General features: G+C 44.4%; 3 protein-coding genes and 1 non-coding gene across 6 annotated transcripts; 1 reads left to right on the forward strand and 3 right to left on the reverse strand.

Moving 5' to 3' along the window:
* Positions 1-12,700: 12,700 nt before the first annotated feature.
* Tlr5 (toll like receptor 5) lies at positions 12,701-16,143 on the forward strand. Its single transcript, XM_051148060.1, has 2 exons — positions 12,701-12,818; positions 13,542-16,143. Exons 1-2 carry the CDS (start codon positions 12,784-12,786, stop codon positions 16,120-16,122), a joined length of 2,616 nt encoding a protein of 871 aa, XP_051004017.1. The 5' UTR covers positions 12,701-12,783; the 3' UTR covers positions 16,123-16,143.
* A 53,060-nt stretch (positions 16,144-69,203) lies between these two features.
* On the reverse strand, positions 69,204-215,008 carry Disp1 (dispatched RND transporter family member 1). 3 transcript variants are annotated; one of them, XM_051148062.1, is made up of 10 exons: positions 214,926-215,008; positions 191,839-191,926; positions 142,061-142,244; positions 118,143-118,665; positions 88,785-88,814; positions 83,397-83,520; positions 82,376-82,503; positions 81,944-82,041; positions 79,737-79,834; positions 69,204-72,818 (listed from the first exon to the last, which is right to left on the reverse strand). In XM_051148062.1, the coding sequence occupies exons 4-10, from the start codon at positions 118,646-118,648 to the stop codon at positions 69,243-69,245; spliced, it is 4,560 nt and encodes a 1,519-aa protein (XP_051004019.1). In that variant the 5' UTR covers positions 118,649-118,665; positions 142,061-142,244; positions 191,839-191,926; positions 214,926-215,008; the 3' UTR covers positions 69,204-69,242. The 3 variants fall into 3 exon arrangements, with proteins under 3 accessions (XP_051004019.1, XP_051004018.1, XP_051004020.1); XM_051148061.1 differs by lacking the exon at positions 214,926-215,008 and adding an exon at positions 207,360-207,531; XM_051148063.1 differs by lacking the exons at positions 142,061-142,244; positions 214,926-215,008 and adding an exon at positions 207,360-207,532.
* On the reverse strand, positions 100,483-100,629 carry LOC127191213 (small nucleolar RNA SNORA48). The gene has a single exon (XR_007830837.1). It is a non-coding gene; the product is annotated as a small nucleolar RNA SNORA48 (small nucleolar RNA).
* Positions 215,009-250,198: 35,190 nt separating the features above from the next.
* Fam177b (family with sequence similarity 177 member B) lies at positions 250,199-255,795 on the reverse strand. The gene is made up of 4 exons (XM_051148374.1): positions 255,634-255,795; positions 254,927-254,993; positions 251,129-251,226; positions 250,199-250,369 (listed from the first exon to the last, which is right to left on the reverse strand). The coding sequence occupies exons 1-4, from the start codon at positions 255,793-255,795 to the stop codon at positions 250,226-250,228; spliced, it is 471 nt and encodes a 156-aa protein (XP_051004331.1). The 3' UTR covers positions 250,199-250,225.
* Positions 255,796-270,350: the final 14,555 nt, after the last annotated feature.

Consider the following 270,350-nt stretch of genomic DNA (forward strand, 5'->3'; position numbering starts at 1 on the left):
CCTGGCAACAAACAGGTCAGAGTGTTCAGCTGCTAGGTCAGCTCACTCCCCCAAGGGTCATAAGTGTGTCCTACCAGGCGCTAGTTTTGCATAGTCACTCAGTTGAAATTATTTTATTTTGACCAGCTGCTGTAAATGTGTGTTAATGAGTCTATAACAAGTAGGCAGAAGGAGACCATTCTGAGCCTAAACCATCGGGACACTAACACTAGTTTTACAGAGAGTATCAATGTGTTTGTTTGTTTGTTTGTTTGTTGTTCCTTGGGAATGCTAGGGACCATTACCTAGGGATATTAAAGCAAACAGGGGTCACTGTTATGTATTCTCCCCTAATGGTAAAAGAAAGACCAAGCCACTCCACCCCTGTTCTTTCTCTCCGCCTTCCCTCTCAGTGGTTTCTAAGCATGTGCTTTTCTAGTGAGGTGCGCACACATGAATGATGGCTGTCTACTCAAGCAAAGCAAGAACTGTTGGAGGCTTATACACAGGCAGCTGCCTCTCTGGTATGGGCCCCAGTGTTGCCGGAGGAAGTGGAAACGATTATCCTGGCTATTTTATAGATGATTAAACTGATACTTAAAGAGCTTCAGCGCTTACCCAAGCTCACATACCTGCTAAATTGTGGAGCTAGGATCGAATTTAGCCACTAGTTTGGTTGTCATCTGAATTTAGAAATGCACCCATCAGGCAGGCAGTTGTTGGCGCTTCTCGCCTGAGCCCAGAGGCCAGGTCTAGTTTTCCCAGGGCCCAGGGCTCCTCCCCTGGTCTCTGCCCAGGGTGCTCCCCCTGCTGGTGACCAGGAGGAGTGCCTCTTACGGACCTGAGAAACTGATCTCTAGCGCTCTTGCTTTGTGAGCTTGGATTAAACCCTGGGGCTCTTTCAGCTCTCCTTCATGAGAAATCTCAAGCGAGAGTGAGCGATTTAGGGGTGAATGCATTAATATAGCTCAAAATCAGTAATGTAGCGTCTTGGTCATAAGGCATTCACAGTGAAAGGAGTTCGTGCCAGACAACCGTGATGCTAAAAGCAGGTCTCCTGAGTCCTGCCCATTAGAATGTGGGCAGTGGGCCAGTCCCATGGAGAATCACCAGGGAGTATGTTAGAAACGCAGGCTCTTTAGCTGTAAGACAGCTCAGTGGGGAAAGCACTTCCTGGCCTAGTGCAAGGACCTGAGCTCAAGTTCCACACAAAACCTGTAACGCACAGTCAGCAATCTCATTGCCTCCAACGGGAGAATCTCCCAAAGCTTGGGGGCCAACTATCCTGAGGTACAGAGTGGGAAAGACACTCTGCCTCAAATAAAGTAGTAAAAGAATAACACCTGAAGCCTCCACATGAGCACTGTGTGACATGCCCATCTCTCTCTCTCTCTCTCTCTCTCTCTCTCTCTCTCTCTCTCACACTCACACACACACACACACACACACACACACACACATGTTTCTCTTAAATTAAATAAAGTGTATTCTCTCAGGTTTCCCAGATCAGATGGAGCAGCACTCCCACTTCCAGAGGACCCCTGAGCGGAGCATCCTTTGAGGCTACATGTATGTCCACTAGAATCATAAGATCTGATTTTGTTTAAAGATCACAATGACAACCTGGCAACTGTGCTTTCAACTAGATTCAGGTCCCAGCTCCACAATTTGCTAAGTGTAAGAACTTAGCCAAGGGCCCAACCTCACAGAGAAAGCATTTGACCTGATGCTAAGCAAAGCACTTCTTCAACTTGTAGGGAACACCCATCCTTATCCAAGACCCAGTACTTACAGTGTCTCCTAACCCTGCCATCATCACTCACCTGGCCCTCTTGCTTAGGAATGTCAAACTCTGATGATGGCCTTGCCACAACTCCTCCTGACCGACCACCCCCCTTCTCACTCTCAGCCCAGAAACCCACAAGATCCCTGAGTCAGCAAATTCTTATTTCCTTGGGGTGCAGAGTCAGGACAATTGTCTTGGCATACTCCTGGAATCTCAGAAAGCAAATGATCACAGATCCCAGAGGGAAATGTCCCCACCAGGGTAGAGACTTTATTTTCCCTCCTGGTGTTGCCCATCTGACTGAATGGCCTTCTATACCAGACACTGGACCAGACATTTTTCAGTCTCTTCAGCCCTCATGTCTTACAGGTCTCTATTTAGAAAACCATTTCAAACTTTTCTCTTCCGGGAAACATTACATTTAAGGGAGATGGATGGGGCTCACGCCTCTAATCCCAGCACCTGAAAGACAGAAAGACTTTGAGTTCAAGGCCAGCCACAGTGAGACCATGTTCTAGAAAACCAAATATCAACATGAAGAAGAACAAAGTATAAAGACAGTTATATGGATGGAATGACATAATGAAACTTGTTGCTTTTGAATGCAACTTACATTTTTAATTTTTTAAAAAACCCAACAAGGAAGTGAAATCACACGTAGTATATACCAGCTAAAGGAAAATGATATACAGCACGCACACACACAAAAGTGTGTAATGTTTTCTATTTACTCTCTTAGGAAAGCAAGCGCCGTGCCTCCTGAATCATTAAAAACAATGCTACCACGGCTGAGATGAGATTCCTATGGTCTCGGGAGTGTTTGAACAATGGGTGATCCGTTGCCCCTAGAATGAGAACTTATTACATGCCCCTGGCATTAGGATGGGAAGGTGGGGGCTCATACTGAGACTGTGGCTTCAAAACACTAATAGGAAGAACACTGCTAGCATGCCAGAGCTGTGCTAGGGACAGTGGGGCATCGAGTATGAGTAAAACCCAGTCTTTGCCTCATGACTTACAATCCAGCAAGGAAGGCAATTGTGTAATAAAATGCTGCTGTGGAGATGTGGAGAGAGAGCCAGAATGCCAAGGGAGGGAGGTGAATGTGCCTAAAAGATGTGAGGACTGTTTTGAGATGGCCTTTGGAGGGAAGATGGGATGGGACGAGCCAATGAGACATATATATATGCGCACACACACATATATAGACATATATATATATATATATACAGACATGTATATAGACAGATATATATATATATATATATACAGACATGTATATAGACAGATATATATATATATATATATATATATACAGACATGTATATAGACAGATAGATATATATATCTCAGAGCTTGGGGACCAGGCTAGGCAAAGAAACAAAGAATGAGAGAAGGCCAAATTCTAAAAATGGTAGTAAAGTCAGGAAGCAGGGCAGTGACAGCAAATGTATGGAGATTATAAATTGGGATGGTTGCCTGAGTTAGTTACTCCTCTGTGAAATGGGAGGTCAAGCCTGAAAGGTCCCCTCTAGGTAGCCTTGCTAGCATGGGTTGCATTCTGAGGTGGGGACCCTGGAGCCACCCTGAAGAGTTCTGGTTTGTGGGTCAAAGGACTCATTGATGACTTTTCTAGTCAACTCTACCTTCTGGGAAACTATCTCCAGTAGCCCAGTGAAAGATGCATGTGTCAGGGTCACACACTGTCATGGTGACAAAATACCTGAGCGAATCCATAAGGTAGGAGGTTTGGAAGCTTTAATCCATAGCCACTTGGCCTGTTGGTTTAGGGCCTGTGACAGGAAAGTAGGCCATGGCAGGAGCACATGGCAGAGGAGAATGCCCATCTCCTCACGTCAAGAAGCAGAAAGAGAGACAGAAGGAGCCAATCTTGAGATGCACCTCAGGGGCACAACTGCAGTTACCTACCTTCACCCACTGCACTCCTCTTAGAGGTTCTACGTCCCCCAGAGGCACCAGAAGCTGGAGACTAAGACTTAACACATGGGCCTTTAGGGATATTTAAGATCCAAACCATAACTCAGTGGGAGATGAGCTGAGTGGTCATGTCAGGCATCGCAGTTAGGGGCAGTGGGCCTGAACTGAGCAAAGGGGCACAGCACCTCAGTGAAAGCGCTGAGGTGCCGTTCCCAGCTGCATTGCTGCTGGCTTCTTAGGGAATCCATGATGACCTCACCCACTTTGTAAGGTTTTAAGGAGAGACCAAGGGAAAATAAGGCTGCACTAAACAAGCTGATGCCAGTCCATCCAAGGGACCTAGAGAGGCACACAAATCTCTCACCCGCTGGGCAGCCATCCCTGCAGGGCCAGGAAGATGGAGACAGGCCTGAGAGCAGGATGCCAATGGATTCATCCATCCGGCAGATATTTACCGTGAGCCAGAGACAACAAAGCACTGGTTGGCATGCAGAATGAAATCCTAATTGACAAAAAGGGTTGCAGGTAGGTTTTTAAATACAAACCGATGGCGGTCTGTGACTCTGAAGAAAGGGAGGCAATCTCCAGCCTGCCGGGAGTCCCAGTGCCCCAGCATCACCCAGACTGGGAATTCAGGGAAAGTTCTTGCTGGGCTGGGCGTAACAGACATGCTTTGTGTTGAGGAATCACAAACATTTAGAGAGGCAAGCAGATCCTAATGAGAACGGCAAGCACCAGTAAATAAACCAGCCATTCTCCCAAGCCATCCCCAGAAACCTAATGTGTGGATCTCAGAATCCTGTTTGCGGAGCAGTTGTCAAGGGTTGGGCATTCACCTGCTGTGCCCATCCCAAAGGCTCTGGAGTGGAGGGGGCTGGGGAGTATGGGAGCAGTACCCTTCCCAGCTCTCGGGAACAGGCAGTCTGCCCCCAGCTGTGGAGTCATATCTGCGCAAGTTGAGCCATCCTGAAGCATTGGGTTCCCACAAGTTCAGCTGCACAGTGGCCGGAAGAGGGCAGCAGCAGACCTGGGGCTGGAGCCTGGCCTTTCCATTTCTTTTAGGAATGGGAACAGGAAAAGCAGGCTGCTGTCCGGAACTGTGAGAGAAAGAGGGATGCGGAGACAGTGTGCTGAAGGCACACTGAAGTGGCACACCTGTGTAGATGCCAGTACACACATGTGTGGACATACAGAAGACAGGCAGCTGGGGTAGGTAGCTGGGGTAGGCAGCTGGGGTAGGCAGCTGGGGTAGACAGCTTGGGGTAGGCAGCTGGGGCAGGCAGCTAGGGTAGGCAGCTGGGGTAGGTAGCTTGGGGTAGGCAGCTGGGGCAGGCAGCTGGGGTAGGCAGCTGGGGTAGACAGCTGGGGCAGGCAGCTGGGGTAGGCAGCTGGGGTAGACAGCTTGGGGTAGGCAGCTGGGGCAGGCAGCTAGGGTAGGCAGCTGGGGTAGGTAGCTTGGGGTAGGCAGCTGGGACAGGCAGCTGGGGTAGGCAGCTGGGGTAGTCAACTGGGGTAGGCAGCTGGCCTGGAATAGCTGGGAAGCCTGAGGGCTGAGGGTGCTGAGGGAAGAGACAGCTCACGGGGACAGAAGAAGTGACAGCAGAGAATGAACAGAAGGAGCTAGGGACAATAAGCCTCCAAGGACTCACCTCCAGTGACTCACTTCCTCTGACTAGGGCTCACCTCCCAATGCTTCCACAAATCCCAGAACAGCACTACCAGCTGGAGGGCCAAGGAGAACACTTCAGATTCAAATTATGACACCAACAAATGGCCACCCCCTGGGATAGTCCAGAGCATTCCTGGGTCCACCCTTCCTCCATCCAGCATTCCATTTGAATCTGCATCTCAGTACTCACACTAGATTCAGTCCACAGGTCATTACCAGGTGAACTTTCTTTGGAGAAACTCTCCGAGGCGTTGCAAACAAATGTTGGTTTTCTTGCACTGTATGGGAGTCTCCCATGCTTGGTGCTCCAATGGTGCCCCAGCTTTGGACCCATTACTTGTCAGAAGAAACATTCTTTCCACAATTTGTCTCATGGACGCAGCTAACCGAGGACTCGGGTCAGAGCCTGGGGCCTTGCTGGCGATCCATTACTGGTGTGATTTTCTAATGACCCAGAATTAAATTAACACAAGGGCTTCCCTGGCTCAGCCTGAGGCATTCACCGACCAGCTGCGGTGTCAGGGGAGGAGCGGCACCTCCAAAATTCAACCTTAGGGATTTGCTGCGGATACTGCAGCCCATAGCTCAGACATCTTCAGCAGGCAGCTCTTCTACTCAGGCAATTAAGAACGCGACCTGCTCTCTTAATGGCTGGAATTAACTCAAACTGAAGGCAACTGAAACAAAAGCGATGCTGACCTTCTCTCTCCGGTCTGATTATCTTAATTAACACTACGTGGCAGGAGTGTGAAGGCCAACATTGATTGTTCCACTCTTGTTTGTCCCCCTCAGAGCCCTAGACACAAGTTAACCAGGCCATAATAATCAAATCTATACTCAGCAGCCTTCCAGCCTTCTCACCAGAGCCTCTTCCCTGAAGAGAAGCGAGGATTGTCTGACTTGGAGGGCGTCCTTTAGAACCGCACTTCTCAAAGCCTGAGAACGGCTTGCATCAAAGGAGCCTGGGATACAGTTTTAAATGCTACTTTCAACAGCCTCTAGGCCTATGGGATCTTCTGGAGTGACAGTAGTGAGTTTTAGCTTGTTAAATTGATTTTTTTTTTTTTAAGGTAGAGTCTTATATTGCTCAAGTTGGCCTTGAACTTGCTATGTAGCCAAGGACTTGAGTGTATATTCTCTCCTCTTCCCTCCCAAATACTGGAATTACAGGTGTGTACCACCACATCTGGCTTAGTTCTTTTTTTAAGTTGTAATAAAATATTCATTCATGGCATAAACTCTGTCATTTAAATTGTTTTAAGGCTGCATGTAGTTCAGTGGCATTAAGCACATTCACCCATGTCTATCCACAGAGCTTTCTTGTGGTCCTGAATATTGGAAATTCTGGGTCCATTGCACAATCATGCCCCATCCCCTCCTCTCAGCCCCTAGTAACCTCACTGTACCTTCTGTCTTTGTAAATTCGTCTATTCTAGAAACCTTAGGATTGGGTGCAGCTCGGTGGGAGAGTGTTTGCTTAGCCTGTGCCAGAGTTTGGAATCGCACAATATTTGTTCTTCTGTGTCTCATTGCTTATACTTAATATAATGCAGAATCCATCCATGTTAGAGCACATGTTCTAGTCTTACTCCTCTGCGGCTGGAGAGGTGACTCAGCAGGTACCGGAGTTTGGTCCCTGGAACCCATGTAAATGTAAAAGGAAAGAAGTGACTTCACAGAGGTGTTCTGTGATCTCCACACATATAATAATAATAATAATAATAATAATAATAATAATAATAATAATAATAATAATTATAATTATTATTAATTATTATTATTAATTATTAATATAATAATAATAATAATAATAATAATAATAATAATAATAATAATAATAATTTTAAAAGACTTCTATTCCATTCTAAGCCTGAGTTGTACTCCGTTATACCCACCCCTGTGTGTTCACCCTTGCTGTGGATCTTGGCTTACTCTTGCCTTGGCTGTTTTGAGTCTGTTATTATGAACATGGCATACACAGTCTTTTAGAGGTTCTGCTTTCAGTTCGTCTGTGTGATCACCCAGAGGGAGAGTGGCTGGGTCATCATAAATCCTGTTGCATGGTGATTCTATGCCCCTGATGGTTGGGGTGCAGTCAGGGCTGCAGCCAGCAGGTGATCAAACTGCCTGTGGCCAGAGTCACCTATAGAGAACTAACAACACTAGATGCCCTTGCCTGGACATACCAGGGATGTCCAACCTTTTGACATTGCAGCATAGTGTCAATATCCTTGCAATCAAGTTGCAAAAATAACTTGAACAACAACAAAAATCTCATAGTGTTTCTGAAGTGTGAGCTTATACTTTTGGGTGGGTACCATTCCTGGCTATCTGTAGCAGCATGGAACCTGTGGGCTGCATATTGGACATGCCTGCCAGATCAACTAAAACGAGCCTTTCTCTGATAGGACCTGGGCTCAGACCTCAGGTGACTTCAAGATGTTGGCAAATTCAACAACTATTGATTTATGCCGGGGACTTTCAGGCTTGAGTGTCTATACAACTTTCGCACCTGTTAAGCATACAGATTTCTGAGAATGCTCCCACCTGGTTGCAGACTGCTCATCTTGGTCAGTCTCTACGCAAAACAAGAATGCTGAGGCTGAGGAGAGGACCCTACTCCTCCACCCCACCTTCCCCTATCCCTGAAGGTGAGTCTTTGTGGCTGATCCCCAAGCCACACTGTTCAGCACATAGGGTGAAACTGTTTACAAAACCGGAATCCCCCACCCTCAACTGCACTGACACTGTCTTTTCAGCTGTAATGCTTATCTCAAAATGTGAACTTGTTCCTAAGAAAATTGACAACGGACAATGATACTTATCTATTAGGGAAGATGGAGATTATTGATGTATTGGAGAACTTGGCTGGATTCAGTGAAAAAGCTCTTGCCTAACATGCCCAAGGCCATGGGTTCAATCAGTAGCAACAAAACAAAAAACCCTAGTATCAGAAGTGTGTTTCATATTTTCTTAAGTGCATTTTTATATATAAAGACAGAAAACCGCACCAAGCCAAACTAAGCCACCCAAGAGTACATGAAATACACCCTGGTGTCTGTCTGCTACCTCCATTCTCAGTGTATTTTGAGCCTTCAGGCATCTATAGTTGGTGCTAAATTTTCCCCCTGATATCAAGACAGCTCCCTCTTTTCCTACCAGTTCATAATAATTCATTGACTAAAACCCTCCTGGCACCCACTTCCACCAGCAAACCTCAGGTCTTTTCCAAAGTCAAGTCCGTGCCTATTGAAGCACTCATGGGTCTCTCGTTTATTTAACTAGCCTTACCACATACCATTTTTATTTAATTCCTGTCCCTTTTTTGTGCTAATCATGAATCCTTTGAGTCTTATACTCTAACCCTATTTTTGCTATAAATCCTGGGAGAGGACTGTATTGGCACAGTGGTTTTGGTTTTTGTTTGAAATGAGGTGTGACTACGGAACCTAGCTAACTCTTGATTCTTTGTCTCTAGGCTCTAGGATTACAGGCATTCACCACCACACGTAGCCAAAGCACAATGACTTAGGTTGCCAGCAGTTTTGAGTGGGTGTTTTTCGTGGTGGTGGGAGGATTACCTCATGCGTGTTAGTACAAAACTCTACCACTATGAACAAGGAATGCATATGTTACTCGTAACTATGGAAGTAACTTTATGTGTTTTCTTTCTATCATGTAGATGATGACTTATGGTTGGCCCTGGAGTTTTGGTCTGCCTCTCTTCCCTTCTTCCTCTACTCTTGGCAACCACAAGATGGCAGATTGCTCTGATAGGATCTGAAAGGATTTCCTGAAGGGTCGGGCCCTGGAGAGAAGACGGTGGTCACAGCTCGCATGCTCCCTCAGGCTCTCCACCCAAGTGTACAGGACTTTGCCCCTCTCTGTGCTCAAATGCTTAGAGGGTGTGGCTTCGGGTCACTCGGGTCTTCCATGGTTGGTTTCCCTCACACTCACACAAGGAAGGCCTCACTGCTCACTTCTTCTTTTTTAAATTTGTTTATTAATTTATTCATATTATATCTCAATGGTTATCCCATCCCTTGTATCCTCCCATTCCTCCCTCCCTCCCATTTTCCCCTTACTCCTCTCCCCTATGACTGTGACTGAGGGAGACTTCCTCCCCCTTTATATGCTCATAGGGTATCAAGTCTCTTTCTTGGTAGCCTGCTATCCTTCCTCTGAGTGCTACCAGGCTTCCCCATCCAGGGGTCGTGGTCAAATATGAGGCACCAGAATACGTGTGAAAGTCAACTGTGGAGAATGTCCTGTCCATTGGCTAGATCTGGGTAGGGGTTTAAAGTTTACTGCCTGTATTGTCCTTGGCTGGTGCCATAGTTTGAGCGGGACCCCTGGGCCCAAATCTGCCTATCATAATGTTCTTCTTGTAGGTTTCTAGAACCCTCTGGATCCTTCTACTTTGCCATTCTCCCGTGCTTCTCTCATCTAGAGTCCCAATAGGATGTCCTCCCCTCTGTCCCAGTTTCCTGGTTAGTGAAGACTTTCACTTCTTGTTCTCCCAGGACACTAATCTTCCTGAAGCTGGAGCCTGGGAGACCTCAGCTGCCTGGTGCTCATCTTTAGTTAGATTTGCCTTGCTGGTGTTGGGTGTGTTTACTTCCACACAGTTGAGCTTCTGGCTCTTGTTTCAGAACAAATCTGCTGTGCCGGATCCCCTCCCAGGCTCTCAGCATTAGCCTCTCCAGGCACCTCATCTCATTGCTTACCTGGCTCCCTCATCACCTGTCCTGCCAGCCACTTCAGCCAGGGATCTGCTTCAGATGGAAGAATGGAATCGATTCCATTCTTCTCTACATTCTGAAAGACACAGGTCTACATGATATCTTTATGATAGAACTTGGGCCCAAAGAGTTTTTAATTTTTAGTTTAAATCTACTTGTTTAGCTGGTTTCATCTTCCTTGCTTTAGTCTTTAGCTTCTCTTGTGGATCTGGAGGTGGAAATCTCTTGAGATATAAGTTATTTAGGCCCATCACTCATCACTAGAAATTCAAGGTCTTCTAGTTCAGTGGCCGCACCTGGGGATCAACAGTGATCCCAGCAAAAGTCAGAATCGGAATGAAGAAATTCAGTTGAGATTATTCCAAGCTGGCACCCTCATGCTTGTGTCCCTGGAGGGAATTTCTCCACCCGGCTACATAAGATGTAGCCTGATGCAGCAAAACCATCACTAGCTCTTTCCTGCACCCCCCCTTTTTTTAAAGATTTATTTATTTATTATTATTATGTATACAGTGCTCTGCCTGCATGTACATCTGCAGGCAGAGGAGGACATCAGATCACATTATAGATGGTTGTGAGCTACCATGTGGTTACTGGGAATTGAACTCATGACCTCTGGAAGAGCAGACAGTGTTCTTACCCGCTGAGCCATCTCTCCAGCCTCTCCTGCAACCTTCTTGTAGCTCAACACCGTAATTATCTCAGAGTCACTTAAAAACCCTTATTCATGCAGTTGGAGTGTCTATTCTCTTTTCTTCTAGAACAGAAGCCAGCAAACTGTGGTCTGTGCTTGGACTGCATAGCCTAACACATTAACCATCTGACCCTTTGCAAATAATGTTTTCACCCCCATCTTAGAACTTGAACCATGGTGGTTGTTTCCGTGTGAACTGAGGGTCCTCCATATCCCATTGAAATAGGTGGGCTCTGAGAGGCAGGTGAACTCTGAGTCTGGGCACAACATTAGGTTTGTGATGCTGGTGTAGGAAAAGGTCACAAAACTGTCAACAGATTTTCAAAGTACTGCAGACCTCAGCCTATGACAAAGCTGTGCATACTGTGGGATGTGCCAGTCGCCCAAGCTCTACAGGGGATGGGTCAGGAAGATCCTGAGAGCTTACTGGCTGGCTGGGCAATTTAGAACAGTGAGTTCTGTGAAGAACCCTGTCTCAAGGCAGTAAGGCAGAGGGCAATAGAGGAAGATGCTTGACATCCTTCCCTGGCTTCTGCAAGCATGCACACAGGTCTGCACACCCTTACACTCATTTGCATGTACTATACAGACAACACACACACACATACACACACACACACACACACACCAGTATGAGGAGCACTACAGTAGGTTGCCCACTCCCAGGTGGTGTGACTGTGTGCAGCTGAACACAGTGGCGCCCTCTGGCATGATGTTCTTCCATGATTTGTAGGCCACAGTAGACCTCACTTCCCACTGTAAGATGTGAAAAAAAGGGTACATAAAATTTGATGTGAGTATGAGCTTTCTAACACTGTTTATTTTTCTTCCTGGGTCCCAAGCCTAGTTTGCCCATTCTTGTGTCCACTGAAGCGTGTCTTCAAATTCTTCACTCTGGGTACCACTCAAAAAGACTTATGCTCCACACTGGATTCCTTCATCAGCCTTTCAGGCTTCTACCAGCTTTTAGAATCATAGTCCTGGGGTTGCATGCCAAGTGTGATGGAGCTTCACTTAGGGTCCATTTCAGTAACTGCCTCTTGTACCATCTCTCAAGCTGACCTTCTCTTTCCTTATAGATTCTAGCCTGCCCTCTCTAGACTTGCTTTTTTAGCCAGGATTTATATTCAGTGATTACCAGAGCTGTGGGGGACTATTTGGGATAGAAATGATGAGGGCACACTTGAAGTTGGCAGATGCAGGAGCAAGATGGCAGCTCTAGGCACGGCAGGCAGGAATCTACAAGGAGAGAGATGGATGGCTCAAGGGATGACCAAAGAGGCAAGCATCCTTTTAAGGCACAATGCCAGTGACCTAACTTCCTCCCACTAAGCCCCACCCCTTAAAGGTTCTATTACATCCCAGTGGTGTCATAGGGTGGCAATGAAGCCTTTAACACCTGGGCCCATGGGGAACATTTTCTGGAACACAGAACCTATCAACAGATGTTGATAAGACCCATTGACAGTAAGTGAGGAGATTGAGGAGCCATACACATTGAAGATGTCTTAGTTACTGTTCTATTGCTGTGAAGAGACACCATGACCACAGCAACTCTTAGAAAGAATTTAACCGGAGCTTGCTTACAGGTCCAGAGGCCTGGTGGGGAACATGGTGGCAGGCATGGCAGGCATGGATGGAGAAGTAGTTGAAAGCTACATTCTAAACCAGAGGCCAAAAGAAAGAGACTAACTGGGCCTGGTGTGAAAGTTTGAAACCTCAAGGCCCGCCCCCAGTGATCCACTTCCTTCAACGTATTCCTCCTAGTCCTTCTAATCCTTCCAGAGAGTTCCATTCCCTGGTGACTAAGCATTCAACTATGTAAGTCTGTGGGGCCATTCTTACTCAAACCACCACAGAAGACATTAAGTTCGCTAAGGTCCTTGTTGCTTTTTTCCTGTTCTTACACAGCATCTATGCTTGGAACATATGGCAGACACATCTGTGAGACGCCCTTTGCTGCTGCAGTGCATGGATGGATGGTGAGCTCCCCACACTGTGCCTCAGCAGGTGGGTGTATTTCTGCTTACTGTCATACTCTCATATGGTCATGTGTGTCAGGCATGCAGCAGGTGCATAGTCCATGTCGTTAAGGCGAGCAAATCTGATTCTTTATGAAATACGTAAAATGCCTCGTGCCCGTACGATGATGCGCACAGTGCGTAGGGTCAGCTCAGGTCTTTGGGGATGAGCTAGAGTCTGGGACAGAATACAGTAGAGAGACAGATGGGTTTATTGTCTGTTCAGCTAAGCTTTTGGAAGTTAGTAATGGGGCTCTTTTGGATGAACAGAAGTAAAAAAAAAAAAAAAAATACCTCTTCCTTATGATTTTCTACTTCCCTCAGCAAGTCTGGAACGAAAGCACAACTGAATGGGCAACAGTTTTGCTGTTGCTTCTTTGCTGTTTTTTTGGTGCTGAGGGGGAAACCTACAACCTAGCACATGCTAGCAAATGCTGTACCACTGAGCTCCCTCCCCAGCTTGGATGGAATATCTGTGAAGTACTGGTTCCCCGTGTGTAAAGTATGCACTATTAAGTGTTTGAGAAGAAAAGAGTGAGTTTTTCTGCTCCACCAAGCAGAATCTGCCAGCACAATGTTTGAGGGGTCAGTTGAGCAAAGGGCTCCAAGGGACTAGCCCCCCAACACATAGGCCACCCTCAAGTGCTGAGGACCCATGTGCAGAGAGCCTCAGGCTGCAATGTTGTGGTTTTATTCTTCTCTTTTCCCACAGGATCATGGGAGGTCAACTTGACCTTCTCATAGGTGTGGTCTTCATAGTCAGCCCCATGCTGGGAATGCCTCCCTGTTCTTCTGATGGACGGAGAGCCTTATTTCACTTCTGTAACCTTACCGAGATCCCCTGGGTCCTCAAAACCACTGAAAGTCTCCTGCTCAGCTTCAACTCTATCAGAACGGTCAATGCCACATCATTCCCATTCCTGGAGCAGCTCCAGCTGCTGGAGCTGGGGGCCCAGGATACACCTTTGACCATTGGCCAGGAGGCCTTCAAAAACCTGCCCAATCTTAGGATCTTGGACCTGGGCAAAAGCCAGATTGAAGTCCTGGCTCTCGATGCTTTTCAGGGATTGTCTCATCTCTTGGAACTGCGGCTGTTTTCCTGTGGGCTTTCCAATGCTATCTTAAGAGATGGTTACTTCAGAAATCTAACGTCGTTAGCTCGCTTAGACCTATCTGGCAATCAGATTGACAGCCTTCATCTCCATCCTTCGTTTCGGGAGTTGGACTCCTTAAAAGCCATAGATTTCTCTTTCAATCAGATCTTCACTCTCTGTCAGGATGAGCTCAAGCCCCTGCATGGCAAATCTCTCTCTTTCTTTGGCTTCAAATCAACTAGCCTGTTCAGCAGAGTCTCTGTGGCTTGGGAGACGTGCCAGAGTCCATTCAGAGGCATGTGGCTAGAAACTCTAGATCTTTCTGAAAATGGCTGGACAGTGGCCACCACAGGGAACTTCAGCAACGCCATCCAGGGAAGCCGTGTTTCCTCTTTGATTCTCACGTACCATATAATGGGGTCTGGCTTTGGCTTCCAGAACATCAAAGACCCTGACCAGAGCACATTTGCCGGTCTGGCCGGGAGTTCGGTGTTACACCTGGACCTTTCACACGGCTACATCTTCTCCTTGAATCCCCAAGTGTTTGAGACACTGAAGGATTTGAAGTTTCTGAACCTTGCCTTCAACAAGATAAACAAGATCGCAGATAACGCGTTTTATGGACTTGGCAGCCTTCAGATTCTCAATATATCATATAATATTTTGGGAGAACTCTATAATTCCAACTTCTATGGGCTTCCTAGAGTAGCCTACATTGACCTCCAAAGGAACCACATCGGGATCATTCAATACCAAACATTCAGATTCCTGAAAAACTTACAAACCTTGGATCTCCGTGACAATGCTCTTAAAACTATTCATAGTATTCCAAGCATAGAGACTGTCCTCCTGGGCGGCAATAAACTGGTCACTTTGCCACAAACCCGCTTTACAGCCAACTTCGTCGAGTTGTCTGAAAACAGGCTAGAAAGCCTGTCTGACCTGTACTTCCTCCTGCGAGTCCCCCAGCTCCAGTTTCTCATCCTGAATAAGAATCGCCTTTCCTCCTGCAGGGCAGTTGACACCCCTTCAGAGAACCTGAGCTTGGAGCAACTTTTCCTCTCCGAAAACATGCTGCAGCTTGCCTGGGAGAACGGCCTCTGTTGGGATGTTTTTAAAGGCCTTTTCCACCTCCAAATCCTTTATCTGAATAACAACTACCTTAACTTCCTCCCACCCAGCATATTCAGCGACTTGGTTGCATTAAGGCTGCTCAGTCTTAGTGCTAACAGGCTGACCACTCTCTCTCCTGGCAGTTTACCTGCTAATTTAGAGATTCTTGAGATATCTAGAAATCAGCTTTTCTCTCCGGATCCTGGTTTGTTTTCTTCACTTCATGCCTTGGACATAACTCATAATGAGTTTGTCTGTGAATGTAAACTTAGCACTTTTATCATCTGGCTCAACCAAACCAACGTGACCCTGCTCGGGTCTCCTGCAGACATGTACTGCATGTACCCTGACTCGCTGCTATGGGCCCCCCTCTACAGCATTTCCACCAAGGACTGTGATGAAGAGGAAGCCTTGCTGTCCCTAAAGTTTTCCCTGTTCATCATGTGCACCGTCACTTTGACTCTGTTCCTCGTCATCACCTTCATAGTCATAAAGTTCCGGGGGATTTGTTTCCTGGGTTATAAGGCCATCCAGGAGCTGGTGTTCAAGGACAAGGTCAGGAGTTCGGAACCTGGTGAGTACAGATATGATGCCTACTTTTGCTTCAGTAGCAAAGACTTTGAGTGGGCCCAGGATGCTTTGCTCAAATACCTGGATGTTCAGTACAGTTCCCAAAACAGGCTCAGGCTGTGCTTTGAAGAAAGAGACTTCATCCCGGGGGAAAACCACATCTCCAACATCCAGGCAGCCGTCTGGGGCAGCAGAAAGACAGTGTGTCTAGTGAGCAGACACTTCCTTAAGGATGGCTGGTGCCTGGAAGCCTTCCGGTACGCCCAGAGCCGGTGTCTGTCTGACCTCAAGAGTGTCCTCATTGTGGTGGTGGTGGGGTCCCTATCCCAGTATCAGCTGATGAGACATGAGGCTATTAGAGGGTTTCTACAAAAGCAGCAGTACTTGAGGTGGCCTGAGGACCTCCAGGATGTCAGCTGGTTTCTCAATAAACTCTCTGGATGCATTCTAAAGGAAGAAAAAGTCAAGAAGGGAAACAGCCCCATTCAGTTACGAACCATAACAACAATTTTCTAGCTGGAGGAGCACCTTGCAAGCGCCACAAATAACTCTCTACATTGTATGTGGACACCGTTTGGGGGTCCTTCCCAGGGGTTGTTATCTGACCATGAAAACATCATCAACTTCTTGATTTTCATATCAACGGGATGGGGGGGGGGGCGGGGGAGGGGTTTTGTGTCTCACTGACCTCCAGACGGAAAATAATAGGTCCAGAAAACTGCAGCCGCCTCTAATGGTTCTCACTCGCCATTGATTTCTTTTCAGGCCCAATAACACTGTGTCCCCACCCCCACCCCGTCCTGTTGTGCGCTGCCAGCCTCTTAGACAGTGAGGGCACCTTGCGAGAAGGTACAGGTGGCTTCTTGCTCTCTGTGCTGCTCAGTTCAAGAATAGGCTACTTGAGGATCCTGAGTTCTTAATGCTCTGTAGGACAAGGGCAGATGCGGTGGGTCCTTCTCTGGCCATAGGAATGAAGCCAGTGCCGAGGACAGCTCTCACTCTACCTTAGTGACAGGAAGTTGGAAGGCAGCAGCCCCATCGCTGTGGCCACAGTGCACTCACTCCCTGTTGTGACCCTGCTGACCCAGCTTTTGTGGACCACGACCATCTTCTACATGAGACTTCTCACCTGGTGCTCGTGTCCTTTCGCAACGTAGCACCAGCCTGCCCTTTCCACTTTCTTCCCTCCAACTGCACAACTGTATAAGTTATACAGATGTTACGGGGCAAAGCATCCTGTGCCCAATCAATGTATCACTGTAAAAAGGATGTGGCCTCCACATGCTGATTTCTTATTGAATTCTGATTCTCTGGTTTCTTAGCTGTGTGACTCTGGTATGCTAGACCACGGATGGGCCTCAGTGCTCTCTCCTGTAGGCTTACTAATCAATATCTACCTCATAAATATGTTGTGAATGGCCATTGGCAGGGAGTATCATGGCTTTTCTGACCTTTTCCTTAATTGCCCTAGTGAGCATAGGAGAAGAAACATTGAAAAGTCTCTGGAGTCTGTAGCGATTTCTTTGAATGTGTAGTTTTTCGATCATAAAAGAAGATTTGTGTATATTTTGCTTTGTAATCCTCTTTATGTGCTTATTAATATAGTGATGTTTCTCTCCAAAAGCATCAAGAAACTTTAAACCAAAGAGCATGTGTCATAGTACCCTTGCCTCTTGCTTAGATTCCCCCACCTCCAGGGTAGGGCTGGGCCAGCTGTTGAACCATGAATACAAAGATGGGGACTCAGAAACTAAAGTGCCACTTCCGTGCCCTCACTGTGACAGAGACACACACATACCGGGTTCTTTGACCATTTCTTACCCATGTGTCTGAGCTTACCCTGCAGTCGGCAGAACATCTGTCCTTATGCAAACAATACATATCTCCCTCTACTTCTTTTTTCTAGAACATTCTCCCATATCTTCCCAACCATTCTACATGTTCTTTGAACTCCAGTCCATCAAGACCCCATGAATCTTTGGAACTCAAAGTCCTCTACTCTTTCTTTTTTGAAAACTCTTGGTATGATATCAAGTATTCGTAATGTAGGACTTACGCCTTGCTGTCCTGTTGGACTGTAAACTCCACAAGGAAAGGCCCTGTGCTCTATGCCCCACCCTCACTAATGATACCATCACGTATGGCTGGAGGCCATGCGGGAATCTTCCACCTGAACATCCTGACCAAGTTTCTTTCTCCACTAACTCCCACCAGGTCATTTCCCTATGGTAGCATGACTGCTTCTTTCTGGTGGCCTCAGATTTCTATCACTGAAAAATATGCCAAAGATGTGTTTGAAATACGTGACAACCCAACTGTGAACCCTGTTGGCCGAGACTTTTTTGTTTGTTGTTTGTTTGTTTACCTGTGTATCCTGGGCCCAGGCTGGGTCCTGGTCCATAGTAAGTTCTTAATAAATACCTGAGGTGCCTGGTGACACCTACTTTTTTATGTGTCAGTGTCGCTGTCTTCTGCTCTTAGATCTCAGGGAGGGGTAGGGCAGGCCTAGGCTGTGAGAGTGACAGCCAGAGAGAAAACTGTAGGCAGGTAAAGGCGGAAGATCCTACAGGCACAGGGAAGCCTTGGCCTTCAATCTACTGGAGGGGACAGTCTCATCTGGAGCAGCCAAGAGTGCTGGACTTGAGGAATAGGTGTGGGAAGGCAGGAAAGGAGCCCCGGGTTATCCATGGAGAACACGGTCTTTTGATCCTTGTTCTTAGGGGGCACAACAAAACTGGACCCCAGGCCTCCTGCCAGTGGCAGTTGCAGCCCCAGCTCCTGAAGACAAATGGAGAAAATACTGGGCTGGTTTGGTCTCACCACCCTGCTGCTCACCAGCCTTGGCTCTGCGTGTGCCTGGGGCTGGCTATGATGCTCAGGGTGTCCTGGCTGAGCCTCTCCCTGCAATGATGTAGCGCTGCACCCGCTGAAGAGGGCGAGAGCAGGGATCGTGTAGGTGTGCAGCTCCGTAAGTCTTCCTCCTGCTCCTGCTCCTCCTCTTCCTCCTCCTCTTCCTCTTCTTCCTGGTCCTCTTCCTCTTGCTCCTCCTCCTCTTGCTCCTCCTCCTGCTCCTCCACCTCCTCCTCCTCCTTCTTATTTTTTTTTTTTCTTTCTAGCTCTGTTTCTAAGCACACTTTCCCTGACACCCTGGACTTCCATTTCTCTTTAAAGCTCCCCTCTGTGCCATGTGGATACCTGTCTGTCACCTGGCTGACCTCCATGCTGACCTAACTCAAATGGCATGGCTTTCTCTTTTCTTCTCCAGTCTACTCCTCCTGACATCTGCTGAGATTGACACCCTGTCCGCCCTGGGGTTTTTGTTTGTTTTGGTTTTAAAGTTAAATGCTTAACAAAATTATCCACAAGCTTTAAAAAAAGGACCCACTGCTCATCAAGAAAATTGAAGGATATTTGTTTTCTTTAGCCACTAGGGAAATATAAATGTGCCACAACCACATTGGTTTGGCACTGCCTACCCTCAAGAATGGCCAAAATCAAGATGGCAAATCAAAGTGGCCAAGGCACAGAAAAATGGAAATTCCTTTTTTGGTGGTGAATATGTAAATTGGCATCATTTCAGGAAGCCAATTATCATTCCCTGCATCCATACATGTCTTACACATACCAGAAACGTGTGCCTATCACACCAGGTGATTTATTGGCATGATTTACAGTAGCCAACTTTCTTGTTCATTAGCCATAAATGAACAGACTGTGGTCATTGAGAACTCCACAGAAACTTCAATAATTGAAATTATCTACAACCACAGGCACCAATCTCACAGAAATGCTGCAATGGAGAATAATGATTATGTGTGAAGTCTTTAAAAAGACAGCATCAACTTATGGTGATAGTGTTGACAACAGTCACCTTTGAGGCTTTTGGAGGGGACTCTGAGGTCCTGTGTAGGCTCCCTGTGTGTTGATGCACTAGGTGAGAAGCAGGGACATTTTTGTCAGGTCTGTAGAACAGATGGGGCAAGTGCCTCATCCCACAATCTCTTAGCTTTGGGGGGAGGCCCTTGCATGTCAATGTCTTTCCCAGGGCTCAATCCACCAAGACAGTGATTTCTCTGGGGACTCTGAGAGATCACTAGGGCTCAAGAGGACACAGCTTTCATTGTGCATCTTTGGCATTAATTTAAATTATTTCTTCTACATTTCTTTTAGTGTGTTTCTGTGTCTGTCTGTCTGTCTGTCTGTCTGTCTCTCTCTCTCTCTCTGTGTGTGTGTGTGTGTGTGTGTGTGTCTGTCTGTCTATCTGTCTGTCTGTCTGTGTGTGTGTCATGTGTACACCGTGGCATATGTGTGGAGATTGGAAGACGGCTTGTGGGAATTAGTTCTCTTCTTCCACCATGTAAACTACAGGGTTTGAACTCAGGTCGTCAAGTGTAGGGGCAAATCTCTTTACCTACTGAGCTATCATTGAGCCATGTCATTGGCACCTTTGATAATATTTGATGTTTAACCCTGTATGTGTATTTTGTTAATAAGTCTTTAAATAGGCAAAATAAAATAAAATCACATGAAATCAAGATGGTAACTTTTGCCTGTGAAGAAGACAGAGAATATAACAATTATCACCCTGAATTTATTTTTTTTTTTTCTTGCAAGACTGAGCCTTCTTTTGTAGCCCAGGATGGGATTACACACATATGCCAGCACACTGGCTCATAATTTTTAAGTTAAACAAGCAGAGTAGAACAATTATTTCAATATGCGAACAGATCATGCAGGGCTGGCAAGGTGGCTCACCAGATAAAAGAGTCTGCTGTGCAAGCATGGTGACGAAATTTGACTCCTGGATACCTACATAGAGGTGGAAGGGGATGACTGACTCCAAAAAGTTGTCCTCTGACCTCTACACAAACCTGGCACAAGTGCAAACCTATGCACACACATCAAGTGAGTTCACACGTACACAACAATAATAATTTTTAAGATTATATATATATATATATGTATTTTATGTGTGTATATATATTGCTTTGTTTTCCTTGAGATTGAAGGAATGCTTTAATGTTTTACTTAGCAATGAAGTATTTTATTTCTCACCAGCCACAATAGCTCTCATTTACACAGAGCCTTAAAGAAATACAGCATTTTTATTTTACAGAAAATTCCATGGAAAGAACTCGCTAAGCCTGTTGCAGTCCTGTCAGGCAGCATGGCCTGTGCAAGTGAGACAAGGTGGCTTTATCCCTGAAACAAGGGGCCCTGGCTCAAATGGCTAGAAAGCTTGCTTCTTTTCCTAGCTCAGGCCACAGGGCTCTATTTTCCCATCTCCTCCCCAGGAAGGCCACCTCACTGAGATGTGATAAAAACCAATGACATCATGTCTCTCTGGGGCTCAGCCTCACTTCAGGAAGCAGGTGCTTTGGCAGAAAGGAGCCTGGGCCCTTTTTTTCCACTGTGATGATCTGAGTTTGCTGCTCAAAGAGTCCTCAGGGCCTAACACTCAAGGCTGCCTGCGTGGTTTTTCCAGTGACCTGTTAGTGCTCCGACTCTTGGCCTTTTCCTCAGCTGCAGCTGTGTTATAAGGCCAGCATCTTCTAAGCCAGCAAGCCACGTCAACCTGGAGGGATTGGCACAAGTAAGTTACCACTGGTGTGGCCCCTGAGAAGATGAGAGAAGCTTTTGGGAGAGCAAACTAGAAATCTCCACTTGTACTTGGAAGTAAGGCATCCAACCGAGAGGCCATGATGAGGCTCAGGAGCAGGTATGGGGTCTTGACTGGCAAAAGCATCCCTCTGGCCTCGCCCAAGGTGCAGTTTATGAAGCTAGCCTTGAGGCCCTCACAGCCATTCCCTAGAGACCTTCACAGAAAGTGCAAGGGATTTGGAATTAGAGGAGCCCAGTTTTCCGAGATTGCTGCAACAGTTTGCACTCGTGCCACTTGCGTGTGTGTTCAGAGTGCTCTGCACCCTGGCCAACATTTGCTCTTAGCCTCAGCATACATGGTCTTTGTGTGTATTCCCCCAGTGTCGAACCCCTCCAGTGCTTAGTAATCATGTCTGTATCATTTTAATGAAGAGTTGCTCAAGTCTTATTCCCATTTGAATTGGTGCTGGGTGACTTTTCCTAGGGAGACATAAAGAAATGTCTGGTCACATGAAATACGCAGAGTGATGGTTTATGAGCCCACGCCCTGAAGATGCTGGGCACTCTAAGCTGGCCAGATCCTGCCTGCTCTAGACACTCTGGCAACGGACCAACTTGCTGAGTTGGTTATAACCTCAGCAGGTTTAAGCAAGACTTCCACCTTCTGTCAACCCTCATGTAACTCTGAGAGGACAGGGCCTCGGAAGCCTCCCTCCTCTCTCCAGGAACAGATATTTTTGAGCACCGTATCTTGTGAGGTCTCTTGCTAGTGGTCACAGTTGCTCTAATTCAAGACAACAGTGGCCATATCCAGCCAAGGAGAAATAACAAGACAAGAGTTGGCTTGCCTTTATACTATTTGTAGGCAAGGCATGCTTTATCTATCTGGATACAATTCTTAGCCAGATATATGGAGTACTATTATTTTCTCATGAGATATAACTTGTCTTTTCATCTATCTTACGAACAATGTCTTTAATGCGCAAGAATCCTTTTTTGTTGTTGTTTTGTTTTGAGACAGGGTTTCTCTGTGTAGCCCTGGCTGCACTGGACTCACTTTGTAGACCAGGCTGGCCTGGAACTCACAGAGATCCACCTGCCTCTGCCTCTCAAGTGCTGGGATTACAGGTGTGCACCATGGTGCTAGGCAAGAGTCCATGTTTTTGAGGGAGTCCAATGGATGCATGTGTGATTAGTATTGTGGCCTGCTTAGAAATGTTTGCCTGCCCAAAGATCATGAGAGCATCCCTCTACTGCCTTCTGGTCCCTTTCTTGTGCTTATATTCTGGTGTTTGTATTCTAAATCCATGATCTCAAGGCTACCTGGGCAGTGAGGCTCACAGTGGGGAGGAGCTGCCACAAGCTGAGACCACATCTGCAGAAGGAAAGCCTCCAGGCTAAGTGTCCTTCACCCTCTTGTTATTCTCTCTCTGAACAGGAGGGAACACTCGGAAACTTGTCTGGGGCTGACAGTGATGGAGGGCTAGAGCCCTCCACCTTAGCCCATGACAGCTAAGGGGGGAAGAAACCAGTCTTTATTGGCCTCTGTCTCTTTGCCAGGCTCTATGCTGGGAAATTCACATACGTAACCTCATTTAAGTCACATGACTAGATCAGGCAGAGTGGACAGGACCCCATCCCATAGAGAAGGAGACAGAGACTCCTTGAACAACCCTCCTATGGATGATGCAAACCTGGATCTCTCTGGTACTTTGCCTACTATTCCTCAGCCCCTTACCAGCCCCTTTGCCTTTTCTTTCCCAGTGTGCTTTCTGTCTCTTTGCTGGGATGCGGGTCCTTCCTCAGTGTTGGCATGCTATGTCCATCCTAGAAAAGTCCCCAGGCCACCCCAGATCTCAGAGGTCTGAAGACACTCCCTGCCATGCTTGACTTTCTCTCTTTCTAATTACCCAATCAGGATCCTATTGAGAAGAGCCAAGCCGTGACCTTCAGGTAGTCAACATCTTAATTAAGAGAATGGGGAATCTTACAACTGGCCTGTTTAAGACATGGGGAACAGGGCCAGGGAAGCCACACCCACTGGAGGTCTTGACCCAAGATTCACATGAAGCTTGCCAAAATGTCAAGAGCCCCGGGGTCTTACGTGGACACATATATTCTAACTACTGTTCCAAACAGAAGCCAAAAGCATACTTCCAACAACAAACCCTTGGCCCCTAGCTTAAAAACAGATAGTCTCATCCTCCAGCCTTCACCTCCCAAATGCTGGGGTTGCAAGCACGTGCCACCATGTCTGCTCCCTGTGCAGGGCCGAGGCTTAAGCAGCTGAGCCATTGTCCCAATCTTGGACCTCACCGATTTTTCTAGGATTAAAAAGCCCAATGCAGCCCTTGTTTTCCAAGGCCATTCCTGAGTGTGAAGCATCCAGCAGGGGGCACTGTGGAGACACCCTGGAGAGTGAGCCATCCACCTCAGTGTTTTCTCCTGGACTCTGCACTGCCCTCACCGCCACCCTTGCTATGAAGGTTGTGTGAGTCCTTAGCGCCAGGCAGTCACGTGTCTGATGGAAGGTTGCCTGGCTGGAGCGTCAGCAAAGAGCCTGCTCTTTGTCTGTTTTTCTCTATTTCATCTCTGCCTGCAGTGGTCAGCACGGCGCTGTCTGGCACCTGTGAGCAATGTCTGTTAAGGGAGGAGAGAGGGAAGGAGGGAGAGCTGGGCTGCCAGGAGGCCTGGAGCTGCAGTGGGAAGGAAGGCGGAGGTCAGAGCAATCATCAAAATCAGTTCTGAGCTAATCCTTTAGACTCTGTCCTAAGAACAAGGAGATGTCATTGAAGGGTGCTAAGCTGAGGGGACACTACCTGATTAGTATTTGAAGACATAATCCTCTGCAGTTTAAGGCTTCGAAGATACTACACAGAACAGAGGGTTTATTTAATAGACTGTCGTTGCTCCTTAGAAATCCAGGCAGCTAGAGATGAGGACAAAGAAAACAATGGCCCAGCAAGTGAGGGTCCAGTACTCTAACCTGCCCTGGGGATGAGGAGCCATGGCTGAACACAGGAATGGGATGACAGGTGCTCTGGGTTTGCAAAGTCAAGCCAGAAGTTACAAAGGGGCCATAGCGCAGGACTCCGTCCACAGGAAGGACATAAAGTGTGCACCTTGGTTCTCTTTCCTGCCTGTGACATTGGCATTGTGTGAGACCTTAGCTTATGGAGTTCACCAGGGTCAGTGGAAGAGCTCACAGGGTCATCTCTGTAGCACCCACGCCCAGGAGACAGATGTGCCGCTAACTGTGGCTACTACGGCCAAATCAAGGGGCTACTGCACAGCAGCAAAAGCAGGCAGGTGGGGGTAGGAGTGGGAGGCGGAGCTGGAAGAGCCTGAGGAGCACTGGGCCCCTTACCTGGAGGTGTGGTGGAGCCATTGAGGAATTAAGCCATGTTGACCAACGTGGGGAGATTTTAAGCTAAGCAAAAGGAGTGGTCCAGGATGGACCCCAGGAGGCTAGAGCAGTGAGCGAGCACAGAGTGGGCTGCGGATAAAGTGACAACCAGAAATCAGACAATCCAAGAGCAGCTATGGGCTAGGCTCCTGCCAGAGAGGGCTGGCAGAGTCCTCAGGATCCAGGGAGAGACAGGAGCTGAGGAGCCCAAGGGTGAAGGGGAGTCCTGGGAAGCACAGTTGGTTACGGAGAGCAGAAGAAATGCTGATGGATTGATATGACTGGAGAGATGAGTGGACCAGGACAGAACAGTCACCCAGAAGCCAAGAGAGCCATTCTAAAACTAAGACACTGAAAACAACGGATGGATGGGGGTGGGTGGATGGGTGGATGGATGGATGGATGGACAAGGATAGAGGGTGGATGGATGCATGGATGGACGGATGGATGGATGGATGGATGGATGGATGGATGGATGGACGGACAAGGGTAGAAAGTGGATGGATGGATGACAGGTGGATGCATAAGGGTGGTGGGTAGATGAATGGGTGGTTGGGTTGAATGGATGGATTATGGGTAGATGGATGATCCTTGCCAAGTACAGCATGAAAATCCCATAAGGGAAGGCCTGGGAAATGACCTATTGGCCTTGACTATGGGGAGGTCACTGGTGAACTGAGAACAATGGGAGGAAGCTCTGTGCGATGCGAGAAATGAGAAGTGGGTGAGAGATGTAGCCCGAAGGACAGACTGTCTCCCCGAAAGCTTTGACTGCAGGGCAAATGGTGTAGGGGCTTAGGGGGGAGGTATGGGTGAAGATCCATCCATCCACCCATCCTCTACCCTTGTATGGGATTTTTGTTCTGAGATAAAAGGATCTTAAGATGTTGAAGTAGGGTGGAGAGGGCTGAGAGGAGGGACGCAGGAGACAGGAGGTGCTTGGCTGGGGTAGATAAGAAAATGGATATAGGTGGGAGGAGCCCCACCCTAACCCAGGAGGGAGCTGATGGGAGAAATGAATGTGGGAGAAAGGCGAGGACACACAAGGCGAGCCTCACACAAATGCTCGGGCCTATGTTCACAGACAAAGTCCTATGGATTTTTTTTTGTTTTGTTTTGTTTTTTTTAATTTGGAGGAAATAAAAGCAAAGAGAAACAGTATAATGCTCCTATTCTAGCCTTCACAGAGCTGGCTACTGCCTTGTTGCAGTGAAACACATCTGTGTTGTTTGCTCTGGAGTTCTGTCTCATTCTGCACACAGCCTGTGTCGGAGCCTGCGCTAACTCACTATTTTATCTATCTATTATGGTTGATGATATTGAATGTAGGGTCTCTTTTATGCCAGGCAAGAACTCTACCATTGAGCTACATTCCAAGCTTCTCTTAAAAACAAAAAACAAAAAACAAAAAAACAAAAACAAAAACAAAAACAAAAAAGGAAAAGAAAAAAAAAAACAAAAACAAAACTCTTTTGAGCTATTGTCTCACTAAGCTGCCCAGGCAGGCCTGGCATTCACAATCCTCCTGCCTCAGAGTCCCAGTTAGCTGAGATCACAGACCTGCAACACCAGGCCTGACTTTCATTTATTAGAAAGAAAGAAAGAGAGAGAGAAAAACAAAAACCTTTCTCCATCAGATACCAGTGTGTCACATATAAAAGTCCATCTTGTTTATAGTTTTGGTTGAGAAAATTAAATCCTCCAGGTCTGTAATGGAAAGAAAGGGTCATTTCTGGTAAGAGCCCTGCGTTGAGAACACCAGTGGACTGCTCATTTATGTGTTTATCAGGCAGCGACGTAATTGACATTACAGCGAACACTCTGGAATTCGTGCTCCCTCAGCTCCCTCCTCATTAATTGCACTTGACTTCTTTGGAAAGAAATTTTTCCTTGAAGTGTTCCATCGTCTGAGTCAGGCTTGGAGCAAATCTTTTCAGGGGGGAAAAAACTGAGCTAAAATTGCTTCAACAATTTCTTACTGATGGGATGTTGGAAAACATACAAGCGCTCCCCCCTCCCCTTTTAAAGAGAAGGAAGAAAAAACACTGATCTATTTTTACACCCACGTTAAGTCACCAGCCGTGGAGCTATAAACCCCAAACTTGGCAAGGCTGGGGCTGACATCTTTGAAGAGGTAAACCAAGATGGATGAAAATAAAAAGGCCACAGCCATTACAAAAGTTGAACTCCACCCCCCCCCCCGCCCCACTGCACTCCTCTCACCCACGGCCCCCCTCGACCCCCCCACCCCTCCCCCCCACCCACCCATCCCCCATCCCCGACCCTTCTGAACCTATAGAGAGAAAGCTCCTTGTTAGAGGAGCCAGGTTCTGAAGCTTGCGGGGTGTTGCCAGGTGCTGGTTCCCTTCTTTAAAAACAACCCAGAAGAAAAAGAAGCTGGAAGCCTGCAACACTTTAACCAGGGTAGCCTGATGGGAAAGCACACACTTTCACGCCTGCGCATTAAAGACCCAGGATCCTTCCCAGGGCGGGCTCTGAAGACAAGTGCCGGTGATGTTTCTGGACTGACTGACATTTTACATCTGCATTTGAAGGCACACACAGCCAGTGCAGGTTATGGGAGATGTGGGTGGCAAATCCGAGGGAGGGAGCAGGAGGAGGCCAGAGGATCTAATTTCCCCCAAATGCATCCACAAGTTCTAACAGCACAGCTCTCCGTTTTAAAACACCTCAGATACTCGCAAGGGCAGACTCTGGTGCCAATCTCCTGACAAGAAGGAGATGGATTTGACCTGGCTAATCCTTAATGTGTCTGTTCTACTTCTTACACGAGACAAGAGATCCCTCGGGTGAGGTATTCCTCCCGAGGAAAGAAAGGACCAGGAAGGAAGTCGGTAGAACATGGGGGCTGGGATGAGTGGGCCCAAATAATCACTATTGGAGCTCCTCACCTCGCCACAGCTCAGTTTCTTCTTGCAGGCCTGTAGTGATGCCTGTTATAAAAGATGTGCTCCATCTATGCGAGCTGCATGTAGTCAGATGGCAGAGACAGCCAGCACACTCAGCCGCTGGCACTTTTTATACCTGGGCCAGCTCCACTTCTTCAGGTCTCAGTTACCTCGCCTGTAAAATGGGGACGAGAGCTGGGAGTGGTGCTCAGTTGGTGGAATGCTTGCCTAGCATGCAGGAAACCCCAGGTTTGATCTCCCAGCACCACATAAACCATGCATGATGGTCCATACCTGTAACTCCAGCCCACAGGTAATGGAGGCAGAAATATCAGGAGTTCAAGGTCATTCTTGAACTACGTAAGTTCAAGGCCAGCCTGGGCAAAGTCCTGGTGCATCAGCTTGGAGTTCTCCCTGAGCCTCTACTTGAGAGTCTTCATCTTCAAGCTTGTCTTCAGCAAGACTCCTACCCAGTCATTCTGACAAAATCTCCTTGGGCTGGTGTGCCCTGATAGTAACGGACTCACAGACACCAACACCCATTCTGTTTCTTGACTCTAAATCCCACTTGTCCTAGTTGGAGTCACGGAAACGCAGCCCCTTTCCCCTCCCCCTGCAGCAGTCCTTTTTCCTGTCACTGTCCCGGAGGAGTACAGACTGTCTAATCCTAAACAAGGATCACACATCACTCTTTTCTCTAACTGAACACCAAGAGTCACAGAGCCCTCTCCGGCCACCATTGCTACCAGCAGCAACAAATCTGTGACAAGGGACAGCAGTTATCATTACTGGCTTTTGAGCCCATGGCTGACACCTCTTTCTTGGATTCCAGGAACTCACACAGCTTGGTTCTTGGAACAGGTTCACACAGGGTCCCTCTCCATCTCTCCCAAGTGCTCTTCCCTGCCTGGGAAGCTTCTCTGGCCCCAGCTCTCTCCCACATGCCTCCACGCCCCACGTGGCCCCTCTCCAGCCCCTGACTTCCATCCTCCCAAAGTTCCCCTTCTCTGGAGGGGATCATTTGTCTCCCAGCATGGTGCTGGCTCCAAGGCTGTGTCACAGGATCTGGATTAGGGGCTCACGGCTGTCTAAATGTCACAATCCATCTCAGGCACCGTGTAGGCAGGCACCGTTATCATCTGCTTTGAGCGGGATTTATTAAGTGGGAAGGGATTCTCCAACAAAGTCCATCTTTGGTGTCTAAACAGCCCCTCTGAGCAGCCTGGCTGAGATCAGACCATGGGGCCCAGTGTGTCAGTCCTTCCCAAAGGCCTGGACCAAAAGGACCTTTTGAACCTTCTAGCAACTTCCAGATCCTCAGGGGTGTGGACGATGTTTGGGGGAAGGAGGAGAATATGAAGGAGCTTAGAAAGGAACCTCTCCAAAGCTGGGGGGAATGCCTATCAGCTCCAGCCTCTCAGCTTTTGGGGGGCAGGGAGTGAGGGGTTACAGTTTGGAAAGCTACAAATTGTTTCCGAAGTGTCCCCTCAAAGTCCATGTATGGCTGGACATAATGGTACACATTTTTAATCACAACACCTGGGAGGCAGACACAGGTAGATTCTTAAGAGTTCAAGGCCAGCCTGGTCTACATAGCAGGTTGTAGCCTAGCCAGAGCTACAGAATGAGACCCTGTCCCAAAGCAAAAAGCTTATGTGTTGAAGGCTTGGTTGGCAGCCCGTGGTGATACTTAAGAGTGGATGGACCCTCTAGGAGGTGGGGCGAACAAGAAGTTAGGCCATTGGGGAACACCCTTGGGGGGTTGGGCACCTTGGTTCTTTACCCCTTCTCTTTGTTTTTGCTCTTTTTGGGGGTGGGTCACATGCTTCCACCACATAATACTTTGTAGCCAGAGGCCTAAAGCAATAGGCAAAGGGCAAAGGTGATCTTAGGCTGAGACCTCAGAAACCTTTCCTCTCTATAACTCGGTACTCAGGTATTTTGTTACAGTGACAGGAATCTGACTATTACAGTGCCCAACACTGTGCTAATGCTGTTATAAAGGAAAAAAGACAGACACTACCTTCCAGTTGTCTTAGCTTACGGGTGTACAATGTGTACGCTAAGCACTGTGGGGTGGGGGTGGGGAGAAACAAACGAAGACGCAAGTTTGCCGGTCGTTTTGTGCAGCACTAGCTAGAGGGGCAAGCTGGACACGCAGCAGTTAAGAAGCCTTATAAACGGTGGTAGAAATGGTTTACTTCCTGTTTGCCAGAATCGTGCAGGGAAGAGCAACATGGGTTAGCCCTTGAGGGGTGAGTAGAAGTGAGGCCCCCCAGCAGTACCCACTTGTGAGCCTGAAGCACTCTGAGTGTCTTCACATGGTTTCTATAACACACACATGCTTATAGTCGGGGATAAACAAGGGAAGGCTGACTGACGCCCTCCCGAGGAGACAAAGGATCTTTCATTGTACCCCAAACCCCAAGGACCCCAGGCTTCACCTGTGCAGAAGCAGGAGTATCTGCAGGCCACTCTCTGGGGCACACTGCAAGGAGAGGACAAGGCAGGGTCAAATGGTGAGAGGGCACTTGAGGGGCCCTGGTAGCAGGGATCTGGCCATTGTTAGTCCAAGCCCACCATCACCTGTCCCCATCCCCATAAGGGTCTATGGCCTCTCTGAGCGCTACACTCAGGGCTCTTCGTGACTTTGTTGTGAGTTAGTTACCCTGTCCTTCTGCTTAGAAGTCCCTCTACTGCCTAACGTCCTGACAAAATGCCCGATCAGGTACCTGCCCCAGGTAAGCTTAGGTGGCCTGGAACAGCAGTGGTAAGAGCATTTGGCTTGGAGTCAGGAGCTGGACCCCCACCTTTTCACCTACAAAAAAAAACAGGTCAAGTGAACTCCATCCCTCCCCCAACCCCCGCTGACAATTTTAAGGATCTTTTGATGACATTGCCTATTAATAAGGTAGGCATTCTGACGATGAGGCAGGGACGTCAGAAACGAGACTGCGGGTCCCTCGACAGATAGATGCTTGGAGTCCCCAGCCTCTCTCAATACTGGAGAGGAGACCACTGAGCCCATCTCAGGGCAAACATGGTTAAACGGGCTCATCGTCTGGGGGCCTCTGTGGCCATTCTTCTTGTCGCCCCCAGGTGGCGCTGCAGGACCACAGCCCTGAGCCAGATCGGCAGCCCCCAAGCTCAGGTGTCCTTCCCCAAGCCTGCCTTGGTCTCTAAGGGAGGAGAAACCAAGAAACCAGCACTTAAATCCTCGACTTGGCTGTCTTCCAGCACTCCAAAAACCATTTGGAGGGCTTCCAAATCCATTCGACCCAAAGGCATCTAGCGTGTTTCTGCCATCTGCCATCAGAACGCCACAGGGCTTCAAGCCTGGCTGTTAGAATTCACACTCAGCCAACACCCAGTAGGTCCAAGCCCAGGGGCCTGCTTCACTCCAGACACAGCCACCTGGGCCTCAAGGAAAATAATCCCTATGTGCTCAAGTCACTCAAACAAACAACAAACTAAAACAAACAAAAACACAGACACTGGCTTTTCACAGACAGAACCATCTGGCTGGAATCACAGCTCACAACCTCCACCAACGTTCCTTCGGTTAGTCCTCTAGATGACTGCAGGAGAATGCCACACAACACACACACACACACACACACACACACACACACACACACACACAGATGCACACATACACACACACCTCCACAAAACCACGCACTCACTCACTCACTCACACATGCACATATACATGTACATACAGAGACACACATTGACACATACAAATACACAGAACAGACACACAGACACACAGACACAGACATGGATGCATGCCATAACCACACATATACAATAATGCACGCCTCTTCATACACCACACATGGCACATTTGTCCCACAAATACACCATTAACCACATACTTCTGTATATACACACACATACATATCACATATACAACATATCACATAGGCAACACACAACACACACTTCTGCGTACACACAACACATATGCCCACATATCCATCATATACCACACACACACACACATTATCCCACTCATATATAACACGCTATATGCCACGTATTACCGCTCATGCAGCATATGCACACATCTATGCAGCCACCACACATCCCACATACAAAGACATACACAACCATATGTGCCACATATGCAGTACACGTACCATACCCAGCACACAGCACATACCACATATGAACCACACACAACACACCCGGTAGCTCATCTAAAAGGAAAATCTCCCCCTGCCTTGAATCTTCACTGATATGTACAACCAAGTGCCCATCCTCCCTGTGAAACAGGGCACGGGAACGGTTACGGCCCATGTCCCAGCTGACTCACAGGCATCTGTAGACTTTGGTGGACAATACAGCTAGAGGCAGAGAACTTAGAATGTGCTAGAAAGTCTGATAAGTCCTTTGCTATTTTTGTAAAGAGTCCTGTGGTAACTGAAAGCAAAGACAGCTGTTATAGGGTGATGGAAAAGGGAAAGAGCAGCCCACTCGGCCTTGAACTACAATACTCACAAGCTAAATGCCCTTGTTTGACCTTGATCCTGGTTGATACTGAGAGTGACTTTTCGTTCCCTATTCTTGAGGGGCCCACACAAGCAGGAGCAGCTCTTGCCTGAACTCCTGTTCCATCCATCCTGGCTGTAAAGACAAGATTGATAACCTTGGCAGCAAGCCAGACGCAGAAGCCAGGAAGGCTCGGGAACCCAGGAGGCCAGAAATAACCAAGATTTGACTAAACCACCAAGTGGAAGATCACCAGAGTCCTCTAGCCTTTAGGTCCAGATCCCCAGCTGCTTCTGCACAGTAGGACAGGGTGGTGTGAATGGAGGCCACGAGCCCCGAGGCCAGGAAGAAGAGGATCCTTCATGAGCAGGGAACCGGGGAGGCCTGCGCCCAGCTTGTGGCTAGGGTCGGTGATAAACGCCAGCGCGAAAGACAGCAGATGCCAGGCCCCCTCATGGGAAGCTCTGACCCGTGTCCTTCCCACGGCCATCCCCACGGCAGGTGAACACCGAGAGCTCAGTGGCTCTGCACAGTGCCACAGCACACACACGTGGACTCAGATGACAGCTGATAGGAGTCAGTTCTCTCCTACCATGCCCACCCTAGGACCTGAACTCGGGTTATCTGGCTTAGCAATCAGCGCCTTCACCTGCTGAGCCATCGCGCTGAGCCCATTCGTCATTGTTGATGGGGAGATAAGGTCAGCTCTCTGGAATGGCACTAGGTTGGTTTGAGTTCTACCTCTGAAGGCACACAGCAAGGCCTTCTTCTTCTCAACAGCAGCATGGCCTGAGTCTTCATCACTGGCCAATGTCTGCGAGGTGCTATCTGAGGGAGTGAGTAGGCCAGCCAATGCTGGGGCTCAGGCAACCTCCTCCACTCTTGACCATAGCCTTTTTGTTTGTTTGTTTGTTTGTTTGTTTGTTTTTGTTTTTCGAGACAGGGTTTCTCTGTGTAGCCTTGTCTGTTCTGGACTCTCTTTGTAGACCAGGCTGGCCTCAAACTCACAGAGATCTGTCTGCCTCTGCCTCCGGAGTGCTGGGATTACAGGCATGTGCCACCACGCCCGGCTCATGATTTACATCTTGAATGGACCCTATCCCCACAGCCCACCAGATAAAAGTTTGGCGTCCAGTCCATGCTGTGGGGGGTTGGAGCCTGGAGGAAGGAGGTTAGATCTCTGTGAGAGGGGGGGAGACTGGTCTGAGGGGATTATTGGGACACTATAGTCTCTCCACTATGTGCCTTGCCATGGTGTCCTACGCCACCACAAGCCTAAAGCTACAGAGCCAAATGACTACAGACACAGCAGGAACCGAAATACATGCATCCTCCCTCCAAGTCAGTTGTCACTACTAATACTATTCTGGGATGGCAACAGACAGCTTAGCAAACTGTGATGTCATCCAGGGCTCACCACCGAGGCAGGAAGTCAGCGTGTTTTCAGTTTCTCGGTCATGCCCCTGGCTCTCCAGGTGAAGATTTCAACAAAGGGTGGACACAGATAGTCTCAAAGCCATTTTATGCTGTGCAGGTGGCATCAGTTGACCCTGTCTCCTGGTCACACATGCCCCGTTCTCGTGCCCCCCTCCTCCCTCTCCTGCCTGTGGGATGAAGAATTCACCTCTGGACAGGTATGGGCGTCCACCTCAACCAACCAAAGAAACATAACTTCTAGACCCCGATGGTTTTCTCTGTCTCATCTGAAGAAGGGGGGCAATTGGGGCAGAAGCTCCCCTTCTGCACCCCTGGCCACGGGCAGCCATTGTCCATGTTCTTCTAGGCCACACCCACAATCCGTCCTCATTTCTCTTCTGACTGCACTGCCTGGACCCAGGAGCCATCCCCTTCCCTCTGGCCTCTCCTCCTCGGTTCCACTCAGTCCAGGCCCAGATGGAAACACATGCCACTGCCAGAGCTGAGGTGCATGGGGGTGAGGTCATGGATGGATTTTTCAGAGGTGGAGCTCAGGGTTCCCCTAAGAACTCAGAAATGTTGAGATGCAGGATCCCTCCCAGGACTGGGAAAAGGAATCTGCTAACCTCCAGCTCTTGCCTGTGTCTGTCATATCAGCTCCCACGAGCAGTTACAGACATGACCTCATCTGTGCAAGAGGAGCCTCTGTGACAGGAGGGAAAAGCAATTTCCTTCCCTCCCTCCCTCCTTCCCTCCCTCTCTCCCTCCCCCTCCCTCCCCCCTCTCCTTCTCCAGCAACTGCTATCTATCCCACTCCAATTTGGAGCTGGGAGAACAGGGGTCCCCTGGAAGGGTATGGCATATGGCCTGAGGGTTGCAGGCCAGAGCCGGATCCTGCCTGCTTCCCAGGGATGCAGGTACCTCACAGCTGCATACTGCCCTGGCCCCCTGCACACCAAGGGTACTGGTCCGTCCAAGAGGCAGAAATGTGTCAGCCCTCACCTTTATTCTTCCCATAACCTGGCTTTTTTAACCATGTGTCCATCCACATGCAGCTGGTCCACTGATGTTCATAGTCTTCTGAGAAGGAGGACTGAGCTTGCATAAGTAGCTTGTTGTATCACAGGCACTCAGCAAGTGAGAAGTTAAAACTCAGATGAACTAGAACTATGTGGTATGGTGTTCACAGGGACAGATCTGAACCTATCCTAGAACCCAGAGGTGGACTCCGGCCAGGGGCCCTGCCCAGCTCTGCTGACCGTCACCTCGACCCAGAGACACAGCTGTGTGAGTGAGGTGTCAGCATTTACACACAGGCAAACCAGGGCATGTCTCTGTCATCCAGGTCCACCCCAGTGCTCCACCCTAGTGCTCCACCCTAGTGCTCCAGGTCAGGGCCAGCTGTGTGCTCCTGGGGATGCAGGACAGCATGCAGCAGGAAGCCAGCTAGGCTCTGTGGAGCAAAGCCTATTTCTTGGCAGTAGTACATCCACGTACCAAGTCACTGCAGTCCCCCTTCCTTCCATGGGGCTATTAGTGGTATTGCCCAGTCAGAGTTAAGACCAAAAGGGAATCTTTAGAAACCACAAGAAAAGGAGGGGGTCTAGGAGGAGTCCCATATGCTAAAACTTGCAAGCACTCGAGTGCAAACAGGAAAGCTGACTTTCCTGTTTAGACATCATGTCTGGCAAGAGGAAATCAAGATTGAAGTAACAATAATAATTATATTAGCCCATGATCCATTAACACTGCCAGCATCAAAAATGACTGCTTGTGCAGACCCTGCCAAGCTCACCAAGGCCGGGCCGGGCTGCCTGCGGTGAGACAGTGAGTGCTGGCTTTTTATTTGGAAGGCTTCTCAAGGTAAGCAGCTGCTTTACTCCCCCTGGTGTCCAGGGTATGCTCCAGGGTTGGGAGGAAAGGGCCTTAGGAGTGACAGGGACATGCTATGGAGCTGTGAGAAGTATGTGGGCCCATTTCCTGCCAGCTGCTCCACTTGGACCAGCTACTCTATATCTCTCAGGCTCAGAATCCTGGACACTGAGATAGTGATAAGATTTGCGTTGTTTCCATGGGGATAAGAAATGGTGCAGTGCCTGACACATGCTCGCCAACCTGTGCTGAGCCAACCAGAAGAGACGTATAGGCCTGAGGCATCAGTTTTTCTCAACAAAACAAAACAACAACATAAAGATGAGGATGTGACTCTATGCAGGTCATCATAGAAGAAGGGAACTTTGAAAAAAGATTATATGCTAGTTTTAATTATGTGTGCCCGCACATATATGCAAGAGTAGTGCACATTAGTGTAGGTACCTGTAGAGTCCAGAAGATGGCACCAGATCCCAGGGAACTGGAGCTACAGATAGGTATATGCTGCCCAGTGTAGGTGCTAGGAACCGAACTCTAATCCTTAACCTCTAAGCCACCTCTCCACCCCAGAAAAAGAGATTTTCAATGAGAACCCAATTCAGTCTTTGACCTGATTTGCGATCCCTTATAAACTAATGGATCCACCCAAAGACACCCTCAGTTCCTTGTCCACATTAGAAGGGTGTCATCCTTGGTGGCATCTGCAGACTACCCTCATGCAGGCCACATCTGTGTGATCACTACCAATTAATGTCAGACATGTCAGCTGAGAGCCACCACCATGCAAGGCAGAGTGCAGGCAAAGATCTTTGTGTGCAAAGGGAGATGGGAAAAGATGTGGTGGCCCCGTGGTCTCCAACCCCCACAGGAGAAAAGCATACCTCAGTGTGCCTTGGCACAAGTTTGGCAGCACTATGACCAAGCACCTCCAAAGCGTGAGGGTGGTGCACAGATTTTATCTGTTTGGTTGGTGCCCCCACCTACCCACCCCCAGGTTTTGAAACAGTCTTCCGTAGCCCCAACTGGCCTTGGAGTCTGCTTTGAGATGAGCTAACCTTGAATGGCTGGTTTCCTGCCTCCACCTCCTGGGTGCTGGGATGACACCACTTCATCCAATTTATGCAGAGCCGGGGACCGAACCCAGAACCTCATGCATGCTAGAGAAGTGCTCTGCCAGATACCCTAGCACTGCTTGCTACTCTTCCAGTGTTCCTAGAGTATCTTAACTGGAAACATGTTTGGGGAATGAACTGACAAAGGAGGAAAACTGAGGCCCTGCAAGGGGAAGGCTGCCTCTAGTTCACACCGCAAGTCATTTTCAACCTTTGAGCATGGCAGGTAGCAGGAGAAAGTGCTTATTAATATGATTCTACAGTGGTTAGCTTTGCCTGCCTACTCCCAGTAAGCTAATTCACTCCTTGAAGCCAATTTTTACTTAGATGCTTGCTTGCTTGCTTGCTTGCTTCAGTATCTCCGGCATCTTCTTAAGAGATCAAGAGAAAAAAAACCCATGTTTACAGAACCTAAGAAATTATGAAAACTACCTCCCATCTATAGAATGGGCTGGCTGTTGAGCTCTGCATTTTAACACACTGCCGATGAACTGAGGGCCCTTCTGTGGAGAGCAGTTGAATAAATGCACCATTGTGCTTGGAACAGAGTCGCTCACTCAGGCGCCTGCTTCCCATCTGCCAGCTGCCAGCAGACACCATGCACCCACACCCTTGTCCGCAAATACTCACTGCCCACGTCACACAAGCCCTGCACAGGCCATGACTGACTTGTCACTTGCTGTCTTCTCAATCCCACAAAAAGCTAAGTATCTCTTTCTAAAGAAAGAATTGGCCACAGAGGACAGGGTGTAGGCTGCTTGCAATGCATGTGGCTGTGGTCACCACCCTGGGGACATCCTTCTCCAGGGTCCTAGTCATCTCTGGTCATCTCTGCCACGCCCCCCCGACACACACACCCTCTAGACCCGCCAAACCAACAGTTTCATTCAACACATTGGGGGCCGCCCTGAAGCCAGGAAGTTTGCTTTCTGTCCGCCGCTATTCTGGGAACCTGGACTCTGCCCTGGAATTTCACTGGCCAGGCCTCTGAACTTCTCTTTTATCCTTGCCTCCCCTCTTCAGAGCCCCCCACCCCTAGACAGAATTCCACACCCACGGAAAGCAAGAACCCTAAACAAGCAGTGGGAAGGGCAGGAGGGTGGGAAGCTGAAGGCGAGGGTGAGAGGCAGCCCTTGGCTGCCTGAGGTGGCCCTGAGCCTCTAGAGAGAGAAGAGGGCTCCTAATGGTAGAGAAAGGCTGTCTCATGATTGCTCATCATCCGGGTTCTCTGGCTAGTGTGCAACATCAGATGGCATCAGCCTTTTTGTCTTAGGTACTGTTTTTGGAACAGAACACCTGGCCTGAAGGAGGTATTCAATACATGCTGGATGGATGGATGGCTGATGGCTGAGTGACATGCTCCCTTGACTCCATCTCATACCTATAAGCCCTTAGTCCCTGCAGAATGAGGAAAACAGTGAGTAGGGGTCTAGACAAGCCACTCCCTACCAGGATTTACAAGGTCAAGGCCCGGGCTCCTACTCACCAATTTTCCACTCGCCTTTCACTTCCAGGAATCCCGTGAAAACGCCAGACTGCATCAGGAGGGAATTAAGCTGGACAATAAGGACCCCGTGTGCCAGCTTCACGAGTGACCCATGTATCTCTGGTAAGGCCCTGGGGATCAGGGTGTGCTTGTTATGCCAGCTCACAACCCCTGTACAGATGAAGAGGAAAACAATGCTAAAAGGGACTTCAGGCCTCTCAAGTGGTTTCCAGACGAGGGAGGGTGACTATGCATCTGATGCTGCCCTTCAGGGAAGCTTGTTAGGAAGTAAACAAGTCAGAAATCTCAGGAAGTCCCTGAAACAGACCAGATTCAAAAGGTGCCTCTGTCTCAAGGTTATAGAAACCTGAAGGACAATGGGATGTGTGGTGTGGTGACCAGCTATGCAGAGCTCCAGGGTTCTAGCCTTTGTGACTCGCCACTCATAGAGTCGGGCTTTTCAGCAATGCTGTTGCTCCTACCCTGAATACCCCAAATAATGTCAGTTTACCAAGGTGGACTTTGGTGCTATAGTTACTTTGGTCTGTCATTATTTCCCTCTCTGGGGTGAGCAGACATTTGTTCATGGCTCCTCGGGAATAAACTCAGGAGTTTATAACACCCAGAAAGAAGTTGCCTGAGCCGTGTGGTAACATGTCCTTGACCTTGGAAAATGAAGTTCATCCCTGGCTTGGAGTCCCTTTTGCAATTTTCCCTCTTCTAAACCAGAGGTCCTCAGAAGCCAATTTGTTTTGGTCCCTTTATTGTAAAAAATCAAAACGCCATCCAGTTTTTTACACTACTAAGTAGACACCAGCAGTTATGCGGTCCTTGGCTTGATTTTACCAGTGTTTCTCACTTGAAAAAATGAACAGGTGCCAGATGTACCTGATGAGTGTCACCTCTCCAGAAAGGCATGCTTGGCTGCAGAGGTATCATCTGCTTCTTGTGTTAGGGAAGGTAAAATGGGGCCATGTGCCACAGGGCATATTTGGAGATCAGAGTATAATTGGCGGGAGTTGGGTCTCTCCTTCTACTGTGTAGGTCCCAGGAATCAAACCCAGGTCACTAAGCTGGGCAGGAAGTACCTTTACTGCTGAACAACCTCTCTGACCATTGGGTGACTTTGAGAATTTTTCTCTCTTTTCTTCAAAGGCCCAGAGATATTGGGTCTGTCAGTATGTCCAGTTACTCGATATATGTTCTATGGATCAGCAAAGACATATGGAGCTTTGGGGACAGAATATGAAAGCTGGCTGGGGCTGAAGAGATGGCTCAGTGGTTAAGAGCACTGCCTGCTCTTCCAAAGGACCTGGGTTCAATTCCCAGCACCCACATGGCAGCTCACAACTGTCTGTAACTCCAAGATCTGACACCCCTACACCAATGCACATAAATTAAAATTAAATAAAATATTAAAAAAAAGAAAGCTGGACTTCTGGTGTGTGGGGCTGGGTCTCCTGGGGCCAGCAACCCTCGTCTCTGATCTGTGGTAATCCACGCAGCCCAACTGAACGTTTTGATAATTCCCCCCTGTAGAGACAGGCCAGTAGCTTCCGAGGTTATGAGGACACAGGGCAAGGACTAGGCCCTGAACTTGCATGCTTCCTTGCCCTCCATGTTTGTCTCCTTGTTCAGAATTTGTCACTTGCGACTGAGATGATGCCCTCATCCCTCACCCATAACTGCGCTTCAAACCAGCGACCATCAGCGTCGTACCCAGCCATCCCCGTACACACCAGGATTTGCATCATCCTGGGAGGGATCTACTCATAGACCCAACAGTTTTTATTGACCACCTACTATGTGCTAAGCAGACCAGGTGGGCCTGCCTTTTGAGGACCTGCCAAGAATGATTGATGAGTAATGAGCGCTTTCCCAGAGGTCTAATTCTGCTTTGATTCATTCAGGTTTGAACTTTCACATGCAATCTTCTTGACTCTGCTTCCAAGCTTAAAGGCTGCCTTCTGTTGGCCACTCAGATTCACAAGAAGTCTAGCTATGGGGACAGGGCTCTATGGACTCCGAGGGCTACTGGCTCCATCCGGTCTGTACTTGAGTCTCTGTGAGCCTCATTAATGTGACTCAGCTAAAGAGAATATGTCTCTGAGAACTAAAACATGGGGTTGCCAGTATTGTTTATTTGTTTGTTTTGAGATGGTTTTTCTTTGTAGTTCTGGATGTCCTGGAACTTACTCTTGTAGACCAGGCTGGTCTCAAACTCAGAGATCCACCTGCCTCTCTCTGCCTTCCAAGTGCTGAGAATAAAGCATGTGCCACCAAGCCTGGCATAGGACTGTCACATCTTAAAGAAAAGACCTGATGAGCCTTCTCGGTTTTTCCCTGTTTGGTTCTTTGAACTGCCTCAAACTGACCTCGATAGTTTCATGACTGTGAAAGAAGGTCTCACACAGACCACTGTCGGGTAAACTCATTTAGCAGTTGAAGGAAGACCACAAAGCCTTTAAGCTCGGATGGATCAGACCTTCATGGGTGTTGTCTGGCCTCAGCCTTGCAGGGACTCAATATGTGTTTGCCATAAGTGAAGTGCTGATAAATGGCTGATTTAAAGCCTTTTACTACAACAAACCCAGAAGGTTGATTAAAGGAGAGAGCCTGCTTTTATTGACTTAAAAACACTGGATGAAGACGATTTTGTTAATCAGTCTCACTGTTTTCGAACTCAATAAAAGTGGTTTTAATCCAATTACTTGTAATTCGATGTCTATTAACACAGCAGAGAGTTTTACATAATTAACTTTTCCTAAAAAGTGAAGCTCCAGACAGAGTCTAAGCCACACAGAAAACAGGTGACTCTGAGGATGAAGTGTGGTTTCCATGGTGAGAACCTGGAGTGGCCGGTCTGCCCTCTGATTGGGCAGAAACGCAAGGATGCTGCCTCGGTCAGAGCCACAGCACCCTTTCTGGCTTGTCCATGCCTGCTCATCACTTGGCTAAAGTTTCTTTTAGCCAGTGCTTGCCCCTTAGCCAGACTTCAAGCTTAAACTGCTTTTAAGAGTCATCCCTTCTTAGAAATCCCATCCCTTGTGCCAAATCTTCAGGGACTTTCCCAATGCTTTCTCCTTCCTGCTTCCTTTGGAGCTTGGCCTGGAGTACCCACTGTCCTCCAGGCTTGCATCTCAACCCTCTTCCATTCCTGGGCTCATGATGCCCAAGAGGAGGCAGGGCTACATCCAGCACCACTTGGCTTCTTGAGGGCACAGTGTATTCTCATGTAAATCCTTGTAGCTGGCAGTCCTTCCTCTTTTTCATCTCACAGAGTCCCAGGTGCTTTCAGGAAGCGGCACGGCATCACAGAAGACAGATTCTGTCCCACGACAGTGCCCAGTATCCAGAAGTTCCTTTTGGAGAACTCCCTTCTCAGTCGGTAAGAATTCTGCTCCCGTGTGAGCCAGGCCTCAGGTGGGGCAGGGTGAACCTTATGTGATGACATCTTCAGCTGGGGATCAGAGGATGGGGCATTGTTGACCTGTACTATCAACCCTAGTCCATCTTGAGGGGCCTAGCTGGGGGCAAGGACCACATCCTACAGGCCAGCTCTGGAGAACTATTGAGAGGTGACCTCAGGTAAGAGTGTGTGAGACTGGGGCATCTCCAGGCTTGGAAGATAAGTGGGCTGGGAGCTGCCTTGGTCTGGTCTAGAGCCACAGCTGCCAGATGAGGCTTCCCCCAGCTGCCCACTGCCCCCCACTCTACATCTTCTTTATCCTCAGGGCCTTTGTCATTGCCTCCCGCACCCTCAAACAGACTAAACCTCTCAGCAGCAGGGGCGGTGTTTTAATCATCTCCACATCAGCCATTCAATAAACAGTTGTTGTGCAATAATAATTACATTAATCATAAGAAAAAGACAACTCCCCAAGTGCCGGGCACTTTGCTAGTGTTTATGTTAATGATTGTGTGTTTATGTTAGCAATTGCTTTGACTTTTCAGACACTGGGCGGTAAGAACTGGCAGCTCCATTTCAAAGAAGAAAACCAGAAGGGTCAAAAGAGGCTCGGCATCTTGCCCAGTCTTCAAGCTGGTGACTGGCAGACTTGGCTTCTTAAACCATATGCATTTGGTTATTAAAGTCAGAGCCTTTCTGATACAGGGGCACTCTATCTGACTCTGATAAGGAAAAGCAGCCTTTTGGGGGGGGAGGAAAGATGTGAATCAGGGAGGGAAAATCACAGAATTTTTCTGCTCTGAAAAATACCCAGCTATGGTCTGGAGACCATGGTGTGGCCTGTAGACCTCTCTGGACCAGAACTGCCCAGTGTGGCTCATTCTCAGTCTTCTGGAAGCCACAAGAGTGCCATCTGCTCTCATAAAGGAAACCTTTGTACTTGGGACAGGCAGAAAACCTGGGGAAACCCGTGTCACACACTGCAGTCAGCCCCACCTATGTAAAAGGCTTCCCCATCACTGGGCAGCAGCTTAGGACACCCCTCCAAAACCAGAAAAAAGGGTACTTTAGTTCCTCTTAGGCTTGCCTCAGACATTCACCAAAACAGTGTCCACTTAAGGATGGCACTGGTCCAATGACAATCACAGGGGCAATGGGACAGGGTCACAGAAGAGCTGAGGCCTGACTACAGATCTCCAGGAGAGCAGGAAGATGAGATATTCAGGACCCTTTTCTGAAAAGGCCACATTGACTACCAGGGAAGACAGGGGAATGCCTGGGGGTCGGGAGGCTTGCTAGGTTGTCTGCAGGTCAACACTGCCTTGCATGATGTCAGGTCATGGGTCCCTACTGCTGGGGCGGGAGATAGCTCTGTTCGTGGCAGCAAGATCACAACATCAAAAGACATAGTTCTTGGTAGTCAGGAAGAGCTCACTAGGCCCTATGAATGCAAAGAAGAGGATAGGAAGAATGAAGTCACAGGAGAGGAAGATAGAGACAGCTAATAAATAAATACATGTTCAACTTTACCAGTATACACAAGTGTAACAGGTTAATTAAGTACTAGTACGTAGGTATCCACTTTGGTGAGGGCATGGCGAAGCGGGGACTCTCTGAGAGTGCATTTTCAGATAGACCAATTGCTGCTCATCTTAGCTGTGTGTGTTCACATGTAAAATACTTGGTAGTGGGCCTGGGCCACTAGCTGCTCACCACGTGTGACTAGAAATAAAACAAACTTAAAATTGCATCTCAGGTGTTTCCTTTTAAATGATCACAAGTTCTACATGGCTTGTGGCTGTCACATGGAACCATTCTGGGTGGAACAGCACATCACTGTAGAGCGTTTGTGAACAGTTTCGCCTTGTATGCAGAAGCGTTGCTCGAAGGGGCTAAGTCTAAAAAAAATGAATGACAGCACGCTTCTCCAAAGTGGCATGGGTGAAAATATGAGAAGCATAGTGTGTGTGTGTGTGTGTGTGTGTGTGTGTGTGTGTGTGTGTGTGTGTGTGTGTCAGAGTACAACACATGAGTATTGGTTCTCTCCTTCCACCATCTGGATTCCACAGATTGATCTGAGGTACTCTGTCTTGGAGGCAGAAACACTTTTTCCACTGAGCCATCTCTCTAGCCCCAGGACTTTTAATTTATGTCATGTGTGGATTTATTCAAACAAGATGATAAAAAATACAGTTACGTAGGAATATCAGTTCTCAAGTTTAATAGAGTTAGGTTCTGTCATCAGAACAGTGTGTGACACTCTGTGTTCTCTGTCCCAGTCCTACTGACCTGTATTCACCAAGTGCCCCAAATATTGGACAAAAAGGGGCATTTGTTTACTATGCTGACTGCCAGCCCCAGTGATCACCAGCAGCAGACCCACAGCCACCAGCAGGTGCAGGTGGGGATGGTGGCACCAGCCAGCATTTCTAGATGGACCTCAAGGACCCTGTGCCCCAAGCTGGACACTATCAGCCCAGAGCCATGCCCGAGAGGACGGTAAAGATGACCACACCCTCCCAAGTAGCACTCAACTCCCCTAGTCATCACCATTACTTTAGGAGTGGCTTCATAGAAGATGTCACCATCGCCTGCTGAGCAGGAGAGATAGGAGGTGGCATTAGCACCTGGGCATCCATGGGAAAAGGTCTCAGGAGATCCTGGGAAAGTGGAGAACAGGTGAGGTGGATGGAGTTGGAGAAAATGTGGCTTTATGATCAGTGTCAGACGGGCATTTAGGTTTGATTGGAGGCTATTACAAAGCACAGCGGTCAGGGGGTTTCACAGACATGTACTTTCTCACAGTGCAGGAAGCTGGACACTCAAGATCAAGGTGTCAGCTGGGCATGGGGGCACACCTTTAATCCCAGCACTCAGGCAGGCAGAGGCAGGTGGATGTCTGTGAGTTCAAGGCCAGCCTGGTCTACAGAGCAGGTTAAAGATAGCCAGGGCTGTTACACAGAAAAACTCTGTCTTGAAAAACAAAAGCAAACAAAACAAAACACCAACCAACCAAACAAAAAGATTAAGGTACCCTTGGGGTTGGCTTTTTCTGAGGCTCTGCCCTTGGCTGTAGATGCCTGTTCTGTCTTTTCTCTGGATTGTCACAGGGTCATTCCTCTATAGAGACAGCCCTTATTTTAAAAGATTTATTTGTAAAATGTAAAATGTATACATGTATATGTATACATGTGTGTCTTTGTGTGCATGTGTGCACATAGGGGCAGGTACCTAACAAGTCCAGGAGAGGATGTGGGAATCCCCAGAAGCTGGAATTACAGGTTTTTGGAAGCTAGAAACTGAATTTGGGTCCTCTGCAAGAGCAACATGTTCTTTTTACCACTGAGCCATCTCTCCACTCCTAGGCATCTCATTCTAATTAAAGGGTTGAAAATCCACAGATTCAACCAATTGTAGACTAAAATATTTGCCAAAAACCCAACCTTATCACGCAATAAACATATGCCAATAAGTTCACAGACTTCTTTTCCTGTCATTATTCACTAAGGAGATAAAACAAATATCTGCATGACATTTCATTGAGCTGGGTGTTGTAAATAATCTAGGAACCACAAAAGGATAAGAATAGGATGTGTGATAGCTATCTTCAAAGCCTGCATCCTTTCTATTCCCATGAGAATACACCATGACCAAGGCAACTTATAAAAGAATGCCTTTGATTCAGAGTTCATGGTTCCAGAGGGTTAGAGTTCATGACCATTACGGTGAGAGCATGGCAGCATGGTACTGGAGCACTAGCTGGGAGTTCCCATCTTGATCCACAGGCACTAGGCGGAGCGAGCTAATTGGGCCTTGTGTGAGCTTTGGAAACCTCCAAGCCCACCCCTAGTGACACATCTCCTCCAACCAGGTCACATCTCCTAATCCTTCCCAACCGGTTCTACCACCTGAGGACCAAGTATTGAAATGTATGATAAGCCTATGGGACCATTCTCACTCAAACCACTGTGGGCACCATCAGATTTCATCTCTACAGAGGATCCTACAGCCAGCATCCCTTGGATGTTATATCCAGCTCTTTTCTCATCACAGTGACAAATGTCTGACAGAAGCAAATTGGGGGATGAAGGACTTGATTTGGCTCAGTCCACCTTGTCAGGAAGAGGTCGTTTTGGAGGTCATGGTGGCAGGAGCATGCTTCAGAGGCTGCTCAAATCTTAGTGGATCAGGAAGCAAAGAATGGGGAGAGAAATGTCGCGGCCATCTTTCTTGGACACCAAAGAGAGTGGAGGAGAGGAGATGTTACTGGTGAGCTGAAGCCAGGAGAGCACCTGAAAGGCTTGGATCCCAGGTCCTCTTTGTGTCTTGGTCTATACCCTAAACCAAAAGGTGAGGCTGGCTGGCAAGCAAGCAAGATGTTAACAGAAGCCAAAGTGGCAGCCAGCAGGTTGTTAAGGACAACAACCCATTGTTTTAGCTATTTCTCCAGGTCGGTCTGTTCCAGGTAGCTAGTGAAGTCATGCCTGGCAAATGGACAGTACAAGCAGTGCTATAAGGAAATCACTAAGTAAGCCAACAAATCATTACCTAATCAGTTAAATCATTATCAGTCTTTTCTATCTAATTCTACAGGTATAACCCTCACACCCTTGTCAACATCCTCCCAGTGGCCAACTTTGGCCAGATCAACTCTACTTCCTAAAGGTTCAAAACCCTCTTCAAACAATGCAATAAGCAGAACACTAAGTTTTCAAACATGTGAGAATGGGAGGAAATTTACATCCAAACCATAAGAAGCAAAGAGGATCCACTGTGAGCCTATGCTGCCTCCTTGTAAGGTCACAGATCATATTGAATTTAAGCCCAATCTACTGACCTAGCTTTCAGGTCCTATCCCTAAATGCAGTCCCGTTCTGAGGTGGTGGTAGTTAGGATTTCAGACTACAAGTTCAGGGGAAACACAATTTCGACCCATAAAACTGAGCCAGCCTGGGATGCACCCACTATTGACTCAGGTCATCATTCACTTCAGAAATATTTGTGAAGATGGTCTGTAGTCAGTGTTCGGGACACAGAGATGACCAGCACATGGGTAAGTACCTCAAGAGACCCCCAGTAAAGAGAGAAGCACACAAATACGACAGCCTCCAGAGTGCACTGATTAGCCGCCTAGTCAATGCTTGCTCTGGTTCAGAGTCAGCCTCCACCTTGGATTCTCTCAGCCTTGGCTCCCATCCCAGCTGAGCCAGCATCTCTGCCCACTCTCTCCTATACCTGGCCCCTCCCTCTGGAGACCACCACTATTTCTAGGTATCACTTGTGATTCATCGTCTCTTCACCCAACACGCACTAAATAAACAAGCTCCAATCGCCCTGCCCTAGATAACTCACGGCAACAAGCCAAAAGGAGTTCCCAGTACTTGTGACTAGGGAGTCGCGCCAGAAACAACAAAACAAGTCAATATAATTCCTGTGATGAACTTAAAGTCAGGCAACGAATAGAGAGGAGAGAAGCCCAGTGGGGGGACTTCTAAGCAAAGAGCTGAGGAAGTGGAGAACGGGTTGTGCTAGTGTCTAGGGGTCCTGAGTCAGGCAGAGAACTTAGCAAGTGCTCTCAAGTGCAGTAAGATGGAAGATCGCAAGGGAACTCCTAGTGTAGCAGTTTGAATTTGAGGCTCCCTCTATAGTCTCTGGCATTTAAACAACTTGGTTCCCAGTTGGTGCTGCTCTTTGGGGAGTTTTAGGTGTGCACTAGAGGTGGGCTTTGAGATTAACAGCCTCACACTGCTTGCAGTAAAGGAGGTGAGCTCTCAGCCTTCTGTGTGAGCTTCTCTGCCTGCTGCGCGCTGCCCTGATGTCGCTCATGCTGGACTCCTAGCCCCCTGGAACTGGGAGCCCAAATAAACCCTTTCTTCTACGAGTTGCCTTGGCATGCATTCAGGACAACAGAAAAGCAACCAATACACTGAGTGAGGTCACTCATTTTGGCTGTGAGGGGAAGAAATTCGTGGACTAGTGGTAGGAATCCACGACGGAGAGGAAGGGGCCAACAGCAGGGGCAGTGAGAAGTGATTCAGTTAGAGATGGTGGGCATCATGCCAGAAGATGACAAGATGAAGAACAGTTGGACTGGCTCACGTTTAGACCAAGAAGGGACAGCTGACATCAAACCCGTCTTCTGACAAGTCTCTCTGTCTCAGTTCAGTTTGCTAGCAGAAAGCCCACTCCTCACCGCCGCGCCTGGGGCTGATGGAGATTGCACCGAGAAGCAAAGAAAGATGATGTGGCTGATTTTTTTTTTATTAAATTTCATAAGTGAGTTATTAAATCACCACAGAAACAAAAGTAGAGGTATCATTATGTTATAAAATAATTCATCCATGGAGGTCAGCCAAGGAGCAGCTATATCCACCCACTCCGTGGATCTGATAGCTACCAAGGACTCAGGGCAAAGATTGATGGTCCCATCCCACAAGTGGGTCAGAGAGGCCCCATGGAATGCATGTTCCTCCTGGTGTTGGGAAGAGAAGGGCCTGTGAATAGTGCCACAGAGATGACCACTGGGACAGAAAACCAGATGGTGTTCAACACTGGAGTTCCATTTCCAGAAGAAACCAAACCAAATCCGAGTAGTCCCATTTGCATATGCTCCCGGGAGAGCTGCACGCAGAAAAATGGCCAAAGTTGTCACCAGACAGGACACTTGGACTAAGTTTTAAATTGATGCTGTGGCCAGGTTTCCCCATCTATAACAGTAGTGCCACTAAATACCTTTCCTTCTCCCCTTGCTGGAAAACAGAGGTCCTAATGCTGTCCAAGATGTTCATGTAATGCTTGGCAGAGACCCAGCAATGCTAATTCAATTGTTGCCTCCATACTGGGTTGGTGCTGAGTTGTATGGGGTCAAATGCAATTGCTCTGTGCTGCGTGAGAGACACGATCTCACTGTCAAAGCACTTTCTAGCCATTCTAACAGGGATACCCACCAGCACCATTTCCAGTTAACACTGCAGTATACAGCGAGGGAAAGAGCCAGGGCAAAGCTAGCTCTATTAGCAAATGGTGCAGTTACATATTCAGGAAGTCAGCTATATCCACCAAGTATTAGATTTAGCCATTTAATTTAACAGTGCATTTGGGGGAAAGATCAACATAAAATACATGATATATTTCTTATTAATTGCATTTGTTCTTTGACAATTTCAAGCATGTATATAATATACTCCAATACTTTCACCTCCCACCTCTCTGATCTCCCTCCCACCCCTGTGAGCCCCCTTTCTTCCCTACAAGTCTCTTTCCTGCATTTTTGTCTGCTTGTTTTGTTTTGTGACCCACTTGAGTTTAACCAGGGCTGTCCCCTGTGACTACAGGTTTGGAGATGTCCAGTGTAGCTTGACTGGCTCACCTCTAGGTAGCAGCTGAGGATGGTAATTTGGTTCTGAAAAACTCCCCTTCTTCCAAAATCTGTCAGCAGACAATAGTTCAGCAGCAAAGGGCAGGAGCCCTGAGCTCCTCCCACATCTGTGACTGACTGCTGACCGTCCCAGTGTCAGTAACTGCTGTGAGTTCATGCATACAATGGCCGCACAGTGTGCAGAGGACAGCGTTTCACAGCCTTTCTCCCTGTCTTCAACCTCTTGCAGACTTTCCGCCCCTCTGCTATGATGGTTCCTGAGCCTTAGGGAGAATAGTATAAAGGTCTTACTTAGGGCTCAGCTCTCAACTGTCACTTACCGCCTGGCATCTTGGACAGCATGAGCCCCTGCATTCACCACCATCCTCCAGCTGAGGTCCAGCCACATGGAGCCGAACACAGGGAGCAGAACTGTATTCTTATATATTAGCAACAATGGTTGGATAAGGAAAATATTTTCAAAGACATTCATAATAACATCAAAGAACATCTATAAGTAAGTCTACCACAAGATGTGCAAGGCTGTGTAGTAAGATCTTCAAAACATTGCTAAAAGAAAAAAAAAATATATATATATATATTATAACTTAATGTACTTGGATTGTTGGTGCCCCTAAATCTGCAGTTGGGGTAACCAATATCAAAATCATAGCACTTTTTTAAACTTTGAGAAGATGACTTTAAATTTTATATGGAAGCAAAAAAGAATGAACCAAGAACATTTGAAGAAGACCAAACTTGGAATGGCTGTCTTGTCAGTTTTCAAAATGCCACAACCAATTTCAAAGCAACAGGAATCTGCAGAACGAAGCATCAGAGCAAAATAAGACACATAGACTCCAGAAAAGAGGCAGGCCTCAGATACTGTCTCATGTGGCTTATGACCACTCAGTGGGGAGTAAGGGGGACCCTGCAACCAACAATGGCAGACACTGGCTATCTGGTGAGGTGTGTGCCTCCAATCCCAGAACTCCCAAGTCAGAAGAGTTTCAAGGCCATGCTCGGTTACACAGAAAGTTCCGGGACAGCCTAAGATACAGAAGGGAAAAGAATATGAAATACTAAAGCTAGAAGATTGTAAGTCCCAGGTCAGCTTGAGTAGGGACAGAAATCCTGCCTAAAACCAAACCAAAACAAAACAAAAAGAAAATCATGCTGAAATACATGAACAATGAACAAGACACAAGACACTTACAATAGTAACTCAATATGCCAAATATAATTACTTAACTCCACAACTAAGGGTGTGAAATATTTAATTTATTGTGCTAGATGTAGAATAATGGTCATAAATAAAAAAAAAAGATGACTTTCAAATTTCAATACATCCCCAAACAATACTATATGCTTATTAGATTTCAAGGATTAAAGCAAGGTAGACATCCGAATCATTGGAAAAATGAATTATAATAAATAAAAACAGCACAATAAATTCCAAATGAGTCTTTGAGAACATGGGCAATAGGAAAACCTGTCCCTGCCCAAAAGGTACAGAGCTGACACCATTGACTGACACCCTCCCATCCCCAAACCCTTACCCCACCCCCACTTCCACCCCCCATTCCACCCCACATCCTCACTGCCTTTAAAATGTTCACTGGGCCCTTTGCCTTTCTGGAGTTGGAGGGCCAGGTGGGTGCTGCCTTGGGAGCTAACCTGGCTGGATGTCCTGAGGTGGGTGGCGACTGCAAAGGAGTGTGATCTCATTGTTCCCCTCCTATGTAGGATAACCAAAAAAACAAACAAACAAAACAAAAAAACAAAAAACCTAAAAGAAAAGGAAAGGAGGATTCAGGAAGACACATATGGGGCAAGCATGTAAAAGCTTTAAGAGTGTAGCTAGGGCTTAACGTGCCAGGGTGGGTTGGTACCTATGTAGGTCTGCCCTCTTCACTGAGGAGAAGGAGAGGGGAGAATGGAGGGAGGAGGGTGTGAGGGTGAGACTGTGAGGAGGGTGGGGCTGCAGTCAGGATGCAAAGTGAATAAATACGTTAATTAATGGAGAAAAGAAAGAATGTAGCTGGGTGCAACTTGACGTGCCAGGGTGGGTTGGTACCCATGGGAGGGGGGAATGGAGAGAGGGGTTGTGAGGGTGGGACTGAGAGAAAAGGAGGGAGGGGGCTTCCATCAGGATGTAAAGTGATTAAATAAACGAATGAAAAGGGGGGACCCAGGTTTGTCTCCCAGCATCCACACAGAGGCTCGCAATGCCTCCCCCTATGGGGGTTGCAACACACAGCAATGCTGCTCAGGGCACACCACGGCCTCCAAGTCAAGGCCACTCTCACCAAGTAGAGCGATTGTCTAAGTCACTAGCAGGGCACAGAGGTGTTATGAAGAAGACAGGGCTTAGAGCTGAGCACATGGCTGTGAGGGCTGTGAGTGCTCATCGAGGGCCTCGGAGGTAGACAGAGACAGCAGCTCCGGGTAGTGGAGACCCCGAGAGCGGCAGGCCTTCACGGGGATGGTAAACACACCAGGAGCCAGAAGACCTTGACCTGCCAGGTGGGGAGGAAACGTGAGCAAAAACTAAATGGAGACTTTATTGGGTGTTGGGCCTTACAAACTGTTTTGGTTTGAGATTTAGTCATAAATTAATCCTACACATAAGTGCTCCCAAGGAGGGAACCCAGGAAAAATATTTCAATTTTAAGGCTTGAAATAAATCTCACAGTTTCCATGGCTTAATGGAGGCCTCCCTCAGACTGGCACTCTCTCCCTCTCTTCTTTCCACTTCCCCCCAGTCTTCTCTCCCCCCCCCCCAACCCCTCTCCCTCCGCCTCTCCTCTCCACCTCTCTTTTCCCATCTCTGTTCCTTTTCCTTTTCTGTCTCTTCTCTTCCTTCACCTTCTGTGTCCTCTCCACCTCGCTAACACCTTCCGCCCTTTCTTCTCTCCTCTCTCCATCTCTCTCTCATCCCCTCAGCCTGAGGACAGGACCCTTCCAGGGGTCACCACCAAGGGGGAGGATAAGCTCTGCCTGACTTGTTGTCTTTGCTGAGCACTGGTCCCCACCCAGATCTCCAAGGACAGAGCTGCCAGGACAGACACAGGCCGTATGTACATTTTAAAGGTAACATGAAGGAGAAGTTAGGACTATCCAAAGACTGTGTGGGGACACCCTCCCCATCGAGAGCACCAGGCACAGCAGCCATGTGGCTTCTTAGCCCTGACAGAACAGAGAAGTGGGGTTGAGCTCAGAGACCTGACACAGTTGAAGCAGGAGAATCTAATGAGTGGCGCGGGCCTTGGCTAGGGTGGGGCTGGGGAAGGTGGCACTCTATTTTGACCCACAATGGAGAAACTGTAGTGACTGGAAGTCATATCCCATGGGCACCACAGTCATGTTATGCTAAGAGGCCTAGAAAGCTTTCCCCCTCACAAAACAGGGGCTGCTAGATTCCAGGCTTTATCCTTCCTCTGGCCGTTGTCTTTCCCAGGGAGCAAGGCATCCACAGGATCAAGGGAATGCCCCTAAGTGAGTCCTGGCCTGGTCTCCTGGAGTTCGGACTACATCTTGTAAAACCAGACAGCCCAGATTCCATGTAAAAAGTCTGCCTGTTTGATAACCACGAGGAACTCCCAGGTCTCTCTCTTCCAAGGGAAGGCCGGAACACAGGATCTGTGGAAGATGAGACCAGCTAGGGCATAAAGACATAAGGTCCCATGTGTGTATTTAAGTCTATGAGGTGGAATCCAGCTGGAGGAATGCAGGGGGCTGTGGCAGCTCTCCCAGAGCTTCTCTGCCTGTGACTGAGGAACACCACCTGCCCCTAGTGATCATTCTAGAGTGTAGTTGTCAAGGATAGAGAACAGGGCACTTTGACTTCATGATTTGTTGGCTTCTCAGGGCATTTTTTCCCCCCAGAGACAGGGTTTCTCTGTGTAGCCTTGACTGTCCTGGACTCACTTTGTAGACCAGGCTGGCCTCGAACTCACAGCGATCCACCTGCCTCTGCCTCCCGAGTGCTGGGATTAAAGGCATGTGCCACCACCGCCCAACCTCCGAGCTTTTTAAATACTTAGACATGAGGCAAGCCAGCCTCTCTGTGCTCTGTGTTGTGACCAAGGTTGGGGCAGGTCCACCTCAAACTGAGTACCACCTTTGTGTAGACCTTGATCCTTGCTCAGGGTGACAGACGGAAAGAAAGCAGATTATTCAAGGTAAGTCTGTGGGTGGCCAGAGTAGATATAAATCTGCAGGTGTCATTGTGTGCCCTTGATTGGTGTCCAGGACTCTTGTGTCCCTCTCCACTCCTCAAGGTCCCTCCTCTTCCTCCTGCTTTCCTTCCTCCCTGTCCTCTTTCTCCTCCTCCCTTTTCTCCTTTCTCTTCATCTTTCATCTTCATACCCCTTCTCTTATCCCTCTTTCCTTCCTCACCTACACTTTGACTGTCCACCCCTACCTCTTCATAAGCCATGCTCTCTCCATCTTCCCTGCCATGGTTGCCTTCCTTCAGAGTTCCTTTCCAGAACTCAGCTCCTCTCTGCAAACACGCAGTTTCTTAGATGTCCTATCTCATGCTGCCTCTGCCCTACTGGGTTGAGCCTGCTTGATAAATGAGCAAACAGAGGAATAAGTGGTAGCCGGACACACACACACACACACACACACACACACTCACACACACATACACACACACACACATACACACTCACACACACACACACACTCTCGCACACACTTAAACACATACACACACGCACACACACTCTAACATACATACACACTCACACACACATACACACACTTTCACACACACACACACACACACACACACACACACACACACACACACGGACTGGAAATGGGAGATGGGAGACTCATGTTGAAGATTCAATTTGGCTTTAGTTTTTTCCCGTCTCAACTCTTATCTTTAAAAGGGCCAAAACGTTTGAGTGTGCTTCCGAGACAGTGGGTGAGATTGTGGGGGTAATTTTGGCCCTCTTCCGCACCACCCTCAAGTGAAGCAGTTGAAACAAGGGGTTTAAAAAAGTGGCAAATACTAGAATGTAAACCAACCTCCTACAGTCTAAGAATGGTGCCAAACGATGTGTATGTGTTATAAAGTCCAGCCAGCCACACCGGTACCTCAGAGCATGGGATCCGGTTCCAAATGCACAAGAAGTGGAGATCCATGCAAGGAGACTCAGATACCAAGGGGATCTCTATTGGTTGCTGGAAGCTGACTATGCCTGAAATCCATCAATTACCCTCCAAACTTACAGACACAGCAAGAGCCCAGGTTCTTTCACAGGCATAAGCTGGTTCTTGTTGACATCTCCCAACCCATCTACACCAGACATCAATCGCTCTGTGAAAACGGACAGTACCTGTTAGGCTAATTTGTGGCCATGTCATATTATAGCCAGACAGTGTATCTTAATTACTCTGTCACCATTCCCAGAATCCTCTCCTCCATAGGGTAGAAACCATTTACATCCAGTTGTAGAAATGTATGAAACAGGCAAAAGGAGAGAGACAGCAATGCAAAGGACCTAAGAAGACATAGGAGACAGGTCCCCTCTGTGGTGACTAGCATGACAATTAGCTGTGGGCAGTTTGCTGGCCTGAGCCTACACCAAAGTCTAGAAAATTCCTCCCAACCTTCCTCCTCACGGCCCTTCATTTGAAGGCCAGATTTGCCTGTTGGATGGTGTCTTTTCTTCTCATTTCTCATACTCCCCTACACTTACTTTTTATTTATTTATTTTTAATTTAGGGATTTTTTTTTTTTTTTAGAAAAGGCCTCCTGTAGCCCAGGCTGGCCTCAGAGTTTCTATGTAGTCCAGGATGACCCTGAACTATTGATCTTTCTTCCTTTATCTCCCAAGCGATGGAGGATGGCAGGCCTGTGCCAATACGCTGGCATCTCCATTTGCTCTCTCACAAGTGCTTTCCCTATTAGTTTCATCTTGGCCTCTGTCTCTCAGAGGACTTGGGACAACAATGACTGTTCAGTCACTGCCTTTTCCTCCTGACCCCACTTCACTCATGAGTCAAGATGCATGTTTTCATGACAACACAAAAATGAATGAAATGAACATATGTTAAACACATTTGTTTACTGCGACACTGACCGTTCTTTATTGACACGCTCCAGCCACAAGAGTGTTCCTCAGAGACAAAAGGAAAGAGAGAACGTCCTGTGAGAATAACTCATGGGCTGGAGACATACAGCTCAGTAATGGAGCACTTGCCTTGCATACCCAGGCCCTTGGGGCCATCCCATTGGCTGAGTTCTCACCCAAGCTAAGGAGGATGCCCACAGGCCTGGTGTCTCTTCACCCCAAGGAGGACAGCCTCCAGCCTAAGCCAAAAGTGCTTCTAGTTCACGTGACTGAAAGAAAGCTCTGATGTCCTCGACTGTGCATCATGGGGCCCTCCCACATCATGAAGGTAACATCTCAACCCGGATTTAATATCCCAAAAGCTCAGCTGTGTCCAAGTTAGAGCTTGCTTCCAAACAATTCTTCTCAGGTCCCAGTTAGGAGAATGCATATTTGCCTTTTAGCTGGTGCCAAGCAAATTGGCCCTGGACCAGCCCCTTTAACCTTTGACACGCATTTCCTCATCTGTCAGTGTCTTTATAGACCATATCTAGAAGGACTTTGAAGACACAAATTGTTTACTGAAAATAAAGTGGCCTATTGTTGTTGCTGTTGCCACATACAATACAAGAATAAAATAGGACAGAGTGACGCTGAGGGATCCTTGGCTAGATTCTGGCAGATCTCCAGTTTCCTCTCAGTATGTCTGAATGCAAAGTATTTATTTATAGTGACTTCAGATGTATTACTTCCTGACTCTCGAATTTGTGAGAGATTCTCAGAAAGAAAAAAAAACTCTTTGCAAATACGGTGTCCAGGTGACTTTTCTGTTGCTGTGGCGGAGTCCTGGCCAAAGCCAACTTTAGGAGGAAAGGGTTTACCTCAGTTTACCACTTAGAGATCATCACAAAGGGAACCCAGGGCAGGAACACCCAGCAGAAACCTGGAGGAACTGAGACAGAGATCATGGAGGAATGATGACTGATGGCTTGCTCCTTATGGATTGCTCACCTACCATTTTTATACAACCCAGGACCTCCTGTCCTTTGCATCTTTCTTCAGGACCTCAGCCACTCTTCTGTGTCCTACTCAGCAGCCTTGCTACTGACTTTAGCTCCTGCTCAGAACGCTCACACCCCCATCCCAGCGCTAGAAGTTTATGAAGGACCACTAAGCTGCACAGAGCCCTTCTGTGAATTTTGCCTTGGGGGTGGGGGTGGGAGTGGCTCATGCTAAGTAGGGCCTGGGACCCTCTGCGAGCCTTTGCCAATTCAGTGCCAGCCCCTGGCATGAAGGGATGGCTCTTACTCAGGCTAGCTGCCACCTTTCTTAGAATCTGAGAATCAGGCTAAATGGCTGCAGAAATCTTACAAACATAGTGACATGCAGCCCAGAAGACTGGGAATTCCCACTGTCTTCTGGGAAACTGAGTACCCCAAACCATAGAGCAAAGAAACCACAGACCCTCTTAACTACATGCGCAAGGAGGAGGAGGAGGTGCACCGGAACGTTGTAGGGAATCTGGGAGGAGGAGACAGGGTTGGGGAGGGATTCTGCAGCATTTCCATGGGGGTCCAGGGTTGCTCTGCCCCAGGCCTAAGGTTCCCCCTTACTAGGGACAGAAAACACCATTGGCCAGTGTGTGCCCTAAGCAGGACAAGGCATGGATGGCCCCAGTCTCAGGCCTCCTGCTCCAGGGCACATTGCTATGCCCAGAACAGATTCTCTGGGGGAGGAGGGAGAAGGTCAACAGAACGCCTGGCCTCTTCTCTAGATGGACACATTTCCTGAGACTGTCATGGAGGCCTCATGAGAGGACAGCACAGGGGTGCCCTTCCCTGGCTTCTCTGCTAGGGGAGCAGCTGCTTTGGGGGTGGAATGTGGCAGCCCTCAATTGTCCCTGCCTGTGATGGGCCCAGGGTGAAGATTCAGAAGGGTCCTTTAGGCAAGGCCAGGCTGTGTGCAGATGGCTGTCCATCTTACTTTAGTTGCCCCTGCCCTCGTGCCCTCTTAATCCTCAGCCTTGCCAACCTTGCGTTCTTCTCTGCCCACCTATAGCTCAGTTCTCACCGCAGCAGGGGCCAGTGCAGGCGCCGAGGTAAGATTCAGAGCAACAGGTTGTTTTCTGAATGCCATAGAGACGTCACGCAATTTGCTGGTTCATGTGGGTCCCCTATTGTAACCATAGGAACTAAGAATAACTTGGGAACAGGATACCTGGGGGACAGCAAGAGGAGTAACATAGTGGCTTTTATAAGGCATGAGTGCAAAGCACATGGGTTGTAGAGATAAATAAATCCAGTTTCAAAACCAGCACACAGGGTCTGGCTTTAGTAGAGTCATTTAATCTCTCAGTCTCAACTTCCTCATCTGAAAAATGGGAACCCTACTGTAAGTTTAAAGGACCAGAAGTGGGTCTATAAAGAGGGTGTTGGACAAACACTAGCCATTACCTTTTTTTTGGAGGGGGGAGGTTACATTGGTTCACCGTCTCAGGAAGATACATGTCTGTCATGGTGGGGCAGCACGGTGGCTGGAATAGCTCCATCTGTGCTAGTCATGAACTGTGTTGAGGCTTCCTCACACCTTGACAGACCAAGAAGCAAGAAGTTTGGACTAGAAGCAGGAACTGATTATCACCTACGAGGCCCAGAGACCTCACGAATAGGCTGGTGATGTGGGCCAGACAGTGAGAGCAGACCATGGAGTAGTGACCATATTGTTGAGAACCTGACTTTCAGTGTTTCTGAGGAGAAGAGACAATGGAGAAAATGTCACCTCTCATTCTCAAACAGACCCTTGAAGGGAAGTTAGGCAGGAGCAGCCTAGGGAGTTTGCTGAACAAACCATGTGTGATGTCTGAGGTTGGCGCACATCCTATCACCCAGCTGGGGAGGTGAGCAGTGTGACTCCATCCAGTACAGATGCAGACAGGAGACGGGACAGGCCGCTGCCCACACAGCTGCTGCCTGAGTCTAGATCTGCTTCTTCCCCAGTCAATGTCCCAAGATCAATTTCCCTTCGCTTTGTCCCTCAAAGCCAAGCCCAGCTGTTTCTGGTCTTCACTCCAGCTGGTCCAGTCCAGTTAACAGGACAACTCACACCCTGCCCCTTCCTCTTGTGCGTCTGGAAAGATTCCCAGCAGGGACCATGTCACTGGTCAATGTCAGGATATCCCTTCCTTCCAGTTAAAAAGGAACACGCTGTCTGGGAATTCCCACGGTGCGTAGCCTCCTGTTTATCTGGGTGCAGCCTTGTCCCAGCAGATGGAAAAGAGCCACCACCCAGTCCCTCTTGCATGGCAGTGTGCTTCCTGCCAGCCTCAAGCCTTGCTGCAGAGTGGACTTTCCTCTAAGGGTGAAGGTTGGCACACAAGCCTTAGGCTTCTGAGAAAAGGCAGTCCTAGGGAAGTGCAGCAGGGAAGTGGGAGCAGGGACAGACCCGCTGGAAGGGCCTTGCTAGAACTCACAGCAGACTGTCCAGAGGAAACTGGCCCACTCTCCCTGGCTCTGTGGAGGGCAGAACCCTGAGCAGCTGACATTGAGCAGATCTGGCTGAGGCAAGGATGTGTAGGCCTGGGGTCTCCTGTGTGCATGTGTCTGGGTACCGTCCTGGGGAAGCGCCATGTCACCAGACAGGCTCTCAGCGTTTAAAGACACACCATTTCCAGGTTGCTCTCTCCGCTTCTTGCTTGTGGTTCAGTTTCCTGGTCCTGCTCTAGCATGCCTGCCGCTCACTGCCTCTGCTCCAGCACCATGGGTTCTTATCCCTTGGGAAGCAGAATCCAAAATAAAGTCTCACTTCCTTTGGTCTCGGTGTGTTAGCCCATCAACAGAAAGGTAACTAATACAGCCGGGGCAGTTGGAGCCGCTAGAAGGGAACGGACTACTGGTGTTTGCTAAATGCACACAGAGCCAAATTGCCTTCTAAATATTTATCCTCATAGTCATATATATAATTTCCTGTCAGCCTGGGCCAGCGAAGCTTCTGTTCGCAGTGGGGCCGTTAATGCAGAGTCCTTAGTGCTTAGCCCTAGAGAAGCCGGCTAGCTCACTCCCTCCAAGCTCTGGGGGAGGGGGGGGGTCGGTCATGGAAAAGTGGGGAGAAAGACTGTGAAAGCTGGAGTATGGAGAGGAGTGCTGCCAAGTGTTGGCTTCTGGGAATGACCCACTCGGCTGTCACAGGCACGAATACACAGCACAAGTGCAAAGCCTGTCAAACAGCAACCAACTAAAACGATGACGACGATGATGGCCAACAACAACAGCAACAACAACAGCAACGGCAACTACAACAGCAACTACAAGGCTTGGGAGCAGGAAGGAGACTGGCTGGAAGGAAGGAGGCCATGGAGAGCAGAAGGGGGGAAGGGAGGGAAGGTAGTGGGAGGCGTGAATACGTTGTGAGCAGAAGTTCCCGGAACGAAATCTTGCCTTCTCTGGAACCTTCTGTGAGGCTGACTTAACAGTGCCTCAGCTGAGAGGCTGGGCTGTTGCAGCAGAGTCTATTTACAGTATTTCTTGTGCTGTCTTTAGCCTCAGAAATCATCGTTCCTCAGCCACGTCTGTATCAGATCTAAAATCCTGTGGCTGACAGGATTTATTAACTCAACAGGACTCTAGTTTAGCCAAGCAAAAAGCCAGGAGTCGTTAGGCAGCACCTGAGGCCTGCGGGACAGGCTTCAACTCACCTACTTAATGTCTCCACCAACATATTTGAAAAACGCTTTGATTTGTGACTGACTGTCCGTGCTCTCTTTCTCTCAGAAACTCAACCTATTTACCATGTTGGAATTTGGGGTAACCTGTGTTTAGGCATGCTCGCATTTGGTTCCAGAATGAACTCTTGTCCCCTTTGAAGTGAGGTGTATGTATGTGAATAACGTGTACATAATCACTAAAAACAAACAAAGCTAATTACAAATATATATGCATATGTATGTGCATTGTATATAATTGTCCTATTTTATAACTTCTTTTTTTCACTCAACAATGTTATAAATGTCTTTAAAGGCTATTTGTAGATATTTACATCACTCTTGTTACTGTGTATAGGATATTCCATAGTTTTACTTGACTAAGGCTTTATTAATAAACATGAATTGTTTCAGAGGTTACGACTGAACATTCCCACATTTAGCTCATTTGTGTCACCAATTATAGAGAAAAATTTTCTAGGAATGAGTCTTTTCTAGCACAGAATGAATATTCATAATGTCCCCAAAAACTGCCCTTTGAAAATGTTATTTTTATTTTATTTTTAGAACGGGTCTCATTATGCAGTTCTGGCTGGCCTGGGACTCACCATGTAGACTAGGCAGGCTAGCCTCGGACTCACGGAGATCCACCTGCCTCTGCCTCCCCAGTGCTGGGGTTAAAGGCGTGCGCAGTGTGCCTGGCTCTGTTATCATTCATCTTTACGCATCCCAACAGAGCCTCTGTCACCCTTCCAACATTGGTTGATATATGGGCTCAGACGACTTCAGCAATCTATTCTCTCATGCTTTGGTCCATTTACTTATTCATCCACTGTCACTTAGTGCACAGCTTATGGGGAGGACTGCTTCAATGTAAAGGAACATGCTTTTATAGAACCTAGAAATGTCACATCGAATACTCTACAGTCATAGTTTGGAGACTGTCTGTCAATGCAGCTTATTTGCTGTCAAATTCTTGGCGGTCTGATAGGTTAAAATTGGAAGCTCACGACTGGGGAGATGGCTCAGTGGGTAAAGTGTTTGCTGGGCAAGAGTAAGGACCTGGGTTTGAATCCCCGGAGCTCACATAAAAGCTGGATATGTGGCTTGAATGTCTAAAACCCAATGCAGGGAGATGGGATTGGATGCAGGAGACTTCCACACGTTTGCTGGCCAGCTAGCCTGCCATTCTCACTGGAAGAACAAGAGACCCTGCCTCAAACAAGGAAGAAAGCAAGGACTGATGCAGAAGATTGTCCTCTAACCTCTGTATGCTACCATGACACATGAACATCACCCCCGACACACACACACACACACACACACACACACACACACACACACACACACACACACACCATTAAAACAAATAAATAAAGAGCAGGTTCAGTGAGTAGATTATCTTTTTGCCCCCTCCTCCAGGTGAGTGTCTGTTTATACCACCTGCCTGATTTTTGGTTTCCCCACTTGGAACTGTGCAGTGGAGACACTGCCCTTTGTGATAGCTACTGTCTAGTTGTTTTCCTCCCAGATGCTCATTTGTACCTGATGCAGGTCTGTGTATTACTCCAGGCTCTTGGAAGAAAGGGGCCTTGTCTTGTTCTGGGCCCAGCATCCTGCCCTGCACAGGTCCTCAGCAATACCTGTAATAGAAACAAGGCAATTTACACATAGATGACAGACAAAGCAAGGGAAAGTCGGACTGCGTCAGCAAGAACGCAGAGGCAGGGGATTCTAGAATAAGTCAAATATTCTGAAAAACATCAGCTGTGCCTCTTCTCTCTCTCTCTCTCTCTCTCTCTCTCTCTCTCTCTCTCTCTCTCTCTCTCTCTCCCCAGAAACTCCTGTGGATCTCATCTTTTGCTTTTCAATTACCAAGTAGTAGGACTCTCCAAATGAACATGAAACAAACACTAGCTCTCAAAGAGTAGGAAATGAACGCTATGCCTAAGTACCCTCACATGTGGGATATAAGTAGAACAATACATAGATGGCTACTTTGAACATGAACCAGGTATGGACAAACAGGCTAGTGGAAAATGAATCAGAGGAGTGCTCACATGGAAAAAGACAGGGTATCAGGTCTGGAGAAAGAGTTCAGCTGTTGAGTGCACTTGCTGTTCTTGCTGAGGACTCAGGTTTAGCTGCCAGCACCCATAACCACCTGTAAACTCTCATTCTTACCTCTGAGGACACATTTGGTGCCCATACAGACATGCATATAAATGCTCAGACACATAAGTAAATCTTTTTTTTTTAAAAAAACCTGAGATATCAATGAATCCTACCATTTTAAAACATGATCCATTCCTGTTAGTTTCAAAATATGGGGAAAACTTTGTTGCTTTTAGTTTATGTGCATTAAGCTCTATTTCATAATTTACCATGAAAACAAATCTGCTCAGAATATTTCAACAACCCATCCGTTTATACCTTCATCCACTCACTCACTCATTCATGTAAAACTTGTCAGCCCACAGCTTACAATGAAGATTGCCTCAGCTCAACAGACTTTGCTCAAAAGAGAAGGCATATATAGATGACTTAAAAGGTAGACACAAAATGCAGTCATATTTTGTTTATAAAGCTGGGGTTTAGAATGTTTCTGTGGGTTCCTAGTGACTGACCACATTGATAGAACCTTTGCAGCAAAAGAAAACACATTTCATTTAAACACAGTTCTAGGCTAGGGGTGTGACTCAATGGTAGAAAGCTTGCATGGCAAGCACAGGACCCTGGGATTGATCTCAAGCACCACAGAGTAAAACACAAACCCTGTAGCATCAGTCACAGTGAGACATACTGGGCTAGAAAAACTTTCATTATCCAGTGAGTACATACACCAAAATATGCATGCATGCGTGTGTGCGTGTGTGCATACACATACACACTGCATAAAATGTTTGCAATGTGGATGCATACACAGGGGCTGACAGTGGATGGTCTGATCAGCTGGTTGCAGGTTATACTTTGGTAAATAAAACCCAATGATATGATAGGCATACCAACCAACAGGTGGGACAGTTAAGATTTACACAGTAGAATCTTACTTTCTGCACCGTGTTCAGTCCTTATGACCCGTGAAATGGGTGGTGTCTTGGTTTGCTTTCTGTTGCTGCTACAAACATTATGACCAAAAACAGGTAGAAAAGGTTTTATTTGGCTTATAAGTTATAATCCTCCATCAAAGAAAGCTGTCTCAGTCAGGGATTCTATTACTGTGCTAAAGCACCATGCTCAACAGAAACTTGGAGCAGAAAGGGGTTATTTGGTTTACATTTCCACATCATAGCCCATAACTGAAGGAAGTCAGGACAGGAACTCAAGCAGGGCAGGAACTTGGAGGCAGAAGTTGATGCAGAGGCCATGGAGGGGTGCTGCTCACTGGCTTGTTCCCCATGGCTTGCTCAGCCTGCTTTCTTACAGAACTGGGGACCTCCAGCCCAAGGGAGGCACTGTCCACAAGTGGCTGGGCCCTTTCCATCAATCATTAATTAAGAAAATGCCCTACAGATGGATCTCCTTTCCCCCCTTTCAAAACAGGGTTTCTATATGTGGCCTTAGCTGTCCTGGACTTGCTTTGTATTCCAGGTGGTCCTCGAACTCAAGAGATATCTGCCTGCCTCTGCCTTCCCAAGTGCTGGGATTACAGGTGTACACCACTGCACCCATCTTACAGTTGGATCTTATGGAGGCATTTTCTCAACTGAGGCTCTCTCCTTTCAGATAACTCTAGCTTGTGTCAAGTTGACAAATTTAGCCATCACAGAAGCTAAGGTAGGAACTCAAAGCAGGAATCTGGAAGCAGCGGCTGTAGGGGGTGCTGCTTACTGGCTTGCTCTCCATAGTTAGCTCAGCTTGCTTTCTTATAGAACCAGGACCATCTGGCCAGGAACGGAACAGCAATCAATCAGCAATCAAGGACCCCCTATGCCCAATGCTGTCAGGCCAATATTTGGGAGGTGATTCCTCAACTGATGTCTCTCAACCCAGGTTTGTCCTTGTTTGTATCAAGTTGGCAAACACTACGATGACATGTGTCCTTAGCTTACAGATGTGTCGTCCTTACATATGGGGAAGCTGAGGCAGGGGAAAATGGCTGGCCTTGTGCAATATAGGTCATTAATCTTCAAAGTTCCAGATCCATAGGTTATGGTTCTGTGGCTGCACACAGGAGCAAAATTCTTAAGATGATTTGAAGTTTGAAATGGAACATTTTTCAAGTTTCTCATTTCAGCTTATCGATTGATTCCTTGAAACGGGACTCACTACCTATGTTGCACAAGGTTGGCCTTCAATTCCTGAGCTCAAGGGCTCCTCCCCATCACCAGCCTTCTGAGAAGGGGGAAGTGCAGGTGGACACCATCACGCCTCACGTCCACCCCACCTTCAGGCACAGTTTCTTGTCCCCCAAACCTTTCTTCTTGGAAGGAAGGCATCTGAAGGCAGCAGTTCTTTGTCACGGGTAGCCCTGCCTTCAGGCCCCAATGAGGTAGACTTTCTGTCAAGTTCTGTCACTAGCATAGCAGTAAGTAAAGCCCATGCCTGCTGTCTAGGAGGCAGTCAAGTGATGGAGAAACACATCTGGCCAGACAATGGAGAACTCCAGTGTCCTGGGAAGGAATGGGTAGGTCACATCCTCCCACTTTGAATCAAGAGGAGATGGAGTGGCCTCCTATCTGCCTCCAGGATGGATAAACCCCAATAGCCTGATTTTCCCAAGCCTCCGACAGGGTATGAAACCAATGTACAAAGAACACAGCCTTCTCTCCACCTTGAAGCAGAATTCCCTTTGTTGCTCATTAGTGCCCAGGCTCCTTTGGAGGAAAGAAGTCCAAGTTGGAATTTGGGAAGGGATTATGTAACATCTCAGAATTATTCAGTATGCTTCCATCCCCTGCTGGCATAAATGATTAACAACTACATATTCCATAGCAATGATGGCTCTCAGCCTTCCTAATGTTGCAACCCTTTTAATACAGTTCCTCGTGTTGTAGTGACCCCCAACCATAAAATTATTTTCATTGTTACTCTACAACTGTAATTTTGCTACTGCTATGAATAATAATATAAATATCTGCTATACAATCCCAAAGGGATCACGACTCACAGGTTGAGAACCTCTGCTCTAAAGGCGAGACCTGTCTAAGGTCTAGAAAACACCAAACATTGCAAACTAGTTGACAGCATATCACCTGGTCACCAGGGACTAGCTTAGTCCACAAAGCCTTACCTCAGACCTCTTCGCAAAAATAAACTCAGCTGGAGAAAGAAAAGGAAGAAGGGAGGGAGGGAGGGAGGGAGGGAAAGACAGACAGAGAGACAGAGAGACAGAGAGAGACAGAGACAGAGAGAGAAGCTTGTCTATATTCCAAGAATTCAGTAAAGTAAGCTGGTTGGTGCCAGCACAGAGAACAGAAACCACCCTGCAGATCTGGGTGCTTCCCAGGTGGGTGATGGTGCCACAAGGAACAGAGTGGCCATGTCTAAGGCTATTTGAACACCCATGCACAGTCATTTTTCTCAGCCTGCATTGAAGCCATTACTGAGAGAAAACCCTAGCAGACCAGTTTTTAATGAGATTTTTAACAACCATGTCACACTGCAAAAGCAGGATTACAGGTTTTTCGGTTTTGTTCTTAATTCTATCCATTTTCCCTCTGTAATCTTGTTTAGATTATTGACTTATTTAGTAAATACTTTCTCCTTTAACTATGTAATTAGCCCCAGGTCCTAGGTTGAATTCTAAGCATGGCAAAACGAAACAACAAAACAAAGCAAAGCAAAACACAGCACACAAAAATGGCTAATTGACACATAAAACGTGAGCAAATTTTACTTTGCGACTTTGCCTCAAATTACAAGTTTATGAGAATCTTATTTGGCTCCAAAGACAAATATTTCTTGTGGGAAAACCTGCCTTCTGCTTTTTAGGAAGGCAGGGATTCCGTCACAGGTGCATACAAACCTTGAGGCTATTGAGCCAATATCTAAATTTAGCTTCTAGTTGCTTCTAGAACTCAGAGTCTAAGTCTTATTTCAGTACAAGGTGGAATGAGTGAAGAGATGCGCATCATCTGAGGGGTCTGAGGGAAGGGTGGAGGCCCCGACTGCTTGTCATGAGTTCCCACAGTATTACCAGGGCACACTGCAGGTAAAGCTGTTTGGACCACTGACTTAGTGCACATCTGATCTGGGAAGAACCCTTTCTGGGACAACGGCTTCTGGAATGTCACTGTCTTATCCCGTGCACCGGTCTATGAGCTACAACACCACCTCTACTTCTCAATGCTAGCTGGCAGCTGCACTGTCCACTTTATGTCCAACAGACAGCTTAGGCTGGCAAGAGGACCTGTTGGCCCTGGTTACTCTGCACTGGTCCAGGCCATGTACCCTTTTCTTTAGGAAGCTAACACAAAGAAAAACATCTTCTTTTTCTTTCCTTACAAAATAAACAATAATGGCAGTTAAAATATTATTTTAACAACAGGCAGAAGACTCTACTGGTCCACCAAACTACTTTCCCAGGATATGCAGTGCAAAAGTAGCAATATAAAGCCAAACATCAATAAAGATGGCTTACAGAAAATGCCTTTTAAAACCAACTGGAGATATATTAAATACCAGCAAACATCTGGAAAGATAATGCATATGAGCATTTAGACACAATAGCATCTTTTGCATTTTAAAATAAAAATCTCTTGGTTTCAGCAAATTCTTACTTCTTGCTATACTTCAATTTTATGAAAAATAAAATGAGTTCTTTCCTTTGAAAAAATATACAGACCTGATTTCCCCCTAAAATGACTCTCCTTGTTAATATATGAAGAGATACAGCTGTTTTGGAGTCATCAGTCTTTTTTTTTTTTTTTTTTTTTTTCCATTCAGAAACTATCCTAATTGCTGGTGGTGAGATGGTTTCCAGGTGAGGCAAAGAGAACCAGGCACATTTCCTAAACTGCTGTAGATCACATCTGTAAAAGTGCTCTACATACGGAGCCTGCAAATGCTTTTAAATTTAGAACAACTGAGGCTGGAGTATAGATTACTGAAATTAAATTTTCATAACAGTTTAGCATTATCTCTGAAGAATATTGTTCTAGAAAGAAGCACGTCTATAGCAATTACAGACCAGAAATGAACACACGCAGATGAAGCTGTGAGATTATTTCAAACAATAACCTCTTCCTTGTGAAAACTGTCTTCTCCTTGGCCAAGTCTACTTCTCAGTCAAACAGGGATTTAAAAAACTGTCTTGCAAGGGAGGTGAGCAGGACCCAACTTGGCAACAGGGACTGGCTATCAAAGACAAGTTCTGTGGGAGTAAGAGACATACACAAAGCCACATTACCAAGCCCCTCCATGTTGAAAGCATTTCACGGGGCACTGGGCTCTGCTCCGTCTGTAAGGTCTTCGCTGCTTTAGGTGTCACCTTTAGGAGGACAATGTGGGAAATGTCCCTCGAAATAGGACCAGAAGTCGTGATGCTTTTCTGCATCGTAGTGAAGAATTAAAACTAAATATTTTTTAAAGCTTTGGATTTCCAGTGGCAAAATTATTATAAACTAATAAAATAAAAGGCTAACATCCAATCCAACCCGACTAACCAGCCAACCAGTCAACTCTCCTATGAAGCTCAGGGAGTTCAAAGCTCAAGTCTGCCCTTAAGTAATTGTGAAAGGGCTCACAGCCAGCAAGGTCTGGGGCAATTAAGCAGACGTGGGGAGGGACAAAGGCCACTGGAGGCTCCTTACCAGGAGAGCTGGCAGAATACAACATGGGGGCCTGGTGGAACACACACACGTGCTTTGAGACCCTGCATTTTCATTAGCCAAACAGGTAGTTACACATTTCAGAGGAAAACCAAAGACTCGCCACAACATTGAGTCCTGCCTTTTGAGGGCTCCCATCTCCCCCAGGTCACCTTACCTAAGGACTAACTGCAGTGGGGGTTGGGCAGATTCCATTTGAAACTGCAGCTCAGCAGCAGACCTGTGCCAGAGGCTGCTTTCCCTAGGGTTGGCTTTAATGCTGAGCCCAACAGTGTTTCTATCTGTAAGCCAGGCAGCTGGAGCACCACCCAGTCTCCCGGGGCCCAGGCTTCCTCAAGGTGGTGTCAGCAGTCTATTCTGGGTCTTACACTTGGAGCTTACCCAAGGAAGATCGTAACTGCCCCATGTGATAAACAGAACAACTGAGCGAGCAGAGCCGGCTCTTGGGAGGATATAGGGACTATTGGAGCATCTGGAGATGCTAGAAGTGTTTGCAATGTTTCAGAGACTTGGAAGAAGCCCAGCTGAGTAACAGACTGGCTCAAGAGAGGAGGACATGTTTGGTCGCTTGTCAAGGAAAAGTTGAGAAGATGTGCTTTGATGGAGAAGAGTGAGATTTGATGACTCATAAGACCCCCTTCATCTCTTGATGTCCGTCCCCCCACCCCCCGGCAGATCCTAGGATTATAGAAATCTATTTTGGAAAACTATTCTTAGAAAATAACCACTAAGACTTTTCAAAGGAAACTTTTCTATTTAGGACTATTCCTACTAGATTCTTCAGAGGGACAAATTAGCAGGGTAGCTCCAGAAGGCGGGCTTTCTATTAGTGAGCTGGAATGTCAGATGTCATGGTGTGCTGGAGCTGTCATCTCAAGTACGACCCAGAACACACGTACTCACAGCTTCCACCAGACTGATCTGACCCATGGCATGGTGTCATCAAAGATGCTTCCCAAAGGCTTAGCATTCCCACCTGCTAACTGCATGGTGACGCTCTCCTAACATGGAACATGGGTGACAGAAACCTTAGGAACATGGCCTCTCAGGCTCAGAAATGGAGGCAACACTCCATAAACAAGATCCTTTACTCTGAAGGCTTCAGAAGGTCAGGACACGACCTGGGTCCATCTTTGTCACCATGTAGTGCTACATGGATGATCACAGCTCTTCACACTTCTCTTTCTGTGGTACTAACACACCAATCACCTGGCACAAGGCGATGCCCATGACTTCTAGCCTAGGAGGTGTAATACCAACTGCACATCTGGCTGATGTGGAAAGATACCTATTTGGATATAAATGTGCCATAGGCTTCATGTGGGGAACTCAGAAAGACAAGTGGAATGCACTATCAAGGTGCTTGGCATTAATTTCTCATTAACAGACATCTTAATGATGCCTAGTTCCTGGTTTCTGACTGAAAGTCTCTCTCTCTCTCTCTCAGATTTATTTATTTATTTACTATGTATACAGTGTTTCCCCTACATGTCAGAAGAGGGCACTAGACCTCAGGATAAATGGTTATGGGCCACCATGTGGTTGCTGGGAATTGAACTCAGGACCTTTGGAAGAACGGCCAGTGCTCTTAACCTCTGAGCCATCTCTCCAGCCCCTGAAAGTGTCTCTCTTAATGTGAGTCCTAGTGTCTATGCTGAGCAATGAGAAGATTTGATTACCATCAGCCAATGCACCAAAATGAAGATGCCAGGCAACTGTCTAAGAGAACAAAGCCTTCTGGGTAACTTGTACTGTTCATGTGACAGAGGTTAAGGCAGAGCTGGATAGGATGGTACAAGAACTACTTTTTGAAATTAACAAAAAATCTAGTAACCTGAAAATCCGATAACCTTAACACACTAGATCTGTGAGCTTGTTCACCATTCAGAGAGAATATGAAAATGTTTTGGACTGCAAACGCGGTGACACATGAGGCATGCCTGATGCTAGCCTCCCTGTGTAGGCTCCCAGATCTCACTCCTAACTCAGAAGAATGACAGAGGCAGAGTCTCTGAATGCAATGCTGGATTTATTATAGTGTTTTTATTAACAGACTTTTGCCAGACAGTTCTGAGTGTGTTGGTACAGCAGGCACATTGGCTTCAAGGGTTGGCATCTGGCAGTCTGCAGACCCGCACTTCAGTCTCACGATGCTTCTACAACTCTGTGGACTGTTTGGGCAGGACCTGCAGCCAGCCTCCCCTATTAAATGGCTGAGTATAAGTTTTGGTTCATTAGGATTTAAATGTTCTGAATTCACAATTTCGTCAGTCCGCAGAAGGCTTGGCTCCGCCTTCTCTGCCCTGTCAGTCTGGTTTGGTAAACTAGAGGCCTTGGTTTCAGTCCCTTCACTGGCCTCTGTGTCCCCTGCGTCTCTACTTTTGCAGAGTCCCCTTTGGTTATTCTCAGGATTGCAACAAGCTCTTTGGAAACACTCAGTGCTCCTGCCGGCAGACGGTGATGGCCCTGCTGTCCTGGGAAGATGCTCATCCACTTTCTGCAGACTGTGCATGCTGCTGTGGCTGAGGTTTTCTTGGGCCTGAATGTGCTGCACTGGGTGGAGAAAACAATTCCTAGGCAGAGAGTTCTGCATCCCTGGTGGCAACATGTGCTGAATGGGATGCAGAAGGCGCTCAGCAGCCTGGTGTGTGGCCATCAGGGGCCCCACTACATTCTGAATCTGGACAAAGCTGCCAGCAGTGGGAGCACACTTGTGACATAGGGAGTCACCCATCTGCTGACAAGAGTGCGGGCCATATTTTAAATGTGTGTAGGCATTTGGGCAGCTACATCTCGGACTGAGAGAGAAGTGGCACATGGTGTCCTGCTCCAGACAGGGCTGTAACAAGGCTGAGCCTGGCTCACTTCTGGGGCTTTGGGTGAGTTCACTGCTGTAGGCTGCAGGCACAGGCATTCTTAAGTTCTTTGCTTGTCCATTGAAAAACTCAGAGCAGATGTGTGGCTCTTCGTAAGTGTTCTTCACTGAGGCAGTACAGCCATGAGATGCCAGGGGCTGTAACTCGTAAAACTCATGTTCCAGTTCCGATTTTTGGTTCCTAGCATCTACACGGTAAGCACTTGCATTGTGTGTTTTGCTTGGTCCCCTGTCACTAGGACTTGCGGACAAGGTGTGGGAAAAGGCACGACACTGGAGCTTTTTAGGTAAAGGAATCTGGCCGCAGGTGCCTTGTGGCCCAAGGCATCGACACATGCACTGGAAAAAGAAGGTGGCGAAGGCCCAGCTGATGCACATGACGAGCATCATGAAGGTGCCCAGCTGGGTGTAGGCCAGCACCGTGGAGGGCATCATCATGGCACCGGCTACAAAGGTGGTTAGTGCAGCCATGGCGATGGCAGAGCCCATACGGCTCAGAGAGAAGATGACCTTGCCTTCTCGGTCGGGATCTGGAGCCAAGCGATACGCCACCCCATAGTGCACAGCAAAGTCTACAGACAAGCCAACTGCAACCGAGATGGTGACAGACTCCAACACGTTCAGCTCCCAGCCCAACAGCACAAGGGACCCAACTGTGACAAATATGGTCCCAGCTATGGAAATGATGGCATAAAGGCTTATGATGACATTCCATGTGGTCAGCAGCATCACACTAAAGGCAACAGCCACCGAGAGCCCCATGGCAATGAGGGTGCCGTCGGAAAGGCTGTCCTGCAGGTCATAGAACTCTAGGTTGCTGACAAACCAGCCGTGGCTGAGGCCCTCGGGCGCTGAACTCAGCTCACTGGAAATCCAGGAGTCCACCTCCTTATAGAACTGCTGCATCTTCTCGTAAGCCAGTGTGAAGAGGAAGGTACTCTGGAACTCCAGCACCACGGCCCTGATGGTGTCGTTGATGTCAAACCTTGGCCCGGGGGTCTTGTTGTTCAGATGGTACCCGGTACTCCTGTCCAGCTCCATGATGGCCTTCTTGATGCACAGCTCAAAAACCTCTTGCTTATAGGGGAAGCTGCAGTGGCTGCAGCACGGGTACAGGGCAGGCTCGTCGCAGTCCTGGTTTTCCATCCACTGTTTGAAGGTCTCAATGAAACAGCTGGTGAAGTCCTGCTGGTCGGTCTGGTAGAAGAAGGTTTGGTTCCTCAGTTTTTGACAGAAGTGCAAAATCCAGGCCTGGGAGGCTGGACTAGCGATGTTAAACGTGCTATCCAGTGTCAGCTTCCCTTTGCTCTTGGGGTTCAGAGGGTCACCGCTGTCTTCTGGGGACACGCCCCAGATCACTGTGATGGGCATATGGAGCTCCTCTCCATGGTGAACCCGCTCAAACATGAACAGCTTCTTGAACTCGGCATCGTAGCGCTCAAAAGGATGAGAGGACCGGAACACCTGGAACTCGGACAACTCCAACGACGGCAGCTTCATCTTTGGGTTTACGCACACGATGTAGGCCCCACCCACAGTCAGGGCAAGGAACCAGATGAGCCAAAGGTAGCGAAACTTGATGACGATGCATGGCAACACCTTTTCAAAAAAGATCCGCGATGCCTCGGATACAGTGAAGAGCGCCTTGCGGCACTTCTGACAGACCACTGCCCAGCAGCTCTTGTCATAGGCTTGGGGCTGGGGCTTTCTGAAGCAGGTGAACAGATTGAGCAGGTACCGCTCGTGCAGAACAATGACAGCCGGAAGCCAGGTGACCATCAAGACATAATTCACCAGGATAGCAGTCCCTGCATACACCCCAAAGCATCTGATTGCCGTAATGTTGCTGACGTAGTTGGCGTAAAAGGCAGCGGCAGTGGTGAAGCTGGTGACAAACATGGAGAGGGCAGCATGCTGCAAGGTGATGCTCACCGCTTCTGACGTCTCTGCACGGGGCGTGTCGAATTTGGTGTAGTTCCAGACATCACACAGGACAAAGGCATCGTCTGCACCGATGCCAACCAGGATGATGAGTGCGGTGAGGTTCATAAAAGGAAAGAATTCAAAGTTAAACACAACTCGGTAGAGGAAGTAGGAGACAATCAAGGAGCTGATGATGGCGAACATGGTCATCAGGGTGATGAACATGGACTTGGTGTAGAGGCACATGATGAGAAGGACGATGACAATGGCTATGGCGGGATACACAGTATCCATGAGGAGGTAGTCCTGAAACAAGCTGTGCTTGATGCCAAACTCGATCCCAGTGACAGTGGTGATGCCATCCGAAGAGTTCCAGTTTTCAAAGTTGTCCAGGTAGATGTTCATCATACTTTCCCCTTTCTCGGTTGGGGAGAAGAGCATGCTGTACTTTAAAGCGGGCACAGCGTAGTCAGCTGTCTTTGGGGCCATGAAGTCCTTGTCTACCAAGTAGTGGAGAATCTGGTACACGGCGTTGTACTTGGTACACTTGCGTGGCACATTGGTGCACTTGAGCTGGTCCTTCCTTCTGGCCGCCTTGTCCCAGCAGTCTGGCCCCAGGGTGCCGTTTTGGTAGTGCTTGGCACAGGTCCGAAGCAGCTTCAGCGTGTGGGAGACATCTCGCTCGACAATTTTCTGGCAGGATGACCTGTTATTCAGAATGGCGATGTAATTCCCCAGGGTCCAGCTGGGGCAGCAGGAGACGGCAGTGGTCCTCTGGCAGAGGTCGCTGAACTGGGGATGGGATCTGATCTGCAGAGACAGACACGCAGAAGGACTGGAGTTTAAACAGGCTCTCCTCAGGGCAGGTCACTTCTGCCTCTAGGGACACGGAAGGCACAGAAGCTAAGCAATCCCCTTTCACAGTATGCGCTGGTGTGTATACAGGTAAGCACTCTATCCAAGATACTACACATTTCAGCTATTGTACAGGTTGCTAGATTCTGAGCAGCAAACTCCTGTTTGGGAATGGATAGAGGTGTAATGCCATGCCAACCAGTATGAGTCTGGTTTAAGAAGGGGGATAAAATCAACACCTACTTAGTAAACAGGTCTTTCCATAGTCCCTGCATAAGTAACGAAGTGGCCAAGCTGTAGAGTCTATGCACTCACAGGAGCACAGAAACGACTGTCCAATTGCTGTTTTTCTTAAAATTCTGGCTCTTGGCCCAAAAGTTTTGGTGACGAAACCCCCAATAAACACAATTAAAAGCAAAGATGCTGGTCCTAAAAGTATTCCTATGGCTGGAATATGTTCCCCAAAGTCACACCTTGCAATCTGATTCTCAGTGTGATAGCGCCGGCAGGCAGGGCCTTCTGGGAGGTATCAGGATCAGTGCCTTTATAATTGTGGCTGAAGGGAGCTGGCTGGCACTGTTTGATGCCACATCATGGTGCAGAGACGGCACCACCTTAGAAGACACCCTGAATCTACAGACCTCTTGAATTTAAAACTTACCAGTTTCTAGAACTGTAAGAAATAAATCAGTTGTTTATAAATTATCTAGACTAAAGGACTTTGTTACTGCAGTCTGAACAGACCAGGACAGAACACTATTTGACAAATCAAAAAGTGTCTGGATTCATGAAAAATTTACACTAAAACTGTTTTCTGAAATAAGGTGAGAAGGGTCAATACTTTAAGATTAATACATTTTATAACTGATTTTAAATGAGCATAAGTTAATGAAGAAATGAGTAAAAAAGTAGAATTTTAGTTCTTCTACATCCTTGGGCTTATCAGGTTGGCTAAAACCTTTTTTGGGAAACTTCTGTCCATTGATAAATGGGAGCTGGTGCACTTAGGAACTGTGGCAACTCTGGGCCTCTGGGTTGGTATGGCAGTGTTTCATTTAGCATGCTGCCCCTGGGAAAGGCTTCTCTTCCTAGAGCTGGCCTTGTCACAGTGAACTACAAGCATGGCTAGATTATGAAGCTGGCTCCACTCTTAGGTTAGATGGTGTACCTCTCTTCCCTGAGGGTCAGACTTGGAATCAGCCCCTTTCCTGGGCCTGCCCAGAGATTTCTGTTGAGAGTAACAGAGCTAAGGAGGCCCAGTCTGACCACTTTCCCTCATCTGTATTTACCAAAGGTTGTTCTAGAGAACCACTCCAAAGTTCAGAAAGGGTGTGAAAAGCTTTTCTAACGCAATTTACAACAGTCTGTGCCATGATTAAACTAGGTTATGTCAACTGTTCATTAGCAAATCTTTCCAAGGCAGAAAAGCTGGCTGGCACACACAGTCACTTTAGAAGCCAGACTTACCTAAGAGCCATGCTACACATAACTACCTAAGGCCAGGCAAAGTGGAACTAATGTGTGTGGAGAGCTGTGGCCAGTACAAGGAGGCTGCGGGCTAGAATTGCGCGTGGAGATTCGTTATAATGTTTGAAGTTTTCCTAGGTCTCTGTGAGTCCCAGGTTAGCCTGATCTACATAGGAGCTGCAGGCCAGCAAGGACTACACAGTGAGACCCTGTCTTTAAAAACCAAACCAAGACAGGAAAACAATCTCCAAACAACAAAACCAAATTTACTTGTTTTGAATAAAAATTTTATGGGAGTTTAAAAGAGCCAGAGTTATTATCTAAATGCAATAGAGTAGGTTTTACTTCCCCCCCCCAAAAAAACCCCTTAATTTGATAGCTTGTTTCTGAAAACACACATGTATTTTCGAAGACAGGATAATTCATATTTGTTTCTAAAAATTCATATATGTTAACTTGTGAAAAATGAGTCATGGAACCCTAAAACAGCATCTCTAGTATTTATGACAGGTAATAGCTCTCCCCAACAGGGAGCCCAGCTAGAAGGGGCATATGTGCAGCCGATGAAATGCCCAAGCAAAGCTAAAGGAAATAATATAGTCACCGGCTACCACTGGGATAGGGGGCCTGGCACTGTATCTGTGCCCTTTTTTTCTAGTGAAAGTCTAAGTTTTATATGTATATTTGATCAAAGATTAAAAAGTTTGGCATTGTAACTACCAACTACTACTTTACTGGCTACTATAAAAAACAAAATACTCATTTGCCCCCAGTGGACAATGGTGTTGGCTGATTACAACATTTGGGAAAACTGCTTTCAAGGCTTCAAACAGGGTAATAAATAGGGTCACCAAGAAAGGTATCACGATGGGCACACTCTAACTACCCCTTCAGGGCACCAGCCTCCTGAGGAGGGGACTGCAGCACTGGGGAGTGGCTGTGCTGCCAGTGAGTGAGGCCCTACCTCTCCCTCTCCCATGAGCCCCTGCATGAGAGAAGGCACTGTGGCCCGAGCTCTCAGTTTACCCTCAGAGTGGCAGAGAAATCAGACAGAGACAAGCAGTATACTGTGTGGACACATGGGGACCTACAGAGGAAATGCCCACGTCTGAAAAGGTCGCAGCACAGTGGCAATAACTAGTCAGTTGTGACGGAGAAAAATACAGAATCCCTATTATAGTCTGATGCCAAAAGAGACTGGCGGGCAGGTATCTCTCTTTATGTAGGAGGCAGACATATTCTTGTCATACTTTTGGAAAAGGACCCTTTGGAGTAATTCCAAAAATGAAGACTTTTGTAAAAAACAAAAAAGAGTTTATAAAAGTGAACCCCTCATGGGGAACCCAGCCCTCTAATTCCAGCAATTCACCAAGGGGAGCTGGGGATCATTCCGCTTATGTGGTTGTGATGTGTCTCTGCACAGTTCCCTAGTTAGATAGCAGCAGGGGTGGAGCCGACTTAAAATAGGGGTAAAAAGAGAGGAGAGAGGGAGAAAAGAGAGACCAGCAGTATTTAAATGATACCTTAACTTTAAAAACTACAGGGTACACTGGAGTTATTTTAGGAAGCCGAGAAAAGAAAACAGAGGACGATTAAGCCCTCAATAGCAGGCTCAGCTGACTCCTGGACTCTCTTCCTGGTAACCAAACCCACAGATAAAGCTGAAGGGAGCTTTTGGGGAGTGAAGGCAAAGGCCCCTTGAAAGAAGTATCGGAAAATATATTCTGGGGCCTCTAAATCCTGAGGGGAGGGTTCCAACAATCCATGATGGTTGATCTAGTAAGCCTGAGTCTCAGACAAAAATTTCAAATCCCCCTTATGAGCTGAGCCCTCAAAGCTCTAATGTCTCAAATGTGCAGGGACAAATACAGGTTAACAGGTTTCCAGCTGAGAGACCCTTCTGGTTATGAATGTCTGTCAGCCAGTGAGGCCAGTACAAGGACAGAAGCAAGGACTACAGAGGGTCAGAAAGCATAGAGGCTGAGCAGAGACACCTCTGGGGAGGTGGACAGGCAGCAGAAACAGAACAGAGCCACTCTTTCTGGAAGCCCATGTCTCTTCAGGAGCACAGGTGGCAGCTAACTCCAGTGGAGTCTGGAGAGCACACACACGGCAGAAGACAAGGGACGCCTGGCCTCACTGAGGTGCTGCACTCATCCCAGGCTCAACCCACTGACAGTTAAGCCCTCTGCTCTGGATCAAGGCTGGTCCCGTTAACAGCCAAGCAATAGCAAGGACTGAGGGATGGAAGGAAAGGCCTCCAAGCAGGCAGAACACCGTAACAAACACAGATTCCCAAAGCAACTCCAACTGAGGACTGGAAAAAACTCCAGCAGTAATATCAAGGCTAAGCAGTTGACCCAAGTTATTACCTAACATGTGGAATGAACATTTTATCATCTTTTTCCAGAGCAGAATCTAAGATCAGAATGCAGTCACATTTGCAACTGGTTTAAAAAGGGTATTACTTTAACAAGTTAAAATTATAACCATGTTTTTGAAGTAGCTCTTTAGGTTCCCAGCTGCCTGTTTATTCACTCAATGTGCTTTTGTAACTGGCCATACTAAATACTCCTTTGGATGTAGGTTTTGGGTCTGTCCCCCGTGTTGTCACTTTGTAAGCATGATGTTAAGAGCTGGGCTGCTGAGATGGCTCGGTGGGTAAAGGTGCTTGAGGACCTGAGTTTAATTCCCCAGGACCCACCTGGTAGAAGGAAAGAACTGACTCCTGCAAGCTGTTCTCTAATCTCCACATGTGTGCTGTGATATGTGTACCCAAGATACATGCATGCATGCGTGCACACATACACGCTTAAAACAGGAGCTATGTACACAGCTTCATACTTCTTTTATCAAGAGTATGAGAGAGGGGCTGCGGAGATGGCTCAGTTCATAGAGTACTTGCTACAGAGGCATGAAGACCTGAGTTCAATTCCCAGAACCTACATTTTAATAATACAATAAAAACAAGCCAGGCATGGTGGCATGTGCTTATAATTTCGGTGCGGGGGAAGTGGTGACAGGCAGATTCCTACTAGACAATCTAGTCTACGTGGCAAGTTCCAGGCCAGTGAGAAACCCTGTTGGTGTCTGAGGAAGGGCTCCTGAGGTGGTCCTCTGGTTCCTCTCGCACCATACATGTGAATTCACATCCTTGCTTTACCTAACCCCCAATCTCTCTCTCTCTCTCTCTCTCTCTCTCTCTCTCTCTCTCTCTCATACACACACACACATACACACATAAGTGAGGGAAAATGTTTTCTTCCTCAGCATTAGGAAACACTGGGTTTCTAAAATACATTTTTGTTCCTCTCCTGACTTACTGCCCATTGCTGACTTTGGGGTAACGATCCACTGAAAGGCAATTCTGCCCTCATTGGCTTCTGGGAGGCTCCTTGCACTCCTGATGCTGTCTCGCCCTTACTTTCATCTTCCCTCCTTTACTTACTTTGCGGTTTAGGCATGCCTCCTTTGTCTGCTACCTCACAAGGACCATTTGGTACAGATAAAGCGCTGTACTGATCTCACTGCTGAAAGCTACCAAGACAGTGCTACTTCCTGGCTTTTTAAGTCTTGGAGTCTAACACACACTAAAAGGATAAACTTCTATAAATGGATACTTAATCCAGGCCACGTGGACTCTTTAAAGGTTGGCCATTTGAGTAGAAGATGGCATATACAGCAAATCAACTGAACAGAAACAGGGTGGAGTATAATCTTCATTATGGAAGCACAAGCACTGAGGGCAGGAAGACTCTGGCAGCAAACCTGCTGGGGTCAGACCTGCTTCTTGCTATTCGTGTCAAAGTTTCTCCTCCTATAAAGGGGACTAAGAAGGTTCTTAGCTCATATACTGTTATGGGGAGTATATGACTCATCAAGATGTTTAGAATGCACACAGTGAGCAGGAAGGCAGGTCTGAAGACAGAGGGCAGGCAGGACACTGAGAAAGAGGTGTTCAAATTCAGAGTTCTGTCTCATCCAAGCTATGAAGACAAGGAAGCAGATGAGCTTCGCTTCCCCAAGCCTCACGGTGAGCAGTGCTGAGATCCCAGCCATGTGGGGCCCACAGAGACCCATCACAAGCACTGAGCATAAACTGCTGCCTGCACAAAGTGCCACTATGTGCTTACTACTTTGAAATTCACTGTCTACATAAGAGGTGCCACATGTTATGAGAAACACAGGCACAGCTTCCAAGTAAGGTGGGATCTGGTAGCTATTGGAGAGCACATGGCAAATAAAACCAGACCACTGACTAGAAAACTGTGGTCTTTTTAATAGATCACTTGTGGGTTTGACTGGTTTGGGGCCAAAGATAAGGTGACACGGATAGAAAGCTGATGATGTACTCTCTGGCATGATCCTCTCAAGGTATCGAACAGCCTTTGCTATTGGAGACTGGTATAAAGCCAGGGCACATAGGATTGACTCACTGGGTGACTGTGAGCCAGCACAATGACACTGCTGGTCAGGGTAACTCTGAGTCCTTTTTACCTCGTGTTCACAAGGAAGCCCCACTGAGTACCCGGTGGGAATTGGGTTGTCCAGCTAGCTCTTACCAGGCAGGTGCTTGGGTTTGGGACTAACCTCTGGTGTTGTATTTTAGGGTTATGCTAAGAACACAAGCTCCCTTCCACCTGGCTGCCGTCCTGGACAGGCCCATCAGTGATGTCAGACGGCAGTTTGGACCTACTCAGGCTGACAGCCCTTCCACAGTGGGACTGACTGCCATCTTGTCTTTTGGAGCTGACGTCTGTGTGGCTCTGGAGAATCTGACAGGAAGTTCTTGTCCTCCTGAATCCTAGTGCCTTCCAAAGCAGCAAGGTGTTTGGAGCCTGGGGGAGTCTGGTTTGGAGTACAGGGGCCACTGAGACAGACGTGTGTTAATGTCTTTGATGCCCCTTACCCCTGCGCCCCTTCCTAGCCTGCTTCCTAAGTTCTTCTTTGAAATCACTGCCTGGAATGATCACTTACTGCCAGAGAGGCAGGCATTTAACTGCACAGTGACAATGCTGAGAAATGACTTGGGGAGGGGCAATGCACAGAGCAGTGAAACTAAGTTAGAGAAGAGAAAAGACAGTAAGAGAAGAAAGAGACAGTCTTAACTATTGTCCTAAAAAGAAACTATGGTGAAATAACAGAAGATCAGAAGATTGTCACACAGAGAGGATGTGAGTTGCAAAGGAAGAAGGTTCTTTATTAAAGAAGGCCAGTGTGCTTTAAAGATGGGTAAACACAGGACACGTTGATGCTGGGGTCCAAAGAGCAAAGCCTGCCTGCTGGGGCTTGCTCCTTGGTGGTAGGCCTCACTGGCATTTTATCGGTCAGACACCAGGGTAGTGGTAGATGTTTCCATAACATAATTTTATTGTGCTAAACAGATCTCAGCTGTCATTTACATACCCTGGAATTATCCACATCACACATTGACTTAATTGCAGGTAAATTCCACAGAGTCTCCCCTCCTGCTGAAGCAAACACCACTCTGGAGTATCCATCACCTTGAAAAATGAAAAGAGGGAAAGAAAAATGTTTATGCTATTTATTTGATGAATCATAATTCAGAAATAATTCAAATGAGAACCTGCACAAATAATTTGTTAGCGGTAGGGAATTCTTTCCTTTGATAAATTGCAGGAGAAAGTGTGTGTGTGTGTGTGTGTGTGTGTGTGTGTGTGTTAGTGTCACTTTAGCTCAAAGCCTATACCTACTTGCCACATGGGGACCTTGTAGTAACAAACCTATTAGGAAGAAAAGGCTGTAAACTATCAGTAGAAAATTAACTGAGGGTCTTTCTCCATCCTCTGTGGCGGCATACAGAATATGACAATTGCATACCACAGAGTATCAAAAAGGACCATAAAAGTGGTTTCTCTGGAGGCTGATTATGGAGGAGAGATGGCTGGTAACTGAATTACAAAATTCACAGGAAAGGCCACCTGAGTGCTAAAGCACTGTGCCAGCCAGGACCACAGGTGCATGGCAGGTCCTGACTGTGCTCAGGGTTGCACTTCTACCCCAGAGTCCAGAGAAAGAACCAGAAGTTAGACTAACACAAACCCTGTGTTTGAACAAGGTGTGCAATGGACCAGAAGAGCCATGGCCTTTAAATCAGATCTGGCTGCAGCCAGACCCTGCCACTTATCACCTGTGTGATCTTACGTAAGCAACTGCTAACTTCTCTGGGCCTCCTTCCTCATGTGCAAATGGTGACAAGCCCAATGCCAAATAACCGTGAGAATGAAATGGAAAGCAGGTGCTCCCTGAGACTGCGTCTGTCTAGATTATTTAAAAGGTTTAGTACGTATCAAAGAAAACAAAGCAGATTAACTTACATTATCTAAAATGCCTAATTGCACTAACAAGTCATTTGGCAAAGGTATGAAAACCTCATGGGTTTATTCATGATCACTCAGTTGTCCTTAGCAAACATTTATGTTCACAAATAGCTATTGTCTTAAGTAGACTGAGTTATTTAGGTACAAAATCAGCCCGTGGAAACAAGTATTTCATTCCCACGGAGCCTATGGGGGCTTTAGTCAAGCCAGAACTTACTGCTCAGGACAGTTATGGGAAACAAAAGCTAGACTTACTTCCTGAATTTGCTATTGTTCTTACTGACATTAACAAGTGCTGATTAAGCATTGTATAATAATACTTTGAAAGGAAAAACAAAACGAAACAAAAAACCAGCCCAAACATGGAAATAATCAGAATTCTATTTTTCTAATCTGTGTTCTAAGAGGAAGAGGCAGAAAATGTTTGAACTAGAACTTGTGTTGCTGTTGAGAATCTGTATAAAATCTGGATTTCCTTTCTTCCCCTCTCTCTATCTAAGATACCAAGATCTTAGAGGATTCTCTGCTATTTAACTAGGCAGGGAAATATACAACGAAGGGGTTTTCAACAAGCTGAAACCAAAAGAATGTTACTATTCATATTTGCTCAGTCAGAAACTACTGCCCTCACCCTCCTAGTCACTCTGGCCACTGAACACCAAATGTCACCTGCACATCGCCACTTGTACACCCTTCCCTGGTGCTGCCGGGTAACAAGCCACTTTTAAGTGTAACTAAATTTCTCTAGTCAGTTGAATGCCAACATTTAGAGATCTGTGGTTCCACACTGGAGTCTGGAGGCTTGTGAGGCCTGGGCTCAATTCCACAAGGCCCTGTTCTGCTACAGTTGCACTCCAGGGCTCTATCCTCAGCTCCATACCCGCACATCCTCTCCAGTCAGCTTGACCCACTCACAAGCTCTGGGCCTCTGCACCACATTTGATCACATTTGATCCAATAAAGAATATGTAGTTGTTATATGACCCAGAAATAAACAGTAAAAATGATTTGACATATGACTTAAAGGTTCAGACAAAGTAGAAAGTTTGGTTAATCTCGTCCTTCAATTTGAACAGAACCCTTTCCTTAATTTTTACTACAGATCAACTCAAACTAGTGGCTGGCTACCCTGAAGGCAAGCGTGTGAATCAGCTGGCATCCCTGTCTACAGAACCAGGGAGCCTGCTGTGCAGGCTGCACTTGTAGACTTGGATCACATTCCATCTTTAATACCAGGTTGCTGTTTGGTTCATGCAGATGCTATTCACTCACTTGGAACATCGCAGAAAAAGCTGTCTTTCTGGAAGTTCCAGTCTACTTCTCTCTTCTCTCTCTCATGATGATCATCGGACCATCTGTCATCCCGGTGGCTGAAAGGGAAAAACAAGTTTATCAAAAACTTTGATAAAGTTCAAGCTGTTTCAAGGAGCTGGGTGGGTTCTAACAGTACAACCCTAACCTTCTAACCTACTTAGCACTTGATACTAAGCTGGACGGATCCACGTGAGCAACATTAATTTTTCCACATGTAAAGAAGAAAATCTCACCTTTCCATCACAGTACAGCCAAGACATTTTAGCGACAAGTAAAACTTAATGGGAAAGGAATTAAGCCTTGTTTTTTAATTCAGTCTTTTGGCTCAGGCAATAAAAAGGATTCTTTAAGTAATATTTTATTGAAATGTCATATGAAGTAAGTGATTACCTGTTGGCTTGCTCTTCAGCATACTTATAAGGATAATTTGCTAATGTTGCTTTGTATCCTGTATTTTTCATCATGTTATTCCATGTGACCAGCCTCTGTCCTATTGCAGTCCCTCTTGGTTCAAAACCCTAAGACAAAATATTACATGTTCCCATTAGTATATTTAATTTCCCACTAAACACAATCATCTTAACAACTTAGGAAAGCAATATCAAAATGATGTAGAGTTTTCAACAGGAAACACAGGCATTCCTCACTGCTGAGTGGCCTGTGTTAACACGCTGCCTTTCTAACCATCACCTCTTTGCTGTGACAAAGGCATATGGTTCTCTAGTTACATGCCTCAGGAAGTGGCAAAAGTGTATCTGAAACATACGTGTGCCCAAGCATTTAATAAGTGCTCATTCTAGCCTGTAGGAATTATGGTCAAATCAAATTATGTGAAGCATTCTTACAGTGCCCACCAAGAGTCATCATTACCCCTGGTCACACTTTCTCTTTATCCCACTCCAGAGGAACATTTACCTAACAGATCCTGCTATCTGTTAGCTACACAGAAATGCCTTTAATTTCTGGGAGCTGGGAGAGATATACAGCATTAAAATCTTTATGAAAATACTTTCAGAGTATTTAATTCTTTAATATGTTGCTCCTTGATCAAATGTAGGAACAGAGAAGATGGACATCCCCACTTCTTGAGCTTGAGTTGGGGTGGAGCAAGATCCTTTGCGCTTACCTAAGAGCACAGACAACACATCTTTACTTGGAGGAAGAGAGCTGTGCACTTACTGGTGGCTGCAGTATGTTTTTAAAGAAATGGGGACCTGGAAGAGGTGGCTCAGACTGGTAACCCCAGTACTCGCAAGGCTGAGGCAGGAGGATGACAAGTTCAAGGAGCTACAGTGTAAGACTCTATCTCAAAAACAAAGAAGGCAAGGGCTGCCAACAGACTGTACCATGCATTTAAGTACTTAATTCAGGGACATGGCTCCAGGGTTAAGCCAGGTCAAGTTCTCCTTACCAGCAGAGGATCAGAGAAGTCGGGGAGCTCTGGGACTAAGACCCCCACCAGGGCACAGACCACGATGAGCAGGGTGCACATGCCCAGGACCACCACGGGCCAGTCGGCTAGCAGGGCTGCGTAACTACAAGGCACAAAGTAAGCAGAGAGAGGACATCTGAGAAACAGGGTGGAGGTAAGGCTACACATGAGGAGGGCTAGACCCCGTGTTTTAGATCAGCACAGGTGTTACCAATATGATTAGAAGTATTTATACACCCTTGTGCAGAAAATTTCCAGATCATTGTCCCTTCATTTTTCTGATAAAGCAGCAGTTCTTAAAAAACGTCTATGAACAAGTTCATGAAATCTAAAGACAACTAAATACATTTTCTCAGAACTAGAAAGAAATGACTATGACTATCAGCAGACTGATTCCATAGGGGCAGAGGCCTTTACTCTGTCCAGTGTGGCATAGTGGCCCGACAGTACCTGCAGGAGAGGCCCAGCTTCCTACCACTCCTGGGGGCTCCAGGCACTACAGGCTGGCTCTTCTCTTTCTCCACGTCAGAACCTCCCTCCATTACCAACTCCATCACTGGCTTTCTTCATATACCATCTCTGATTGACCTCAGACGCCTCCTGAACTGCACTTTGCCATCCTCAATTTTTATCAGAAGAAAAACCCAAAATATGCAGTGTGTGACCCCTACTCTTGAACTCTCAACAAGATCAGCTCACTGGCTACTATGATGGCTAGTTATGGTTCACATGAAGCAGACTTCGTAAGTATATATTTATGAGGAATTTCTTTGAGAACATGCTAGTAATTACAAATAAAGCCGTGGGCTCTAAATGCCAGAAATACTGCTATATAGTTTTCCAATCTCCAAGTCATGAGTGCTGGTTTTGAAGTTCTACAGAACTGACTCTGTGGGTATATTTACTTCCAATTACCACTCTAATAAAGGATTTATGCCACAACATAGTTATGCCTAAAAGAGCTGGCCCTGGCATTCCCCACTGCTGTTCTTTTAAAGTACCCTTACATAAATAAGTACATAAATAATAGTTTGTACTTACTGCAGTATCAGTGGCTCCTGTGCTGCACACAGACCATCAGCTCGTGCCAGTCTTATGCCCACCCCATTGCTGAAGTTGAGGCACAGACAGGCCAAGTAATGAGTTAAATCTTAAAGCCTTAGGTAATCTGGTTCTAGATTCTGGCTTTTAACCAATGTTTTTTTCCATCTGTTTCTTCAAATACAACTGAAACTAAAGCCATAAGGAAGAAGCAAACTTGCCAAATTCTGCATCATCAAATTCACACTTAAAAATGTCTAGGGTTGGCTACATGTCTCAGCTGCTAATGGGTACTCACAACTAAAGACAAGAGTTCTCTTCCCAGTGCCCACAGCTGTCTCTCTAACCTTTGCCAAACCTTAATCCCAGCACTTGGGAAAGAGAAGTGGGTGGATTTCTCTGAGTTCAAGACTCACATGGCGAGTTCTATATCCGCCAGGACTACACAGCAAAACCCTGTCCAAAAAGAAAAAAAAATTCTACCCCACTAGTAAATTTCTCTCTGCAAAATCACATAGAACCATAGGACACTGAGTTAGTTGAACAGTATTTTCCTTACTGCAAATTCTGGGTTTAAGACTTTATTGAAGGAACATTTTGTCAGGCAAGATAGAATTGCCTTTACAGATAACTGTGGGTGTCATGTGAACATATGAATCCCAACGTGTTGCCTGTGGCTGTTCAAATGTCCTCCCTGAGTGGCCACATGCCCAACACAAACATCTGTCCCACTTTCTCCTTATTCCACTAAGCACAGACTAATGAGATCACTGGTTTTGAGGCACTAATGTGCGTTGTCTCAGCAGCTCTTCTGACACACTCTGTCCATCACCTCATACTTTAAAAAGAGCATTTTGCACTAAGTCTTTAAAATATCAGCCTGAAGAAATGAGAGTGGCTTCTGCCTGAGCATTCATTCATTCCACTCTAAAGGGATCTGCTCTCCTTCAGTTTGGACAGCATTTGTCTTATAAACATGTTATCAATAGAAGGCAGCAGCCTAGCACTGCTTAGTTTTCTTTTGTGGCTTAATTTATCCATAGAATGACTTCTGCTTTGTGTTCTTAAGAAATATGCACACACATACACAGAAATCCCAAAAACCTCATCCAATAACCGCTTTCCTTCCCTGTGAAAATATCTGGTTTCGATCTCCCAGCCCTGCCACATGCTGCATACGTGCACCAGCAACATGTGGAAGCTTTATGGCTAGCTCTTTACCGCATTCTTCCACACACATTTAACCCCGCTATGTCACAATTTCTTCTGCACACAGCAGATGTTTTGCACACTGGCCTCTCCTAGACAACTGTTCCGCATCGCATCTTGAGTATGCTCAGCACTGTGGGGAGATGCACAGCCATTTAGACACGCACTTCTCCTGAGCACCGCAAACTGCTGACAGCACCTGTCACTTGTGCTGTCTAGGCCCAGCTACGGGCACTACAAAGGAAATAAGTGTTTCATGTATGATATGAAATCCAGACAATGATTATAATATCACTACCAAAAAACACTATAAAACTGGGAGGAATAAGGAAAAATTTAAATGACCTATAAAAAACACAGACACCTATAACATTTCACTTCTAACAGTAAAATATGTTCACATTATTTTCTTTGAAAAGTGAACCACATGTGTGTTAAAACCATTTTTAAGAGGAGCTTTACCACAGCTGCCCTGCACACCAGGCAACACTTACCTTGTGCCCACCTGCTCTAATTGGGAGGTGTGTATATAGGAACACAGCACAACTGTGAATTCAGTCCTCCTCTGTAACATCTGAGTTAGTCAGGGAGTGGCCTGGGGAAGAGTTGGGGGGATCTCTCACTGAGGGGAGGGCCTGCAGCTCTAACCTGGCCACCACTGTATAAAGTTCACATCATTGTCCAACTGGCTGTCTCAAGTCGTCTTAATGCACCATGACTGAGTGAGTAGGCAGGCTGGCTCCCTGGCCGAGGATGGCACTGCTGTGCTAGACTGGTAGCCAATGGAAGTCCCTCGAATATACTTACAGAGGCTCAACCTAACTGCTAGGCTTACTCTGGAAACAGACTGGAAATAACTATGAAGTCAGTGTCTTGTAGAATCTCCTTATGTTCAGGTAGCATCATGTAAGGGCTTTGAAGTGGTCACTTATATTACAGTAACTCCCATAATGAATTATTTGCTCCGTTCCTGGCTTATCCTTCGTGGCCTCTCCAGAAACCTTCTCCTCTACAAACTGCCCTGAAGGGTGTGACTTGAATGGGTGCCCCTCTTCTGACCAGCCCCAACAGCTTAGCCCCTAGTAGCCTTTACTCTCCTGACTCTTTGGCACCGCCCAAATCAACTACCTGGACTTGTTTCTGATCTGAACAGATTGTTAAGATCTTGGGTTCGCTCTTCTTCCCTAAGGAACCTTTCCTCCCACAGCTTATTGCCCTCCCCAAATTGCCAGCCCAATTTTTCTTGTCCCTTAAGGGCGGGCTTCAAAATGCTCACAATGTTTCTAGTGGCATCAACTGTCAACTTGATGGGAAGGATGACTCAGATTCAAAAGAATTCACACATGAAAATAGGACAAACAACTGTTTCCTTTGTGTGAGTTATAAATTCATCTCTAACAGTAAATCAAATGCAAGAATACAAGGCACTGTGGAAATGCAAAGATTGGCTCAAGGAATTTACAGCTAAGTGTAGAACATCAGACAGGTACAGATATCTACAGAAGCAGACAAAAGGGTGCTTTTAGAAGAATAGATGCAATGCTCGGCCAAAGAAAAACAGATCATTTCCCAGTGAGATGGGCCCTGGGAAATCAGGAAAGGCTTTCCTGAGTAAGCTGTACTTAGGTACGTGGTTGTATGTAGGTAGATATACTAAAAAAGGAATAACGAAGAAAGAAAAAAGAAATTAAGATTTTTTTAAAAACCCAATTTGTTAACAGAGGAAAACCCAAATATTTAAAAAATGTCAAACCTTTAGTCAGCTGAGAAAAATCATTATTTCCAGATAAGTGAAATTCTTTTTGTTAGTGTTGGATATTTACTTGCATATCTGCTCCCATGTCTCTGTCTCTCTCTTGAAGGAAGGGGCAAAGATGGAATAACCAGATAAAGTACGGCATCTACAAACAGCATGACTGAACAGAATCAGGCCTGAAAAGAAAGCAACTTATGACATGTGCTAGAATGCTGGGAATGACTCGGAGGACATTATGCAAATAGAATGAGTCAGTCACAAAGGACAAGACGTGCAGGGTATCTGCTATGTGACCGCTGCGAAGGGCTGTTGGACCTATAGAGGGGTCGTGACCCATAGGTTGATAACCACTGCTCTAGATAGTGAGCACTCCCCTTAGGAGGGCTGGATTGTTCTCTACCTGAGCGTCTGTGGCAGCTGAATCTCACGAGTCACCTCAAGTTTCTTAGGTGTGATGATGCTGTTCCCAGAACCACATTGTGTAAGAGGACAGGCTAGTATTGTTCTGTGTTTTCAGGAATTGTATCTATTTACAGATTTCTAGGGTCGGCAGGTAACTGTGCATATCGCTGTTGCAGAGGATCTGAATTCTAGTCCTACCACTTGCATCAAGTGTCTCATAACCGCTTGTAACTCTAGCTTTAGACGTGACACCTGTGGCCCTCACAGGCACCAACACTCATGTGCATATACCCCCATACGTATACATATATATATACATAATTAACAAATAAAATAATTCCCACATAAAGGAATACCTTCATCTTAATACAGTCACATATTTTAAATAAGAAAAGCATTTAATGCATTTGAAATAAACTACCATGTATTCAAGTCACACTAGTTGGCAGAATGGCAGATAGTTTACATAAAAAATAAGTTAATGAAGGTACATGTGGCCCTCCTGCCAAAAAAGGATAGAGAAGCCAATTTAAATCAGAAAAAAAAAATGTAAAACAGCTAGACGATATAAATGCAAGTTCCAAAGACAATTTAAAGATAAGAAAACCTAGCTGGGTGTGGTGGTGCACGCCTTTACTCCCAGGACTCAGGGAGGCAGAGGGAGGTGGATCTTGGTGAGTTCAAGGCCAGCCTGGTCTATAGAGCAAGTTCCAGAACAGCCAGGGCTACACAGAGAAACCTGACGCTAAAAATCAAAACAGAAAGAAAAGAAAATCTACCTAGTTTGGAAAGCACTTTTGTAATATGGAGCCCTGAAAGCAGACAATGTATAAGAAAACTTTCTTCCCTCATACAGGATGCATGAGGAAGGTGGGAAGAGCAAAGTGTAGAGAGAGCAGAGGATTGCAAACTACGGAGAAGTAGTTTATCATCAAACAAGATGGCTTATAATACTCTACCTTCTCGGGAACTTGAAAGGTCTGGATGGCCTGAAAAAAAGGAAAAAGCAAAGAAATAATGCTCAGGAACAAAGCTATGTAATATAAGGAGACTCCACAGATGTGCCAATTCGGTGCTCCCTACACACACACCAGTGCTGGGCTTAGTGCTCCCCACATACACACCAACATTAGACTTAGCTCTCTCCACATACATGCCAACACTTAGTACTCCCCACATATTCGCCAATACTTAGAATTCCACACACACACACTAACACACACCAACACTTAGTACTCTCCACACACATGCCAAGGCTGGACTTGGTGCTCCCCACATACACACCAACACTTAGTACTCCCCACAGACATGCCTACACTTAGTACTCCCCACATACATGCTACTGCTAGACTTAGTACTCCCCACATACATGCCAACACTTAGTGCTCCCCACATATACGTCAACACTTAGTGCTCCCCACATACATGCCAACACTGGACTTAGTGCTCCCTACATTCACGCTAATGCTGGGCGTATTACTCCCCACACATAGGCCAATGCTAGACTTAGTGCTCTCCACCTACGCACCAACGTTGGAATTAGTACTCCCCATGTACATGCCAACACTTAGTGCTTCCCACATACACACCAACACTTGGTGCTTCCCCCCCATACACTAATGCTGGACTTAGTACTACCCACATACATGCCAATGCTGGAGTTAGTGCTCCCCACATACAAGTCAATGCTGGACTTGGTGCTCCCCACATACGTGCCAGTGCTGGACTTAGTGCTCCTCCCATGAAGACTCCCAGGAGGGTTAAGAGAGATGGCTTGGAGCTGTCAAACGTGTGGAGAAACTGAACCCTTACTGCAGGGTTTGTACTCCCGAAGGTGCTCAAGTGGCTGAGCAGAGGTGGCACCTTTGAGGACTCCTGATGGACTCCCAGCGGGGCCCTAGGTGAGCTCCAGACCCCTGCCCGCCAGCTTCAGTGCCCTCTCTCCGGCAGGAGTCCTTGTCCCTAAGCCTCGTGTCTAGGCAGCATTCTTTCCTCCCCCAACTTGACATCAATACATCTTTGTGCTAGAAATCCTGTTTTCTCTTTGAGACGCCAGCTGACTCTCTAGTCCTCATTTTCTTGCTACCTACCTTCCCAATCCCTTAAACAAGGATGGGCTTGTATTTCAAGTCCCCGTCTCCCTATCACGTCTGTAACTATCCCTCTCAGCACTGGCACCCTGCTACCCACATACACAACATCAAGCTTGCTAAAGAAATCCCAAACTCAGCCTCAACTTCTGAACTCCTTATCCCTACTACATTCATTAATTTCTCACTTGCTGGCCTATGGTAACCTTTTTCATAAGTATTCGGTGAACAAATAAAGCTCACTATTCATGGTTCACTGCTCTAAATCACAGTGGCTCTCAGTGTGGCCTGAAGACCACAGGGAGCTCTCGAGCCCTTCATGAGGTCTGTGAGGGTACAAATATGTATCTATGGAAAAACATATCTTCTTCATATACTTCAAACAGACAGGCTGCAACATACTACCAGCAATCAGAAGCCAGTTCTGATGAGCACACATCAGAAAGCCTCTCAAGAAAAGCGCATGAACACTCATATCACAAGTTGTATCATTAAAGTACTTTTCATCAAAATGGTACTTATATGTTAACGGATATGTTATGGATATTGGAGGTTGAACACACAGATGAAACAAGTATTCCAACAGAGTTATCAAAGACTCTTTCTTAACATTTTTGAGAGAGGACTTCAGCAAGTCGTTTGAGCTTGTCCTGATTGTGCAGCCCTCACCGCACCTCACCCTCCCGAGTTGCTGGGATCACAGGTTTGCCTTGGTAGGTCTGGGCTGCAGCTGTTGCTGTTGCTACTACTGCTACTTTACTGAGTTAAATAACTTACATTTTCTCATCCTCAATTTCAATGATACAGTTTAGCTATCATGAATAAAACAAAATCTCTTCCCATTTTGTATAAAGGGACCATGAGAACAAAGTTTGACTTCAGTAACACAGACAGGCGTGTGACTATCTGCTGACTGAACGGCATGCTGCCTCGCTTCAGATGCTCCCGGTGTGAAATCTACGGCAGTGTTGCACACTCAGAGAAAAACAACCTGAAATTCTCCCACCCCAAGCCTTGACCCCTCCCACAATTCAAGGCCTAGTCTGGGATTCCTGAAGAAGGAAAGTTTTCTTCCTTATTTCCATTTTCAACTGTCAATGAATTTCTTTAAAATATATTAATCTAGTTCCTAGCAAAGCCAAGAAGGAGACAGACAGGCTCCCAAACTTCAGAGTTTACATTGTGGAATGCACTGTGTGAATCTACAAAACACATGTGTTTTGCATTTCACGCTTTATTCACACATTTATTAAAACGGTCACAATCAAGAAGGCCCAAGAATAGGTCCTGAAGAGCATGCACCCCAACTCCATGACAGCCCGAGTTTCAGAGACAACCTCAGGCGGCTTCTAGTCTCTTGCATTCTCAACAACAGAGCTGGAGGGACTCTAGGTTCTCCCTGCAGCCCTTCCCATGGCTTCCTCCCACTCTCAAATCAAAAGCCTCCTTTTCTTTGATTATTATTGTTATGTGTATGTGAACAAATACATAAATGTATGCTGCTGAGCCCATTTTTGTTGCTAGTTTACATATGATCTCAAGGCTGATCACTGGGTGTTGGACAACCAATACGAGGGCTCATATATGGGAGAGGCTAGTTCTCTGCCCAGCAGCCATTTTATATGTAGTTCTTTGTCTCAGGGTGGGGCCTGCAAAAATTTCTCCTTCTGCATTTACACACCCACTGATATCACCACTGCTCCAGCGGTCCTGCTGGCGCAACCCTTTCTCTGAAGTCCCTCAGTAGTGAATCTGTTGCTGTCTGTGCTGTGGCTGTGTATATGCAAAACCATGAAAGAAGGGAACCCAGAGGGACAACTGTAAAACATTAATCTCTACAGAAGAAAAGGAGTTTCTTTTCTTTTGAGAGATGTGGATTCAAAGTCTGCTCCTCATGAGAACAATCTAGAATAGGCATGTGTTTTATGAGAAGTTAATATCCACAGCATTATTAAGAATACTTAACAACACATTCTTTCTCTATTTGTAGAAATTATTGTTAAACTCTAAAAGACTGCATGCCCAAGAAGAACCCTCTCTAGTCTCATTCCTCAGCATGATATACAGCTCTTTTGTAGCTATGAACCGACTCTGGTGAGGTCAGTGTGCGGTGTGTGTCGTCACTCTGTTCATGTTCAACAGTGTGAAGTCAGCGCTACTAGGAACACAAACAGCAGGAAGCAAGTGACACCAGCGACAATGTGGGTCCACTTAGTGTCTCTCTGTCTGCTCCTCCTTCCCTCCCTCCCCTGCCCCGCAACACACTACATGTCAGAACCAGGCTACTTTACATTTTTCTAAACATTTTTCTCTTTGGTTTGTGTTTCTACATCCTACATTAGAGGCTCTATGCTTCAGTGCCTCAGGAACTCTTACTTGGATGGATACATTTAAAAAAAATTTTTTTTTCTTTTTTTTTTTTTTTAAAGCACTCTGTGACCTTGGAAGTTTAACTTAAGCATACATACTCAGCTGGCTCCCCTTCATACAAGCCACACAGAGGGTGCAGGGTACCCCTCTTCTCTCTGGTTTAGGACTGAGGATATTTGTAAATATCCTGGGAATGCTGACTGTAATACCACCTATGCTTTGATGGCTTCTCCTCAAACCTTTTATATTTGTTTCTCCATGCCTAATTCAACAGTAATTTTTCTTGGTAGCAATTAACTGTATCTAATTTTCCTAAGGCAATAACTTTCTTCTTAAAAAAATCCAGTATGTTAGAATTTTTAATTAGAAGACATAATTACAAAGACATGACCAGCTAGCACCCATATGTTTGGTAAATGCTTGTGTCAAGTGCTGGAAGGGGAACTGCATTTGGAAAAGAGACCAGCTCCTCCCACTCACTGCACTGCTGGGGCTGCACACAGAGGGATGGGTGAGCCAGCAGAGCTAACATGGGGGCAGAGCTTAGAAGCAAGCTTAGGCCAGCCTGGTTCACAAAGCAAGTCCAGGACAGCCGAGGCTCCACAGAGAAACCCTGTCTGGAAACAAACAAACAAACAAACAAAGCCAAAGGAGGAGGAGGACCAGGAGGAAGAGGAAGAGGAGGAGGAGGAGAGCTTGGAAGCAAAGCACCCTTTTCATAGAAATGCTCACTCCTGAAAAACTCAAGAAGCACATTAACTTCTTCTGAATAAATCTATGGGAGAATATATGACCCTGTGTTTTCAAATGTAACCACACATTAATTTTTATTAAAATAGCATTGAGATATAATTTACATACCACATATATATGTATTTTTTTTTTTAGCACTTCCAGAGAGCTGAGTAACTAAAATCACATCTACACACAGACATTTAAAGATTAAGCCATAGGAATACCATGGATGGAGCTATTAATGAGCCATGAGAAAAACTTACTCTACACACAGTGAAACCAAGGTCCTGAGCAGGGCTGTAAACCACTGCACACCGCGCTGCACCTTCACTCAGTCTTCTAGCCACACATGCCCTCAGGATATCTTGAAATTCCACAAGCTAAAGGATGTTGTTATCCTTAGACCAAAAATAATGCTACAATTCTGGACGACATCATAGCAAGAATTTGAAAAGAAATGGGATTTTACAGAAACATTTGGGCTCTAAAATACGCAAACATTCTTTCCTCCCACTCAAGCCCGTCACATTTTGTTTTTAAACTGAGAAATTGCTGTGGATCTATGACCACTTTGCTCCCTGCAGAGAGGGAGCATTCTTTCTGCTTGAGTGCAGACTTCATTTTACTTTAAATGTGAGACAATGTGTAGAGGCTGTCAACATCAGAAAAAAAAAAAAAAAAAAAAAAAAAGACTGAGGTTACCACAAGGATACCCCCACTGAGGGAAACATTAGATTCGTTTGAAGTTTCTGTACTAATAGGCATGACCAGCAGATGTTAAAAACAGTCCTCCACACCACAGGTAAAGCAGCCAAAAGCAGTCTGATTTGTGGGACTGCTTTCTCTAACCCTCCTCAAGATAATACTGTGGAAAGAGGTGAAGCAAAGGAGTCTAGCTTTGCTAGTGCTGCCTCTGTGCATTGCAGCTTTGACAGTTACTCTTTAATATCCAGCTATTAAAAATCCTGCTGAATGAGTTTTCATCTTAATTTCAGTATCTAGTGTTAATAAACAACTTGGAAGAACAGGTACACAAACAATCTCTTTTGTGTGGGTAATTCACCTTTTAGCCTGCTATGGTCAAAGCGCATGCCTGCTTCCAGACAGTCAAAGCACCCAGCCTGAAAAGCAACAGCCTTCGGAAGCAACATCTGCCTATTTAGTGTTTTTTGTTTTGTTTTGTTTTGTTTTTTTCTTCCCTGCAGAGAAAAGGCCTAAGAAAGACAGCACTTGCACACTCTTGTAACACAATCCTACACACTGGGGTGTGGTTCTTGACAGCTCCCTAGCTACAGACTGGCTGCAGTGCTATTTTCTTCTTCAAGAAAGCATCAAACAGACTTGAAAATGCATTTGCAAACTGGGGTATGCATAACTAGTAACTGCCCAGTACCTCATGCCAGGGAAGGGTGACTGTGCTGGAGAGCGTGATTCAGCCTCTGTTGGCCAGTGCCTGCCAGGCGCATGTAAATGTTCAAGGCAGCAACCAGTTGGTATGGAGGATAGAGAAGTGACTGGCGCTTTCAAAGAAGGTGAGAGTAAAAGAGAAGTGAAGACAGCGCAAGGTTCACAGGAGACCCGGGACAGGTGGACAGCAGCAAGGCTCTAGGTTTGTTTCTCTCAATGCATTTCTTTTCATTATATTTGGGAGGAGAGACCTTAGGACAAAGGAGTAAAGATATTGATATAGAACTCTGTCTCCAGCTGGGGTCTACCTGGTAATTGTGAATTACCATTACAGCCAGCAAAGGGACAGGGTCAGTTTTACACATTTCAATCAGCTTCTCCTAGCATTTGGGAAAATCAACCCTATAAAAGATGGCTTTGGGTATTTCTGAGCTTTATGGTAGTCTCCACATGAAATCCACAAAGTGCCTCAAGCAGCACTTTGGGTCTCAGCAGTAGCATTGCTCAGTACCCTGGCATCTCTGTAAGGGGACACTCTGCCAAGTGCTGGTGTGGCAGGAGAAAGAATCTGCAAAGAGGAGTCCACACTCTGATGAGCACCCTTTCAAAGACTTTCCAACAAAAACAAAGCCATTCTCCATCATTAAGTATTTCCATGAACCCTCACTGGCACACGGGCTACATCTGAGGATGAAACAGATACCCGGAGACAAGCTAAGCCTGGCCTGCAGGGCACTTTTCACGCTCCACAGATGAATGTTTATGGTCTGTGTCAAGAGACTCGAAGGATAACAATAACCATAACCACAGCTGTGTGTGTAATGCACTTCCTGAATGCTTAAGAGATGCAGACTCAAAAAGGTTGCCTACTTGATATCTTGAAGTAACTGAGCAGGGGCTAGGTTACTACACAAAATAAACCAAGAGGTGAGAAGAACGTGGGAGTGAAGACTGGTAAATACCAAATGCTTCATAAATGTTAAGAAAATAAATTTAGCATATGTTCAATAAATATTCTAAATATGAATACCCTATGTATGAGAGAATAGTGCAATCAAAAGATACATGGGAAGAGCAGGGGTTTATCCAAATGTCATGAGCAAATCCCTGCAACCAAGATTTGGGGGCTAGTATGGGCTTTCTTAAAGTTATTGATCATTACCCAACAGGAAAATATATTACAACTGTTCTCTTGGAAGAGCTGTCAAGGATGGTCCAGTCAGAGATGACTCATGGAGAACTAAATACAAAGCTCTTCATTTATTGGTTCTGTGAACCTCTATCTTTGACTCTGTAAGTTTCAATGACACTTTCTAATGGCTGAGTATAAAAAAAATTGATGGTGACCCGTGGTGGGACTCAGTGGCAGAGCACTTGCTGAGCATGCACACTCTGGACTGATTCTCAGCATTGTTAAAGAGATGGCATAAGTCTCACAGGCTTAATTGGAATGAGGCCTTTAGAACTGTTAAGGAGCCTCAAGAGCCACCCACACAAACGAGAAAAAGGTCTCAGGCCAAAGAGTAATTAGTGGGAGGCCAGATCTATAACCACAACCAACCTTGCAAAAGGGAAGCTACACACGGATGCAGGCAAGGGCAGCACTGCTTGCTAACTGAAAGTGGACAGGAGGGCAGAGTGGGAGAAGCTACACACGGATGCAGGCAAGGGCAGCACTGCTTGCTAACTGAAAGTGGACAGGAGGGCAGAGTGGGAGAAGCTACACACGGATGCAGGCAGGGGCAGCACTGCTTGCTAACTGAAAGTGGACAGGAGGGCAGAGTGGGAGAAGCTTCTTCTTCACCAGCAACTACTACAGGTGGACAAGAGGGTGTGTGAAGGCATGCTCACTGGGGTGTGGGGAGAGCGGGAGCAAGCTGAGTGCCAATCCATTAGCAAGGATGCCTAAATAAATGGTGGTGTGCCCATGCCACGACAAACACACACACACACACACACACACACACACACACACACACACACACCACACACACACACACACACACACATACACACACACAGAAAGAGAGAGAGAGAGAGACTAATATGGAAAGGGCTAAACGACAAAGTTAAGTGTCCAGCAAGTCATACACTGGTAATATGAACTACATGCAAACACACAGATGCATTTACAAACTGGGAGGAGGTGAACCAGTTTATATATCTGCTTATCACAGGGGCCACAGGAGGGATGAGAAGAGAATCAGGCATGGGCTCTGTCTTCAATGCTTCAGGACTATCATGTAGCTGAAAAGAAGCAGCATTCTACCCCCAATAAAACGTTTTCATAGAACTTAATAGATCGAGTTAAAAAATTATACTTAATTCGATTTAAGTCAAATATTTACTACTTAAAGTTTACCAAGTGCTTTCCCCATCGTTGGACTCACCTGTGTGACTAAGCTCACTAAGTTTGTACAGATATTTCAGACCCTGTCCTGGGATCTGGGACAGTAGGTCCTAGAGTATAGCCTACCCAGTCAGAGCTTGTGCCGCAGCCTTGGGCATGCTACCAGGAAACTGTGGCCTGCAGGTAAGCACAGTGAGAGACCAGTCCAAGAAAGTACTGAGAAATGAAAAGGAACTCTAAATTAAGCGATTGAGGCTGGGAAGCACCTGACTGTGTACTCCAAAAGGTGTGTCCTGGGGCTAGAGCTAAGTAGTAGAATTTGAACTAGGTGCTTTGTGGAGAGTTCAACTGATCGACAAGAAGCAAGGCAAGGAAGCAAATGCTGGGCCAACACCTGCACAGGACACTCTTGAAGCAGCGTGCACACAGCCACCAAGAACCCGAATGGGGAGGCGGGATAAGGACTAGAGTTTGAAGGATCAAGAGACAAAGGCACAGAAACAGGAAGCCACTCAAGCTCTGCAAGCAGAAACGGGTGTGGTGGAATGGCTGCTCTGGAGGACTGCTCTGGAGGACTGCTCTGGAGGACTACTCTGGAGGACTGCTCTGGAAGACTGCTCTGGAGGACTACTCTGGAGGTCTGCTCTGGAGGACTGCTCTGGAGGACTGCTCTGGAGGACTACTTTGGTAGTGCCGGGCAGGATAAACTTGAGGAGAAACATGAAAGGCAGGACCGCAGCTTAGGAGGGACTTCAGTGAGTGAGCGCGGTACAGAATGGTGACCAGGAAGTGTACAAGAATTTATCTCAATGTCTTGAAGGTCATGAAAAAATGTACAAGAATTTAACTTCAATGATTGTATAGAATAGTGATGAAGAGTATACAAGAATTTAACTTCAATGACTGAGGAAGCCTCTAAAAAATCAAGGTAACACGTGAATCAAAGTTACACATCCAGCTGGGCGGTGGTGGCACACGCCTTTAATGCAAGCACTTGGGAGGCAGAGGCAGGTGGATCACTGTGAGTTCGAGGCCAGCCTGGTCTACAAAGAGAGTCCAGGACAGTCAAGGCTACACAGAGAGACAGAGAGACCCTATCTCGAAAAAAAAAAAAAAAAAAAAAAAAAAAAGTACATGTTCAGTTGTTCTAGTGTATATGGAAGTACAAGAAAAAGGATATTAGGGATAAAAACATTTGCTCTTTGTAGGACTACTGTATCATTTCCAAATTTGCTCTGTTGGGTATTATTTAGATGGCACATTTTCAGAAAGTGAAAATGCCTCAGGCTACTTTAACATGCTTGGCCTTGAGGGATGCTCTTATTTCTGAGCTTCCTCAAGTGAAGTCATGACAATCTGGGTAATAACAAAGAGTTGTCCAAAAGATTAGTCTGGATGCTGAGGGTAGTTTTGTGTTCTGGTAGCTTCTACTAAGCTGAATCCAAGAAAAGTATCTCAATAAGATATGAGCCAAAATGTTATGGGTCATATCCATAAAACCACGTTTTTAGGTTCTATTTACAAATTACACATTACTCAGCTAAGCCTCTGTAGGGTAATTATACCTCAGCGAAAGCATACTTGCCTAAGTTCAAATCAGATGCTTAATTTATATTCAATCTAAAATTGACTCCTTATTAGCAGGCCAAGGCTTTTATTAACTAGAGAGCAAAAAGTATAAAGAGGGGCTGGAGAGATGGCTCGGTGGTTAAAAACACTTGTGTGTCTAAGGACAGAGGAGACTCATAACCAGCTCTAATAGGGATGTCCTCTTCTGGCTTCCATGGGCACCTCACATACACAGTGTATAGACATACATGTAGGCAAAATGCCTCATATACACAGTGCATAGACATACATGTAGGCAAAACACCCATACGCATAGAATAAAATAAGCATAACATAGCATAAATGCAACCACCATTCCTTAACTCCTGTTATTTTATAATCTAACATTTGTTTAATTTTTAGTACATCTACATTCAAGGTAGAATTCACAAAAAATCCTCAATATTATTCATCTTTCTTGAATTCAATTAAAAAAGGACTTTGCAGAAAGGAGTTAAAAATAATAAAAACCCACCGTACCTCACAGAATCCCAAAGTGTAAGTGATCCCGTGCAGCTGTTGCACTGTCGTCATTTTCTCTGTAAGGAGGGGGCTAATGCGGCCTCAGACATCTACCGAAGTTCTCTACTCACGCTTACAAGAGTAGTAAGGGGTAAAACGTATTTACATTTTAAAAAACATTTCATTGATTCTTTGTGAGTTTCACATCATGCACCCCAGCACCACTTATCTCCCTGTCCCCTGATATCTGTTCTTCACCCTTGCAGCTTCCCCCTCAAAATAAAACACACACACACACACACACACACACACACACACACACACACACACAAAAGACCCAAAACATAGAAAATATCTCATCGTGGAAGCTGTGTTATGTCACAGTGTGTCCCACAGTATATATCCTTCTGTCAATACATCTTCACTTGCAAATGTTCATTGAAATGAGTCATTCATTGGTCTGGTTCAAGATCTCTGGCTTCTGTGGCACCATTAATACTGAGTTCTTACCAGAACCCCTCCGGGTTATCCTGTTGTTGTTGTCTTGTGTCATGGAGGTCCTACAGCTTTGGATCAGTAGGACTAGCTCTTTCATGCATCCCAACTATTCATAGATAATATAGATTTGGGGGTGGGCCAGCTCAAGGTCTTGGAACTGGGCCTGGGTGGTAGATGAGCTGGTCAGCAGACCGGCTATCCCTTACCTGCCTCACCAGGACAAGCTCCTCAGCACTTCTCTGACTAGGCCACCCAGTGTCACCATCTGTAGGAGGATAGGGTCAGCTCTCTTGCCTCATGCCCTTGGAGTGGACTGACACCTCCAGAGCCAGCTCCACTGTAATGGCCAGTTATCGCACAGGGCCCACTCTCCCAAGTGTTGTAGGCTGTGAGGAGATAGGCCAGCTCTCCCATTCTCACAACCTTGTGGCCTTAGTCATCAGGACCAGCTCTACTCTGTGGCCCAGGTAAGGTACAAGGCCCACTCTCTTGAGTGCTGTAGCCAGTTAGGGAAGGGATAGCTCACATGCTCTCATGATACTGGGGGGCTTAGCTCTCCCAAATGCCTCAGGTGACAAAGGGCAGGGGAGCAGAGAAGTTCTCACCCCCCATGCCACCTCACAGCAGAAAACTCAGCTAGCTGGGCCAGCTCTCCCTCCCTCATGCCCTGGGGCTGTCTCATCCCTGTCACCCACCACCAGGGAAAGCTTTGCTGTGCTGTCCAAGAGAGCGACTGCTCTCCTGAGCACAGTCACTGCCGGGAGATGGGGCCAGCTACCCAGAGAACCATGGGGAGTGAGGGGGTGGGGCCAGCTCTGTACTCTCTGTTCTCCCTCCACAATGTTTAAGCTGCTCCACTTCTCTTTCTGTCCTATCTGTCCGCCACATACTTGCACACTGTGGTGGTTCCCACTGCAGCCTGGCCACACAGTTGATGGACCACTGGGTGACATCATCAGTCCGCACTGCCAGGTGGCAAGTGGGTATCTACAGCCCTGGCTGTGCTATAAACCAGAAGGCAGGTCTGTAGGCATCTTTCCCTGGCCACACCATGGGGCACTGCAGATTTCAGGTCTCTCTGTGTTTTCCTCTTCCCATGATATTCTGCCTGGATTTGATTCAATTTTACTTGAATTTTAATGTGTCCTAGGCATAAGATAGCTTTAGCCACCAAGCCAGGCATCAAGCAAGGATGAACAAAGGACTGCCATCTGCTCTGCCCCTGGCTGATAGAAGAACACCACTACCACCACCAAGGTGTCTCTTTGCCCATTGCCAGGGGATAACATTTTATATTTTTAACTAAAAAATTAAACTTATGGGAGATGGGGTATAGTTTAGTCACAGAGCATTTTCCTTGCTATATGTGAGGCTCTGGGTTCAATTTCAGTACATTTTACGCCCACCCACCCCTGCCCCATAATTAGCTCAATGGCTGTCAAGAGCTTTATCTAAACAACATTCAAAGGAAAATGCTTAATAATTTAGATAAAGATAACACTGGCCCAGAAGGAAACTCTTCCCCATCTAAGTCTAATTAACATGGGAAAACAAAAATCAACTGAGCTGAAGAGACTAAGGACAAATGAGAATGCTCTATCAGTGAGAAAGCCCTCCCTGTGCTGAGACACACGTCCTCAAGCTGCAGTGATGTCACTGTTGACTGCCAGTTGGGCAGCCAAGCTAAACGGTTTCACTTTATATTCTGTGGTGCTGGGTACTGAACTCGGGACCTTGTACATGCTCGGCATGCACTGCACCACTGGACCTCACTCCAGCCTCTAAAATTCTAGGTTCATTGCATTTTTCTCCCCTAGACGAGGTCTCATGTGGGCTGAGTCTGGCCTCAAACTCCCTCTGCAGTCAAGGCTGGCCTTCAGCTCTGGATCCTCTGCCTCTGCCTCTCAAGTGCTGGGATCCCAGGCATGTCCTACCAGGCCCAGCTTTATTTGCAATTCCAAAACCACTTATATATACTAGCAAAAGCCAAATGATGAGGTCACAGTCTTTAGGAGCATAGTGTAAGGATGCTGTTTTTAATAAAAAGATCACAATGAGAAGTCAGAAGACCTGTTTCCAACTGAGCTTTAACCTCTCTGCCTTCAATTTCCTCATCTGTAAAATAAAGAGTTGGATTAAATTGTTTCCATGGTTCTTTCCTGCTGTGAAATTCTATTACATTCTGCTCTGGAATTTTAGACAATTCAAATCACTCTATCTTCTGTCTCCTGGGAAGTATTTCAACACTGCCAGGATAAAAGCTGCTGAACTAAGCACCTCAAATCAAACTCCTGTGTTAAACATTTCATGTGCATGTCAATAGAAACCCCCCAGGCTTAAAACTTCTAAGTATATAAAGTAAAGATTTAATGGGGAAACAAAGTTCAGTGAAAAAAACATAAAAACAAAACAAAAAAACCTCAAAACGGAAAGGAAAGCTGAGTCCCCAAGTGCTAACTTCAGATGAGCTCAGAAACTGGTGAGCAAGTGGCATCTAGCACAGATGGAAACTGGTGAGCTGGGAATACCTAACACTTCTGGGCTGGCGCTTGCCAGAGCTAGAAGCACTATGGAAAATAATGCCAGGTTATTAAAACATGGTGAGGGCTGGCTGGCAATCATCTGGCTTGCCACCTCATGAATTTCACAACAGCAAAAATCAGAGTGCTTTAAGATGAAAGGGCTTTTTAAATTTCAAAAGCATTTGTTCTGAGTTTCCCATCTAATGTCAGAAGACCATATATAACTTTTTCCTTTTTTTTTTTTAATTATAAAAATGTACCTTTGGTAGACTTTTCATTAAATGTTTTTGTCCATTTAAAAATATGAACCTTGACCCAGTGGCAGGCGCTGGCTGCCTTAAGCATGTGCAAGGCCCAGGCTGGGGTTCAGTCCCCTAAACGGCAAAAAGAAAATAGGAACTTGAATTTTTAAGGGAGGAGAAAAACTTTCATTCAAAGGTATTTTCTTTTTGAATGTTTTTTGTTATCTGATTATAAAATACATACATTTGTTTTCTTAAGTCTGAAAAATGAGGACTGTTATAAAGGGAGACAGAACACTCACCTATATTCTCACACAAAACCTGTGACTTCCCCTTGTGCCCAGTTCAGACACTGCACATGTGTGGCAGGGCCTCAGGGCAGGCATAGCGAGGTAGCACTCTGGGTTATTATCTTCCATACACTTCAGTTCTTATGAGAAGCAGTTGCATTAGATTTGCTATAATTTATTTCAATCACACAACTGCAATCACATTACTTATCTCTTAATTCACATATATTTTCCTTATTTAAAGTAATCTCAAGTTGCCAGGCAGTGGTGGCTCACACCTTTAATCTCAATACTCGGGAGGCAGAGGCAGGCGCATCTCTGAGTTCGAGGCCAACCTGGTCTACAGAGTGAGTCCAGGACAGCCAAAGCTATGCAGAAAAACCCTGTCTCAAAGAAACAAAACAACACAACAACAACAACAACAACAAAAGGAATCTCAAATTACTGCTATGACATACAACAACTCTGGCAAATACTTCTAGTTAGCAACATGTGCAATAATTATTTTTAACGTGTGAGTGTGTGTCAAGTTTTCTCTTTCCACCATGTGGGTTCTGGGGATTTAACTCAGGTTGTCAGGTTTGGTAGCAAGTGTCTTTACCCCACTGATCCATCCTGGTTGCCTGACACTTTGTAACATGACTCTTCTGACACACAGTTAAGTCCTTTCGCTAGTTATATTCTTCATAACTTCTGTGACTACTTCCAGAGCCCTTTTTGACCTAAGGTTAGGTTTCCTCATTCCATTTGTTGGTGATCTAGGCCAGCCTGAGTCAGTGCTTACCTTCAGCACTGCCTTGTGGTAAGCGAGAAGAGTAAGACCCACCAGCACTTCCACAAAAGCACATAGGAATAGCATTTTGTGGCACAGCCATGGGCCCAGGAGACAGAATTGCCAGCGTCTGGCTGAGCTGTGCTGGCAATAGGCCATAGTCTCATGCCATGTAGTAAAAGTTTTTCACTTGCACTTAATCACCGGTGGGGATGCATGTGAGCCTGAGGCTGACTTTTCCGGACTATAATAGGAGCCACAGACGTCTTCATGTTACTTGGTGTCTGTTTTGTTAGCCAGATTTGAGGAAACTGGACTTAAACCCCAAGTCCCTTTAGAAATTACAGTGTTCTCGGTCACAGACCTAGGGGAGGAGAATAGGGTGAAAGTGGGAGGGAGGGAGGGAGGGAGAGAGGGAGGGAGGGAGGAACGGGAGGATACAAGTGATGGGATAACAATTAAGTTGTAATCCGAATAAGTTAATTAAAAAAAAAAGAAATTACAGTGTTACTCTTACATCTATACTTTGAAAAGAACTTCAGTTAAATTAATTTAGAAAATAATTTCAGACCAGAAGAGACTACTAAGCAGGCCATCAGCCAGTCACTGGGACTTTAGTTCTCCATGGCGAGTGCATGCTAAATCACAGCCTGGAACAAAGATCCTGAAGGAACTGTCAATGCCTCTGAGCTTGACTCCCTAACAGGGCTGCAGGAACTCCCACATGCTCGTCTCATGAACAGACATTTCCTACAAAGGAAACTCACGCAGGGTTCCCAGTCAACCAAGCATGCCAAGTTTTCCCAGACCCATGTTACAGGATGAGGTACGGGAGAAAAAAGGCTTATGACTCTGGGCTTCAGGGCTTTCCTTTGTCATAAACGTTCAAATCACCCTCCCATGCCTTCTTCCCGACCCTAAACCTGACTCTCCCATCTGGAAAGTTTAAATCTTTCTTCAGTCTTGGCGTGCTTGTCTCCTATCGCCTCAGACAGAGATGGGAAGATGTATGGCTGCCTTCCCTGAGGAGGGCTGCCCAAGCGCAGCCTTCTATTTTCTCAGCAGTATTAAATCATTTTTTGTCATCTCCCCTCCACCCTAAAATTCCAACTCACTAAGCACTTGCTGAGCAACTTAAAAAAAAAAAAAAAAATCAAGAGATATAATTTCTGCTCTCAAGGACCAAATAAGAAGATGAGAGGCTGGCGGAGATGCAAGTAGGGACAAGAGGCAAGAAATGCACTAACATGCTCATGTCACAAACTATTTTCCCACCTTGTGAGATTCTAAGATCAAAATGCCGATCACTTCACCATCTTGAAATCAGGGGGAGACCAGAGAAGCTACTGGGAGCAGGTAAGGCGGCTGAATAGGGCCTCTCCACCAGCCTCTGTGCAGTACTGGCCTGTCCATTGCCCGGGAAAGGCCAGGAGGGTGAAGGGAAGCTGCGGATGCAGATGGAGCTCTCGTGAGTCCACACGCTCTCCTTCACCCTCCCACTCAAGTCTTCAGACACAGGCACAGAATTCAAGTAGAGTCCGATGGATGTTTACACACTCACACAGCTATGCAGCCGCTGTTCACACCACAACACATGACATTTTAGCACCCACAAGCTCCCTGTGCCTCTTCCTAATCAATATTCACATTTTGTCCCCAGAGAGTCAACTTGAGGATTCAATCATCATACACTTGATTACTTACTGTATTGTCTTTTATTAAGAGGAAGATAAATTTTTAAATAGAACTTTAGATCATTAAGCTTGGATTTAAGAAAATACATAAAAGCAATCTGGTAATGTTTTTAATGTCTGAATAGGAAGTGAGACTTCACCCATCTTTTCTCTTGCAGTTTTAAGAAATACCCAGTTTGATGACTTACAAGTTGTAGACCTTAGATTCCCACTGAGCAATAAAATTCTTACCTCAAACACAGAAAACACACTTATTACCACTAGCATTCAAAACCCATTGTGTGCCCCACATCAACACGCACATGAAGATACAGGATGCAGAATCAGGAGGGATTCTTCCCCAGGGTCCGGATGAAGTGGTGGTGTCAGGACACTGTTCCAACGACCCAGACATACCTATGTCTCACAGTTATTCTATGATCTGTGTGATCAGTGGGATTTCAGTTTTGTGACCTCAAGAATGAACGTGTGTGGTGCCTGCAGCACAGATGTGATAACTAGTTCTTAAACTCCTGCTGCAACTGAAAAAGTTATAGCAAAGATTCTCTAATATGCACGCGACACACAGTATTAGGCAGAAGGGTTCAAAGCCTCTAGAAAATGCTGAGTTGTTCGTCTCCTGGGCATCTTTTTAAAAGCATGGTTTTATTATGTCAAAATTTAGGGATTAAGTAAGTGCATCTAATATGGGGGCTTCAATTCAAACAGACCTGGACTCAATTTCAGGTTCTACCACATCTTATTAACTATTGAAGTGATAGTTAAAATATTATTCAATTGTTCAGTCCTTAGTTTCTTTTATAAAGTGTAGATGATAATAAAAGGACCAAATTCCTTGGTTTATTTTCAAAATTGTGAAATATAATATGCTGCCTGGATGCAATAAGGTCCCAGTGAAGTCATTAATAATGCCATTATATATTTAATGGCAACCTTAAGCCATTAAAGCCCAATCATTTTACCAAGGACATAAATAGTGTGTGACCAAGTACCATGTCATAATCCTTAAAAGTTTTAAACTCAGACTATTATATAGAACTGTGGACTCTTTTAGAATATTTTTGGTAACAAACTTTATTATAAAATTATTGGAAAGATCATTTTAATTATAAAAACCACAAATTAAATAAAGGAGACCATAGGATAATTGGGATGTTATATAGTCTGAGTTACAAGGCTGATGTACCACTAAATATTCTCAGCAGGTTCTGTGACCATATGTAGTCAAGTGCATTTAAAGCAGAGTCTATTCATAGCTGGTTATTTTTATGCAAAAACTCCATACCTGTGGGTGAGTACAGATATACACCACTTCAAAATGCTGACCTCTTCCTACTTTGAAACCCTGGTGACACACTTTCAGTATTTCACTCAAGTACTTCTGCAACAATTTAAATTTTAGGACACTTCACAATAATGAAATTGCTTTATGTATAATTTTAAACAAAAGTCTTACATCAATTTTTGCTGGGTGTAGATAAAATGTTTAACCTCTAAACAATATAATCATAAACTCTTACCCCAGTACTGAACTGATCTCTTAATACCTGTCTAGCACCAGTTTATGATGCGTCTCCAGTGGTCAGGAGCTGCACTTTAAACACACAGAGTCAGATTCTCTTCCCAGCTGACAGGAATGCGCCAGTGTACAGCAGAAAATGAAGCGCGTGTTTCTGCTGACGGGAACAAACACCAGGAAGACAGTCCTGCTGCCAGGCTGCTTTCTCTTTCACGTGCTTACGTTAAAGTTCACTTGAGAACTCTGTGGCTACTGATTACCTGGGCAGGGCTCTCACCTCCAATTTCGCTATTCTTAATTTGCAATTTCTCCCTAAAGCCATTAAGACTATTACTGGGAAGATGTGCTAAAAGGCTATAGCAAATGAAGCAAAAATACAATGAGCCTACAAATATCTGATCTCCATGCCAACATAGACAAAAATTAACAGCTGAAACTTCAAAACGCCATGGCATCTTGAGCCATGGCAGAGAAAATTGTGTGGATCTGCTCAACAGATGTCAATTACAAACCAATCCTGGCAACCCATGAAGATATTGTTATAGGATGTTCCAGAAGAAGAGTTATTTGTGCATAAGGCACATGATGTCTGGCTCATCTACATGGGACCAACCCACCCCCAAGTTTGTATGAGTCAGATGATCTACACCGGCTCAAACCACCCTCAAAACTTGTAAAAGTCAGATGCATATATTAGCCTCAGCTCAACTTGGGCTCAAAAGAAACTTTCTCTTGGGTTCAGGAGATGAAAAATGAGTTTGTTGCCAAGCCTAAAAACTCCCTTTGATTCCCAGGACCCATAAAGTAGGAGAAGAGAACGGACCCCCACTAGTTGTTCTCTGACCTCCACATTCATTGCGATGCATGCACACACACACACACACACACACACACACACACACACACACAAGCACGCACATACACACGCATAAGCATGCGCACACACAAATCAAGTAAACAAACAAAACTTTCTCTTATTAGTTGAGTTTGGTCCCAAGTAGCAAGCAAGGAATGAGACTATTTTGGCCAACAAGAAAGGAATCCTACATAGTAAGTACAGAGAAATGAAATAACTAGGAGCCTTGAGGTATAACTTCTTTGTATGATATTAGCAAAGTCTTTCCCCTTAAGGCAATCTAAGACCTTGCATATCTCTGAAAGGTGCCTACTCTGTAGTCAGCTGACAGGTGATGGAAGCAAGCCACGGGGCATTTATTTTTAAACACACTGGATCTTTACACTTATCTAGGGACAGTGGAAAGCATTATGATCAAAACACCACAGGCTCCTGTGCCTGGACAGTGCACCCCCAACGAGAAGCTAGGAATGTCTATTTACCACCAATGGGAAAGAACTTGTTCAAAACAATTAGAACTCTAAACCTGATTAATTAAAAATCGTTTGAAAGATAGTACCTTTGGCATTCTTTTTCTAAACACTCAAGTTAACATATATAAATTAATTGGTTATGAAGCCATGCAAAGTTGCACTAAATTATAAAGTACTTACGCCTAAGCCCAAGCCTTTCTCTGCCAGACTCGCTGTGAATATTGTGCAAAACAAATTTAATGAGATATTCTAAGGGCATATATAGGGGGAGGAGGTCTCCCTCAATCACAGATATAGGGGAGGGGAGAAGGGGGGAAGTAGGAGGGAGGGAAGAACGGGAGAAACAGGGGAAGGGCTAACAATCAAGATGTAATATGAATAAATTAATAAAAATTAAAAAAAACAAATTTAATGAGTGCATAATATAGTTTTCTTAATATGACATGAATAATAGTCATTAATAAGAGACCCAAGAAAAGGCTGTGAGAAAGGCAAAAAAGCCTTGTTACACTTAAGTAAATGCAGAGTGTGGAATGCTGGGTGAAGCCTGTACTCCCCAAGCCAGAACATTCACTAGACACTAATGTTGCTCACTGGGAATTTTCAGCTGGGTAAAAATCAACACAACAGGAGCTCAGTGTGGAGTCTAACCATTAGAGAGAAGTCCTGTAATGATGAAATAGCGCGTTTAAAGAAATCTTTCTCTAGTACTCCTTCATACCGAAGCAGCATTAGCTTCTGGTATCCTGTCAGCAAATCACTGCTGACAGCACAAAACCAGAGCCCCGCACTAATGCTTGGGACCCAGACTACCTAGAAAATCACTATAATCAAGACATCTTTTCCTGCTGCAGCTCCCCACTGCATGCAGAGTGGTCAGTGGTAGTCAATTTCTGATTAAACTTATGTCCTGGAAGGACCTCCCCTGCTGGAGGCCTCTGCTCTCAGGCTGGCTGTCCCTGCGCCACAGTTACCCGTCCACATCCTCTCTCTGGACCAGCATTCAGAAATGAAAGCGGGACGTTGTCTAGATGCTGGGAGCAGTGGCCTGCACATGTACCTTGGACTCCTCTTCTCCTCACTCATGAGGCAGGGATGGTTGGTTTTATCTTTTTACTTGTTAAAATGTTATACTTTCATGTATAAGTGCTTTGCTTACACGTATGTGTGTGCACTGTGTGTGGCTTGCTGCCTTTGGAGGCCAGAAGAAAGCGTAGGATCCCCTGGGACTGGAGTCACAAGTGGCTGTGAGACAGCAGTGTGTTCTGGGAATTGAAACAAGGTCTCCTGGATCACTGAGCCATCTCTCCATCCCCCGGTTGGTTGTTTTCACAGTATGCAGTACATTTGGGATGATGGTTATGATGGTTATAAAACATTCAGAGTCCACTGGGTCAGGGGAGTAGTATTCTTGGACTAGTTGTTGTAGATTCAAAGTTGAATGTGATAAGCATCCTGTGACAGACACCACAACTGGCGTCCACACCAAGGAACCTGCCAGGCTTAGGCCATTCCTGATTTAATTCCTACAGGTCTCTGCCACCCATATTTTGAGTACCTGGCCAGTTGTTCATGTTTGAAAAGCCCTTCCCATTTTTTGTAATGCTTTCTCTATGGCCCTATCCCCTCCGTTAGGGCTCATGTACCCTCTAAGCCTTATTTTGTTCCATGAAGCCACTGGTGATTTTTGCCTAAATCATTCCTTTTTCTAAGACCATAAGTTGTTTGATCACAGTTGACTGACTAATATACCTCCATGAGGTGTTTTTAAAATTTTAAGTTTAAGGTTGTTTGTAATATTTTTTTAAAAGTCTCAGAAAATCTTTTTATTCTTTCATTCAGCATGTATTTACTGAGCCCCAAATATGCCTCTGGCACTAAGCTAAACTTTAAACTCCCAAATGCCAAGCAACCAGTTGAATATATGGTCTGTGTTAAAAGCATTTAACCAAACAATACCAGAAAACTCTGAGAAAACTCGAGCCATACCCTGCCCCACTGTGTTCTGGACCTACAAAATGACTAGCAGCGACATGGAAAACACAGAGTATATCTGCTTCATTTCCAAGAGCTGGGCTAAGTTATGAAATAAAACCCATTTTGTTTCTTAATATTTATCATTAAGGCAAAGGCTCACCAAGACTCATAATCTGAAATGCGTTACACACTGTGCAATGCATTCCATGGGGAAAAACTCTATAAAATATGCTCATTTATAATATAAAGAACTCTAAAAGAACTCCCCTAATAAAATAAGCCTTTGCTCAACCTGGCTGCCAAACTGACTGGCTTTGGCAAGCAAGCTTGGAACATTTTACATATTACAAACATTATCCCCTTTAAAACAGTCAATTTGACTATGTTCAGGAATGTAAAAATAAACCCTGCTTTTGGTAAAATCAAGATGAAGTCTTACCAGACTTCTAACATAATCTGTAACTATCATAATCCGATTATGTAATTGGTAGAAAGGCTCGGAGTCATTGGGCTGGGAGTCTTTCAATAAGTCTTTCTCAAAAAACAAACTAGTGTCCCTCTTTTTTCCTATGAGGATGGAGTAAAGTGTGTAATTTATATTTAAGAAAGAAATGGGACTCCATGCCTCCATTTAAGCCAGGGTGCAGTACGGCTGCCTTCCTGAAACACTACCAACAGAAGGAGGCAGATAACGAAGAGCAGCAATAGAGCACGACTGTGGACAGAACAAAATGAGAGAAGAGAGGTGAAGTCTGGAACTAGGCCTTGTACCAAGTATAACTCAGCTCTTACTCCTATGTTCACAGGACTGGAAACTAAGGCAGAGATATTCAATATTTGTTAAAACCATCAAGCTAGCAGGGAGCAGAGTCAGGCTCCAAACACACCGAGCATCTTCCAAAGCCCAGGTTTTCTCCCCGCACATAGTGCAGCAGGGAAAGGGGGTCGCCGTCAGGTGGCACCAACTGTTTCTACAGCTAGATGTACTTGGCTACTCTACACAAAAAACTACAGATAATGTGCACTGATGCTTTTGGTTTCCGAGAGACAGCAATGATGACATGCAGTGGCTTTTGTGGGACCTATGATCTCCAGATTTTGAAGGACATTGTTTATGTGTTAAATAGTTTTTCTAATGTAGGAATTTGGTCCTTGAGATTTTGAAGATCATTTTAATAATTTATCATTCCTTTGTTACACAATAAACAAAATACAATGTAATTCCAATTAAGTTGGCAAAAAAGGGGTTGTCGCTCTCAAATATAACTGGTTTTGTGCCAGGGAGAGTATTCAGTTGGTCAATTGCAAGCATGAGGACCTGAGTCCAGCTGTCAACATGCATGTGAGAAGCAAGTGTGGTAGTTTGCCCCAGTGAGCTCTACGTGCAGTGAGAGAGAGACTGTCTCAAAACAATAATGTGGAGAGACTAAGGAGGATGTCTGGTAAGAGTCCTGGCCTCCGCATTCATTCCCCGCCCACCATATAAATGGCTGCTATTCTGTGTCATATAAGTTCCACTTGCTGCCACAATTGAAAAAGGATCTCAGTTCCTTTGCAGAGCCAGGTAAGGCAGCCTGGCCCACTAAGATATGCTCTAACGACAGGAATGACCGTCATCTGTGCTGTCTAGCAGAGCCACTTGTCATAAGGCTACAGAATACTTACAATGTCACTAGTGTTCCTGAAGAATCAAATTTCCAGTTTTATTGGCTCTAACTGAATGACGTAGGTCTAAACACTACATTTACCCCTTCTTGTAAAAGCTGCCTGCCAAGGGATCCTAGAGATGTCATAGTTTACTTCTGGAAATGAGGACAGACAACTCTTTCATGGTTAGTAACTTTTTACTGGTATGACAGGAAAAAGGATATGAATTTGTACAAGTTTCCATATTATATTAGCCTGACTTACACCTCTGTAATAACATTGTTGCTTAACTTCTGTGCTCCAAGTAATATCACAGACATCCAGGAGGAGAGCATCCTAGCTGTAGTCAGCCTTGGCATCCAAGTGTCCTACCAATGCACACTGGCCTCCCGCCCCTGAAGCTGGGAACCAGGCTTTCAGCTCTCACCTGTCTCCGGCACCTACTAGTAATCCCTCAGTATGTACTTGCTAAGTGAGTGAACAGGCAACCTTTGGAGTTCTCACCCAGCATCTTAGAAAGGCATTTGGGTTGACTGGATGATGTGGCAAAGTGAAGCCTCTACGGTCCATGGCAGTGCCCACGTTGATGAAGTGTGCAGAACAACTTTTGCTCATATTTCTTGGCTAAATCGAATAGCACTGTCACCAGGGTGGACACCGCAAGACCGGACCAAAGCTGTATTGTTACCTGAAATGTTACAATATATTTTACTTAAAAGAACGTGAGTTAAAGGGGTGGAACTTACCTCTTTTAACATAACACAGGACGTCTCAATTCTTACTTTTTAGAAAAAAAAAAAAAGTCCCTTCATAGACAGTGACTAATCTCTTATGGGAGAATGAAAATAAAGCCTCTCAGATGGCCAGAGACTGGCAAACCAGAAACTGAAGGAGAAAGAAAACACAGGGGACAAAAATCATGCCACTGTAAGTATGTGGTGGTTGCCCTGTTCAATTAACTTTCAAGGAGCTGATGCCAGAGTTCAGAGCCCTCTGACAAGCACTGGTAATTCTGCATCCATCTTAGTTCCTCCAGTGTGCTACACAGAACTTTCAAAAGTAATCATGTCTGGGGAAGCACCTTCACAGAACCATTAGTGCGCTTGGCAGGTACCCCAAACACCACAGGTTCACATAAAAATGAGCATATGGCCCAGTCAGGTATGGAGTGCTCTGTCAGCATCAAGAGCCCTTCTCTGCAGCCAAATCAAACTGTAAGTAACTGACATTACAATTGCTGCTGCTTTTGGATACAAAATTCCTGAGCAGTAATATCATGTCCCTTTCACTTTGATATGGCAGGAAGCACAAGTGAGTACCGGAAAGTTGTTTCAACTGTGTCCTGTGAGGCGTCTTCAGCCTCTGGGTGATGAACAGCAGATCATTAGTGCACAGATGGTACACAGCCCAGGCTGCACTGCGGTGTAAAATCAGGAAAATGTCACACAACCACTTGAAGCAACTCCTTTCTCCCCAAATCCTCTTTTCTACTCCTTTTTAAGTACACTTTTTTAAATGTTAAAAAAAAAAAAAAATAGATTTAAACTTCAAACTTAAGTTTCTTCTGCCTCGGCCTTCTGAGTTCTGAGGTTTCAGGCAGGCATCTGTCATATCGCACCCACACCTTATGACTTTATTCTTATTTTATAACCACCCTCCATGCTTTTTCTCCTCATCTCTCATTATTAATTCCTAGCCATCCTGCAAGGCTCACACAAGTTACATTTTTGGCCAGACCTAAACTTTATTCGCCTCACTGACTGCCCCACGTCTGAGCTCCCAGAAGTCTTTGCTCCATGCAAAAGCGCCTTCTTCACAATGTTCTGTTTACTTTATTTTGAAGCCCTAAGTGATCGAATGAGCAACCCAGTTTAAGACTTGCCAGCACAGGCTTTATTCTGACAGGGAGAGACTATTTCCTGCCTTTCTTAATTCTTTCCTGTCCTCAACTAATCATGTTAATTAATGGTTGAACAATTGATATGTGGACAAGAATCTACAAGTGGAAAAGTGTGAAGCCTTAAAATAATATCTTCGAAGCTACTTTATATTCAGTGATAAGGGATATTAAAATAGGATATACTAATGTAACTCTTGCAATGATCTTAATTTTATTAGCCATAGAAGTAAGAGATTTTTAAAAGAAATAATGACACACAAATGATTGGCACAGTCAGTCAAGGAGTGAATGAGGACCTGCCCAGTGGAAGGGAAAGAGACGGGAAGATGCACAGCTGAAATAGGTAGAAATGGGTGTGGCCAAAGTTACCATTGTCTATTTGATTGACCTCTGAAAACATTCTTATGGCTTAAGTACTTTATAAATAAATAAAAATGTTAAAAAATAAAGGATGCAACCGGCAGGCCGATTTGTAACACAGATGCAAACAGCACTAACAATCAAAAGAGCACTTAGGAGCCTCCATCTCAGCACCGTACCATTCGGCCATCAACCTTTAAAGCATCTATTGTGAAAATGTGAAGTTATGAACATGCCTTACATATCGAATACTACTTCATGTACTGGTAAAGGACAACATACATTGCTGCCAGTACAGCACAGAGATTTAGACATGAACAGTACATGTTAGAGGCCAGCCTCTAGGACAGTGTCCTAAAGAACAGGGTGGGATAGTTGATATAGGCAGAAGGCTGGCATACAGCATTCTCATTTCCAGAATTCCCTTACCCCAGCTAAGCTGCTCTTACCCAGCAGCTCTATCGTCCGCAGGCGCTCTGTGGACATTTCACTGTTTGGGGAAGGGGAGGGAGCATCTGGCTCAGTGCCTTGCCATGCCACAGCAGAATTCTACAAATAAATGCCTGCTGGCCTGAGGTCTTTTGAGATAACCCCTAACGGCACTACTGCTCAATGTCACTGGCAGGTGTTACCCAGCATCGACAGTGCTCTCTCTCTCTCTCTCTCTCTCTCTCTCTCTGTCTCTCTGTCTCTCTCTCTCTGTCTCTGTGTGGGTGGGTGTGGGTGTGTGCGTGCACGCGCACACGCGCGCACAAGCAGGCATTCACGGAAGCTAAAAGTGGGTACTGGTCCCCTTGAGCTGGAGTTATAGGTAGCTGTGAGCTCCCTGACACAGGTGTTGGAAACAGAACTTGGGTCTTCTGGAAGAGCAGCAAGCAGTCTGAACCACTGAGCCCTCACTCCAGTCCCTGACCTCACTCTCTGTTACTGATCTAGCCCTCTGGCCCCCTTTAATACCATGTATCACCAAATTCCAGGCCCCTGGAAAACCCAGGCTCTGTTGCTCATGCAGGACCCCTTTCCTATCTTCTCCATCTCTGTGACTGGTGTTATCATTCATCCACCTCCTCAGACAATAAAAATCATCTATGTTCTAGACTCTCATCTAATGAATCACTGAATCCAACAAAGTCTACTTGCTCTAGAATCGAGTTCTTTCTAAGTCATCACTGAAGTCACTGTCACTGCTATCTACTGCTGTCCACCTGCCCTGGCCTGAGTCAATCTGCCCTGCACATGGAGTGAGAAACGCAAACCATACCATGATTCTTACCTGGGATACTGCACCCAAAGGATGGCTCCTCTCAAACAAAACAGGTAAAATAACAAGTATCAGCAAGGGTGTGAAAAAACAAAACTAAACTGAATTTTGTACACTGCTGGTGGGAATGTAAAATGGTACAACCACTATGAAAAAAAGAGTATGTGAGTTTTTCACAAAGTTAAAAACACAATCACCATAGACTCCATGGATATATACGCCAAACAACTGAGAGAGGGATTAGAGGTTCACCCCTGCTCACTGTAACATGATTCACAGTTGTCAAAAGGAAGTGTCCCTCAGTAGATGAGTATATAAATAAAGTGCAGTAAATACATATGCCACATGCTATGACTTTGTTGAGTCTTGGCAACACACTAAGTGAAAGAAACCAGTCACAAGTGGACAAATACTGTATTACTTCACTCATATGAGGCACTAACGATGCTCAGATTCATGGAGGGAGCAGGTAGAAGGGTGACTGTCATGGGCTGGAAGAGAGGAGAAAGGGATATTTAGTGGGTAGAGTTTCAGATTGGGAAGATGAAGCTTCTGGACTTGGGTGGTCACAACGCTTATTCAGTAACATGAATGTTTTAATGCCACTTAACTGAACATTTACTCAAAAATGTCTAAAATTGTATTTTATATAATTCATAGCTTACACACATATACAAAGAGAAAGAAATAGAGAGACAGGCAGGCGCGCGCGCGCACACACACACACACACACACACACACACACACACACACACACACACACACACACACACACACCTGTAACAATTCCTCAGAATAGAACCTAGAGAACCATGGTTCGCAATCCCCTTTGGGACCTGGACCCAGTTCAGCACTCCTCTTACTGCAGCTCTCTCTTCCACTACAGTCTAGTGATAGTCAGCTATGCTGGAGCTGGGCTCACCTTGCCCGCAGCTCTTTGCTTAGCTATTCCTGCTGTCTGCCAGACAGCAGCCTCCGCTCTCTCTCCACTGGTGTGATTCGTCTTCAACACTGTTGCTCCTTCTTAGTAGAATTGATCATTGATCATGATACTGTAGCTGTTTATTTGACTTAACTTTCCAGTAGTTCAAGACTTGATGAAGGCAGGAAAGGTATCTCATTCTGTTGAGAATGACACCTTTGGTGTGGGCACATATAGTATCCAATATATATTATGGAATATATATATATATATATGTGTGTGTGTGTGTGTGTGTGTGTGTGTGTGTGTGTGTGTGTGTGTGCAAAAAACTATGGGAATCATTCTCAAAGCAGAATAAGGTATAAAATATGTATATTATCCTCTGCCCAGGAAATCAGATAGCTTTGCATTAAGACCTAAAGGAAAATCCACAGGGACAAGTCTAATTGTCCTATATATACCATCTGCAGTAAATGCACCATCACTGTAGGATGCCCAGTGCCAATCATGGGTAGTGGCAAGCTTAGTCACTTGCCATCAGTTTGAGTTTTAATGGCATTTCACTTAAAGTGCACACAAACCTTTCGTTCCTTTTGAATTAGGCAATGAACAAATACTAAGTAAAATCCAGAAACTCTTGGCACAATCAGGTCCATTGAAAGTACTGGTTATTTGCCCAGAGTTTTAATGCTTAAGACTTATTATATGGAGCACAGCTTCAACAGCGTCAGAATGTGTAACTAGCTGTCTCACCTCACACTCTGTAACCAGATATATAATTGATGACTTAATCATATAAATACTTATGAGTATGTAATTTTAGAACCTACTAGTTACAGAGCTTAATTCAACATGGGAAGAATCCAAACCTGATTATGCAGCCCAGAGCTGTTAGGACAAATCGTCTAAGGCCTAGCTTTGGGGAATTCCATACACTCTTTAGAACACTGAGGCATTCAAATCTGACACAGAAGTGCACTTGGAGCCCACAGAAACACTCTGCAGAGACCCTTCTCCTCCTTCCCCACACTCTTTGCCTTTTCTCACACCTCTGTCTCTCCTCCCTGTAGAACTAAGACTACCTCAACGACCTGCAAGACCTGACAGTGGTGGAAACTCTCGGCAATCCAGACCTGGCTCTTAGCTGACGGAGAGCCCGCTGCATGTGCACAATGGATCACAAGTCCACAAGAGAAACAGAACAGTTACATACATCTTTAAGACATTAGGCTGAACAAAACTTGCCAGACACAAAAGAATAAATGTGCAGCATGACTGTGTGCACATGGGTCCAGGAGACGGTCCACAGAACAGCCACAGTTTGTCCTGCAGTGAGAGGCAAGGACTGGCAGGGGCATGAGGAAGTTGTCTGGAGTGATAGAAATGGTGCACATCATACTGAGATGTGGACAACACTAGTGTGTACCCCTGACAAACCGATCAAAGTGAGCCTTAAGCTCGCTCTGTGTGTGTGTGTGTGTGTGTGTGTATGTATGTATGTGTGTGTATAAATATATATATACACACATATATAAAGTATACCTTGATTGTAAAGGGACTGTTGTTCCCTTTCTGGTTCATCAAAAATCACACGAACACTCTGTTTACAAAGAACTTAGTACTCCCTGAAGCATGCCATCAGTACTCACCTGCAGTGAATATGACAACTTCCATATGACAAGCACTTCTGAGACCACATAGAAAAGAAAGTGGGTTGCGGCCCGGAGAAGGAAGGCTTGATAGTGATGGAGGATCTTATACCACTTTTCAATTTACCAAATCTAAAAATGTCTTAAAGTCACACGCTGCACACTGATCGGCTCTGTCTGCCGTGGAAGGGCGTTACTATACAATCACTCACAGAGGAATCAATTTTAACTTCCTTTTCATACAGGTTGGCCACTACCAATAATACAACAAGGAGAGTCTTATTTGGAGAATTTCACTACAAATACAACTCATATGTGCAGTAACAGAAGTTGCTAGCTATAAAACTCTTTATTAAACACAAGTCCAGCTGGGCCTCCTAGCCTGCCTCAATACATAAGGCAGAAAGCAATCGAGAACGACACCTGACATCAGCCTTGGCCTACACACACAAGTCCTCAGTCACATACTTGCATCTATGCCACACACACACACACACGCACACACACACATGCAGAAAGCCAATGGACAACACACGTACATCAGATCCGTCATATTTTAGTGGGCTTCATAAAATTCACAAAATAAGTGTTTGAATGAGTTTTATTTCCTGACCATGTTTCCCCTCTTTCTTGTGGAGAAATCAATAGAAGCTGTCATGTCCATGTGAGACTCATTTAATGTTGAAGGTCCTCAAGGCCTGATGTGTACTCACCTGATGATGGCCAGGTGCTGCTGGACAGGTTGATGCTGGAAATGGTCAGGCCACGGGTGATGGAGGCAGAGAGATGGCGAGGGCTGAAGGCAGTGCGCAGCCTGATACACAGGTGAATGGTTTGGACACAGAGATGCAGAGTATTCGGAATGTGGCTGCATGCAACATGAGGCCACAGCAGAGGCTGCTGCACGGCCAGCCTCGGGATGGCATTCTTGGTGATTGTTATGGCCGGTCACAGGGTGATGGTATGGACAAGGGTGGCAGCACTGAGCTGACATCTGAGGTGTTCTTTGGTTGTCTAAGGGCAGAAAGGATGACTTAACTGTGCCATTAAGTTGCAGGCATCCATTTGGACTCGCTTTTGTTCTTGGGGCTTCTCGGGGTGTGAACTGCTGGGCTGTGACGTCTCCATCACTGGGCGTGAGGGGACTAGGGTTGGTAGTGCTGGTTGAGATGCTGCCATTGCTCAGAAGCATAGAATCACTTCCGCTGATCACAGCCATGCTCCAATTTCTTGGCCCTAGAAACAATAAAGACATAAAGCCATCCAGTTCTAAGCAGGCAGGAAAAATATAAATAAGGAAGACACGTAAGACATCTAAACACAGCTCTTGGGAAATGAGGGTTCCTGTAGGAGTTAGGAGCCAGCCTCTGTGAGGGGCCAGGCACCACGGAGGCCATTCTGCTACCTCATGTCTCCCTCTGTCCTCACTGGCTGCTTTCTCTACCCCAGCTTTCCTCTCAGTGCTTGATGTCTTTTCTTCCCAAAAGAAAGAAGATAACACCTCCCTTCAACTTTTCCGCTGTGGTACTTGGGCTGCTACTTTAGGAGAGATGAGTAAAATGAAGAGTGACACGGAAGGCAAATGTGCGTATGTTAAAATAACATACACAATCTTAAGGTTGGTTTATGTCTTAGAAAATTCTCAACAATTTAAGATTTCTTTCTCCAAGTCACTTGAATTTCCCAGGAAGAACAAGCCTATTGAAATATACTTAGCTCAAAATTCTTACAATACAAATTAACATGCATAAAAGTTTTTTTCCTTTAGGCACCCCATAAAAGTTGTTCATGAGTTCACTTTCCATGTTGTATACAGTAGGTAACATTTGCACAAGAAAAACGATATTGTGAATGAGATTTACTTCACATTAAGTTTTCTTAGATTCCCCCCCCCGCCACACCCTTTCCACCAAAGGGTTCAGGACTTCAATGTTCAGGAAATCCCTCAACGATGACAGCACCAGGAACACGGCTCTTCAGTCAATGTGTAACAGCAGAACTAGACACCCTGACACCCCACCCAGCGACCTGAACCACCCAGCAACCTGAACCACCCAGCCCATTTGAGCAATATACCTGGAAACAAAATCTGGGGATTTACAGTGAGACTAGTTGTCACTCCACTCAGAGACTCCTTTGCATCCTAGAGCAACCGCTCTCCAGTCCCTCACTCTCTCAGACATAGACAAGAGTCAAGAGGAGTAGCCTCTTTTCTGTCTGTGTGAGCGCTACTCTACCTGGGGCACCCAGGTGCAAGCCGCTGGTCCCACTTTCCCTCACTGATTCAGCTCAGCAGGGGATGTTCTAAGGAGTGGAGTGCCTACTGATGGAAGCTACAAAGTTCCCACGCAGCTACAACCCACAGGATACTCAACACACTCTGATGCAACGTTACCATCATTAGTTTAATATTTATCTCTCAGATAAAAACCCTCTCACACCCATGCACCCATGCATAACCTCAGCTAAACAAACACCACAAGGAAACTAATTATACATTAAAGTTGTCTTTACAAATTGTTGTGGGAGAAAAATGATTTTTTTAAACTTTAAAATATTTTAACTCTTGTACACATAAACTCAAAAGGTCTAAAGGTCTTGCCATCATTGGTCCTGTGAGTTCCAACCTCCTTTTCTAAAGGCCATTGAGAGAAATTGTGATTATGGTATATGAAGTAGCTTTCTCTGTCATAAACTCACTCTTGGATAAAAGCATCCAGTCTCAGCACTCAGATAATATCTGCAACACAAAACAATGTGAATTCAGTGTATCATCTCAAGGCGGGTCTAACTGAGGTGACTGGCCAGAGCTAAGGGGTTGGCCACCTACCACAAAGCTATCTGCCATCTTACCGCCATCCACTAATGTCCCTGCTGGGAAAGAGCTCAGACTCACACTTAATGTTAACAGAAAGATGGCGTGACTAGGAATGCTCCTAAACCAAGAAAGCATGAACAACATTTACAGAAGCTTAGCCTTTTAAAGAGTTAACTGAAGTTTAGTACCTATAACTGCGGAGTAGAAGGCAATCCCTAGATGAGAGCTTGTGGGGAGGCCCCAGAAGCCTTCACTGTTCCAGCTACCTCCTGCACTGCAGGCTGCCAGGCTGCCCTCTAGGCCTCGGCACAGCCAGCTCTAGCAAGATGTCTGCTGAGCTGCATGACAGCCACACCACGAGGACCAGAGGAAGGCACGTCTGCTTTGCTGGTTGGTTTTTAATCACACCAGTCCATTGAGATCGCATCTAAAGTGGCTTGTTTTTCACATTTAGCGCAATCAGTCCCTCTGACTAGTTAGTCCTACTACTTACCGGCAGAGCTATTGGGTGGGCTCTCCTAGGAAGCATATAGAAACAGGCATCTAAAGTAAGCTCTAAAGTGAAACAGGGCCCACGATTACTTGACATCAATTTGTAATGCTCTCCAGAGTACCCTAAAAATGTCCCTAGATTCTCTGATTTCTACCCAGTTTTCTTTCTTCTAATTAAATCTTCTTGTCTTGGGGGGGGGGCGGTGCGGGGCAGGGGTGATGCTCAGTTTCTATATAGCCAGAATCGCAGCAATCACGCTCCTTCACTCTTGCTGTAATGCACCACCTGTCGCTCTCTAAGAGTTAAAATGGTTGTGTATGCCAATGGAGGCACTTCATTTTACCAAGTAACTTTTTTCCCTGTGATAAAATGCAGCTTTGCAAATGCTATTTAGGAATGCAACCCACTTTGTAACTTGGAGATTTCTTGTAACAAAGCAAGCACCAGTGAGTAGGGCAGCATAATGTACACGCAGACTCCTGACTGCAGTTGGAGAAAATGGCATGTGCCTTCTCTGATTCAGTTTCTTTAATCATAATCATAAAATGAGAACAACCAATTAGATTTTATAAGTAAATAAAACACAGAGACAACACAAAAACAATACAACTGCTTTAAGAAATGTCAATAGCTGTATTGGTACAGGGGTTCAGATGAGCAAACTAGCAAAGCCGCAGTCTGAAGTTAGGAGCTGACACTAAAGCCCATGCTGAGAGACCAGAAACAAACAGAGGAGGGAAAGTTGGTCTAATCTTAGGATGGAGAGGAACTAACAGCGGATCGGCAGAAGAAAAAAAAAAAAAAAAACCTATATATATATAGAGTAAGTAGTTCTGTGGAAGGTAATTCTAGAAGAAAACATTAACCATTTTCCATACAATAAATACTGTGCTAAATTTAACAGTGTGTGATGATAAATGGAGGAATAACAGTGTTACTGTGAAACTTAAAGGGCAGTTTTGAGTCAAACTAAAGAATTAGCTTACAGAGACAGTGATGTTCAAACTGGCATGCTCTCTTGAGAGCGTATCCAAAGAAAGCTCTTTCTCACACTGAGTCTGAGGGCCCCAGACCACACATTTTAGTCTCACTCTGCAGGAATCTGATATGCCAATATCACTCCATTAAAAGCCACTGATCTCACACCCACATCAGCTGTCCCAGCAGCATTTGTCATGTACTGGGTGATTTAAATATGTAAAGATATGGAATGTCATGCTTCCCAGTTTTAAAGATCAAATTGTGTTTTAAGATGGCAACTGGGAGATCTGTAATTGAAAAGAAATAGCACAGTAGGCCTGAGTTTTAAGTTGATTCTGCCAGCCAGTAACCGAGAAGCTAGCTCAAATTACCTCAGTCTCCCTGTTTCAAAGTCCTGCTTTCTTCTTAAATTTGTTTGAAATGAAAAGTGATATGCCTTTCTAAGACAGCAACAGGGCACTACTTACAAAATTTGAGCTATCTTTATCTTCTGACCCATAATTCTACCAGGGCAAAATGTGTATTCAGATACAGATGAATAACGTGCATATCACCAGGGTCTGGGCGACAACACTTTAAAGGTGAAAACTGCAAACAACCTAAATTACAATCAACAGAGAACTTAAATTCTGCCATATCTGGCTAGTTATTACATACAATAGAAAAGAATGAGTCAGCCTGGCATAATGGTAACATGTCTAGAATCGCAGGACTAAGGCCTGTGGCAGGAGAATAGTGAATCTGAGTCATCTGAGCTATATCCTGCCCTATAACAGACAAAACAAAACAGAGCACACAACAAAACTACAAAACAGTAATTTAGATCTGGATGTAATGGGTGGTATGAAGTCAGTGGACACTGTTATATGCAAACAAAGCTCTCTGCAGACAACTACACTGATAAGAATCAGTGTTATGGCCAGGGGCTACAGCTCAGTGGTAGAGAACTTGCTTGTGTGAAGTTCCAGAACTGCCAGAAACAGTCTATGTGGTTAAAATAAACGTGTGTGTGTGTGTTGTGTGTGTGTGTGTTGTGCATATACAAGTCTGCAGGGCCACCACAGTTTGTGTGCTTAGAATTCCATCCTATAAAATACAAAGACCCACATTTCAAAGACAAAAACGAGCATATAATTGAAAATCTTACTAATAATCATGATACGGTCTGCCTGAATTATGAAAATTTATTCACTAGTACAATATAAACCAAAGTGTGCTAATAACACAATTCATCTGAAGAGGCAATGCAATCACACAAGTGGCTTCAGGAGCACAAACGCATCTGAAGTACACGAAGAACCATGCAGCCCCTGCTTGGAACTGGAAATTACAACTTCTAACCCGGCCAGAAAACTGCCAAGCTAAAGTCTAAGTGTACTGTTGGAGAAGATACACAGACCCAAGCATTTACCACAGGAATCCCTTAGTGAAGCCATCACTATCCTTAACAAACACAGAACTCAGTCTGAAGGGCAGTGTCTTCCTTGCCATCAGCAGCATAACAGTGTTCCTCTCTCACATGCATCAGCTCACTGCAGTTGATCCCACTAATAGCCTTCAGGAAAAGAGTCTATTTTGCAAAACAAAACTTGATATAAAGGCTAAGTAGGGTGCCCAGAGTCACATACCAATGATGAGTGGTGAAACTAGGAAGACTGATGCCAAGGTAGGGAGCTTTCTCCAGAACTACCTTCTAAAATCTCAGGTGATGTATGTTGGAACAGCTGCCTCACCGGGCTCACAGCACTAAATTAAATGATTAAGCCTGCATTCCATTTTGTAGCCAATCATGTTTTCAGAAGAGGGATGCTCCCTAGAGCACAGTCACCAGATTAAAATGTTGGATGTTGGCCCAGTGCCTCTAAATGGAGGGGTCTGCTGGGGATATGTGCAAAGACAGGTTCTGACCATCTACCCAGAGTGAGCAACAGTCTCCAGCAGTGTCTGTGCTGCTAGTCCTTGGCAAATATTCTCCAGGTACAGAAAGTCTCAAAGAAGGCTGTGAGGCAGCAAGGCACTAGGCCTAAGTAACAGCAAGAGAACACACAAAGCAAGAGGAGTGAACAAAATGGCTGAAAAACAAAGAACCATTTTTCTAATTAGGGTAGAAAAAGTAAGACATTTTAACAGAAGTTCTAATTAATAATCATGTTTAATTATGGCTTATATCAATTTCCCCAAACTGTGTCATGCCCAATTTTGATAAAATGAGACAGGATTTGAATCTCTTAGGTACAACTTTTACATAAGGAATGAATTACTGTGCCTCTTTCTCTCCAAACAGAAAATAGGCACACAAAAGGGCTTCAAGTCTTTTCACAAAGGACGCAAAGGCAAACTGGGAAGTGCTTGTATCTCATATTCATCAACTTTGTTTTAGCAGGAAATCATTCCTCTGACACTGATTGATCTTCTCCTAAAATGATGGCATGGGTTCTGATCGTCAGCACCATGCTGGCTTCACAGTACTATGGCAGCTTCTCTGAGTGCTATGGGAAATGTCTGTGTACTAGATATCCTCCACAAGGTGCTGTTAAGCTGGGAGGGATTTGGAAGGAGCCAGCAGGCTTTGTCTCTTGGAGGATTTCCTCTTAAAGCACTAGTAAATTGTTGAAAAGTCATCTTTCTGTGTGAATCACTTTCTCAAAATGTCTCTATAAGGACAGTTTAGGCCATTAGAAAGAAAACTAAGGGTCAACAATATTAAAGCTGCATACGGATCACATGACTGGGATTCAATCCACACCAAGACTCTAAGGGCAAGGCTTTCCACTACCTCAAGATGACTCCAGGGAAATGTCAAGCTTAACCAGTATTTATAGGTTTCCCAGAAAGTACTGACATAAAATTCTGTCTGAAGACCCATATAAAAAAGCCTCTAAATTCAGTATTTCCCAAGATAGTTGAAAGGTTACAATACAGCTTTCAAGGGTATCGCATACCTCACTGAATTCAGTGTTATCCATTACGAACTAGAAAGACGCCAACCCAAGAGATCCATCCTTGCTCTCACCTGCTATTCAGATAATGTCACAGTAACATAATTCTAATCTGAAGTGAAGCCCATTGGTTTAGTTAGAGACTTAAGGAGGTAGCCTTAGGCAGAAGTGTCTTCTTACTTTCTGAGACAAATTAATCTTTTTTTTTTTTTTTTGAGTTCATAAACTTTGTCATTAATCTCTCTTTTAATATATATATATTTTCCACCAAAGCACTTATAAACATTTTTGGGTTGCCAAGAACCATATAAAAGTAAGTATTGTTGCTACTCTTCCCCGTAAGAATAAGCTGCAGCAAATTCAAAGCCATTTCCACGGCATCACCATGCTTTTGATGAGGTCCCATACCACAGCTACCCCAGAGACATCCTGTCAGAGACTCATTGTGTGCTCCCCCTCACTATAAACATGCCAATTGATTAAATGAGGGAGCTCGGAAAGGATTATAGGCCCCTTTCAATGAGAATTTGCTCTTTGACCACCAAATTTATATTATCAACTAGGTAGTTTCAACTTAATAACCACTACCACCTTTGAAAGTGAAATGTACAAAGCATTTTACCACTATATAACCTCTTTGAATATAATTATATATGTAATATATATTGATAAAGATATCAAAGAAGATAAACCAAAATGCTTCATAATTTTACACAAAAGTAGATAGTATTTATAAAAACATAATGCTACAGAAGAACAGCAAGATTTTACCCACACTTACAACAGCTCAATAAATGCTGAAGACCCTTAGATAGACAGTAAATGAACCAGAGTGAGGCAGAAAAAGACTGAATTTAGTTAGCTAGAGATGCAGCCATTGTCGAGGCATGAATTTATATATGCAGGGATTAGCTGAAAAGGGGAATTTCAGGCTTACAGAAACAGTAGGCTTATTTTTTTTTTATTTGTTTATGTTCAGTGTGTTTTTGGTATCAGGTCTAAGCAGGAAGAGACAGGAGTGTAAAACAGGGTTTCTTGTTTACAATCTGGGACAAAGGATGTTAGCTGCCATCTGCACTACCACGAACACCCACCACCCTAACTACATCCTTCAGCAGCTCTGGTACATACTGTAATTATGAAAGCAGTTCTTGGAGAACCACAGAAGCGATCATGTCTGTCACACAGTACCCATCACTTCTCACACTCATGGTCTGTAGTCGGTAGTTCAGATGAGGTTAAATTCCATTAAGCTGAAGTTTTTGTTTTGTTTTGTTTTTCAAGATAGGGTTTCTCTGTGTAGCCTTGGCTGTCCTGAACTCAATTTGTAGAAAAGGCTGGCCTCGAACTCACAGTGATCTGTCTACCTCTGCCTCCCTGAGTGCTGGGATTAAAGGTTTGTGCCACTGCACCTGGCTTAAGCTGGATTATTTTTTTAACTGTAAATCTGGAGTCCTATGTTAATTCATATAACCAAAATTATACAAACTAAAGCCAAAAAAGCTTTGTAACTCAGAAATGTCAGACAAAGTCATTCTAAAGGTGGTTAACTAACTCTCACCCAAGGCAAGGTACATTTAGATCACAAGTCTTAAGGGAAACACAACACGTATTTGCAGAACCCTAAGTCCATGACAACAGTCTACACCCGGCTACATATCAGAATCACTTTGGTAACGTATATATTTGTTTAATTACAGAAACAGACCCCGGGGCCAGCAGTTCTGATTTCATTCACACTGTAATGGTATGACCATCATATCATATTTTTCCTAACACTTCCAAGTGATTCTAATATGCAACCAAGGCAGCAACTCATAGTTTATATAATTAATAGTCATTACTTTTTAAGAGGATCCAATTATCACTCAAAATCTTCAACATTCAGAAAATATGTCAGGAAATGTAAACACTGCTGCACATTTATAGACACTGTGACACTGTGGCACATGCTTTCTAACATCTGCATCATCTCCAGTTGTTTCCTTGGTGACAGTTCTTGCATTGGAAGGAGAGAGGCAAGGACACAGTACTGAAGCATCCTTATTAAGACACTGGTGTAAATGAGAGACTGCTGCAGAATTTCTGGGTACAATGTGCAGAAACCTGAAACAAACTGTCACGTAGTCTCAGTGACTTGTGAGTCTTCTGAAGGCAGTTTAGGAAATAAATAATTTGGCTAATGAGTTTATTTAACCATAAAGAAATGTATATCCACAACTACTGGTCAGTTTCTAAAGCGACGCCTCCAGCTCCTCCAACAGAAGAGCATGTCCCGCAAGGTTCACACCAAGAAAAGAGGACAGACTCTGGTTGTACTTTGAGCATCTTAAATTTCTAATGGTAGGGTCATACACCTCCAGATGCCAGGCTACTTCCCAGCTTCCTGTCCGCACCAAATAAGAACATACTGTAACAAGGTACCCTCTCTTCTGTGCTCCGGCTCTTCCTGATCACCCACGCTCATGGTACCAAACCAACTCAGAAGAACAGGCTCATGTACAGACAGCACACTGTGACCAGCACATCACACACTGCAAACCCTCAACCTTTATCAGCTCAAAAGAAACACCCATCACTGAGGTAAACCAAGAGGAAAATGTTCCTTTCATTTATTGCCTCACTAAAGGATATTAAGAATTTAAAATTTTTTTCTCATTTCATCAAAACCTGAGATTGCTAGCCAGAAAGCATGTCAAACGATTGGACTTAAATGGCAGTGTGTTCACTGAGAATTAGCTAATGGGCCTCTACAAATGCTAAGCGTTCTTACCAGGCCCCCACTCCTGTTGATTGGTGAACTTTGAACAGCAGCAAATCAAGTTCCCAGGGCAGCTTCCCAAATGGGTCCTTCCCTGCAGGGTCTGGCCAGAAGCTCTCAAGGGCATCTTCTAGTTTACTGAGCAACTTGGGAAACATCGCTCAAGTATTTGTATGAAACACTGTTGAGAACATCCTTTTATGAAGTGACTCTGAAAACTGTTTTAAGCTTAGAAAACATGGAATCTGTAAAAAAAAAATTTCCCCCTTAATTTGATCCCTATATTTACTTTTAGTAAAGCCAGGGTACAATTTTCACAAATATTCCTCTATTCCATCCTTAAATTTTCCACACAAATGCTCCTGAATCCTGATGCATGCCTTCTTGTATGTTTCAGGTGAACAGTAAAGCATCTACTATTGACTTAGGATTCTTGTTTGCTTGCAAAAGTAATTAATCCATATTTTTTCAGTTAAATAGGTAAATATTTCCATTTAGTAATTCATATAAGAAGCACCTACTTTGCTCCTTGTGAGTCTTTGTTTATAATTTAAATATGAAGGCTCACATGATCTTATTTAGCAGTGACTAAAATGAGAAAATAAAAAGTAAAGTGAAGAGAACACTCATCTATTTTTCAAAGCTAGTATATATATATATATATATATATACATATGTATATATATATGCTATAGTATATTGTATATACTATATAGTATATAATTATTCAAATATATAATATATAGTAATATTATATATTACATATGCTGTAACAGCATGTATATCTTTTGTATAATATATTTATGTGTGTATATATATATTTATGTGTGTATATATACATAACTAAAAATATATGCCCATTCCATACCACAAGCAGTTCACTGTCTTGATCCGATCTCAGTTTTATCTCCTATATTGGAGTATGTTTACTAATTGCAATATTTTTAAAATAGAACATGTTCCGTGTATGTTCAGGCTTTAAGAGTCACACTGTAAGAATGCTCAGATCCAAGCCCAGGACTCACAGCAGTAAAGACAGGAAGAGGAGAGCTGGTAAGAACAACCATAGAAAAGGAGATTTCTCAAGAGTTACCAAAAAGGGCAATTAGTCAATATAAGCTACGAAGACAGGAGATTACAGCTGAAGGTTAGAAGAATCAGTCTTACAAGCTGAGACAGGTTAATGTGTATTTCTTAAACTGCACTGTAAGGCAATGTCAGACATTACATATTTTTTATAATTGCTATAAGTAGTTTCTGCTCACAAGTCTTAATTTCAGGTCTGCAATGTAAAGGACACAAAGCACATGACATTCCAAATGAAGTATAATTCTCTAAATAGTCTAATATTCAATATTTCACAGTAAAAACCTCCTAGCGTCACCACTCAGACAAAACTAAAGAATAAATAAACAAGATAACTGTTTATTTTAACATACTAAAAGCAGAATGTGCCGTGCCATCAGGAATTAATGCTACAGGAGCAGTGAGTCCGGTACCCACTGGCCCAGAGCTTGCTTACTTCTGGTTTAGTGACTGCCCACTCACGGGGAACTGGAGTTCCCGTAATTACAAATGCTAGGACCTAAATCATGCTCTGATGAGTAAAAAGAGCGTATTTCATTCTCATGTCCACACGAGTACTTCTCAGTTAAAGATAATTCTTAGCCAATCACAAAGTGTGCTGCAAGCCTTGCACTGTCCCTGATGAAAGACACCTCTGCTCACCGATGGACGGCATGTCAACTTTCATTACCACACAGAAACAGACTTTACAAATTAAGACCAGTTTGAACGTTTTTCTTTTTTTTCTTTTTCTTTTTTTTTTTTTTTTGTGCCAATCACATATAAATTATCCATTCCACTTTAAATAAAAGTCAACGTAGGAAAACCTATTTTGCTAACAGGACTTTAAGCAGTAAATGCAGTCCTAAGGTAGCCACCACTGGAACTGCTAGAGCACGTACACAGTGGACGTTCAATTAGTGCAGTGCAGCTCACACTGGACTCAACATCTGAAACCAACTGAGCCTGCTGCTCATCAGCTCCCGTAGGCACCTCTACCCAGCTGCCCTTTACATACCTGAAAGACTAGTGTGTTTTCTTAAAGTACTTAGTAGGTAGATGTGATAAAGTGACCCAAACGATTCTTACCTATCTTTTTACCGACTGGCTATGATAGAGGCACATTTTGAATTTTTCCCCCAATTCAGGCAGAGAAGCTATGAAACAATATACTCCACTTTAAATCTTGGTTTCCTTCCAAGTCCAAAAATAAATAACATTTTAATAAACTGGAATAGCATACCCTCCTATACTGTACCACACTATAAATTCAAATAGACATTGCAAAATTTTTAAAGCATTAAAACACTATTTAGAGTTTACACTGAAAAAAGTAAACTAGGTTTGTATATAGGCTCAGAAAATAGTTTCAGTTTAAAAAGAAAATTCCTTAAACACAACAAACACCCACCTACAGAAGCAGAAATAAAGACATTACCTTCCTGTTAAAAGAAGAAACTTCTGTCTCAGTTTGGTCTACAAAGGCCATACAGCAGCTAGGACTGGGCAGGCAGCGGCACAACAGAAAGCAGGAGGGGAGTGAGTGACAGGGGCATGCAGAGAGTGCTTTGAGTTGGGCATGTAAGGGGCTGGAACTTCTCTGTTTGCTCTGGGATAGGACGGGAAAGTTTTTCTCCTACTTAACCCCTTGGGGCAAAGTCTTACTAATGGTAACAGCTGGTGTACAGAGGGACTGATCTGCACCGAGGTCAGCCAGCCAGGATATGAAGGTGACATGTAATTTCTAGCCCTTTCCTGCTTCTACAGGGAAATTGCAACAAGGGCTGTTTTTAGTTATAATGTCCTTTGATCTTCTGGATTTAAAGTTACTTAGTAGATTAAAGCCATGTTGGCTGATACTGTTTGCGTGCTCAGCCTGGTTTAAGAGCCTCAGACTGAGTTTTCTGACACATTGGCTACTACATCTAAACTAACACAAATAAACACCAATGCCTGTTTATTTCCAAGGCTGGATCCTGTGCTCTTTCACACACAGCTCTTGAGATCTTGCTTTCAAAGGAGAAAGTTCACAGTTTAAGAAAGGCGGTCTTCCTCCTTTTTTTTTTTTTTTTTAAAGAAGGAAATATTAACTCAAGCAGTGATAATTGCTTTGTTTTTCCCCCCAATTTTGCCAAATAAAAATAGTCATTGGCTAAATTAACTTAACACTGCTTTTTATAAACAGATGGCCATAACGATGCTAGGGTAAATCTATATAAATTTTAATAAACCCCAGCAAAAATACCATATATTTATAAATTATAATCTTTTCAAAAGCAAGTGACAGCTTATTAAAACCATGATCTCTGCCCTGCTTGTCTTTAATAATAAAAATGTGTGAACAGTTTTCTGTCAGGACATGCTGATTAATTACATGAAAAGTGGATATTCAAGTTTCCAAAGCATGAACAAAAGAGAAATAGGTGAAACTGAGCTTCATCAAAACAATGTTTCATGCATCACAGGGCATTCTCAAGAAAGTAAAAAGATTAAATATACAGAATGAGGGAAAAATTCTCAAATTATATACCTAAGTGTCTACTATTCAGATGCATGTTTATAAACAAACAAACATAAAAACCAAAAACTAGAAGTCATCCATAAAAAGAAAATCCATTTTAAAAGAGGCCAGTGTTTTAAAAAGGTGTTTCTCAGGCATTCAAGTAGTTAATACTTATTAATAATTTAAGGAACTAAAAATTAAAACCACAATGAAATGGATACTATTTCATATCTTCAAAGATGGTCATAACAAAGAAAGAATTCCAAACATTGCCAAAAGCATAGAAACCGGAATTCTTCCAGGCTGCTGGGGGGACGACTGTGAAGAGCCTAACAGCCTCAGTGAACGTCACATGATCCAGCAATTCCACTGCCAGGTGCAGTTGATACTGAGCATTAAATGCATTATTTCTGGGTTCATACTTTGTGAATTTGCCTATTAGATATGTTACTTGTAGCCCTCCACAAAATCCTTAGGGTATTTTCACAGATACTGAGCCATGCTACCGCAGTGGTGGGAAATCTGACTTGCTGGTGCACATGTCCCAGGGGAGACCAAACAGGATGAAGCTCTTCTGTTTGCCTGTCATACCACAAACAGATACATCTCTGGCAGCTGAATGAATGCCACAGTGTCACAGTGTTTGTGCTCTCTACTGGCGATCTTGCTAATGTTTAAGGGCCTGGTGCTCTCATGTGCAAGAAGGCTGGCATGTACGAATCAGAGTTATGTGTGAAACAAATGCTTTCAGACACAAGTTACATTGCTGTTAGACACAAGTATTAATGTTAAGGAAGCAGCAATATGTATCAGGGGATATCAGGGGAGCTGTCTCTAAGCAGAAACACACAAAGCCGGGCTTCATTGATTATCTGGTGAGAAAGCTGTGGACATGGGTTCAGGTTCATAGGGACCTGAATTTCTGGATGATTCACTGATTGCTTATTTCCAGTGACTTTTTGGTCTTATCTATCACAAATGATAACTGACTCCCTGTATCAAAGAGAACTGAAAACAAGTTGTTTCAAAATGTGGACATAAATACTTAGAGCACCAAAAAAAAAAAAAAAAAAAAAAAAAAAAAAAGAAAGAAAGAAAAGGAAAGAAAAGTAGACACAACCTGCATTCCCTCCATCACATGACTGCAGGATAAACATGCCACCAATGCATCTAATACAATGCAATTTGCCCATGAAGACAGCGAAGTGCATGCAACAGCACCAGTCAACCTTGAAAACTTGGTTAAGTGAAAGCCAGAAACAAAAGGCCACATACTCCATGGCTTTCTTTAGACAAAGCATGCAGCATAGGCGAACCGTGGTGACAGAAGTGAACTACCTAACGGGTCGGAGCTAACGGTCGGAACAGCTGCTGGTGGGTGTGGAGTCTCCTTCTGAATGACAAAACGTTTCAGAATTTAAAAAAAAAAAAAAAAAAAAAAAAAAAAATTGCAGAGTGTGGCGAAACCCCACTCAGCCAGACACTGAGAAACAGTGAAATCTTTGGTATGTTAACTATGTCTCAATAAAAAACAGGAAAGGTAAAATCCCAGCCATAAAGCCAGTGGCTCTCAGTGGAGTGTGCATCAGGATTCCCCACTGGTTACTAGGTCATATCACCTGCATTCTGATGCTGAAGGTTTTGGACAGGAGTCAGGGTTGGAGGTAGGCTGGAGATTTTCATTTTCTAGAAGTCTGGGCTTCCTAGATATGATTAGACCCATGTTCTAAGAGGCACTGATAAAAGCAAAGCTTAGCCTCCTAAAGGTCCTTTTACCTCTACACCTCCCAAGTTTAACTAAAGTACCTCGGTGTGGGAGTGGGAGGCAAAGACAGTGAGGCTATGAAGGGGGAAAGGACTTAGTTGAGCCAGAGTGTTAGTCCCTACCATCAAAGTCTGATGATTTGATATCACACATACTCCAATACTGTAACATCTAAAAATCTTCAACAAAACTACACTAACTAATTAAGAATGAAGGTATATTAACACTCTGGTCACCTTAACAATACTTCCATTTAGTATTAAAACGACTAATCCCATTTCACTGTTCTTCTCCTCATACAAAATGAAAATGCTTCACAACTGATTCCACACATGGCTGCAAGAAACTCCTTAGAACATTACAGGGTCACAAACTCCAAAGCCTAACTCTCCAGCTTCCAAACCCACACATCATATTTGCATTTGTAGCAGCTGCTGATTTCTATCTGACCTCTCAGAACTGGGGTGTGTGAAAACAGGCAAGTGAAAGTACGTCTGGTATTATCACGTGGTGTTTAGTACTACCTAAAAAACATGATTAATTTCAAGCTTTCCGTAAAAGCATGCAGAGAAAAAATGGAAATGCTTGGTGACCTTGAGAAATCCTAATACTCCCAGGAAAGTTTTACTTTTTACTGTATAATCATGATCTCTTCCTTCTTTGTGAAGGGCAGAGGAGCACAGGAGAGGGATTAGGGGCAGGGAGCAGAAGAAGCACAGTTGGTACTTTTTTAAAAAGTGATTTAAAAAGAGGGGGCTGCTCATTGTCTCCTTCCTTCCCAGCTGAAGCTGGCCAGGTCGGCAGGCTTTGTTACATGACACTGATCGCCACTGACTCCTCACTGGTGACCGTCAGCTGCAACACATGAGCATGCTGGGGAGACCACAGAGCAATGCTCCAGCAAGGTGTTTTCCAGTTTGGTCAAGTCAGTAATGTATTTATTTGTTTGTTTGTTTGTTTTTGAACAGGATTTCTCTATATATCCTTGGCTGTCCTGCACTCGCTTTGTAGACCAGGCCAGCCTCAAACTCACAGCGATTCATCTGCCTCTGCCTCCCAAGTGCTGGGCACCACTGTGCCCAGCAATAGCTTAATAACTTGTAAGTATAAATTCAGAAAAAGAAATGCCAGTACTCCAGGCTGGGTTTTAGTGTTTCTGGTGTACAGATCAGCAGGCGCCTACTTAAGATCTCAGACCAGAACCCAGGATTGCTCAAGTCACAGCGAGTGCAGGAGGCAGTCCATGCGGACCTGGAAACCCAGGCTTTCTGAGCTCATAAATAACCTGCAAGTCATCATGTACCCCTGATGTCACCTTTTCCATTTACAAAATTTAAATGTAGGGAAAGACGATCTTACAGGCTCTGAATTCGGTGTTGATGAATTTTGAGGCCGCTACAAAAAGATAAAATAAATCCCAGTTTTACCATTCCAAATTATATTAGCAGATTGGGAACACAGACAGAGCACAGGTAAACTGTAGAATAGTCACAGGCTCTGGGCACTTGGAAAATGTGCATCAACCGTGCTTGCTCCTCTTATCTGACAGCTGTCATCGGTTAATCTCCTTCCCCCACTTCCTGCTGGAAATCCTATCTCAGATCTACAGCTCTCCCAGATGCCACTGCACGGCTGTCTGGCAGCTGAAGAATGTGCCCTTCCCCTCTCCTCGGCCCCCAGCTCCACTAAAGCACACCCCTGGCCATCTCCACTTGCTCAGCACTGACTTACTCAACCACTCAACACTCAACCACACTACAAAATCCTCCCCTAAACCTGCTTTCCAAGTCCCTTCATGCTTTCTTCTCCCAGGTTTGGGGACGTTAATGAAAACAGCCTCCAGAAAGGGAAAGACACTTAGCACTCACAGGCACCTCTTGGGGAAGGGGGTGCTCTCTCTCTGTTGCTGTGATTCCCATCTGCCAGATGTTAGGGTACTGGAAGCACCCCCCCCACCCCTCCATGCTCCCCACTGGTATTTTCATACAAGAATAGGAAACTTGGGTCCTAAGCTTCTTCAGCACTACCACACCTGGCTCAAATGTCTTCTAGACCCTGTCCATTATCACCTGCAATCTCTGGTCCTATTTCCTAACATAACTATTTATGTTATTTTGGGTACCCCCCAAAGGCAGCCACAGGGGCTGTTTCATTTCAAACTGCTTTACATGTACAGAAATTAGAACTTGAATGCCCAAGTGCACTCAGCAGCACTCTGAGCCTCAGAGGCCTGAGCCTCTTCAGCCCCTGAGCTGGAGAGTGCAGGCACAACTCCCCAGAGCACACAAAAGACTGCCTGCAAAGGTCTTAGCTCCAACACAGCTTTGCCTCATTCTCCAACAAGCGCATCTCCATTGTTCCTGCTTTGTCAGCTCCTTCATTCATAAACACTGTTATGCTTTCTTCAACTTGCTGGTCCTTGGGCTGCTTAGCCAACCAGTTCCTGTCCTCCTCCAACTGCCACACACCACCCAGGCCTCATCCTACACTCCTCTCCCCACACGGATATAACTGTTGCTTCAGCAATCCTTTTTCAATATGCAATTTTGTTTGTGTTTCTCCACCTGCCAGGCCTCAGGGAAGTCTCCTTTCTCCTTACTCAGTTTCCAACCCTTTCTGCTTTGTAAGCCTCTGCTGCATGTCCTTGGGTGACCCTCTAGAGTGTCTTACTCCAAACTTTGGGCCGTTCCTTGAGGGCAGCTTGTTTTTACTCTCTTGCCTGGTTCCTGCCTGTATCATCACACACTCAATTTCTACTCTTTATTCTGCAGCTTCTGTTGTCCAAGGACATTCCCTTTATAAGTCCTCCTGGATGGTCAAAGTCAATAATCTAAAATATAAGTCGTCAGCATCAAAGAACTTCTTCTTGAGTTTTCCTTTTTTTTTGTTTTTTTGTTTTTTTTTTTTTTTAATTGAGAAGTTTTTCACCATGTGGTTGCATTGTCCAGAGGCCAGGAAAGAGCATCATGTCCCCTGAGACTGGGGTTATAGTTATGAGCCACCATGGAATTGTTGGGAATTGAACCTGAGTGCTCTGGAAAAGCAGCCAATACTCTTAAGTGCTGAGCCATCTTACCGGCTCAGAGTATTTTCATCTACTCTCTCAGTCACCTAAACCCACAAATTCAACTTCAAGAGTTACTTAGGGACCACCAGATCTATGCTGCATCCTGAGGTACAGTGAGAGTCATCTCTGACCTTTAAAGCAACTACAGCTTTTCTGACTCCCTCCCTAGCCACCACCACCCACCCCCTCAATCCCATTCCCTGGGTCACCTTAGTTTAACTGTCCCTTGGATAACTGCCAGAGCATAACAGGTGTGATTAATGCTTAGTTTGTACTTTTCCAACCTAGGAAACAGAGTTTCTACATTCATCAGCAGAAGAGACAGATCTGATCAAGCTGCTGTCATTCCAAAAATGCTAACGGCTCTCCCGTGCCAGGGTGCAATCTAGTCATTTTAACTGGAATGCAAGATCCTCCCTTACTGAGGTTCTTTCTCTCCCTCCAAAACAGACTTCCCCTCCTCCTTGTGCTGAGTGTGGCTCAGGCTTAGTAAGGGAGTTTACCTGGCACGCTGGAGGCCTGGGACTTAACACCCAGCATGGGGGATGCTGAGTTGGGTCACAGTGCTCTGCACTGAGCAAGTCTTCACACATTCTCTCTGTACTTACACTATATAGGCTTCTACCATCAATGCCCTTCTATTACACTTCAACCTTCCCACAATCCCTTTCTTTGTAAAGCATATGGCCAACCACGGGTCTTCCACGAAGCCTCTGATTGTCTGAAGCAAAAATCATGACATCCTACTCTAAGTCACATGATCCTGAGAGCACTATTACACCTCTTATTATATGCCAATTTTAAATATTTCTAAAAATCAAGGCCATTTATATCTCTCCCCTGCTTTAATCTACATTTAAAGGCAAAGGCTCTATTATCTTTAGACCTCTGAGAAAGGCATATAAATCATATTATACTATGTGCTATGTTAAATATTTACACTTAACAAATGTTGACTGAAAAGTCACATTTCACAATTTGTTACTATTACATATATTATATTCTTATTATGCAGAGTATAAAATTGAAATATAGTGTTCAGTATACAAAATCTATTTTCCTGCTGACTTATATAAGCCCTGTGGACCATTCCCACCAAAACTGTGAGAAAGAAACAACAATCAAGACTCATTTCATGTCAAGTTTGACTGCAGTACAGGAGCTAATATGCAAGCTCATTCTCAAGACAGCTTTTCAACTCTCACTTGTTGTTTTGGTGTGTGTGTGTATGTGTGCGTGCGTGCGTGCGTGTGTGTGTGTGTGTAAGGATTTTCCTAGACATTAATGGAGATATTTTTATGTTTGCACTTTGTTTTCTTTGTGGCAGTACTGAGGGTTGAACTCAGACTCTCACACATGCTGGCTGAGCTACATCACTTAACAGAGGTATTTTTAAACAACAATGAAAGAATGTTTTTTTTCTCTACAGTAAGCCATTATAGGCACTAGTCTATAGACTTTCTATTTAACCTCTGGTTAATCTTACTGTACAAATCTGATCTCCATGATAAAGCATCATGGAAATTCATGAATGTAGGAAGCCTTGGATTTTAGCTCATATATTCTTTGTTTGATTTGATTAAAAATTAGAAAATCAAACGCATCTTATCAACAATACCAAAAAAATGTTTTGGTCATCTAGAATGAAATCCACTTGCTATTAACCAATGATCTATCAAATGTCTTAGAAAGGTCAGAAACTGGAATATGTGCTTTAGAAGAAAAGGCACAGTCATCAGTGGGTCTCAGGGAGAAAAGGCACGGGCATCAGTGGGTCTCAGGGAGAAAAGGCACAGTCATCAGTGGGTTTCAGGGAGAAAAGGCACAGGCATCAGTGGGTCTCAGGGAGAAAAGGCACGGGCATCAGTGGGTCCCAGGGAGAAAAGGCACGGGCATCAGTGGGTCTCAGGGAGAAAAGGCACGGGCATCAGTGGGTCCCAGGGAGAAAAGGCACGGGCATCAGTGGGTCCCAGGGAGAAAAGGCACGGGCATCAGTGGGTCCCAGGGAGAAAAGGCACGGGCATCAGTGGGTCCCAGGGAGAAAAGGCACGGGCATCAGCGGGTCCCAGGGAGAAAAGGCACGGGCATCAGCGGGTCCCAGGGAGAAAAGGCACGGGCATCAGCGGGTCTCAGGGAGAAAAGGCACGGGCATCAGTGGGTCTCAGGGAGAAAAGGCACGGGCATCAGTGGGTCTCAGGGAGAAAAGGCATGGGCATCAGTGGGTCTTCAGGGAAGAAGCAGTCTTCGTTACTCTGTAGACTACACAGTAATTCTAATCTCTGTTAACCTGGCTGAAAGAAATTACTACTAAAACCCTCAAGTGCTGGAGATGAGAAGGTAGTGGGATCAGAAGTTCAAGGTCACCCTCCACTATACATAAAGTTAAATGGCAGCTTTTCTCAAAACACCAAAGGAGAAAACAAACAAGCCTTGCCTTTTGAAGTGTGAAATTTAATGCAAGGCCAGTTTATTACAGTTCCACATTTGTCTGCAAGGAGAGCTTTCTTGTCACGAAAAACTCAGTATTAAATTTCAGAGAAGAGCAGTCTCAGATTTGATAGGCTTATATTTAAAAAAAAAAAAAAAAAAAAAAAAAAAGCCAAACCATTTCAGGCATTACAAAATAACAAGACTGCAGACAGATGACCTAAGAATATAATCCTGAGATGCACAAGGGTTTAAAACAAAGCATAATATTAACAGCTCTGGGCAGCTTCCAAAATATTTCTGGTTTGCAATATAGGATTTCAAAATGTGATATTTTTACAATAGAAGTTGTTGGCAGGAAATCTCCTGCTAACATGAAGTACAATATCTCTTGACTTTAATCTAATTAGAACATTCTCTTAAGGGTTTCAGTTGTATTTTGTTACCAGACGCTACACTGAAATAAATGAAAGCAGTGTGCACAGAGTACAGGACTCCATCTAACAAACTGAAATCTTCCATAAGTCAGATTTGTGGATGTTTAGGGGGGAAAGTTACACTTGCCTTCTTTACAGCATGAAGTAAAAATATGTACAAGCTAATTTTCTAACTGTTAGATATCATAGGAAACTAAGTGTCATCTGAATACAAACATGCCGTCATTGCTAAAGACTTACACAGATACATCACGTTCTTCGACATAAAATGAAACTGTACAGAACAGTAAATAAAACTCAAATCCACTTTATTTATTTCCACTTTTTATAATATATGATATATGATAATATATGATATAATATATGATAATATTGTTTTTGGCAAGGAAAGAACCTGAAACTACCCAAACTCTAGGGCTGAGCACTAGAGTCAGGTATGTCATGAATGCAGAGGAAGCTGATGGAGATGCTGAAAAGACATGCATTAACGATTCAAAAGTTAAACAGCTCAAAACTGTGAAAGTCAACCATGCCTCAGAAATTTGTTTATTTGAGAAAAAATTCTGAGAGATGGTTACAAAAAGATAAGAAATAAGGTAATGATAAATGAGAAAGGAGTAAGGATATTTCATTTACGTCAGAATTAAAGACTATGAGAACACACAAAATTTCCCAGTAAGGCAGTGTTGTTAGACTTACAATGCTGGCCTGGCTGACAGCAAACGTTTATATAAACAGGATGCATTAGAAACTTGGCTTGAGTCCTGAATAGTCAAAGGGCCTCACTATCTCTAAGGGCGGGATAGCAGCATCAGTCAGCTCAGCAAAGTCATACTCCACCCAGCAGGGGATTGAAGCAGATGCTGAGAGTCACAGCCAAACTCTGGGGTGGAGCACAGGGGGTCTTATGGAAGAGTTGGGGGACAGAGGGACCTGGAGGGGTCAGAGGCTCCACAAGGAGACCAATGGAGCCAACAAACCTGGGCAGAGGAGAGGGGGGTGCTGCAGAGACTGATGCACCAACCAAGGACCACGCATGGTGAGGACCTAGACCCTCTGCTCAGAAGTAGTCGATAGGCAGCACAGTCTCCTTGTGAGTCCCATAATATGGGGAGTTGGGTCTACTTCTGACATGGACTCTGGTGCCCACGAGCTGATCACCTCCCCCTAGCCACAGAGGAAGAGGATGCAGGCAGTCCAGGTGAGACCTGATAGGCTGTCAGATGTTAGGGGAGGAGGCTCCCCTTGCTGAGGACTAGGGGAGGGGGACATGGGGAAATGAGAGGGGGGAGGACCTGGAGGCGACGAAGGAGGGGCCTACATTTGGGATACAAAGTGAACAAATTAAAATTTTTTTAAATTAAAAAAAAATTAAAAAACACTGAAATGGCAATGGCCTGTCTTCCCACTTATTGGTGAAACTAAGGCAGTAGAATCACTTGAGTCCAGGAATTCAAAACCAGTTTGTATAAAAAAACAAGACCCCAACCCCATCTCAAAAACACCATTGAAACAACAACCATCTTGATGCCCCTTCCGTTCTGCAGGGAGGCAGTTCCAGCCTCAGTCATCTGAAGTGGTCCCTACAGGGCTCGGTGCTAAAACCCTCAGCAGGTCCTAGCTGCCCACGGCCATCCACAGTGGTAGACTTTTCTGGATCTGTCAGTCAGAATGTTTCTCCTGACGACTCAGTAGTGACTGCTCTAGGTCCAGGGTTCTGAAGTGTGGCGGTGACAAGGTGCTGCTGCTGGGGCTTCCCAAAGACCGGGGCCAGGTAGAGCCTTCAGGGAGCATCTTAGCCATTGCAAGAGAGAGAACAGGCTTCCTTGGTAACATAGCCCAGGGCCTACTCACACAACCTAGGTTTGCAGTACTTCCAGTGCAAGTGTAGGAGGAAAATGTCCCATGTGTTCAGACTCCCTAATTACAAAACTCACAACCTAATGAGTGAGATCACAACGTCATCATGAAAATGGCCTGACATGCAGAGAGCAAAGCATTGGTTTAGATACTGACAATAATAATAAAATAAGCTTACACAATTATTGTTTTAAGTTATGTGTGTGCGCGCGCGCACGTGTGTGTGTGTGTGTGTGTGTGTGTGTATGTGTGTGTGTGTGTTAACAGGGCTATGATGTTTACAGTGCAGAAAACAAAGTGTGGGAGTCAGTTCCCTCCTTCAACTACAGGGAGTCCTAGAGACCAAGCGCAGTTCATCAGGCTTGCTAGCAAGCACCTTTTTCTGCAAAGCCATCTAGTCAGCCCTTACACAATCACTGATAGCAATAATTGCATTGGAGTTCCAAGCTAACAACAAGGTCCTGCCAAGATGATCTTTGCCTTAAAACAAAACAGCAATGCATTGAGAAGAGAGATTCACGCTACAATGTTAGGACTTTTATTCAGAACTCATGCTTTGCAAAGGCTTGTCATCATTGCCAGTACCTTACACAATAGGAGAATAAAAGATAAAAATAGCTCTGAGCAGCCACAGAAATTCTACCAGCACACTCTGTTTTGTTCCTAAGTTAAGGCATCAGCTTTGTTGAGTCAAGGAATAGCATTGCTTTACTGGCTATCTCAGTCAGCATCCGAGGCTTCCTAAGTACTCAGTGTTCTGAAGTGACATTCCCTTAGTATCCCAGTCAGCACAGCCCTCATCCTCAGTGAAGGAACATAATGCATTCCCTCTCCCATTCCTGTGGGACCTTGGACAATGTGACACCCTCTCCTTCCTCTGCCAGGAGTGATGCTTTGGAATTCACATCCACACCCTGCTGGCTTTGCAAAGAGTCAAACCAGCACCAAGAATCAAGCTCAGGCCTTTTATATGGAGAAGTGCAATTGCCATAAACTTCTAAAATAATCTTTATTCTTATGTAAAATTAAAACACTTTTTACTTTATCAGAGAATTTTAACTTTGGAAGTCAGAAAGATGGCTTATCAAGCCAGATGACCCAACTCTGAAACTCTCAGGAAAAGGAGAGCAGCAACTCCTGAAAGTTATTCAGAACTACACAAACTCTGACACATGCACATGCACCAACACATGCACACTGTACAAAAGATGCAGACAACATGCACATCACACATGCAAATTCACACATGCATGCATGTGCATATGCACGCACGCACACACACATACACACACGCACACACGCACACACACACACTGGTACATGTTCAAATGCAGATACATAACCCCCACAGATAACAAATCTTTTTTAAAAATTAGAGTTTATAAATTTTTGAAGCAATTGTTTATCTCAGTGTTAGCTGCTTGTCATTTTAACAATACCTGGGATGGTTTCATCATTACAACAAGTACCTGAGAAACCAGGCAGGGACCAGGAACACAAAGAGAAAGGACCTACTTGGCTATGGTTTGAAGGTTTCAGTCCATGCTCGTCCATTGGGCCTGCGGCTCAGCCAGGGTGCAGGAACAGAGTGTGGACTCCCACGAGGCCCCACATCTTAACGTTCTACTCCTTCCTGTTGGCACCACACTGAGGACACAGTCTGATAGAGCTGGGACTCTGTGGGGACCATCAGTAGTCACTGTGAGCAACAGAGAAAAGCCACTTAGAGGTGGCACTCAAGACAACTGGAGTGCTTTCTCAGATTTGAGAAAGCCACATTTTTAATGACTTTGTGTCTTGAGGCTCTTAAAAGTTGAGTTTTATAGGGCTTCTCATCACATTTCTAGATTTGAATGGTCTATTCTCACAGGGACAAGTGAGTGTTCTTATTTATTATTTATTTATTTATTTATTTATTTTTGTGTGTATGTACACGCCAGGGCATACATATTGGAGGGTCAGAGGACAACTTGTAGGAATCTGTTCTCTCTTTCCACCATGTGGGACTTGGGGACTGAACCAGGGTCATGAGGCTTGGTGACAAATACCTTTACCCACTGAGCCATGCAGTCAGCATGCCTATGCCCTTTTTGAAAGAGTAAGTGAACAAGTGGAAGCGATGAGAAGAGTGAAACAGGAAGTACGGCCCCAGTGTCCATGCCATCCTGTTTCTGGAAGCATCTGTTCTAGAGGAAGCAAATGCTTCACTAATAATAACATAGAGATCTTATAGGTCACAGGAATGGCTCTTCTGATTCTAAGTTCAAAGCATAAAATTAACGTCCCTTTGGTCCATGTTTTGAAGGCAATTATACCTGCATATAGTAATATATGTTTGTTTGTTTATTTCTGGATTCTAGAAGTTGAAAAGTGCAACAGAGCATGTGCACAAGTCTGCCTAAGTTTTCAGTTTTCACAGGTTCCTTCTGGAGCCCACATCCTGATCCTGATAATGAAGACTACCTACACGAAGGGAAGAAGACATTTTTAACACCATGAAGAGTTCGTGGTTGCCTCTGGCTCACCTGCAAACAAAGCCTAAGCAAGCTTGGGAAAGAGACACAGCAGTTGTGTACACAGACGTTATCCATTTGATTGGCATATGCATATTATTTTATATGTACTTGAGAAAATAAAGCGCTCACTTTCACCTACAAATCTGGGAATAAAACAAATCATCCCCACTTGGGCATCAAACAAGAAGTGTGAGTTCCAAACAGTGAGGAGTGCTTCAACCTTGAATTTTCTAAAAGTTCTCCCAAGACCTTCCCCACACCCTCATGCTGAAGACTGAGCCCAGGGCTTTGTGAATGTTGGGCAAACTTTCTACTGCAAACTATATCCTAGCCAGCTCTTTTTTAATGTATCCATTTACTGAGTGTTTAATGCTAATAACTGTGACTTCTTTGTAAGACAAATGTAGTAAATGAGAGAAGAGGGAAAGCAGACGGCACGTGACTAGAGAGGAAAAGCAATCCAAATGCTGTGAGTTGATTTCTCTTCTGAAGATGCTCTCCCAGGGAAGTCCATGCCCCTAGCATGTGAGCTAACAGCACCATCTCCACCCTACGTTCACACATTCAAGCTGGTACTTGAGATTACCTAGCTGTCTGTAAAAATAGAGCTCAGCTCATTAATAGTTTCATTAATATTATTAATTTTATATTTCACTTCTAGCCATTTCATAGGAAAGCATTTAAAGAATACAAGTCACTACCAATTACTAGAAAGTGTCATGAGGTCACTTGTCACATGGGAGAAATCTTAATGTGCTCTGCCCCGTTGCTGCTTTTTCCACACGCCAAGCCTTTGAAGCACAGTAGAAGCTTCTGTTTCTTCCTGCCTGCTGTGACGATCAGGGAGGCTGGCAGTCACGCACACTGCCTCCAAACCCATATCACACCACTGCATCGGGCAGCTGCGCTTCTCTCCCACTCCCACGGTGTCACATGCCAACACCCACACAGGAGTCCACGTCCCTGTGTCGCTGTTTTTCCAGCTGGGTTGTTTGGGGGGATCTCAAATAGCCAAATAAGTTAAACAAAATTTATTCAAGCGTAAGAATATACTGTGATTTTCTTTTTTCCCCTTCTGTTGTCTAATATGCCTACTGACTAAATCACACTTAAAAAGAAACACTTTGATACCACAGTTCTTTGCTCTCTACAGATGTATTGGTTCTTCTCCTACTACTACTTGTAGGCTCTCGTAGTTTCTCTTTAAATTTTTTTTGGGGCGGGGGGCTGAGACAAGGTTTCTCTGTATAGCCTTGGCTATCCTGGACTCTCTTTGTAGATCAGGTTGGCCTTGAACTTATAGTGATCCACCTGCCTCTACCTACCAGAATGCTGGGTTAAAGGTGTGTGCCACCACACCCAGCTTCTCTTTAATTTTTAGTTGACATAATTATACATATTTATGAAGTATAATGTGATATGGAAATAATTTATAAGGATCAAATCAGTGTAATTAGCATTTTCTGTCTCCTTAAACTGCACTTTTTTTATGCTTTACTATAACACATATTAACTGCACAAAATGACGAATTTCAGGACTGGAGAGAGTGTGGTCAGTGCTTGCCTCAAGGCAGGAGGGTGTGGGCACGTGGCACACGTGCAACTCCCCCTTCCTGCCCTAGGGGTGGGAGAGAGGAGGCTTGCTGACCAGCCAGCCAGCCTGAGGAGCTCTGGGCTCTCCTTAAGCTGCACATTTTCAATAACCTTTATAGCAGATGTTAACTGTATGACTGTATAGAACAGCAGATTTTGTGACTGGGGAGATGGCTCAGTTGGCAACAGTACTGTGCTAAGTGCTGTAAAAAAACTAAGCCAAACCCAAACCACCTTAACTCAAAACACTTCATGATTCTGCACCCAATGTGGAAATTAACTTGTTTAAACAAGAAAAATAAGGACTCTCCCCACCCCAACCAAACACCACACTGAAGTGACTTTTCCCAGAGGGGAAATGCACATGTAGGAAGCCCACTTCTTTGGGGGCCCTCTCCAGGTACAGTGCCCACTTCTTTGGGGGCCCTCTCCAGCCAGGTACAGTGCCCACTTCTTTGGGGCCCTCTCCAGGTACAGTGCCCACTTCTTTGGGGCCCTCTCCAGGTGCAGTGCCCACTTCTTTGGGGGCCCTCTCCAGGTACAGTGCCCACTTCTTTGGGGGCCCTCTCCAGGTGCAGTGCCCACTTCTTTGGGGGCCCTCTCCAGGTGCAGTGCCCACTTCTTTGGGGCCCTCTCCAGGTGCAGTGCCCACTTCTTTGGGGCCCTCTCCAGGTGGAGTGCCCACTTCTTTGGGGTCCTCCTCAGATGCAGTGCCCACTTCTTTGGGGCCCTCCCCAGGTGCAGTGCCCACTTCTTTGCGGCCCTCCCCTGGTGCGGTATCCATTTTGGAGTGTTTAAGAGTTGAGGGCCTGACAAAGATGCCGCTGCCTGTGCTGCATGGACCTGCTCTACCAGACACTCCAGGCTCTAGAAAGCAACTGCGAATTTACAAGTTGCTGCTTAGTACTCGCTCCAGGTGCAAAGACCGTGAAGAACCTGTGGGCAAGAGGAGCCTTGTGTCCTGCTGCCGGGAGCTGAGCAGAGTGCACGGTGCACTTTACACGAGATGAAAGCCCCCACGGTCTGTAAACTCTCAGTAAGTACCTTAATAAGTGATGCACTGGTAACACACAGGCAATGTGAGCATTGTATTCACCAGCCCCCACGTTCGAGTCCTGTGAATATATCTAAATCTGTATTTTCACGAATGCTTAGTTTTACATATTTATTTATGTCCTAGTAGCAGTCTGAATGAAATCACACAAGTTATTCAAAATTAATAGCCCCATGGATTAAATAAAATTTATTGATGATAAAAGAAGCTTTCACACAGACCAAATTAATTCAATTCTTAAAGTTTAATAAAGTACACCAGGAAAGCTCATGTAACTGCAATGGTGTTTAATGGACGCTCAATTTGATACGAACACAGCAGGCAATAGAGGCACTGAAAGCATAAATCACTAACATGAAGCAGCCTTAACAAAAAGCCCAAGTTTTCTCAGAAATTGGCCAACATATACTTCTGACTAAGTACGCATTCAGGTACATGACAGCTAGTGATGCTGAGGAGAGCACAGTCGACCCCTGAAGGTATCCTTTAATTAGCTAGTTCCAAGGCAGAGCTAATGACCACTTGGAGGTGAGATTCATTACATGACTGTGGAAGTCCTCTGTAAATGACATCACCACACAGCTGCATAAACAGATTTACTATGACCCGCTCCTCTACCACAGGTGTACAGCTCCATTCCACGCATTATGTATGCTCTTCAGACTAGCATGATTTAGGACTCAAATTTAAGGAAACAAAAGCTTTTAAATTAATTTAACTATTTGTAAAATGAAATATTAACCTGACAGATCATTTACCATCTCATGATCCATTCTATCTTTATTTCTTTTTTATGTTTCAACTTGTTTTAAAATGAAGTATAACTCTTTATTTTCAATACAGCAGTAATAAAATCTCCATCAAAATAGTCAATAGCATCAGTCTAAAGGTATTTTATCTGCATTTACCAGCAACACATTTAACAGCATGAAAATTTTGTTTTTTCTAGTGACAACATAGAGTTGAAATAAGTAAAAAGTTCCAATAATATAATGAAATGAAGAAAAATCACTTTGTTGGCTAAGACAGGTTCCCTGAAAAAGCTCAAGGGAAAGAAGTTCTCTAGGCTTTCATGTTTTCAAAGGTTTGGGGATTGTGTTAAGGATCGCATTAAAAGGCACACCTCGGAAATGTGCTCTGAGCTGCTTTCGAGCACTGTGAATCCTAACGTGCTCAATGAAGCTGAAAAGGTCCACATTCTAATATGGTGCAGTGAGAACAAGTGGCTGCTGGGCAATGGCTTCCCATGCGGCCCCGGGCTAAATGAGACTTGAAAGCAAAGGCTTGGGAATTTCATGCAAACCTGTTTTTTGTCTGCCACATCATTCAGACATGAAGCTTGGGCATTACTTTTTATATTTTTGGTTCTGAGCCTAGCCTTTAATGGCTGAGCCATCTCTCCAGCCCAGACATTACGTTTTAATTTTGAAAATACAAAGGTTTAAAACGTCACGGTGACAAGCACTCAAATACCTTCCCTTCCCTTAACGGTCCTCTAAACTCCCTAGCCCGTACACAGTGGAAATGAGGCTGCTTCCAGCTGCTGCCCAACACCTGGGCACTCCATCCTTCCTGATGGAGAAATGTAAAGCAGACCACTTTTCCTAAAGGGGGTTTGGACCCCAGGGGCACAGCTCAAAGGCCGTTTGTACTGCTGTCACACACACACACACTGAAGCAGACGGAGAATCAGTGTGTATCTAAGCACGGATTCTTGGTGTCTTCTGTAGCAGAGCTCAAACACAGGCCTTTAGACACGCAGGAGCAGGGCTCTTCCCTGGCCCGGTAGCTGATACATCCATCAGTACTACTCTTTGGTCTAGTTGGAAGCCACTGTCCATAATGTGGTATCTTTTAACTTTTCATAGTGTAAACTAAGGTCAGTTTGGTTGATGTTTCTAAACAGTGACTACAAATGTGGCTTAAGCAATGGAAGCTTCTGAAAAACCATTTGCAGCTTCATTTTCTACTCACTAGAAAGGGAAGAACACTATGTAAGCATTTGTTATAGAAACTATACAACCAAATTCACCAATATGTTAGTAGATATTGCTTTTCATTTTAATGTTTAGATTTTTACTGTTAAATATCTAACTGGACATCCAAAATACCCATTCCTTTGCTAATATGGATTCTTTTAACTCAGGCATTCCAACTGGTTCAATTGCCTTCTCATTACAATATATGGATTTATAACTTTGAGTAAAAAAATTGAGTAGTGTGCATTCTCAGTCTTTTATGGTCCCCAAACTCTCTTTCACTCAACCCTTGTTCGGTACTTTGAAGACATGCTCTCACTGCCTGCTGGCATCTATTCGAGCTGGCTCCGGTCAGCCTTAACATGCAGTGTTGGTGGAAAGCCTGTCTTGCTTCTGTGTACCAGAAGCAGTCTTACAAAGTCACCTGGGCTCATTTCAAAGTCATCATTCTCAATGCCTCTGCCTCCTAAGTCCAGGGACTTCAGGCATGTGCCTTTGCCCTCAAAAGAAAAGTGTCTTTTGTGAGTACTTTGTCTTCTTTCCAGCTAATGACTTTACACCTTTCCCTGGTTCCTTAAACCTCCCATAATCCTTTGCCCACTTAGAACTAACTAGTAAACTACTTCCTTAACACTACACTACTAACAAACGCAAGTAGAAGAGATCACCCATCACTTAACCACCAGTATCCATTAGTTTCCTATTGTGTCACCAGTCCTAATTTCTCCATCTCTGTCTGCCCCATCCCCGGCTGTGTGTGTGTGTGTGTGTGTGTATGTGTGTGTGTGTGTGTATCTCTACACATGCATGTTATTGAGCGTATGTATGTACACATGTGTGTAGGTATACGTACCTACATGGATGTGGAGGCCCCAAGTTGAGGTCTGGCAGTTCCCTCAATTGCTCCACACTTTATTGAGGCAGGATCTCTCGCCAAACCTGAGCTCAGAGCCAAATTGCCCAAAGGACTCTTCGTCTCTGCCTCCCAGGTGCTGGGATTGCAGGCGTTTGCCATATCTTTCAGGCTTTTAAGTGGTTTGTAGGGAACTGGGGATCTGCACACTTTGAGAGCAAGGACTTTACGTGTATTTTATCTACTAAGCACCTCCCCAGCCCACCTGTTCTCAATTCTAAGGCTAGTCTTCTATCTGTGCATGAGATCCATGTCCTCTCACCTACTTCAGGTATCAACTAGCCCTCATCTCTCCTCTATGCCCCCCAAAATCTCCCCCTCCACTGGATTACTTCCATTAGTTTATAAATGTACCTTTATGTTTCTCTATTCAAAACAACAACAAAACAAACAAGACACTATCCCTGGCACTGTAGGGCTCGGATTTCTCAAAAAAGTCATAACTTTATCTTCCACTCACCACCCTGCTCATGAGACACTAGCTGAGCAAACTGCAAAAGGTCTTTACAGTGTATTTTCTAAAAATATACTTATTTATTTTCTCCAGAAACAGATTAAATATACCTAAGTTAAAGCAGCTCAGGACACAATTCCATGTATCTTAGCAGATCACAGTGGAATGAAACAATCACTTCAGAATGTGACTTATTTGGGAACGAAAGCTGTGACTGTCACTCACATAAAAGGGTTCATACTAGAGCTGATGGGTCCCTAATCCAGCAGGACCAATGTCCTTCTAACAGAGGGAACCTGACACAGGACGCACAGGAAGAACACGATGTGAACAGATGGCATAGACAAGGTGATACATCCCTCCATTAAGCAATTCTAAAATCTGCCGGCATCCCCCAGCAGACATAGTGAAAGCGACTGCCCCTCGGCCTTCAGAAGGAAACAGCTGCGCTGGTGTTAGGATCTTACTTTCCAGCTCCCATGACAAACCACAGATCTCTGCGGTTCAAGCTTCTCAGTTCACCACACCTGTTGCAGGAGCCCAGCAAACCGTCACTTCTTCCTGTATTCTTCTCTTGCCTCTCACAACCAACCAGCTCTCCACTTCATTTACATAATATCATGGTACTTTTCCTTTTTTCTTTACGGTTAATTATACTCATACTGATCTCCTCTACAGGCCATAAAGTAGACCAGGCCAGGGTCTTAATTGCTCTCCCTGTGTGGCTGTCTTTCAAGTCCTAACTCCTACCTGTGATGACTATTCTTGGTTGTCAACTTGACTTCATTTGGAATGAATAAAACCCAAGCATGTGGGAACACCTGGGAGGGATTTTTTTCCTTAATTAAATCATTTGAAGTGGGAAGACCCGCTTTTAATTCCCATCTTTTGAGGTGGGAAGGTACAGCTTTAATCTGGACCACACTTTCCCTGGGCAGTCTCTATAAAGACACGGAAGAAGGAGGTTTGCCCTCTTTGCCTGCTTGCTCTAACTCTCACTGGCAAGTCCCTGCCTTCAATGGCATTCACCACTTCTTTGGGATTCTGGCAATAGATTGAAGACCAGCTGACACATCCAGCCTCAAGGACTGAACAGCTACTGGATTCTTGAAACTTCCATTGGTAGACAGCCATTTTTGGACTATCTAGACCACATTGTGTAAGCCATTCTAACTAATCTAAAGGTAAATATGGCTTCCAAAATACTCTACACTAATTTACTTAATACTAGCTTGTGAGGACTTTGAAGGCCTTTTCTTTCATTCTTAAAATTTCTGGACCACAAAAGAACCTCAACATTCTTTCTCAAAACTGCCATAATGAAAAATGAAAAACTTGACACTTGAGTTATCACTGGAACTAGAATCTCAAAAAATGTGTTTCATAAGTAAATGTGTTTACTTTTTAAAAAATGTTTACTTTGTTTATTTTTAAGATTAAAATACATGAACAAACATTAATTATTAATTTCTTAAAACCCTTTGAAGTAGAAAAAAATATACACACCAAAAACTGACATAACTATTATTTAAGAGGTTGTCACTAAGATAAATAAATAGAACTAAATGCTTCATAATTGTTAATTTTGTTAACTAAAATTTAGTTACTCCAGTTTGTGAAAGAAAATAGGGACTTTCTCAATATTTTCTGGATTATATGTTATTTTCAATATGAACATACTACAATAAGAAACACCGGAAATGGAGGACTACCAGCGTGTCATTGAGCGACTCGCTCAAGAGTGAAGCCCCTGTTCCCCAGGATACCTGCAGATTTCTGTGCACTGTGTTGTGAAACCTCTGAGGACTCTAAAGTTATCTATGTTCTCCTTAGTGGAATATTTCCTTTTGAGAGAGTGTATATTTTAAAATACTGTCTAGAGTTTATGAACATATATTGCATTAATAAAAGATGGCTTATGAAAAAAAAAAAGAGAGAGAGAGAAACACCGGAAAATTCAGTATTTAAAACAGCTATTGTGTTATTGTACACATCCTTTTTTAAAACTTGTTTTTATTTTGGAAAATAAATATTTTATCCTAAAATCATTAGTCTTATAACCATAGAAAAATGAAATAAGGCATACAAATCAGAAATGTATAAATGAAAAACCTAAAATATATATGAAATAAATAACTTGAGGACAGCCTACAACTGCTGGTAGCATCCAATTGTACATGCACAAGACAGCTTACAAAGAGGCTCTCAGCCAGTCAACACGCTGAGCACACAAGACCATGGAGTTCTCAGCCCTAATGAGATATACACATCACACATCTCCCCTCAAGGTACAGGGACTTCTGGGAAGAAGGACATAAAGATTATAGGAGACAGAGGCGGAGGATGACTTCAAGAAGACATTGTTTTCCAGATACAATTGAAAGTTGCATATAAAAACGCACAGTGATTACAATGGCAAGTACTGTACACACTCTAATTTCATGATTTTTAATAGTGTGTGTGTGTGTGTGTGTGTGTGTGTGTGTGTGTGTGTGTGCGAGTGTGCATGAATGTACCTGTGCAGTACTCCTAGAGGCCAGAAGAGGACAGCAGACGCCCTGGGACTGAAGCTGCAGATGGTAGTGAGTTATCACATGGAGGCTGTGCATCACAGCCGGATCCTCTGCACCAGCAGCAGCCAGTGCTCTTAACCACAGCGCCACTGCTCCAGCCCTAACATAACCATTTTTATACTACCCACGCTTGAGCATTCTTTGACTTTTTAAACCCAATACAAATAGTAAAGAAGTTTTTACAAGAGTTCCTTTTTTCCCCTTAAGATTAGTTTGTTTAACATATGGAACAACATATAAGTTGAGTTTTAATATACAGCATCACACACACACACACACACACACACACACACACACACACACTCAGGGATTTGTTGTACCTCATTCACATCCATGTAGTAAGTGCACAGTTCACTGTTAACATGTGATGTTCATTATGATTTTACGACTGTCCAACATATCTAAAATTAAAATTTACTAGCTTCTCTCCATCATGCACCCACCACTTAAAAGTAAATTGGGGAAAACTCAGCTACAGCCATGTTATAGTGTTGCAAGAAATCTTATAAAACTAAATGATCTCCTGGAAACGGTCTTAAGTAGAAAAGCACAAGCCTGGCTTGAAATGCCAGCGTGGTTCTAGATAAGCTCTGTGGAACTTACAGGCAGGTTCTTTCTGCAGCTCCACCCCAAACTGTGGATCACAGAAAGGGGAACAGTCGGTGTTTCGGGGTCTTGGGGAACCCTGAATCCAGGTGTGCTGTAAGTGAACCACACGACGCTAACTCAGCAGAGTCACTTCTCTAACAGGGACGTGATCCAAACTGTTCCAACCTGCCAAATTAGGAAAAACGATTGCCATCCTTCATGGCATCCACATGTAACATTTGAACATTCGAATTACTTAGTTCATTAAATCATTAAGCCAAACTGGATATTTAAGGCAGAAAGTATAGAGAGTTATTTTCAAGGCATGTCACCTGAAAAATGCAGGTATTCTGGTTATGACTGGAAGATCAGGCAGAAAGAGGGGTTTGATGTCAGGTCCTCAAGCAACTATTTCAGAAATGTGCCTGTTTCAGCAAGCCCCATTTTAGGGTGAAGAAGGGACACTACCAGCTTTCAGTTCCCACCTCCAGGAAAGAAACAATAACTTGGCATCCCTGAAACAACCTTCAGCTCCTGTGAGCACTGTGTCTCCTTTCTAGCTAGCTTTAACAATGTCTCACGACATAGTCCAAGCGTTATGTAAAGGTGTGCCATTTCCCCCATAATTTCTACAGTTAAATACGCCAGAGCCCAAAGACTGCTGAGCCATATCACACAGAACTGTCAAGTCCGTATGGAATAATCTGAACAAGGAACCCTTTTCCTCTGAGTAAATGGGACCAACTGCAAACATCTCCCTTGAAGCTGCTTAAGTAAACATGATGCGTCAAACGAATTGTAGCAACTTTCAACTCCCTTTTGGCAAAGGAATTTTCTTTCAAGGCTTTGTGGGTCAGAGACCTGGCCCTCGGTAAGGAAAAATTCTTCAAAGGAAGCACAAGAGAAGGGCCTCACAGCAGTTCTGACAAGAAGTACACTGGGGCTTCCGCTGCCTTTGGGATTGACAGGGTTAGTCTATGCAGGCTGGCTTCAGAGGGCTGGCCTCTAGCCAGCCACATCTGCACTCACTTGCCTTCTATCCTGTGTTAATCCCTCTTTTAAAAAGAAATACAGGTATTATTTACCAGGAAGATCTAAAGTTCATCTCCAAACAGTGTACTGTGACACTGTCCGTGTTCCATCTGAAATGTGTTCCCCAAAAGGTGCCTGTGCTGAAGGCTTGCTGCCAGCTGATGGCACTATCGAGGGTGGCTGAATCATGAGGATGCTTTGGGTAGCTCAAGGTGGATGGGTTCTTAAGGAGATGAAGCTGGGCTCAAGAATAGATGCCATGGTAAATGCGCCTTTAAGGGTAAACCGCGTCTCTCTGCAAAGTGGACATCTTTCCCCCATCAGGATGTACTGCCATACTGTACTCACCACAGGCCCATCCTCCACCAAGGCGTACTGCCATACTGTACTCACCACAGGCCCATCCTCCACCAAGGCGTACTGCCATATTCTACGCCATCAGCCCTAGAAGCAAGAGTCAAATGAGCACAGACTGAAACCCCAGCCACGTAAATCTTCTCTTCCCTTAAGTTGTTTACATCAAGAAGAAATAGCATTGGATTATTCTTTAAAGGAAAAAAAAAGTGTAAAGACGGTCTCTAACAACAGTTGAGTCATCAAAGTACATAAAAATGTCATCCTCCATTGAACTGTGTCCTAGTCACCATTCTACTGCTGTAAATAGACACCATGACCAAAGCAACTCTTACAAAAGAAAGCATTTAATTGAGGACTCACAGTTTCAGAACTTTAGTCCATTATCAGGATGGTGGGGAGCACGGTAGCCCACAAGCACTAGGAGGAGAGCTCCATTCTTGGCTAAGAGCTACATCCTGATCTGCAGCTGAGAGGGAGAGACACCTGGCTTAAGCCCATGCTCAGTGGCATACTTCATTCAACAAATCTACAACTCCTAATCCTTCTAATCCTTTCAAATACTGCTACTCCCTGGTGACTAAGCATTCATTGATATAAGCCTCTAGGGCATTCTAATCGAATGACAGAATTAAACTATGCAGTGAAGGAAAGGCTGACTAGTATGGTGACAGTGCTAGCTTTTCCACTGTACTCTTAAAGCATCCAGTAGGTGCTCAATCAGCACATATACCAGTAAGCAACATGTTTTCATGGCCTCTACATTAGCTCCTGCCCTCAGGTTCCTGCTCTGCTTGAGTTCCTGCCCTCACTGCTTTTGATAATGAACTATTAAATGGACTATGAGTAAAATAAAGCCTTTCTGGACTGGAGAGATGGCTCAGAGGTTAAGAGCACTGGCTGCTCTTCCAGAGGTCCTGAGTTTAATTCCCAGCAACCACATGGTAGCTCATAACCATCTATAATGAGATCTGGTGCCCTCTTCTGGCCTGCAGATATACATGCAGGCAGATTGTAGTATACATAAATCTTTAAAAAAAAAAAAAAAAAAAAAAAAAGCTTCTCCTCCCCAAGTTGCTTTTGGTCATGGTGTTTCATCACATCAATAATAGCCCCTAACTAAGACAAAAGACATCAAATTAAATCTACACATTTCTTTCCAACTTGCACCATGTAAGTATTTTCAAACTTGTTCAAATGGCAAAGACCAGAAAATTCAGTTTGCACACTGAGTGTCTCCCAAGGGCCAAGTGCCAATGGCCTGGTTAGCAATCTGTGTTGCCATGGTGATGGAACCTTTAGAAAGTAGGGCCTAATGAAAGGAAGTTAGGTCACCAGGATGTGCCCTTGAAGAACATTAGTTTTGTGCTGTAATGACCAAAATATCTGCTAGAAACAACTTAGGAGAGAAGGGTCTGTTTGGCTTGTGGTTTCAGAGACTCCTATGCATCACAGCAAAGGCATGGTAGCATTCACAGTGTTCATGATGCAGAAAGATGTGATGATGATGTCACCTCTCAGTGGAGCCAAACAGAGATTGCATAACGGGCTAATTTTGCCAACTAGATCCCTCCTCCTAAAGGTTCCATTGCCTTTCCAGATGTCACCAGGCTCTGGGAACAAGTTCTCAAAACATGAGCCTGTGGGTCATTTCAGAGTCAAATCACAACGAAAGGAACAATGAACCCTGGTTTTGCTTCCTGGCTGTAGTTAAGTAAACAGGTCTCCTACAACACATGTTCCCACCGAGTTATGACACGCCAGCGGGAGCCCAAGGCCTCCTCCAACACATGCTCCCACTGTGGTATGACATGCCAGCGGGAGCCCAAGGCAAATGGATGTTCAAATTTTCTGAAATAAACCTTTCCTCCTTTTCAGATGTTTGCCTCAGGTATTTTATCACAGTGTGACAAAGTTCTTGTAGCATTATAAATTAAACATCAGACTGGCTCTTTGTGAGATATGATACCATTAAAATATATATATATATGTATATATAACTTAGCACTAGAAGAAAACAGTGCTATAGACATTGTTTTGAAACAAATTCAATCAATGTTCTGGATATCATAATTTAAAAAAGCTTTCAATCTTAAATAATCACTTCACATGTGCATTAATATGTTACCTAGTGGTTCATTTGTTTTGCTATCAATGTTTGCTAACATAAAGGAACAATAGATTTGAACAATTTATGAGAAACATAAACTGAGCAGATCCCATCCCATTAGTGTATCATTTGTCTGTAAATTGAGGAAAGGCCTTCAATAGCCTTAGCAGGACAAGATGCAGGTGCCTTAAGGAAAACCAGAGTCCCACAGCAGCTGGAGACTCTGAGCTACCGCCTAATTACGGCAAGTAAAGGAGAGGTGTGGAGGTCCCTGGGCAAACTGCCCCTGAGAAGCATGCCCTTCTAAGGCCATGGCCAGTGGGGACACCTCTTTCTTCTTCAGTCCAGGTAAAAGAAAAAGGTCAGGTGAGCCAGAGACCTTCCTGAGGGATCTGTACTGCAAAAGGGCTTTGCTAACAACACGATGTCATAACAACCCCCTTACGCTTCTCTCCAATGTGCCCAGTGGTTTCCCAGGGGCAAGATGGTACATGGCATACAACAGGATGCTGGGGCAGACTGGAAGCTCTGTGCTGCCTATTATATTAGAATGACTTGCAAACAATGGAGAAGAATTGGAAACTAGTTACCTCTCATGAAATGTTACTTGCATTGACACACAACATATTTTAAAAACAAATCAGTGAATAGGCCTTACTAAGACTGTCTTAATTTCTGCTTAGGAATGGCTGGTAGTTTTAACTCAAAAAAAAAAAAAAAAAATGGTTAAGGTCCTCAAATTTAAGAGTCTAAGGAGCTGGGCGTGGTGGCCCACGCTTTTAATTCCGGTACTCAGGAGGAGGAGGCAGGTGGATTGCTGTGAATTTGAGGCCAGCCTGGCCTACAAAGGGAGTCTAGTATAGCCAGGGCTACACAGAGAAAGCCCATCTCAAACCTCCCCCGCAAAAAAACAAGAAAGAAAAAAGGTGTGCACCACCACACCAGCTGTTAAGAGTCTAAGACAATGGTTCTCAATCTGTGGGTGGTAATCCAACCCTTTTATAGGGGTCACATATCAGGTATCCTACATATCAAATAATTACATTGCAATTGATACCAGTAACAACATGAGGAACTGAATGAAAGGGTCGCAGCATTAAGAAGGTTGAGAACCACTGGTCTGGTCTATAGGGTTCAGATCTGCTGCTTAGGGAGTAAAGACAGACAAGAAGAGGGGAGAGACCGTGCTAAGAAAGCAGCACACATTAGGCTTGGCTGTGGGCCTAGGACACATGAGCAGAAGCAGCTTGTACTGCCAAGCAGGCTAGATGAAGACAATGCACTTAGGCTCACCGCCATATCCCTATAATGTGTGTGCATGACCCTGACTCGGGCTAAACTACGGTGGTGATCATATCCCTTGTATGCATCAGGCACCGTGGGAACGTCCTGAGATCTGTGTTTAGTCAGAGTGGCGGGACTGTAACATCTGTTCTCCATATCTTCTATCAAAAGAAAGTCATGGATGGTTATAAAAAGGAAGAAGACAAAATCATGAGGGTGCAGGTCAGGGGGAATTGGAAGGGAGAAATATGAGTAGGTGTGATCATATTTCATTGTATACATGTATGAAATTCTAGAGAATCAAGAAAAATATGTTTAAAAGGAAGCCATCTTTTATGTCCTGCCATTGAAGGAGTATAAACATTTTCTATTCCAGGGCATGCATGTGTGTACACACACACACACACACACACAAAAAAAAAAAAATTAGAAAATTTTAAGAGATCAATGAAGTAGACATTTTAAAGCATTCTAAATTATTAGCCAGGTGTTCAAAAGCCATCACTGAGATAATTTTATTATTAATTATTTCTTTGTTACTACAATGGGAGCAGTATATTGAACTTGCTTGACAAGACTTAACTCAGAGTTATATGGTTAAGCATATGGTTTTACGGGCTTGTCACATACACATACAAGGACGACTAATACATACACGGAGCCAAGGAGGAAAAGCTCGTCTTCAGTTGTCTTACTAAATCATGATATTTGTTTTTCAGTTCTACCCATTAACTGCCACAGGTCGTCTTTATGTACTAAGAAATGGCATGCCATGAATGGCTGTCCTCCAGCCAAGCAACTGCCATATTGGGGAGTTCAGCTGTGCCCCCTTGCAAAGATCATCCTGGCTGAGCTGGTCAATGGTTTACTGTCCTCCAGCACAGAGGTGTGGTGTGGGAGATTTGATCCTGACTACATAGCTGCTCCTACCATCTGGCCATGCTGTACACGGCCTCGGAAGGGCCTGCGGTATACAGAGGCTGGAAAAGATCAGAGGGGTCTCCATCACTACAGCACAGGCAAGGTCTCTGTGCCCTTCTGGGTAAAGCTTTTCAGGTGCAGCCAGTGACTACAATGCCAGTTCCATAAGCCCTTGCCATCGTGTGAATGCCATCTTTGGGCCCTGCTTCAGATCTTCTCACTCTGAATCTGCTTCTAAAAGTGACCCTCAGAGAATTCACATGCACACTCAAATTCAAGAGTAGTCCTGTAAACACAGGCATGTGAGCATTTTCATCATCTGACGCCTAGTGTCTGAGAATACCAAACACGTAGCCACCTACTGTCCAATAGCAAATGGGCTTGGTATTTAAAAGTGGAAATAAAGTCACATACTAATTTCTACTCTGTGTACATGTCTCTCTGTGTGTGTGTGTGTGTGTGTGTGTGGTGTGTGGTGTGTGTGTGTGTGTGTGTGTGTGTGTGTGTGGTATGTGTGTGTGTGTGTGTGTGTGTGTGTGTGTGTGTGTGTGTGTATTGTACATACAGGCGCCATACATGTGTATTGGCAGTTGTGCTTGCCCAAAGTGTGGAGGCCAAAGGTCAACATCAGGTGTCTTCTTCTATTATTCTCTATTTTTGTTTGTTTTATGTAACCCTGGGTGGTCTTGAACTCAGAGACCAGGCTGGCCTCAACCTCAACAGAGGGCTGGGATTACAGGAGTGTGCCAGTATACCCTGTCCCCACTGAACCTGGCTAGACTGGTTGACCAGTGAGTCTTAGGATCCTCCCATCCCTGCTCACTTGGGTTACAGGTGTAACTACCACACCCAGCTTCTCCATGGACAACCTCATGCTCACACAACAAGCACCTTCATTGCCCACTGACCCCTGTCCAAATATATACATGCACACATATACATGCACACACATAGATATACATAAACATGAGTGTATATATGTGTATATGTATTTTTTTTTAATGTGTAGTTCTCTGAAGAGATATGTCCGTAGCCTATACTATGGCTTTAGAATCACCCGAGGGTCCACTGTGATTGGAGGTTTGACACCCAGGTTCGGTGTATTGAGAAGTGCTGTGGTATCTTAAGAGGTAGGGCCTAGTAAGAGGTACTTACATCACTGGAGACATAAGGTAGTTTTCCTGAAATACTTTAGCAGCTCTTCTGGGACCATCTGGGGGTGTTCTTAAGTGGCTTACTTTTTTTTTTTTTCCCTCAAGCCAGCATAATTACCTGCCCATTTCTGTGGGTCCAAGGTCAGCCTGTTCTATACAGATCAGAGTTCCAGATCAGCCCATGCTACAGTGAGACGCCGTCTCCCTCGTCCCTAGCTTCGGATGTGCCCATTTGCCGCTGACCATGCTTCCACCACTGTAGCCACCATATTACATACCCAGGTACTGAGCTATGTCTCTGAGCCTCCCAAACTGTGAACTAAACAAAGCTCCTTTTTAAAATAAGTAACCTGTATCAGGTGTCTTGTCACAGAAATAAATACTTCTTTCTATAGAAAAACTTCATAATTACTTCTTTCAGCCTTAGCCTCGTGCACTGCATTATCAATTGTACGAAACAGACACTGTCCTTTCTGTAAACTACTACTAATCCACTAACAGATCAACTCAAAGCTACAAACAATACTAATTTTTGTCACCAGGAAAGAGCCAGTGCCTCAGTACACAGTAGCAACATAATTAGTGTTTACTAAATAAATAGGAGGTGACTCCTCTATCCCTTGGGTCCTCCGATGTAAGCGTCACGGCAAGTGCTTCCTGGGTATTTTGCCCATCCTCACAATAAGCCTTATGAGTGGGACCTGGAAAATAGCTTCTCCACTCTTCTATACCTAGTGATCAACTAACTTTAAAGTCAGGGCTGACTCTAGAGCCCACCACCCAGGGCAGAGCTCCATAGAGCTTTTCAGACAATAGCTCCCCACTTCGATGAGTAGAATTTCCTTGTAATGCTCTGACTCTTAGCACCATGGTGTTTCACATTCCCAACAACATACAACAGTAAGGCAAAGTTAAGATGGCTCCATAGCCAAAGAAAAGGAAAGCAAATAGTCCTGACTATGCTACAGCCGACTAGCACACCATACCGAGAAGGGTGAAGGACCTAATCAAGGCTAACTGAAATTGCTAGACTATAAGATGAAAGACACTGAACTGCACACAAGTCTTACATTCCAATCAGCACATTCATTTCTCACACAGCATAAACTAGCCACACGAGAGCTACTTGGTCTCGCAGATGGGTGCCACTGGCATTCCACCTTTTTCTTTCCTTGTTAGGGAAGAGGGAGAAGCCTCACTATGTAGTCCACTCTGACCTCCAGCCACACAGCCCCACGTGCAGGGTTCTAGGCATGGTCTCCCTGCATGGCTCACACACTGCCATTTTGGACCATGTCATTCCTTGCTGTGATGGTGTTAGAAGCATCCTTGACCTCCAGATGCCATTAAGCCCATTCCAAGCTTGACCATTAAAATATCTCCCAACATTTGCAACTGTCCCTAGGGGCAAAACTGTCTCAGTGGAAAACCACTGCCTTATATGCACTCTGAACAGGTTACCCACTATCCATTCTCATTTTCCACAGTAGTCTACTAGGTCCTTAACATCCTCCAAATATGACCAGTAGAATTGACATTTCGTTCTTTTGTAAAACTTTCTTTTTCTTTCTTTCTTTCTTTTTTTGTTTTTGTTTTTTGTTTTGAGACAGTGTTTCTCTGTTTAGCCTTAGCTGTCCTGGACTTGCTGCATAGACCAGGCTTGCCTCGAACTCACAATGAACCACCTGCCTCTGCTTCCCAAATGCTGGGATTAAAGGCATGCGCCAACATGCTCGGCCCTTTGTGAAACTATTTTTAAAGAGACTCTCTCCTTTTCTCTAACTGCAGGAATCCAAGCCCACAGAATGGAGAGAGAGAGAAAGAGAGAAAGAGAGAAAGAGAGAGAGAGAGAGAGAGAGAGAGAGAGAGAGAGAGAGAGAGTGTGTGTGTGTCAGGATCTTCCTAAGTGAGACTCACAAGCCAACAAACTCCCATCTGCCAAGAGATCATGGAGCAAATAACAGTCTGGAGCCTCAGGGATGGCACACCCTGTGCAGAACTTTTTGAACCCATTACGGTACGAAGACAAAAGACTTAGGCTATTTATTAAGCACTTCTTCTTCGGCAGGAAATAGGAAGATCTGATCAGCTCAGTCACGAGTAATGCTTAGGAACAATGGAATCCATTCAGAGCACTGCTAAACTTCTGGTTATTGCTTCACTATTCCAGGCATTGGCTGTGTTAAAAAACGCCTGGATTACAAAATGGTCTCATTTTACAGAAGAAAAACATATATGGTAGTTAACAGGCCAAAAGGAGAGGCAAACAATAAGGAGACCCTCATCTCAAACAAGGTGGAAGGCAGGGCCAATGTCAAGGTTGTGCCCTGACCACCAGGTGTGCCGCTGTGTGTGCACACAGGCAAATATATAAACACAGACACACACAAATACACATATACATCACACACAAAAACATTAAATATTTTTCTGTGTCAGACACAATACCAAGAATTTAAAATAAATTATGCCCTTTACTCCTCACAACAACCCAAAGGTATTATCAATACCCCATTCTGCCATGTGAAGATGTATTTCACCTGTTATTTCCGGAATTTTCCTGGCTGTTTTCACGTATTTTTATTCTAGAAAAGCATTTAAGTCATGAACAAGTCCGAAAATGTAATAGCAGGAACAAATCTTACACTGGCAAGGGCCTGCCAAGCCTGGTGGCATGTGCCTGTGTCTCAGCGCTCAGGAGCCTGAGGCAAGAAGACTGCCGTGAGTGCAAAAGCCAGGCCAGGATGCGTAAGACACCATCTCAACAAAACAACAAAACAGGTCAAAAGCAAGTCAGGCATGCTTTTAGCAGGCCTCTTTCTGATAAATGCTTGTTGGTATTATATTTCTAATTAAAAGTGTCCAGAAAGGCACCAACCACTTCCATTTGCTCTTTGAGCTCCTCCCGCAAAAGGAAAAAGAGAAAGTAGTCAAAATAATTCATAGTCCATTTTAAGTTTAGTATCCTTAAGGTATATGCAGAAAACATGCCTTTAACAGTAGAAATTTAACAGCCTTTGACAGTAGAGATTAGGGCCCTCTGTGACTTAAGGCTCAACAAGCTAAGTGATTCAGCAGCTCAACTGCATTACAAGCCAGGGATCCCTGTCTTCCGTGCTCTCCTCACCAACACCATAGCAGCAGTTAACTAGAGCAACCACATTTCAATTAAAACTCAACAGTAGTAATACAGGTGGTCAGAATTCTTCATGGAGGTTAACTTTAATAAATTCACTTAAAAGCTAGGAAAGATTCGGCAGAGCATCAAACCCCCTCACTGTATGCTGCTTGCTTTGTTCTTTTGTTGCTTGAATCAACTAACCTTCATTCTGAGTTTTCCCAGCTGACATTCTATGGGTTCTGCAAGCCTCACCAGCTCCTTAGGGAGGAAGGCTTCCCTGGCTAAGATGTAGTGTTGGGCTGAGACGGTTCTGCATGTAAAGGTAACTGTTGTACAAGCCTAGTGACCTAAGTGGAACAGTGGACCATGGAAAGATGGAAGGAGAGACCTGACTCCATCAAAGTTGCCCTCTGACCTCCACACGGATGACGTAGCATGTATCCCCTCTCATATACACATCATGTGCACACACAATAATAACCATAAATAAAATTCTAATGCGTTTAATTGCAGAACCTGGTTACAAACTATAACTATTAATTTGATGCTACTACAATGAAAAAGGAGTTAATTATAAAACGCACGCCTTAACCAGGGAAGTAAATAGTGTTTCTCACCCCAGCACAAATTATCACCTGTGTTTTCCTCAGTTTTTAAACTGCCTGGTTTTTAATTTTCTGTGAAAAACAGCTTTGTTGGTGCTATGTGACGCCTGTGACTAACATGCTCCCAGTCAATATTTACACCCAAAAATATTTTTTCTTTTATTAGTATCTGTTATTTAAATTAAACAAGCCACTTCTTGGCACTAAGGATCTCTAGTGCTGGAAAACTACAAGAGTATTTGTACTTTCCTTAAGTTATTAAAGGCTCGAGAGTCCCGGGACTTAGAAAACCCACAAAATACAACAGTAGCCCATTTCTAGCAGAAGGATGATTCCAGTCTTCAATTAATCAAAGAGATTATGAGAATTTATTAGCCTCAATTTTGTATGGAAACAAACATACAAAACTAATGCTAATCTGTTTATTGATAAATATAAGAGATTTCTGAGATAATAAGGAGCACGTTTTAAAAGTCAGTGTTTTAGAAATAAGCAGAGTATGGTGACTCAGAAGACAAATCATTTGGGTTTTTCTACAGGAAAATCTATTGTCTGCCATCACTGTTTTAAGCTCAGTTGTTAAATAATCATGAACAAGCTGCAGAGTGGGGGTGGGGCACACTTTCAATCCTAGCACGTGGAAAGCTGAGGCAGGAGGATGCAAAAGCCAGCCTGGGGACACACAGCAAGACCCTCTGGTAAACACTAAAAATTAAAAAGAACTTAAGTCTAAAAATCTATGAATGGATCATCACTTATTTCCGTTTTGTTTAATAAAAGTAATACAGGAATGTAACACATTAAATAAAATAATTCTCAAAGAAAAGATTAATTTATTTGCCAAATGCCAATTCATGAGGTATCAATGTATAGCTGCTCTGACTCCTCTGGGCTCATTCAATCAATGCAAGCATAATCTTTAAACACATCTGTAGGCCCACATGGACAGGCCCACATATGGTAAGCTTTGGTCTTTTTCTCATGAAGTAATACATGTAACTCTACAGCTGCGCTCTCACTTCTCTCCTGGCTCCGCCTTCAGTCAGCAGGAGCAGAGCCGACCTGTGCCTGCAGTCGCTGTGAGATCACCGCACCGTACAGACACCGCATTATTCTCTCCGTGTCATTCTTCCCGCCCGAGAGCAGTCAGATCCCTCATGTGTATGCCACGTGCCCCTCACCCTGACTGCCTAGGAGACCTCAGCTCCTTAGGTCGTCTTCTCTCTAAGTGCTCTTCAATAGGCACAGAGACCTAGCTCTTGGGAGGAATGAGAAGCCCAGTGTAGCTGATTTGTAAGCCTGCCTCTGATTGCCCATATTTTATCATATTTCACTGCCTAGATAAATTGCAGCAAAATGCTGACATCTTATATTATCTGCCAGTTAGGGGTAAATTCTTCACAACAAAGATACACTAGACAAGAGACCATAAAACTCAGGCTTTACTCTCAGCTTTGTCACCAACTATTGATGAGGTATTGACAAATTACTTACCTGCTTGGAGGCCCATTTCTTCTACTTAATGAATTACTTCAGCAAAATAGTTCCTGAAGTCCCTTCACACTCCAGTCAGTGACACTACACTCCAAACAATAACTGAAATTATGACAGCCCTCAGCAGGGAAGTTAGCAACAAGTTAAACAAAAACAGAACAGCATAAAAGAACAGTTAGCTCAAGAAAGCAACTGTCACGTACTTCCATGAGAATACTCTACCTGCCTATTAACAAACAACAAATGTGCAAATCACAACTACAAATGATCCAGCCACTGTAGCAGGACATATAAAAATTTCACATTATTATGTTTGGCTTAGCTCCGAGTACTACATAGCTTGACAACAAGAGTCTTTTTAAAGATATAGCAAGAGATAAGTGTGCATAAAATATTTCAGGTCTTTGCTTCTGTCTTAGCCACCCGCCGCCAGATTGCACTTCTCCATCTGAAGCATGAACAGTCAATTGTATGAGAGAACCTATTTTCAATTAATGATGATGATTAAACAGACAAAAATTCCTGAGATTCATTCATCTACTGCACAGATCTTTGCTGAACATCTACCACATGCCAAGAAAAGGAACAGAGGCCTCTTCCATCACCAGGTGACGCCCATGGCTGTGCACCTCATGATGTTTTCTAACTCAGATTGGCCTTCCATAATCTGATTAACTATAAAGTTTGTTTTGTAGCTTTTAAAATAAATATTCTGCTGCACTTGTGGCTGGAAATGCAAAAGACCATTCCTTTCTTGCTCCTCTTCTGGGTTGTAAACTAATGGGGACATTGACTGAAACTAAAAATGAAAACAAAACCACAAACAGCTAAAAGTGCAAAGATATATTTGTAACTATAGGCAGTAGATCATGCTGTAACAGGAGTGTGTGTGTGTGTGTGTGTGTGTGTGTGTGTGTGTGTGTGTAAATCAGTAATACAGGGCCAATGTTTGAACAATCTGTGTTTATAGAAACAAACCAAAACAGGGAGTGGGGCCTATGATATGACAATAACACCTTGTCCCCCAGAACATAATTAGCTCTGAATGACTACACTTGAAAGGCTTGAACATACAGAACTTGGCTCTCAAGTTTACTCTAGAACAAAAGACTACTCATATAAATTGCCATTTCAGTTTTTCTTTAGACACACACACACATACACACACACACACAAAGGCCTTTAAGGTTAAAGTGCTTTGATGGCTTGGATCTTTCTATTTGATTTTAAAAGACCCATTCCCCATAAGTATGGAGAGAAAAGCCTAAAATAAATATGTCCACCTGGATTAAAAAGCTACAGTGAAAAAAGTTTCTTTTCAACAAATGCAATTCCCAGTTATCCCATGGAAGGCCATGCTTAGCATAGAGCTATGCCTTCCTTCCCTACTCACCCAGTAGTATGAGAGGCTTACATTAGAAACTGGTACTAGAAGCCATGGCTACAACTAACACACCTGAGGTAAATAAATCCAAGAGTAAAACCAATAAAGACCATTTTAAAGCACATTTCTAAGAATAAAATATGAGCTTATGAGCACAGGACGTAGTTTTAATTACATCAGAGAAAAACAGACCATATTTCCTGAAGGTTAATGGGGGAAAAACCCCAAAAAACAAAAACTACTTCCAGAGGTATCACCACTAATGGCTGTCTTAAACTATCGCTGGTAACCATGGAGGGCACAGGGGAAGGAAAGCCTACTGTTCTTCCCAGAACTACGCAGAGTTAATAATGTAACTTGGGAGTGAGTTGAAGGCTATGAGAACTTTCTGGTGGCTGGCTCATAAGTTACCTCCGAGCATTCCTGTGTACAGCTGCCTAACAGCAAGCGGCAGTGATGGACGTTCTCTTTGTCTGGCAGCAGGGGGCACAGGAAGGGATGAGGATGAGGAACATATTTCACGTGGCTACAGCTGACAAGTGTGAAAAACGAGCCAAAGTGTGCAAGTTAATTTTGTAATTAGAAATGCTGAAATCTGTTCAATACTGCTGCCTACAGCCAAGGCATTTTAGAGTGGACAAAGGAGCTATTTTTCTTACTGAACAATTTTATTTTAAGTTATGACTTTTTCTTATTGGAAAAAAGCTAGATGTTAATAGGTCACAGTAATTGAGTAATTTATTACATTCATACTTTAAACACATAGTTGTATATCATATAGTCAAAGCAAAAACTGAAGATGCTGCTGTTCCTACTTTGTACCAAACAGTGAGGATGCCTGACGCTGTAACTGTTCATTAATTCCTTCACTCAAGCACACCAAAGCAAGGGTCGTAGTAGGGACAGAAACCCAACATATGCAGCCCAGCATTTCATGGTCAGACATGAAAGCTACAAACAAAATCTCGAATGAGTACTGTAGTGCTGGCATCGGACTGTAGTAATCAATACGGACTTTAATTTACATGGAATGCAGACATACACATATTTCTTAGCTTGGTTCCTGAAAAACATGAGACTTGAGGGATCGCTACCAAGTGACATGTTAGTAGCAATGATCATATGAAACACTCAGACCTTGGTTTCAAAATACCATTTTCTATTAAAAGAACCCAGGCCACCTCAGAGAAGGCTGAGTCTATAGAAGGTACAAAAAGAACTTTGAGTAACTTAATGTAACAGGAAAACAATGAAGGCTGAATAAATGGTGATAATCCATCAAAAGGACAGAGATGATTTACAAGGACTCACACTAGCTAGACCTGAACTAATTTAAGCATCAAAACATCTAATGCCAATAATAAACTAATTAATGCCAGTAATAAAATATAACCTATTGAATAAAGAATCTGTGCGTTCAAACTAATATAAATAAAACCTAAAGAAGTGAAGCCTTCCTTAGTAGGACAGCACCGATGAATCTGAAAGGATGAACAGCTGGCTTCTACTGAGGAGCACACCAGCTTAAATCACACAGGAACTACAAGGGACAAACTAGAATTTGACACTGGGAAACCTTCTGTGCAACTTAACTTAGAGAACACTAGTACTGGCACAAACTGGTCTCCTGTGCCCACTGACACGGTGTCCTGGGAGCACAGCATCCCTTCCACAGTTCTCCACAATCTCATCAAGAGTGATCATTACACAACCCCAAATGGAGGGATAATCTTCAAAACAACTGATCCAAATTCTTCAAAAAATACAAAAGTCAAGAGCGACAGACTACTGCAGATTAAAGAAGGCAGGAGCATTTCAGTGGCACACTCACAGGCAGAAACGCTTTATACATGTTGAAGCTGAAGCCAGCAGGCAGAGGCGGATCAAGACATAAGGCACACCCTTCCACTAACCTTACTAGTCTGAAAGTTATCATCATAAAACTGATGAATAAGCAGAGCAGCAGTGTGGCAATCACTCACTGTACACACAGTCCTTAGCTGTCGGCGGACAGATATGGGCAGACAGACCCCGGCCTCTGAGGGCGCCCCAGCTTGAAAGCTCTGCAAAATTTTCTCCTCATGTTCTCTGAGTGCAGCCCCCTCTCTGTGGGGTGGAGAATGCTATACTAACAGTTATACAATCGACGCCCTTTAAAACAAACCTACCTCCTGAGAATTTTTTTTTTTCTCTAAAACCTGTATGTATTGCTTATAGTATCCTTAAGAGAATTGAGGAGGAAAAGTATAACTTTTCCTTTTGCTTTATTAATGCCAGACATCATTTTAATGAAAAAAACTGATAATTTATTGTGATATTTTCAAAGAGCAGAAAGAAAACAATAAGAAAGAGCAGACGATGAAAACTGAAAATGTTTCTGAAGTAGAGGGCCTCCGAGGTTAACTGCAGGAGTGAATACTTGGGAGGGAGGGAGGGAGGGAGGCAGGCAGGGAGGGAGGGAGGGAGGGAGAGGTGCACACAGCCTGAAAGCAGCCATCAACACTTGCTGAATCCTTCAAGTAGGAAAGATCCCTCTTGACAGGCAGATGGAAGCTCTGAAAGTCTGACTAAACAGTGGCGGTATCACTCAGAAACAAGGCAGAAGTAACAATGGTGAGCACACACCAGCCATTACTGTGTTCCTCCATTTTATTACATTTAACCCATACACACACTGACACACCAGTGACTTCATCACAGTGAAATATGCCATCATTATGTGGAAACTACAGGAGAATCAGCTATCAGAAAACCACTCCCTGAGGAAGACCTCCAGGCCACGTGGTCACGCTCTCACTCTCTGCTAATAAGTCACGAGAGCACACGGGTTCAGAGCCTGCTGTGCACGCTCACATGTCCACACACCTGCCAGAGCAAGGCAAAGAAGGAAGAAATTACTCTGCTTCCCAGCTCATGTCGCTCAGCTGCATGTGCTGGGCAGCACACCCTGTGTTCAAGTCGATGGAGAAAGTAGACAGAAAGCACCAAGCAAAGGGACTGTATCACCTTCCCAGGACACCACAGTGGTCTACTCCAATCCATACCTTAAAGTTTCCAGATCCTCTCAAAATAGTGTCACAAGCATTCAACAAAAGAACCTGCGTGGAACAGAACGTGATCAGAGTCATAAAGGATGAGTTAACAAAGGAAACAGAGAGTAAAGGATAAGGGACCACACAGAAAATGCTCCCTGGAGAGCTTCGGGTGACAGGCATGGCCTTTATACACAGATGGATGCAGCATGGTGGCTTTTGTTTTTAACCAAAATAAATCTACACTGTTTAGAAATAATTTCATCATCACAGGCTAACGTGGCAAATGAGCTTTTCCAACGGGGACTCCCAAAACCACCGCGTGTAAGCCTTCTTCTTTTAGCTAGTATGTCTAAGAAGCACTTCCCACTCTCCTGTACGTGCTTTTTGGGGCTGGAGAGATGACACGCCGTAAGGAGCCTGGGAGCCTTCTGTGTGCTGGCCATCAGAAGCAGGCAGAGAGTCCCATAGGTCAGCCTGCACAATCTCCATTTGCCTCTGATAAAACCCAGGTATTCCAACTTACTCTCAGAACATCCTCACCATGGCCAAATCTCTGTCATCTACCTACACCTCTTCATTATCTTTGACTTCATCGTGCATTTTTAATTTTAAACTATGCGTTTGTGCACATGTGTTGCTCACGGAAGCCAGAGGTATGAGGTCCTCCTGGAGCGGGACTTACAGGCGGTTGTGAGCCACTTGACATGAATGCTGACTGAACTCGGGTCCTCTGAGAGAGCTCTCTCTGCAAGCCTGACCTAGCCCTTACTCCTTTCCAATCATGCTCACAACCTTAGTCCTCATATTTGTCTCTATCTTCTCCAGGGTTCACACTTGTCATCCTGTTGACACCTGGGGCAGCCTACCTCCAACGGCACAGCTCAGTCCCCATCTTCCAGGCCACTGCTCAACCAAGTCTACTCAACCACGTCATTCTATCCATGAGCAGCCCCTCCCTCCCGCGCACACCGAGCCTTCCTGACCCCATCTGCTTCTTCTTCGCTGTCTGTCACCCTCTAACACTACTTAAAGACGTCATGATGACTAGTGTGTGTTGTTTCCTCCTGAGAATAAAGAATGCTCAGGCTTTGGTGAGTGATGCTCACCCAGTGCCTGCCTGTGAATCTGTGACTCTCCAGAGCTTCTTGAATACAGCTTTTCACTAACTTCTAAAATGTTATTCAAGTCTCTACCACGGCTGCCACCTCTTCATTTAGGTATGGTCCTTTTCAGTCGAATTTCAAAGCGATGCAGGAAAGCGAGTGTGTGGCCAATGCCACACTTCCCTACACCACTCAACAGCTAAGCCCTGTAACTACCTCCTTTCCTCACTCTCCTTTGTGCTCCAACACACCTCTAGAGGATTAGTGCTGCACACAGCTATGCCCCAGTGGTAGCTAAAAGACTCCGCCTTTGTTTGCTTCCTTCTCTGGCTGTATCTGTGTACACAGTGTCTACTTTGACAAGTCCAGTCTCCCCAGAGAGATGGATCCCTGAGGATACTGACGCACCATCAGGCTGAGAGTCAAACATCTTCAAAGCCTCTTGGGAGACAGTCGGCAAACCCTTTATTTATTTATTTTTGATAAATTTATTCACCAAATGGGTATCTTCACACTTCTGAGTTTCAATAGAAGAGAGCTATATTACCAAAAAAATAGGGGAAGCCTAAAAAAGTAATATAAGATAGGTGAATAGGCAAGTGGGCTATCTGTGATATAATAGAACCACCATTTTCTGAATACCAGGCATGCCTCAGACACTACATATCTGCCATATTAACACATCCTTCTACCAAGTCTGCAATGTACTGCCTCCAGTCCATGAGCTAAAAACCTAGGCTAGTCTAAAGTCACAGAGCCAACTGAAACTCACAACTGTCCATCATGTTGTTTTTAAGTATCAATAAAAATAATTTAAAATATGAAATGATGTGAGTGGGATATGGTGGTGCCTGCCTGAAATCCCAGTACTTAGAAGGCAGCCACAGCAGGGTCACAAGCTCGAGGCTAGCCTAGGCTAATGTCGAGAAAAGCAGAAGAAATAGTGAGAGACCCAGTGGGCAAGGGTGAATTTCACCAAGCCTCATGGTACATAGAAAGAGAGACCCGAATCCTGCAAATCCTGCAAGCTGTCTTCTCACCTCCACATGTGCACCCTGACACACACACACACACACACACACACGGGCACGGGCACACGGGATGGAGAAGGGAAGGAGATGGAGAGTCCATTCAGCCTGGTCTGAACAGAATGGTAACTGCTAACAATACTTTGAATGTTTCTAAAGTCTTGTGATTAGTGAAAAGAATTGAAAAACATAAAAACATAACATTTATTTAATTAATTTCACCTTCTGCCCCCAAATGGCAAACATAATCAAAAAACATTTCAGGGTAAGAAATAGCTGCTCTCCATGGCATCCACTTGCAAAGTTCTTATCTTTCCTTAAGGCCCAGACAGCCTGTCCTGCCCTGTACTGTGTCTATCAGCAAGCCATAGCCACAACAGCCCTAAAACAAAGCTTAATTGTGTCCACGTGGACAGGGTCGATTGTCTGCAGTGGCTGGGACCCCGGGCACATTAGCACTGACTTCTCATGGGAAAAGGCAAACACTGCCTTTAAGTTCAGAAAAGGAAAATTAACAACAGTGAGCACCCATACCTGGATTAGTAATGACTGACAGCAACACAGCCTGGAACTATTAGTTTCATCTGGGCCGGAAGGAATCTCAACAGAGGAATTTTTGGCTGCAACTCTATTTGCTGAGAACTTTTAAAACTAACACGTACCCTCTAAAGAGGAATGTGGCAATGCGGATCTCAGCAGTACAAAGCTCCATGCAGCCAAAGGACTGCATTTCAAAATTAAGTTTTCAATTTTTCCATTTAAACTTGATTTAAAAAAATAAATGACAGGGATAGTATTCAAAATATTCACACGCCAGAGTGGCCAAACTACATAATTTAATCTTTTTGAACCGGAAAACCTTTTCCCCCAGGACATATTTTTCCAAATATAAAATGCTCTGTTTTGCTCTCCTCTTGCAAGCCGCTGGAATCTCTTTTGAAACTGGAGATGATAGGCTTGCCCTCTGCTGTAATCGGAGAAAAATTCCAGTCAGATTAAACAGAAAGCATTCAAATCACATACCTATGTAGGTTATAGCATGTGAAAGTTAAATCAAAAGTCTCCTAGAGGTACGGAGGACATGCTTAAAAACAAAACAGAAGCATTCCATGCTACAGGATCACGCTAACCTTCTCTTCAAATTTAGTTTCATTAGGTTTGGGAAGCATCTGGCCAGCAAGGGAGATGCACTGTGAACACCACAACGACCTGCTCTAATGAAGGCTCCTGGCTGGAGAGGTGTGGTGACACAGTCTATCTGCTGGCACAGAATAATGACTTCCACATGTCGGCCCTGCAGAGGTTACAGCTCATTACTGCAAAATATGCTGCCTCCTAAATGCTTGGGTTTGTTGCTTACTTCCATATAGTCTTCCTAATGAAGATAACATATTTTTCCAGTGAGGTAGATTTAAGAACATAATTTTGAGGACCCTGAAACATTAATTGCTTAAATCTATCATTTCTGACAGGTCTTAAATAGCTTCTAAAAACCCTGGAGCTGAAATGTCACATATCTTTTTCCATTTTCCTATCTGCCTGGAGGCAGTATAGAATGTTAGGAGGGAAGAAGAGGGCAGCCAGGTGAGAGCGCTTGCTGTGCCTTCTTATTGTGGGTGACAAGCCCAAGCCCCAGTCTCAGAAACTCTAACTCAGGAATGTCCTACTACAAAGAAGCAAAAATCAGGACAGACAGACAGACAAACATGCACGCACATGCACACACACCTGTTAGGGCTCCAAAAAGCTACTCTCCTGTTCTCCAAAGTCTTGTCCATCCCAAATAGGGTGTACTATGAGTCCCTCGCCACTCAGGTTGAAGTAGGCACGACGTTGGCCATTTTATAAAAGGCTTTCTTTCCTTCTCTTTTTTTTTTTTTAGGCTCAACTCTGTGATTCTCAAAGCAACTGAAAGATCACAGAAGCCTCCACTTCATCATCTTTATAAAGGGGTTAGACCAGATAAGAACTGTCTGAATTGTCTTTCTTAGAGCCCCAAGTCCAAAGTAGTCTCCCAAATAGATGGTGGGGTCCTCTTTGTCACTTTACTAAGGGATCTGCCACCGGAGCAACACACCCCAGAAGTCCTCCAGTCTCACTCCCTTTATCAGCTGTGGCTCACATCTCTTGCATGGATCATAATGTTCTTCATTTCCAGAACAAAATGTGTTGCAGTGTCCAAAAGCTTTGTATCATCACTTCTGAACAGCCAAGCATAATGGCCTGCCACCTATTTCACTATTAAATAAAGAAAACAGACTAATGGTGACAAAATGAAAGTCTTTTTTCCCTATCAAATCACTACATTAAATGGCATTCCACAATGCCATTCTAACACTCTCCCAACTGAGCGATTTTGGTGGCTGTAATTTACTCTCTCCTCAGACTCTATTCAGTCCCTCAATGTACTTAAGACTGCTTGCGTAGGAATTACAGCACATAGATGGGAATGCACCTCCTTCGCTGGAGGACAAAGGCCCTACTGGGCACCAAGAGCCTAGCACATGCCAGGCGCTCCTTTCATTTCTGTTACCTCGGTGTGTGTTGTTCACTAAGTGAAAGCTGATTGCTGGCAGTTACGAAAAGGAGGATGCATGGCATTGGTGTTTGTCCATCTGATCTTTCTGAGGTCAGAGTACCAGTGCAGAGATGAAAGCAGCATGGCCTTCAAAGGAAGGCTTCTTTTCCTCGGGCCTCTGCAGCCGCTAAGATGCATGAAAATGCCTTGCTTGGTTATCTCATTTTCCTGAAGGAATTCTAAATTCTTCCAGCTGACACAATGATTCATGCTAGAAATAATATACTTTAAGTCTACATGACTATTTTGTTATAGCTGCCATGTTTGTCTTCAAAGGCTAAAAAAAAATCCAAAATGCTGTCAGTGTGCATTTTTTTTTCTGGGGAATTTATACCTAACTTTAAAACATTCTTTTTTCACTAGACAATTAGCTTCTAAAATATTGACTGTTTTGGTTCCAAGTTGACACAAATACTTCACGTATAAGGAAGAAAACAAAAGTGATTTGCCTTGTTTCAAATTGAGTGTATTTCTATATTGTTACTCTTCTATTGCTGTGATAAAACACCAAAAGCAAACCAACTTATTAAGGAAAAAGGTTGTGTGGGTTCATTGTCCCAAGGGGTTAGAGTCAATGATAGTAAGACAAAGGCATGGCAGCACGAGCAGGAAGATGAGAGGTCACATCTTAAACCACAAACACAAAGCAAAGAGAGTGAACCTGAAACGAAGTCTCAAACTCTCGAACCCACCTCCAGTGATGTACTTCCTAAACTCCCAAACAGCGTCACCAACTAGAACCAAGTTTCCAAATGCGATGGGCCTATGGTGACACTCTCATTAAAATTACCACAACTAGAAATGGAAAATAAAAATAACCTTTAAGGCGTACATACTGCTCTAGCTCTCACACTGTGAAAAAAACTATAGCAGGCTGCTGCATGCACAGAGTGACGCGCAGTAATCAAGTTCTGGGAATGAAGCTCCTTGTGGTTCAATGGCACAAACTCAAACCCTGAGTAAAGAAAGCTACGGGGATGAAAAGGGTCCATCACACCAAGGCAAGCGAGTCACCTGGGAGAGAAGGGCACGTATATCCCATGAAGGAACAGTTTCTAGTCTTGTAGAGTTCATGAGTCCCCTGAGCAGCATCAGGAATTAGAAGCCTCTTGTGAACAGACACATCCATACAGTATCAGAGATCCTGAGGCCCTCTGAGGACTATTCAAAGATCTCATGTTAAGAGTTTCCCATGCAGAACTACATGCCCATGAAGTAAAGTGTGGCACTGGGCCTACTCAATAAACAGATAGGAATTGGGGAAGAAGAAATTTAAGATTATACACATCAGATAAAGTAGATAAAATACAGGGTTGGGGGGGGGGATGAGTAGAGAGATGGCTTGTCAGTTAAAAGCAGAGGAACTAAATTTAATTCCCAGCATCCAGATCAGGCAGCTCATAGCCGTCTACAGCACGCCCCCAATCTTATTTAAAAAAAAAAAAAAAAGGAACCACAGGGTTAAAGAAAGATGCTGGTGGGGAATAATATGACAACTAACTGACAAATATAAAAGAGAAGAAAAATGACAGTGGAAAAGCAAGACTGAGAGCAAGCACAGAGAGAATGTTTGTGCCTAAAGGCTGCTAGCGAGTCAGGCAAGCATCTCATGCTGGTAGCACAGTCAGCAAGCAGAGCCTGTCTTATGCATATCACAGCTCAAGAGACTGAGGGAGACATGTTAATTGTCCTGTGACAGAGTCAGGATTTACCTAAGCCAGTCTCTAATCTTTATTAGCAGCCCCTGCTGTACAATCTGCCCCTGTGACACCCGGAAAGTATGCTCAACTGCACTGTCCTTCTTGGTAGGCACTGCTAGACTCTATACTAACAACTAATTGGCATGATCCTCCTTCCAACTGAAATGGTACTCTCAGTGGGGTTTTGATTTTTTTTAACTCCATAATTCCACTTGTCAAAATATTCCACGTACACTAGATTGTTAGGAGTTGTGCACAGAAACATGGCCTGTAGCAGTCTCCTGTCCCCCCACCCCATCACCCCACCCACCCCACACCCCACCTGACCTTCTTGGAGTCCCACACCTTCCTGTCACAGCCTGGCTGCAAGGTGCTTTGCTTTACTTAACAGCACCGTTTTGTTCAAGCTGCCCCAAAGTCATGGCTACATTCTTCAGCTGTATTCATCTTGAAAGGTTTATGATATACAAATTTGGTCTAGTGCATCTCATTATGGTTTTCATCTGAAAGGGCTTGCTTCCTTTCTGCCTTTCTTATTTCCTTTCTTTCTTTTTAAATGAACACTAGGTTTGCAAGTAACTGTTCTCAAAGTTTCTATAATTGGTATTGTTTACACGGCTAATGAGCAAAAATACAGAATGTGTGTTTCTAAGCTAGGGCATGTCCTGATAATATATTTTTTAAAAAATAAGTGAATGGTTGAAGTTATCTTGTCACAGGTGTTAAACATAAAAAAGAGGAACTAAAATGCATTAATTTTAATCTTATAAAATATAAACTAATCGTTGACTTTAGTGATAGAACACAGACCCACTTGGAGAAAGTGGGTCTTAGAACCAAGTGCTGTGGTTGCTGCCATATTGGATGCACACAACTACTATTTGTGTTTATGTGTGGGCTGTACAGAGTCCAACATCTTTAAATGCAGAAGATACATGGTGGAGGGACGGGGGCAGAAGCAATCCAAAAGTGCAAGTGTTGGTATCTCTGCAGTTAGTGTACAGGATGGGGGTGGGGCAACGGGTAAGTACTTTGAGACAATGCATAGGAACATAGAATAAAAGACCACTTAAACATTCTCCTAATCTCTGTATTTAGAAAAATAGCTGAGCCAGTATATGAACCTGGGCCATGACCTCTCGGTTCCGCATTAGTGGAAGACAAGCAGTAGACTATACACATACTGGCGGTTCTTATTTGTGCCTATGTTTCTATGCTTGTTTTCCCAAGATGACTGTGAGCTGTATCATAACTCATGCCCAGTGTCTGGTACACTGCATAAAAGAAACAAGCACTAAGTTAATACATAAGACACAGGACTCTGCTCGGAGAGGTTAGAGTCCAGAGCACCTATAATCTTGAGTTGCTAACCTTTATCTAATCTTGAATGCATTGTCAAATATAACTGATCTGCAAGTGAGAATGTGAACTATTACAAGTCTGCAACCATTTTAAAAGAATTAGCTCTAAGCTTCCAGCGAGAGGGGTTGCCGGAACCTGTTGTAGAGGACTGAGGGAAGGTAGAACCTGCCTATGTAACCTGACTAGCCTTGAACTAGCAAGCCTTCTACTTCAGCCTCCCAAATGCTAAGGTTACAAGTATGCACTGTCAGGACCAGCTCTGCAACTTCTTACTGAACTTTTACATGCGTCTCCTTGATAGTGACTTTAATTTACTCTCAGTATTTTGTTGTTGTTGTTGTTGTTTTCAAGACAGGATTTCTCTGTGTAGCCTTGGCCTCGTTTTGTAGACCAGACTGGCCTCGAACTCACAGCAATCCACCTGCCTCTGCCTCCCTAGTGCTGGGATTAAAGGTGTGCGCCACCACCGCTTGGCTACTCTCAGTATTTTTAAAGTTGATTTTTTACTTTGAGATAGTAGAAATAGCTAATGTGTTGACTTAATTTTTCCAGTCTGGCAGCAGTCATTTTATACACAGCTCTCATTTACTGCTTGCAATTGACCACTAAAGTAAATTCTACACTGCCTCACTTCTAGGTACACAGTAGAAGAAACAGCGTATAGGGGCAGAATAAGGCACAACTGGACAATGGGGCTGGTGTTTCAATCAGAGTGGCAAAGGTGAATTAATCAGTGTGATGCTGGAATGAATAAAAAAGAAAAAAATGTGGATATGCATGTAACTCTATACATACCTAATATGTGCGTTCATTGTGTGTGTGTATACATGCATATACACACACATACATATTTAGTGGCATTTAGAATCAAAGATCTGCATACTGCATCTGATTACTATGGTGACATCACTGCTTTTAAGTTTTGTCAGTACACAGAAGCTGGAAATCACAGACATATTTTTACTTAGCTAACAATTTTAGCAAAATGGCTAAACACGGGGCTAGGGCAGGAATGTGTGGATGAACCTAGAGGATCTTGTCATCACAGAATGTGGGAACATCTCACATGTCATGAAGACGTATCGAAAGAAACAGGCGTTGGTTGAAAGGGTTATTTTTACTGGCCGCATCTGGGACAATTTGAGGGTGAACACAAATGTAAGATCTGACTTTAGTGAATGATCTGAGATGCATCTCCAGATAGCAAGTGCAATACAATCATGAAAACTACTTTCATGGAGTTTTCAAAATATTAGTCTTTCATATAGCTACAAAATCTAAACTGTATTGTGAAGCCATAAAAGCCATCATAATGAAGAATATCTAATAATATGCAGAATTAGTCACAGCCATTAAATCCACCTGTGTCCTAACATGCCATCAGCAGTGACTCTGCTGATACCACATGAACTAACACCTTGAAGACACACTGTGCTCCATCAGCCAGGAATTGTCTCCTCCTCCTCACAGCCAAGCTCCACATGCTTCCTACTTCCCCTCACACAGCCTCCTCCCAGCATTCCCTCTGCTCTAGTCTGCTGTCTCTGGGTGCTGTCCTCAATCAGCTCACTGTGTGAACTGAGTTGAAACTTTAACTATTGTCCAAATCCAGTCCTCTTTTTACATTCACAGTTTGTCCTGTGATTGAAAACTAAATTTTAGCAAACTGTTGAGTCCTGGAGGACTCACTTGGAAGGACAATATCAGTACAAATCCTGCAGTAATTGTTCCATTCTGTTCCCTCCACATGGCACATAATGTACTTTTTTTTTATTCAGAAAAACTCAATGTCTTACTTAGAAACAGCTTGGAAAGCTGGCTCATGGCCTATTTGTAACTGATACTAAAGCTTAAATACCTTCTCAGCAAAGCTGGACTAACTTCAAAATACTCTGGGATCAGCCATTAAAGTGTTGTTGTTTCGGTTACAGGACTAATGAACCCCAAATGCTGGGATGTTTTAGCGGTCAAGTGCACCAAGGATTTTCTTTAAAGGAAAGCTAGATCAGCTGCCCATTACACAGCGAAAGGCAGATTAGCCAGCACTGATACAGCTACACTCGACAGATTTAATACCTCAGTGTGCAATCAAGCATAAGAAAGTTTAAATTTAAAAAACCTGCCCAATTAGCCATATTTTTCCTATAAACGTACCAAACTCGCACTTTCTGAGCTGCACTTGAAAGCCTCCTTTCTTTCATTCTTCGCACAAGGAATTCTACCTTCACCTTGATGTCCCCATTCCTATAGAAATTAGGTGAAGGCTTACCTGTTCCTTCTCCAAATTTAGAACAGAAAGTACAAGCACGGGGAGGAGAATGAGTCCCAGCTCATCAGGACCATTCAGAGTGGCAAGAAGTATGATGGGATTTTAGGAAACAAAGTAACTCGTGATGTCTCTGTCTATCTTGCTGTGCTGAGGGCAAAAGCAAAGGCTCCTGGCACCCTCACATATCATGCTAGCTAGGGCAACCATCATTGTCAACGCTGTCGCTTGGTTTCTGCATCTTTCATTTTTCTCTTTCTTGTCCTGTGACGGACATTTTAATTTACCCTTTGGGGCCTTCAATATGGACTTTTCCAGAACCCAAGGTGTAGCTGCTTTATATTTTATCAATTATTTATCATTTCCTTTTGTTGAAATAATCTTCAGTGCTCGCTTGCTAGTTTTAACACTGTTAGCTTTTGCTTTACTTCTGCCCTTCTTCATTTAGAGGGGACTCTCCCATCATGCCCTATTTCCATGTTCCAGTCTAATCTCAGGACACAGATAACTAAGAATTTACAAGATGTACAATAGCCAGGTCTGGAGACACAGGCCTGTAATTCTAGCTAAAGAGAAATCTGAGGCAGGTGCATAAAGCCCAAGGGCTTTGTGAGCTCCAGAACAAATTCAAACCTAGCCTGAGCAACAAGGCAAGAGCCTGTCTCAAACTGTTTTCAGAAGTAGAGGCAGGAGGAGGGTGGAGAGCAGGGTGGCATGCCCGCCTAGTACACAGGAGGCTGTAACTTCAACCCACAACTTGAGGATAAAAACTGACTATAAACAAAACTGCTTAGGAGGTAAATAGTGTAAATATTTGATTCTTAAAATGAAAATTAAAGCTTTAAGAGAATTGTTTAAGTAGTGTCTGTCACTTCAATTTACTGTAGACTTAAAGATGAATAGTTACAGCACTGCCACCTTCCTCCTGGCTCCTCCCCTTGGGTCTGTTTTGTTAATGTGGTTTTAGATACAGTGTGTACAGTAATAAAACTGCATTTCTTTGTGGTTTGTTTTTCTTTTTTATTACAATTTATTTATATTACACCCTGATTGTTATCCCCTCACTTTTATCTTCCCATTCCCCCACCCTCCTCTTCTGCCCTAGTCCCCTCCCCTAGACTTCTGACAGAAGAGGCCCTCCTCCATCACCATATAACCAAAGCCTATCAGGTCTCATCTGGATAGGGTAGCCTGCTTCCCCTTCCTCCGTGTGCTGCCTGGCCTCTCCACCAAGGGGAAGTGATCAAATTGGGGGCATGTCAGAGGCAGTCCCACTATCTCCACAACCATGAAGAATGAGCTGTCCATTGGCTATATCTGAACAGGGGGTCTAGGTTTACCGCATGCATTGTCCTTGGATGGTACAACAGTTTGTGCAGGTCCCCTGGGTCTAGATTTGCCAAAACTGCATTGGTTTAGAAGCCTGTTTTGTTTTGACACCTTAGATTTGCACAGATTCCCTAATTAGTTAGAACAATGAGGTTTATCACGCTACTGTTAAATTCTAACAGAAAGACAAAAAGTCCTTTAAAGTAATGTGTTATTTTATGTTACCACGGACGATACAAATATGTATAGAACTCTGCCCACAATCCAATGCAGTCTTTAATCATTAATATAAAATACTTGCTATCAGGTTCTTTACTAGTAAAAGGAGAAGGGAATGTGGAAGGAGTGAAAATGAAAAACAAAGTACTTAGGGCTAGAGAAATGGCTCAGTGTTTAAAACTACTCACTGCTCTTGCGGCTAACCTAGTGAGTTCCCACCCCCAGATGGTGGCTCACAACCACCTGTAGCTCCAGTTCCAGGGGACCCAGTGCCCTCTTCTGGCTTCCACAGGCTCCTACACATACAGGGTACACATAAACTCACAGAGGCACACACACAGTAACACATAAGATAGTAAAAAATAACTAATTCTTTTTAAAGTGCTACGGCTCCCTCTAAACTGTTAACAGTGGAGAGGATGCAGTGCTGCAGCCACATTTCACCTGCTGCGTTTACAGCAGACAAGCCGGCAGCACTGGTTTCTTAAATATGACACAGTTTGTTCCACAGATCACTCTGATCTTAGACAGTATTATCCCCATTAGGCTTTCTAGAGAGTTGAACAAGCACACTATCTAGTAGTATCTCAGAAGACACAGAAGGAGAGCTGTAAGCAGGAACAACTAAACGTGAGCTTGAGAGGGGCACGAAGCCAAACCCAAACTCTGAAGCTTCAGACTTCTTTCTTGAGCAACAGAAACGGGCAAGGAGTGAAACCTCTCCATGTCCTCAAAAACAGTGATCACTAGAGTAAATGCATTGCTAGACCCTACACTCACTTGTCAAAATGAATGTCAAAAATAGTGCAAAACTAGTCTAGTAACATGTCTAAAATACCAACTCTCCTGAGTCGCCACTCCCATGCCTCCTATCCTGAGGACATATTTAAGACACAAACAACACTTTACCAATAGCTAAAAGTGCACGCACCCAACAGCCACACACCCACACAAATGTACACATGGAGGGCAGAGGACAACGAGGGTCCTGTTCTATTGCACTCTACCTTATTCCTTTGAAATCTGATGTGTTCATATTTGTGCGTATGTGCGTGTGTAGGGGGATTGTCGGTGTGTGGGTATGTGTGTGTGCATGGGGTTGTGTGCATGTGTGTGGTGTGCATGCGTGTGGTATGCATATGTGTACACATGGGGAGTTGTGGGGGTGCATGTGCATGTGCACATGTATACGCATGTGTGTGTGTGTGTGTGTGCGCTGTAGGGGGCTGTATGTTTTGGAGTGTGCATGTGCATGTGATGTGTACACAGGAGCCTGTTGAGACCAGAGGAAGACACTGGATCTTCTGAAGCTGGAGACATAGGCAGTTGTAAGCTGTCCAAGGTAAGTACTAGAAACTGAAGTCAGGTCTGTGCGAAGGACAGCAACATGCCTAACCGCTGAACTATCTTGGCAGCCTATCCACCTTATTCCTTTGAGACAGCTTCTCACCGAAACCTGGAGCAAGCCGCTGCCCAACAGGCCCCAGCAACTCTTTGTCTCTGCTCCCAACAGCACTGGGGTATGAGCCCGCATGGACCATGCCCAGGTTTTAACATAGGTTATAGGACACAAACTCAGGTCTTTATGCCTATGGAACAAGTGCCACTACTAACTGAGCCATCTCTCCAGCTCTACACAATTACATTTTGAAATAAAGTCCATCTTGACTTAGAAAATTTTGATTATTAATATATGAATATCAAACATGTTTATACTAATTAGAACTCTGACTAAAACAGCAATCCCATAAAAACCTCTTGACTATAGAAGAGACAAGCACAGCGCTACTGTTAGAAAGCTGAGTGTGGGAGGTGTTCTGGAGACAGGATTCTTTCCAGAGCGTGTGTTTGCTTTAAAGGGCTATCTGCCATGCACAGTGGCGAAGTCCATGGACTTCGGAAGCCTGAGACCTTGGCTCTCAGACCTGACCCTCAGCAAGCTCACATCTTTGTGCTCAATGCTTGATGTACGCAAACGGTGATCACAGTAAACGCGTAGGACTTTAACTACAATTATTTTAAGTGTAAAATAAGGCAGTAAGCAAAGCAGAAGTGCTTGTTAAGTTCCTCTTCTTTATTTGTTCCGAGACAATGTCATTTGTACCAGATGATTTCAAACTTAGAATCTCTCTGCCTAAGCCTCGTGTGCACTGAGTACAGGCATGCATCGCCACACCCCATTTAAACAAATAAGCATTTGTTGTTAGAAAGAATGCTTATAGACTTAAAAATGAGTCAACTGTATAGAGAAAGCAAATGAGACACATTCATAGAAGGTTTACAGATAAGCCAAGTGGTGGTGGCGCACACCTTCGATCCTAGCACTCAGGAGGCAGAGGCAGGTAGATCTTTGTGAGTTTGAGGCCAGCCTGGTCTACAGAGCAAGTTACAGGACAGCCAGGGTTACACAGAGAAATAGTGTCTTGAATACAATGCTATTTATCTCACTTTATCAACTGGTACACATTTATTTGGTCATTTAAATAAGTATTAATAGCATCTCCCATGCATTGGCATTATGCATGTCATGATATCGCATGACAAATAAGTTCAAATCTCACTTTACTTATAAATGTCTGCTGACATTCAGGCACTTATTAATAATATAATTAAAATACAATGTACATATGTAAGGACCTAAGTGCTTTAGTCATGTGCAGTATTTGCTGAAGATTGCACCTAAACCTCCTGCGAGTCAAAGCGGTGGCTAGTGCCAGGGAAGAACAAGGAGCTCATCACATTTCCTTGCACTCTTGTTCCAGGCCCAGCTCACAATTAAGGAACGTCAGATGTCCTAGCACAGTGGTCGCGCCTTCTGCTTCCCAAACATCGACTACTACTGCCTCTCTTTACCAAGGGACTTCCTCACTCCAAGATGCTGACGTCATCGGCAGCAGTTTGCCCCTTTCCTCTTAGGCAAATGCACAGCTGCTCAGACCTCCTCACCCTGCCACTGTGTGGATGCTCTCAGCCACCTCCACACCACACATACAGTTCCCTTTAAACTTGGCGGGTCTGTGCGCCTGGCCGTATGCCTCTAGCTTGGATGACTTAAGTACAACACACTAAACTTCAGTCAATATAAACAAAGGACAAAACGGGATTTAAAAGAAAACTCTACATAGGAATAAAAAGCTTTACAAGCATTTAAAAGTAGACAGCAATTACCAAAACAACTGTCTTCTGTAGCTCTATGCAGCTGCATATTCTTCCATTTAAATATTTAAGAAATGAGATAATACATTCCTAGGAAAAGACTCGGACGGCCAGCCTTCCCTATTCCTCAATGGCTAATCCACTGGAAAAAAATCAGTTGCATCTGTTTGTCTTTGAATTAAATTTTCTTAATTTTCTTCTATGGTAAAATACACTTACACAAAATATGTCATCTTAGCCCCTGTAAAGCGTAGTCATGTGGAGCAATGCACACTGTTGAACAAACAAGCGCAAGACTTTGTCTTACAACACTAAACTTTACACCACTAAGCGGCTCTCCATCCTCTTCCTCCCTAGGCCCTGGCAACCACTATTCTCCCTTCATCTCTGAGACCGTGAGTCAGACAACAGACAGCGCATACACTATCTGACTTTTTGTGACTGTTTATTTCACTTAGTATAATGCTCTCAAACTTCATTTATGCTGCACTATTGTCTGCGTTTCTTCCATTTTAAAGCTAATGATAGTCTACTGTGTAAGTACGAATTTGCTTCTCCAGCTACCAATCATAGAGATAGGCACTTGCTTCACATAATTACTATTAGAATGCTGCTGTGCACGTAGCTACAAACTGATGTTTAAACAATTACTCAAAAGCTTAGAAAACCATGTAGCTTCTAATACAACGTTATCCTTCATAAATTAAAACTAATAGAAAAATGGATTTTTAGGGCTTATCTATTTGAGTTGTCACTAAGTTCTACTTCTGCATTCAGGCATGGAAGTCTACACATCACTGAATGGAACTTCTATTTCTGGAATGAATACACGCACTTTATTATGAAGGAGCCTTCACCAATGTCTTCTTCACATGGCAAATACTTAGTTTTATAAGAAAGCATAAAACAATGGCTGATTTTTCATGAAACAACCCTACAGCTTTACTGATCAGTTCATGGATTTCTTTAATTTCCACCTTTCAAAGGGACACATTTAACCACATAATCAATAAGCTGCCTAAAGGTCCAAGTATCATGGGTAAGGAACTCTGACGTCTTACACAACACTAGGTACAAGCTTTTCAGTCGTGATGGAATGAGCACAACACATGCAGAGCGCACGCTTCCACTGCTAGACAATAGCAGGCTATTATGTGTGCAATAATCCCAAGGCTTCCACTGTGTGCGTTACCACCAGACCCCATCCCACAGTGTTGCTATGGCAGAGCATTAGATATGCTATCTTGCAGCATTATTCCCAGAGGACTGCTGGATAGAAAGTACACAGAGCTCAGCCCTCAGCTCCCCAACAGTCCCTCCCTTGAAGAAGTGTCAAGGTGGCTCACTATGCTTTAAATAAACAAATAAATACAAAAGCCCATCTGTTTATAGGGAGCATTTGCACTCACTGTTCCGCTAGCTGGATGGACTGCAAGATGCTCCTAAGAAGACAAAATGGGACCTGCACTGCTTCCTGGAAGAGCCGGACTGGGGATGCTCACAGAGGGGAGCTTCTCCCTTCAAAAGCCCACAGAGATTTTAAAGATGGTGGCATTTGTCAGCTTCAATATGACAGCACAACATAAATCTTAATATAAAGCCTAAGCCATGGGCTCTAGCTAATGACAGCGTGTATTATTAATTCAAGATCTGGTAAAAATGTACCATGCTAATGCAAAAATGTTGGGGGGAGGGGAGAGAACACTGAGGCAGGGGATAGGGGACATAACGGAAGGCTCTATATTTTCCATGAAAATTTTCTGAAAGCCTAAAACTAGAAGCCCAAGCAATAACGTCTATGGTTAATAAAACTTCAAGAAAACCCACTGGTTTTTATATGTAACAAGTATTTAGGTATGTTTTATGAGATGATTTAGTTGTTAAAATTCAAACTCAATATAGACATAAGAGCTATGTAACTGCAGGACTCTCTTTCAGTAAAATATTTTGCCTTTTCAAGAAACATTACGACCCAAAATACAGAAATGCTTCACCCACAGACTGAAGAGGCATCTTAGCAGCTGGTAGGACACTAGAGACTGCAGGAGAAGTAGCAAACCTGACCCTTCTCTCCTTTTCATGATCACCTCCCAAAGGTGAGCCTTGTAAGCCTTCCCTGTGAGAGCCAAACAGCACTATTATTATCCCATCACCATGTAGTTGCTCTCCCACGCATAATCTAACTTGCTATTTCTTTTTCTAACTATGGGGGGGGGGGGAGAACAAAGCCATATACCTAGACAGCCTTTATAAAATTGAATAGAGGATTCTCTAGAGTTTACAGAAGAACAGCCAGAGAACAGCCACTAAAGGTTTAGATGCATAGTCCCAAGGTCGCTGCTGCCTCTGGTCTCAAGTATAACCTATCTACAACATGGAATAGTCATTTCAGAGAACAAACGGAAAACATGCCAAATACAGCTTTTTGTGTGTATTAACACGTCTAACAGCTCTCCCACTTTTAAAACAAATACTACTTTTGCAACAGAAAAAACATTTACAAGAGTTTATTTTCAAATTGGCTCCATCCAAGGACTGAAATCCTTCGATGACTATTTTCAGTGCTCAAGGGCAGAGGCAGTGTGGGTGTGTGCGGGGTGTGGATGGACAACTACAATAGGAGCTACCATCTCTGAGTGTACTCAGCAGAGGCAATGGCCTTACCCTCTCAGACTCCATGGCCACATCCAGAAAGGGAGGGGACCAGTCAGCAACATACGGGTTGTCTTAAGGCCTAACTGAAATTGTAACTTTAACACAGAGGCTGCGCACCATAAACCCCACACACAGAGACAGGGGCTGTTACAGTGTGGCCCAAGTTGGGCACATCTAGTTTGTTAGTGGGAAGAGCAGGAAACTGCCAGTAAGCTGTAGGGCGCATGGAAACCTCCAATAGAAGCTGACGATACAGTGGCTACGTAAATGTATGAACTATGAAAAGCAAGCTGAGAAACAAACAGCCATGCACAGATGTTAAACTCCAGACCTGAATTTGGAAGCTACTTAGCAAACACATACACACTGCTCCACCTCCAGGCCTCATTGCCTAATCACTGAGGTGGGGATAACATCATTTGCCTCACAGGGCTGTTAGGCAGATGAGGAATCAGTCATGTGACACTCTCAGGACCACAACTAGGACACTGCAGGCTGCCAATAGAAAGCACAACGGGCACTTTCATAACCCAAACACAAGAGCGATAATCTCACTTCTCTCGGCTACTTCTCCTTTAAAGACAATGTGGAAATCCCATTTCGTACATGGAATGAAGTTTTTCCTAAGAGCTGGCTGAAGATGCCGGTCTCATTTCCATACTCTTTCTGGGTAAAGCAACAGACAGAAATTAGTCACTGAAATGACCTCATCTGTGATTGATAAAATTAACCCACTGACCACTGGAATGCTACCACCTCCAATACACTAGAGCTGCTGCCCACGGCCAGAGGCTCTTGTAAGTCAGAGCTAATAGTGCGAGTGGCAGGAATAGACAGCTATGGACGTGCCTCCTTAGTTCTCTGCGGTGCCCAACCTTCTTTTCTGCTGAGAGTGAAAGAATTGGTATTAGCATTAATTTAAAGTAAAATAAAATAAAATTAGGTTTCAGTGAGAAGCCAATCACAGAAGGTCCTGTGCCATGACCCTGCTTGTATACAATATCCAGACCAGACAAATCTACAAGGACAGGAAGTGAGCCTGTGGCTGCAGAGGAAGGCGGGTGCAATGAAGGACTAGCGAGTAGAAACGACAAGTGACTACTGTCTATTCAGGAGTGAGGCTTTCTTTTATGAGTGTTGAAAACTTTTTAAAAGTATGTGTGGTGTGGATATATGCTTGCAGGTATACGGGAAGTCACTATTCTGGCTGCTTACAACAGTTAACTTCTATGGTATATAAGATGCATCTCATAAAAATGTAAATAATACCTGTGAGTTTTGATACACATTTGGGCTTTTCCCTTTTATGAGTAATATTAAAGCCGTAGGGCCTGATTCTCTAAAATGCTTGTTCCTCTTTTAATAAGTAATGGTAATGGTAATACAGTGCTCTATTCCAGAACTTTTCACGAGTACCAAAAAAAGTTCCTGTTCCTACATGTAATAAATCAATAATATCTAGGTTTATTTCAAAATATGATTCTCATTTCAGTGCTATAATTAATATGTATATGTATACATACATACATACATATATATGTATGTCCAGGATTGCTACCTCCCAAGAAAGAATTATGAAAGAATCCATGTATGAAACACTAGACTAGTGCTTGTTTCTGGCTTTCCAGCCACTAAGAATACACAAAGTAGACACTATGGTACACTGCCCAGACCTGGCCGCCAAGGACCCAACCACCCACTCGAAGTGTTGGTTTCTATTACCTCATACTGAAGACTCACTCTAGTAACTGTCCTCCATCATCAACAGGAAATGAGTACTAGAAGCTCTAGGCGCGCTGCAGCACAAGTGCAAAGCTCACTAGTGGGGAGCAGACGACGTACGGAAGAAGGGGAATGTGCTGGCGACCACATCGCAGGCTTCTGGGAGAAAAAGCAGTAATTGAAAGGACTGTGGAAGAGCTGGGATGTAGCTCAGTGGCAAGAGGGCCTGTCTAGCATATAAAAGGCTCTGAATTATCTACACCACCACAAAATATAAGCATAAATGAAAAGCTCCTATCTAGAGTCAGAACCCAGTCCAGGAACAGACTCATGCCGGGGAGGGATTCTGAGTGCTTGTGAGAACACTCCAGGAAGACAAGAGTCTTGTGGCCTCGGTTTCCTCAGAACATTGTTCCTGGACTGTGTTCTCATGCTCTGCCCAGCTCAGCGGACAGGCGTGTACTTCAGATTACTCAGTATTGCTTGCTGCTGTTGTCTTTGTATGCCTCTATGAAAAAGCGTGTTTTCGTCACATATGGCTTGTCCCTTGTGTCTACAGACTGAACTCATGAGAACATTACCCATGTGACCTTTCGTTTGTTTGTTTGTTTATTTCAAGAGAGGGTTTTTCTGTGTAGCCCTGGCTGTCCTGTACTCTCTCTATAGATCAGGCTGACCTCAAACTCAGATATCCATCTACCTCTGCCTCCTGGGTGCTGGGATTAAAGGTGTGCACCACCACCATACAGCTTCATGTGACCTTTCTTAACCCTCAGAATATAAACTGTCTGATACTTTGAATAAAGCTGGCTATTGCATCAGACTTCAGACCTCCTCGTTTACCAGCTCCATCCCCCAGGCCCCACAGCTTCAGAGGGGTGACAGTCTAGAAGCTCAGTTAGTTATAGGCTGGCATCCAGAGATTTAAATGGTTCAAATGTACACTTCTGCATGATTGAAAAAACAAATCCCAGGCTTAAAATCTATGTTTTAGAGGGATCACGGGTGATAACACTGCTAGGCTAGTTAGAAACAAATATAAAACTATTCCATACCCACAGAATTTCCACAAAATAGATGAATAATTACCCATTGAAGATGACCTCCAAATGCTAAGCTGCATAATTCAGGTAGGACACACCTACAATCCCATACCTGAATGCGTCACATGTTTTTATATTCTTGTCTTCATTATAAATTGTATTTCTTAGACTGGAGAGATGGCTCAGAGGTTGACTGCTCTTCCAAAGGTCCTGAGTTCAATTCCCAGCAACCACACGGTGGCTCACATCTATCTATAATGTGATCTGATGTCCTCTTCTGGCCTGCAGGTGTACATGCAGGCAGAGTACTGTATACATAATAATAAATAAATAAATCTTTTAAAATTAAAAAAGTTGTATTTCTCACATTTCCTTGTCAATCTGTTATTATTTAATTCCAGTTAAGTATATTTTTGGTTTCTATTCAGAATGAGACTATAAAGATTTTCTTCTCTAACTGGTTACTACAAGCTATTTTACATTATTTTCCTAATTTAAAGAAACTTGGGTTTTTTTTTTTTTTTATCAACTAGCATCAGAAACCATCTTCATGATCTTTGCACTTAGCACTATACCCACTCACACTATGTAGAAAATGAGCTTCCACACCCATACACAGCATTGATAAGCACCTATGAGGAGACACACAGCAGTATGCACTTAATTACCTTTAGCCTTCATAGCTCTCCAAGTATGTGATTTTAGGTAACTAAGCCAATCAACTATGACAAGGAAGTAAATACAGAGACTTAGGTAAAAGTTTATTCTCCCTCACATAACAGCTGATGGGTGGTCTGAGGTGAACATAGCCCTCTGTTCCAGGAACAGATCTGGAGTGGGCTCTGCCATCCTCACTGTGTGGTGTCCATCTCTGGAGCAAAGGGTGGTACTTCAGCTCTGTCATTTCTCAGCCAGACAGAAAAAAGAAAAGAATACATCTAGGGGGAAAAAAAGACCCCAAAAGTTGTCCCCATCTCCTCTTATATCCCAGTGGCCCAAAGCTATAGATAGGCCCAATCTATCTGCACCTCCCTGAGGAGCAGAGTTGCAGGAAGCGGGCAAGGAGGGAGGCATGAGCAAGACAAAACACTCAGCCTGCTGGGTGGTGGTGATGCACGCCTTTAATCCCAGCACTCGGGAGGCAGAGGCAGGCAGACTGCTGTGAGTTCGAGGCCAGCCTGGTCTACAGAGTGAGTACAGGACAGCCAAGGCTACACAGAGAAACCTGTCTGGAAAAAAACAAAAACAAAACAGAACAACAACAACAAACACAAGGCCTATTGGGATTCTATCTCTCCAAATGAGAATGACAGCCTCTGACTGAAATCAGTGCTGCTACAGAAGCCGAGAACCTGGCACCTCTCTAAGGACACAAGCCAATCCAGGACACCAGTCTATTTTCTATGTCTAGGCCATATGCTAAATGACAATAGGAATAGATGGAGAGTGGCAGACACTCACAGATCCATGTGACCTAATACACTACCTTGTGGACTGGTCCTACGCCAGCAGACCAGCGTGTCAAATCCAATGACAGTCTGAGCTTTATAAAGTGAGGCCCCGTCTCAACAAAGAAACCAACACAAAGTCTAAGAAATCTACTTAGGTAATGTTTAACAGATACCAAAGCTACCTAATGAAACCTAAACTTACCACTGCACATAATTTCTAGCAAGCTTATTTTCCCCCTAGTGAGCGCTAAACTCCTCTGTGAGATTACGCCAGAGCCTAGTACTCTGCTGCTTCACAGAAAACACTCATGTGCACAAAATTATGTTTTAGTCAGCAACTAAGCACATATCCACACTGGTCCCGTGACAACAGAACTCAGACTTCCTACTGCCTAGTGGCGCCACAGGGCACAGCAGCAATGCATCGTGTGCCCGCAAGGATGTGCTGATGACAGCATCAACTCGTCTGCAGTGCCAGTCACGTAAGGGTACAGTTATGTACAGTTCAGGATACCTGATGATACAGGACTATGTTATAAGTGTATGCATTTATTACACTACACTTTTCCTTGGTATTTTACTAACATGGAAAGATTCCCTGTAAAACAGGCACTGTATTCCACCATCAGCAAGCAGCTCTATGCAGAAGTCTTATTTGTACTTGAATTACTATCATGGTTATTTATCATGACCTTAAGAACAAAAGCCCACAGCATGTATGTATACACCATATAGCTAGTTGTACACACGGTATGTTATACCATGTAGGTGTGTATACACAGATTCTATGATGGTCATGATACAGAGTGACCTACTGATATATCTTCAGGCTCTACCTTTGTCACTAAGTAATACAAAATGAACATTTAAGATCATCTGGGGGAACTGAAATATTAGCAAGGCAGGAACTTTACCCGTACCACAGCTCAGTTTTAAAGACTCCACTCACTATCTGTATCACATAGCACAGTAGTGGTGATCACAGTATAAACTATATTACCAAATGTTTTTTGAATAATAGAAAACAAAACAACAACAAAAAAATCTCCAGTAAAGAATGACTATGCAGGGCTGAGGAATAGCTCTGTTAATAAAGTGCTTCCCTTGCAAACACATGGACTTAAGTTTCATCCCCAGAATCCACATTTAAAAAGCTAACCAAAGTGGCATACGCTGGTAACCCCAGAGCAACGAAGGCTCAACAGCCAGCCAGCCTAGCCAGCTTAGAGTTCCAGGACAGGAGAGCTCTGTCTCAAAGGAAAAAGTAGGTGGTGCTGAGAAACAACAGTGGAGGTTCCCCTCTGGCCTTTGCACACACTAACCATAAGCGTGCACATACACCCACATGCATGTGCATTTGCACATACACATGTACACAAAGAAAGAATATGATAGCTATGTTTTATAGTATGGATGGGTCCAATTTAGTTCAAAAGGACCATTAGCACGCATGCTAACAACACAAATACAACCCACATAAATTAAAAGATAAGCAACACTTTTAAATTAGAAATTACCTCTTTTTCAATGATGCTGCTGTGACAGTTGGCGCATGAATTACTACACATAATTCAACCACCAAGATGGGCCTTCACTCTCAGGAATCTACAAGAGAAAAATACATCTTAAATTTAGCTTGCAATTACTGAAACCCACACAACTGACACATGCAATGTGCATATCACACCAGACAAACTTACCATCAGGCAGCATAAAACAATGAGCCCAAAGCAAAACTGCTAATCCTGTCCCACATTTACTGCATGCATTATTTTCCATCTTAACAGTTTTGAAAAGTAAATAATATAATCTACTTTGCAGCTGAAAACTAAAAAATCCAAAGTTAGGCACCCTGCCCTATATCCAGTTGCTCATCTATAAGGTCAACTCATTCTTTGAGAAAAGCTAGGTAGAAAGTCATAGATAACCTACTAAAAGGAAATATAAGATTACCATCAGAAGTTATAAAACCTTGCCCATCATGTGTCACTGTAAGAACACTGACTTGCACTCACAAATGTTTTTTGTTTTTTATTTTGTTTTTAAAGGCCTGCAGTCTAGATTCCCTCCCCTTCCATGCACAGGCTCCATGTGCACTGCCTAGTGGTGACAGATTTCTCAGTAGTAAGCTCTGAGGTAAAGAAGACACATCTAACCTTTGACATAGCAACTCACCAATGCCATCCGCAAGTTCACACTGGAGAACAGCATCATTGAGTTAAAGGCAAAAATCACATAATGTTTTAAGAAGTTTACAACGTTGCATCAGGCCAAATGCATAGCTATCATGGGTGGAGCCCACTGTTAATCTGTCCCCCTTTACTTCCAGAGACCAGCACCCATGAGCTGGCTTCTCCATCTAGCTGTAGGGCACAGTGATACACTATGTCCACCCATGTTTTCAGAGATGGCAGAGGGTTAATAAAGCACTAAGAAAAACAAATAAGAAAAGAGAAAAAACACAAACCTATAAAATCTTAACTTAGAAATGAAACAAGCATGATCTGCTCGGATACTGAGTACAACGCAGACAAGGCCCAGCCGCAGAGCTTCCAAACTCCCGACCTAGGACGGCTTTGTACGTCAGGGCAGGCACACAACAAGCCCCAGGGTTTGGATTTTTTGATGCTAGATGCTCAGGTGATAAAGGCTATGCAAATATTTCAAAATTCAAAAAACCCTGAAATCTGAAACATGCTAGTCCTAAACGACAATACTGTCTTGCAATGACTCAATCAGTTTACCACTGATCCATGACATTTAAGTAGCCCTTGGCGTTTTATGAAATGCTTTCCGAGCATCTCTCTGGAAACCTCACCCCTAACATCTACAGCAAGAATGAGCAGGCTCCATTGACTAAGGAGGAAACAGATTATGAAACACTGCATCCATATCTGGGGTGCTACAATTTACAAAAAGCCACCAGCAGTTTAAACCCAGGCCAAGGTTGACTCTACCCAAAGGCTCTGAAGAAAAAGCGACTCTGGTTTCCATCAAGCAAATTCACAGCTCTGTTCATAACCTCTGAAGCGAACACCTCATAGTCCATCTATCCTACCACAGTTCACAGTCATGGCAAAGCAGTGGATACGAGGAAAGTGGACAGTAGCCAAGGTCAAGTCCTAATCAAGGCTGGACAACAGGACTCACGTCTCAGGCCACGCCCACTTGTCACATTCTCCACCCTGCACCGGAGTGTGAACTGCACTGCTCATCAGTATGGGAGAGTGAATGACTATGGAACATTTACATAGGGTACTAGACAGTGGTTATGGGACATGCAAAGACTAGATGCCATTCAGTCAAAAATCAAACATAGACAAGTATCCGGAATAAAAAGTCATCTCAAATCATCTCAAACATGTATCACCGACTTTTCCACATTAGTAGCAGCTCCTGTGCGGTCGCTCTTGTGGCTAGCTCTTCATTCAAAGTCTCTTCTCAGCTGGGTGCAGCTCAGTCGGAAGAGTCTTTGCTCTGTGTGCATGAGGTTTGAGTTAGGTCCCCAGCACTGTGGATGACAGGGAGGCAGGTCCCACTCCCAGTCTGTAATAAGCTGTGAAAACTCTACCTCTGCCCCCCCGCCAGCATGCCTTTCTAATCCTTTTCTGGTTATGAAATCAGCAGCAATGGCAATAAGCATCTACTGTGGCCGCAGAAATCACTCCTCATTCCGTGTTGTCTTCCTATGGCTAAACATTCCCACCCCCCAAGGTTTCCATGGCACCCTTTTGCCCCACAGATGGGTACAAGTATTCACACAGTGATTGATTTCTAAGGGGGTACCTTGGATTTTAAATTTAACATGGCTCAATTTAAAATTAAAAATATAATTGAAATTATAGCCTCTTATATTTAACTTGAACTTAAATTAAGCAGTATCCACAAGAAATCAAATTAGCTAAAAAGTATTCTGCATTTTTAAAAATCTCAACTGAAAAAAATTTTGGGGGTGCTAAAAATGAGCCTGGGGCTTCACACTCTAGTGTTAAACCAAACCCTAAGCCCCTCAGCTAAAACAGTTTATGAAATACAAAATATATTAGCGATAATAAAAGTTTCCTATATATCTTAATGATCAGTTGGCCAAACTGAAGGTTCTTATAATACCTTCTTAGATCATAAACATTAGAATAGTTGATAAAGCTTGATGACTTGGTGATTTTATCATCATAAGCAGGTCCAGACCTACCGGCAAGCATTAAATTTCAAAGTTACAAAGTCATTATGCCATCAAGCAGTAAATTAAGACTTAAATATACCAGTTTAGGCCCCCTGGGAGTTCTGATCTTGCCTAGTATTCTCCCTAGTTGGCATCTGGCACACAATAATTATGCAATTGGCTGTCAAGTGAATGAAAGATCACTTCACTATTTCACAATCTAGGGCACGCAATGCCCTGCATGTGCTGGTCCCACCTTACAGGAACCTTCCTTCTACCAGGCATCTCGTGCTCCAGCCAAACTGGTGCCTCCACCACATCCTGCGCTCTCGTGCCTTTGCTCAGGCTTCCTGTTCAGATCAGGCTTCCCTGCATCTCAGTGTCCTCACCCTATCAAACCCCAGGCCACTAATTCATCAAGTTACTCCACTGCTTCTGGTTTGGGGCACTATCTTTTGTCAGAACCAATAAAACACTGAGATTCCACAGTTTTGTATACAGTGTTAAATGAACTGAAGACGGCTCCTCTCGCTAAGCTATTCTTCTGCCTAACCAGCATGCTTCCCTAAGTTTCTTCTGAACAGGGAATCCACAGCAATAACAAATACCATCTTTGCAGAGATCTCCGCACTCTGTTATAAGGGTGGGGTTGTCAGATTCAAAATCGCTGATCCATCCTACCCCGGAAATAATTTCCCTGTGCTTTACATGTCACCACACATTGAACTTTAATTCATGATCCCATGTGTGTACATCTATATAAACAGAGCTGAAGTGCCACTGCATCGTGCTCAGTTCTCAGAAGAAGCTGTCACACGCACAACCAGAGGTCAGCACTAAGGGCTCTGTACAACTACCATGTAAACATATTCTGAGAAAAAGAAAAAAGAACCTGGAGAGCAAAATGGCTAAACATTCCAGGCATCCATGCCCATGTGCCAATCTTAGCAATTTCAGTTGGTTTTTTGGGATTTTTTGGGTTTTTTTGTTTTGTTTTGTTTTGTTTTTACCAACTCAAACAAGTAATGATCAGCCCAACCCAAGCCTAAAGCAGAACAACAGCCAGAAGTCAAATCCAGAGGTTAAAATCTCACAAATGTTTCCACCTCTGAAAGACAGCATGTGGCCTTATAAATAAAGTGTAAGCACCTGTTAGCTTCAGCTAAGCGGTTGACTGCAGATGGCAGGGACTGGGTAGGGAAGACCAGCCAGCCTGTACTAGAGCAATCTCAAAGAAGGCAGACAGAATGAGAGAAAAGGGAGAGGTTCCGGTACCCACTCACAAACTCCATGATGCTCTTTTCATTGCAGTGACCTAAAGAAATAAAAATCAGCTCCACTTACAAAGAGGTCTTTGAAACCGTGGCTTAATTTTATAGATAAGCTATGTGGTTTGCAAGAGCTGAAGATCAAGCCAGCGATGCAATGAACCCAGGGACCACTTGAGGAAAAGTCAGGAAATGGCTCTGGAGTTTATATTGACTGCAAAGGGATGTGTTCGGTTCTTACTCAACACCACCGACAAGCAAGCCACTGGCCCTTGAAACACTCATCTTTTCTATCAGAGCAACTGAAAACCATGGCCCCAAACATCAAATTAACACCACCTGCTGGGAAATATATTTTTTCAGTATAAGTAAGCAAAGCAAAACATCTTACATAGGTACCAATATTACAAGATTACATTGGGGGGAAAACATAAAATACTGCTCTCAAACGATTCTCTACTCCACGATGTCCTAGTAAATTTACTGCTAAGTGAAGTTAAAAAGAAAATAACACTGAGCAGTCACTGTGTGCTGCTTCCGTCCTAGGTATGATTTTTGGTAAAAAAAAAAAAAAAAAAAAAAAATCAATAAAACCTCTTCTAATTTTTTTATTAAAAAGGAAAACTGTTTTGAGCGCAAAATGCCTCCAGAAACACATGAAAAATCACTTATAGGGAATTCATGAAGTAGGTTATCATCTTTTAACAGCTTCATGAAGAGGCTAACTCCTCGAACAAACTCTGCAAAATTCCAATACAAATATGTTTTGACATGTTCATGATAATTCCAGTCTTAATGTCGTAAGTGTTCTTCAGGGCCTAGAGAGATGGCTCAGCCATTAAAGGCTCACAACCAAAAATAAATATTCCTCGGAGCATTGGCTTCTTCCTAAGCTTCAGAGCACAGGGTCTCAGGCACAAAGCAAGCCATGGTGCCTGCATACCTCAGAGTAAGATGCGCAGGAAACAATACTTCCTTCCCATTAAAAGGTCTGTCTTTATATATTTGTAATTAAATCCATTTTCATCTTCAGATCTTGAGCTGTAGACAATACATGCAGTAAACTTCGAACTCCTACCCAGATCTAGCCAATGGACAGGACATTCTTCACAGTTGAGTGGAGAGTGGGGTCTGACTTTCACACGAACTCTGGTGCCCCATATTTGACCATGTCCCCTGCATGGGGAGGCCTGGTGGCACTCAGAGGAAGGATAGCAGGCTACCAAGAAGAGACTTGATACGCTATGAGCATATACAGGGGGAGGTAATCCCCCTCAGTCACAGTCATAGGGGAGGGGAGTAAGGGGAAAATGGGAGGGAGGGAGGAATGGGAGGATACAAGGGATGGGATAAACATTGAGAGGTAATATGAATAAATTAATAAAATATATTTTAAAAAATAAAATAAAATAAAAGATCTGTCTTCAGACTGCTGTTCTCCTTCTTCCTTGATAAGGAAGTCTGTAAAGGTTCCAACAGGGGACATTTTCAAAAGCTTCTGGAAGTCATTAGAACTGCTTCTTCCAACATGCTTATTGTGTGTGTGTGTGTGTGTGTGTGTGTGTGTGTCTCAATGAAAACTGTTCGCCAGTTACTAGACTGTTAGGCTAAATTAAATGAAAAGTTTTCTCTTGCACCACGGTTCCACAATATTGGCTCAATACAAAATATTGCAAGTAAGCAGATTACAAAGTGTCTTGTTTCTGGCATGTGAATACATGCTTGGAGATTACCTAAAATGTGTTGGGTTACAATGCCAAAGATAGGATACCTAGCTCTCTGTAAATTACTGGTCAGAAAGGCTCCAGAGGTCCCTAAATCCATTGCTCTTGGTTGCCCACCAAAACTAGATGGGAATAATGCATTAGTGGCATGACTGTTGTCGGGGTAACCAACCTCTTTTCTACTTAGATGTGAGGCCCAGTCCATAGAAGAAAATTCATACCTAGAACCGTGTCTTACTTAAGGTTTCTACTGCTATGAAGAGACACCATGACCACGGCAACTCTAAGGAAAAGATTTTTTTATTAAGTTTAAAAGGAAAATATTTAATTGAGGCTGGCTTACAGTTTCAGAGGTTTAGTTTCTTATTATCATAGCGGGAAGCATGGCGGCGTGCAGGCAGACACGGTGCTGGAGAAGGAGCTGAGAGCTCTCCATCTTGATCTGCAGGCAGCACAAGCGACAGTGTACCATACTGGGTGTAGCTTGAGCATAGATGACTTTAAACACGTGCTCAACCCCATCTCCACAGCGGCACACTTCCTCAAATGAGGCCACACCTACCACAACAAGGCTCTACATCCTAATAGTACACTCCCTGTTGCCAAGACTCATTCAAACACGTGAGCCTCTGGGGACCATTCCTACTCAAACCACAAGTGTAAATCTGATCAAAAGCCATAGCTGCAGAGGTCACAGGCCCCAGTGGGGAAGCCACTGTTTACATTTTTATAAATGAGCATAGTATAAACTATTTCCTAAGTATTTATGATTATAGCCACAGATTAACGGTCATCTCGGCCCTAGTGAGAGAAATTCCGTGTGCAGTAGGCAGAATGAACAAATACAGAGAAGTAAATGAGCTCTCAGATCAGCACGCCCTGGTGTCATATGCACAGCCCTAGTGGTGAGCAGTCGGGGCTGGGGGTGTTAGAAAAGTGTAAGAGGAGGCAAAGCCTGAGGGTGCCCACGCCCACCGTGCGGAGCCAGGAACCATCCCACTGTAAGCTCCGCAGCTGAGTAAATTCAAAAGTAATTTGTTTTACAGATGGAATGCATGGAAGAACGATCAGGAGAGGAAACAAGTTAAATGTCAACAGCTAAATCTAAATACTGTTGTTTCTGAGGCTAAAAGATGAAGTCTGGAGACTCGTAATAGAAAGTTGACCTTACTGTTCATTAGAGTAGGGAACAGAGGGCTGTAAGAGCCACCTTCTTTAGACAGCATGGTACTGATAGAGATATCTAGCCTGGATAAAGATGGCTAATATTGGGTATGGGGGGGAGGGCTTATGACTCAGCAAAAAAGAGGGGGGAGGGGGCGCTGCTAACACCAGTGTCTGGAAAACCAAAAAGCAAACAGTAATGTAATCTGTTATATAACCATCCCTGGCAGAAGGCTACTTTTGTGTGATTCTGGATAAATATGGCCTTGAGGTCAGAGCCAAGTGCTTTGATCTTGTGAGCATGCCTGTGTGTGTCTGCCTGGAAGGCCTGAATACCTACCTCTGTGTGGCCTGGGTGCCAGTCTGCCTGTGTACCTATGCCCACCTATGCGTGGCCCATGTGCTAGCATGTGCCTGCGTGCCTGCCAGCATCTTTGTGCCTAGCAGTCGGTATGATAGCCTTCATTCAAAGTGAACAAAATATGTCTTATCTGGCTTTGACGCCTCACATCCCCCTTAATCCCTCAGCCTCCAGTGCCTCTCCTCCTTTTCTGGCACTGCAGCCTGAACCTCAAGATGAGCAAAGAAGATAGCATTTACATCTAGATTTGATGAATGCTGACATCCCTAGGGTAAAGAAGAAGGGGCTAGAAACGGGAGGGAACAAAAAACTTCTAGGAGAGTTGGAAGAGAATAAAACGGAGAGAAAAGAAAAATAGGGAGGGACAGGAGGATGAATTCCGACACTAGAGTCAGATAGTCCTGTACTTCTAACCACAGACATCTATCTACTTTTTGTTGGGTTCTGTTTTGTCTTCTGAGACACTGCCTCATGTAACCCAGGTGCTACTCTTGTCCCTCCTTGCTTCTACTTCCCAAGTGCTAGGATCACACAACTAGACTGAAGTTGTCCAAAATGTGGTTTTCCACCTTTATAAATGCTCAGGTTCATATTAGCATGCACACTATACCTAGGGTGTCGCATGGCACAAAGGTGCTTGAATGTCATGTCCTTCCTCTTCATTTACAACCCTGACGTATGCTGTAAAAAGACTTGGAGTCCTGAACCGCAGTTGAGCTATTGCTATCACAAGCATCACACTGAATTCAGCTACACATATGCCTCCTTGACTCCCTGCCTACTCGTTACTCAGGACTGAGACGTTCCTAAACAAATGCATCTTATTCTGTAGTAAGTACCTCAAATCTCTCGCCTGTTCCAAAAACTATGCTTAAATGTTTAGACTTGGAGCTAAGAGATGCATGACTCATAAGTTAAGAACACTTGCTGATCTTCTGAATGCCCCAGGTTCTGTTCCCAGCACCCACATGGCAGCTTATAACCATCTGTAGTTCCAGTTCCAGGTGACCTTATGGCCCCTTCTAGCCTTCATGGGTCCCAGGCACACACGTGATACGTACACTTACATGCAGGCAAGCACTCATACATATGAAAACATAAATCTTAAATTGTTCAGATTTTTCAGAAAATTAAGTTCAGTGTGAATAAATGGCCCTTTCATGGCAAATGTAAGATGAATAGAGTATAAGACTCAGTTACCAGGCCGTGAGCTAGCCAACACGTCCTCTCCCCCAATTAATTCACCTCCTCAATGATGTGCAACTCACCTCAGTTCATTAAAATTTGTCAAAAGTAAGAACAAAGATGTAATCCCAAAGTATAAGACAAGAAAATAGTTTCTTGTAAGAAAATTGTTTTATTTTAAATTATTCTGTATGTTGGGGGTGTGAGGGAGAGAATGAGCCCACTTGTATAGAGATCAGAGGGACAGCCATGTTGAGTCGGTTCTCTCCCCACATCTGCATGTGGCTTTAAGGGACTGAAGTCAGCTTATACGGATATACATTCAGCCCCTTTACCCACTGAGCCGTCTCACAGGCCTCTGAAGATATTTTATTTTATACAGCTAAAAATTGTACTGTAAAACTTAAAGGTCTAGCAAAAGCACTGCAGTCAAGTATTTGCAGAGTGCAGAGGCTGACTGTAAAGACATGATGAGAAAGTTCAACTCCACAATCCACATACAGACTATCCTTTCTCCATTCTCATGGCCAACTTTAAATCAACTTTTCTTTCTTTTCTTTACAGGATGTTTCTGCAACCCCACCATCTATATGTATATTTGCAACAAAAATTAACTTCTATATGTATATAAAACAAACTGCCCCCCCCAAAGAATAATATTATCTCCATAAAAATCTGTAACTGCCATTGTCAGTGGAAAAGAAGACCACTCTCTTCAACCAGAACGCGCGGGCAGTCATCTCAGCCTTGGGTGAAAATGCTAAGCAACCAAGCACTGGCACTGAAGGTGATCACTAATTACAACAGAAACAGAGAGCCCTGCCTACATGCACAGATTCCAATCAGAAATGGCTTGCAGGGAGGTCAAATCTTAGGTTGGCCTGTATTGTACATAAGACGGAAGGCATCCACTCAATGAATAGCAGAGTTGTTAGAAGCTACATCCTGGACTTCAGGTTGCCTGGATTCAAATCCCAGCTCCAATAATTACTCTGTAGACTGGGCAAGCTATTCAGCCTCCATAGACCTCAGTGTCCATGTCTGTAACTGCTGGAATGGCTCTTAACAGGATTGTAGTGAAGGCTAAATGAACATGATGGGTGTAAAACACCAGTCATCGGCACACACTAAACACTTAATAATTGCTAGCAGTCTTCTAGTTAGGACTGAAATGTTTTATAAAACAGATAAGAAATGCCAAAAGCACCTGAACAAGGGCTCCTAGATGATGCTGGCTGCCCACGTGCTAATAGGAGAGGAGGATGCCAACATCCATCGCAGTCAGTAAACAAACTCCCGGAGGCCAGCAACAACCAGAAACTAAGTCATTTCTTAAAAGGCTGCTATTCAGCGAAGGCCAGAGCTCCAATCACTGGCAATCAGTCTACAGTACTAAGGGACACATTTCCAGATTATGCAGCTGCTAAACCTATCCGCAGAGGAAAGCATCTGGGTAAATCAACCACGGGACAGTCAGAAAGAAACCAAAAAAGACCCAGCTATCTGCTAAATACAGATTTCAATGCATCCCTCAAACAGCTTACTTGCATCAGGGAGGAGAAAAGGACAGGGTGACAGATAACAGGCATGAATGATTCAAAACGTCCACAGGCTAAATAAGCACCTACTACAAGTAATTCGAAATGCTACATTTGGCCTTTAAAGAACGTTTTTAAAGGTTTATTTATTTTTTTATTTATGAGTATGTGTGTGTGCATGTGTGCAAGGAAACCATAAAAACTGAGTTTTCTGGAGCTGGAGTTACAGGCAGTTGTGAGCTGCCCTGTGGATGGATGCTGGAAACTGAACCTAGGTCCCCTGAAAGAGCAGCTGTGCATACTCTTAACTCTGCTATCTCTCCATCCCTTTAAATTAACTGTTAATTTAACCAATTAGGACTAAGGTGGTAGCACTCGGGAGACAGAGGCAGGTGGATCGCCTGGTCTACAAAGTGAGTCCAAGACAGCCAAGGCTACACAGAGAAACCCTGTCTCGAAAAAAACCAACAAACAAAAAATTGTGTATGTTTATGGCGTCTTTGCGTATGCTCAGTGCAGATTAGCTGAGTCTTGACTCTGAAGCACAAGCAAACCTAAGCAGCGTCTGGGAATGACGAAGGCGCTCTGTCTAAAACCTAAGGCTGACAATGCAAAGACTCTAATACTGCATTCTCAGTCCCTCCGCATCTACCCATGCTTGGGAGGCCCAGCGACAGCCATCAGCATTACCTGTGCAGGCTTCTAGGACAGGGACCTAAACCTACTTGCTTGATAGCCACTAATTCACTGTTCATTTCAAAGTGTCCTTTTTATCTAGGTTTAAAAAACTAAAACTGTCTAAAATGATTTTTTTTGCAGCAGATGGAAATGAATTCATTATTGCCCTACATTATCCTTTTCAGCTGGCAATAACTTGTGGTTGTAGAGCAGAGGAAAAAAGAGCTGGGAGATTTTAATCAGAGTTTGGATTCTAGCCCTGCCCTGCAGCATGCTGAAAGATGAGAAGTGTTGCAGCCCCACATTCCAGTGAAAATGAATTTTTATGTGAGTAGGCCCGTGTTAACTGCCACCTCACTTTTTGCACACAGCAAACATATTCAAAGTACATACTACTTTCCACTACTCTCCACACTACATATTAAAGTAGCACCCTTGGAAAAACTGATTATAAGCTACCTGCATCTAAGAAAATTTTCAAGTAAAACACATGGAATAAAACAAGTGACTAAAACCCTCTGGGTTGTGCACAGATAAAATAAAAATCTCTCTCTCTCTCTCTCTCTCTCTCTCTCTCTCTCTCTCTCTCTCTCTCTCTCTCTGTGTGTGTGTGTGTGTGTGTGTGTGTGTGTGTGTGTGTGTGTGTGTGTGTGTGTCATACTTTAGGTATAGACAACAAAAAATTGAAGGTGTTTTTGAAAAAGAAAACAGTGAATACTCACTGGGGAAAGGGCTTTAAAATATTCTCCAACATTCCCTGTAACCCAGGATTGGCTAGTGTACACAAACCTTTCCAAGAGGGAAATATAAGCATCTGCTGTCTTTGTTTGCTTGGTTTGGTTTGTTGTTGTTGTTGTTGTTGGATTTTGTTTGTTTCTTTGTTGTTGGGTTGTTTGTTTGTTTGTTTGTTTGTTGAGACACAGTTTCTCTGTGTAGCCTTGGCTGTCCTGGACTCCCTTTGTAGACCAGGCTGGCCTCAAACTCACCGAGATCTTCCTGCCTCTGCCTCCCTGGGTGCTACTGCTGTGATTAAAACCCTGAACAAAACCAACTTGAGAATGAAATGATTGCTATTGGCTAACCTATCTCAATCACACACCATCACTGAGGGAAGCCATAACAAGAGCTCAAACAGGGCAGAAAGCTGGAAATTTTTCTCTTCACAGTCCTGGACTACCAATGACCAACAAACGGTACAATGTGCATCCACATTTCGCCTCAAAATAATGCCTAAAATCTGACAATCTTCTAAAAGGCCCACTTAGATCCTCCAATGCCCTCAGGGTCTCCTTAAAAACCTGTGGGAGAGTGTTTCCAAGTCCCCACCCTGCACTGCTTACAGAGTCTTGGGGTTCTATTAGCACCCGCTTCTTCACCACCAACTTCTTCCATAGAGAAAACTCTGGACCCTCTTGGTCCCTGTGATCCCTATCCTTAAGGCTTCGTGGAACATCCCCAAGAATGACGCAGTAATTAGCTTATACTTGGAAAACTCCTTCAAGCTCTGCGGGTGGCACACTGTACTAGGTGCCCTAAATGGGCATGTCACCAACAAGAAGACCTACAGAATCAACTGCTGACTACCCAGCCTGAGCTTGTCACTCCCGCAGATGACATGAGTCTTTCTCCCTATCTACCTAGTCCCTGAGGCAGGACCCTCTCCTTGAACTGAGACTCTCTTGGCCAGGCTGGAAGCCAGAAAGCCCTGGAATCCTTCCTGCTGGGGTTACACGGGTGCTGGGATTAGAACTCTGGTTACACAGCCAGTGCTTCAGTCACTGAGCCATTTCTCCAGCCCCCTTAAAATAAATCTTCAAATCAGAATAGTAACAATTCACAAGCACTCGTTCATTTTTTTTTTCCTGAGAAACTCTAAAGGATGCACTAAAACAGTGAGTCAAATGGGTACTTTTAAAAGTCAGTTGATAACCGTCTCCATCTTTCTAACCCTTCAAATATGACAGTGTGTTAAAGAAATGCTCAGATGCTATTTATAAGTCAGTACTTTCAGTGAAATGGCAACACATTCACAAATGCTATTATCTCACTATGATCATGAATCATTAATCACTACCATCGACCCAAGCCAGCCCTGACTCAACACAAGCATTAAGAAGTATTTTAAGTGCAGAAGACCAAGCTAAAAATAATCACCATCAAATGAGTAAGAAGATAGACACAAAAATATACCACAATGAGCAAAAATAATAGCCTCCCTAGGATAATGAGATAAAAATTAATAAAACATGTGTAAATTTTCTCAGTTTAAAAATCAGTAGTACTACCAGGTGTGGCGGCACGCGCCTTTAATCCCAGCACTCGGGAGGCAGAGGCAGGAGGATCGCTGTGAGTTCGAGGCCAGCCTGGTCTACAAAGTGAGTCTAGGACAGCCAGGATACACAGAGAAATCCTGTCTCGAAAAACAAAAACAAAACATCAGTAGTACTAACACACGCTGAGGGCACTTTGGCTTACCAAACAACACAGGAACAGATAGATGTGTCTCTTAAATTTTAGCAAAATCTGGAACTTCCAATAATAATAAACATCTGCTTATAATATAGACTGATGTCCACCCACTTTTCAAGGTAGCAACCTGACACCTCTATCAGACAAGTATATAATACAGTCAATTACAAAGCAATTTTGTTTAGAGGTAGCAAATTATACACAAATTTCTCTATAAAAATGATAAGCTGTATCTCAATTACAAACACTTTTATCTTGACCCTGGTGCACCCTCTCCTCCTGGTGCTCCCTCTCCTCCTGGTGCTCCCTCTCCTCCTGGTGCACCCTCTCCTCCTGGTGCACCCTTTCCTCCTTGCCTCGGTACAATGGACTGAGCCCTTCTCAGGACTGCAGTGTTGTGTGGCTGCTCTGAATCCCCTTCTGAGTCACCGAGGCCTGAGTCATCTTGGTCATTGTGAAGGAAAAAGACTAACTCAGCGAAGAAGAAAGGACAAAAAGCGCTCATGAGCGAAGGGTGCGCTCGGCCTCAGCCATCCTTGTCGGCTCTATGGTATCTCCTAGTCTAGAAAGCTGAGCTCCTCGGCTGGATCCGACTCTCCGGACTGGATCAAATGGCCAGGAATGGCTCTCTGACTAGGATAAGCAAGTAACTAAGAATGTACTGTATAAAGCCAACAGCCAGAAGGCACGGAACCAAGAACCCAATTGTTTGATATGTTACAAATCAGTGACTACTCAAACAAAACATCTAACTGCACCTATATGACGGCTGTTTGGTTATCACTGCTTGGACAGTTCTTCCTCAACAGTCACACAGCAGAAATAAAAAGAAAGTATGGCTCCATACACACAAATAACTTAGCAATCTGCTGCAGCTAATCAAAATTTCTCCCTAACATAGCTAACTATGAAACACATCTAAATTATACAACATGGAAAGAATTTATCTAACAGGAAAGCTATATTCAACAATTACAGCAAAGAATAAGCCATCCCAATGATTTCCCTAACCCAAGGCAATCAAACTTCAAGCATACCTCTCAGATCTACAATTACAAGCCTACCACAGAAGGCAAGCAAGCATCCTTGTGTACCATGAGTGAACACCTCCACCACCCAGTGCTTTCTCACTTTCTCTTTTAAAAGTGTGGGGAATGGGGGGGGCAGTGTATAGGTTTTAAAATCAAGATTACATGCTAAAATAGAATCAAACCTTATCAGATAAGCAACATGCTTACCTCAAGAAATGAAATTAAGGGGCTTGTAGGGATGGCTTGGCTCAGGCGTTAAGAACACTAGCTGCTCTTCCAGGAGGACCTCAGTTTCATTCCTAGTACCCACCTACATGGCAGCCCACAACTCTAGTTGCAGGTACTGTGATGCCCTCTACTGGTCTCTGGGAACACCGGGACCACATGTGATGCACAGACATCCATGTAGACAAGACACTCATACACATAAAAGTAAACAATAAAAAAGAAATGAAATGAAAGATATGCAAAAAAAAAAAAAAATCAACCTAGCAGTAACTTCAGGAGACTGCCTTCAGTCAGGAGACTGCCTTCAGTGTCTTCATTAATATGTTAACTCACTGTTTAAGGTGCCATCCTGCATTACATCAGCTGTGCCACCCAACACACCAGTATTATAATAACCATCGCACTGGAGATCTGATGGACACCAACTGGGTCATCAATAAATATACAGTGCTTTCTGGTTTGCTTCAAATAGTTCAGGACAGACCATCAAATAAGATTTAAGTTACCTGTACTGACAAATACAGCGGGAAGAGGTGGGGAGGATTAAGATTCTAACTCTAGGAATGTTAAACACTTGAAACAATTGTTACACACCACCCTCCATCAATGACAGTACCACGGCTTTCCCTAGCTTATGCCCAGTATGTGGCAAAAGTCCAAACCGGCTAACATCCAACGTCACCACGTTGGGAAGCAAACAGTAGCTCTGTCCAGACATTACAAGTTCATTCCACCAACAATCGAAGTGGGACCACCTGAACTCGTAAGGTAGCGAAGAGTCCAAAATAAGAACTTCTGTGGGCTTGCTTGTCTGAATCAAAGACCTGAAGTCCTATTAGTCTGACAAACAAAGGTAGCCTGAGTGGCAACTAGGTGAAAAAGAGTTCAAGTTTTCCCTATGAATGTAGTCCGCCCCGGCCCCCCAAACCCACTGGAAGAGGGGGAAAGACTTGAGAGAAAGAAAGAAACAGTACTGCATTGAAAGCAATCATTGCTCAGCACGCAAGCCGCGGCTGGTCATCTCGCAGATGGGTTAAGTCAAGACACCCTTCTCATCTTCGACCCCAAGGGAGGAGAGAGCTGGCTCTGGAGCCTCTCCCTGCTAGCCCCCCTAGGCCAATTCGGGCCACCTTCCCTACAAGCCTCGGGACGCGGACACACCCCCACGGAGGATGTCACCTCGGCCTCCCCAGCCCCTCGCAGCCGCCCACGGCCGCCAGCGGTCCTCACCCCGGAGTCTCAGCTCTCCCGCCGCGCCGATTCCCGCGCGCTTTCCCGAACCGCGGAGGCGCAGCGCCGAGAAGCATCCACGCGGACCACAGGCGTCCGGGACACTGAGGCTCCGAACTCAGCTCCAGGCGGAGCTCGCGAATCCTGGCCCGGAGCCGCGCTTCCGCCCGGCGCGGGCCGCGGTCGCCAGCGGGACCGGAAGTCCCGCCTCCGGCTACTGGGCCTGGGCTTCCCGCTACTTAAGAGCCGCTGCCGCTAGGCTGGCCTTTGAGGCGCTTGCCTCTTCTCTTTCTCCCACTGCACCGGGTATGTTACTTAGCCAGTCTGCTAACGCTGGGCCAGGTGTGCACTAGATGACTCAGACAGCGACCTCTGAGCCCTCACTCTGGTTGAAAATCGAGCTAAACGAACGCAATGGCTAATCACACCGGGAGGGAGTAGGTTTTGTTACATTAATTCAGATATTTCTCTTCTCCGTTACTCATGAAACAAGAAAATAGTGGACAGAGAACCACACCTTGGCGGACTGTCTAGTTATCGTTATCTCTTGTTTGCCGTTAACCCTACTTTGGTGCCAGGATCCTGAGGACGGACTCCATTGACACTGCGTCTTCTCATGCTTCTTCCCTATGCTGAAAAATTGCGTAATTCTCCTTTCTCTGCATTTCACTACTAATTTGGGTCCTGGAAGTGGTTTATTGAGGAGAGGTGGCTGAACCTGGTTTGTGAGAGTGCGGGCTGTAACACCCGAAGAAGCGCCACAACTTGTAACATGGCAGTGCTATGGGGGAATGGTATGAGGGAGAGAATTGAGCAAGACAACTGCGTGTGCATAACAACTTCAGCTGAGACCGAATTAAAGAAGGAATAAGGATTAAGGTAGGCAAGGATATGCACAGCAGTATACGAGGAAGTGAGAGCCTGTCTTGGGCAGGTAGCTACACACAAGTACAGCCTATTAAAGGTCAGGAGCTTGAAGACAAGAATAGACCAGGCCAGGTGATGCTGTGCTTTGTACCAAATCTTTACGCTTCAAATTTCACACAACGCAGTCAGTGGGGTCACTATTAGAAGAGACAAAACAGTGGATCCTGGGGTTGCCCAGAGTGACCTTCTAAAACAGAAAACTGAGATTGGGGGTTTTAGCTCAATGATAAAGGCACTTAGCAATGTGTATGAGGCCCTGGGCTTGCTCTCTAGAATCATATAAACTGGGCCTGGTGAGGCACACCTGAAAATGGAACACACTCGAGGCAGAAGCAAGAAGATCAGTAGTTGAAGGTCATCCTCAACTACATAGTCAGTTTGAGATCATCCCAGATCTGTGAGACAGGGAAGGAAGAAGGCACAGGGATCAGAGGGAGGAGATGGGTGAACATCAGCCAGTAAGAAGCTGTGGGTGGACTGTCGTCTTCCCTGCACGTGGTTTCTTACATAACAATACCCAGGTGAAAACAGTTAATACTAAAACCCTCCCAAGGCTCAGACCTCTGAGGTTGCCTCAAAGATGCCAACCAAAGTGAGGAGCCAGGGAAGGGGAGACTCCAGGGATGGCAGTGAGGACTGTTGATTCTGTTACTATTTTTTACTCACTATTAGTTTTATACATACTTTTGGCATATCACACTCCCTCTTTTCCTTACTTTTTGTTTTTGGTTTTTAAGATTTATTTTATTATTTATTTATTTATTTATTATACAGTGTTCTGCCTGCACACCAGAAGAGGGCATCAGATCTCATTATAGATGGTGGTGAGCCATCGTGTAGTTGCTGGGAATTGAATTCAGGACCTCTGGAAAAGCAGGTAGTGCTCTTACCCTCTGAGCCATCTCTCCGGCCCTGTTTTTGTTTTTGTTTTTACCAAGGTTTCACTATGTAACCCTATCTAACCTTGGCCTCATGACCCTCTTGTTACATCCTAGACCCAAATCTTTAAGACTCCTCCCCTCAGGAACTTTAAGTGTGACATAGGGACACACAGAGAGAAGATAACCATTAGAATGAATCCTACACATGGGGATGTCCCAAAAGGAAAGAAAAAAAAAAAGATGAACGAACACCGTTGCCAAGGACCCCAGGTTCTTGGCCTCTTTCCTTTGATTACAGAAGTATCCATATATACTTCCAATATATTTCTTTTCAATATCCAAAGAGCGTTTTGCTATCTATCTGTAGCCAGAGACCCTTAAGGAATGTATTCAGAGTGTGTCTTTGCTTAAGATAACCTGCTTCCCAGCCCTACCAGATGTGCATCTTCATTCTCATAATAAACTAGACCAGATGTAGACACTTAACCCAAATGGACTCAAGAAAATTTCTTCTGCACTAAGGTTGGTCTCAGTTTGCACGTGGAAATGAAAATATCATGTAAATCTAGAATTAAATTAGACATACATAAGATGTCCAAAGTTGGCAAAGGGGCATAGAGAATGAGGAAGAAGTAGAGATTTGAAGGAGAGAGATGTAGAAAGAGAAGAATTATCAGAATTATCTGCATCCTCCTAGCAAATGGCCTCGTGTTACTTTAGTCGGTAAGTTACTGTTCCCAGCAATCATAGCTAGACAGCAATTGACAGGATGGAGAGGCTTGCTCATGCCATGGCACCCACGTGAGCTCTGGAGACCACATTTCTGCTTAGCCCAGGACAGCAAGAGTTTTTGTGCCCTCCTGTGGGTGCCAGATCTCTTCAGATAACTGTCACGATGACCACAGGGGTTGACAGATTAAGTGACAAAAGCATATAGGTGGGCAGAATCACATAATCAGGGCCTAAAGCTGAGGGGAGGCCACACCCCATGGCGTAGCTAGCTGTAGTCATTTCTCTTAAGACCACATAACTCAACAGGCCATGTCTCAGTTCAAACCCTTCCTTCTTCCCGTCCGATCATCCCAGTTCATTGAGCTTCTGTGTGGGAAAAGCTTCATTGTTTTTTCACCACTGTGGTAAAGCCTGAAAAACTCAACTTAATGGAGAGAGGGTCTAGTTTAGACGGTACAGGCTATTGCAGGAGGGAAGGAATAGAGAGTGTGGAGCAGAAGGGCGAGGCTGCTTATTTACACCTTCATAGATTGGGAAACAAGAGACTGTCACCAGAGCAGGCTGGGCTATAGTCCTTAAGGCCTGCACACCTCTCTACCCGCTTCCTCCATCTAGGCCCCAACCTCCTAAAGATTCCACAACTTCTAAAAATAGTGTCAGCAGCTAAGGATCAAGTGTTCAAATACATGAGCCTATGGGGGCCATTTGACATCCAAACTATAATAAAGTGATGTACCCAGGGAAGCAACTGGGAAACCTTTATGATTCCCCTGCTTCCTCCCACCAGCCTCTTGGTCTTTAGAGATTATTCATGTCTGTGTAGAGCAGCCTCAAGGCTACAGAACTGTGAGAGCTGTCCAGAAACACTTTCAAGGAACATCAGATACAAACAGGTAGCTCTAAACCTGGGAAGAAAGATTTAAGAGGTTTCCTAGCTTTTTGCTTCCAGTACTTAAAAAACTGTCTCAGACAGATAAATGAGCTAATTAACAGAGCTAATAAGGTTAATTATTCACCACACCTATTCCCACACATTCCAGTCTCTTCAGTAAATACACAAAATTTGTCTTATCCTTATATTTTCCACCAATATAAATATCAATATCATTAACATTTATATAAAAAAAAAACTATACCATCTCCCTTTGCACATGCAATAATGCCATAATTTATGGCAGAATCAACATCCTATTTCCTGCTATACTAACCATTTGATGGAAGGTTATCTATTAGAAGCAGTGGGCTGGATGGTAATGGAAGTTACTATTCTCTGATTAATTGCCCCCATTCCACTGCAGGTGACTAGTGACAAGGACCAGTCTATAACAACGTTAATGTTCTGTGCTCCAATAACACTTCACAATAAAGTGAAAGATGATTCCCTACTAACTCAAAAGTACTGTTTCCTTCCAAAACACGGTCTGTCTCAGAAATGTCCCAATTTAATTGAAATGTAATTTTGTTTTAACATTTTACTTTATTTGCTGTGTGTGTATGCACACATATGGGCTTATATGTGTTTGAAGGTATACATGTGCCATGGTCCGTGTGTGCCACAGCTCATGTGTACCAGTCAGAGGCCAACTGTCAAGAGTTGGTTTTCCCTCTACCTTGTCAACACAAGGTATCTCTTGTTCTTTCTGCAGCTACTTCAGGCTAGACGGTCCACATCCTTCTGGCCAGTTCCATCTTTGCCTCTCATCTTGCTGTAGGGGTGGTGATGCATGGCACCCCATCTCACATTTTTTTGTGTGGGTTCCAGGGATCAAACTCAGCTTGTCAAGCTTGCATGACAAGTGCTTTCACCTGATGAGCCATCTCTTGTAGCCCAGTCTGGCCTCAAGCTTGCTATGTAGCCAAGGCTGGCATTGAATGTCTGGTTCTCCCACATCTACTTCTTAAGTGCTGGGATTATATACATGAACAACCATCCCCATATAATTGAAATATTTCAGAATACGGTCTTTGACGCTTTAATTTTTGTTATAAGCAATATAATCATGCCATTTATGTTAGTCGTCTTTCAATCACAGTGACAAAACAAAAAAACTGGAACAAATAACTTGTATGGAGAAAAGATTTGTTTTAGCTCATTATTCCAGTTGGTCACTGAGGCCTGTGTCAAGGCAGTGTGTCATGGCAGAGGGCAGGGCAGGGCAGAGAAAGCCTGTTTACCTCATGCCAGTGGGCAACAAAAAGAGAGAAGGACCAGTATCCCAGCATCCCTTTGGAGGCCACACCCTCAGTGACCTAACTTCCTTCCACTATTGCCACATCCTAAACGGTCCTCCACCTCCTAACAGCACCACATGTTGGGGACCAAACCTTTAACTTCCAAGGTCTTTGGGAGACAACCAAAACCCAAAGCATAACACCATTGCAACCATTTCACTGGGCACTTTGGCAGCAGGAAATGCATTTGCCTTAGGACTCACCCATCACCACTGCCATTTTATTTCTCTTGCTATGATAAACACCATGAGTAAAAGCAACTTGGGGAGGAAAGGCTTTGTGTCAGCTTACAGCTTAGAGTCCCATCACAAAGGAAGGCAGGGCAGGAGCTCAAGGCAGAAACCCAGGGTCAAAAACTGAAGCAGAGGCCACTCAGGACCACTGCTTACTGGTGTGTTTCCCAGGCTCAGGTACACCTTCTCATACCACCCAGGATCACCTTCCACTGCAGGCCAGACCCGCTTCCATCAATCATTAACAAAGAAAATACCCCATAGATTAGACTACAGACTAATCTGATGGAGGAATTCCCTCTGTCGAGGTTCCCCCTTTCCAGATGACTCCAGGTTGTGTCCAGCTGACAAAACCACCCAGATCAGCCATCATTTATTGTTGGGACTTGTTCATCTTAACAAAATGAAACTTCATGCCCATTAAACAACTTCCTAATCTTCTCCCACGTAAGGATTTCGGACAAGTTATATAGGTTGGTGTATCCTATATAAGTACTTTTAACACCAATTCACACTTTTTTCATGTGTGTGTGTGTGGTATTGAGAGATGCATATATTATATACTCCTATGTGGTGGGCACTCATATGTGAGCATACATATATGATTGCAGGTGTGTGTGTGTGTGTGTGTGTGTGTGTGTGTGTGTGTGTGTGTATTGGGCAAAGGTTGCATAGGATGTCTTCCATACTGATTTTCCACTTCATTTACTGATCCTGACGCTTACCACTTCAGCTAGTGAGCTAGCCACCTTGCTCCAAGAATGCCCTGTCTCTACTTCCGGAGCCCTGAGATTACAGGTGGCCGGCCCACCACAACCACCTAGCTTTTAAAAGGGTTCTGGGGAGCCAAGCACTGGCCTTCTTACTCCAGTAGCAAGTGCTTCAGCTACTAAGTCATTGCCCCAGCCCTTACACTCGTCTCGAAGTAAACACACTTATAACTAGAAATAAGTTAATACCCTTATCAACTCTGTTCTTCTGTGGAATTCAAATGGAGCAGGTGGTTTCCATAGAGACAACTTACAGAATGATCACGTGTTTCTGCTTCTGGCCCCTTGATGACTGAAACCAGTAGAAATTCCAAGAGTGAGAGAAAGAGAGAGAGAGAGAGAGAGAGAAATACAGCAGGAATCTTGGCATTATACCCATTAGCTGAAAGTCTGGGTGGGTGTGTTCCTAAGAACAAGTTAGTCATTTGAAACGGTAGTCCTGTTTGTCTTTCTGGCACTCCCACACCAGGGACTACCACACAATGGTGGGCACTCCCACACCAGGGACTGCCACACAATGGTGGGCACTCCCACACCAGGGACTGCCACACCAGGGGCCTATCATACAACAATGGGCATTGCCATTTGAGTGACTGGCATACAAACTTCACTTTGTTTTCTCTGGCCCGCCCCCCACCACACACACAAAAATCAAAACTCAACAGGCATATTCCTGCTAGAAAAAAATTTTAAAATTTTACCTACTGATTTCCAACACAACTGCCAAAAACAAGCCCCTTTTCGTCTGTAGAATTGCACTCTGTAGTCTAATAATTTAAAAAGTCCCACAGCTCTAGCTTAGAAATCCCACAACTAGGTAGAAAATGAATATTCAGCACTGATTCTCAGGATGATGAGAAATGCATTTGGTGGGTAGGAGAGTCGCATAGAGCACTTCCCTAGCATGCAGGAACACTTTTTTTCCAGTTGAAAGCAAGGCCTCTAAGAATTACCCATCCTTTTGACATCGGGACACAAACTGTCGTCTACAAGCCAGTGCTTGAGAACAACGCAACTGCCAATAGATAATAAACAGCTGTTTAAAACCTCTTTGGTTTCAGTAAGTGTGCAATTGTGCATTAGACTGAAGTCACAGCTAACCTTGGCCACAGGTGTCCTGTGGATTGGACACCCCTGCATGCTTGAAGAGGAAGTGCACCTTCCCGGCAGAAACAGGCTACTTTGTTAAAAGTCACTTCCTCGGGCTGTGTTTTCTTTGAGGGGGTCATGACAGAACCATAAAAGGTTCTTTTTTTCTTATCTATTCTGTCTCTCCTATAAGTGGTGTGGAATTTTGATAGTGGAGGAATACAACTTGGAGCATGTAAGAGGAACACATGTGCCATTTCTGAAAGATGATGGACCATGGGAACCACGTTTACAAGTAAGTACTGAGAGATTGCTTAGCCTTCACTGCCCATGTCCTTGTCAACATTCTAGCTAATGGCGCTAACTGACTCCATTTCATGGACTATCACTACTCCCCCGCCTTGTCCCACCAGCTTTAGCATCAACTTCTTCCCCTTCCCTCCTCTTACTTCCTCTCCCTATCTCCCTCTCCTTCTCCTTTCTTTTAGACAGAAGGAAGCTAAAGCAATCAAATGAAATCCTAGACAGCCGGATCTTTAGCATGCAGCATGCTGACTATGTTTGAGGTCCACATTAGACCTGGACCCAACCCCTATTGAAGATGGTTCTTGGCTTCACATCAGTCTCCACACTGAGCCACCAGATAGCTCTGCTTTGCCACTTGGGCTTTGCCAACAGGAAGTACAGAAAGAGATTACAAACCTGGAGGCAGAGAAAGGCCCAGCCGTTCTCCTATCAGCACTAACCCAGGCCTTTCATCTTAGAAATCGTCCTAAGGACCAGGTTGCAGCTTTTATCCGGCTTCCAAAACCTGCCTTAGGCTTCTCAGTGCGTCCGCGGTGACTGCCTGGGCAGCCCCTCCTCAGAGTCTCTGGCCTCACTTCTAGTGACCCTACCTGCCCTTTGTTCCCATGCCCTGGCACACTCAGCTCTCTGCCAAACTTTGCTCAGTGGATAGCAAACAAATGTCATTTTGGCTCGTGGGTGTGGGAAATTGAGGCACATTCTTGGAAGCTTGTTAGCCAACCTCAGTTTTTCCAGTTTGAGAAAATTGCCATGGCTTTCGTTGCCAGGGTGCCCAAATGCCAGGAATTAAAGTTAACAGCCCCACCCCACCCTGTGTTCTCATCTGGAACACAGAGCGGGGATCTGTGCTGGAGGAAGAGGACTCACACAGGGAACTCCACCAGAATGGCCGAGCCCTTGGCCCAGCTATTGTGATTTCCTGGACATTTTAAAACAAGAATATAGAGTGTGGGTTAAAATGACTTACTAAAATCATTCAGGGTTAGCCCAGCACAAACCCAGGCCCTGCAAAACATGGGTTATTTTCTGCCAGTGATAATAGCCAGACACTGGGCAGCTTATGTTCCTCTGGTGAAAAGATATGAGAGTATAGCCTGGGAACATGTATGTGCTAAGGGAATACTGCACCACTTTTAACTGCTAGACTATATTCCTGCAAGGAAATTTGCTTGTAATTATAAGGAAGATGGCTGAGTCTGTAAAATGCTTGCCCTGTAAGCCTGAGGACCTGTGTTTGATCCAAAGAACTCACATAAAATTACCCATCCAGCATGGTGGTGTGCGTGTACATGTGTTTGCATGTACATGCGTTTGCGTGTATGTATGGCACACCAAAAGATAGTTTTTAGACTAATGGATGGTTATAAAGGTTCACAAAAATATCTTAACTGTATATTTTTGGGTCAAAATCCAAACAAGTTGAAATGAAAAGTGCAGATGTAACCAATTCCTGTTATTAAAACTAAAGTCTATGGAATACTACTCAGCTATTAAAAACAAGAAAATCTTGAAAATTGCAGGAAAATGGATAGAATCAGAAAAGTTTATCCTGAGTGAGGTAACCCAGACCCAGAAAGACATCCATGGTATATACTCACTTATAAGTGGCTATTAGCCCAACATCGATGTCCTTAGAGAGGCTCCACCCAGTGGAGGATCAGGACAGATGCTGGGACTCGAAGCTGGACTCTGAGTGGAGCACTGAGAGTGCTCAGGAAGAATGGGGGGACAGAAGGACCAAGAAGTCTAAGGAGCCCACAAGGAAACCATCAAGGCTGGAGGATCTGGACCCAGGGAGGCCTGCACAAACTGAAGCACCAACCAAGGACAATGCATGCACTGAATCTAGACCCCCCCCCATTCAGATATAGCCAATGGACAGCTCATTCTCCAAGGTTGTGGGGGGAACGGGGACTATCTCTGACATGAACTCTGGTGCCCAAGATTTGATCACTTCCCCTTGGTGGGGAGGCCCTGCACAGAGAAAGGGGAAGCAGGCTATTTGGATGAGACCTGATAGGCTATGGTCATATGGTGGGGGAGGAGGGCACTCCCCACCCCCCCCCCCACCCCCAAGCCCCAATCCCCACCCCCATCAGAGGTCTAGGGAAGGGGAATAGGGTGGAAGAGAGAGGAAGGGTGGGAACGGGAAGATACAGGCGAGGAGATAACAATTGGGATGTAATCTGAATAAATTATAACAAATAAATAAATAAATAATATGGAAAAATGTCTAACAGAGGAAGAATGATAAACTGTAAGTGAGGGAAAGTAAATGCTAAAAGGATAAGGAATTAATTACAAGAGTGAAGGAATTGCCAGTGTCATTAAAAAGTACTATGGGCAGCCTGATGTGGTGGCACACACCTAAAATCCGAGCACACAGAGAGGCAGAGGCAGGCAGATCTCTATGAGTTCAAGGCCAACTTGGTCTACAAAGAGAGTCCAGGATAGCCAAAGCTACACAGAGAAACCCTATCTGAAAAAACAAACAAAAAAAAAAACTGAGGGCAACTAACAGTCAAAAAGACCAGGAGGTGGCAAGGTGTGATGGCACACACTTTTAATCCTAGCACTTCAGATGCAGAGGCAGATGGATCTCTTTGAGTGCCAGAGTTTGGGGCCATCCTGGTCTACATAATAAGTTCCAGGCCAGCCAAAGCTGCAAAGTGAAACCCTGTCTCAAAACAAACAAAAGATAGGGTGTTGGGGAATGGATCTTAGACAACTCAGAAAACTGCCCAGCACTTCCTACTCCAGTGCTACTGTTCATTGTGGAAAACACAGAGTGAAGAAATCAAGCTGCAAACCCACTCATGACTCCCCTCAACAAACATGAAGCCTGGACAGCTTGAAAAGAAAACCCTTTCATTTAGGTAACTGTGCTCCCCCCCCCTCTCATATTTCGCATGTTAGTATAACATGAGTCATTCTGTAGAAGTGGAGATAAAAATAAGAATGAAAATATTCACAGTTACCAAATTACCAAAACATAAAAATGTTTCAAATACTGAATTCAGTCTTGATATAAAATGTAGATATTTTGGAAAGAAAAATAGTTGCTTAGCCAAATCAACACAAAGCATTTAGCATATTGGATTACCCAGCCAACTCATTCATTTTGCATTCTTCTTGATTATTCATGGACTGCTTTTAAAAAATGTATTTAAATATTTTATTTATTTTGTGGGTATTAGTGTTTGCCTGAACATATCTCTGGGTACCACGTGTGTGAGATGCCCACTGAGGGCATTGGATCCACTGAAATTAGAGTCACAGACAGTTGTGAGCCACCATGTGGGTCCTGGAAATTGAACCCAGTTCCTCTGGAAACGAAGCCAGTGTTCTTAACCACTAAGTCATCTCTCCATCACAACCCTTCCCCCTTAAAGACCAAAAGGCAGATCTTTTTTGAGACAGGATCTCAGTGTGTAGCTGTTGGCCTTGAAATCACAACAATCCTCCATTAGCCTAAGTGGTGGGATTAGGAATATAAACTACCACAACTATCTGATGTAACTCTTTTATGCCATTTAAACATGAATATTTTATTTTATGTCTGTCTGTTTGTGTGCATACATAAATGTATGTTGTATGTGGGGAGAAGTGTATGGATGTATGCGTGTGTATGCGCGTGTGTATGTGATATGTGTATACATGTATGCATGGGTATATGCATGAATGTGAGTGCAGGTTTACACATGCCACAGAACATGTGAAGGTCGAGGACAACTATATAAGCGAAATGAGAATCAATATCTTTTCTTGGAGATCTTTAGAATCTCCCACACCCCATGCCATGACACACTTAAGTAGATGCACCATTTCTGATGATTTGGTTATTTGAGCTCAGTTTTATTTTAAAATGTGATCTCTGAACCCTTGGCATGTAGGCCAATTGTTGCTGTTGATGCTGTGCTGACAGGAATTCTTCAAGAGGCCAGGTCCCTGCGCAAACTTAAGAAACATTGTCACACCCCTACTTTTCCCTGACCCTGATAACCATGGTGTTGGCTGAAAATGTCTTTAGCACAGATCTCCAAGGGCCATTCTTATTCCTGTGGAAAATGGTCTATGAAAAGAAAAAAAAAAGGGGGGGGGGGCGTTGAATACGTAATGGAAGAAGGGCTGGAGAGATGGCTCAGCGCCTGTGAGCATGTCCTGCCTTCCAGAGGGTGGATCTCTATTCCTAATCCCCACATCAGGGGCCTCACAACTACCTGTAACTCCAGCCTCTCCGGACACACACACATATGCATGCATGAAAACATACACGCACACATGCATATACACATAATTAAAACTAACAGAAGAAGCTGGGTGTGGTGGTGCACATCTGTAATCCCAGCACTCAGGGAGGCAGAGGCAGGTGGACCTCTCTGAGTTTGAGTCCAGTCTAGTCTACAAAGTGAGTCCAAGACAGCCAAGGCTACACCAAGAAACCCTGCCTTAAAAACTAATAATAATAATAACAACAACAACAACAACAACAATAATAATAAACAAAAAACGTCTTAAGAAATAATGAAAGGAAATGATGATAGTGGGTTGAGCGCTGGCGCACCAGGGCCGTGATTTGACAGTCAGCACTGTGATCCTGGGCCTCGGCGCCATCCTACCTCCACAGAGCTGCTGCGTCCCTGTCTCTGTCCTCTCCTCCCCTGTCCTCCTCTCTCTTGCCATATTCTCTTTTCCTGTAGCTACTCCAATGTAACAAGTGTCCCGAGATCCTTTAGACATTGAGTGAATTTCTAAAATAAAAAAAATAAATAAAATCCTTACTTTGAAACATGACACCACCTGTAAACAAACCTGAGAATGCTGAAACCGATCTGCTGTAGAGAGCACGTGAAGCCCTGAGTGAGTGTGTTGTTGTCTGAGTGAGCGTTTGTTCTGACATGAATATGACCGTGTCAAGGACTCCAAGGTCTCAGCCCCAGGAGAATGGCAAACCTTCCCCAGTGAAGCCCAAACGGAAGACAAAGCTTTCCTTAGGCCTGAGTGCGAATGTCGCAGTGTGTGCCGAGAACTTCCACCGCAGTGCTCTCCCCCTGGGTGTTCACAGTCTTCAGACTCCCCTACAGAAAGGAGGTCTGCTGTAAGAGGTTAGCTAAGCCTGCCTCCACACTCAGTTATCTATAATAAGCCCTCCTCCTTGCTTATCTGTATGTAATGACCCACCTCCCCACTCAGCTGTATGTAACCCTGCCTCCCTGTTCAACTATAATAAACTTCCAGGATGTTGAAGCTTCTCCTTCCAAGAGTCCAGACCAGCGTGTGGCAGTTTGTACTGTCTGTGTGTCTGGTTGTCTGTCCTTTCTTCATTCTCTTGCCACCCCAGTAAGGTCAATCTACCCTAATAGTGATGCCAGGTCCTGTCTGTAGCTGGAGACTAGCACATGGGTTCAGTCCACTCTCTCATCCTCCCCTCTGCACTCCCCCCCTTCCTCCCCTCCTGCTTCTCCTCTCAAGCTCTTGTATGTCTGCTGAAGTTTTAGCCCTCTAGCCCTCTTCAGTCCAGACCGAATAGCTTCACCTCCAAAGGCCCTGGGTGGAGAGGCTACATTGAGATGAATTGTGTGAGCCTGACTCAAAACAAAAACCAAAAACAACCAATTCTGGGAAAATTGAGCTCAGAGTATTAACAGTCAATGCATGCTGTCTTCCAGAGGTGGACAGCTGCCTCTGCCCTGGGCAGCCATTTCCTAGTTTAATGTTGCAGAACCATTGCCCTGCCTTGCCCTCCTCCACTCACCCTTCCTGCCTTGTGGGAATCATTGTGGGTTTTATTCCTGGGCTGTTTGCTGTTGGTTTGTTTGTTTTGTTTTCTGAGTCTTGTTTGAAGACCAGGATCCTTAACCCTTTTCCTGGCAAATCGGTCTCATATGCCACATTGTATTCAGCCCATGACTGCACACACCGCCATTGTACCTCAGGGCTGGTTCCATTCACCACTGTCTGCTGGCTCAGGGTTCCGTTGTTTGGGTTATTAACCCTTACTATACAGTCAGTTACTGGCGAAACATACTCTGCATGTATGAACTCTTTCAGCCCAGCTCAGTTCATTCGTGAGCGAGATTTATGGGACTAGTCTTCAGAAAACCACACTGCCCAAGATCAGTTCCCAGTGTGTTTTCTGTTATGAGAAAACACCGAACAAAACCAAGTTAGGGAGCGAAGGGTTTATGCTGCACATAGGCTACAAGTCCCTCATCAAGGGAAGCCAAGGCAGGAACTCAGGACAGGAACCTTGAGGCAGGAACTGAAGCAGAGACTATGGCCTCATTTCCAGGCTCATGTTCAGCTACCCTTCTCACACCTGCCTAAGCGTGGCATCGCCTACAGTGGACTGGACCATCCTACATCAGTTAGCAATCAAGAAAATGTCCCCACAATTATGACCACATACCAGTCCAATGCAGGGCAATTCCTCACTTGAGGTTCCTCCTGTCCAGATGTGTCAAGTCAACAAATGGAGCTAATTATAACTGGCACCTAAAATATCTGCTCACCTTCAGTTACTTGCAACCTCTGGAACCATAGATTCAGGCTTCACTGATTGTGAACTAAAGGAACAAACACCAATCTGCAATCAATTTTTTTGCCTCTAGCTTCATTTTTTTTTACCATTACTTAAACCATAATTTGAATTTTTTATGTTTAGAAACATCTTACGAATAATTAACTGGTGTTCTTTCTGGGATCCTGTTTGTCCACATCATTTGGAGTTTTGTTGTTGTTTTGTTTTGTTTTTGAGACAGAGTCTTACTATGTAGCCCTGGCTGGCCTGAACTCATATGAAGACCAAACTGATTCGAAATTCACAGCGATCTGGTAGCCTCTTCATCCCCAGTACTGGCATTAACGCTGTGAACCGGCACGCCCCTCCCACACCTGTTTTTAACATGATCATGATAAAAATCAAATGGTGTTTGTTAAGTGCCTATGGGGTTACCATTCATGAGTATCATTACATAACAACTCAGGTAGTTGAAGTATAATTGACTTACAATTATTCTCATGTAGAACAAATCTCGAGACACAAAGATTTGTCATTATAATTACTGAGAATTATAATTACTTTTGGATTATGACTGTTCATTAATTTGGCAATGACAGTTTAAGTACAATTTTGTTCTTTATGGAGACATTTTTAACATTTATATATGAAAATATAAGGAGTATAGTATCACAAGAGCATTTTTTATAGCCTTGTAACACTCAAAATAATGCCTTCTATCAGCATTATTTAAAGTTACTTTGAAACTGAAAATTTCTGAGTGGGTGGGAAGAAGGAGAGAAATAGAAACATTTCAGTGTTTCACAAAGAGGAATCTGAGTTATTCAGCGTTTTCTGAGCATGCATATAGCCTTCCTACACAGCATGGAGAGACCCAGACATCAACAAGCATATTTGTGGGCTCAGCAAATAGCCAGGCTGAGTCCAATGAACATGACTCCAGAAGCAGATGAAGAGATGGCTTTCTATCCATCCCATCTGCCTCATCAGAGGCACTAGGGCACCATGAATGATCAGACCGTGTCTCGAGGGACTTGGAATGAGGACCCAAGGACTGGTCCGGATTTTAAATCATTGTCGGATTTGGCAATGCGAGCCTTCGTCCGCCATGATTCCAAGTCTGGAGCAGCCCCTGGGTCCTCTGAAAAGCATCGATCCATCTGTGGTCCTGTTTCTCCCACTCTTCCCATCCCATTCTCCGAAATCAGCGGCTGGTCCCTCTGTGGGAAGTTTCCTGCTTGAACCAGAAACAATTTTCACTGTTCCTTATCACCCACACTTGTTGGGCTACCTAGCTAACTGGGCATGACTCTGTGTGGGGTAGAGGAAGATAGGTAAGTCTGTGATCTGGTTTCATGTCTGCTGCTGTGATAAAATACCCCGACAAAACGCAGCTTAGATGATAAAAGGTTTATTTGGCTTATAAGTCCAAGGTAGAGTCAGCATCACGGGGAAGTCAAGGCAGGAACTTGAAGCAGCAAGACACATCCATAGTCAAAAGCAGGAAGAAAATAAGTACATGCATGTCTCTTGTAATCATCCCTTTCTCAGCTTACAAGCACCGGGATCCCCTACCTAAGGAACAGGGCTGTCTAGAGTGCGGTGAGTCATCACACATCAATTAACAATGAAAACAATGCCCTACAGACAAGCCCACAGCCCAACCTGGTCTAGACAACCTTCCTTTGAGACTCTCTTCCCATGTGCTTCTAGACTCCGTCACGTTGACAGTTAAACCTAACCATCCTACTATGTTTAGTGCATTTTGCCACAGAGGAGTGTCTTGTCCAAGAGAGCTATCAGAGTAAGATGTCTCACTGTCAAAACTTCATTTGCTTTATTCACTCCTGTATCTACTCCCATATAGCACCCTGGTTGGCTCCTAGTTTGATGCCAGGCATGTATACAATGTTCAAAAATATTTTCGAATGCATGAAATAACAAATTGAGATGCGTTCCACACCCAGGCACTGCAGTGAAACATGGTTGGCGAAATCAAAGGGGGAAAAGGGAGACAAAAGGAAGAGCAATTAATTTCCTTCACTTGACTATGAATCGATGTGAGACACAATGGGCAAGTCTCAAAATCAATTAGAAAACCTCAGTACTTGAGTGGAGGGCGGGGAAATACACATATTATGATGCCTGAAAAGTGTTAAAGATGTGCTGTCAAATAGCAACACCTAGTGACCAGTCCCAGAACAGCATGCATTTTGAATGACTTTCTTAGGATATTCACACAAGTCTGCAAACTTGCCGATTCTGCTATTCTAGCAACAGTGAATATTAATATGCTATGGAACTCAATGGTTTACTAAACACCCACCTGTGCCTTTTGTCATTTGGAACCTGATATAGATATTGCGAAGAACAAAATCGAGGGGGTATAGAGAGGCAGGTTTGAGTCTAAGCTGTTAGACATTGGGGCAGCCAGACAGGCTTTTGTTTCTCAACAAGTTTGATTCCAGTAATTGGCCACAGATCATACAAGTCATCTGTGTCTGCTTACCTCCAAAATGGTAGGTCACAAGAAGTACCAGGGGATGGATATGATGGCATATGTTTGTGATTCCAGCATTTTGGAGTCAAAGGCATGAGGATCATGAGTTTGAGGCCAGCCTGAGCTAAGAGTAATACCTTGCTTAGAAGCACAACAGAAGTAGAAGTGGGGTTGGGCATGGCAGCACACGCCTTTAATCCCAGCGCTTGGGAGGCAGAGGTGGGTGGGCTTCTGTGAGTTCAAGGCCAACCTGGTCTACAAATCAAGTCCAGGACAACCAGGGATCTGTTACACAGAGAAACCCTTACTCAAAAAGCCAAGAAAAAAAAAAGTAGACGTGTCAGAGATAAGAGAGTGGAGAGATAACCTAACTAAAGCTCTCATTAAAACAGATCCAACAATAGCAAAGACACACACACACACACACACACACACACACACACACACACACACACAGCTCTTCAGTTAGCAATTTCACCAAGTATGATGGTTGATGTTAATTATCAGGTTGGTCAAATTAGAATCACCCAGGAAATGGGCCTCAGGGTATGCCTGTAGAGGATTATCTTGACTATATCAACTAATGTGGGAAGACACATCTTCATTGTGTGTGTGTGTGTGTGTGTGAGAGAGAGAGAGAGAGAGAGAGAGAGAGAGAGAGAGAGAGAGAGAGAGAGAGAGAGAGAGAGAGAGACTGTTCGCTGAAAAGAGAACCCTGGATGGTTTTATACCCAGCTAAACACTCTTCTCTCTCTGCTTCTTCACTGCACATGTGGTGTGACCTCATTCCAGTTCATAGATGGTGAAACTAAAACTCTGAGACATTAAAAAATGAGTCCAAGTTCATAGAGTGTGTGTGGTGATTCAAAGCCTAAAGACAATGACTTCTGCAGTCAAGATTCTGGGCTTCAGAGTAGAAAAAGTTGAGAAAGGTTGCTGCTGATGGAATTCAAATGGAAGAGGTGACGAGATGCTTTAGTTAATTTTCCTGTTACTGTGATAAAATGTTTTGACAAAAGCAATAAAACTACAAGTAGGGCCAAGCATGGTGGCCCATGCCTTTAATCCCAGCACTCAGGAGGCAGAGGCAGGAGGATATCTGTGAGTTTGAGGCCAGCCTCCAAGGGTTGATTTATCTCACAGTTGTAGGTTTGAGGCTATCTTGTTGGTGAGAAGGCATGGTGGCAGGAACAATTCATAACTGTGGTAGAGTGAACTTGCTCACATCTAGATAGACCAATAAGTAGAGAGAACATCCGGAGAAGGGCCAGGTCCTAATGTCGAGGTCAGCTCTTTTAGTGATCACTTCTTTCTGTTGAGTCCCATCTCCTTACAGTTCCACAACTTCCCAAAACAATGGTGTAGCTGGAAACCAAGTGTCTAAGCATGTGTGCCTGTGGGTGTTGTGTCACATCCAAGCCATAACACGCAGGCCCCCATAGGCTTGTGGCCATCTTGTAAGTCAGACGGCATTCAGCCCACCTTGAAAAGCCTACAGAGTCCAACAGTCCCAACCTGTCTCTTCTGAGATTCGAGGTTACTTTGAGCCTCAGTGAAGTCAGAATGCCACACATGACGGCAGAGTCAACCATCGTATTCCAAAAGTCAGGGGTGGGGCTCGGCAAGGAAAGGCTGCACTGTAGCAGTATGGAATGTGGGTGTACAGGGCCTTCCTTGGGGCCCTGTTTTCCGATTTTATGGAAATGTATCCAAAAGTTCAATTGCTGTGTCTTATAGCAGTTGTTTTTTTGTTTGTTTGTTTTTAGACAGGGTCTCAGGAAGCCCAGGCTGTCCTCAAACTCACTGTGTAGCTAAGAATGACCTTGAACTCCTGACGCTGCTGCACTGGCCTCCTCCAGGGTTAGGATTGCAGGTGTGCACTACCACAGCTGGATGTACTTCTATTAATAATAAAACACACACACACACACACACACACACACACACACACACACACACACACACACACACACACACAAACAAAAAACAAATGGTTGGGGAGGAAATGCTACATTGTTCCAAATTTCCAAGCTTTAACAGCACCCTGCTCTTCTTGCCTTTGCCCCAGGCCCTTGGGAACCCAGCTGCTTCTGCTCCAGCAGCTTAGTTCACTTTTAGCACTTCAGTCTCTTGAATTAACTCATTGCTCTTGGGAAGATGGCTGTGGTTGGGTTTTGTGGGAGGCAGGCTTTGCTTTGCTTTGCTTCCTGGAAGCTGCGGCCTCTTAGCTTTGTCCTTGTCACAGTGTCGTTACCACTTTACTTGTCATTTCCTTCAGCTGCAGCCCAGGGAGCTAGACATGATTGGTACTTGTGTGGCACCTACACTGCATATGCAGCGGCCACAAGCCCTCTTTCTCCTCCCCTTAAATCAGTAAGAAGCCTGGGAAAGGTGTGTGATAGACAGACAGACAGACAGGTACAGATATGTATATCTAAATATATATTATATATAGTTAAGAAAGTCCAGGTATTTGTTTTCTTTCTTTCTTTCTTTCTTTCTTTCTTTTTAGTTTTGATTTTTGTTTTTCGAGACAGGGTTTCTCTGTGTAGCCTTGGCTGTCCTGGACTCACTTTGTAGACCAGGCTGGCCTCGAACTCACAGCGATCCACCTGCCTCTGCCTCCTGGGTGCTGGGATTAAAGGCATGCACCATCACACCCAGCAAGTCCAGGTATTTCTTAATCTGAAATTCATTTATATTAATTGTACAAACTAAAGTGTTTCATTATGACACTTTCATACCTCTATAATATACTTTTGTTTTTTGTTTTTCAAGACAGGGTTTCTCTGTGTAACAGCCCTGGCTATAGTATACTTTTATCATATTCACATGCACACGTCCTTCTTGCTTATGTCCCTGTGCCCTCCGGCTGTTCACCCTCCTCTCTAACGGTCTTCCATGGAACAGTTGATGTAAGTGAGCCAAGGGAGTCTGGAGAGTGTGAATTTTTAGGACCATTGGTAACTAAGGACAAAAACAGTGTTAATGAGTATAGTATGTATGTATGTATGTATGTATGTATGTATGTATGTATGTATAAATATACATATATGCACATCTGTGCCATATGAAATGTCCTTTGTTTGATTTCCAACATCTTTGAGAGAGAAGGGAGGAGATGGGGGGAGAGGGAGAGAGGAGAGAGAAAGAGAGAATGCAGGAATAGTAAGATAAACGGCTGGGTGTGCCTGCTGAGCACCGGACCCTGGGGTGGGTGGATGTGCTCATGCACGCCATTTCATGGATTCTGCCCAACCTTGTGTCTTAATCCTTTCAGGTATTGTGACAAAACACCACAGTATCAGTAGCTTATGACAGCAAAAGTTTCTTTCCTGTATTTCTAGAGGCTAGAAGTCCAACCCCAAGGTGTCAGCAGATTCCGTGTTAGGGGGGCCCACATTCCACTTCACAGAAGATGGTCTTCTTGTTGTACTATGCCAGGGTAAAAGGGCAATGTAGGGAGTCTTTCCTGGACCTCTTTGATGTCTTTCTCCCTCCCGCACCTGACGTGTTGAGGGAGGCACTAATCCCACTATGAGGACTTGTATGGCCCACCCCCACCTAGTACCTTCACCTCTGTGGTTAGAATTTTACCATCAAAGTTTAAGGAGAGACAGGAACATTCAGACCACAGTATTTCATGTTTCCCCTTTCCTCATTGTGCTTCCATGGTAGTTTAAAAAGATGTAGAGTTTAAAGACTTGCCCAAGGTTATGGAGTCAATATGGAACCCCGAATGCTATTTTCAGCAACATCTGCCTGCGACATCTACCTACTCTGTTATGCTTGGGTCAGTCCTCCTATGTAGACACATAACATGAATCCATTGTAACTTTTTTTTTAGGGTTCCAAAGGTTTGCTGCCTAGAAAGCTCACTAAAGACACCCATGCCTGGGATAATTTCCTCTGCTGGATGGCCACAGCCCAGGTTTTGGTACCCAGAAGTAAGAGATGCAGAGCAAATAATATCTGACTAACTTGTTTGGTGTGGGTTCTCTGTTGGGATTTTCCCAACAACCCAAAATGGAGAATGTTCTTACATGTTCTGAGATGCGGAGATAGACTCTAATGACCCCTGTTTACCTCCTTCTGTGAGGCCATGAACACTTTGAAGAGAGGTGGTAAAGGGCTCCGTGCTGTTTCAGGGCCATTTAGAGCAAGGCTGTGATTCATATCAAAGCATCACACTGCAGAGCTGAGTGTTTGACTCCCTCACCTGCACAAATGGGATCAGGGCCCAAGACTAGCTGACCCCAAGCTCCTGTCTATGTGTCCAGAATCACCAGGTGCTACCCTGCTTGTTATTTATCTGTATCCTAATGTGCCCAAAACAATCGCAATTTATAACCATTGACATAATTGTTAATAACAAACATTTAAAATTTTAAGTTATTTTAATATTTTACATGTATGGGCTTCTTGCCTGCACATGTCTATGCACCATATACATGCAGTGCTTGCAAAGGCTAGAGGAAGCTGTACTGTGCTAGATGAAACTTGGTCCCTTGCATGGGCTGAGGAAGATTTATTGCCAATTAAAGTGAATTCTCAGTCTGGGAATTGGAAATGCTGGAGAATTCCATCTTGGTACAGCACCAAGAATACCAGATTCTAGCTGGGTGGTGGCACATGCCTTTATTAATCCCAGCACTCAGGAGGCAGAGGCAAGTGGATATCTGTGAGTTTGAGGCCAGCCTAGTCTACAAAGGGAGTCCAAGACAGCCAGGGTTACATAACACAGAGAAACCCTGTGTCGCTAGAATCTGAGGTGTCTGTGTCTAGGTGAGGGCAGGTTGCTGGCAACATACACACACACACAGACAGACAGACAGACAGATACACACACACACACACACACACACACACACACACACACACACACAATGAACATCTTGAAAATCCCAGAGAAAGTACTTGAAAATCTATTTGAAGCTGCAAAACTACCACCATCCTTTCGCCTCTCCAAAATCAAAGCACACACACTGAAAGGCTAGGAAACTATTTTGCACACTCTGCAAGATTGTGTCACTTGACTGTGTCAGAAAAAGATTTGTACCCACTACCAAGTCATTGTTATATTTGCAAATACCACTCACAAGAATCATATTCTCTCTCTCTCTCTCTCTCTCCCTCTCTCTCTCTCTCTCTCTCTCTCTCTCATCTATCTATCTATCTATCTCTATCTCACAAAGGTGTGTGTGCGTGTGTGTGTGTGTGTGTGTGTGTGTGTGCGCGCGCACGGGCACGCATGTACACTTTTCTTTGGAGTTTGGTTTTAAGCTACCAATTGAATTCTCATCTCAGGCCTCCATGATGTATTGCGTCTTAAATAATTCATAGCACAATTCTGTCAGCTGCCCCCATCGCATTCCTCGCTCCAGAGATTTATAAAACATGTTTTCAAATGATTGCATCTGGGTTTAAGAAATATAGCAAGAGTGTCTTTTGAGAGAAGAGGAAGAAAATGATTTATTACTATAGACTATAATAAATAACCCAAGAATAGCTATAATTAGCGAAGGAAAGATACATGATTGAACAAATAATTTGCTATGTGCTTTAAAAAATTGGCATGTGACATGCGCCCTTCAGGGAAGTGATTATTCAGCAAGACAAACAGGTCAGAAATCTTTTAGTCTATTTACCCTTTCTGCTTACTCTGTGTTTGTGTTTGGCAGCAACACCTAAACAAATACTTCAAGAGTCCTTCATCTAACAAGAATTTATCCCACACAATTCACTCCTAACTGGACCATTAGTTGGAAGCCATTGTACATTTCAGAGTGGCGACAAAGAACAGTGCTCTGCAAACACCAAATTTTTTATTTTGAAAGAGTAATATTTATTTGAATTATGGGTGTGTATTCATGTGTCTGTGCAAATGTGAGTGCAAATGTCCTCGTAGTCCAGAAGAGGGCGTTATATCCCCAGGAGCAGGAGTTCCATGAGATTGGGAACCCTCTGGCACTGGGAGCTCAGGATCTCTGGAAGAACAGCATAGGCTCTTACCTGGTGAGCAGCGGCTGTCAACCTCCCTAATGCTGTGACCCTTCAACACAGTTCTTCATGTGGTGACCCCCAATCATGAAAGTATGTTGCTGCAACTTTATAACTGTAATGTTGCTACTGTTATGAATAGTAATGCAAATATCTAATATTCAGGATATCTGATATGCGACTCTTGTGGAAGGCCTAAATCAACACCCACAGGTTGAAAACCCTGAACCCCTCTGCAACCCTTTTAACTCTGCACCAGACAATGAAAGTTTCCATGGAGAAGCAGCAAATGTTTATACCTATAAAACAGAAACCAAAATTTCAAATGATTCTCTGTATTACCACCTAACTTCACATTTTTCTTTGTTTAATCCACTTTTTTTCTTTTGAAGTTGATACCTGAAATTTAATTTCAAAACTTCTTGGAGACTCATCCTAAGTAGAAAACATGAAGTGAGGACTCCCATTTCAGAAGCAGCTTTCTGATAAATTAACCCGGGGAACAGACAGGAATAAGACCCTTCAAGGATCTTTGCTTTGGGTAGTAAAATAGCAGCTGTAAAATAACAAGATGTGTGGTTCAACAGGAAAAGCTCACAGCACTGTGCATCCTGCCTGACACATTGTAGACACAGCCAGAGTCCACGGTAACAGCATTTGTCACTCAGTGGACAGTCAGAGTACAAACACTGAGGGTCTGTGATGACTGGTCTAGGCTGCCAGTTTGATTCATCTGGGAAGAGGGCAGTGTGGCTAAGGAATTACTCAGATCAGATTGACCTATAGGTATGTCTGTGGGACATTTTCTTGCTAATTGATGTAAGATGGTCCTGCCCACTGCAGGCAGTGCCATTCTTAGGCAGGTGGGCCTGGGCTGTGTTTGAAAGGTAGATGAAGACGTGAGCTTGTGGGCAGCATTCCTGCATGGTCTCTGCTTCAGCTTCCCTTGATGATGGACTACAGTTTGTAAGCCAAATGAACCCTTTCCACCTCACGTAGCTTTTGACTGTGGTACAATAGAAACCAAACTAAAACATGTCTGTTTCCTTTATAAATTTCCTCGTCTCTCCGCCAGCTTGTCATTATTTTACCATAGGCTATATACAGTCTGTCCTAATTCCATTTTTTCTCTTTGCACTTTCAAGGATTCTAGAGCTAAGATTTATGGGAAAAGTTCTGTCAGCTTTTTCTGTGTGGTAGATTAAATCCTGGGCCTCACACGTGCTAGGCAAGCACTCTACCACTGAGCCGCATTCCCACATTGAAGTTCTGTTGACTTATGAGCTAACGGACAAAATATTCTCTTGCTTCTCAAGAGAAGGAGTATAGTGCTGGGTGGGGGTGGTGCATGCCTTTGATCCCAGCACTTGGGAGGCAGAGGCAGGCAGATAGTTGTGAGTTTGAGGCCAGCCTAGTCTACAAAGTGAGTCTAGGACAGCCAAGGCTACATAGAGAAACCTTGTCTCAAAAAACTAGGAAAAAAAAAAGAGGAGTATATTAGTGTTCATTAGGACAACAAAATGCCGTGATGCTGTGTTGAAAATGAGGATGCAGCCAGCGCTCTCAGGGTTCTTCCTGTCTCCATTTCTTCTGGAGAGGAATGGAGAGCAGCCTTCACCTTCACTTCTCTGTCACTGTGATACAACACCCTGACATATAGAAGTATGCACTGGGGGCGGGGTTTGAGGCTCTAGCATCACTCCACTTCCTGATCTCTCTGTTTCCCATGCGTGTGTGTGTGTGTGTGTGTGTGTGTGTGTGTGTGTGTGTGTGAAAATGCAGTAAGCCAATGTCTTTGTTACTTTCCTATTGCTTTGACAAAGTACCGTGATCAAGGCAACTTATAAAAGGAAGCATCTAATAGGGGTTACAGTTTGCAATGGTTGGAGTCCATATTGGCAGAACAGAGACAACAGCTGAGAGCTCACGTCTTGATCCATAGGTAGGAAGCAGAGAGAGCTAACTAGGAATGACAGCAGTCTTTTGAAATCTCAAAATCCACCCCCGTGACACACCTCCTCCAACAAGGATACATTTCCTAATCCTTCCCAAATACTTCCACCAACTGGGGCCCAAGCATTCAAATTATGAGCCTATAGGGGCCCTTTTTATCCAAACCACTACATCCAGCTTCATGCCTTTTGCACCATGTCTAGACTTGCATGCATGTTGCCATGCCTTTCATGCTATTACGGGGCTCTTGCTCTCTCTCTCTCTCTCTCTCTCTCTCTCTCTCTCTCTCTCTCTCTCTCTCTCTCTCTCTCCCTCCCTCCCCCTCCCTCTCCCTCTCCCCCCCCCCCCCCCCCGTCTTAATTAGATGCAGACTGATACAGGTATGTCTTGAGGCCAATGGCTCTGAGAACCTTGGCCTTAGAACACGACTTCCATGTTAATAGCAGTTATCTGTGTCAAATAAGCTTAGGACACTTTGAGTTATAATGAAATAGGATTCTGTAGTACAGGCATAGAAAAGATAAAAAGCTGTTCGAGAGGATTGTTGAGATTATGGAGTGGTAATGGTGGTACGGTGTGTGTGTGTGTGTGTGTGTGTGTGTGTGTGTGTGTGTGTGTGTGTGCATGTGCATGTATGTGCGCGCGCACGCAAAAGTAGATGCATTCTAATGAAACACTCCCTGGGGCTGATATTCCTAAAGCTCACATTAGTTAATAATTGAGTCCATTAATTTTAGAGGCATTTATTCCTGAGTTTTTTGTTTGTTTGTTTGTTTTTTGTTTTTGTTTTTGTTTTGTTTTGTTTTTTGTTTTTTGTTTTCAAGACAGGGTCTCTCTGTGTAACCTTGGCTGTCCTGGCCTCACTTTGTAGACCAGGCTGGCCTCGAACTCACAGCAATTCGCTTGCCTCTGCCTCCCAAGTGCTGGGATTAAAGGCGTGCACCACCATGCCCAGCTTTTCTTCTTGTTTCTTAGAAATAGCTCATCTTCCTTCAAATCCATTTCTCTGTGCCTTCATATGCCACCTTAGACCTAGGCTAGTTTGCAGCTCTCCAGTCAAGTTTTCCACCTCTGCTTCTGCTATGGCCCATGAGAAATTACTTTTTCCTCTTTCTTCTTCTTTTCTCCCTGGTCCTATGGTCACATTTCCAGATGTTCAACACAAGAAATTAGTCTACAGCCACTTGCAGCAAAATGGGTGAACATTTGTGCAGGTCAAGTCCTAGGCAGAGGCAATCATTATAGCCAGTGTTTAAGTACACTGGAAAGGAGAGTGATGGCATCAGTGTAACCACCTGAAACAGATGTGCCATTAGGCTTCATATGCAGATTAATGCTTTGCACCACCACCACCACCACCATACCACACCACACCACACTACCACCACCATCCCACCACCACCATCCCACCACCACCATCCCACCCCCACCATCCCACCACCACCATCCCACCACCACCACCACCACCACCATCCCACCACCACCATCCCACCACCACCATCCCACCACCACCATCCCACCACCACCATCCCACCACCACCATCCCACCACCACCATCCCACCACCACCATCCCACCCCCACCATCCCACCACCACCATCCCACCACCACCATCCCACCCCCACCATCCCACTACCACCATCCCACCACCACCATCCCACCACCACCATCCCACCACCACCATCCCACCACCACCATCCCACCCCCACCATCCCACTACCACCATCCCACCACCACCATCCCACCACCACCATCCCACCACCACCATCCCACCACCACCATCCCACCACCACCATCCCACCACCACCACCACCACCACCACCATACCACACCACACTACCACCACCACCATAAAACCACCACCACGCCACACAACCACACTCCCACACCACACCAATACCACCACCAATTAGAGTAATAAGGACTCTTTTAAATTCTTGCAGCACATCAACTCAGAACAGTATTTTTTTCAAGTGTTACAGAAAAATCTAGACCTGAAAGAGCTGCCAATTCACATTGTAAGACCACCTTTCTAAATGTCACCACATCAAATGGTTACACCTTCAAAAATATAGAAAAAAATAGCTGCTGATGTTGAGATTTTGACTTCTAGAAGAACATCCAAGACCACAGGAAACCATCCAAACTTTCACTCATTCTTTGAGATGAGGTAGAAAATAGACCCCACCCCCTTTCAACAGCATATGCATAGGGCTTGACCTTCCTTTGAATGCACTGTATTTGTGTTCCTGTCATGTGCATAGGGCTTGCACTGGATGCTATGCGTGCTGCAGATGTGAACAGGTCATAATGACCTTCCGGAGACCGGAGCAGAAGGAAGGGGGAGAAAGGAGACCTAGACATAGTCCTCTATGCGATGTCACTGTGTTTGTATTTTAAAGTGATAGAGGAGAGGGTGGGAGAGCTGAGAAGAGGGCATGGGAAAGAAGAAATAGAAGAGGTAAGTGAGTGAGTGAGTGAGACACTTACTTTCCCTGGAAGTCAGGCTAGCCACCCACAAGCTCTTCACACGGAGTTACAGACCCTCAGCCTGAACACTGTCATGCTCAACATCCTGAGAGAAGCCCAAGTTAGATGGTGATGGCACAATAGGAAGAGCTGTCATGCCTTTACCTCTGTCACTCTGCCAAACATTCTCCGCGTGCTGAGATGGTACCTGCTAATCAAGGACCACACCAAAGGATGCTGAAGAAAACCATCGTGATGGACGGCGAGACAGCATAGCAGAAGCTCATGCAAGGTGTTCCTGGAGAGATCCCTCTAGCCCAGTGGTTCTCAACCGTCCTAAAGCCACGATCCTTTGTACAGTTCATTGTGTGGTGGTGACCCCAGCCGTAACAGTATGTTATTGCTACCTCTTAACTGTAGTTTTCCTACTGTTATGAGATGTAGTGTAAATATCTGATACGTGGCCCCTGTGGGGTCGCAACTCACAGGCTGGGAACTTTTCCCTCTCCTCATGTGTCCATAACATGTGGAGTTTTCAAAATTCACAAGGAGTCTTCCATTGCTCCTGTAGCTAGGCGCCGCCATCTTATGGGATCCCAGGTGGTGGGTATCATCTTACAACTTCAGAAAAATGCACCCTCCCCAGAAAGAGCAGCGAGCAGGTGCTATACTTGGTAATTTAGAGACATCAAGTTGCTTTTCCATCCCCAAATTTTATTCAGCAATACTCCCAAGATGAAAGAGCAGTTGAGGGAATACACTTATGCCCCCCAGCTGACCATCATTAATGCTTCGCTGTACTTGCTACATCATATCTCAATCCGTCTGTCCATCCCTCTGTCCATCAATCTTACTGTTCTTATGCATTTAAAATAAATTCCAGACATCACCACATTTCCCCTTAAGTATTTCAATGTGTGGGTCATTAATTAAGGCTCATATTTCATTTTTATTTCATTTGCAGTGAACTGTGAATTCAAAAAAAACCACAATGCATGTGTTTAGTGTGTGTGTGTGTACATGGTATGTGTGGAGGTCAGAGGACAGAGTTGGATGCCATTTCTCTAGTGCAATCTACTTGCCTTTTCCTTTTTTTGAGACAAGGTCTTTCATTGGGACATGGAATTCAGTGATTAACAGGCAGTGAACTCCAGGAGTCTGTCTGTCTCTGGCTCCCTAGAGCACACCACAATGCGCAGCTTAGGAACCAAAGACCCTGAGGAAGTAACTCATGTCCTTTTCCTTGCAAGGCAAGTGCCTCACGGGCTGCACTCTCCCAGCCCCCCAGATGAACATGTTTTAATTGTGCATTGTGTACCACGGTGGATAAAGCTGTGTGATCAAAGCTGCTATCGAGACATAAAACATTACCACACGCTTGAAAGCTCCCCGTGCCTTGTCCCACTCAGTTCTTTCTGTTCCCCCTTTCTCCTACTTCCCAGCGCCAAGCACTGTTCTGACTTCCCCAACATGGCAGTTTGGGCTGTCCTGGAGCAGCATGCTGATTGATTGGATCCCACGGTTAACTACAGCATGCTATCTTTTATTCAAAGCTCCTTTCACTCAGTAGAATGTGTTGGAGGTTTATGCTTTTACTTGCATGTAGTTATTTGTTGCTCTGCTCTGGCTTATAGGCTATTGTGTAGCTACGCGGGCTTCTTTTCCCATTTCTCTACTGTAGCATCATGTAATTTTTAACCAATTATTGGTATCAGACTATATATCCATGAAAGGTATTTCTATATTCTGCTGAGACATATCTTGTACAAAGAACACACACACACACACACACACACACACACACACACACACACACACACACACCATGAGATTTAAAGTTTTAGGATACTGATGGAGAGTGATGTATGGAACAACCCTAAAGACAGTTGACAGAGTGAAGGAGAAAGAACACTTTAAAAATTTAAAACATCAGCTGGGCACAGTGGCTCACACCTTTAATCCTAGCACTCAGGAGACAGAGACAGACAGATCGCTGTGAGTTCGAGGCCAGCCTGGTCTACAAAGCAGTCCAGGATGGCTAAGATAAAATAGAGAAACTCTGTCTCAAAAAACAAAACAAAAAAAAAATTTTGAACATCTACTTATAATTATTAGTGTGTGTGTATGTGTGCACATGTGGAGATCAGAGGACACTTGCAGGAATTGGTTCTCTCCTTCTACTGTGGGCCCAGGGAATTTAACTCAGGCTGTCAGTCTTGGCAGCAAGTGCACTTACCTACCGACCATCTTCCCAGCCCCAGAAGGCTTTCAATACTTATAATTTGCTTGTTAGTTTTTAAAGGAAACTCCCTATCTTACAGTCCTATTTCAATGATTCAGTATCAATCCAGCTGCATTTATTAAGGATATATATATACCTCTCTAATCAAATGGAAGCTCCTTCATAGAAGACACTCTCTTGTTGGTGCCCTTGGCATAGCAACCTGATACATGAGAAGTAAACATGTCAAGGGTGATCAAATGGGGCTGGCACAATGGCTCAGCAATAAAAGTGCCTGCCACCAAATCTAAGGACCCGACTTTGATACCTGGGACCCACAGAGTGGAAGAAAACTGACTCTTGCTTTTCCATTTATTTGGGTTTTTTTGTTTTGTTTTTTGTTTTTTGATTTTTTGAGACAGGATCTCTCTGTGTGGCCTTGGCTGTCCTACACTTACTCAAAGTTACAGAGATCCTTCTGCCTTGCCTCCCTGAGAGCTGGGATTACAGAAGTTCGCCGCTGTGCCTGGCTGAAAACTGACTCTTGCAAACTATCTTCTGACCTCAACATCAGCCCCACAGCAAATAAAATAAATATAATTTTAAAAGAGAGTGAATAAACGAAAACTTACATTGAATAATTTACTTATTCAAGCTCCCATCTCTGTGCTTGCTACGCGATTAAGGCCGCATGGTCCTACATTTGCAAATCTGTATCTGTGGACTGTTTCAAATCCCTTCTCAGCTGTGTCCTTTGATTTCTAGCTACATTCTCAGTACTGATGCCCAGCGTAGGGGTGTGCACTTGGCTCCTTCCATACAGAGGCAGGGCTGAGGACTAAAAAGCAGAGTTGATGGCACAGAAGTCAAAGTTCACACTTGGAATGCCTGAACCCTGAATCCCAGAAGACGCTAAGATCTTGGAATCCCGCACTTCCTCATTCTTCAAAAAGACTAAAGGATGGAGCGTGCCTCTGGACCCTCCAGGGTTCCAGGAACTAACATGTCAGCTGGCAGTAGTAGCTAGCTCTCAGCAGTATGAAGCAGAGGAAGTGAGGAAGGAGATGGAGGCAAGCGAGGAAGTATAGCTTCGAGCCGGAAAATGGTTTCACTGAAAACTGGCTTCAGGTCCCAGCCCTCTTCCCCAGTCCAGCTCGGGCGCCACCGGCTTTTTGCATTTTTAGCATCACTGATCATATAAAGAATGGCGTCTATTTCCCTCTTCCTGACGGCAGCTTAATTATGAAAGCAGTCGTCTTGCCTCGCTGCAGCTGTTGCTTCCAGGTACCTGAAATGCCGGTGCCCCAGCTGTCTTGATTGAGAGGCCCAGTTTGCAGGAAAACAAGACAAAATACTTTGCCGCCTTGATTCTAGTGGGAATTTAATTTAATTAGCATCTGATTTACACAATGCACTTCTGACAGCTGTGTTTGTAGAGTCTCCGTGGAAGCGAGAAATTACCATCCATTGAAAGCATCATCCAGCCTTATTTATCATCCTGCCGCATCTTCCCAGCCTTGAGCGCTGGGGACGTCCTGTGTATTTCTGGCACGCTTCACGCAGGTTACGGTAAATAATACTCAAGCGAGTGCACCGGGCTTTGTGCGGTACTTAGTGCAGGCTTGTTCTGCAGCCTCGGTGGTTGGGGCTGGAAGCGAGGCTTTGGAGGTTTGATCAAAGGACAGGTGTCTTTTAATGTTGGGTTTTAAGGAAGATGAAAGGTCTCAAAGGAGAGCATGCCTAACACACCTGGGCAGGAGCTGCTAGCCACTCTAGGAGGGTGGCTCCAGATGAGTGGGGTAGACTGAGGGTAGATTCCCACTGGGATTTCTTCAGGACCTACAGCTTGGCTGAGCTAACTGCAAGCTTGAGGGGAGGGTACTGGGCATCTGCTTCATTTAGACTAGTGACTGCCTGGCACATAAGAAATAAATAAGTGACTGCCTGACTGACTGAGTGAATGAATGAGGTTCTGAAACTCAGCCCTTGCTTCATGGGTCTTTTACTAAAAGGGTTTCCAAGTGTCACTATGCATCTTGTAACTGAGAAGCCTCTCCCAGGGACCAAGACACACTCTGAAAAATATAATCATCTATAGAGGAAGACTTCCACCCCAAGACACCATGGGAAGGCAGGACCCTAGCTTCTCTCATCCTTGGCTGGCACACACAGTTGGCTGGCATAAATTCCTGCCCAGCCACTGGCCGCCATTTGTACTTTGGCTTCTCGGACCCTGTTAAGTCCTCTACTTTCTGCTTCCTCTAAGGGGCCTCAATCAAAACGAAGCGAAGTCCCTTCTCCTTCTTCCACACGTGTTAAAGCGAGCCCCTCCTTTCTACCGTGTTTTACCCAGCGTGTCCTGGGAGGCACCTTCAAGTTGGATCTTAGGGTGACCCTGAACTGGATAGCATTAAAAGTCTCTCAGCAAATGGAAGCCTCTGTTCAGAACCAGACGCTAGAAGAGAAGTGATGACGACAGCTGATGACGACAGCATAGGACCAGAACAGTAAAAGATACAGTCAAGGCCCTCGATACCGTGGGACTTATTGACTCTCCACAGCCCTTGAATCCCCATTCACTAACCAATTGTGTAGACAGATTGAACTTGCCTCCCATCTCCTGGTCAGCTAATTTTCAACAAACCCTTTTCTTTTGTCACAGAATTGGCTTCTTTGCACACTGGTGTATTTGTGTCCTTGCTCTGGTATCATCCAGGCTGACTGAAGGATCTTCAGGGATGTCAATCCCAGTCCTGCCATTCACTATGCCCTGTGTTGAACAAACCCATCATCTAAAGGATGATTAGCATGGCCTAATAAACCATCACACTGGGCAGAGCACACTAGGTAAGAAATGTACATGTGAAGCAGGGAGAAGGGAGAACATGTGTCTAAATCAGTGTGCAAGGGAAGGTCTCAAATAAGTGACGTAAGAGCAGAGTCCAGGATGATGAGAATATTTTACTGCGGATGAGTGTGTTAATGGAACGAGATAAGAGCTAGAAATCCCAAAGGGAGAAATGTACACATAGATGAAAAGTCATGATATAAGACCATTTTCAGGGAGCAAGGTTTTGTCCAAAAATAATGGTGAAGAACTTTAACATTGTATTCTGTCATCCTGGGATCTCTGAAGATGATTGAGAAGGGACATGATCTGACTAGATTTACAGTTGAGGAAAGCCTGGTGTTCCATAAGTAAAAGGAGCAATCAAAAAACGGGTCCATGGCCTAGAAAGATGGCTCAGTGGGTAAAGCACTTGCCATGAGGATCTGGGTTTGGATCTCCAGAAGCTAAGCCCAGGCACAGCACTGTGTATGTGTAAGTAAGCCCAGCGTTCCTACAGAGGAGGGCAGAGACGATGGGAGGGTCCAGGGTGCTTGAGGGCTAGCTAGCCTGGTGTGTGCAGCAACGAGCAACAAGAGACCCTGTTTAACAAAGTGGGCCCGTATCCAAAGTTGTCCTCTGATATCTACACACATGAAGTGGGACAATGGTTACTTCACACACATGTGCACAAAGATGTGTGTGTGTGTGTATGAGTGTCCAGCTATCATAAAGGATAAGTTGTCACAATTTAGCCTTGGCCAGACTGACAACTGAGAGTCATGTTTATCCCAAAGGTAATGAAGTTTCCAGCCTACGTGATATCAAGAGTGGTGACACCATTAGAAAGAGAGAAACACCTACCAGAGAAGCTGGTAAAAATGTTTCTTAGTTCAGCATGTTACTTGTATACCTGGAAAATGCCCATTTCCTAGCAACCCTCCTGTTTTACACAATTAGAATATTAGAATTAAAGTGTGGTTCATAAACTATATAGTTTAGAAAGAAAAAAAGCAGACTCCCTGAGCTGCTACTTCTTGGAATACTCCATGCACACCTCATCTCATCATAGATTCTTCTGGAAATAATTGTATAGTTGATCTGCCTTTCACAGCTTGCCAGTACACATTAATGTGTGAAAGGTATGCATTTTTCATTTTTGTTTAACCAAACTCCTCCAAAAGACTAAGTTTCAGAGAATTTTCTTTTTATATAAAATGTGTTAATAACCAAAAGTCATGGAAGATAAAATAATAAACACTAGATCAGATAACTGATATCAGAAGAATTATTTTATTAGTTTCTTGTAGGGATTCCACTCTTTGTTGTCAGGATACCAGCAGTCCAGTCCAATAGAAAACATGAACCAGAGGCACAATCCAGCAAGGCTGTGCTGAATGTGCACGAATCAGCCGGAATACCACAAGTTCTCTGGCGCATTTCTCTCTACAGAGTGAAGACTAGTAACGCATCGCATAGCGTAGCGGTGCAAAAGTGACGTTGGGGCTCTATTTATATTCTTTCTAAACATCATGCACCCTCTCACATGTCTATTTTCAGCAAAACATCACATGCCCTCTCACAAGACAATGTTCAGAAAAACATCACATGACAAAACTGAGTTTTTAAAGAAACCAGAAACTTCCGCTTCAAGAGGTATTCTATTGTTTTTTTTTGTTTGTTTGTTTTTTTTCTGTTCCTATGACAAAATATCCTGATAAGAAGCAACTTATGGGAGAAAGGGGTTTATTTCAGATTATAATGTTGGGTTACAGTCTATCATTATATAGAAATATAGAAGTCAAGGCAGGGACTTCAAATAACTAGGTACATCACACCCACAGTCAAGAACAAAAAGAAATCACACACACACACACACACACACACACACACACACACACTTGTTTGCATTCAGTTCGTTTTCTTCATTGTTACACAGTTCAGGTCCTCCTTGCCTAAGGAATTGTGCCACCCATAGTGAGCTGGGTCTTCCCATATCAATTAACTTAGTTAGGACAATCTCCTGTCGGCCAAGTAGACAATTTCTCATTGAGACTCTTTTTTCCCCTGGTGATTCTAGGTTGTGCCAATTTGAACTTTAAAGTTAACACCACAGGAGGTGTTGAATTGAACATATTATGTTTCTCATAAAAGTCATGTTGTGGCTGGAAAGTAGAGATGTAAAAAGAGAGACATCAAGATGAACACGTGAAAGAAATAAGTTGACAGAAGAAGACTGAAAACCCTTTTCCACTAAGGCTATGTGTAACAAACAGAATATGCTCAAGGATAGACCCGTTGCATACATATTCAAGAGAAAGCAGGTCCTATGTAAATGACCTATAAAGAGTCATGAGTCTGTTGATGCAGGGCTTTGGAACATGTCTTTCCCAAGATCATTAGCCCATTCTCATTCTTAGAGTGTCTTTCCCTTTCTTGATAAATTGTCTCTATGTCTGTCACTAACCAAATGTCCCTGGTGCAATTCTTTCTCCTGGGCCACAAGAACCTGGAAATTTCAGCTGGTGCTTCCCGGAGTCTGACATACTCAATAACCCCCAATAGGAATTGGAGCAGAAAAGCACATATAAGAAAACTTTAATATAGAGCCTCGCTGGTTCTGCTTTAGGTATTGTCATGGACACCAACAGGGACAAGGTAACACTGACAATCACTGATGTTGCCCTTGGGGGCCATCTTGCTCTGTCCCTGAAACTAAAATTCCCCAAGACAATATAAGACAAATATTTACCTTAAGATACATTCTCTGCTCCAAATCTATTCCATTCTAAATAGAATGTTAACTGTGCTACTTTGCCTTCACTTACATAGCTGTTCATCCTGAAGGCAACCATGAAGGAAACGTAAGTGTTCCAGAGAAACAAAACCCACTCCCTTCTAAGTCATTCATTGGGAACACCTCATATTTCCATTCCCAGGAAAACATATTGCCTACTTAAAGTAAGTAAGATCACTAGACTCATTCCACTCCGTTAGAATAGAGCTTTGAATACCGTTTCACACAACATTGCAATTAACATCACTCTGTTCCAGGAGGCTTGTTCTTCAGTCCAATGCTCTCTCAACTGAGCCATTTTGGCACTCTGTCCCAGGAGGCCTGTTCTTATTAGCCCTTTTCAGGACAGGCTAAGAAACTGGAATTAAAATCTAAGTCTCCTGAGTATTCTCCAGCCATTTCCTTTACAACTCCAAGACATTCTCCCTCCCACGTTCCAAGCATTCACTCATAGCCTCTGGTGAGGACTCCGGGGCCTGTCTTCTATCTACTTATTGTCCCAAAGCAAACTGGACAGGGAATTGGAAATCCGTACCGAGATCTACACACTTGAAGTTGATCTGTGAGCAGAGTGAACACAGACCTAGGTGTTTCTTCATAAATAGTAGTGTCTTTGACGTCATTTGGAGAGCCAAAGGGAGCCAAGATAAAGGGTTCTGGGTAATACTGGAAGAATGTGAGCTTGTTAAGATCTAAATTGTATGAAACAACATGAAGCAGATCACAGAGCTGTTCTGCATGTTGCATCATGGGAAAAGAGGCCAACTGGCTGTGTAGTAGTTCACTAAATATGGAAGTGGAAACTTCCTGATGCCTGTTGAACGCCAGCTACATCCATTAGAGTTCTCCAGGGAAATAGACTCAAAGGGATTTATCTGGAGGCACTGCCTCATGTACTCACGGGCCTGGCAAGCCTGAAGTCTAGACAGCAGGTTAGTGGGCTGGGAACTCAGATAAAGTTTCATCCTATAGTTTGTCTTTTTTTTTTTTTTTTAACATACATTCTGATCATTCCTCAACACCATTACCCTTTCTTATCCATCTCCCATATCTCCCTCTGGACCTCTTTTTCCTAAAAATCCACCCTCCTACTTTCATTATGACCCACTGAGTTTAATTAGGGTCCACCCCTGAAGAAAAGCAACTTCCTCTTACCATAGCAGCCATCTATTTCTACGAACCCCTTGCATAGTGGTGGACTTTTAGGTGTCCCTCCCCAATCCATGCTAGGATCCTAACTTGCTGTAGCTCGGGAGTATAATAACCACGTCCTGTCCTTCTGTTCTTGAGATGGGAAGCCACCGTGCTGGGCTTTCGTGTCTTGTCTTTTTTTGTTTTTTGTTTTGTTTGTTTGTTTGTTTGTTTTGGTTTGGTTTTTTGTTTGTTTGTTTGTTTTTCAAGACAGGGTTTTTCTGTGTATCCTTGGCTGTCCTGAACTCACTTTGTAGACCAGGGTGGCCTTGAACTCACAGCAATCCACCTGCCTCTGCCTCCTGCGTGCTGGGATTAAAAGTGTGCACCACCACCGCCCAGCTGTCTTGTCTTGAAGAGAGCATTTCACATCACTCCTCTGCACTCTCCTGACTTTGACTTTGCATTCTTCTACCTCCTCTTCCATGATGTCCTCTAAGCCTTGAAAACAGGGGATGCTACAGCTGTCCTATTTAGGGCTGAGCACTCAATGGTAACTTGTTCTCAGCACTTTTACTAGTTGTGAGTCACTTCATTAACTGATGCCCACTGCAGACAGGCTGCTCTTGTGACTAAGGCTGAGCTCAGAAGTTAACTGTGAACATACACACAAATATTTGTAGGACAGTTTGGCAACCTGTGCACTTAGATGCTACAGTTTTGAGATAGACTTTTTCCTTCCCCCAAAACATTGGTTTGGCTCTCCAAAAGCCTCCGCTGACTGTCCGAGACATAGAACATAATTGCGTTTACTTAGTATCACAGACTGTAGATGTTAACCATTCTCTAGAGAAAGTCTGTACAATCTAGATCATTACCCCCAAAATCTGGGTCCTGGAGCTTTGTCAAGGTGATATGTGGAACTAGGTCATGGTGGCCCAGCACTTGGCAAGCAGAGGCAGAAAGCTCTTGAGTTGAAGGCCATCCTTAAGATACTTAGTGTGGTCATTTCGAGAATAAAGATGTCCCAGTGAACCAACTGTCATAGCAACCACTAAGGAAAGTAGATATTTCAGTCAATTGCACCAAATTTGCGTTAGCGGCTCTATATACAATTTTAGGAGCCAATTTGCTTACAGTTTAAAGAATATATATCAATATATCCTTAGAAGCCAAGATGCCTGTCAGAAGATGCCATCTTACTTGGACAGTGAGGCCAAGTTCCCTTCACTATATCCAAAGGCTAGCATGAACATTTAATATGAGGCAATGTTTTCTACAGAAATTTACTCAATTCTTAATAAAATGTTGTCCCTATTACTAGCCTATGGGAAGCCTTGAAGAAAACACATAAACTAACTATTCTAGAGAAATAATATCCACTTCCTTTCATGTAATTTTCCCTAATAAAAATACTGCCCACCTGTATAATCAAGCTGTCTACTGTGTTTTCTAGCATGTGACAAAGCTCTTTGAAGGTTTGTGGGGATAAAAATGGTTAAAGGTATGCCTGACTTCACTCTGCTGCTGGTATAAGAAGTAATTATATCTTACAGTTGGAAGTGGTGCAATTTGGCAGGGGATAGAACATTTTTATGGGGATAATTGAAGGGCATCGTCACCAAGCAGCTTGCGAAGATGAAAAAGCTCAGCTCTTCTTGGCGGGACTGCTCATTCAGGGAAAGGAACTTGAATGATTTATGTTGACGATAAAGGATGGACGCCTGTGTGCATCTGTCAGAGAGCTTCTCTCATCACCTTAGACTTTCTGAAGCATTACTCTGAAGGTTAACATTTAGGTGTCTCGGTCATTAGCAAATTAACCTTGATTTGCCTGCGCTACACATAGTAAAATATGTTGATAAATAATCTAAAATACCAACAATCAGAAAGTCATTTAAGTTTAGATTAGTTCAGAAGACTTATAAACACCAGAAATTTACTCCTCACAGTTCTGGGAGCCAGAAATCTCTAGGTGTCAACATGGTCAGTATCTGGAACAATCCACATGGCAGACATAATTGGCTAACTCTGGCCTCTTGTACAGGCACAAATCTTCAAGAAAGACCCACCGCAATGACCAGGGCTCAATCCCTAAATAGTCTCACCAGAGTCCACTGTGCTGCCCAAGTGTCCTCACAGCACAGCAGCTGGATGTGGGGAGAGAGGGAAAGAGGCCACAGCAGCCTCACAGTCCAACTGACATGCTCACTGACCCCAGGGGAGATCGGTCTCCTCTCTTCCTATAGAAAAGAAAACCAGATTGTGGGTATAGTGTTTGCTGGACAGAATTGGCTTCTCCATGCATCACATTCTAGTTTATGCCTCAGTTTCTTTTTTGCTGCTACAACAAACCACCATGACCAAGATAACTCACAAAATAAAGTGCTTAGCTGGCTTACAGTGTCCATGACAGCAGAGTGAAGGCATGGCAGCAGCAACAGCTGAGAGTGCATATCCTGAGATACAACCAAGGGGGGGGGGAGGGGAGGGGAAGGGGGAAGGAGAGAGGGAGGGAGGGAGAGAGAGAGGGAGATTGGGAATGGAGTGAGCATTTTAAAACCTCAAAACCTGCTCCCAGTGACACACCTCCTCCAACAAGGTTGCACCCCCAAAGCCTTTCCAAACAGTTTTACCAACTGGGGACCAAAATATATGATTCTATAGAAACCATTCTCGTTCAAACCACCACAGCCTAGCTCCCTAGAACCATGGACAAGTATTTATTTGGTAAGTGGATAGTTTTATTAGAAAAGTAAAAAATCACTAGAGCTTATTCTAAAAGAAAAGAGCAAGTAAATCAAGTATAGATTTTCACTTTGACCTGACGCCTGAGGCTTCTGTAACTAATGCTTAACTGTGAGTTGCAGCCCCTTCTGCTGTGCTATAAAACCCTCAGAGTTGCTTCACCTTGAAACTAAACTAACAGAGCATGGCAGATAAAGAATTAAGACTGCATACTGAGGACAAACCCTTCAAACCCACGAAAGACGGGTTCTCATTCAACTGTCCAATCAGTTTCTCCACTGAAATGGAACCAATGGGATGGGCAGATGGTAGGTAGGCAGCTATTCTAAGGAGCTGAACAGATATTATTATGGAGAAAGGCTTATTGATCAAAGAAAAGCCAAGAAATCTCAGTCTGCTACCTGCATCCTGAGAATTCAGGAAATTTGGTGGTAGAACAAATCAATCTGAGTCCAAAAGCCTGAGAAGGGGATAGGGTGGGGCGAGCAGTGACCCAAGCCCCAGGCCAAGGGCTGAAAACGGTCTGGGGTGAGCAGCGAGTGACCCAAGCCCCAGGCCAAGGGCTGAAAACGGCCTGGGGTGAGCAGCGAGTGACCCAAGCCCCAGGCCAAGGGCTGAAAATGGCCTGAGGTGAGCAGCGAGTGACCCAAGCCCCAGGCCAAGGGCTGAAAATGGCCTGAGGTGAGCAGTGAGTGACCCAAGCCCCAGGCCAAGGGCTGAAAATGGCCTGAGGTGAGCAGTGAGTGACCCAAGCCCCAGGCCAAGGGCTGAGAATGGCCTGAGGTGAGCAGCGAGTGACCCAAGCCCCAGGCCAAGGGCTGAGAATGGCCTGAGGTGAGCAGCGAGTGACCCAAGCCCCAGGCCAAGGGCTGAAAATGGCCTGAGGTGAGCAGTGAGTGACCCAAGCCCCAGGCCAAGGGCTGAAAATGGCCTGAGGTGAGCAGCGAGTGACCTAAGCCCCAGGCCAAGGGCTGAAAATGGCCTGAGGTGAGCAGAGAGTGACCTAAGCCCCAGGCCAAGGGCTGAAAATGGCCTGAGGTGAGCAGCGAGTGACCCAAGCCCCAGGCCAAGGGCTGAAAATGGCCTGAGGTGAGCAGTGAGTGACCTAAGCCCCAGGCCAAAAGCACAGGAACAGAAGAAGAAACAAACTCTAAGCTCAAGCAGGAAGGCAGCAGAAAGGAGAAAATTCTCCATCCTGGACACTTCATTCCCCCAGTCCTTTGATGGAATTATATAATGCCACCCCCCGCCGCCACACCCCTGCCCTGCATTCAAGTGCTGGCCTCATGGAAACTGCATCACAGGTGGTCTTTAACCCAGTCAACTCAGGACATCACAAATATTCAAGATTATGATCAGCACAGTGACTTTAGCGCCTAATTACGGCTAAGTGGTTTTCCTCGATTTCACATAAACTATTCACAGCATTCTCTGCTGAGATCGCTTTTAGTCCCTTGTCCTGGAATCACCTTCTTTGAAAGGCCTTACAACCATGTTACTACAGTCCATCTCTACCTCCCTGGTCACAGGAACTGAACTAGGGATTGACGTAGGACAAAGGAGGGCTATTCAGTGTTTCCTGTATGTTTGGAGTTGGGACTGAGGTCCAGAACACCAGTCACTGATCAGAGGAGTTAGAAAATGTTAGAGTGTTCTTGTGTCTCCGAGCAGGACAGGTGTGTGTGTGTGTGTGTGTGTGTGTGTGTGTGTGTGTGTGTATGGTAGGGGACACACCTGCTTTAGTAGTTTCTTAACAGACTGTTCTAGGAACTGTTGAGAACTTATCTGACCTTGGAGCCCTTGAGATTCCTTACTATCCTTCCAAAAACCTATTTTGTTATAAAAGCTAGTCCAAATTGGATTTTCTTCCCATAGCAAACCTGTTTTAGATATAAGAAGATCGAAGTTAAGTAAGTTACACAGGGCTGATGGATCATAGAGTCAGCAAAGCTGAAACAAACCAGGATCATCTTAATTCACCAACCCGTCACCATCTTCTGTGCCACCAAAATAAAGTGTTTCCCTTGGCAGGCTCTGCAGGGGCCCAGGGGCGGCACCCCACACACAGGTAAGTATAACCATGGGACGGTGCACTCTATGGAAGAAGCAAAAGGAGAGATCAGAATCCATGCAGCGGAGACAGTCATCGGCAGTGCCTAACTCACCACCGTGCTTCTGTTTTGGCGGCCCTGAGAGCATCCCAGCAGGGAGGAATCACAGGGTCAGGGAGCACACAGCCCGGGCCAGCCCCTGGGGACTGGCCATCTGGGTAGGCACCTACACTGACAATGGAATCCCTGTGAAAAGGGAGTAGATGATTGCTTCGGTCATTAGGACTCTGGGACCACCTGTTTCTGACGGCTCTTAACCCTTGTCTATTCAACTAGCTATATCCTCCACTTCCACCTGGTCCTTGATTTCATGCCAAATGAACTCCAACTCCCTACTTCTCTCAAAGCTTTATTTTAATCACATTATATCTGTGTGTCTCGGGATTCTGCTGCATGGTTCAGCCGTCCCGTGATGAGCAGCACATCATTCATGTGGCTATATCTGGCTGGGACGCCATGCCCAAAGGCACAGGGGTTGGAGTGACTATTGACGGTGTGACTGTCTATAGTAGCTATTAACTATGTGTGAGCAACAAACATTTATAGTTTCAAAGTGTTTTCACATATATTATCTCATTTTTGTGTAACAATAACCCACAAGGACATAAATGCCATGTGTATTTTCCAAAGTTGGAGATCATACATTTAGACCCCTAAAATCACATAGCTAGCTAACTAAAGAGGCAAAACTAAACTCAGGACTTCTGGAATTTCCGTGTTTGATCTTTCAGGATTTGGGGTTTATTTTGTTTTGGTTTTGGTTTTGGTTTGGGGTGTTTTTGTTTGTTTGTTTGCTTTGTGTGTGTGTGTGTGGTGTCAAGAACTGAACTCAGACCATCAAGGCTGGCAGATCTGGACCCAGGGCGGTCAGCTCATATTACTGTACCAACCAAGACCAATGCACGCAGTAAACCTAGACCCCCTATTCAGATCTAGCCAATGGACAGTACACTCTTCACAGCTGTATGGAGAGTGAGGACTGACTCTGACATGACCTCTGGTGCCCCCTATTTGACCACTTCCCCATGGTAGGGAGGCCTGGTGGCACTCAGAGGAAGGGTAAGCAGGCTATCTGGATGAGTCCTTACAGGCTGTGGTCATATGGTGGGGGAGGAGGTCCCCTTCTGTCACAGGCCTAGGGGAGGGGAATAGGGTGAAAGAGGGAGGGAGAGGGGAATGGGAAGATACAAGTGAGGGGATAGCAATTGAGATGTAATCTGAATAAATTATTTAAGTAAAAAATTAAACAAACAGTTTAAACTAGACCTAAAAAAAAGAAAAGAAAAAGAACTAAACCCAAGGCCTGCCCTAGGCCAGTGTTCTACTGCTTAACGTTCCCAATCTTTCTTTCCAACTTTTAAAAATTCATTGACAACAAATTTTTAAAATCTGTTCAAGGGAACTGGAGAGATGGCTCAGTGGTTAAGAGCACTGCTCCTCCAAAAGTCCCGAGTTTGATTCCCAGAACCCACATGACAGCTTACAACTGTCTGATGCTATCAAATAAATCTTTTTAAAACCCTGTTTAAAATGTTGTGGCCAGTGTTGGTAGAGTGCTGCAGTCTAGAATCACTTTGGGAGGAAGTCTCCATGGGGAATTACAGATTATGTTGGCCACTAGGCACGTTTGTGAGAGATGCTCTTAACTGGCCTAACAAAGGTGGGGAGACCCACCCTCAAGGTAGGCACCACCATTTCCACGGGCTGGTTCCTGGGTTGATGAAAAGGAGAGAGCTGGCTGAGGCCTGGCATGCATGCCTCCATTGCCTTCCTCTCACCAAGGACTTCCTGTGACCAGTTCTCACAGGTTCCTGCTGCTGTGACCTTCCTGCCGTAATGGACTGAGTGGGCTTTCACCCCTATGCTGTCTTTGTCAGAGAACCTCATCTCAGCAACAGGAAGGAAGCTAGGACACACACTTCTTCTAGCTCTCAAATACCGCTTTTCTAATGGAACTCTCAAAGACTTTAATAATGTTCTTTAAGAGGTAATGTTACAATAAGGTTGCCAATTGCAAAATAAGCCCAAACCAATTTAGATGGATGTATGGAAACACATATCTTTAAAGGAATTTATAGATTAAATTTAGATTTTTTTTTTTTACTGGACCCTAGCACCATCATAAAAAAAAAAAGTCAGCCCAAACCTCCAGACCCAAAGTCCAAAGTTCCATAAGACATTGCTGTGGTGAGAAGTCAATGCCCAATAGAATTGTATGTACCACTGGGATCATGGTAGGCACTTAACAATTAAAAGTTTATACTGTGAAAGTATCTAGAGTTACTTTCCTTGTTACCTATAACTCTTGAATTCTTGAGAATTCATTCATGAGGTTAGACCCAGATCAAGCTCAGAGGCACCGCTTATTGTACTGTTACCATGGTAACCAGTAGCCAAAGCAAGGTAGCCTCTATTCTCCGTCATGAGCTGGACTCTGCCACCAGGCCTTCTCTGGGAGAGATGGCTCCATACTCTTGGCCACCAGCTCCCAGGTGACACTTTTCATTAGGAACTTCAGCATCCTGGGCCTTTGATCCACTCTCTTTATTTTCCTTGTCATAGTCCTGGTTGGAGAGGAAGAGGGAAAAGTTTCAGGGAACAACCAAGTATCTCGGAACTCCCTCTTGTAGAGACACTTGCGTAAGAAGCTTCACCCTTTAAGCAATGTCAGGCTTCGCGCTTAGCCTTTTCCCTGCCCGGTTTGTGAAATCCTGATTTCGTGGGAATGAGGCGAATACTAAGGAGTGTTAACGGAACAAGAGGCTCTGGAGACGCGAGTCACCCTGGCCGTGGGACTCAGTGCAATCATACGGCTTGGTTCCCAGGTGGGAAGCATTCCCCCACACCGTGGCCATTGGATAGTCCCTACAGGCTCACGTGTCTAAATACTGATCTCCAGCTGGTAGTACCATTTCAGGAGATGGTGGAAATTTGGGGATGAGAGGCGTAGCTTGAGGAAGGAAGTGAGCTGCTGGAGGGTCAGCCAGCTTCCTGTTCCTTCTGTCTTTCCTGATTCACCTAGGTGTAAATCGCCTCACACTCCCACTGCTGTGGGGCCGCTGGCCACCAAGCCTTCCCTGCTGTAGTGAGTCTATCAGCCTGTGACTATAAATGAACGCATCCTCCCTCCGTCCCTTTCTCCCTCCCTCCCTTCCTTAAGTGGCTCCTGCCAGTGTCCACTCATAGGAAGCAGAACTCTAACTAGCCAAATGCACGTCCTGTCTCAGAACCCCTAGTACCCCCATCAGGATGTCACCTACCGCTGTCCTGTCTCAGAGCCTCCCCACCACCACCCCCTACACCCTCAGCAGGATGTCACCTACCTCATTCTGTGCTCTGTAATACTCATTTAGCACATACTGGTGTTTGGGTTCCGTAAGACCAAAGAAGGTAGCAAGTCTTTCACCAAGGAACTCACAAGCTGGAAGGAAAAACAAGCCCTTGGGGACACAGAATCGGTGACTGAATCTTACTATCAGCCAAGGTGCTAAGAGTCTAGACTTATTTGCAGATGGCCCATTATGCCATGATGAGCCTCCGGAATAGCCAGGACCACAGGCATGCACCACGATGCTCAGAAAGTGTTTATCATCTTAAGCCAGAGCCCCACATGAGAACCACTGCAGTGTGTTCCTGCATGTTCTCAGCCTATAGACTTGTATATCTTTTATTTGACCTAGGGCTCAGGCAGGAAACCTAAAGTTATGGTGGAGCTTCCTTCCAAATCACATCAACCTTTTCTAACTAAAGCATAGAACTCATGGGAAGATACCATTTTTTTAAAATCAGTATATTATGATCAGGGTTTGATTTGGATCCCCAATAGAACTTCCATATTACAGTCGCTTTGCCTTTGTGGAAAACATGTACTGTCATCCCCCACCATTGCCTCAGCCCAACTGACCAAATCAGTCCTCGCTTGGTTTTAGTATAACTTTTTTTTTAATGATTACATTTCTTTAATAGCAGTTTTAAAAATGGGGAAACATATAAAGAATATTTGAAAAATATGACAGAAATTTAAGATCATTGGAGGTATGCATGTTTTTTCTTTATTTTTTTACATTTTATTTATTTTTTATATATTTTATTAATTTATTCATATTACATCTCAATTGTTAGCCCATCCCTTGTATCCTCCCATTCCTCCCTCCCTCCCACTTTCCCCCTACTCCCCTCCCCTATGTCTGTGACTGAGGGGGACCTCCTCCCTCTGTATATGCTCATAGGGTATCAAGTCTTTTCTTGGTAGCCTGCTATCTTTCCTCTGAGTGCCACCAGGCCTCCCCATCAAGAGGACGTGGTCAAAAATGGGGCACCAGAGTTTGTGTGAAAGTCAGTCCCCACTCTCCACGCAATGGTGGAGAATGTCCTGTCCATTGGCTAGATCTGGGTAGGGGTTTGAAGTTTACTACATGTGTAAAAAATGCAATTGGACCTATATTTGTCACCATGCACAAAACTCAAGTCCAAGTGGATCAAAGACGTCAATATAAAACCAGAGACACTAAATTGGTTATAAGAAAAAGTGGGGAAGAGCCTGGAACACATAGGCACAGGAGACAACTTCCTGAACAGAACACCAACAGCCCAGGCCTTAAGGTCAACAATTAATAAATGGGACCTCATGAGGTTGAGAAGCTTCTGTAAGACAGGAGACACTGTCAACAGAACAAAGTGACAGCCTACAGACTGGGAAAAGATCTTTACCAACCTTACATCTGACAAAGGTCAAGAAATTAAACACCACCAAACCAAATAACCCAATTGAGAAATGGGGCTCGGAACTAAACAGAGAATTCTCAACAGGGGAATATCGAATGGCTGAGAAACACTTAAAGAAATGCTCACCCTCCTTCGTCATCAGAGAAATGCAAATCAAAACAACTCCAAGATTCCATCTTACACCCATCAGAAGGGCTAAGATCAAAAATTCAAGCGACACCACATGCTGGCGAGGATGTGGAGAGAGAGGAACACTCCTTCATTGCTGATGGGAGTGCAAACTAGTACAGCCACTTTGAAAATCTATCTGGTGCTATCTCAGAAAACTGGCAATAGGGCTTCCTCAAGACCCAGCTATTCCACTCCTTGGAATATACCCAGAAGATGCTCCAGCACACAACAAGAACATTTGCTCAACCATGTTCATAGCAGCCTTATTCATAATAGCCAGAACATGGAAACAGCCTAAGTGTCCCTCAGTAGAAGAATGGATAAAGAAACTGTGGTACATATACACTATGGCATACTACTCAGCTATTAAAAACAAGGAATTCCCAAAATTTGTGGACAAATGAATTGAACTAGAAATGATCATAATGAGTGAGTTAACCCAGAAGCAGAGAGACTCAAATGGTATATACTCACTTATATCTGGACACTAGCCCAAAGGGCATGTCCCATGAAAGTCTTCACTTACCAGGAAAGTGGGTCAGAGGGGAGGACATCCTATTGGGACTCTAGGTGATAGAAGCATGGGAGAATGGGGAAATAGAAGGATCCAGAGGGTCCTAGAAACCTACAAGAAGAACATTATGATGGGCAGATCTGGGTCCAAGGGTCCTGATCAAACTATGGCACCAGCCAAGGTTTTAGTATAACTCATAATCACTGTTGTGATCCCCAAGCTTGCCTCAGCTAATCAGACTTCCACAGCTCGCTTAGGGTCTGCTCTTTATGTCAGTTTCCCAGGGTCTCCCTGTCTCTAGTGCCTGAGTTCCTATCCTGAAACTGTGAGCACAAATTACAAGCACATTTGCTACTCTGTATTACTCATTGAAAATCAAACCCTGCGAAAATATCACCATTTGTCTTTGTGCTTTGGCGTCCAGCTCAGTGTGGGCATGCAGTAGGAAGTCAGTAATGTCTTTTTAATGGACGAGTAAAGAAGTGTTTGTAAAAGTCACATTTTGTATTTTCTCAGAATACTGAAGTAAAAAGTAATTTTTCTCACTATCACATTCACAGGCAGGCACATCAGAAGGAAATGAGTCATTAGACATTTGCCAATTGAGTTCAAAAGAAAACAAATGAAAGTAAAACAAACTCCGATTCTATGAACGTGTAAGTATATGGGCCATCATTCTGTCCCCGGGAGGGGCCAAGAAAGCTCATATTTATATTAGAGTAACTGTGATGGGAGAGCTTAGGACTGTGCAGTGCTACACTCTGTTTCCAAACCTGGAAGTTTGTCAAGATGGAGAATAAACCCGGGAAGGATGGACTGTTAGCTTCTGCTGTTCGGGTCTTTGACCCATGAAAGAGGAAAGCTGGTTTTGCACAGCTCTCAGGGTGATAACTAGAACGATGGCATGGACTTCCAAAGAATAAAATTTGGACCAAGATAAGAAAAAGATGTGCGTGAGGCAGTGGTGGCGCATGCCTTTAATCCCAGCACTCAGGAGGCAGAGGCAGGCGGATCGCTGTGAGCTTGAGGCCAGCCTGGTCTACAAAGCGAGTCCAGGACAGCCAAGACTACACAGAAACCCTGTCTCGAAAAAAACAAAACAAAACAAAAACAAAAATAAAAAATAAAAAAACAAAGTGAGTCCAGGACAGCCAAGGCTACACAGAGAAACCCTGTCTTGGGGGAGGGGGGAGAAGAAAGAAAGAAAAGACAAGTAAAAAAAAAAAAAAAGATGTGCTAACCATCTTTGTTTTTAGGCAGTTCAATCTTTAGCAAACAGTGTAGACCAGTAAACATGCCTAGAACTGTGATTCCTGTTCCGTTTCTGTGGTAGGAACAACACAGGGACTAAGGGTGACTCAGAAAACTGACATACGGTGTAGACCTGAAGAGATTGTGAAAGCTGGGTTGGCTTGGGGGCCATAACAATGACCAGTAAGTAAGTCTTTTTTGTTTTGTTTTGTTGTTGTTGCTGTTTGAGACAAGGTTTTTCTGTGTAGCCTTGGCTGTCCTGGACTCACTTTGTAGATCAGGCTAGTCTCCAACTCACATGTCTTTGGGACAGCTACCACATGGACTTAGAAGTGACTTGGCTGTCATTTCTGAGTCCTGAGAAGTGGGGGGAGCAGCCAAAAGTCTCACCTGTCTTGGGGGGGAATCAATTAATATGTATTTAGGACAGAAAGAAAAAAAGAACCTTAGTAGTACTTACTAGAAATTGAATTGCGTGCGACTCGACCTGCCCAAAACCAGAAGTATGACTCCCATGAAAGTTTAGACTGAAAAATAGAGAGAATTCAACTTAGGGTACTTAATAACAAGTGGGCAAAGGCACTTTCCACCAGGCCCGACAAGCTGAGCTCAGTCCCCAGACCCCATATGGTGGAAGGAAAGAACTGACTCCTTTAGGTTGCCCACTGGCCTCCACACGCTCACCATGACATGTGTACTCTCAACCCCAACAATAAATAACTGTGATAAAAATTCTAAAAATCATTACTATCAGGAATAGTGACAGAAGATTCTTTTTTTTTTTTTTTTTTTTTGTCTTTTGAGACAGGGTTTCTCTGTGCAGTCTTGATTGTCCTGGATTTGCTTTGTAGACCAGACTGGCCTCGAACTCCCAGCAATCCACCTGCCTCTGCCTCCCGAGTGCTGGGATTAAAGGCGTGCGCCACCATGCCCGGCGTGACTGGAGATTCTTATATGGAGATTTTAAAAAATGTATTGTAATGTTTAATTTTCTCTCTTATCAATGAGAAAACTTACCAACCAATGGCTGTCTGCTGGCTATATATGATCAAGAAAGCAACCATGGAGACCAAAAGCATAATATCAAGCCGCATTTCTGTATAACTTATCCAGATCAAGCTCTCATTTATTCCCATCGTCCTACTGCTACCGATGCAATGAGCTTACCAGGTCATACGTTGAGTTCTGTTCCTCTCTTTCTTCATCTTCCTCTGTGCTGTATTCTTCCATGGTGTCTCCATCAGCAAAGTAGATAATCCTTTTAGGAGTAGTGTCTTTATAACATCCACTCGTTTCTGATTCTGACTGCTGGAAATGGTCTCCATCCATAAGGGATCGCCTGGGTAGTTGAAAACAGGATGCCCTAGGACAAGTTGCCCAGGGCAGGGTTTATATATAGCTGGGAGGTTTCTAGTTGTTTCCAATCAAGGTAAAAGACAGCGTTTGGAGGTAATCATGTTATCGATCTTCGTTCTTCACATCTGAGAGGAGTGTTTAGTCTCTATCAGAATAGAAGAGATTCAACTAGTAAAAATGTGGTTATTGGATGTTTGGACAAAAGGTTCTTGCATGTTTGCCTGATCTTTTCATCACTGCAGCTCCCACAACTGCTGGTAGGAGGGAGCCACTGCCCATCAAAGCTTGCCAATCATTCCAATCGGAGAGGCAACACAGGGAACATTAACAAGCACAGATTCTGCACAGGCAGGAGAAAGTATTAGCAAAGCCTGTTTCAGTAAAGAAGCAAAATCCAGAACATGTAAAGAGTTACTACAATGCAATAGTTATGTAAAAGATAGACCTCACATGGCCATGAGATTTTAACAAGCTACCAAAGATGAGTTAGATGGCAAACACAGGGAAAAATGCTCATGCCATTAATCATTAGCTAACTATATGCTGAAGCCTAATATGATGTCCAAATGTACCCACTAGCGTGGGTAAGAGTTAATAGGACTAACAATATCAGGTATTGGGTAGTGTGTGGAACAACTGGAGAACTCATGGATTGCCAGGTTAGACCTACAGTAGTCCCCAAAGGCCCAGGTGTTTCAGATGTGACCCTCAGCCTGAAGTGACACAACAAAATGATAGGACTTCTAGGAGGTGGGGTCTGGTGGAAGGAACTGGGGTCATATTGGATCGTGGTCCAAGAATGAAGTTGTGCAAGGAGAATTTTGAGTGCTTGTTAAAAAACAAAACAAAACAAACAGCAACAACAACAAAAAAACAACCAAAGAAACAAACAAAAACCTCCAGGAAAACAAGAGTCTTGTGACCTCCAGTTTCCTTAAATCATGGAATTGTTGGATTGTGTTCGCATACTCCACCCATCTGTAATGGATAGGAGTAAGTTTACTTCAGATTACTCATTACAACTGGCTACTGTTGCTTGTTTATATGCCACGTGCAGCTTGTCCGCCAAGTGCAGCCTATCCTTGCAGTTGTACACGTTACTCATATGACTTCTCCTAGGCCTCAGAGTGTAAATTGATACTCTGAATAAAGTTGGCAGTAGTCCACCTCCTTTACTGGCTCCATTTGCCCATGCCCCACCACTTGTAGAGTGTGATAGGGTCATGTAGGATGCACCCTTGAAGGGTCTCTGGCTTCCTCTGCTACATGTCCCCACCATGGTGTGCTGTGCCACCATAAGCCCAAGCGACCAACCATAGACTGAAACCTCTGAATCCCTGAGCCAAATGAAGTCTTTACAAACACTGGAAAGCCATGTGACAATTTCTTAAACACTAACCACACAGTTACCACTTACTCTTATAATTCTTGCCTTTGATAGCTACCCAAGAGAAATGAAGAAAAGTGTAACGTGTACGTGAATATTCATCTCGCCTTGAAAGCAAGTCAAAACATCACTCACTGAGACGAGCAAACAAAAGGTGGTTTATCCGGTCGATGAAATGCTACTTAATAATTCAACACTATAAACAACTAACGCTTGCGGTACAGTGAATGGCTCTCAGGAGCATTATGTTAAGTGAGAGAAGCTAGTCATTGCACGGTGCAGTTCCATGTATGTGATGCTTTAGGAACAGTTCAGCATTTGCTAGGAGTGGGGGTGAGGAAGCAGAAAGAGTAACAACGAAGGGACCAAAGAGAACATCTTCGATGGCAACATTTCTATAGATGTCATGATCTTGTAGGAGTTACCCATCTGCATACATTTATAAAAGTTAATCAGATTGACGTTACTACTTAATTTCTTAAATGTTTATTTGTGCGTGCTTGGGGGTGGGAGTGAGGTGGAGTGGGGTGAGGGTGGGGTGGGGATATATTGTGACATTGAGTGTGCAGGTCAGAGGACAACTTTAAGAAGTTGGTGCTCTCCACGCTGTAGGCCCCAGAGATGGAGCTCAGGTAATCAGGTTTGATCACAAGCACATGGAGCCATCTTGCTGCCTCTAACTTTACTATATTTAACCAACATCAACAAAACTGGAAAGATTTGGTGCCAGGATACCTATATTTAAAGTCTTATTGCTTAATATACCCACGTGGAGGTATGCTCATCTATATAATAATAATAATAATAATAATAATAATAATAATAATAATAATAATAATAATAATAATAATAATAATTACTACTACTATTATTATTATTATTATTAATACAGAATGATATAGTCCCAAGCTTATCTAGTCATTATAAAGACATCAGGTAGAACAATTCTTAGAAAATAGTCTTTAATAAAAGCTAGCTATTATTAAGCGTCTATCATTACCTTAGTAGTGTATGTGGCAGGCATCAAAGCTGTAAGCACACTTACCTTTTAAAAATAATATTTAATATATTTTAAGATTATATGAGCAAATATAGAAGATGTAGCTGATTTGGAATAGTTCTTTTTTGTTCCAAACATACAGAAATCCTTGCTAAAATTAGCAGATGAAACAATTAAATCATAGCTGCACTAAGAAGGGGTGAGGAGGAGGAGAGGGGAGTGGAGCAGGAAAATATAAAAGAAAGAAAGACAGGCAAGCCGGGACCAGCTTAGGTATCAGAATCAAAACAAAGCAGGAGAGAAAGCAAAATGGGATCGGAAGCCCAGGCAGTTCCTGGGAGTCTCAAAGTCAGACACAGCCCTTGGGGCTGCAGTGCCAACCCAGCATTGATGGGAGAGCCCAAGTCATGGATGCCAGGAATACAAGAAGCTAAAGGGAAGCAGCACACGAAAAACTAAGATAATAAAATACTGCCGTCTCTATGATTAGCAACCAAAGAAACTCTCCCAAGGCCTGTAAAAGTAGCAGAGTAATTTACCATATCCTGGAAACATTCTCCTGGAAAACAAGCAAAGAAACAGACAACAACCCTGGACCCTAGGCCAGCAGCACACATTGATATGCAGCCGGTTCAGAGTCATTATACATATGATAAACTAAGACAAAGCCAAGGGACCTAAAACCAGTGTGAACCCCAGAACTCTGCTGAACGCACAACAGCCCCACCTTGGAGTTACACTTCAACAAAACAGGGCATCCTGAATCTCTGCTAAAAACGACCTCTGATGAGGATGTACTTGTGGTAGAAACTTCGAAGCCACATGAAGAAACAAATCATCATAGGAAAGCACGGCAGGTGTAAAAGCACCGCATCTGTGTTAGTCAGCTTTCTGTTACTGTAACAAACTGTCTGGGACGATCAGCTTAAAAAGAGAAAAGATTTGGTTTGATTCAGGGGTTCAAAGGGAGAAGAAGCTGCTTGCTTCATGATGTTCAGGAGGCGAAAAGAGAGGGAGTACGAAAAGTTGATGTGTGCTGCCGGGGGCCTAACTTCCTTCCACTGGGCCCTACTTCCTAAAGGACCTGTTGCCTCTCAATAGCACCCTTGGTTGGGCACCACATTTTCAACAAATGGGTCTCTGTGTAATATTCAAGATCTATAACAGACCTGATCCAAGAATTAAGAATAATAAAAAGAAAGAAAAGAGAAGAAGGAAAGAAAGAAAAGCAGGGTATAGTGGCACATGCCATTAATCCCAGCACTTGGGAGGCAGAGGCAGATGCCTGGTCTACAGAGCAAGTTCTAGGACAGCCAGGCTACCCAGAGAAATCCTATCTCAAAAGACCAAACAAACAAACAAACAAACAAAAGAATAAAAAAAAATAATTAAGTGGTGTGAAAGCTATTCTTGTTTGTCAACTTGACTACATGTGGAACTAAAAATCCCCAAAATGGTGGACTTAATTTGAAGCAGAAAGATTCACTTCTAATCAGGAGTTTTTAGTTAGGAAGACACAATTTTTTTTTTTTTTGAGAAGGGGTTTTCTGTGTAGCCCTGGCTGTCCTGGGCTTGCTTTATAGACCAGGCTGGCCTCAAACTCACAGATATCCACCTGCCTCTGCCTCCCAAGTGCTGGGGCTAAAGGCATGCGCTACCACAGCCCAGCTGGAAGACACACTTTTAATCCAGATCTAATCTAGACCACCCCACCCACTGGAAGCCTATATAAGGAAATGGAAGAAAGAAGCATTTGCTTTTGCCTGCTTGCCCATTCCTTCACCGGTATGACAGCCTACTTCTTTTGGATTCCAGCATATACTGAAGACCAGTTGAGACATCCAGCCTCACAGACTAAATAACTATGGGACTCTTGCCCCTTCCATTTGTGGCCAGCCATTGTTGGATTAGCTAGCCTGCAGCCTATATATCATTCTAATAGATCCCCTTTCTACATAGAGAGATTCATTCTATTAGTTCTGTTACTGTAGAGAACACTGACTAATACAAATGGTAACATTAAAGTGAGTCTGTGTATGTCTGCTGTGTTCAGAAAGACAAAGAAAAATGTAACACCCACAGAACAGGTCAACTTGAAAAGAGACTAGATAGGAATTCTATAAATGTACAATCCACATAGGAAAGCTTGGATATAAGTTTAAATTGGTGAAGAATCCCAAGGAAGCTCCCAAAAGTTGTGGCATATGAATATAGGTAAGAAAGCACAACGGCTGCCTAATGAGAGTTTTGGAAGCACTGATCGGGGAAAGGCAGAGGCAGCAGTTTTATCAATTGTCCGTGAGGGCAAAGGACACAGTCTTCAAATCTGAGAACAGAGAATCCTCAGGGGGATGAACAGGCATGAAATCATTATAGACAATGAAAATTCCAGAAAAACATTTACTTACTAGTAGTCCTGAGAAAGACCCTCACGGATGCTATGTAAGCACTACTGCTGGCATATATTTACAACCCAATGGAAAATAACTAACTGGGCATTAGAAAAGAGAAGATAGCTTATAATGGTGTAGCCATTAGAGTATTGGCTAACTTCAAAGAGACAAGGTCTATTGGACATTGCATTCTTGTCAAAAGGAATTCAGTAACCAGCAAAAACAGTGATTGAGAGAGTGAAGTGATAATCTCAGGCCCATGAAAACACAGTTAATAATTCTTGCTGTCTTCACCGAAAGATCATATGTCAAAAGGAGCAAGAGTGATATGCAAAAATCAATATTAATAAAAGCAGTAAAATTAAAGCCACAATATTAACCCTTAACACAATTTCAGTGGGGACAGTATAAAGATAAAACAGTATTAAGTATTACACAGTAAAAAACATGAACTAATAGCTTCTAAGCATTGTTCAGAGAGAGGCCAGATAGGGTATGTTGTTTGGCACACCTGAGAGCAATTTAAAGATCACTAGAAAAAAAAAGGAATTAGAATGGATAATTTTACAACTAACAGGAGAAAAGTAAACAATCACCCTAAAAGAAGGCTAAGCATGGTGACTCATGCCTTTAATCCCAGCACTTGGAAGGCAGAGGCGGGCTATTTCAAGGCCAGCCTGGTCTATAGATCGAGTTCTAGACCAGCTAGGGTTATCAGTGAGACCCTCTCTCAAGAAAACAAAAACCAAACAAAACAAATGAAGACAAGGAAGAGGAGAGCAAATGGAAAGCTCATGAACAAACATACAAAAAAAGGAAGGTATTAGGAATACATCAGTGGTAGAAACCAATGTCATTCATTGTTAGAATCCCTTTGAAAAGGCTGAAAACTCAAATTTCAAAAATATTTTATCAGCACCATAAGCATGAGTGGATACACATGTGCTCATGTATAAAGCTACCTGTCATTTTATTATTCTTGGAGGCACAAGTCTTACAGGTGCAATTCTGAGTTCATGCCTCAGGCAAGGTGAGAGTTCTAGATGCCTGGAAGACAAATGCATTAAATTCACCTTCTGAGGCCCAGTGACAGGATGCTGCACCTTCAAGGGTCACTGAGGAGGCCGGAAGGGTCCACCTGTTGTCCCTGACTTAGTGCCAGCGTATTACACAAGAGCCTCAGGTAAATGACAGGAAGGGAGAGCATCATTTGGTTTCTAATGACACTGAGCACTAAATAGACAAGTCTCCATTTAAATGTGTTAAGACCAATAGTGTATGAAGCCTACTAGTATCGAACAAGTAAATATCATACATGCCACCAGAAACAAAATGCATTCTATGACAATCCAAAGGAAAAAAAATATTTTCAGAAACCAACTCACATGATCTGTTTTTCCTTCCTTTCGGTACTTTGTTACCTTTGGGGTTCTCAGCATTACATTTGATGCTAGAAGCTGTTCCACAGATGGCCAGTTAATCACACCCAGCTGAGGCCAAGCCCAGTCCCTGTGTGTGCTGACGTGGAAGTGTTCCTGTTGGCTACTCTTACTGACTCAATCAGCAAGGAAGCCACCGACTCCCTTTGTAAACTCTGTAAACCCTCAAGGCCAGAAAGTGGCCAAGCTCCTGACTAAGGAGCTCCAGTAGACAGTCCTCCTCCCTCAGATCTCTCTAACTGTCCGAACAGGGTTTCCAGCCTCTGTAACGGCCACAAAGGTCATCTCCAGCCCCTCAATAGGACCCTTTTATGCCAAGTTGAGGTGAAAAGTCTGAACAAAAGCCCACCAATCCCTGAGTTCCCCCAAGCTCAGGACTTGAAATCCCATCATCCTCAGCCTGGAAATCTCTGGCCTAGAAAGATCCGCTCCCTAAGAAATTCTCTATAAAGGCTGCGTGTGCTCAGTTCCCTGCTGTCTTCTGGGAACAGAGGCCATCAACTCTGGATCTGTCCCTTTCCACCCTGGCTCTCCCAATACATCTCTTTGAGGAGATTTGATGCCTTGTGTGATTCTCTCAGTGGAAGAAGCCAAGAAGCAATGAAGAGAAGAATGGAAGAAGGACTAAAAAGTGGGGCTGAGGTTCCTGAGCTGCTCAGCTCAGCTGGGGATACCCTCCCCTGGGAGCTGCAATGCCTCTGATGAGGGGGCTTCCTCTCAGAGCTGTGTGGCTCCTGGGCTCCCGTGTCTCAGGACACATTTCCATTAGGATGCCTTCTCTCCTCAGAGTCCTGGGCTTCTGAGTCCAAGGATGCTTTTCTTTCTTTTTTAACTAATTAATTTTTATTTTTAGGTACATTGGTGTTTTGACTGCCATGTATGAGTGTGAGGGTGTCAGATCCCCTGGAACAGTTATTACAGAGAGTTGTGAGCTGCCATTGTGGGTGTTAGGAATTGAACCCTAGGTCCTCTGAAAGAACAGTCTGTGCTCTTAAACGTCAAGCCATCTCCACAGCTCCCACGCACCAGGATGACTTTCTATCCAATCAGGAAGGCCAACAATTCTTGTGTTTGTCTTACAGGGTGGGAAGGTTTGCTATATTCACACGGTCAACATTGACCAAACCTGGTGCCTCACAAACTTAGTTAGCTTTATATTAGAGTCACGTGGGTCATGATAAAAGTCCCAAATACGTGCTCTGCAGGCCCCTTAGGTTCATCCCAGTTCCCGGGGGAGGAACCCAGGCACCTGAATTCTGTGGAGCTACCCAGGTGATCTCAACTTGCAGGCAAATGTGAGGACCAGTGTGTCTGAGAGTGGGAAAAGAGTAACTTTCAAATTCAAACAAAGAGTTGTGGCAATCAGTAAGGTGGTGAACTACAGAAAGCTTAAACTTCGGGTCAGTTCTAGAATGTTCTGTGCATTATTTTCTAAGAAGGTTCCTTACTTTTTACTTCAGAGCCCTGCCTGTTGGCCTTCCTGCTCTGATGGAGAGTGTGTCCTGAGACCTGGGTGCCCAGGAACCACACAGCTCTGAGATTGGAAGATATCCCAATGGAAGGGCATCCTGAGACATGGGTGCTCAGGTCACTGCACAGCTCCAAAAGGAAGCAGCAGTGCAGTCCCCAAAGCCAGGGTCTCCCCAGCTGAGCTAAGGATCTCAGGAGCCTCAGTCTCACTCTACATCTTCGCTTCTTTCCCTCTTTTCATTGTGTCTTGGCTTCTTCTGATGAGAGTCACATGGGGCAGCAAATCTCATAAAAGTGGGTTTGTTGGGTAGGTTCAGGGCATGGAGAGTTGAATCCAGAGTTGATTGCCCCCCTGTTCCCGGAGAGGACAGCAGGAAACTGGACAATAGGCAAGGCTTAAATGGGATTTTTTAGGGGAGGAGAGGTGAGGTGTAGCTTTCTAGGCCAGAGATTTCCAGTATGAAGATTGGTGGGATTTCAAGTCCTGAGCTTGGGGGAGCTAAAGGATTGGTGGGGTTTCCTGTTTGGGGATTGGTGGCTTTTTGTTCAGACTGTTCACCTCAAATTAGCATAACCTGGGAAGGGTCCTAATGAAGGGCCAAAGATGACCTTTGTGACAGTTACAGAGGCTGGAAACCCTGTTGTGTCATAGAGGTCTGGGGGGAGGGGGCTGGCCGCTTCCGGGTCTTGAGGATTTACAAAGTTTACAAAGTATACAGAGTTTGCAAAGTTTACAAAGGGAGTCCACTGCAGGGAAGCCCTTCCCTGGCGCCTGAGTTGGCTGGAATGGGCAACACTGCCCCCTGCAGCCTCATTGCAAACTAAAAAGCTTTACTATGAAAGGTTTAAATAACGCGTTAATAGTCAGGTTGTAGTGACCTCATTCCTCTAAGACCACCCAAATACACCGCTTTCCAAGTGAAGCCAACCACATGCACAGCCTGGTCCAGACAGCGTGTTCCCTGCATGTTACAGCCTATGATAGCTGTTGACTCTGAAGAAAATACTGATCTCTGTTCTTTATAACAACAGTGCTCGGCACTTGCCCCACATACACATGGTTAGTTCGGAGGGCTCCTAGGGAGATTGAGGGTGGAGGAACGGAGGGTTTCTGGCTCACAGTTGATTTAGAGAAGGTTTTTCTGCCACCTAATGGGCACTTGAAAACCTGCCCTACAAAATTCACCTTGTTCCTCACCGTGCCTGTCTTATAGCTCAATACTGAGCAATTTGGAATGTTTGGTTTCATTTTTTAACATCCTGACAGTATTTCTCTCTTTACACCAATCCCTGGGTCAAATACTCCATGTATCGAGTTTTTTTTTTTTTAACATGTTCAATTCTTCTGAAGACCTTTTCTTGTCTCTTAAAAACCTAACTGTAGGTAATCAAGGATGCTCCCGTGTACATAACGTGAGCAGCAGAGAATATCCCATGTCCAGCCTTCCAGTATCAGACTGCCTCTTGTTCTGTGGCTTAAATATTGTCTACACACTGATGACTCCAGAGTTTATACATTCTACATCAGGCTTTTACTCTGGCTACACTTCACAGAGCCACCTCCTAGTCACCTCTCTCTCTCTCTCTCTCTCTCTCTCTCTCTCTCTCTCTCTCTCTCTCTCTCTCTCTCTCACACACACACACACACACACACACACACACACCCTTGTATTCTTGCTATCTCAATATATGGCAGTTTTATCCATCTAGTTTCCCATACTAAAAGCATGGACCATTCTTGATTCTCCTTCAATCACTCCTCATATTAAATATGTCAAGAAATTCTTATATATTTCCAGAGCCCCAAGACTCTGTCACTCAATTGCCCTTCCTTGGTCTAAGCCTGTATTATTGTAAAAATCTCTTTAGGCTTCCTAGATGGTCCAGACTTAAAAAAAAAAAAAAAAAAAAGCAGCCAAAATTGTCCAACTGTTGGATCCTGGCACTCTTGTTTAAACCTCTCCAATGGGTCACCCAAAGTCAAAGCTCAGGTCCTTACAATGGCTTGTGAGGCTGTGGTCTGGCCTCTCGGGCTTTTGTTGTGAAACTCTTGTTGGGGCAGGACAAGGAGATTGCTCACCTGCACAAGACCCTCCCATGATTGGCCTACTGAAGTTCTCTTGTGAGAGGGGGGGTCATAGAACCTCATACCTGAGACTCCATCCCCCGCCCCTGCACCCCTGCCCTCAGTTGCGTGTAATCCCATCCTGGCTTCACACGAAGGGAAGTTCTAGACTACATAGGTGGTAGAAGGTCGACTGACATGAGGACTCCAGTGATGTAGCCCCTGAGATGTCACTCATGCTGTCAGCTTTCCAGTGACCCATCCTGATCAGTTCACCAAGCTGGACTTGGATAAAACTGTCTTTTTGGCTCACCTTTACTTTCTCCCTCTCTGGTGAATACAAATGGAATTCTTAGGAAATCGTGCAAGGACTACTGTCCCTCAGAACCTGACCACAGCCTTGAGCTACAGTTCCTTGACGAGTCCCTCTCCTGACAGTCACCTTCAGCTGGTTGCTCTCCCACCTCTTCTTTGCACATTGTACCTTTATGCTTCAGGTCTTTAACTCAACACACCCTAGACGAAGTTCCCGCTCCCATCTTTCAAGGCAACATTCCATTCTCTTCATTCAACCTTTACTGAACACGTTCCTTGCTTTTTCTCACCAGCAGCATGCTCATTTCACCCTCTCGCCCTCAGCAGAACAGGGTCCTGGTTACTTCCTATTGCTGTACTCAAACACTACAACCAAGGCAACTAAGAGTTTAATTGGGCTTACGGTTCCAGGCGGTTAGAGTCCTCGATGGAGAAAGGCATGGCAGTAGATGGCTAGGGAAGCAGCTGAGAGCTCACATCTCGATTCGTGAGCAGGAGGAACAGAATATACTGGGAATAGCACGAATCTTCTGAAACCCAATGCTGCACCCAGTAACACACCTTAGTAAGGACACACCTCCTAGCCTCTCTCAAACAGTTCTACGAACTGGTGACCTATGAAAGCCATTCTCATTCAAATCACCACATTCTACTCCCTGCACCCTTGTATGCAGCTCCCCTTCATGGCTCATGGCCATATCATAATGCAAAAAGGCATTTAGTTCAACTTCAAAAGTCCATGTAGTCTATCAGTTTCAACAGTTTAAAAGCCCAGAGTTCATAATCTCTTCTGGGACTCAAGACTCTTCCCTAACCCCCTTGTAACATCTTATAGCAAATTACATACTTCCAACACATAATGGCACGGAGTATACATCGCCATCCCAAAAGGGAGAAAACACTGAGGCAAAGCAAGACCAAAACCCTCCAGATCCCATAGCTGATGTCACGGGGCTTAGATGGCTCCACCTGCTGTTAACATCCTTCTTTCTCTCAGGCAGGTGCATCTCATATGCAGCTCTCCTTCGTGGATGTGCCATGGCTCTGGCATCTTAGGGTCTTGAGTGCAACCCAGGCTTCACTTCCACTGCTTCACATAATGGTCTCTTACGTTTTTAGGGCTACCATGCCTGACTGCCCACCCACATACTGTCTGGCCTCAGCAGCTCTCCTTACCCAAGAGGAAGGTCTCCAAACCTTTCACTCACGAGTCCTTCATGACTCTAAGGCCAGAACCACGTGGACAATACTGCCCACTTCAGCAGCCCACAGGGGTTGAAGGCTGCTCCTCTTGAACCACATCTTCACAGCTTTAATCTGTTGTTGCTTTTTAGGAGAAATTTTCTCAGGCCTTTTCCTTTCACAAATTTGAGGCTTAGCTGGCTGGAGTCTTGCCTGAGGGGATGCTTCCTTTATTTCACTGCAGATCAGGCCTCACCTTAAATCACTTTCTCTCAGCACGAACATTGGCTGATTTTTTTTTTCCTTCAAAATGTACATTTTGTATTTCTTTCTGTTTCCTTGCTTTATCATTGTAAATCTGCATTAAGAGTACACTCTAGTGACCATGTTAAGAGTCAGTATCAGGCTGTCTTGAAGAATCTCCTCCACCAAAACCAAACCAAAAAAACTAGTTAGAACATTTCAATTTAGCCTCTGGAAAGTTCCCAGGACAAGGGCAGAATGCAACCACGTGATTTGCCAAAATTTCACAAGAATGCTTTCTAGCCCAATTACTAATATTCTTCTTTAAAACTGCCTTGAGGATTGGAGAGATGGCTCAGAGGTTAAGAGCACTGTTTTGCTCTTCCAAAGGTCCTGAGTTCAATTCCCAGCAACCACATGGTGGCCCACAACCATCTATAATGAGATCTGGTGCCTTCTTCTGGTGTGCAGGAGTACATGCAGGCAGAACACTGTATAAATAATAAGTAAATTTTTAAAAAATGCCTTGAACTGTCCACATTGTTCTCAGAACTACTGTCTTCCACTTCCACGCTCCTTCTAGGATGGCCCTTTAATTTTTATTCACAATGTTCAATTGATTTTCTAGTTCAAAGTACCAAAGTCTTCCATATTCGTCCAAAAAAAAAAAAAAAAAAAATCACATGGCCGGGTTTGGGAGAGCAGCAGCCTATCCTCTGGTATTAACTTTTGTCTCTCCTTTTTTTCCTGTAAAAACCACCACAGCCAAGACAACTCATAGAAAACATACTAATTATAGTTCCAGAGGGTTAGAGTCTATGATGGCATGGCAGAACATGGTAGCCAATGGCTGAAGCAGCACCTGAGAGTTCACATCTTGATCCAGTTCAAACCTCAAGCTCATATCCAATGACACACAAGGCCACACCTCCTAATCCTTCCCAAAGTGTCACCAACCAGGGACCAAATATCAAATATACGAGCCTATGGGGGCCATTCTCATTCAAGCCACACAGATGAGGTTTTCCCCAGTTCGTTTGCTACCATCTTGCCCTGTGATGTACTTGTTCTGATGCGTGGCTGGAACTCAGCACTCACGTAATGAATGAATTATGCAATTAGTCACATTTAATGACTATGGGAAGGAACCATGTAACAGATTACAGAATACAAACTCAAAATGGTCTTATTTCCTGTTTTTAAACTATTTTAGAATTTTTCTTGTTACCATCTATAATCATTTCAATTGCTTTATGTAAACACATGGTGGCTTTGAAGTTTTGAAGAAGGAAGGTACTTTACATAATGTTTGTTACTATTTTGCTTTCACTTATCACAGTGTTAGCAAATGGATTGGGTTATAACAGAGCAAAGCACCAGTTCTGGGTAATTTACACAGGAACTAACCAGTCCCCTCTTCCAGCCTCCACTTTTCCTAATCTAAGATGCTGTCTAGAGGTGTGACCTGTGGTGAGAGCAGGATTTAGACAAGCACAGCCTTGAAGAAGGAACTGTAGCTGTGTGTGCACAGGACAGAGTCAGTGAGGATGTGTGAGGCCAGCTACTGCCAGCCTCAGACCCACAGTTACCTGGAGTGAACCCGCACCTTTAACTTCAGCATTAACTGTGTGTGTGCCTGGGTGCAGCTCCATGGTCGTGGCTGGGCATTTCCCAATGATTTCTCCATCACGGCAGACGATGTACTACATTCTGTTTGAAATTCTGGAGGTGACCAGCCTGGAAGCTCCTTAGCTGCTGCCCAGCAAGCCACAACACACAGAGGACTGCACTGAACTGGTAATAGGAGCTAGATGAACCAATTAAAATGGTGCTTTTCACACAAGAGGTGGTTAGGCACCAATGCAAACACAAGCACAAACTAAATATGTCAAGGAAATTAATTCAGGAAGCAAAGAACTGATGCAAATATCATGTAAAAGTATTACCATAAGAATTTGTACTATACTAAATCTGCTACTAGTTAAGTGTACAAAATAACTCTCCCAATCCAGTGAATATGTAAGTAAAATTGCTTTTATTTTCATAAATAAAAAGATTAATCATTATATAAACATTGAGCAGAAGTAGCATGTGAGCTGTCCTTCCTGATATGAAATACATGCAACATGAACGTACATTTCTGTCGCTCTACAGCCCCCAGGCCGGTGCTTTATGTCCAGTATCCCTCAAATCCCCAATATCACTTCAGAACCTTCTAGAATGGGGTCTGTTAGGCATCTGGTGTTACCTTTGCAGTCAACAGAGGACTTCTCATCTGATCATGTGAACACTGCCAATTATGATTTTAAACAGCTGCATGTACTGGCCCTTACAGAGGCACTGGATGTGTTTCTACCCACGAATGCAGGCAGTTTAGTCCACAGAAAGCTCATCGTGAAGAATCACTAGCACCTAAAACAGTCCTGTAGGCAGAGTCAACAGGCGGCAGCAAGTACTAGTTAACATTTTGTCAGGAACTGGCATTTAGCAACAAGTGACTCTATAGTAAGGGGAGGGGGAGAAACATTTTTTCTATAGGCAGCAAAATAAAAAGTAACTCAGTTTACTCCAAGTATTCTGAGAGCTACAGCTTCAAATATTAGACAGGGCAAGCTGTACCAACATCGCTACATTCTAAACAAACAAAAACTTATTGATTCTATGTAGCTTTTCAAAGAAGTGTAAACTATGATACATGATTTTTTAAATACAATCTTGATTGACAGGTATAGTCTGTTCTTTCTTCATCATGAGATGTATATTCCTGTTTCAATACTTTGTGTAGATTGGTGTGTTTCTCACCATTGGTGCAGTGGTTTATCTACAAGCTTGTGCACTGTCTGGCACACAGTAGGCGCTCATGTAAACTATTATTCCTAAGTGAACCAATATGTCACCTATAAAAGGAAGTTAAAACGCCAGGAGAGTAACCAGCTAGGAGACACCTACAGACATGTTATTTAATAAAGTTTCACACATCCACTCATCTCCAGTTTGTGGATGTAATCAAATTGTGTAAGAACTACAACCCACT

The sequence above is a fragment of the Acomys russatus genome, chromosome 6, assembly GCF_903995435.1.
Source record: "Acomys russatus chromosome 6, mAcoRus1.1, whole genome shotgun sequence".
NCBI classification, from domain to species: Eukaryota; Metazoa; Chordata; class Mammalia; order Rodentia; family Muridae; genus Acomys; species Acomys russatus.

What these genes read in the sequence shown, in the direction of transcription:
- Disp1 (XM_051148062.1), bottom strand. Translation starts at nt 118,648, where the DNA reads ATGGCTGTGATCAGCGGAAGTGATTCTATGCTTCTGAGCAATGGCAGC. An exon ending in CAGCACCTGGCCATCATCAG is followed by an intron (nt 88,815 to 118,142) that starts GTGAGTACACAT and finishes CCTTTTTTTCAG; the next exon opens with GCCATCCAGACCTTTCAAGT. An exon ending in ACTTCTCTGATCCTCTGCTG is followed by an intron (nt 82,504 to 83,396) that starts GTAAGGAGAACT and finishes ATTTTGTCTTAG; the next exon opens with GGTTTTGAACCAAGAGGGAC.
- Tlr5 (XM_051148060.1), top strand. Translation starts at nt 12,784, where the DNA reads ATGGATGGTGAGCTCCCCACACTGTGCCTCAGCAG. An exon ending in CCCACACTGTGCCTCAGCAG is followed by an intron (nt 12,819 to 13,541) that starts GTGGGTGTATTT and finishes CTTTTCCCACAG; the next exon opens with GATCATGGGAGGTCAACTTG.
- Fam177b (XM_051148374.1), bottom strand. Translation starts at nt 255,795, where the DNA reads ATGGATGGAGACCATTTCCAGCAGTCAGAATCAGAAACGAGTGGATGT. An exon ending in AGAACTCAACGTATGACCTG is followed by an intron (nt 254,994 to 255,633) that starts GTAAGCTCATTG and finishes TCTATTTTTCAG; the next exon opens with TCTAAACTTTCATGGGAGTC. An exon ending in CGCACGCAATTCAATTTCTA is followed by an intron (nt 251,227 to 254,926) that starts GTAAGTACTACT and finishes TTTTCCTTCCAG; the next exon opens with CTTGTGAGTTCCTTGGTGAA.